General features: G+C 43.9%; 4 protein-coding genes and 1 long non-coding RNA gene across 8 annotated transcripts; 3 read left to right on the forward strand and 2 right to left on the reverse strand.

Annotated features, from left to right (window-relative positions):
• Positions 1-5074: 5074 nt before the first annotated feature.
• LOC116517191 lies at positions 5075-8751 on the reverse strand. 3 transcript variants are annotated; one of them, XR_004256427.1, is made up of 3 exons: positions 8404-8751; positions 6272-6485; positions 5075-5621 (listed from the first exon to the last, which is right to left on the reverse strand). It is a non-coding gene; the product is annotated as an uncharacterized LOC116517191 (long non-coding RNA). The 3 variants fall into 3 exon arrangements; XR_004256425.1 differs by having other exon boundaries at positions 8416-8749; XR_004256426.1 differs by having other exon boundaries at positions 8437-8748.
• A 40-nt stretch (positions 8752-8791) lies between these two features.
• Positions 8792-110557, forward strand: PLEKHA2 (pleckstrin homology domain containing A2). Of its 2 annotated transcripts, none has more exons than XM_032230022.1 (12): positions 8792-8962; positions 50853-51016; positions 58430-58486; positions 61642-61690; positions 68852-68949; positions 80869-80976; positions 89159-89299; positions 91347-91415; positions 95163-95233; positions 97864-97927; positions 108233-108310; positions 109583-110557. In XM_032230022.1, the coding sequence occupies exons 2-12, from the start codon at positions 50876-50878 to the stop codon at positions 109949-109951; spliced, it is 1245 nt and encodes a 414-aa protein (XP_032085913.1). In that variant the 5' UTR covers positions 8792-8962; positions 50853-50875; the 3' UTR covers positions 109952-110557. The 2 variants fall into 2 exon arrangements, with proteins under 2 accessions (XP_032085913.1, XP_032085914.1); XM_032230023.1 differs by lacking the exon at positions 8792-8962 and adding an exon at positions 9755-9922.
• A 7332-nt stretch (positions 110558-117889) lies between these two features.
• HTRA4 (HtrA serine peptidase 4) lies at positions 117890-133643 on the forward strand. Its single transcript, XM_032229470.1, has 9 exons — positions 117890-118313; positions 120711-120810; positions 123227-123431; positions 125429-125623; positions 128238-128270; positions 129022-129136; positions 129308-129365; positions 131279-131374; positions 133478-133643. The coding sequence occupies exons 1-9, from the start codon at positions 117890-117892 to the stop codon at positions 133641-133643; spliced, it is 1392 nt and encodes a 463-aa protein (XP_032085361.1).
• A 76947-nt stretch (positions 133644-210590) lies between these two features.
• RHOBTB2 (Rho related BTB domain containing 2) lies at positions 210591-222780 on the forward strand. Its single transcript, XM_032229720.1, has 9 exons — positions 210591-210792; positions 211589-211692; positions 212791-212976; positions 213953-214950; positions 218041-218159; positions 219348-219498; positions 220209-220297; positions 222076-222181; positions 222489-222780. Exons 1-9 carry the CDS (start codon positions 210601-210603, stop codon positions 222713-222715), a joined length of 2172 nt encoding a protein of 723 aa, XP_032085611.1. The 5' UTR covers positions 210591-210600; the 3' UTR covers positions 222716-222780.
• A 6725-nt stretch (positions 222781-229505) lies between these two features.
• LOC116517177 (tumor necrosis factor receptor superfamily member 10A-like) lies at positions 229506-271101 on the reverse strand. The gene is made up of 10 exons (XM_032230002.1): positions 270813-271101; positions 247058-247187; positions 245019-245150; positions 243723-243837; positions 241585-241673; positions 239746-239862; positions 238546-238571; positions 234411-234587; positions 231908-231971; positions 229506-230623 (listed from the first exon to the last, which is right to left on the reverse strand). Exons 1-10 carry the CDS (start codon positions 270858-270860, stop codon positions 230334-230336), a joined length of 1188 nt encoding a protein of 395 aa, XP_032085893.1. The 5' UTR covers positions 270861-271101; the 3' UTR covers positions 229506-230333.
• Positions 271102-271341: the final 240 nt, after the last annotated feature.

Genomic DNA, 271341 nt, shown 5'->3' on the forward strand with positions numbered 1-271341 from the left:
TTATGTGATCCCTTTTTCTGACCTTTTGACAAGCCAAATCAATGGGGGAAGTCAGATTCACTTAACGACCGTGGCAAGGAAGGCCATAAAATGGGGCAGAACTCACTTAACAAATGCCTCACTTAACAGAAATGCAAGGTTCAATTGGGGTTGTATGTAGAGGATTGCCTATATTACTGCGGGGGGGGCAGCATTTAGTGGTACCTGGTCAAAGCCAACCAGGGAAGGGAGGAGCCATTTTCAACACTTCCTGGAATCCTCCCAAGCCCCTCCTCTCAAAGGCACGTGAGCTGCTGCCCCAGCTCAGTTTCATTGTGCATGCACACGCGCCTCCCGCTAGCCAGCTGGTTTTTGGGTCTCTGCCGCACATGCACAGGGGGCTTGCAGGAGACACGCACGCATGCAGGGGTCAAGCACGCATGCACAGGGTAGGGTGAGTGCGGGGGCTCACACATGTGCATGGGGGATAGGGGGTTAGAGTTAGCGGAAGCACATGCGCAGGGTGCACATGGAGGATGACGTGCATGTGCGGGGGGCGCGGGGAGGGTTGCACCCGCACGCTTTTGGCACACAACAAAAAGTTAGCCATCTGTTCTGACCCCCTTCGTCCCACACTAAAACACTCTGAGCCAAAGATAAGTTATGGCATGTAATTAACAGACAGACAGGTCCTTGGCAGCAAACCTGGCAGACAAGCTTGGGCAGCAATCCAGCACAGATAAGCCGTGGCAGCAATCCAGCCTGCCAAGCTCACAATAATGTTCTCCAGCATTAGTTCCTGCGTTGACTTCTGCAAGAGGGGTGTGTGCACAAGCAGTCCTTTATAGTCTGGAGAGGAGCCTAATGACCAGCTGAGTGCAATTACCTCCTGTAACTGCACAACTGTTCCTGACGCCTATTAGTTCTTCGGTGCTGGGCATCCAGGAACAACTCACTGCTTGCGTCCGGATCACTCTCCCTTGTCTTCCCTCCACTGGTCTAAGGCTCAGGTGCCTCCTGGTGGCCAACCAGCCTCTCTGTGCCCTGCTCGGAGTCGGAACCCTGCCCAGGGTCCTCCACATCCTCCAGAACCAACTCATAGGGCCCCTCACTGTTGGAGTCTGGTGGCAGCTCCAACGGCTTCTGCTGGGCCACAACACCATCACTGCTATAGCCAGTGAACTGAGGGGTCCTTCGTGCATTCGCATCTTGGTTGTTTTCTTGGCGTTGTTCATTACCCAAACTAGGTAACCTCATCAGTGTTACTACTAGGAAGAGGAAGAGCAGAAGGAAGGCCTACTCTAGTGTTCCTCTCAGCCGCTTCTGTCGGACTTTGGACCAACCCAGGGGTGAAATCCTCCCAGGTTGGCCGAACCAGTAGGGATGATTGTCCTTGGTTCTGCGAACTGGTAGTAAAAAAAAAAGCTCCCCCTCCCTGCTTATTAAAGAATTTTTTTCCTGCGGGTTGGGAAAAAAAATGCTTTAAAAAGTGAAAAAAGCTGGCCACGCCCACCCAGTCACATGACAACCCCTAACACCAAGCCACGCCCACAGAACCAGTGGCAAAAAAAAATAGATTTCACCACTGGATCCCTCCCCCCTATCCGCCTTCTCGAGGGCTAGTCTGATATCATGGCTGGCTCATTTCCACCCTGAGCTACAAATATTCTCCTTGTTGGTATTCTGTGAACTGTTAGGGAGGCTCTGTCTTCACCTTCTTTCTCTCACACATGGTATCTGGGGTGAATTGCCTCTTCCTTCTCTGGACTGCAACCTGTCTCCCATCTGGATCTACTCCTTACTACCTACCATCCCTTCTCCATTTTTGTTCCATTTCCAAGCCCAACATGGCTCTAGGGGGGGTGACATGTAAAATGAGCAATGAAGCTCAGAGAAGCAGCAAGTGAATATAATGTCCATTGTGTTAATGCGTTCATAACATCCTATAATAGATGACCTGATACCAATGGCTTGTTCCTCCACTCTGACTTTGATCCATGGCTCTTTGAAGTTAAGTTGGTGTTGTGAGCACAATTTGAATGCGTTACAGTCCTTGCACCAGCTGCTGAGATACACCTCTATTTTATTTTATTTATATCCCGTCTTTATTATTTTTATAAATATCTCACAGTAGCAAACATACCTACTACCGCCTTCCTTCTGCTCTTCCTCACAAATAACCTTGTGACGTGAGTTGGACGAGAGCGACTGGCCCAAAGTCATCCACCAGCTTTCATGGCTAAGGAAGGACTAGAACTCACAGTCTCCTGGTGTGTCACCCAGACCTATGTGAGACCGATCGACTTAAATACAGGTAAGGAGGGCGGGCAGGAGGGTGGGCCCTCCGGAGCACCATACTGGAATGGGAAACTGGTGCTCCAAGCAGGCACCAGTACGCCTGTACTGGGGTGTACCGTCGGTATCCCACCCCTGGTAGTACCAAAGAGATGGGTGGTAGAGAAATGTGAAAAATAAGTGTTTTTTAAAAAAAAAAAAAACTTGAATTCATCCACAGCCCCAACTTGTATGAAGGTTTGCTTGGTCTGAGTTTCATATCTTGAACGAATCTAGCTATTTGGTTTGCGTGGCATGCCACCTATTATATCCCGGCATCCCCTAAAGAAGACGGGGCACTGGCAGAAGAGCGATGGCAGCCTTGAGATGGAAGACCTGCCCCCTTTTTAAGTGCACTACCAAATATTTAGGTTCGAGGTTCGAGGTTCATTTTATTATATGCCGCCCTATTCCAGCGGGACTCAGGGCGGCGCACAAACCCAGGAGGGGGAGGAAAAAACACAAAAAACTAAAAAAAGTACAGGGCATTTAAAAACAACCACGCCACACAATTCGAGAGGGGAAGGGAACTCATAGTCCCCATGCCTGCCGACACAGCCAGGTTTTACACGGCTTTTCGGAAGGCCTGAAGAGAGGTGAGGGTCCGAATCTCCGTGGGGAGCTCGTTCCAAAGGGCCGGAGCCGCCACAGAGAAGGCCCTCCCCCGGATAGTGGCCAGATGGCATTGGCTGGTAGACGGAACCCAGAGGAGGCCGGCCCTGTGCGATCGAATGGGTCTTTGGGAGGTAATTGGCAGCAGGCAGTCTCTCAAGTACCCAGGTCCATACCATGAAGGGCTTTATAATGACGACTAGCACCTTGAAGCGTATCCGGAGACCAATCGGTAACCAGTGCAGCTCGCGGAGGATAGGTGCACCTCTAGAATTGTCAGGTTTGGCTCGGCAACCCAACAGGATAGACACAACGATCAATGAAGGCACAGACTTCAACGGATCATTAGACCTGCAGAAAAACAATGGCTACTAACCTGCCTTCCATTGAGGACCTGTACACTGCACGAGTCAAGAAGGGGGCTGTGAAAATATCTACAGACCCTCACATCTGGACAGAAAGTGTTTCAACTCCTATCCTTAAAATGATGCTCTAGGGCACTGCACACCAGAACAACTAGACACACAGACTTTTTCCCCAAATGCCATCCCTCTGCTAAACAAATAATTCCCAACCGTCAAACTATTTACTAAGACTGTATTGCTATTATTCTTCTCATCCTTCCTATTACCTATTTCCTTTTCCACTTATGACTATAACTCAGTGCTTGAATCTTTACGATTTTATTGTTTTATTTAGTTTCCTAGTATGATTTATGTTGATTGCTTATTTAGTATCCTATGACTATCACTAAGTGCTGCATCCAATGATTCATGATGATGTATTTTTATGACGATGATCATGATTGATCACTTGTACTTTTATGTACACCGAGAGCTTATGCACTGAAGACAAATTCCTTGTGTCCAATCACACTTGGCCAATAAAAGAATTCTATATTCTATTTCAAGCATAGAACATACATGCACATACGTTCACACGGGCACACACCATTTTTTGTGGGAGCCTTATGTTCCTTTAAACAATGCAAATAGGTCTGCAAGTGATAGAAAGGAGATTAAAAATACAGGGGGACAAATTATAGCTGGGGGAGAAAAGCTTGACCAAACAGTAAGTTGATCAGAGCTTACTAGTTAGGGAAAAAGGAAGGGGACGGAAACCAGCTACTGAAAGTTCCTCTTTATAGTGTGTGAAACACACACTTTGTTTCAATATCTCACTTTTCTGCATCTGTACTATGATTTTTCAAACTTAGCAACTTTCAGTTATGTGGATTCCCAGCCTTCTGATTATTACTCTATCCTTTACTATTATTTTGAAAACTAAAGTGACCATGTTTCCAATAAAGTGTCATTAAAAAAAATTGTTGACTGGGCCTAAGAAATAATCCCATGTCTTTTAAAGTATATAGAATATTAAGTTTGTAATAAAACATGTTGTAGAAATCCACCCACTTAGATCTTTAGAATCATGCTGATAAAATAACGATGATTCCCTTCCTTTCCTTTCCTTCCTTTTCTTCCTTTCCTTCCTTCCTTCTTCCTTCACTCCAACCTGCTAAAAAAAATCAAAAGACAATTTTTCCTTTCCTTCCCTCCCTCCCTTCCTTCCTTCCTTCTTTCCTCCTTCCTTCCTTCTCTTCTTCCTTCAGTCTAACCTGCTGAAAAAATCAAGACAATTTTCCTTTCCTTCCTTCCTTCCTTCCTTCCTTCCTTCCTTCCTTCCTTCCTTCTTTCCTTCAGTCTAACCTGCTGGGAAAAAAACTAAAAGAGAATCTTTCCTTCCCTTCCTTCTCTCTCTTCCTTCCTTCCTTCCTTCCTTCCTTCCCTTTCCTTCCTTCCTTCCTTCCCTTCTTCCTTCAGTCTAACCTGCTGGGAAAAAAACTAAAAGACAATCTTTCCTTCCCTTCCCTCTCTCTCTTCCTTCCTTCTTTCCTTCCTTCCTACTTCTTCCTTCAGTCTAACCTGCTGGGAAAAAAATAAAAAAGACAATCCTTTCCTTCCTTCCTTCCTTCTTCCCTTCTTCCTTCAGTCTAACCTGCTGGGAAAAAAAATCACAAAAGACAATCTTCCTGTCTTTCCTTTCCTTTCCTTTCCTTTCCTTTCCTTTCCTTCCTTCCTTCCGTTCCTTCCTTCCTTCCTTCCTCCCTCCCTCCCTCCCTCCTCCCTCCCTCCCTTCCTTCCTCCCTTCCTCTTCACGGGAATTCCAGTCCCACTTCAAATCTTCTAGGCATGAATGACCTTGACTTCGGCCTGACCAATTCTGTTAGATCCAGCCAAGAGAGGACTGATGGTTGCATAGCAACTTAGCAAATTGGATCACATGCTCAAGCCACAAAAGAGACTTATGCAAAGAGAGCAGAAAGTGCTGCGTTCAGAAGCATGAATAGTCAAAATCCCCAACCCCACCCAGCCTTCTTTCTCTTTTCATTTTTTTTTTTTTTTGCAGCCGTCTTCGCAGGCAGGCGTTCGAGGCGCCGACTCTGGCACAATTGAACGGTGGCGAGCCGAGCTTCCAGCAAAGGGCTGCATGTGGTAAGAGGCAACTAACTTTCCAAGCTCTATAAATAGTTCTGCAGCGTAATGTGTGATCTTCTTCCTAGCTGATGTTTGCGAGGAAAATAGGTTTGAAATGTAGATCTCAGACAGTCACGATCTGCAAAAAACGCAGCCTGGCTTTAGATTTTAAAAGCACCGAACAATGACGGTTACTGGGGAGGAAGCAGGAAGTGATTTCTGAAAAGGAAAAAAAAGAAAAAGAAATTCAAAAGGGAATCCTAACAAAACAAAACTTAAGCGAGGAAGCAGCTGTGTCTTTTCTGAAAGGGGACAGGGAGGCTCTTTAGCAGAAGAAACAAAGGCTGGGGAAAGTTCCTGCATGTTCTGACACTGCAGTTCCGCAAACATAAAAGGTTTTAGTTCATTTAATAAACCATGGTTTAATAACCGATTCACTGATGCGTGAATCCAGGCTGAAACTCCTGCATCCTGAATGGAATACCTGTTCATTGCCATTAGCTAATACTCAGTCAGCTGAGAAACGGATTGACAGAAAACTAGGATATAAACTAAGGCAAGCCATGTAAGACCACAGATCGGCAGGGAATATAACAGCAATCCAAAATCGTTCTTACAACAAATAGTACTTGCAACTTACGACCTAAGTTATCTCACCCAAGTAGCTTACGATCTACCCTGTCTCAAGGCATGCATTTCAACACTGTTGCAAAAAGTAATGAACATGCAACACAAATGGTAAAAGTTTTCAGAGTGTTGATTATACCAACCTCCATCTCACTCAGACAATTTCTTCTGCTAGTTGCCTAGGAGTTACTGAAAAAGACTGGCAAAATCCAGGGATACAATAGTTGTCACTCAGGGCTCACCTTCTGCACATTTTTGGGGGTGCTGAGAATGGCCTCATTTTTGCAATCTGTCTCTAAAAGGCAAAGATTCCAAAAAAGCGGGATATATTATTCATGCATATTTGTTTGCCCCGGAAGTTATCATCCTCCAGCAGGATAGATTTTCCAGTCCTTTCTTCTTCTTCATTTTGCTGAGTCTTCTTGGCATACGTGCCGTGAGAAAAACCAGTCTCTGCTGGAAAAAAAGAGGCATAGCTTCAAAAGCTAAACTTTGCCTAGGGATGACTCCTCCAGCATCTCAATTCACACGTGGTGTTAAACTAAGTTTGCTAATAGACACAATGGGTCGAGCTACCTAGATGCATAATGTTAATGTGATCGATTTTGATAAATAGATAATGCCTGGCTAGAAAGCTGTATTGACAAATAAAACTGAATATACCTTAATGTTCCAAAAATTTCACATACATACATACATACATAAATTCCATAGACATTCAGTTCAAGTCGCAATGATGTCACACGCATTGTAATCTCATTGCACAAGTGACATAAACCTCACCCTATACAATGTACATGGAGACTTTTAATGCTAAGAAGGATGGTTTGTATTGATGCAATAATTCCAACTTAAATAAAACATTAGTTCTTCTACCTTAGTAAAACTCAAGTGGCTTCTCTATTTTCCTGCCAACTTTTTAATTTCCTATCAAGTTTTACTTAGCTATCTGTCAGATTGCTATTTAAAAGTGGGTAACATGTTGCCAAAGACCACCAGAAATAAGTAGGTTCAAGTCACAATCTGCCCAAGATACTTCTGTCACTGTATAGATTTACAAAGTAGTAAATAAGTAAACATTGGGTGGCTCAGTGACTCATAAGTAAGCATTGGGTGGCTCAGTGGCTAAGACACTGTGCTTGTTGATCAGAAAAGTCGGCAGTTCGGCGGTTCGAAACCCTAGTGCCGCATAACAGAGTGAGCTCCCGTTACTTGTCTTCTGCCAATCTAGCAGTTTGAAAGCACGTACAAAATGCAAATAGAAAACCACCTTTGGTGGGAAGGTAACAGCATTCCGTGTGCCTTTGGCATTTAGTCATGCTGGCCACATGACCACAGAGAAATCTTTGGACAGCGCTGGCTCTCCAGCTTTGAAACGGAGATGAGCACCTCCCCCTAGAGTCAGGAACGACTAGCACATATGGGCGAGGGGAACCTTAACCTTAATCTTAAATAAGTAAGCAAGTACATAAATATTTTTTAAAAACAGCATAGTCATCCCATTTTCAGATATCCTCCCAATGCAAAGTACCTTTAGATTTTATATTTTTCCAGCAAATACTTCCTGGAAATTCTGCGTTAAGAAAATACTACGTGTTCGGGAAATTCTGGGCCAATTTTCCGAGCATTTATGGGGATAGGAAACTTTTTAAAAGAGAACTATAACTAGCTCTCTCCTGGCTTACTCCTACATCCCAAAATTGGGACCTCACAGGCTCTTTCGCTCTTAGGTCAAAACAATGTTTACACAACTCCCATCCTATTAAAAAAAACAGTTTACAAGTCACAACAGCTCAGTGAAAACCAAACAAGCCTATTATGTCTCAGTTTGTTGTCTAAACTGGATCATCTCATTAAGCATGCACTGGCATTGCACTTTGCAGATAGTCCCCAACTTACAACCATTTGTGAAGTTCCAACGTCATTGAAAAAACTGACTTAGTCCTGTTTTTCACATTTACGACCGGTGAACACATGATCAAAATCCAGACGCTTAGCAACTGGCATGTATTTGTGACGGTTGCAAGGTCTTGAGGTCATGTGGGTGATGAAGTTATGGAAACTTCATCGCTGGAGGCTTTCAAGAAAAGACTAGACTGCCATCTGTCAGAAATGGTGTAGGGTCCTGCTTGGACGGGGTGGGGTGGACTAGATGACCTACAAGGTCCCTTCCAACTTTGTTAACCTGTAAATATCTGTAAATGTGGTCACTTTTTGTGACCTTCCAAGAAGCCAAGTCACTGGGGAAGCCAGATAAACTTAACAACGGTGTTACTAACTTTAACTGCAGTCATTCATTTATTAACACCTGTGGCCCCAAATTTCTGTAGCCAAGAAAGAAAGCTGTGAAGTGAGTTTTGCCCCATTTTACGACCTTTCTCGCTACCGTTGTTAAGTCGAGGACCACCTGGGAAAAGCCGGGATCTGTAGCCTCCGCACACTCAAGGTTTTAAAATCTCAGCGGCTTTCAGGGAGCCCCGCGAAAGAAACGCGCTGAGCTCCAGCGCCTCTAAAGTTTTCAAAGTTGGTAACTTGGGCTCTTGTTGCCGAGGGGCTCTCCGGATCAAAAGCGAGGATGTTCCGGGCTGCCGCCCACCGAGGTTGCGGACTCGGGGCACCGACGGGGCGTCGTTGCAGGGAGGGCGGCCCCGTCCAGCCCCATCCGCGGGAGCACCCAGGCAGGCGACGGCCGAGGCTTCCCGGGCGCTGCCTGCGCTCAACATCCGGGGCTGGCTTTGGCCAATGGGAAGCGCAACGAACCCGGAAAAAAAAGAAAGGGGGGGAAAAGCCGCGGCGGAGACGGCAGCGCGATCACCGGGGCCGGACGGCAGCCGGGCGCTCATATCCAGGCTGGACGGCGCTTCCCAGCTCCCCGGCCATGTGCGGCACCCGCCGGCTGGAGCCTCCAAGCCGGCCATGAACTCCGCAGGGCGGTGAGTCGGGCCGCTCATCTCGGACGGCGGGGCTGGAGAGCCCTGTGTGTGTGTGTGTGTGTGTGTGTGTGTGTGTGTGTGTGTGAATGCTGAGTGTGGGTCCGTCTGTGTGTGTGTGTGTGAGAGAGAGAGAGAGAGAGAGAGAGGGAGAGAGAATGTCTGTGTGTGTGTGAGAGAGAGAGAGAGTGTGTGTCTGAGAGAGAGAGAGAGATGTGTGAGTGTGTGTGTGTGTTTGAGAGAGTATATCTGTGTGTGTGTGTATGAGTGTCTGAGTGTGGGTCCGTCTGTGTGGTATGTGTGTGTGAGAGAGAGAGAGGGAGAGAATGTCTGTGTGTGTGAGAGAGTGTGTGTGTGTGTGTCTGAGAGAGAGAGAGAGTATGTCTGTGTGAGTGTGTGTGAGAGTGTGTGTGTGTGTTTGAGAGAGTATATCTCTCTGTGTGTGAGTGCGTGTCTGTGTGTGAGAGTGTGTCTGTGTGTGTCTGTGTGAGAAAGAATGTATGTCTGTCTCTCTGTGTGTTTGTGTGAGAGTGTCTTTGTGTGTGTGTGAGAGAGGGGGGGGAGTGCAGTAGTCGAACCGGGCGAGGCAAGCGCGTGGGACCCCATGGGAACGTGGCGTTGGAGAGGGTGGATGGATGCCTTTTCGGGGAGGGACCGAGTAGATGCCCTTCTCGGGGAGAAGGAGGAGGGAGGAGGGATGGGGGGGTGCGTGCCGCGCGCACCCGAACACACCCACCCGCGTAGGGGCTGGAGCTCGGGGCGGGCGCGCCGCTGGAGGACGGGAAGGTGGCGCAATGGGTCGGCAGCCGAGGAGGCCCCGGAGTGGAAGATGAGCCGCCTACCTCCTTCCCTGCCGGGGCTCCGGATCGACGCTGGGGGCGAGCGGAGCCCAGGGTCCGGCACTTTGGGCGCGAGGGTGCGGCTCCCGCCGCCGCTTTAAGCCGAGCCAAGAATTCGGAACAGGTTCGCTTGGACTCTGAACGGCCGTCCGGGGAAAAGCTCTGGCCGTTGGGGCACCCGAGGAAGTGGGCGTCGGATTGGGGCAAGAGCTTGGCCATGTTCCGCTTCGAGCCTTTTTTCTCTTTTGCTTCCAAATGAATCTTCTCCAGGGAGCCCCTTGAAATGATTGCACCCAGGGCAGCCAGATCTCTTGGCAACCTAACCAATGGGCAGAGGATCACAGTTGATCCGGCCTTCCTTTGCTTTGACCTCGCTTTTCCAACCGACCCCAGGGTACGTTTGTGCTGGAATCTTGTATCGGCAGAAGGGTTAGAATACAGTACTGTAGCCTAGCTCACTGCCATGAGTTCGAATGTCACCAGGCTCAAGGTTGACTCAGCCTTCCATCCTTCCGAGGTGGGTAAAATGAGGACCCAGATTGTTGGGGGCAAGAGGCTGACTCTGTAAACCTCTTAGAGAGGACTGTAAAAGCACTGTGAAGTGGTATATAATCTAAGTGCTATGGCTATTGTCCTTCCTTCGTTCGTTCGTTCGTTCCTTCCTTCCTTCCCTCTGCCCACTGCCAGCAGTTCGATCCTGACTGTCTCAAGGTTGACTCAGACTTCCATCCTTCCGAGGTGGGTAAAATGAGGATCCAGATTGTTGGGGGCAAGAGGCTGTAAACCACTTAGAGAGGGCTGTAAAGCATTGTGAAGCGCTATATAACTCTAGGTATTATTGCTATCAATAGGTCCTTTTTTTGCATTCCAAAGCCAGGGCCTTCTGATCCTTGTAGGAACAGGGGACTTCCAGCCCAAAGTTTTATGCAGAAGCTGAACCATCTGCAGCCCTTGGTTGCATGGTGTTTTCACCCTTTCTCTGTCAAGCATACCAGTCAGCTGGCAAAAAAAGGGGACTTTTTATTCTCTTATCAGATGCATAAGTTGACAGCTGCAAAGTGCTGGATTTTAGCAAACTATCTTGGAAAGTGATAGCAAAAGAAGCTATCACTTCCCAAGATAGTTGTGTGTTTGCTTTTAAAAAAAAGTGAAACTCAAAAAAGTGAAACTCCGTATCCTTTGAATAGGCAAATATATTCCATTTGATGGCAGAAAAAATATATTTAAGTATATAAAAATGTTGCCTTGGGGTTACTTAAGTTCAGTTTATTGGGGCCAACTGGAATTCAAGTTGATTTGCAGTGTATTTTTTTTAAAAAGTGGGTCACAGAAGCAGTTCCTCTGCAAACATTTATATGGTAAAATTAAATTTAAAGGTTTTGTTAGATTATAGAATAAAATATAAAACACAAAAGCAAATAGGAAGACATGGGGAGTGGGGGGGGGGAAGGGGAATGAGAAGATTAAGAGATTAAGTGCATGCTTGAGCCAAAAGTCTAAAAAGTTTAAATGCAGTATTATTATTATTTTGTTCTTCCATTTCATCATATCAGATTCTAGGAGACATGCCTAAATGTGGGTTTTTTTTTTTTAGAAGTGATTTGCCATTGCTTCATTCTTAGGGTTGAGAAAGTGACTGGCTTGAGATCACCCATCTAACTTTGTGCCTAAGACTGGAACTCATGGTCTCCCAGTTTGTAGCCGTTGTTGCTTTAACCATTACACCAAACTGGCTCTCAAATGGAATTTTGGAGCTGAAGCGGGGAGATCTTCGTTATGTAGAATAGACTGGCCCAGCTTTTTAATGGCCCATTGAGAAGATGGGGGCTATTAAGAGTGAGTGAGTCCCTGCCTAAAAACATGTTTCTCCATTTCTGATCCAGGGAAATATAATATTCCGCCTTTTCAATTTCCCAGGATATTCATTTTTCTAGGAGAGGGGTGGGTGCTAATTCCTACAGTGTATGTGTGAAAAATGGTTATAAGTCACTATTTTCAGTGCCGCTGTAACGTTGAACTGTCACTAAATGAACTGTTGTAAGTCGAGGCCCACCTGTAGTTGTGTTTGAATCTGATGGAAAGTACGAACTGGTGTTGCACGTCTGTAGCCTGGCTAAGCTCACTTTTAGCTCTGGACGCATCTGCTGTTAGCACAAACACAGCCCTTGCCTTCCCCCATCCTGCCCTCTGGGAGTTAAAAATTTTCTCCTGGAAATTAAATTATTTTGTGTTCTCTTGAAACTACAGATCTTCTGAAATGGCAAATTACAGGCAGTTCTCAACTTACAACCATTCGCTTGTGATTGCTGAAAGTTACAACAGCACTGAAAAAGTGACTTGTGACCATTCTTCACATTTATGACCGCTGCAGCATAAGAGCCGTGGTGGCGCAGTGGTTAGAATGCAGTACTGCAGGCTGTTTCTGCTGACTGCCAGCAGTTCGACAGTTCGATTCTCAATGGCTCAAGGTTGACTCAGCCTTCTGGGGTTGGTAAAATAAGGACCCAGATTGTTGGGGAATATGCTAACTCTGTAAACTGCTTAGAGAGGGCTTAAAACACTGTGAAGTGGTATAAAGTCTAAGCCCTATTGCTGTTGATGTTTTATCTCTATCTCTCTGTCACTTTCTGTCTGTCTGTCTATCATCTATTATTAATATATCATTTATCTAATCTATCTATTTATCTATATCATCTGTCATTTGTATATCTCAATCTGCTATATATCTATCTATCTATCTATCTATCTATCTACTATATATCTATATATCTATCCATCCATCCATCCATCCATCCATCCATCCATCCATCCATCCACATCCATCCAACTACCTACCTACCTACCTATCTACCTACTACCTACCATCTATCCTATCTATCTATCTCTATCTATATCTATCTATCTATCTATCTATCTATCATCATCATCATCCATCCATCCCACCACCCACCCACCATCCAATCCATCCATCCATCCATCCCATCCATCATCTATCTGTCTGCCTGTCTGCCTGTCTGCCTGTCTGTCTGTCTGTCTGTCTGTCTACCTATCTACCTACCTACCTACCTACCTACCTACCTACCTATCTATCTATCTATCTATCTATCTATCTATCTATCTATCTATCTATCTATATATCTATCTATCTATACATCCATCCATCCATCCATCCATCCATCCATCCATCCATCCATCCATCCATCCATCCATTATCCTGCCTGTTATTACCTACCTATTATTACCTCTACTATCCTATCTATCTATATCTGTCAATATTAATCTATCTATTAGAATGCAGTATTGCAGGCTAATTCTGCTGGCTGCCTGCAGTTTGATCATGAGCCTCTTAAGGTTGACTCAACCTTCCACCATTCCAAGGTGGGTAAAATGTGATTGTTGGGGGGCAAGAGGCTGACTCTGTAAACTGCTAGAGAGGGCTGTAAAGCACTATGAAGCGGTGTATAAGTCTAAATGCTATGCTGTTGCATGATGGTTACATGATCAAAATTCAGATACTTGGCAACTGAGTCATTTATGATGGTTGCAGTGTCCTGGAATCATGTGATCACTTTTTCTGACCTTGTGCAAGCAAAGTCAATGGGGAAGCCAGATTTACTTAACAACCGTGCTGCTAACTTAACAAGTGCAGTGATTCACATAACAACTGTAAGAAAAAAAGCAATAGCAACAACGCTTAGACTATGTACACTTCACAGTGCTTTGCAGCCCTCTTAAGCGGTTTACAATGTCAGCATATTACTTCCAATCATTTGGCTCCTTTTATCAAACTGGAAGGATGGAAGCCGAGTCAGATCGAACTGCAGGCAGTTGGCAGAATTAGCTGCAATACTGGTTCCTAACCACTGTGCCACCACAGCTCTATAGAGAAAGGTGGTAAAATAGGGCAAAACGTGCTGAACTTAGCAATGGAGATTTGGGCTCAGTTGTGCCCATCAATCCAGGACTTGCCCGTATATTTTACGATCCGTGGGATGAGGAGGGACGTACTCTGGGATTTGTCCTCGTTCTCTATCTGAAAGTTCTTCTGATGCGTGCAACCAACCAACCAACCAATCAACCCGATAGCACCAAAATAGAACAGTTGTACCTTGAAAACTTGCCAGCCTTTGGCTGTCTGGCACTCCTGTTCATTCCATGAGAACTGAAAGCAGGACGTGCAGTCCCATATTAGGCTATCTCAGGCGAGATTAGGCAGAAAAAGAAAGCCAGCGGTTGGCTGGACTAAAGCCGCACACTTTGTCAAGGCGAGAGATTTGAGTTTTGCTCACCTCGGGCCAGTTTCAACTGTTAATCTGATATTTTGGCATCCTCCTTTTTTTTAAAAAAAAGGATGTTTTTAATAAAACATCCTTTCTGTTTCTCTTTTGCACAGCAGATTGAACAAGAAGAAAAGTAATCTTGCTGAGCAGAGCTGAGACTTGGTCTGTAGGCAACCAAGTGGGATAAAAGAGGAGGCAGGAACTTTGTTTAGGACAGGGGTGCCTAGCACTGGCAACTTTTGACTAAGATTCAGAGGAACAGAGTTGGAAAGGACCTTGTAGGCATCTAGTCCAACTTGCTGCCCAAGCAGGAAACTCACTCTACAACTCTAACCAAGAAGGCTCCCTGCTGTTGGGGTTTCAATGCTGTGCACAAAATAATTCTGTGAGTTGTATGTAGGAGACAAAGGCCAAATATATGCATTGATATCTGGGTCTGGAATTGAGACACCTGTAGGTCATGTAGTCCAACCCCTTACCAAGCAGGAGACCATACACCATTTCAGACAGATGGCAGTCTCCAGGATGAAGATCCCACAACTTCTGAAGACAACGTCTGTTCCATTGGTTGATTGTTCTCACTGTCAGAAATTCCTCCTTATTTCCAAATTGAATTTCTACTTGATCACTTCCATCCATTATTCCTTGTCTGGCCTTTGGAAATAGCCTGAGCCCCCTCTTCTCTGTAGCAGCCCCTCAAATATTGGAAGACTGCTTATCCCGTCTCCCCTGGTCCTTCTCTTCACTAGACTAGCCATGTCCGGTTCCTGCAACTGTCCATCATATGTTTGAGCTCCTAATTATCTTTGCTGCTCTGGCCTCTTTCTAGAGTCACAACATCTTTTTTTTATATTGTGGTGACCAAAACCGCATGGGCTGGGGAATTTTGGGAGTTGATAGTCCACAAATCTTAAAAGTTCCATTGGACTTTTGGTACTTCATGTGGACACCCCTGTCCTAACAAAGCCATGCATGGCTGGCTGGGGAATTCTGGGATTTGGGATCTCCCTAAGTTGCTTTGTTTGGATGCCCTCTAGTTCAGGACATGATATGGTAAATTGTGACCAGAATATCCATGGTTAAGCAATGCATATAAGGAGGGTAGTTTCGGAAGGTTCGTCACTTAAAATTTGCAAGGGGCAGCAAGCTTCAAACTCCGGGCCCAATTCTGGATTATTTTCTTCAAGAGTTCTTTGCTTTTTTATTTGCCGACTAGTTCATAACCCAGAATTGCCCAGGTATTATTTATGGGGGGGACGGACAAGTCCGTGATCAAATGTTAATTTCTAAGGTTGATGTATTTTTCCCTGCCTTCCCCTCCTTTACTCTCTGGAACTAGCTGAGGTCCTTTCTGAAGTCTTCTCACTCTCTTTCTGTGGGAAGAGGCAGGGGTGACAGGTTCTGGAGAAGCGGTAGCAGAAATTTTGAGTATGTTTGGAGCCACTGACAACATCCACCCCTGGCTTGCCACCAGACTGCAGAGGGCAATGGGGATTTTGCAGTCTTCCTTCCCCTGGAGTGGGGAGGGAATGGGGAATTTGCAGTATCCTTCCCCTGGAGTGTGGTGGGAATGGGGAATTTGCAGTATCCTCCCCTGAAGTGGAGTGGGAGTGGGGATTTTACAGTATCCTTCCTCTGGGAGTGAGGGGGGATGGGGATTTTACAGTATCCTTCCCTGGAGTGGAGTGGGAATGGTGGATTTTGCAGTATCATTCCTCTGGAGTGGAGTGGGAATGGGGATTTTGCAGTATCCTTCCCCTGCCACGCCCACTAAGCCACACCCCAACTGAACCGGTAGTAAAAAAATTGAATTTCACCACTGGAATTAGAAATCTTTTCCCAGGCTGTTGTCCACTTTGCAGCTCTCCCCATCTTCCAAGGTCATTCGCACATGCAATTACATCAACTGGGTTTACCTCCAGTTGGGTTGACTGAAGGGGAGGGAAGTTTCCCAAGATCTTGAATGCCAAGGACTCTACTGGTGTGGGGTGGCTGGGTTAGTTACTGCATGTGGAGCTTAGGAAAACTGGTTTTGAATGAGGCACATTTAATAATTTATATCCTGCTTTTTCCCTGGAAGCTTGGGGCAGCCTAGATCACAGCCCTTCCTCCATTCCACCCCCTGCCCCGTTCCAGGTAGTCCTCAACTTACAACCACAATTGGGGCCAGAATTCCAATCACTAGTGAGGCAGTTGTTAGGTGTTGCCTGATTTTTAAGGCCATTTTTGTCACGGTTGTTAAATGCATCATGCAGTCGTTAAGCAAATCTGGCATCAGCATTGGCTTTGATGGTCAAGAATAGGCTGAGATGGTAGCAGGTGCTATTCACATGACTCCCGAGATGATGCAACCCTCGCAAATTCTTGCCAATTGCCCAAATTTTGATTGTGTGACTGTGGGGATATGGCAACAGTTATTAAGTGTGAGAACTGGTTGTGTAAATCACTTGATTCGTTGCCATTGTAATTCAGGACAGCCGCTAAGCAAACAGTTGAAGTTAAGGACTTTACCTGTGTGCTGCACTGAGAGACATTTTGAACTAGCTCAAAGTCACTTAGGAAACTTGTATTAGAACATTTTTTAAAAACATTATCTATATATCTATATATATATATCTATATCTATATGTGTGTGTGTGTCTGTGTCTGTGTCTGTGTGTGTGTTTAATTTGTGCTGATAAATAAATAAAGGGAGACTAGTATAGATCTATTTCAAGCTATTTAGCTCTCATCAGCTAGCCATACCCCTACTGGGATTTTAACTGGGTTTCTGTCGTGATGGACTCTGTGACGAGCCAATTGACAGATGATGGAAGCAGTTAGCTTCCTCCCATAATTGGGGCTTACCAGGAGTTGTAAAATCAAACATATATATATATATGTGGGTGTGTGGTGTGTTGGTGGTGTGTGTGTGTGTATATGATTTTTTCACAACCCCGGTATGCCCAAATATGGGAGGAAGATCACTACTTCCATTCTCTGTCCTTCGGCTCATCACAAGAGACCATCAGCACAAATACAACATTATAGTCTATATATCTATATATCTAGTATCTATATATCTATATATCTATATATCTATATATCTATATATCTATATATCTATCTATATATCTATATATCTATATCTATATCTATATCTATATATCTATCTATCATCTATCTATCTATCTATCTATCTATCTATCTATCTATCTATCTATCTATCTATCTATCTATATATATATATATATATATATATATATATATAAAGTATCCCTCCCCAGCTAATAAAGGAGAAGGACCTTGTGGTTTAGTGGTTAACACATCTGCCTAAGATGTAATACCGCACAGGTTCTAATCCAAGTAATGGGTATGGATAGCTGATGAGAGCTAAATAGCTTGAAATATATCTATACTAGTCTCCCTTTATTTATTTATCAGCACAAATACAACACGTATGTATGTATGTATGTATGTATGTATGTATGTATGTATTAGTTTATAATATGACATACTAAAAGAATACAAAAGTAAACATTCAAGGGAAGAGTTTGCACAGGGTCTCTGAGATTCATGGACAGATCTTCACACTCCTGAAATGAATCTAATGATCTGACCAACTGAATTGTTTCCTGCAAAAAGCCCACTCCCCTTTCACTCCTCTTTTATTACCTATGAGAGAGGCCATCACCTTCCACCTAGGCTTTACTCCCAAGGGCGACCCTGATTTCTGAGTTGTTCTTTTCTCTGACAGCTCTGCGCATGCGCACACTGGGACAGGCTCCAGCTGTTCCTCTGCCTCACTGCTGTCTAGCTCCGTAGGCACCTGATCACTGCCAGACAGCCTCGGTCCAGTCTCTGCCTCCGACACAGAGCCCTCGTCCGAGCCTTCCCCAGCCTCTAGGACCGGCCCATGCTCCTCCCCAACCTCCTCACTGTCTGACTCTGCTGCCAGCTCTGTTGGCCGCTGGTGGGCCACAACACCAAGTCAGTGGAGAAGCCAGATTCACTGAACAACTGGGTTACTAATATATCAACTGTAACTATTCACTTCACAACTACGGCAAGCAAGGTCGTAAAATGGGGCAAAACTCACAGAACAAACACCTCGCTTAAGAACAGAAATTTTGGTTTCAATTTTAGTCGTATGTCAAGGACTACCTGTATTGTTAAGGGCTCTTGTGCCCTCTGTCCTTTCTTATCCTTTCTATATTTTTCTTTTCTTTTCAGGTAGGACTTCTTTACGGGTAGAAATTTGACATATAAGAATTTGACAGGTTAGAAGAAGAAGAAAAAAAACCCACTTTTAACGTTCTGCTGGTTAACTTGCTGCTTGCTTATCTGGCACCTGTGTTATATGCTTTTGAAGAAAAAATAAATAACAACCTGATACCCATATATCAGTGGTTCCCAAACTTGGCAACTTTAAGACTTGTGGACTTCAAGTCCCAGAATTCTCCAGCCAGCTCTGCAGAGCTGCTGGAGAATTCTGGGAGTTGAAGTCCACAAGTCTTAAAGTTGCCAAGTTTGGGAACCACTGCCATATATGATAATCTATCAATGCTTATCTGCAGCCTTGGGAAAACTTATTTAAGGTTACTCAGCTTTCCCTAGGTAACACGTCTGGGCACGAAGAGCTGAGCTAGTTGCCTTTTCTTTCTTTAGCTGTTGCTTTGCAAGCCGAACAGAGGTTGTTTTTGCATCCCCTGTTCCTCTTTCTTCCCACTATTTCTGTCCCGGGCAAAGGTTAGTCGGTTTCCATGTGTGTATTGCAGGCGTCTTCCTCCTTTCCAATCGATAAGTCACCGTGTGGTTGAGCATTAGGAGAGGAAGCTGAGCAGACTGAAGACACTTAGGAACTTGGCTGCGTTCCCTGGAATGAAAGAGGATTAGCTTAACTGTTGTGTTCATCCAAAAGTCTTTTTTTTTTTTTTTTTTGCAGCTGGAGGTTTCAATGCTTTGCCAACAGAGTGAAACCACCTTTTCCCATTGAACAGAATAGCAGAGTTGGAAGGGGCCTTGAAGGTCTTCTAGTCCAACCCCCTGCTCAAGCAGGAAACCCTATACCCGTGATGGCGAACCTATGGCATGTGTGCCAATGTGCGCTGTCACCAGTTGCTCTTTGCAGGCACTGGAGTGCCGGAAAACGGCCTGAAAACGGCCACAAATCAGGGCGCTTTTGGGTCTGTTTTTCTTTGCAGGCGCCGGAGGCAGCCAGCTGGTCTTTGTGGGTGCCAGAGGGCCAAAAAACGGCCTGAAAACGGTCTGAAAACAGGCCAAAAAACTGGCCCCAAAACAGACATGCGCATGCTGGCTAGCTGGTCTTCAGGTTTCCAGCATGTGCATGCAAGCATATGCACGGCTATTCCAGTTTGGGCACTTGGCGCCGAAAAGGTTCACCATCACTGCCCTATACCATCTTCAGACAAAGGGTTGTCCAATCTCTTTTTAAAAACATGGTGTTCGAGCACCCGCAACTTCTTGAGGCAAGCTGTTCCACTGGTTAATTGTTCTCACTATTAGGAAATTAGTTAGTTCTAGGTTGCTTCTCTCCTTCATTAGTTTCCATCCATTGCTGCTGCTTCTGCTTTCTGGTGCTTTGGAGAATACGTTAACCCCCCCCCCCTTTGTGGCAGCCCCTGAGATACTGGAACGCTGCTATCATGTCACCCCTAGTTCTTTTCTTGAAACTGGGCATACCCACTTCCTGCAGCCATTCTTCATGTGTTTTTGCTTCCAGTCCCCTGATCATCTTTGTTGCTCTTCTCTGCAGTCTTTCCAGAGTTTCAACATCTTATTTATCTCATGGCAACCAAATTTGCAATATTCCACGTGTGGTTTTATCAAGGCATGCCAGTATAGCCTACTGGACTGTATTGAGCCATGGTGGTGCAGTGGTTAGAGTGCAGTACTGCAGGCTACTTCTGCTGCCTGCCAGCTGCCTGCAGTTCAGCAGTTCAAATCTCACCAGACTCAAGGTTGACTCAGCCTTCCATCCTTCCGAGGTGGGTAAAATGAGGACCCAGATTGTTGGGGGCAACAGGCTGACTCTGTAGATTGGTTAGAGGAGGGCTGTAAAGCACTGTGAAGCATTATATGAATGCTATTGCTATTGTCCTTCCTTCCTTCCTTCCTTCCTTCCTTCCTTCCTTCCTTCCTCCCTCCCCTCCCTCCCTCCCTCCCTCCCTCCCTCCCTCCCTCCCTCCCTCCTCTTCCATGGTGCACAATGGTCAGAATGCAGTATTGCAGGCTGTCTTTGCCCACTGCCAGCAGTTTGATCCTGAGCGGCTCAAGGTTGATTCAGCCTTCCATCCTTCTGAAGTGGGTAAAATGAGGCTCAGATTGTTGGGGGCAAGAGGTTGACTCTGTAAACCGCTTATAGAGGGGTTGTAAAGCACTGTGAAGTGGTATATAAATTTAAGTGCTATTGATACTGCCCTCCATGAGTTCAGATGATCTGTATTAGATCAGAACCCTGGCTTGTCTCTCGGATTTTTGTTCCCTGTAAGAGCTAAAAGAGATGCTTCTTGGAGATCTGCAAGTGGGAAGTTGTAGGATGATGTCCACAGCCATTTTTCTCCATCGGTCTTCTCCCTCCTTTTTTCTTAACTTTTCAAAGCCCATTGGATGCAAAAAAAGAAACTGCAGAGTGCAGGGAAACAAAACAGTGACATGCATGCATGCATGCATGCATGCATACATCATATATACATACATACATACATACATACAAACATACATACATACATACATACAAACATACATTCGTAGATTTTCACGGGTGTAGGTATGCTGGTTTTGTTGTATTCGGGTCTTTTCCCATGTAAGATTGAGATTGTTTTGGCAACATTTTGGAGAGGTCTCACTTGCCATCTTCAGTTTTGGGCTTAAAGCATGGTCGAAGCTGCCGTCTTTCTATAAATCTTGGTGGGGTTGTGTGGAATGCTGGCTTTGTTTCAGTAAGTGGAATGATTGGTCGTGTAGTTGTATCATGATTGGTAGATTGGTGCTGATTGGTGCTGGCTGTGTATCCGTTGTTATTTCGTCTTGTAACGGCCTGGGTGGTAGGTGGGGCTTGTATGTTGACTAGGGCTTGTTTCCAGATGTCTGGTAAGCGGGAGGTATCGTCACGTTTATTCATGTTGTGGGGATGTTTCTCTATTTCGATAGCTTCCATAATTATTCTCTGTTGAAGTGTTCAGTTTTGGAGATTAACCTGGTTCCTTCAAAATTAATTTCATGACCTGTAGCTTTAAGGTGCTGGAAAAGGGAGGAAGTTTTTTTTTCTTTTTTTCTTACTGCGTTCTTGTGTTCTGCGATGTTCTTGTGTTCTGCGATGCGTGCATTTATTCTCCTGTTCATTTGTTCTATGTATGTTGCAGGGCAGATTTTGCATGGTATTTCATAGACTCCTTGGTTTTCTAGCTAGATTTTGTCTTTGGGGTTTCTTAAGATGTTGGCTATTTTTTGGACAGTGTTGAAGGCTGTCTTGATATTGTGTTTGTGGAGAATTTTGCTGATTTTATCTGTGGTGCCTTTGATGTAAGGGAGGAGCGTGATGCCGTTGTCCTGTTCTGTGTCTCGGTTTTTTTGGGGGAGTCTCCCTTTGGATTAGGTTGGTAATTGTTTTTCTTTTCACTCCATCCCCCCCCCCCAAGATTTATAGAAAGACGGCAGCTCTGACCATGCTTTAAGCCCAAAACCGAGCCTGAAGATGGCGAGTGAGACCTCGCCGAAACGTTGCCAAGACAATCTCAATCTTACATGGGAAAAGACCCGAATACACAAGAGCAGCATATATATGTTTAGCCACAGAAATGCTGGCCTGGGCGTCAATAAGACAAGAATTGCTTGTGCAATATTTTCAAAAAAAAAATCTCTTGACGTTGAACAATGCATCCATTTGAAAGCATCTATTCCAGAGGTGTCAATCTCAAGGCTCCTGGGCCAGATCCAGCCTGTGGGGTGCTTAGATCTCGCCCGTGGGGCCAGTCTGGAAACAATGAAGGACTGGCCCACGGTGCCTCTGCCAATGAAAATGGGCTCCCAAGCTCTGTTTTCAGCTGCGATGGCCTTCTGCAACCCTCCGCCAGTAAAAACGGAGCTTGGGAGGCCGCAGGCAGAGGGTTGTAGAAGATTGTGGCAGCTGAAAATGGAGCATGGGAGCTCATTTTTGCTGACTGAGTGCTCAGGCCACCACAGGTGCTGACACGAGTGAAGAGCTGGCCACACCCACCCTGGCCACACCCACACCCAGCCCCCAAGGTCAAACACAACGCGGCCCTCAATGAAATCGAGTTTGACGCCTCTATGACCTATTCATTTAAAAGCAGATATAAATGCGTACAAATCATATCAATGCCAGCTCTTAGCAATCCCATAGCTTTTCTCCAGAGGGACTCCATCTCCGTCTTGCAATGCTTCTATCTGCGCAGCCCTAACAACTGTTAATCAGTCCATATGTTTGTCCCGTTTCTCTGTTTCTTTCCACCTTTCCCAGCATTATAGACTGAGAGAGAGAGAGAGAGAGGGAGGGAGGGAGGGAGGGAGGGAGGGAGGGAGAGAGGCCTTTTCATGATATGTTCAAAATAGTCTAATTTCAAACTGATCACTTGTGTCTTGAGTGACATTTCTGAGCTGATTTGTTCTGTGGCCTGTTGAGATCCAATTTGAACTGAGCTGTTTTGCCAACTCTTTCTCATGGTGGCTGTTTAGCTCCAGCAACTGCTTCCTGTTGGGGCCCTAAGGAGCCCGGGTAGGGAGGCGAGGATTGGCAAGTGGAGGCTGGCAAGGTGCCCCTAAGTGATGTTGAGTTGGCCACGCCCTCCCAGTCACATGACCACCTAGCCAGCAGGTCATTAGGCAAATCATATTAGTGGTCCGTGGAATTTAAAATTAGGAATTTAGGGGTCCCTGAGGTCCGAAAGGTTGGGGACCTCTGGACTAAACCCTATGCTCACGATGGTGAACCTATGGCATGCGTGCCACAAGTGCCACGCAGAGCCATTTGTCAGAGCACACGAGGTGTTGCCCTGTCAGCTGGTCAGCACACATGCACGCCCTGTCCAGCTGACTTCAGCCTTCTTTTGAGACCATTTTTCACCCTCCGGAAGCCATGAAGCCAGAGTGCGAAAAACAGACCCTATGGGCATACCAGAAGTTTGGGAACATACTTCCAGTTTGCTTGTATGGTCGTTTTTTGCCCCGAAGGCTCCACAGGATGAAAAACGGCTCTACAGACCAACTGGAAGTCTCTTTCAGTTTCCTTGTAGGGTCGTTTTTTGCCCTCCAGAGCCTTCAGGGAAGCCTCCTGAAGGCTCCTGAATGCTCCAGAGGACTAAAATCACCCCTACAAGCAAACTGGAAGTGCATTCCCAAACTTCTGTTTTGCCCGTAGGGCTGGTTTTTCACGCTCTGGAGTCTTCAGGGAAGCTCCTGAAGCCTTTGGAGGGCCTCTGGGAGGGGGTTCTCCCCAGGCTCCTATAAAGCCTCTGAAGCCTGGGAGGGCAAAAAAAGCATGCCAAAAGTAGGGGGAGCACTGGTTATGTGCACATGCACGCTAGTGTCATGTGCATACCCCCTGCGCTCCCCCCACTTTTGGCACGCGAGCCAAAAAGGTTTGCCATCACTGCCCTATGCTCTGCTGCATGATTCCAACGGAAGCATTGGATTTGATACACCTACCCTCTGCAGGGGCCTGTGGGCCTGTGGAGGGCAGAGCTGTTGCTTCAAATAAAGGGAATGTTTTGTTTTGCAGAATGCGTTTTTTTTTTAGAAGAAATCTTTTCCAAAATGTATATCTAGGGAACATGACCGGATTTTGATCTTCGGAAAAATGGTTTTATGTGGCAGGGTTCAGATTGCTTTCTTGTAAGACTCTTGAATCCAATCCTCTCTCTCTCTCTTTTTTTCCGTCTTCTTTACTTCCTCTCTAGTAAATAGCAGGCACTTTGTCCCCAAGAATCTTGCTTTGTTCTCCTTGGGTTGTGGTGGTAAGTCTCGCCATCTAGTATTAATTCTTTCTTTTTTTTTTAAAGGCTTTTAATACTTCTGCAAACCTCCATGTTCTCCATTGCTGATTGCTATCTGTCTCTTGTTACCTGGGTCAGGAGTAATTGAGAATTGAATGCAGACAGATTGAATGGACCTTAGTCATTTAGATATCACACATAGGTGTGCACATGACAGTTGATGAATCTATTGGCCTGGGAAAGGAAGTACAATGAATATCTGTGTGTGTGTGTTTGTGTGTGTGTGTGTGTCTGTCTGTCTATCTCTCTGTTTCTCTCTGCCTCTGTTTCTCTGTCTCTCTCTTTCTGTCTGTCTCTCTGTGTCTCTTTCTGTCTCTCTCTCACTGTCTCTCTTTCTCTCTCTGTCTCTGTTTATCTGTCTCTCGCTCTCTCTTTCTCTGTGTCTGTGTCTCTCTCTCTGTCTCTCTCTGTTTCTCTCTCTGTCTCTTTCTGTCTCTGTCTCTCTCTTTCTCTCTGTCTCTGTCTGTCTCTTTCTCTCTGTCTGTTTGTCTGTCTCTGGCCCTGTCTGTGTGTGTGTTTCTCTCTGTCTCTGTCTCTCTCTCTCTTTCTGTCTCTCTCTCTCTTTCTCTGTCTCTCTCTCTCTTTTATGCCTATATATAGATATGAAGAAACAAATTCTGTGTCAACGTCCATTTGCATCAAAATCATTTAAACATTTTAAAAAGAGAATGCTCAGCAAGCTAAATGTGGTTTCCAAAGTCCTTGATTTTTCTTTTAAATATTTTCTGTTGTTGTTGGTGATGGTTTAATGAAAGGGGGGAGGGGTGTTTGCAGGGATAGGTGCTTTTCACTGGCACCACATTTGCAAAGTGGGTCGTGGGCTGTTTGCTTAGTGTGTGGCAAGTGGAGTTGGATGGCAAGAATATTTGTGTGCTTGCACACACGGGTTTGCACCATTTGACACATACACACAGCAGAATTTCATAAAAGGAAGTTGAATTTGCAAAAGCGGTAATATCACAGTGTTGTAAATCAACCAACCAACCTTCCCCCACCCTTTTGCTCCGGATGGATGACCTAGCAATGGGGTTTATGGTGCCACAACACCTCTACTTCTCTCTTAAAAGGAACTGAAGATCTATTTTAATCTTTTTTCTTTTCTTTTTGAAAAGCAAATATGTTTTCTGCTTGAACATCGTTTGTCCTTGTTCAACACAACCGGCCCAGGAGCCGTTAAAACTGAGGCTAAGCAAATAAGCAGTTCTTTAAAGAAAGTTAGAGAATTTTAGAGGTACATACAGGCAGTCCTCGACATACAACAGTTCACTTAGTGACCATTGTAACAGCACTGAAAAACGTGACTTACAGTAATGGCCAAAATTGTGGAAACCTTCTGGGAAAAGTGTACTGTGTTTTTGAGGTTTGGTGGCTAATAACATCACTTTTGGGGGGAGTAGGACCATAAAATTATATATCAATGGAAAGATAATTTAATCAAGAATGTAATGCAATAGCTTTTATGAAGGATTTGTTATTAGAATAGCAGTTATAAAGAAGAAAAATGAAACATGTAGAAAAAACGAGATACAATTTTCACTATGTCAGTTAATACCTAGTTTTACCTTTAGCACTAATTAGGGCCTTACAACGTCTTCCCATAGAGTGAACCAAGTCTTTTAGTTCTGCAGCTGTTATTGTGTGAAACCAAGATTGAATGATTGCTTCTATTAACTGGGTTTTATTGCTGGCAATATTTGACTATACCTTTTCATAGAATACAGATCGTTGAACAAACAAATTGTTTCATTACCTTCTTGATTAAAGTATCTTTCCATTAATGTATACTTTTATGGTACCACTCCCAAAACAAGTGGTGTTATTAGCCATCAAATCTCAAAAATACACTTTTCCCAAAAGATTTCCACAATTTTGGCCACTACTGTACGGCCATTTTTCACACTCATAATCGTTGCAACGTCCCCGTGGCCGTGTGGAATATATTTGAATGCTTGACAACTGACTCACAATTTATGACAGTGTCCCGGGGTGTGTGTGTCATGTGATCTCCTTTTGCGACCTTCTGACAAGCAAAGTTAAGGGGGAAGCCAGATTCTTAACAACCGCAGGGATTCACTTAACAATGGTAGCGAGAAAAGTCCTAAAACGGGGACAAAACACACTTCACAGAATTCTCGGCAATGTACATTTTGGGCTCAATTGTGATTGTAAGTTGAGGACTACTTATATTAGAATTAAATATAAGGGTTAAATGAATCTTACAATAGCAGAGTTGGAAGGACCTTGGAGGTCTTCTAGTCCAACCCCCTGCCTAGGCAGGAAACCCTATACCGTTTCAGACAAATGGCTATCCAACACCTTCTTAAAGACTTCCAGTGTTGGGGCATTCACAACTTCTGGAGGCAATTTCTGTTCCACTGATTAATTGTTCTAACTGTCAGGAAATTTCTCCTCAGTTCTAAGTTGCTTCTCTCCTTGATTAGTTTCCACCCATTGCTTCTTGTTCTACCCTCAGGTGCTTTGGAGAATAGTTTGACTCCCTCTTCTTTGTGGCAACCCCTGAGATATTGGAACACTGCTATCATGTCACCCCTAGTCCTTCTTTTTCATTAAACTAGACTAGGGCTGTTTTTTGCCCTCTGGAGCCTTTGGGAGGCTTCCCTGAAGGCTCCAAAGGGCAAAAAACGGCCGTACAAGCAAACCGGAAGTCACCATTCCTGAACTTCCGGTTTGGCTGTAGGGCCATTTTTTGCCCTCCAGAGGCTTCAGGGAAGCTCCTGAAGCCTCCGGAGGGCTTCTGGGGCAGCGGGGGAGGTTGGTTTCACCTTCCCCAGGCTCCTAGAAAGCTTCTGGAGCCTGGAGAGGGTGACAAAAGTGTGCCAAAAGCAGGGGGGAGCGCTGAGGTCACACACGTATCATGGGTGTGGCAGACCTGCGCACGACCTCCCCCATGCTCCCCCCACCTTTCGCACGCAATCCAAAAAAGGTTAGGCATCACTGCTCTACAATTTCTTAAGGTTAAGACAAAATCTCCTGAAAATGAACAAGGAACTTTTAAGAAGAGAAGTTTATCATGCAGGATTGCAGCTGGTTAGGAAAGGCTGTCTGTCATCAGTGCCTTTAAGAATTTGCTTAGTTAGCATTTACAGGCAGCATTTACTCTAAAGCCGTGATTACTCTAAAGACGTGCCCAAAGTGGCACACGAAGCCATGTCTCCTGGCATGCGCAGCATTGCCTGTTTGTCTTCTGGGTTCCTGGTGTGCATGCGCATGCATCAATCAGCTGTTCTCCGCGGCACGGCAGTGCCAAAAACCAGTGTTTGCATCTCTTCCAGCAGCTGATTGTCAGCTGTGCATGCTTGCCAAGAATCTGGAAGTTCAGCTTTTCCAGAGCGTGATCCTTTCACATATTGCGGCAGTGCTGAAAACCGGCCTGTGCATGGATGTCAGCCAGCTAATCGTCGGGCACACATGCACACTAGAACCCAGAAGTTTGGTTTTTCCGCAGCGTGGCCCCCGACGAGCGCAAGCACACAATGGTTCCGCGTGACTTTTTGGGCACTCGGTGCCGAAAAGGTTTCCCATCACTGCTTTAAAGTGATGTAGAGGCAACTGTTGGGCTGCAGAAACCTCAGGGTTTGATGGCTGCATGGTTGAGATTAGGAAGGCAAATTACGGTCTCTTTAATTATGCCTTGCAAATTGTGGGAAACACTGAAACATGATTTGCCTATCCAATAGCTGAGTTTACATCACAAATTAAGGCAAAGCCAGAGAAAACCATGTTAAGGTGCAGAAGGGCATAAACTAGGCAATTATTAACAGATTAGTAGAGTTGGAAGGGAACTTGTAGGTCATCCAGTCCACCCCACCCCACCCAAGCTGAAGACCCTACCCCATTCCCATCAAATGGCAGTCCAGTCTTCCTTTGAAAGCCTCAAGAGACAAAGCTCCCACAACTTCCAAAGGCAACTTTTCTTCCATTGGTTCACTGTCAGGAAATTTCTCCTTATTTCTAGGTTGAATCTCTCCTTGATCAGTTTCCATCCTTTATTCTTTGTCTGGCCTTTGGGTGCTTTGGAAAACAGGTTGAGCCCCTCCTCTCTTTGGCAGCCACCCAACTATTGGAAGACTGGTATCCTGTCTCCCCTGGTCCTTCTCTTCACTAAACTAGCCATGCAGGTTCCTGCAACCGTTCCTCATATGTTTTAGCCTCCAGTCCCCTAATCCTCCTGGTTGCTCTTCTCTGCACTTTTTCTAGAGTCTCAACATATTTGTTATATTGTAGTGACCAGAACCGCATGGGCTGGGGAATTCTGGGAGTTAAAGTCCACAAGTCTTAAAAGTTGCTCAGGTTGGACACCTCTGTCCTAAACAAAGCCATGCATGGCTGGCTGGGGAATTCTGGGATTTGGGAACTCCTAAAGATGCTTCGTTTGGATGCCCTCTGGTTCAGGACATGATATGATAAAATTGGGACCAGAATATCCATTGCTAAGCAAGGCATATAAGGAGATAGTTTCCAAAGGCTCATCATTTACAATTTGCAAGGGGCAGCAAGCTTCAAACCCAGGGCCCAATTCTAACCCTATCCCTAATGTTCATCATATGTTTTAGCCTCCAGTCCCCTAATCATCTTTGTTGCTCTTCTCTGCACTTTTTCTAGAGTCTCAACATCTATTTCAGTGTTTCTCAACCTTGGCCACTTGAAGATGTCTGGACTTCAACTCCCAGAATTCCCCAGCCAGCGAATGCTGGCTGGGGAATTCTGGGAGTTGAAGTCCAGACATCTTCAAGTGGCCAAGGTTGAGAAACACTGATCTATTTTATAGCGTGGTGACCAATTATGCTAGATTCCATTGTCTAGCGTTGTGATTTTTTTTTTAAAAAAAGTGCAATAATTTGCAGAAAGTGTTTTGAACCTTTGGAAAGTGCAATGTCTTTGGCTGATGATTGTCCCTAAGGCTTTGTGGGAGGAAAGTATGTGAGAAAGGTCTCATTTTCTGATATCGCACAGTTGGTTGGCCTTGGATTTTAGGCTGGTCTCCAGAATCCGGTGTCCTTCAGAAATGTTGATGTTGCAATTCCTCTTCCCCCGAGTTGTCTGAAAATTCTCGGGGTGGCAGTTCCAAGAAATCTGGAAAGTCCAGGGGGGGAGGAACTTACTCAAAGGCAAAGTGTTTCTCCACATTGGTAGTTTAAGATGGGTGGACCTCAACTCTTAGAATTCCCCATCAGCGAATCCAGCACCCATCCTAAAGCTACCAAGGGTGAGCCTCTGTGGAGATTCTCAGTCATCCTGGTCCTAGTTGTCTCCAAAGTTCTTTTTTCCCCCTAAAAAAGGCGACTGGACTGTTTTTTTCTTGAGGAAGGGGAACAAAATGGTTAGTTTCTCATCTAAGAAACTTCATCAGTTGAAACTTCATCCAAGAAACTTCCATCCCCCAGTTTCAATTGTCAGTACTTATCCTCCATCTCTCCCTCAGCTCATCATAACTGATGACATTTCTTGGATGAGAAAATGAAACTGATGCAGATACAGATTTTCAGAGTTGGAAGGGATCTTGTAGGTCATCTAGTCCAACCCTCCGCCCATGCAGGAGACCCTACACAATTTCTGACAGATGGCAGTCCAGTCTCTTCTTGAAAGCCTCCAGGGATGAAGCTCCCACAACTTCTGAAGACAACTTCTGTTCCATGGGTTGATTGTTCTCACTGTCAGAAAATTCCTCCTTATCTCTAGGTTGAATCTCTCCTTGGTCACTTTCCATCCATTATTCCTTGTGTGGCCTTCAGGTGCTTTGGAAAATAGCTTGACACCCTTCTCTCTGGGGCAGCCCCTCAAATATTGGAAGACTGCTCTTATGTCTCCCCTGGTCCTTCACTAGATTTTGTTGTTAGTTGCAAAGTCATGTCCGACCCATCGCAACCCCATGGACAATGTTCCTCCAGGCCTTCCTGTCCTCTACCATCCTCTGGAGTCCATTTAAGCTCACGCCGACTGCTTCGGTGATTCCATCCAGCCACCTCATTCTCTGTCATCCCCTTCTTCTTTTGCCCTCAATCTTTCGTAGCATTGGGCTCTTCTCCAGTGAGTCCTTCCTTCTCATTACGTGGCCAAGTATTTGAGTTTCATCTTGAGGATCATTTTGTTCTTCTTCCCCAAGGAAAAAAACAGTTCACTGGCCTTTTGGAAAAGCACTTTTGAGTATTCAGGTTGAAAAACATTGCTCTAACACCAGACTATGCTGCTACTAGTCCTTGTTGACAGATTTATCACAAGCATTAACTCAAAAACCCCAACATTGGCCATCAATGAAACACCAGATGTGACTTGTGGTTGGTCCTCCAGATTTGACTGGCCTCTTCAGCCACAAAAGAGAAATGTGTTCTGTTACAAAAATATGAGTCACTGAAAGAAGGACTCAAAAACCCATCACCTTAACGAAATCATTCTGATGTCCAAGGTGCCTGTCCGAAGGTAAAGCTAGTCCTTGACTTTCTGTTATAGCCCGCCAGCAGCCAGTAGAGCTGGCAGCAGATTTGGACAGTGAAGAGGTTGGGGAGGAACATGGCCCAGTCCTGGAATCTGGGGAAGGCTCTGATGAGGGCTCTGTGTTGGAGGCAGAGAGGGGGCAACAGCCGTATGCCAGTTATCAGCTGCCTTCATAGTCAGACATCAATGAGGCAGACAATTAGCTGGAGCCTGTTCCCAGTGTGCACATGTACAGAGTTGCCAGACAAAAAGAACAACTAAAGAACAAGGGTCGACTTGGGAGTAAGGCCACAGGTGGAAGATGAATGGCCCCTCCCATAGGGAATAAAAGAGGAGCGAAAGAGGAGTGGAGTTTGCAGGAGACAATTATTTCGCTTAATTGGTTCGTGACTCTCCAAGACTCCTTGCCAAGTTCTGCAGATATCGGCCTGTCAGCTCTCCAAGCCAGATAAGGTCTGTGACTGTAAATCCTCCCTTGAAAGATTTTGCTGGCTGTGAATGAGCAGAATTCACAGGAAATCAATAAAAAGGGGCTTTTGTCGGGACAAGGAGTTTGCTTCATGCTCTTGGGAAACCTCGGTCAGAACACTTACAACTATTGGTTTGGTGACTGTTTGAAGTTATAACAGCACTGAAAGACTTGACTTATGATAGTTTTTCACATTTATGATTGTTGCAGCATCCACATGGTCGCATGATCTGTATTCAGACACTTGGCAACTGGCATGTAGTTATGACTTGATAACTGCAGTGATTCACATAGCAACGGTGGCAAGGAAGTTTGTAAAATGAGGCGAAACTCACTTAGCAACTGTCTTGCTTAGCAGCGGAGATTTTGGGCTCAATCATGGGTGAGGACTGCCCATATATTGCAAAACCCTTAAGCTCTTTAGAAGAGGGACAAGGTCCTTGTGACCTCTTAGTGCAGTGGTTCTCAGCCTGTGAGTCGGGACCCCTTTGGGAGTCGAACGATCCTTTCACAGGGGTCGCCTAAGACCACCGGAAAACACAAATTTTAGATGGTCTTAGGAACTGAGACACTTTCAACAGTATGTTTAGTGACCATTCGAAGTTACAACAGCACTCAAAAACATGACTTATTTCACACTTACGACAGTTGCAACATCCCCATGATCACACGATTAAAATTCAGATGCTTGGCATCTGGTTCATATTTATGACAGTTGAAGAGGCCCCGGAGGTCACGTGGTCACTTTTGTCTTCACAAGCAAAGACAATTGGGAAGCCAGATTCACTTAACAACTATGTTACTGAGCAGTGGTGGCGCAGTGGTCAGAGTGCAGTACTGCAGGCTCCTTCTGCTGACTGCTGGCTGCCTCTAATTTGGCAGTTTGAATCTCACCAGGCTCAAGGTTGACTCCACCTTCCATCCTCCCGCGGTGGGTAAAATGAGGACCCAGATTGTTGGGGGGACAATATGCTGGCTCTATAAACAGCTTAGAGAGGGCTGTGAACCACTGTGAAACGATATATAAGTCTAAGGGCTATTGCTATTACTAACTTAACAAACATGGCAAGAAAAAGTCATAAAATGGGACAAAACTCACTGAACACATTTCTGATTTAGCAAGAGAAATTTTGTCCTCCGTTGTGGCTGTAAGTTGAGAATTACCTGTAGCTCATCGCTCCACCTTCTTATTTCTGCAATTATTATTAATATTCATTGATTTTATGTCTTAGCATAACATATTGAACTCCATGGGAATCTAGATAATCAGGCTATTTAATCGGCAGGTTTGGCATTTTATATGTACATAACCATTGATTTACTGTTTTTTTTTCCAACCTGAACAATCACGGTGGTTTTTGTGTGAAGGAGCATTCAGCTATAAATTTATTCTGGGTGAAAAAAAACCCTATGCAAAATAAGGAGGTGAGAGGTCTCCAAAGGAGCATGCCAAACCGTTTAGGTTAGTACATCTGGCTTGCTTAATACACAGTCCTTCCCCTTTTTAAAAAGAAAATATCACGCTCCAGGAGCCTCTTCAGCTGTTAACTTGTAAAAAACAAAATTACTTGTTAACTAAAACATCAAGGAATAATCTGGCGTATTATTTCCCTTGCTCATTTGGCTAAACCCAAACATTTTATCTTTTTTTTTGGGGGGGAGCGGAGTTCTATGGCTTTCTAGATCAGGATTTAAACGTCGGTGCTGCTTGGGTAACAGTCTATCCTGGAGAATACATATTCAAATCAAATATGTATATTGAAAAGGAATTATAAATACCATCAACATAAAATGGAGCTTGCTCAGAAGCTGAAATACACCAAGTAAAGGGGATGAAGAGTGGGAAATAGAGGAGAGAGAGGGAAGAAGAGAGGGATAGGAGAGGGGGCAAGGAGGGGAAGAGGAGGAGGGGAAAGGGGAGAGAGGAGAAGGAGAGAGGAAGGGGGAGTAGAGAAGGGAAGGACGACGGAGGGAAGAAAGGAGGTAGGGAGGAGGAGAAGAAAGTGATGGATAAGGTACAAATATGGTGTATGGAGAGCAGAAGAGCCAATAATTGTTTTTGGGAATTGATGGTAAGATGAATTGATGTGAACATTTAATAATCCAATACGATGTTGGCTATGTAATAGTGTACATGTGATTATAAGTTATGAAAAGGAAAAAAATAAAAAAAAACTTTATAACAGTCTATCCTCCATATTAATCTACCCAGGTCTCATGCTCTGGAGAGGATACTCCAGCTTTACCTCTTTCCAGAGCACGATGCCAGAGTCTTTTGAGACTGGTGGATGCCAATGCAATGCAGTGGTGGTAGGAACCCCAATACACTACTTTGCCTGGGGCCCACAATGCTGTTACGGCAGCCCTGACCAATGGCTGGAGGTGCTGCTAGCCTAGCCATGGGGATACCCAGTATCTAGTATCTCAATCATGGAAGCTCCATGATGGACTTTGGAACAGTTCCTCTCATCAAGATTGGACATCCTGTAGTGAAGAAGGGGCTGGAATAAGAGGGTGATTTATCCAGAAGGAAATGTATGCATCAATGCATTAACTGCACCTCTGAAGCCGTTGTGAGGTTTTAGGAGGTCTTATGCAACCTCTCCCTCCATGTCATCTCTTTACCTTCATAGAATTTCATAGAATAACAGAGTTGGAAGGGACCTTGAAGGTCTTCTAGTCCAACCCCCTGTTCAGGCAGAAAACCCTACACCACTTCAGACAAATGGTTATCCAACATCTTAAAAACTTCCAGTGTTGGAGCACTGTATTATTTTTTTACTACCGGATCTGTGGGTGTGGCTTGGTGGGTGTGGCTTGGTGGGTCTCATGTGACTATGTGGTCATGTAACTGAGGGATCAAAAGACAGAAACTCACTTTAACAATGTCCTGCTGGAGCACGGTTGGACTAGATCAGTGTTTCTCAACCTTGGCAACTTGAAGATGTCTGGACTTCAACTCCCAGAATTCCCCAGCCAGCAAATGCTGGCTGGGGAATTCTGGGAGTTGAAGTCCAGACATCTTCAAGTTGCCAAGGTTGAGAAACACTGGACTAGATGACCTCCAGGTCCCTTCCAGCCCTGGATTATCTTCTGAAGCTTCGTCTAGTGCCAAGTTTGTAGTCCTTCCTTCCTCTCCTTTTTCCCTCCCTTTTTTTTGTTCTCTTTTTTCCCCTTCCTTCCTTCCTTCCTTCCTTCCTTCCTTCCTTAGCACCCCCCCCACCCCCACCCATTTTTGCTCCCAGCAAAACCTCCCCCACCCCCGTGTTTCCAGAAAACCTGTAGTAAAAAAAAAATGCTTTTTAAAAAAAGTTCAGAAGATCAACTGTGCGACATGCGATCATTGGAACTTTTTGTTTTTGTTTTTTACTTTTTTTTAGTATTTTTTACTATTGGTTCAGGTGAATCGGCCCGAACCGGTAGCATTTCACCCCCGCTGCAACCGTTCTTCATATAATTTAGCCTCCAGTCCTCTAATCATTTTGGTTGCTCTTCTCTGCACTCTTTCTAGAGTCTCCACATCTTTTCTACATCGTGGCGACCAAAACTGGATGCAGGATTCCTCCTGCTCCCCTGATAAATTACGGGGCAGCAGTAAGCAGGAGCCCCAGGTTTTCCACCCCTCTTCATTTCCGTAGGTGGCTGTGTGTGTTGCCTCTCCAGAGTTGGGCTGGGCCCTCTGTTGTGCTAGCTGTCGCCTTCTTGAGACTTTCACTTTGCACTCCATCATCACCTGAAAAAGAAAGTGCAAGCATTGGCATCTTGCCCAAAATTGCAGGGTCTCAATGTCAGGTCTGGGCCTGTTTCCAGGAAGCTTCTGTTTTGCACTGTTGCTGAAGTTTTAGTCTAGCCCACTAGAAGGCATGTGAGTGACCAAGGCAAGCCTGTGTCATTTCTGTCTCATCAAAAGCCTTGAGTGTAAGATTTGTGCATTGTGCATGGAGTTTTAGGCATTGAGCTAAACCATCTTAGTTGTGGTTTCAGGCTTCTTGCAATATGCACTGCCAGCCAGTGGTGGTTTGTTTATTTATTCATTTATTTTGTTTGTTTGTCAAACATGTACAAGATAGAAGGTATAATAGCAGTAGACTTATATACCGCTTCATAGGCCTTTCAGGCCTCTCTAAGCGGTTTACAGAGAGTCAGCATATTGCCCCCAACAATCTGGGTCCTCATTTTACCCACCTCGGAAGGATGGAAGGCTGAGTCAACCCTGAGCCGGTGAGATTTGAACCGCTGAACTGCTGATCTAGCAGTAGCCTGCAGTGCTGCATTTAACCACTGCGCCACCTTGGCGAACATAAACATGAACAAAGGAAGTTAATGCAGATAAATGAGGACAGCACGATAGGGACAGTAGATACACTGGTGCGCTTATGCACGCCCCCTTTACGGACCTCTTAGGAATGGGGTGATGTCCACAGTAGACAGTTTGAGATTGAAGCTGTGAGGGTTTGATGATGGTGGAGCATCCCAGGCGTTGACCACTCTGTTGCTGAAGTCGTATTTTCTGCAATCGAGTTTGGAGCGGTTTACCTTGAATCTGTATTGATTGTTTGCCCGTGTTATTATTGAGGTTGAAGCTGAAGAAGTCATTGACAGGCAAGATGTTGTAGCAGATAATTTTGTCTACTGTGCTTAGATCAGACCATAGGTCGTGCAATTCCTGATTGTCCAAGCAAAAATTTCAAGTGTGGTGGCATAAGGGATTCTATTTGACATATCATAGTTAAAACAAACCACAGCACAATGAAATAAAGGCCCAATTGAGGTCTTTGTGGCTCAATCCATCCATAACCTGCATCAAGATCCCAGTCTCAGCCCACAAAGGATTGTGTTTGCCCCTCTAAGCACATCCCAGAGCTCCTGAGCAAGACCTCCATCACCATTGCAACATCTGACACCAGAGGAGCTACATCATCACTAAGGAGTCAACGTCCTAGCCTTTTTCAAAGGACTCTGTTGAGAAAGGCGAACATTAATCTTCCAGACTTAACAAATTTAAGAGATTAACAGAGTTGGAACGGACCTTATAGGTCATCTAGTCGAACCCTCCCCCTCAAGCAGGAGACCCCCCCACACCATTTCTGACAAATGGCAGTTCAGTCTCTTCGTGAAAGTCTCAAGTGATGAAGCTGTCACAACTTCCAAAGGCAACTTCTGTTCCATGGGTTGATTGTTCTCACTGTCAGAAAATTCCTCCTTATTTCCAAATTGAATTTCTCCTTGATCAGTTTCCATCCTTTGTTCCTTGTCTGGCCTTCAGGTTCTTTGGAAAATAGCTTGACCCCCTCCTCTCTGTGGCAGCCCCTCAAATATTGGAAGACTGCTATCATGTCTCCCCTGGTCCTTCTCTTCTCTAGACTAGTCATGCCCTGTTCCTGCAACCGTCCATTGTATGTTTTAGTCTCCAGCCCCCTAATCATCCTGGTTGCTCTTCTCTGCACTTTTTCTAGAGTCTTAACATCTCTTTTATAGTGTGGCAACCAAAATTAGATGCAGTACTCTAGGTGTGGCTTTATGGAAGTGGTGTTAGTACCTCCCTTGATCTTGATTGTATCAATCAAGATTGAATGATTGTCTCACTTCTTTCTACCCAAGCTTGTCTGCAGAGGGGAAAAAAGGCGTTGTTAGCGCAGATCGAGCGTGCCCAACAAGCTGAGGAGTTAGCACGTGCCCCAAGAACCTCTCTGTGCATTTTCCAGAACATCCTGTGCTTAAGCTTCTGTGGTTGAAAGTTGGTTACGAGTCTCCACCCCCCAACTCTGGTTACAGAAGGAAAAGCTGTCACTTTGTACTCCTGAAGCTGATAGTGAGCTGTCTGGGAGAGCTTTGTTTCACTGTCATCTTCTGTTTTGTGAGCTTTTGTGTGAGACGATGCTCCGGGCTGATGTCAACTTTTGGCATTGTCTGATCACATCTCGATCCGGAGATGGGCAGGGGGAATGGATTTAACTGCTCAGTTTCCTTCCAGAAAGGCCAATGAAAAGGTAGGTCTCCCGTTGCTTTCCACCTGCAGTTGTGTCACTTGAATTCTCTAATTGTTGAACAGGAAGGACAAATGCATGTACTTTTCTTTCTAAGCTTCTGGCCAGTGGTCGCAAAGATGCTGTCGATTGACTAGCCTGGCCTTGAATCCTCCCTCCCCCTCCCAATTTTTATGGGGGCTGTCTGGGGCATAAATTAAATTTAGATGAGCATTTGAGGATTTGCTGTTGGCACGGATTTCCAGCTGCTTCACTGGAGACCTCTCAGCCTGCAAAACAAAAACTTCAGTAGAGAATTGCTTCATCGTTCTTCCAAAGAAGAGGTTTTTTTTCAAAGTTGAAGTCCACGTGTCTTCAATCTTTTTCACTTGCTGCTCCTGGTGGATTTTCTCGGCTGGCGAAACAAGGATGGGTTTTCTGCTTTTGTGAGGCGCGCATGGATGTTTCCATGTGGAGAACATGCAAAGAGAAAGTAACTGTGATCTGGTTATTAGAACATTAGATTTCAGATGAACTGGCCAGTAGGCTTTGAAGATTGCTGGTGGATGTTGAATCGGTTGTGTGCTGCCTCTGTTTATCCTGATCACTTTTAGAGATTTGTTGTGCAAAGGTGAGGGAAAATTTATTACAATTATTATATCATGGTTTGTCGCGCAGTCAACCAGATGTTCAGACTGCATGTTTGTTTAGAGGTGTGGTAGGAGATAAGCTGTTTCTGAGTATTTTTTTTGTATAAAGTTTTTTATTTTTTCATTTTCATAACATATAACCCACATGTATACTATTACATAGCCAACATCGTATTGTATTATAAAATGTTTACATCAATTCATCTTACCATCAAGTCCCAAAAACAATTATTGGCTCTTCTGCTCTCCAAACACCATATTTGTACCTTAACCATCACTTTCTTCTCCCTCTCTCCTCCTCCTCCCTACCTCCTTTCATCCACCTGTCATCTTTCTCTTCTCTACTTCCCCTTCCTCTCTCCTTCTCCTTTCTCCCCTGTCCACTCCTTCTTTCTCTCCTCCTCTGCCCTCTCTCCTATCCCTCTCTTCTTCCTTTACCTCTCTCCTCTGCTTCACACTCTCCATCTCATTTACTTGGTGTATTTCAGCTTCTGAGCAAGTTCCATTTTATGTTGATGGTATTTATAATTCCTTTTAAGCTGTTTCTGAGTATTATTATTATTATTATGTTTTATGACACAGTCAGCCAGATGTTTAGACAGGATTGGGCATTTTCATCTACCTATCAAGTCCTTTCTGAGGACCAGAGATAAGTAGATGGTGTTGTTGGATGATGTTAAAGATGTCATTGCAGAATACAAGCTGTTCCAAGACTGCCTTTTGCAGTTAGCCAGTGGTGATTTTGTAGTGTTCAAGTGATTGTGGTTGTTACATTTAGATCTATTGGGCATCCAAGTTCAGTGGACTCTGGGCAGTCATTGTGTAGCCATCCATGTAACTCTTTAGAAGCATAAGATAGTCACTTTGGGGTGAGAGAACCTAGCAAATGGGGGTGTGGCCCATCTTTACTTGGATGCTTTAGCTGGGATATTGAACGGAATGCTACCATCCAAACCATCTCAATGAAAAACAAGAGAAAAGATTCAGAAGAAAAGATATAATACATATAAAAAGAAGAAAAAGAGGAGCCGGAGAAATCTAGGAATAGAGGATTAGTAAAATGAAATGAAAAATATTAATAATGGCAATGGTACGTAGCTAATTAAGATGTGAGCGAATGATACTAATATTATTAATTGTGCCAATTAATTAAGTAAAATGTTTATTATATTTTTAAAAAACTGAATTCGAAGATACATGTTGCTTATCGAAAATAGATGGAAATGAAATGATAAATATGGTTTATTTCTAAAGGGATAAAAATGACATTGTTTACGTATGTGATAAAAATTAAAAGTTGGAAAATATGGGAAGAAAATAATAGGGCTAAAATTGGAAATGGAAACATCATGTAAAATGAATTATGCATATGTGAAAATGTTAAAGGGGGGAAAACCGGACCAACACTCTGTTTACAAAAGAATTTTAATTATGTAACAAAAAATTAAAAACTTTGGGGGAAAAAAAAGAAAGGAATGCTACTGGATCCAATGCCAACATTTACTGATACAGGAGACAGGCCATGTGGGCAGGACACCTTGCTCTTATTTTGGTAGCAGAGACATCAGAGGTCTTAAAGTAGAACTGGTTAAGTTTGACCTTTCTCTGAGGGGCTCTACTAGACTTAATCCATCATTCTTGGGGTTATATTTTAGTCTAACTGCAGGAGTACAGTTGCAGTCCTTCCTTCCTTCCTTTCATCCTTCCTTCCCCTTTCTCTCTTTCTGTCTCTTTCTTTCTCACTCTTTTTCTCCTTCCTTTCTCCTTCCTTCCTTCCTTCCTTCCTTCCTCTTTCTCTCTTTCTGTCTCTTTCTTTCTCACTCTTTTTCTCCTTCCTTTCTCCTTCCTTCCTTCCTTCTTTCTTTCTCACTCTTTTTCTCCTTCCTTTCTCCTTCCTTCCTTCCTTCTTTCTTTCTCACTCTTTTTCTCCTTCCTTTCTCCTCCCTTCCTTCCTTTCTTTCTCACTCTCTTTCTCCCTCCTTCCTTCCTTTTTTCCTCTTTCTTTCTCTTTATCATTTCCTTCCTTCCTTCCTTTCTCACTCTCTCCTTCCTTTCTTCCTTTCTCCCATTTCTTTCTTTCTATCTCTCCTTTTTATTTATTTCTTTCTTTCTCTATCTCCTTCCTTCCTTCCTTCTTTCTTTCTTTCTTTCCTTCCCACTTCTTTGCCAGAGACTCTGAATGATGTACACACTGTTGATGTTATATGCAGTATATCTTAACCGCCATTTTATGATGTTTACACTCCTACTCCCAAGAATTTCCCAGTCAGCTTACTGGCCAGGGAATTCTGGGAGCTGAAAGTTGTAACGTTTACAAACAATGTTGTAAGGATTTAAAAACAATACCTTTAATGGTAATTCAGTGGAGTTTTGTGCCACAGATGACTTTGCTATTGTGGGAACATTTGCACATGGCCCTTCAGCACGGACACGGATGCACACGGTAATGGTATGTTACCATGTCAGGATTTCCAGCCTGGATGAGTGTCCAGAGCTTTGATTCCAGCTGACACTCAGAGTCCCTTACTTCCTCCTCTTGGCCCTTCTTGACAATTCTCACTACCATATGTGAAACTCAGAAGGAATCTTTCAGTGCCCACCATGTCTGTCACGCATAAGCTACTTCCTTCCTTTCCCATAACATATTACCAGAGTAACTAACTTTAGAAAAACAAAAGAGAAACTTCTTATATCTGGTTTGCAAATGTTGCCTTTTTACAAAAGGTGCAGTTTTAATTTCCTTTTGATGGTAGGCTGCCCAAAGCCAGTTTGGTGCGAGAGGGCGGCCATGTAAACACGATGAATAAAGAAATAAATGAAATAAGTTCATCTTTAATCTCGCGGTTGCAAAGCTCTGTATGTGGGTGCTTCCCTTGGGGGAAAAAACTCAGATGCAGCTGTGGCTTGAAAGCACCCTTCTCTCCCCAGTCTAAGGGCTTAATAAAGATTTATATTATTTTAGGATGATAGAACTAGAGATAATACAACTAATATAACAATGGCTGGTTAAAAGGCACAGGGTGTTGCCTCCTACAGAATCATACCATTGCTCCATCTGACTCAGTATTGTCTATAGGCAGTGAGAATTATTATCCAACAAATATAGTAGTGGCCAAAATTGTAGAAACCTTTTGGGAAAAGGTGTGATCGCTAATTGTTGGAAGAAGCTTTTCTTCTGGGTTCAGCTCCAAGTGGGGGAAAAGACACTGGAAACATGGAGGCTGCTTGGAAAGATGGTTAAATGGTGGACAGGATCACGTGGCTTGAGGTCCTGAACAGAAAAGGTGGATCACATGATCCAGATGTTGGGTGAAGAAGAGAAGAGAGCGAAGAAGGGGCTTGCTGGGTTTTTTATACTCTGCTCGGCCCCACCTCTGTTTCCTGTTCCTGTGTAAGAAATGTATTCTGATTGGTTGTCAGACTCCCACGGGGCCATGCAGGGGCAACTCACTAGGCTGTCTTGAGTCCAAGTTTGGTTGAGCATTGCTTCTTCCCAGGTGCCCTGTGGTGAGATGGGTAAAGGGCTAATGCTATCATGCCTTAATCCAATCACCCTGGAGCTGAAAGGGGAACTCTTTGTTATGTAGAATAGACTGGCTCGGGCATTTAATGGCTCAGTAAGGAAAGTGGGGGCTATTAAGAGTATTTCCTGCCTAAAAACATGTTTCTCCATTTCTGATCCAGATAAATATGTTCTGCCTTTTCAATATTTCCCAGGATATTTCATTTTTCTAGGAGAGGCCTGGGTGCTAACTTCCTACATAATAACACCATTTGTTTTTGGAGTATTACCATAAAATTATATATCAATGGAAAGATGATTTAATCACGAATGTAATGCAACAAGGTTTGTTCAATTATCTGTATTCTATGAAAAGTTACAGACAAATGTAGCCAGCAATAAAACCCAGTTAATAGAAGCAATCATTCAATCTTGGTTTCACCTGATAACAGATGCAGAACTAAAAGACTTGGTTTACTCCATGGAAAGACGTTGTAAGGCCATAATTCATGCTAAAGGTTACCCAACTAAGTATTAACTGACGTGATAATTTTTGTATATCTCATTTTTTTCTATGATGATAATTTTAGCATATCTCGTTTCACTTTTCTTCTTTATAACTGCTATTCTGATAGCAAATCCTTCATAAAAGCTGTTAAATTACATTCTTGATTATGTCAGTTATCTTTCCAATAATGTATAATTTTATGGTACTGTTCCAAAAAAAAAAGGTGGTTATTAGCCACTCCAAACCTCAAAATACTGTACACTTTTCCCAAAAGATTTTCACAATTTTGGCCACTACTGTATAATAAGCATATCCATAAGTTGATGCTGGAATGACTTATGTATATAAATACTATTAAAAAAATCTTTATCTTGGTTACTAGGAAGGTATTGGACATAAAACTTCTTTATTTGCTATTAAAGAGCTGAGAGCCTGATTTTTTGTTGTTGTTGTTTCAAACAACCACTGATCTACTTTAAGAAATAATACAGATAGTTCTCGACTTACAACAGTTTGCTTGAAGTTATAAAGGCACTGAAAAAAAGTGATTTAGGAGTATTTTTCACACTTATGACTTTTGCACTCCATTTGCATTTGTATTAGCATATTCAGATCTGTGCATTTTCTGTCCTCTGTTCAGCATATCACATTCAAATTGACACTGCTCATTCTGCTTTTTGCTTCACTGAACCAGTGTGAAAAAGGATTCCTTGAGAAACTCCAAACATGGAAGGGAAAAATGAAAAAAAAACAAACCCCAAACTGCTATTGTATAATTTAGCAAAGCAAAAATGACTAATTTACATTTCCCCTGAGTTTTGGGGATAGTCTAATAATAGATTTTTTTCGAAAATGTCCTTTAGAAAGGGGAAACTGTCTTGAATTTTCTTAGGGACTTGCCCTCTAGCTGCCAGTCAGTCGGTGGGTTTGCGTTTGCATTGGGAAACTACCAGCCAGGCAAGGAGAAAGGATCAAATGGGGAATTAGCCTTGAGTCACTGCATAATCGCAAGAGACCTAGGACTAGCCCCCTATAGGTTCCCCAAGGGAAGACAAGCAGTCTAGTGAGAGTCTTGTATTATAGGTAGAATACAGTAGCCAAGTTTATGCCTGGCAATTTCAGAAGAATCAAAGAAGATGAACCCTTGGCTCGGAGGGGGGTTAACCCAAGGAATCAAGGCTTTCCCCACTGCTTGTGGACTGTTTTATTATGCAGAACTATTTGGGCTTCTTCAGTTAAAAAGGTAATAGATTTGTATTTTGTATTTTGTTAGTTTGTCAAACATGTGCAAGATAGCAGGTATAAATATAAACATGGATATGAACAAAAGAAATAAATACAAATAGATGGGAACAGTAGGACAGGGACATTAGGCACGTTGGTGCCCTTATGCACGCCCCCTTTATGGACCTCCTAGGAATGGGATGAGGTCCACAGTAGACAGTTTAAGCTGTGGAGATTTGAAGATGTAACAACGGAGTCGCGTAGAGCATTCCAGGCATTGACCAGTCTGTTGCTGAAGTCGTATTTTCTGCAATCGAGTTTGGAGCGGTTTACCTTGAGTTTGTATTGATTGTTTGCCCATGTGTTATTGTGGTTGAAGCTGAAGAAGTCATTGGCAAGCAAGACGTTGTAGCAGACAATTTTGTGTACTGTGCTTAGATCATACCGCAGGTGGAGCAGTTCCCAATTATCCAAGCCCAAAATTTAGAGCTTGGTGGCCTAGGAAATTCTATTGTGAGCAGAGGAGTGGAGGACTCTTCTCATGAAGTACCTCTGGAGCTGCTCGATCATATTAATGTCCGATATACAGTTGAAATAGTTGAAAAATGCCCTCTGGATAAACCTTTTAATGCAGGTTGACTTGTGACTGTTCAATTAGCCATTGTTTGAAGTTATAACAGCACCTATGATGGTTGCAGTCTCTCTGCACTCTTGTGTAAAGCTTGCATTTACAACAGTTGTAGCATCTCGGGGTCAAATGATTGCCGTTTGGGACCATCCCACCTATCTTCCATCCTGCAAACTCAATGGGCAATTTGGCAGGGAAAGTCACAAGTTGCAAACACACCATGTCTCTCTCGATGACCATTAACTAAAAAAGGTTGCGAAAGTGGGTGTGGTGACACGATTTTATTTTATTTTTTTAATTTGTTGTCATTTGTCAAACAGAAACGAAAACAGAAATAACATAAAAATACAATGACAGGGACAATAGGGCACGTTAGTGCACTTACGCATGTCCCGGATGCTTGGGTTAATGACTTTTACTGCTTAACAATGAATTTTCCGGTCCCATTTGTGGATGAAAGTCAAGGATTAGCAGTCCGTGAGAAATAAATCAGTTATAATTTCTACTTGGGATGGTCATCTTATTCCACCAACCAAGTATGTGTATTCAGGACATGCATGGAACAGTCAGGGAGAAAGGGAAACCCTGGTGGCACGGTAGTTAGAATGAAGTATTGCAGGCTAATCTCTGCTCACTGCCAGGAGTTCGATCCTGACTGGCTCAAGGTTGACTCAGCCTTCCATCCTTCCGAGGTGGGTAAAATGAGGACCCAGATTGTTGAGGGCAAGAGGCTGACTGTGTAAACTTCTCAGAGGGGGTTGAAAAGGATTGTGAAGCGGTATATAAGTCTAAGTAGGTAAAGGTTTAGTTAGGTAAAGGTTCCCCTCGCACATATGTGCTAGTCATTCCTGACTTTAGAGGGCGGTGCTCATCTCTGTTTCAAAGCCAAAGAACCAGCGCTGTCCAAAGACGTCTCCGTGGTCATGTGGCCGGCATGACTAAATGCCGAAGGCGCACAGAACACTGTTACCTTCCCACCAAAGGTGGCTCCTATTTTTCTACTTGCATTTTTACATGCTTTCGAACTGCTAGATTGGCAGAAGCTGGGACAAATAATGGGAGCTCACTCTGTTATGCGATGCTTGGGATTCGAACTGCCGAACTGACGACTTTCCTGATTGACAAGCTCAGTGTCTCAGCTATAGAGCCACTGTGTCCCTTAAGTCTAAGTGCTATCGCCTAGAAGGCTGTATATGAGCTGAATCAACCCTGACCATCAGTGGGGTGACATATCCAGATTGGCCACACATCTGTTAGGAATAACTTCAGTACAGTAAAGCATCTTCTGTAGAGATTTTAAAGGAAAGAAAACAACATGTAAATTACAAAGTAACTTTAAAATACCTGGAGGGAATACGCTGTAAGGCTGAGAGCACAAAATTGGTAGCATTGGCCCCAGCTACATTGGAATGGAATGAACCTTCTGTAGTCCTGTGGCCATCAGAGAGAAGACTTCTTATGGTGAAATCCCCTGGCAAGACTACATGCACCAGAGGCTCCTGGGAAGTTGGTATGGCAGGTTATATTAGGAAGGTACAAAGAGACACACCTTCTGGAATTGTGTCCCAGCTATGTAAAACTTCAAAGCGTCAGAGCTCCCATGTGGCCAGGCAACCAGTGAAGCTATTTCAGAACCTGGTAAAATTTACTGCATTTTTCAGAGTATAAGATACACCAAGATTTTGAAGAGGCAAATTTTTTTTAAAAAGTTTTTGCACTCTGCAAACCTTCCAAAAACAGCCCGTTTTTCACGAAAACGGCTCTGGTTTTTTTTTTTAAGTACATGAATCGCCTTTAGGAGACTTGTAGAGTGCTCCTGGGGGGGGGGAGCAAAAATGAGCAAAAAATGGTCCGTTTTTTGTCTTTAAAAAGGCATGCATAGTCTTTAGGAAGCTTATAGAGTGCTCCTGGGGGCTGGGAAGGGACAAAATTGAGCAAAAAACAGCCTGTTTTTTGTTCATTTCTGGTCTCCCTAATCCTCAGGAATACTCTATAAGTCTCCTAAAGACTATGCATGGCCATTTTGGTGAAGGGAGTGGGGTTTGGGGAGGCAATAAATGCTGTATTCAGTATATAAGACGCAGCCAGATTTTCACCCGCTTTTTTGAGTGTGATACTCCGAAAAATATGATATGTCTGGTTGCACTGGTTAAAGATCTGCCAATTGTGCTGAGCATTGTTCCTGAATCATCTTCATAGGTATTTTAATCTGCAATGCATCATATGTTGTTTTCTCGATCGGGGTCAAAATCTGCAAGAGGGGCATGACATCATGATTACCCTCTCACTCATTGTGCAAGGGGTGGAATTCTGATTGTGACCTTGCATTCATCACGCTGCAAATTTTGAGAAATTTTGAAAGATCTCCGAAGCCTTCCTGCCATGCACATTTGCAGGGGACCAGAATTCTTGATATTTTCCAGGCTCCTAGAGTCCTCCATCACATGGCCTGTGTGATTTAGCCTGAGTAAACCTTTAGCAGAACATTCTTTGAAGTAGAGCATTGAAAGTGTTTGTTCTTCAATCTTTTCTAGGAAATAACTATGCAAACATAAGAATGTGTACAGTGTAGGGCAGCCTTTTGATTGCATCAGACCGCAACTTGCAAAGTTCCCAGCCATCATAGTGATGGTTGGGGAAGGCTTGGGGAAGGGCTATACATTGAGTAGTCCCCATTTGCAATGTCCATTTTGCCTAGGAATTCATCGGGTTACGCTTGGACAAGCCACTTTCTCATGAATACTACTTCAGAAACATTTATCTGGGATTTATACCAGATGATGCACTGATTGCAAGATTTAAGAAGCTGCACAAATGTTAGGAGAGTTAGAATAAGATCTCTGATTCCTCACATTTCTCCAAAGAGTTTAACGTAATGCAACGTTGAGTTGTCCTCAATGACCTGTGGATTAAAGACTGAAAGTTACTAGGTTGCATTGTATTGACCTCATTCAGTCAAGTAGATCAGATAGAACAGTTAAGGGTAGATAATTCTAAGTGATTTATGCCATCCTGTAGCCATGGAAAGCTTGTTTTTGTTGTTATTTTAGTACAGGGATCCCCCAACTTGGCAACTTTAAGACTTGTGGACTTCAACTCCCATAATTCTCCAGCCAGCATAGCTGGCTGGAGAATTCTGGAAGTTGAAGTCCATTGCCAAGTTTGAAGACCTCTGATCTAAGTGGAGAGATTGAAGAGGAAGGGATTACAAGAGAGTATGTTATGCTGTCTGGAAAATCTGTGAGTTGAAGTCCACAAGTCTTAAAGCTGTCAAGTTTGAACACCCCTGGTTTTTTTTTCTAAAGGGTTGTAACTTGACAGCTTTAAGACCTGTACACTTCAATGCCAGAGTTTCTGAACCAACATTTTGGTTGCTAAGCAAGAGCGTTGTTAAGTGAGTTTCACCACATTTTACAATTTGGCCATGCCCATCCAGTCACATGGCAGGCAAGCCACTCCCACCCGGTCACATGTCTACCAAGCCACTCCCACAAAGCAGACCACACCTACAGTAGAGGTTCTAAAAAAAATTGAAACCCACCACTGGTACAACCGTAGCTGGATGTTAGAAGTTCCTAATATGAAATTGGATGGTGAGGAGCCAAGTTGGCGCAGGGGTTAGGGTGCAGTACTGCAGGCCACTTCATCTGACTGTTATCTGCAGTTCAGCGGTTCTAATCGCACTGGCTGAAAGGTTGACTCAGCCTTCCATCCTTCCGAGGTGGGTGAAATGAGGACCCAGACTGTGGGGGCGATATGCTGACTCTGTAAACTGCTTAGAGAGGGCTGAAAGCCCTATGAAGCGGTATATAAGTCTAACTGCTATTGCTATTGCTATCTACTCAGAACCAGTCAGGAAGCTTTGTTAGGAGCAATGATTTAATTGTCGACCTTGTCCAAATTTTAACACACCTAACCGTACCCTCTGCTTAGATAGACAAGTTTGGCAACTGATTAAGAAGGGCTGCAGGATTTGGGTCTGGCTAGTCTAAAGAAAAGAAGAATTATGGGTGATAGGATAGCAGTATTCCAGTATTTGAGGGGCTGCCACAAAGAAGAGGAGGTCAAATTATTCTCCAAAGCACCGGAGGGCAGGACAAGAAGCAATGTTTGGGAACTAATGAAGGAGATAAGCAACCTGGAATTAAGGAGAAACTTCCTAACAGTGAGGACAGTTTGTCTCTAGAAATAGTGGGCTCTCCCATCACTGGATCTTTTTAAGAGTCTAGACTCGTGATGGCGAATCTATGGCATACGTACCAGAGGTAGCACCCAGAGCCCTCTCTGGTGGGCACATGCATCATCGGCACCATGCTCTTCTGGTTTTTGGCACATGTACGCCGGCCAGCTGCTCTTCATGGACGCCAAAACACCACAAAACAGCCTGAAGACTGGCCCAAAAAGCAGACAAAAACAGGCCATTTTTCAGACCTTTTTCAAGCCATTTTCAGGCCATGGCTAGAAAATGCCCCCCAAAATGGCCTGGAAACAACCTCAAAAACAGCTAAAAACGGCCAAAAAACAGGTTTGCGGACGCCAGCCAGCTGTTCTTCAGTTTTCCAGTTCTCCAGCGCACATGTGTTCCAGTTTGGGCATTTGGTGCCAAAAAGGTTCGCCGTCACTGGTCTAGACAGTCACTTATCTGAAATAGTATAGGTTCTCCTGCTTGGGCAGGGGGCTGGACTAGAAGACCTCCAAAGTCCCTTCCAGCTCATTCTCCTTGAATTCCACAATCAATGGGAGAACCTGGAGCCCTGAGTCTTTTTGATCCCAAACCAGCACTTCCACTATCCTTCTCCTCCTCCTCCGTTTTCCCCAAACTGCAGGGTTCCTTTTTTTTTCTAGATCAGCCAGAGGTGATCCATTGGTTGCGACTAATCAGTTTGTCGCCCAAGTCTAACTTCATGGGTGAAGTTAGTGAAAGTGATTGGCTCCGGGTCACTCGCACTGGCTCTCAAGCATTAGGGTAGTGTTTCTCAACCTTAGCAAGTTGAAGATGTCTGGACTTCAACTCCCAGAATTCCCCAAATGCTGGCTGGGGAATTCTGGGAGTTGAAGTCCGGACATCTTCAAGTTGCCAAGGTTGAGAAACACTGCGTTAGGGGATATGGACAGCACGTGCATTTTAATGGAATGAGTGGAATTTTTCCTAGCACTTAGGTAGATGGCTGGCCCTGAGTTGGCTATTCAGAAATGGCTGCCTTGTTGAACTTAGCTGACCCCCAAAATGTTGATGTACCAGGAGATAAACTGGTGAGGCTCCCTAACACCCCCCAAATGTTTTTGCTATAATAGATACTGAGAACAAATGAAAACATTTCCCAACAACTACTATGTTGTGGTAACCTAGAGGTTGGCACTTTGCTTTATAGCATGGCAGCTTCCCTTTATTGTATTAAAGGAAGCTTAGAAAAGAAAGCAATGTAAAAAAAAATATGGAGTGCCAAGGGAGATTCTCATAGGTTGGTATCTTCAGGGAGCACACAATATATCCATTTTAATCCCTTCTCGACAAGTTAAGAGCACTTTTGAGAATATGGATTAAACTCATATCACATGCCTGGCTCAAAATCCAGATTATTGTCGCTTCCTTTCTGCCCCTGTTGTTTATTTTCTTTAAAAGTTAGGCAGACAGTTTCCAGAATGTATCCTCTTTGCCTGCCTATAAGATAGATTTTTTTAAAAAAAAGAGAAGGCTAATAATGGAAATTATTCCTTCAAAAGCTTTTTCCATCATAGCTGCCCTCCAAATATACATGGGCTCCAATCTGCAATATTTTGTGGGTCAAGAATTTTGACAATTTCGAGCCTGGGAAAAGCCATGTTTTAATTGATCTGCTGTTTTGTTTTTGCCTTTTAAACAGCAAACAATGATAGCAGCACAAATAGTTCGTATTTCTGTCCGGTCTATAGGAATATAGACAGCCATTGCCCCAATTAAGAATGATAAATAAAAATATTGTAGCCTGCTTACCGCCTAAATCTGATTTAATTTGTCATCCTCTGTGTTATCCAGCGGTGGGCCTCAAAATTTTTAACAAGGGGTTCTCTGCCCGCTTGCTGGCTAGGTGTGGCCCTGGTAGGTGTGGCCTAGTCTACCTCCTGCACCATGGCAGGGGGAGCCGTTTTTGCCCTCCCGGGGCTCCAGACGCTTTCCTCAAACCTCCAGGAGGGTGAAAACGGCCTCCCCAGGCTCTGGAGGCCGGAAATGACCCTGTTTCCAGCCTTCCTGAACTTCCAATAGGCCCGTTTTTCGTTTCCTCGAGGCTCCGCACGTGCCCTGCATTTACCTTCATCCAAAATGGGCTGCATGGTGACTCCTGGGAGGGATGGGGTGGGCAGGGCCAGCCAGGAGTGGGATTTTGTTCTGTCCCAAGCCTCTATAATATATATGGACACAGACTTGGCTGTCTGCCGCAACTCAGGAGGGAGATAAGAAACCCCTTGGCTGGGAGCCCAGAAAGCTATCTCTATGAAACAAGGCTTGAACTCATGAAATTCTCTCAATCTTTCTCTATGGCTGGATCAGTAAATTGTTGTTTCCTGCAAAATTCCCCTCCTGTTCACCCCACCTATAAGCTCTCTGGGAAGGGCCAATCAGTAGCCACCTGTTCCTATTTCCTTCTGTGAGCCTTTTTCCAAAGCTGCTCCCTCCTCCTCGCAGCCCTACGCATACGTATGTCAGGGACAGCCTCCCTCTGTTCTTCCTCCCTGACTCAGACGCCACCTGGTGGCTGGCAGGCCTCTCTAGTCCCTTCTCTGACTCAGAACACCCCCCAGCGTCTTCCTCAGCCTCCAGGGCAGTCCCATAGAGTTTATTGCTGTCAGATTCCACCAATAGCTCAGCCGGCCGCTGTTGGGCCACAACAGATTTGGGGGTTCTCCAAATTGCACAGAATCTTAGCTAGAGATTCTCCCGAACCCCCAGCAGCCCACCCCTGGTATTATCCCTGCATATGTGTAGCGTCTTAAAGGAAGGAGAAACTGAATGTGAAATCTGAAGACCAACACAACCGTCTGTTGTCTGAAGTTGACATGGTGATATGGCCCACAGAAGCAAACCTGCGTGCTGCTTTGTGGATTTCCTTTCCTTTCCCCTTGGAGTCCTAAGCAAGGAAAAAGGAACAGAATGGTTTTGCTTATTCATGGTTTATTAAGCAGCCCCCAGTTGGCTGGATTCCCCTAACCACTAAGCTCAGCCTGAAAAAAGCCACTTGATGTTGTAACACAATGCACAAAGCTGTCTGTGGGTCATATGACCACAGATCTGCTCGGGAGAATTTTTAAAGAACTGGCACAGTGCAAGATGTCTTGGTGTGCATAAGGCCTGGCCCTCACTCTCTGTTCCTCCCCCTTCGCAGAGGGATGCTAGCAGTGCCTCGGAATGCCTTATGTAGACCGTCAGAATCGAATTTGCGGATTCCTGGATATTGAGGATAATGAAACTTGTGGGAAGTTCCTCCGTCGGTATTTCATCCTGGATACCAAAATCAACAGCCTTTTATGGTACATGGACAATCCTCAGGTGAGTCACTCTCTCTAAGCATTTTGTCCTAAAAACCCTCATTCAAGAGCACTGGTGACATAGTGGTTAGAATGAAGTATGGCAGGCTAATCTCTGCTCACTGCCAGCAGTTCGATTCTGACTGGCTCAAGGTTGACTCAGCCTTCCATCCTTCCGAGGTGGGTAAAATGAGGACCCAGATTGTTCGGGGCAAGAGGTAAATGGGGGTAAACCATTTAGAGAGAGCTGTAAAGCAATATATGTCTAAATGCTATGATTATCAATGCCTTTCCCCCCCTCTCCCTCCCTCCCTCCCTCCCCTCTCTCTGTTTCTGTCTGTCTGTTTTTCAACTTTTTCATGGAACTAACTTCCAGTTACAAATGATATTTCTGCAGACACATGAAAGCATTTAATGCATGTGGTTCAAAAATTGTAAATGACTTTCTGTTCAAACTGCCTTTCCCCTCAAAATTATTGAAAGATACAATTGTACTTTAATCTTTAAAATCTTCAGAATGAATGTATGTTCCTGTCCAGGACTGTTTCAGTCTGTAAAATTACCAAAAGATACATTTGTGTATCTATTTGTGTAACTTTAGAATCAATATCAAAGAGAAATCATTATGTCAACCATCAGATTAGATTTGGATTTAATGGACATTTGGATTTAACAGACAGTTTTTCAAATGGAGAGTATGTTTTAAATCCAACTCTCTAATTGCACTTAAATAGATCCCTGCTCAGTTAAACTTGTCTACAATGTTTATAGGACATCCAGATAGGTGTCAAAGTTCATAACCTATTATCTTGTTATAAGAGCCGAGGTGGTGTAGTGGCTAGAGTGCAGTACTGCAGGCTACTTCAGCTGACTGCTAGCTGCAGTTCAGCAGTTCACATCTCACCGGTTCAAGGTTGACTCAGCCTTCCATCCTTCCAGGGTGAGTAAAATGAAGCCCCAAATTGTTGGGGGCAAGAGGCTGACTCTGTAAACAGCTTAGAGACGGTTGTAAAGCACTATGAAACGGTATATAAGTGCTATTGCTATCTCTGATAGAGATATGTATGTATGTGTAAATAAATAATCTAGATGTGTGATTTATATGCCAGAAAGCAGAAGTAAACCTAAAGTATGTATATTTCAGTAGACAGTAAAGCCATCATTTTATGAATCATTAAAAAATATGACTTCTAAAATCCAAATGTTCATTAAATCCAAATTGATGTAATTGGCATGATTTGTCCCTTTCGGTAATTTGGTGATTGACATAATGATGTCCGCTGAGTCATATTTACTTCATTTGCAACAATGCAAAATTATCCAAGTGATGCAATTATGTTGATTCTATTGTTTTGCAAGTAGACAAATGACCGTATCTTTGGGTGATTTTTCCAGACTGTTTGAGAAAAGATAAGACAGAAACGTATATTAATTCTGAAGATTTTAAAGATTAAAGTACAATTGAAACCAGATGTTTTCTTTTAGGCGTAATGGAACTTTCTTCTATATATGACAGCTACAGTGAAACAATGACATGCCCAAAAGTGAAAAGTGCAAAATAGAAAGAAATAAAAATAGAAAGAAGAAACTTCTGATTTCTTTTTGCAGCAAATAGAAGTGTGATTACGAAGATATCTTTTGTTTTATGATTACAAAAACCAGCCTGCTCCTTTTTTTTCCTATTATCTATTTTTTCCCCTAATAATCAAAACTGAAAGTCGTAAGTGTATTATTTTCTGTTTTCATGCAAAACGTTGGTAAGGGATTTGCAGCCAGCCATGAATCATTGCCATTGTCTAATAGAGGAAACCAATTTAACCCTCTTTGCAAGTTCCAGCATCTTCACCAACCGCTCCTCTGTTGTGGGTAGTATCAACTTTTTTTCACTTTTGAGCATATAGTCATCTAACTGCAGCTGTCATGCATTAAAAAAACAAGTCATGTATTTAAAAAAAGCAAAAAGCCAATGCAATCCTAAATTGCATTAACAGAGGGATTCAATCAAGATCAAGGGAGGTACTAATACCACTCTATAAAGCCTCACCTAAGTACTGCATCCAGTTTTGGTCACAACACTATTAAAAAGATGTTGAGACTCTAGAAAGAGTGCAGAGAAGAGCAACAAAGATGACTAGGGGACTGGGGGCTAAAACATACGATGAACAGTTGCAGGAACTGGGCATGGCTAGTCAAGTGAAGAGAAGGATAGCAGTCTTCCAATATTTGAGGGGCTGCCACAGAGAGGAGGAGCGGTCAAGCTATTCTCCAAAGCACCTGAAGGCCAGACAAGGAATAATGGATGGAAACTGATCAAGGAGAGATTCAACATAGAAATAAGGAGAAATTTTCTGACAGTGAGAACAATCAACCCATGGAACAGAAATTGCCTTTGGAGGTTGTGGGTGCTCCAACACTGGAGGCTTTCAAGAAGAGACTGGACGGCCATCTGTCAGAAATGGTGTGGGGTCTCCTGCTTGTGCTGGGGGTTGGACTAGATGACCTACAAGGTCCCTTCCAACTCTGTTCATCTGTTAAAGTTCCATGGCTTTTTTCCCCTACCTGCCTGCCCATTAAGGCCAAAATAAAAGTCTCTAGTTTCAGTTGTATATTTGTCTGTAAAATCGTCTGAATAAGTGTACATATTTACTTATTGTATGTCCAAACATTTTTTGGCTCTTCGACGCCTCCACCATAGCTGATAACATGTCCCTTCATTGTAATCCCACTTTCCTAATGAGGAAATTGAAGTTGGTGGTTTTCTCTGACTCATCTCAGATACCTTCGTCTGTCTGAGCATCTTGGCAAGAAAACTGCAGCAAATATTTTTATCTGAGAAGCCGCGCCTCTGCCCCCCTGGGAGAAACTGAATTGAAGCTTATTTGTTCAACAAAAAAAAGAGCACACCAGTGTACCATTTGCAGTATTTACCAGCTTTGAGCCACCGCAGGTAGCACTCGACCTACAACCGCAAGTGAACCTAAAGTTTCTGTTGCTAAGTGAGACAGTTAAGTTTTGCTCCATTTTGCTCAGCAGTAGTACTTTATTTATTTATTATTTATTTATTTATTAGACTTATATACCGCTTCATAGGGCTTTCAGCCCTCTCTAAGCAGTTTACAGATTTTTAGCAAATTGAGTCAGCAAATTGCCCCCACAGTCTGGGTCGTCATTTCACCCACCTCGGAAGGATGGAAGGCTGAGTCAACCTTGAGCCGGTGAGATTTGAACCGCTGAACTGCAGATAACAGTCAGCTGAAGTGGCCCGTAGTACTGCACCCTAACCACTGCACCACCTCGGCTCCTCCTAACTCTATTCTTAGACTTATATACTTATAAGTCTATGCAACAATATAGTGGAACAACTAGCCTTGTGGTGCAACCAGAACAATCTTGAGCTAAATACACTCAAAACTTTAGAAATGGTGGTAGATTTTAGGAGAAATCCTCCCATACTACCACCTCTTACAATACTAGACAACACAGTACCAACAATAGAGACCTTCAAGTTTCTAGGTTCTATCATATCTCAGGACTTAAAATGGACACCTAAAATCAAAAATGTCATCAAAAAAGCACAAGAAAGAATGTTTTTTCTGTGCCAACTCAGGAAGCGCAAACTGCCCAAACAGCTGCTGATTCTGTTCTACAGAGGAATCACTGAATCTGTCCTCTGCACCTTTATAACTGTCTGGTTTGGCTCTGCAACCAAACGAGATTGACACAGACTTCAATGGATAATTAGATCTGCAGAAAAAACAAATGCTACCAACCTGCCTTCCATTGAGGACCTGTACACTGCACAAGTCAAAAAGAGGGCTGTGAAAATATCTACAGACCCCTCGCATCCTGGACATAAATGGTTTCAACTCCTACCCTCAAAACGACGCTATAGAGCACTGCACACCAGAACAACAAGGCACAAGGACAGTTTTTCCCCCGTACCATCACTCTGCTAAACCACTAATCCCACAACACTGTCAAATTATCTACTGAGACTGTATTATTATTATTATTATTATTATACAATTGTATCACAGCGGCCAGTTGTTTCGCCGGATTTGGCATTGGTTACTAGTCGGGCCCCACCCAGGGGCCTAGGACGTCGTAACGTATTTTCGTAATATGCGTGCAGATCCAAGCAGTGCGGCTTTTTGCATTTGACTGATGGTGATTTTGTCAATTTTTAACTGTTTCAAATGTAATTCCAGTGCTTTTGGAATAGCACCCAGTGTGCCAATTACCACTGGAATTACCACTGCTGGTTTGTGCCATAGTCGTTGAATTTCAATTTTTAAGTCCTGGTATCTTGCGATTTTTTCATGTTCCTTCTCGGCGACCCTGCTATCACCTGGTATTGCGATGTCTATGATTGTGACCTTATTTTTCTCAACCAGTGTGATGTCTGGCGTATTATGCGTCAGTATTTTGTCGGTTTGTATACGGAAATCCCACAAGATCTTGACCATCTGATTTTCGGTGACTTTTTCAGGCTGATGTTCCCACCAGTTTGTTGCTGTTTTAATATTATAATTTTTGCACAAATTCCAATGGATCATTTGTGCTACTGAATTGTGCCGCAATTTATAATCAGTCTGCGCGATTTTTTTACAGCAGCTGAGTATGTGATCAACAGTTTCATCAGCTTCTTTGCAAAGTCTGCATTTGGCATCATCAGAGGATTTTTCGATTTTGGCCTTAATGGCATTTGTGCGGATAGCTTGTTCTTGCGCAGCCAGGATTAGTGACTGTTTCTTTCTTTAATGTACCTGTTTTTAACCATAACCAAGTTTGTTCACTGTCCACTTTATCTTTTATTTTTTCCAGAAATTGACCATGCAGTGCTTTGTTCTGCCAACTCTCCATTCTTGATTTTATCACATCTTTTCTGTATTCTTGTTTTGTCTGTTGGGCCTTCAGTAGATTTTTGTTCTTTACTTCGATTAATAGATGTTCTTGAGTTTCTTTTAAATAATCAGCCAGTGCATGTTTTTCTTCTTCAACTGTTTGCTTCACTTGTAATAATCCTCTGCCACCTGATTTTCGGGGCAGATATAGTCTATCAGTATCACCACGTGGATGTAAACTGTAGTGCATTGTCATTAGTTTCCTGGTTTTTCGGTCCAAAAGGTCCAAATCAGCTTGTGTCCAGTTAACTATGCCATCCATGCCAAACTGCATTGAAATATCGGTGCTGAATACTCGGAGTGTATTTGTCAATGATTGGATTTCTATTTCTGACTTTCCATAGAGTTTCAGATCATCCATATATAGTAAATGCGAAATTTTTTCAGCTTCTTTGGCTGTTTGGTAGCCTAATTTCATTTTTTTTAAGATTACTGATAGTGGGATCATTGCGATGATGAAGAGAAGAGGTGAAAGTGAATCGCCCTGGAAAATTCCTCGCTTGATATTAACCAGTCCGTAGCTCTCATTCCCTACTGCCAACTCAGTTCTCCATTGTTTCATTGCCTTTTCAGTAAAGGATGTAATATTTTTGCTAATGCCAGTTGTTTCTAAGCATTTTATGATCCAACTATGTTATTATTATTATTATTCTCTTCCTTCCTAGTACCTATCTCTCTCTACTTATGACTATAACCATTTTGCTTGTATCTTTAAAATTGATATTGTTTTATTTGTTTCCTAGTATAATTTGATTGCTTATTAGTAACCTATGACTATCACTAAGTGTTCTATTCTATTCTATTCTATTCCATATCTCTTTATAGTGTTTTACAGCCCTCTCTAAGTGGTTTACAGAGTCAGCATATTGTGATCTGGGTCCTCATTTTACCAATCTCGGAAGGTTGGAAGGCTGAGTCAACCTTGAGCCAGTCAAGCTCGAACTGCTGACACTTGGCAGAGTTAGTCTGCAATACTGCATTCTAACCACTGGGGCCCCATGGCTCATGTCACAGTTGTTAAATGAATCACTGCAGTTAAGTGATTCATAATGACATGGTTGTTAAGTAATCAGGCTTCCCCATTTATTTTGCTTGTAAGAAGATCGCAAAAGGGGAATCACATGACCCCAGGACACTACAACTGTCATAAATACGCTGCAATGGGGCCCAGCATCCACTACATGAATCCGTGCAGGACACGTGCAGCACACACATGCGTACTTACCACCCTGGATGCTCCAGCTGCTCGGCGGAGCATTGTGCAGGTGTATGCTCTGTGCGCGTGCGTGAAAGCCCCGATCGGCTCAAATAGCGGTAAGGAGAGCGGGCCCTCCGGAGCACCGTACCAGAACAGTGCCTGGTGCTCCCAGCATCCCACCACTGGTCGTAAGTGTGAAAAACTATCATAAGTCCCTTGTCTGTTGTAACTTTGAACAGCCACTGAATGAACTGTTGTAAGTTGAAGGCTATCTGAACCTGGTAGCCTAAATATTTGGGGAGGGAAATCTGGAATGAAGAGAAAAGTTCTTTTATTTGCAAAAGCTGAATTTGCAAAATTGTGACCAACCCCACAGTTCTCCATTATCTTAGGAAAAAGGACGATAATTTTAAACCTGCTCCAGCAATTAGCTTATATTGCTATTCTCAGAATTCCCAACTCTAGCCACCATTGTTGGGTAAAAATGAGAATTGTCTAAAAATCAATGTTGCTCAATGTTGACAACTTTAAGAGAGCTGAACTTCAAACCCCAGAATTCCCAAGGCAGTTGAAGTCCACCCAATTTAAAGTTGCCAGAGTTAAAAAAAAAACAACCACTGATTCAAGTATTTAACTTTATTGGCAATAGCACTCCAATTTTTCTACTCATTTCCCCCTACAGATTAGCTAAGGAAGGGAAGCGTAACCTTGTGTGAGTTAAAGAGTGCATAGTGCAGTTTTCCGAAAGAGATAGTTACAGTCATTATTGGAGGTGAAAAAATTAACGGCTGTGTACCTAGCTCCAGAGTTACAATGATGGTCTCAGAAGACTATCAATGGCCAGAACAAGGTATGACTCTAAACCAGGGGGATTTCAACCTTGGCAACTTTAAGACTTTGCTGGCTGAGGAATTCTGGAAGTTGAAGTCCACAAGTCTTAAAGTTGCCAAGGTTGGACATCCCTTGCTCTAGACCAGATAATTTCACATTGCAGATAAATTGGGATAAACCTTCGATAACGTGAAATGGATCTTTTGACAGCCATCCTTCACTTCTTGAAAAAGCTGAAGGGCAAACAATGAATACCGCAGGTCAAACTCCAGGGAGTGTAGCTACTACTGAACGGAAGTTCGGACTTCCGATTTTATTTTTGTGGATGTTAAAGCACCACAACATCTGTGTTACTGCCAAGAAAACTGTTGTGTGTTCAGAAAGTTAGGAACACTTGAGCTTGATTGGAAAGGGACGTCGCCTTTCACTTCCAAATAAGCAAAGTGAGAACTCCATCCCTGGGATGGGCAGTTAATTTTTTTTTTTTTAACTTTCATTTCAGAATCTGGCTGTAGGCTCAAAAGCAGTAGGATCTCTACAACTGACCTATATCTCTAAGGTAAGGTTACAACAGAGTTTTGTGACAACCCCAGGGAACCTATTGTTAGTCCTAATGATTCCCCTGAGTTTCTGGTCCTTATAATTTTTGTAATTGTGTTTTTAAGAGTTCCACCTCTTTGCCTCATAATTAAACAAACATATAACTCAGTAAGGAGAACGCTTGGCCAGGATGGATAGGTGGTGGTGTGTCTCACAAGCACAGGTCTTTTCATTTCTGACATGAAGCTGAGTAAGCATTACGCAGGAATAGGAAAAGTACATATGTTTCTTAAAGAAGCTATTTCTCAGGAAAGAAGATTATTGATTACTATAGGCCCGGGATGGCGAACCTATGGCACACGTGCCATAGGTGGCACACAGAGCCATTAGTCAGGGTACGCAAGGTGTTGCCCTGTCAGCTGGCCAGTGTGCATGCGTGTGCTGGCCAGCTGAGTTCAGCCTTTTTAAAAGCCATTTTTCGCCCTCCCTAGGCTCCGGAGGCTTCCCTGAAGCCTCCAGAGCACAAAAAACCAGCCCTATGGGCAAACCGAAAGTTCGGGAACAGACTTCCGGTTTGTTCGTAGGGTCAGTTTAAGCCCTCCAAGGGCTTCAGGGACCTTCAGGAGGTTTCCCTGAAGCCTCCGGAGGGCTTAAACCGGTCCTACGAGCAAACCGGAAGCCACTTCCGGTTTGCTCGTAGGGTCCTTTTTAGTCTTCTGGAGGCTTCAGGGAAGCCTCCTGAAGGTCCCTAAAGCCTCCGGAGGGCCTCTGGGGAGGGTGGGGGAGGCTGTTTTCGCCCTCCCCAGACTCCTATAAAGCCTCTGGAGCCCGGGGAGAGCGAAAAAAGCATGCAAAAAATGGGGGAGAGTGCCTCTCATGCGCGCATGCACACGGGCACCCCCCGTGTTGCATTATGGGTGCAGCACACCAATGCACACACCCCCTCCCTTCCCCCCCTTATGGCACGCGAGCCAAAAAACATTCGCCATCGCTGCTATAGGCTAATCCTTACCCATTCAACTGATGAAGTGTTGTGGCTTGTCAGCTGACGGCCCCTCCAGCAGCCAAATCATAGGAGGAGGAGGTTAAGGGTTAGGGTTAGGGTTAGACAGAGGCAGAGCCTGGGCCTTCCATCAGCCCTCAGATGGAGAGTCAACAGCCCCCAGGTCGCTGGGTGCCATGCCTGATGCATGGAAGGCAGAGGAAAGGAGAGCAGTGGAAATCTATGGGCTGGTCCTTGGGACGGAAGAGCCACCAGTGCTAGTGAAGCCCCAGCCTAGTTCTTGGGATAAAAGGCAGGGGGCAGAGATGAATAGATATGGCAGACAACTATTCATCTCCCTACTATTCATCTCCCTGCCGGACAGACGTGTTAGCCTGCGGTGAGAGAGAAACTTTTTTGCTGGGCTGCCACTACTCCTAATTAAAGAAATCTTTGAGTTCACTTCAGAGGGTTTGTCATGTTCAAAGAGCTGGGCCAAAATATGAGCAACCTCAACCTGATTACCTCAGATTGAGGTTCTTCATCATCTTTTTTTTTTTTAGTTCAAAAGTTTTATTTCTTTTAAAACAAACATTTCATCATTCCTCAATCAGTAAGACATCGAAGTACAATTTTTTGTATGTCAAAATAATTCTAGTTTACCACCAAATTCTTGTCTAGCCTAATGCATACCCCTCCCTCCCTCCACCCTCCCCCCCAACCCCCCTCCTCCTCCCCCCCCGACTTCCCAGAACCCGTACACGGTATGGATTTTTAACAAACACAGTCTAAAATCTATTTTAAAAAAAAAAGAAATAAAGAAATTAATGACATTCTACATTGACCTTAGCTTCTTCTTGCTAAACTAATTTTAAACAATTTAAATCATTTCTGATCTTAAGCATAGGCTAACTGGAATTTCTTGGTCCCGTATTTATTTTGTATATAGTCAATCCATTTTTTCCAGTCTCGTTTATATCTCTCATTCGAGTGATCTTTAATATATGCCGATATTTTAGCCATCTCGGCTAAGTTTGTAACTTTCAATGTCCATTCTTGAGTTGTAGGCAGGTCTTCCTTCTTCCAGTATTGCGCCACCAACAGTCTTGCTGCCGTTATTAGGTGCAGAATCAAGTTACTCTCTACCACTGTAAAATCAGTACATATACCTAATAAGAATAACTGAGGAGTAAACTTTATCCTTCTTTTAAAGATATTTTGCATAATCCACCATATTTTTATCCAGAATGCCTTAACCTTTTGGCAGGTCCACCATATATGAAAATATGTAGCATCGAGAGAACCACACCTCCAACATTTAGGCTGTACATTCGGATACATAGAAGCCAGCTTTTTAGGATCTAAATGCCATCTATAGAACATCTTGTAAAAATTTTCTCTCAGATTTTGAGCTTGTGTGAATTTCACATTTGTTACCCATATTCTTTCCCATGTATCCAACATTATTGGTTCTTCAATATTTTGAGCCCACTTTATCATACAAGTGAGGTTCTTCATCATCTTGATGGCTAAGGATCAGCCTGTGGAAGTGAAGCTAAAAAATAAATGGCCAACATGCATGCATTTGTTGGAACTGATTTTTGCAATTTATATCCTGCCATGAACTCCGTAGAGGTAGGATGCGATAAAAAGAGTGAGCAAAATAAATTGAGGATAAAAGGAATTGGAGAAGGAAGTCACTAGACCTGTTCTTTGGACTGAGTTAATTATCTCACCAGCTTTCTCACCTCATTGCTCTGTAACTGGCTTCAGTTATAGGCCGAACTCTTTCTTAAATTAGTGGCAGTAGGTTTGGCCACCCTCTCTAGGTGCAACAGGACTGGGATGTTGATGTTGGCAGGAGAGAGAATGTGGTCCTCTCAAAATGCATAAACAGCCTGTCTCTGTCAGGGCAGGACCACTTGTCAAGTTCCAGTTAAGCTGATCTATTGCTTGTGCCTATACACAAGAATCTAGTTAACTAATAGTTAACTAGATTAGATGTATGTAGAGCACTACATTGGAGCTCGATAAAGAGTTAACAGAATTCTAGAGGGGTTGGACTGTGGGACTCCAGGTTAATTCCTCTCTTGACTCCACCCCTTCTGGCTTACAATCTCCTTTCTAAAACCAAGATTAAAACAACTCAGGCAACCGCATCAGCAGCCCATTTCCATTTCCTTTCTTTGCAGGTCAGTGTGGCTACCCCCAAGCAAAAGCCGAAAACACCGCTCTGTTTTGGTAAGCCTTAATTGTGGGGGGAGCAATGTCTTTCACTGGACAGGGGCAGTGGACCCTTTTGGATCCTCTATTGAAGAACTGGTTTTGGGGAAGATTTTTCAAGGGTAAAAGGGATGATTTGGAGCTAAAGAGATGCTTTTTGTCCCGTAGGCCTCTCCAAGGCAAATGTGGCTGAGTTTGGGGAGGTTAGCTTTAAGGGGTGCTAATATGTATAAGTGCCTCAAGCCTACAGTATGTATTTTCGCCTGATGCCCCCTCCCCAGTGGTGGAATTCAAAATTTCAAAATCGGTTCTGTGGGCATGGCTTGTTGGGCATGGCAGGGAAAGGTTACTGCAAAATCCACATTCCCTTCCCACCTCACCCCACTAAACTGCTTTCCACCTTCATTCTCCTGTGCAGGGCAACAAAAGAAGACTAAGCCAATCAGCTGGGATGCAGCGAATAGATCAGGGGTGGGGCCAGCCAGAGGTGGTGTTTGCTGGTTCTCCGAACTATTCAAAATTTCCGCTACTGGTTCGCTAGAATAGGTCAGAACCGGCTAAATACCACCTCTGTCCCTATCCTCAATAAAATGAGCAGATCTGAAATGTTCAGCCCTGCTTACTCTGCTCTTGGAGAGCTGCAGATGAGGTGCTTTGTTGCTATGTGTAGGACATGGACCATGAGTTGTCCATCTGTAATGCAAGTCATTAAAGGGAGGATGAAGATTGGAGAGTACCTTTGTGGTAACCTTTGGAGCAGAACTTTGGCTTCGACAGGCAATGATGTGTTGCAAACCTCACACGTACTTCCTAGGAGGAAGAATTGAATTCAAAACACCTTTTGCTCTTCAAATCCAGAGCATTGCATGGATCTTAAACCAGTGGTGAAATTCAATTTTTTTTACTACTGGTTCTGTGGGCGTGGATCGATGGGCGTGGCAGGGGAAGGATACTGCAAAATCTCCATTCCCACCCCACGCCGGGGCAAGCCAGAGGTGGTATTTGCCGGTTCTTTGAACCACTCAAAATTTCCACTACCGGTTCTCCAGAAGCTGTCAGAACCCTCTGAATTTCACCCTGGTCTTAACATATAGGTGGAAAGTGGATAATTAAATTCACTTCTTACTTAGGAAGCAACATTGGGCGATGTTGGTGGTTTTTCAGCTGCACCAACTTAGGAATCAAATGGAGATTTGAGACCTCTTGGAGCAGAGAGTTCTTTGCAAGAAGGGAGGGAAAGGATAAAAAGGCCGTCTTCAGGTTGAGTTCAATTCTTGGGGGCCTGACAGAGACATTTTTACCGATTTGTTTTAAAGAGTAATGAGGAAGTGGGTCACCATCTTTTTTTAAGATGATGACACATAGCACTGCAATCTAACTTGGTGCGTGGGGTTTCCCTGTGGCTTCCATGTGGTAAACTGGTGGGCCGCTACCCTACTTTCATGAAGACCAGCCAAGGTCAATAAGTTGTTGCCACCTAGCTGGTCTCAGAAGGGCAGGCTTATAGATATCATTTCGACCTTATGGTAGACCCATGGTATATCCTCTTCCAAAGGAGGACCACTAGTCCTCCTTTGAAGACTTACTCCTTGTGGCCTCACTTAGAGGTGGATTTCCACTAGCTTAGCCTAGTTTTGCACAGGAAGAAGAAATTAAAGCCTAAGAAATGTTTCATCAGAGCCTCAAGGCCTCCTGTTCTTCTACGTTAAAGGAGAAGTGACTGAGATGGATTAGACGGTAGGATTGAAGTAAACATCTTCAGACAGGAAGCCCTGGGGAATTAGGGAGGAAGTGACAGAACCACACGAGATGGAACTGGTTGGCTGCCTTTGTCCTTCCCAGACAATGTATTATTCTATTACTCTAATTTCTTTCTTTTTCCCACCTCTTTAAGCTTTGAAGAATATAGTTATTTATTTAGAAAAAATTATAGGTTGCCTATTTTACTTCAAGGTAATCCTGGGCATCTTACAATCATTAAAAAAAATCAAAACTATCTATCTATAAAAATAGCTGTGTGTGTGTGTGTGTCTGTTCGTATGAAACGCCTTGAGCAATTTCAAACTTGGTACACAGATGACTTACTCTCTGGAAACAAATACTGTGGGGGTAAGACATCCCTAATGCCCTTCAGGGGGTGGGTGGGTTATGTTCTGTTAAGCTACAGCCTGTTGTGCCTTAAAATGGATTCTGTTGTACTGCCGTAAAATGGCTTCTACTGTACAGCGCAGTGGAGTTGCCCTGGTAATGGCTTCACAGTACTCCACAATGGGGGTCCCTCTGATAAGGGGGAAAATCAAACATTATAAATTACATTTGATCTGGACATTCCCCCCCCCCCTATAAATAAATACCTGGGCAACGCCTGGTTATCAGCTACTATAAACTAAAAACATAAATAAGTGAATACAAAATTCAAAACACGACGGACCAATTAAAAGATTGGGAGAATGGGGAACAGGATGGTGGGAGGTGGGATCTTTTTCCAATTGATCAGCCACCTCCACTGTAATAACTCACCCATTGGAGCCAGAAGCTAACTGGCAGAACCTATGATTTCATACCCACATGCATGGAAATAACAGCAAACCTGAGCTGGAGGGAGAGGCTGATCTAGAAGTCGGCCTGTTAGAGAAAATTGTCAAGTTTTCAGAAGCACACGCCAAACTTTGTTGAGTTATAAATAGAACAGAATAGAATAACAGAGTTGGAAGGGACCTTGGAAGTCTTGTAGTCCAACCCCCTGCTCAGGCAGGAAACCCTACACCACTTTAGACAAATGGTTATCCAACCTCTTCTTAAAAACTTCCACTGTTGGAACATTCACAAGTTCTGGAGGCAAGTTGTTCCATTGATTACTGTATTTTTCGGACAACAAGACCCGCCGGTGTATAAGACGCACCAAGGTTTCAAAGAGGTACCGTGTTTTTTGGAGTATAAGATGCACCTTTTTCCCATAAAAAAGAGAGTGAAAATCTGGGTGCATCTTATAAACTGAATACAGCATTTTTGGCCTCCTGAAACCCCACCCCCTTTGCAAAAATGGACGTGGATAGCCTTTAGGAGGCTTCCAGAGTGTTCCGGGGGGGGGGGGGGGGGACAAGGAAAAAAATGGTCCATTTTGGCTCATTTTTGCCTTCCCCTGTTGAAGCCTGCAGAATGCTGCTGGGGGTGGAGGAAGGCAAAAACATCTCCGTTTTTGCAAAGAAATGGCCGGTTTTCGCCCATTTTTCACAAAAATGGGATTCACGGGTGGGGCTTTAGAAGGCCAAAAATGACTGTATTCAGTGTATAAGACGCACCAATATTTCCACGCTCTTTTAGAGGGGGAAAAGGTGCATCTTATACTCTGAAAAATAAGGTAATTGTTCTAACTGCCAGGAAATTTCTCCTTAGTTCTAAGTTGCTTCTCTCCTTGATTAGTTTCCATCTTCGCTTCTTGTCCTGCCCTCAGGTGCTTTAGAGAATAGCTTGATTCCCTCTTCTATGTGGCAACCTCTGAGAAATCGGAACACTGCTATCATGTCTCCCCTAAAAAGTTGTTCCATCTCCACCTTCCAAAGAAAGGCTGAGTCATGTCCCCACTTATTCAGGAGCCGCAGATGAGACAGCTTGAAATGGTCAGTGGGAAGGCCGATAAGTGGTAGGACAGAATGTTTGAGGATAAACCTTATCCTCCCTTGCTTTCTCAAGGGAAGGGAAACATGGCTTTGTTTTCAGGCCCTCTGGGATAAGCGCCCAGTTCTAATAGTATGAACCATATCTAAATGAGATTGCCACTTGGACAGAAATAATGCCCTTTCAAACGAAGACAGCTCCTTTGGAAAGTTGGCCCACCAATCAAAGGAAAAGTAGAGCTTGCTGAATAATAATAAACAGGGGTGTATTCAAGGCTATACTTTTCTCTTCAGAGACAGGGTAGGGTAGGGTAGGGTAGGGTAGAGTGGAATGGAATGGAATAGAATAGAATATAGAATAGAATAGAATAGAATATTCTAGCCGAGGTGGTGCAGTGGTTAGGGTGCAGTACTGAAGGCCACTACAGCTGACTGTTATCTGCAGTTCAGCAGTTCTAATCTCACTGGCTCAAGGTTAACTCAGCCTTCCATCCTTCCGAGGTAGGTGAAATGAGGACCCAGACTGTGGGGGCGATATGCTGACTCTGTAAACCGCTTAGAGAGGGCTGAAAGCCCTATGAAGCGGTATATAAGTCTAACTGCTATTGCTATTGCTAATATAGAAAATGGAATGGAATAGAATAGAATATAGAATAGAAAATAGAATAGAGAATAGAGAATAGAATAGAATATGGAATGGAATAGAATGGAATAGAATGGAATAGAATGGAATAGAATAGAATAGAATAGAATGGAATGGAATGGAATGGAATAGAATGGAATAGAATGGAATAGAATGGAATAGAATGGAATAGAATGGAATAGAATGGAATAGAATAGAATAGAATAGAATAGAATAGAAAATAGAATGGAATGGAATTGAATAGAATAGAATATAGAATAGAATATAATTCTTTATTGGCTAAGTGTGATTAGACGCACAAGGAATTTGTCTTCAGTGCATAAGCTCTCAGTGTACATAAAAGATAAGATACATTCGTCAAGAATCCTTAATGATAGTCAGAGGGTACAAATAAGCAATCGAATCATACTAGGAAAAAATCAATTTGAATTGTAAGGATACAAGCAACAGAGTTACAGTCATACAGTCATAAGTGGGAGGAGATGGGTGATAGGAAGGATGAGAAGACTAAGAGTAATATTTAATGCAGACTTAGATCACCCCGTTCTGTGGTTTTGGGTTCATCTAGCTCCCTTTCCTTAATTGGACAGTCATTCTGTAGCCCATCTCCTTGGTAGAAACAACTGTTTCTCAATTGATGTGCTGCCACCACCTGTTTTAAGTTGGAACCATCTTTCTCCTTAATTCTAGATGCAGGCCAAGCATGGGGAAAAAACCCCTTCTGTCTTTCCCTGTACCTGCATGAAAACAAATAGTTTTATGCCAGAGCAGGTAGCTGAGCAATGGGTGGAATGAAGGGGATAAGAGCTGTCCCTAAATGAGAAGTCAAGAAGCATATAGGATATTTAATTTTATTAATGCGAAGGTTGGCACTCCCAGCATATATTTTGCAGGCCAAAGTTAATGGAAAAAGTCAACCCAGCCTGTTCAGGGAAAATATAAATCAAATGCACCCAATTTAGCATGTTCTCAGGCATAAAATAATCACTCTCCCAGGCGTTTCCTGCAATCAAGAATCAGCGAAGATCCTTGTTCTTAGTTTGAGGCATACAATTGGGAACTGCATGTGCTTTCCAAAAGGCTTGGTTGCAGCCCTAAAGAAGAAGAAAAACACCTGAAGTTATTAAATCGTCTTTTTTGATATGGCAGGAGATACGTATTAAACGCAGAACTCATTTGTTGCTTTAAGTAGCTGGGCGCAATAGCTCTCTCCTCTGAAGAACTGTGCTGTTGAATCTCAGCATAGTGGTTAGAGTGCAGTACTGCAGGCTACTTCTGCTGACTGCTAGCTGCCTGCAATCTGGCAGTTCTAATCAGTTATAACCTCAACTTGGGATGGCCGTCTTCTTCCGCCAACCACTCATGTGCCTTCAGGACAAGCGTGGAGCAGTCAGAGAGAATGGGAAGTCGTGGTGGCACAGTAGTTAGAATGAGGTTTTGCAGGCTAATCTCTGCTCACTGCCAGAAGTTCGATCCTGACCGGCTCAAGGTTGACTCAGCCTTCCATCTTTACTAGGTGGGTAAAATGAGGACCTAGATTGTTGGCGGCAATAGCAGAGGTGGTATACAGCAGGTTCTGACCAGTTCTGGAGAACCATTTGTGGAAAATTTGAGTAGTTTGGAGAACTACTTCAGGGTAATGGATCTGGGTACTTGAGAGACCGCCTACTGCCAATTACCTCCACTAGACCAATTAGATCCCACAGACTAGGCCTCCTCCGAATTCCATCAGCCGGCCAGTGTCGACTGGCGACTACCCGGAGGAGAGCCTTCTCGGTGGCTGCTCCGACCCTCTGGAACGAACTCCCCGTGGAGATTCGTACCCTCACCACGCTCCAGGCATTCCGCAAAGCCCTTAAAACCTGGCTGTTCCGACAGGCCTGGGGCTAAAGACTTGTTGCCCCACTCAAATGGTATGATTGCTGTGCGTTTTAACTGTGTATGGTCTTTATGTTTTGTAATTTTGTCTGTTTTTCCCCTCCCTTGAACTGTGAGCCGCCCTGAGTCCCTTCAGGGAAAAGGGCGGCATACAAATAAAGTAAATTGAATTGAATTGAATTGAAACCGGTAAATACCACTTCTGACTGGCCCTGCCCCCATCTATTTTCTGCTTCCCGAGCCCCAGCTGATTGGGAGGGAATGGAGATTTTACAATATCCTTCTGCTGCCACACCCACTAAGCCATGCCATGTTCACCAAGCCATGCCCACGAAACCGATAGTAAAAAAAATTGAATCCCACCACTGGGCAATAGCCTGACTCTAAACCGCTTAGAGAGGGCTGTAAAGCACTGTGAAGCAGTAAACAAGTCTTAAGTGCTATTGCAAAAACAAATGCTATTGTGATAGATATAGATAGATAGATAGATAGATAGATAGATAGATAGATAGATAGATAGATAGATAGATAGATAGATAGATAGATAGATAGATAGATAGATAGATAGATAGATGAGTCGTGGTGGCACAGTGGTTAGAGTGCAGTACTGCAGGCTATTTTTGCTGACTGCTGGCTGCCTGCAATTTGGCAGTTCAAATCTCACCATGCTCAAGGTTGACTCAACCTCCCATCCTTCCGAGATGGATAAAATGAGGGACCCAGATTGTTGGGGGCAAGAGGCTGATTCTATAAACCACTTAGACAGGGCTGTAAAGCCCTGTGATATGGTATATAAGTCTAAATGCTATTGCTATCACAAAAAGGGCCTTTGAACTCATCCCCTGGACTTCCTGAGGTGGTGGACCATGCAAGGGGAGCTTCTTGGAGAAATTGAAACTGGTTCATGGAGCAGGGAATGAGAAGTGGGGAACTGGAGGAGAACATGGCTCCTTCTAGAAGCTGGGAGGTGGCTACTGAGGACAATAATGCCCCCTCTTTGAAGTGATGCGCAGCTCTTGACCATGATCTTTACATCTGCAGTTATCAACGCCTTGTCTCAGCGATATGTCTTGCAAGCCAATGACCAAAAAGATCTGCAAGACTGGGTGGAAGCGTTGAACACCGCCAGCAAGATTACGGTAGGTGATCTTCTCTCTTGGCCTCAGCTGGGCTTCCCACTAAAGATCCTCAGAGGAAGGGAGAGAGCAGATCATTTTATCTAGGTGAAGGTTGTATCGTACAGCTGGTCTCCTTGTGTATTTTTTTCAGGAATTGGAGCGGCTTTGTGCCAGGAATGGGGATGCGAGTGAAATTAGGAGTAACTTGGAGTGTAAATTGCAAAAGAGGACGAAGGATTAGATCAGTGATGGCCGAGTGCCGAAAAGCAGGTGTGCAGGCTGTTTGGGGCCACAAACCCGGAAGAGGAGCTGCCCAGGAGGCATGCATGTGCCTGAAAATGGTTTCCGGTGTGCACATGCGCACCCGCCAGCGAGTCTTCCAGTTACTGGCACACATGCACGTGTGACGATCATCCGGCCAGGGCACATGCTCACGCTGGAAAACGGAAGACCAGCTCTTCCAGTTTCTGGCACTGCCACATGCACAAAGGCCAGCTGATGATCACGCGTGCCAGAAACCCGGAAGAGGAATGGGTGATGCCACGTGGGCCAGATGACATGGCTCTGTGTGCCACGGAGGCACGCGTGTCGTGGGTTCGTCATCACGGGATTAGATAACTACCCCAATCAAGGCATCAAAGATAACTGTGACCCTAATTTGAAGTCCAGACAGGGTTGAAGCTTCCATATGGAGAAATCACTACTTAGAATTGTCCATCTTCTCTTTTTCTACCTGTTTCGTATTTTCTGTGGGGCCCTGGTTTTGGGGCCAGAATACCAACTGCCTTTAGGGCTAGATCCAGGGATAAGCTTCTTGGAGGGGAGGGGGTTTCGCATGGGTTCGGGCGATCCTCTAGCTAGGATTCTGTCCAGTTCGGTGAACCCCTAAATGCCAGTCCTGGCTGGCCACACCCACTCCACCCCTCCCAGGAGTCTCTACGTGGCCAGTTCATCATGCCAGATAAGTATAGGTCCCATGCGGAGGCTCAGGGAGGGGGGAAAATGGGCCCACCAGAGGTTCCGGAAGTCTGGAAACGGGCCTGTTTCTGGCTTCCAGAGTCCAGGGGGAAGCAATTTTTGCCCTCCCGGAGGCTTGAAACAAACCTACAGAGCCTGGGGAGGGTGAAGAATGCCTCCCTTTCCCCCCATGGTGCAGGAGGCTGACTAGGCCACGCTCTCCATGTCCACGCCCACCCAGCAAAGGGGCAGTAAACCCATTGCTGCAATTTTTGAAGCCCACCCCTGGCTACATTGGCCCCTCGGCCTCTCATATGTCAGGGGTGTCCAAACCTGGGAACTTTAAGACTTGTGGACTTCAGCTGGCTGGGGAATTCTGGGAGCTGAAGTCCACAAGACTTAAAGTTCCCAAGTTTGGACACTCCTGGCATAGGTGATTCAACTCCCTTGGAGTTGTTGGGGGAGAATAGGGTTTAAAATTCCTCCACTGAAGCATGGAAGGAACTGGCTGAAATAATAGCATTTTCTTCCAGATGAGATCACCCCATCCAGCAACCACAATCACCACATCATTCTTTGTTTCATGGTACGGATACGTCCACTGGTCCACATGGCTGTACCTGGCGCTTGGCTTTTGCCAACTCTCTGTTACCTACCTGGAAGGCCATCTTCTTCCCTGGCCCCTGTTCTGAGGAGCTCTGAGATTTCTTGGAAATGTTCTGGTGGTTGTCCTGCCTCTTTCCTAAGAGAGAGCTGTTGCGGGTTTTGTTTTGTGGTTGTTGCGACTGGTCTTTCCCATTGCTGTGTAAGTAAACTGGGAAGAAGAATCTGGAGAGGATCCAAAGGATGCGAGAGTTGAAGGGCCTCCCAATGAAACTTTAACTGGGCAATCATCCTGTCTTGTTGGGCAGCACAGTAGCTTAGGGGTTAAGATGCTGGGCTTGTTAGCTGGAAAAATGGGAGCCCAGATTTGAGACCTGTGATGGGGTGAGCTCCGGTCCTCGCCCCAGCTTCTGCCAACCTAGCAGATCGAAAGCATGCAAATGTGAGTAGATAAATAGGTACCACTTTGGTGGGAAGGTAACAGCTGGCCACTTGACTGTGGAAGTCTTCAGAAAGCATTGGCTCAATGGCCTTGAAATGGGGATGAACATCACTCCCTATATTTAACAGATTAACAGAGTTGGAAGGGACCTTATTGGTCATCTAGTCCTACCCTCCCCCCCCCCCAAGCAGGAGACCCTACACCATTTCTCACATTGCCAATGACAATGAAAAATCCAACATTCAATTTGGCAAAGAGTAGCCAAACATAGGGAGGAGTAAAATCTGCAAGGACTCCTTTACCTTTTAACCTGCCTTGTTAGACAGCTTGTATTAGGGTGTGTACGTATGCAGGTGACTCTGTCTTCCATAGATTACATTCACTTGTTTCTTACCACTTCAGAGTAGAAAACTATAAAATGCATGCAGAGCAATCCCACTGTGTATTTTTTTCCCTCTATTCTACAAAGAGTGCAGAGAAGAACAACAAGGTTGATTGGGGGACTGGAGGCTAAAACATACGATGAACGGTTGCAGGAACTGACTAAGGGAGACATGAGAGCAGTCTTCCAATATTTGAGGGGCTGCCACAGAGAGGAGGGAGTCTAGCTGTTCTCCAAAGCACCCAAAGGCCAGACAAGGAATAATGGATGGAAACTGAACAAGGAGAGATTCAATCTAGAAATAAGGGAAAAAAATTTGACAGTGAGAGCAATCAACCAATGGAACAGAAGTTGCCTTCTAAAATTGTGGGAGCTTCATCCCTGGAGGATTTCAAGAAGAGACTGAACTGCCTTGTGTCAGAAATGGTATAGGGTCTCCTGCTTGGGCGGAGGGTTGGACTACATGACCTATAAGGTCCCTTCCAACTCTGGTAGTCCATAATCTCCTGTCCAGTATTTTTGCTGCATTGAAAATCTGTGTCACAGAATGGTGGCCAAGCCCAAACACAGGCAAGGCAGCCTGGAGGTGCCACCTCCCCTCAAAGTCTGGACTATCCGGACTAGCTTTTGTGCCTACTTTTATCACAACTCCACTCTGCACTTCCACCGAACCTGGGAAGGAACATCTTCCAAATACAGAAAAAGTCTTTGCAGCCTCAGTATACAGTCTGTCTGATTTTATCCCTACTGCTGAATAGAACAGAACAGAACAGAATAGAATAGAATAGAATAGAATAGAATAAGAGAGTTGGAGGGGACCTTGGAGGTCTTCTAGTCCAACCACCTGCTTATACTACTTCAGACAAATGATTGTCCAACATCTTAAAAACTTCCAGTGTTGGGGCATTCACAACTTCTGGAGGCAAGTTGTTCCACTGATTAATTGTTCTCACTGTCAGCAAATGTCTCCTTAGTTCTAGGTTGCTTCTCTCCTTGATGTTGTAACCTACCTCAGCCGCTTGTGAAACGAGAAGTTAGACTGTTACAGGTTTACTTCCTGTTTCTGCAGGTGGCTTCCCCTTGAATTGGCCAAGCTTGACTTTTCACAATGGGAACCAGAGTGATGAATCGGAGAGACGTTTGGCTAGTCAAGCCAAAACAGAACTGATACATAGCACATTATACAGCACAGGAAGTCATCGTGCTCACCCATACATTTCATGTGATGCTCCATTAACCATTTATGGAGGACACCGATGTGCGATGTCATCCTTAACTTGCCATTGGCCAACCACAAAGACAGCTGCTGCCCTTTTGTTGTTGTTGTTTTTGTTGTTGCATCAAAAATTGTGTTCTCCAACTTCAGCAATGCTTTGTTTTTTTGAAGGCAATGTCTCCACCCAATTGGCTGTTGCAGCCACATTCCCCTCCATCCTGATAGATGCTCTTGATGGCCATTCCATGTCAGGCCCCCTCTCTGCCTCTGACACAGAGCCCTCATCAGAGCCTTCCCCAGACTCAGGGACTGGCCCATTTTCCTCCCCAACCTCCTCACTGTCTGAGTCTGCTCCGCTGGCGGGCCACAACAAAGCCAAAGTTACATTCTTTTCCACATCAAGCATGAAGTTCAGAAGTGGTTTCCAGGTGGAAACACTGCATGAGTCAAAAAGAGGGCTGTGAAAATACTTATGTTCTTTTCTTTAATCAGAGTAGTCTGTAATCATTGTTATTTATTTTGTACAATGGTAATAAAGACTATACTACTAGTCAGTTTTCCCATTTCAGCCAACTCCCTCAATTTCTGCAGCCATTCTTCCATGGTGGGTATCAGTGTCTTTCCATTTTTTCCAGTATTGCTGCTGTCAACATATGTAGTACATATGAGTGGAGCGCTAACCTCTAAGGCCAGAGGCTAGTTGCCAGAGAGAAGGCAATGAGCTCAGGGGTTCCAATTGCCGCAGGTCACAGCACTGAGCGTTCCTTAACACTCAGCTTGTGGTCTTCGCTGCTGCATTGGTTTGGTTGAGATGGAAGTATGAGATAGAATTGTAGGTTGATCTGGCAGGTTGACTCAGTTTTTGGCTCTGAATCACCTCCCATCATTGCTTTGGTACCAGATTTTCAATTGGCTTTGAACTTCTCTGGTGCATGGATGCTTCAGTGTGGTTTGAGGCTGCTCCATGCTGGATCAGGTGCAGAAGGAGGGTGTTAGCCTAGTTAAAAGCCAGTTTTACCAGCCCGGCCCTTTGCCACCCAGCATCAGACACTAAACTGTAGCTAAGAATTGAATAGAATGGAATAATAGAACAGAACAGAATAGAATAGAATTCTTTATTGGCCACATGTCATTGGCCACACAAGGAATTTGTCTTTGGTGTACATAAAGAGATTAAAATATATTCATCAAGAATCAAAAGATTCAACACTTAGTGATAGTCAAAGTTACTAATAAGCTATCAGACCATACTAGGAAACAAATAAAATAATATAAATTTTAAAGATACAAGCAACATGGTTATAGTCATAAGTGGGAAGAGATAGATACTAGTAGTAAGGAAGAGAAGAATAATAGTAATACAGTCTTAGTAAATTATTTGAAAGTGTTGTGGGAATTAGTTGTTAAGCAGAGTGATGGCATTCAGGGAAAAACTGTCCTTGTGTCCAGTTGTTCTGGTGTGCAGTGCCCTATAGCGTCATTTTGAGGGTAGAAGTTGAAACAATTTATATCCATGATGTGAAGGGTCTATAGATATTTTCACAGCCCTCTTTTTGACTCATGCAGTATACAGATCCTCAGTGGAAAGCAGATTGGTAGGAGGCTTATGAAAATGGTGGATTTCAGAAGAAAACCTCCTATACTACCACCACTTGCAATACTAGACAACACAGTACCAACAGTAGAGACCTTCAAGTTTCTAGGTTCTATCATATCTCAAGACTTAAAATGGACGCCTAACATCAAAAACGTCATCAAAAAAGCACAACGAAGAATGTTCTTTCTGTGCCAACACAGAAAACTCCAACTGCCCAAGGAGCTGCTGATTCAGTTCTACAGAGGAATGATTGAGTCTGTCCTCTGCACCTCCATAACTGTCTGGTTTGGCTCTGCAACCCAACAAGACAGACACAGACTTCAATGGAAAAAGGCAAGCAAGAACTGTGCTCATAGAAAGAAGGGGATAGAGGCCGGTTGCTGTTATTGACCTCCAGAAGGCCCTGCAAATGGCCATGAATGGTGCTTCCATCCCTGTAGCTCCTGGCAGTCTCTTGTCTTTGTGCTTTCCTGCAAGGGCAGGAAATTAGGGAAAAAGGCAAGCAAGAATCCAGGATCATAGCTCAGTCATTAAGGAAGGTTACATCAGTGGCCAAGTGTAAATCCAGGTAATCCTTGAATTACGACATCAATTGAGCCCAACATTTCTGTTTGCTAAGTGAGTCATTTGTTAAGTGGATTTTGCCCCATTTGATGACCTTTCTGGCCACGCTTGTTAAGCAAATCACTGCAGTCGTTAAATTAGTAACACGGTTGTTAAGTGAATCTGGCTTTACCATTGACTTTACTTGTCTGATGGTCGTAAAAGGGGATCATGTGAGCCTGGGACATGGCAGCCGTCATAGATATGAGACGGTTGCCATGCATCTGAATGCTGATCACGTGACCATGGGGATGCTGCAGTTATTGTAAGTGGGAAAAACGATCCTCAATCACTTTTTTTTCCAGTGCTCTTGTGACTTTGAATGGTCACTAAATGAACTGTTGTAAATCGAGGACGACGATATATGAAGCTGACTGCATTGTACCCTCCAAAAAAAAAAAGCTTGGATATTGGTTTTAGCAAAACAAAGTTTTCTGTACCTAAGGGAGAAAAATAATAATAATATGATAATAACAGGAAGCTTAACATCAAGTCACTGAAGATGGAATAAGATGTTCACTTTAGAAGATTAGGTAATTTATGAGTCTTGGGTCTGATGTTAGTCTTAAAGCAGGACTGGCTTATGATCTAACACTGAATTAGGCAGTATTAAGTCTAGTGAAAGCTTTCATCCTTGAATGGATCGTAGTCTAAAGGCTTTGGAATGTGCTAGCAAAACATCTCGGTGCGAGGAAGAAGTTGCAGCCTTCTGTTTAAACACCACTGGCAAGTTAAAATATTCTTTAAAAAGAAAGCTCAGATTTACACATTTGCTGTAATGCCCGACTCAAGAGGACACAGACAAACCACCAAGTGGCCTCAACAACCCTCTAAAAGGAGGCAAATGACCAGCTGTCTGCAAGGAGTATAAATCCTTCCATTCCTCACCCTCCTGTCAGAGCTGAAGAAGCTTCTTGGATGAGAAGTGAAATGTCTTCAAAGAAAAAAAAACCAAGAAAGTCCAGTTGCCTCCTGAAAAAGCACCTTTGGGAGAACCCTGACCTGGATGATGGAGAATCTCTACACACTTTTAGCTGTACAATTTGGGATGGACACCCTTGGAGTGGTGTGGGAGTAGGAATGAATTTCCAGAGGAAAAATTGCAGATTGCAGGAACCATTTGCACCACTCAGGTGACCCTGAGGACACAGAGAAACCTCCAAGTGCTTCAAGGACCCTCTAAGAGGATGCAAATGACCAGCTGTCTGCAAGGAGTATAAATCCTTCCATTCCCCACCCTCCAGTCAGAGCTGAAGAAGCTTCTTGGATGAGAAGCGAAACGTCTTCAAAAGAAAAAAACAAGAAAATCTGTGCGCACCAGTGGTGGGATTCAGCCAGTTCACACCTATGCAGAAGATCCGGTTGTTGGAAGAAATATCATTTTGTTTTTTCCCACTTTACAGGGCTAATCCTGTAAGGAAGGCAGGAAGGAAACATTCTGGTGTTGTTTCTATCCTAATCTCGATTGCCCTGCTTACAGAAACTGCCTCTCCGGTTAACCTTTATTACATTGTAACAGCTAAGGTGAAGCACCCATCGACCTGAGTGATGTTGAGTTGGCCACGCCCACCCAGTCACATGACCACTGAGTTCCACCTACCCAGCTGGTCATTAGGGCAGAGAACCAGTTGTTAAATTATTTGAATCCCACCACTGGTGCACGCGTGTGCGCGCGCACACACAAACACACCATCTTTTTGCAACTCCATCATTGGGGGATATTGGGGATATTGATGGATTTGATTTAAATCAACTCAATTTAAATCATAATTTTTAGAGAGCAACTGTCTTCTCTGTCCCAAGATAGCTTCTCCTCTGACCCGCTGTTGACTCACCAAGAGTCCCAATATTGCAGAATATACAGCCTCATGCTACATCACTGAGCTCCATTTCATGCTGAATAAACTAAATTATTGAAGTATCGTAAATAGAAAACTAGATAGATTTTTTTTACTCCAAAAGCATTTTATTAAAACAAATTTGATGAAAATAAAATTTAAAAAAATCTGATTTCAGTTTTAAAAACCCAGGTGTTTTTTTTTTTTAAAAAATTGATTTTTTACCCACCCTGATTGGCAGGGACAGATGGGAGCTGTAGTCCAACAACAAATCAAGCAGATTGGAAAGAGCTGCTCTTATTTCTGCGGTACCTTCTTTTTTATTTCCTCGAGCGGAAGCCACATGAATTAATGGCATCAGAACCCAAAACAGCCTGATGGAACTTTGGAGGCATTTATTTATTTATTATGGCGCAAGCTGTTTGGGATGACACTTCTGTTATTTTCTTCTTCAGCCGAGGACGTTGATGGAGGCTTATTACACTCTGTTTATTTGTAATGGTGCAGCTAAATTTGACAAGGCAAATCGATGACAACATCGTGATTTTTTTGCAATTATATAACAGCTTACGCTGAGGGAATAGGAAAAAAAAGAAAAACCCAGATTCTCAAAGGAAGCAGAAGAGAAGGTGTTGAGAGATAATATTGACCTTGAAATGAAGATGAGCCATCAGATCAGGCCTTTGAGACTGGATTTGCCTTGTGTGACTTCAGAGCTCTTTCATAATTCCCTCCCATAGTTTGTTCCTATGTCAGTCTGATGACCAGAGAGCTTTTTTCTCCCTCCCATCTGCCAGTAAGGCAGAAGAGTTTCATAACCTGTATGCTGCATGCTCAAAATTTCTTCATATCTGAAGAACTATAAATGGGCTTGAAGCAAGTAAAGTACCATTTTACAAAGCCTTAGTATGGCCAAACTTGAATATAACTGGAAGAGCCGAGATGGCGCAGTGGTTAGGGTGCAGTACTGCAGGCCACTTCAGCTGACTGTTATCTGTAGTTCAGCGGTTCAAATCTCACCGGCTCAAGGTTGACTCAGCCTTCCATCCTTCCGAGGTGGGTGAAATGAGGACCCAGACTGTGGGGGCGATATGCTGACTCTCTGTAAACCACTTAGAGAGGGCTGAAAGCCCTATGAAGCGGTATGTAAGTCTAACTGCTATTGCTATTGCTAATATTGCATCCAGTTCTGGTCATCACGCTACAAAAAAGATGTGGAGACTCTAGAAAGAGTGCAGAGAAGAGCAACAAAGATGATTAGAGGTCTGGACACTAAAACATATGAAGAACGGTTGCAGGAATTGGATAGGTTTAATCTGATGAAAAGAAGGACTAAGGGAGATATGGCAGCAGTGTCCCAATATCTAAGGGGCTGCCACAAAGAAGAGGGGGTCAACCTATTTTCCAATAGCACCAAAAGGCAAGGTGAGAAACAATGGATGGAAAGTAACCAAGGAGAGAAGCAACCTAGAATTAAGGAGAAAATTCCTAATGGTTAGAGCAATCAACCAGAGGAACATTACATTCTGTTTATTTGTAGTGGTGCTTCAGAAGTTGTGAATGCTCCATCACTGGAGGCTTTCAAAAAGAGACAGGACAACCATTTGTCTGAAATGGTATAGAATCTCCTGCTCGAGCAGGGGGTTGGGCTAGAAGACCTCCAAGGTCCCTTCCAACTCTATTATTCTATGTTCAAGCAACAACTGAATTCTTAAAATGCTAAAGTATCACAAGAAATTCAAGCTGCGTGAAACAGTTGCAGAATCCAAGTAAAGGAATGAGAGTATAAAATAATTTCTTGCAATAATTCCCTTGCTTGGAAGGATTTGGGGCTTTAAAAAAAACCCGGTAACTTTGGATACTGATATTATACCGATGGCTACTTTCTAACGGATAAAGTCGCTCGGATTCGGACAGATCTGGACTCCAATTGCACAGTACCAGCCAAGGTACCGGGGGAAGGTCTTGAGCGGAGCTTATGGAGCGAGTTTCAACCTGTCGCTCCTGAGGAGGTGTAGAAGGCCATGGGAGCGGTGAATGCCTCCACTTGTATACTGGACCCGTGCCCCTCCTGGCTGGTCTCAACCAGTAGGGAGGTGACACATGGCTGGATCCAGACGATAGTTAACACCTCTCTCCGGGAGGGATCCTTTCCGCTCCTCTTAAAGGATGCGGTGGTGAGGCCCCTCCTGAAGAAATCGTCTCTGGACCCAGCCATTTTGAGTAACTATCATCCAGTCTCCAACCTCCCCTTTGTAGGGAAGGTTGTTGAGAAAGTGGTGGCCTTTCAACTCCGGCGGTCCCTGGATGAAACCGATTATTTGGATTCCTTTCAGTCCGGATTCAGGCCTGGCTACAGCATGGAAACTGCTTTGGTCGCGCTGATTGATGATCTCTGGAGAGCCAGGGATAGGGGTCACTCCTCTATCCTAGTGCTCCTTGACCTCTCAGCGGCCTTCGATACCATCGACCATGGTATCCTTCTGCGACAGTTGCGGGAGGTGGGAGTGGGAGGCACTATTCTGCGGTAGTTCTCCTCTTACCTCTCGGACAGGTCGCAGTCGGTGTTGGTTGGAGGGCAGAGGTCGTCCCCTAGGCTCCTCAACTATGCCACAGGGTTCGGTCCTGTCCCCCCTCCTATTTAACATCTACATGAAGCCGCTGGGTGAGATCATACGCCGGCACGGGATTAAATACCATCAATATGTGGACGATACACATTTGTATCTGTCCGCCCCGTGCCAACTCAGTGAAGCAATAGATATGATGTGCCAGTGCTTGGAGGCTGTTAGGGTCTGGATGGGAACGAACAAGTTGGCACTCAATCCCGACAAGACCGAGTGGCTATTGATGCTCCCTCCCAAAGATGGTCCAGCTATTCCATCACTCAGCCTAGGGGGTGAAATTGTATGCCCCTCAGAGAGGGTTCGCAATTTGGGAGTCCTCCTGGATCCACAGCTGACTTTAGAACACCACCTGTCGGCTGTGACCAGGGAGGCCTTTGCCCAGGTTCGCCTGGTGCACCACTTGCGACCCTACCTGGACCCGGAGGCCCTTTGGATAGTCAGTCATGCCCTCGTGACCTCAAGACTGGACTACTATAACACGCTCTACATGGGGCTGCCCTTGAAGAGTATTCGAAGACTTCAGCTTGTCCAGAATGCAGCCGCGCGAGCGATTGTGGGTGCACCTCGGTACACCCACGTTACACCTATCCTCCACAAGCTGCACTGGCTGCCCATTGGTCTCTGGACATGCTTCAAGGGGCTAGTTACTTTTAAAGCCCTACATGGCATCGGACCTGGGTACTTGAGAGACCGCCTCCTGCCAATTACCTCCCTAAGACCTATTCGATCCCACAGACTAGGCCTCCTCCGAATTCCATCTGCCGGCCAATGTCGGCTGGCAACTCCCCGGAGGAGGGCCTTCTCTGTGGCTGCTCCGGCCCTCTGGAACGATCTCCCCGTTGAGATACGGACCCTTACCACCCTTCCGGCTTTCCGAAAAGCAACTAAGACCTGGCTGTTCCGGCAAGCCTGGGGCTGTTGAATTTTCCAGCCCCACTCGAGGTGTGATTGTTGCTGTATTTTAAATTGTTTGTCTTTTTTTTTATTTTGTACCCCTTCCCTTTCAGATTGTTAGCCGCCCTGAGTCCTTCGGGAATAGGGCAGCATACAAACTAAATAAACCTTTAAACCTTTAAACCTACTGCAGAAATCCTTCTAGTCCCACCTTTGTAGATGAGCAAAATGATTAGATCTTGTTTCAAAGGCACATAATGCTATTTTGGCAGGAAAACAAATGTTACTTCTTATCTGTATATGTGCCAGTATTTCAGCCAGTGAAAAGGAAGGCCACGGGAATCTGAATGGAGCATCTAACTGAATTTTCATGGTTCCTTCTATTTCAGAGCATTTACAATGACTCTGGCTTCTTTCAGACATCTCTAGCAATTGGAACAGCACCATTGCTGAGAAAACAAGACATAGGAAAGATGGCGAAAGATGCTTGCAGATTCTGAATTGCCACTGATTAGTTTGGGGCATCTGATGTAAACTTGCAATAAACTAGGAGCCAGGATAGAGTTCAAAACTGTTACGAATTTATTTCATGCTATCTATACACAAGAATCTGATCTACTCATAGTCAAGACAAATTGGTGCTAATTAATAGAATTCATAGGGGGATGGATTTGTCTCTTGTGAATGTGTATTGACTCCAAACTGAAGATCGGTTGACCCCACCTTTGAACTCAGCTGGATCATCTCTTACTACAATAATTCATCCTATTTTCTCCATTAGGTACCAAAGCATGGAAGTTTGTCACTAGCTACAGACGCAGGAAGGCAACCATATAAGACTGAAATCATTGGCGGAGTCGTCGTACAGACACCAATCTCAATCAACCAGGTGAGAAAGGATCAGATGGAATGGAATTGAAAAAAGAATGGAATGGAATGGAATGGAATAGCAGAGTTGGAAGGCACCTTAGAGGTCTTCTAGTTCAACCCCCTGCTCAGGCAAGAAACCTTATACCATTGCAGTCAAATGACTGTCCAACATCTTCCAGTGTTCAACAATTTCTGGAGGCAAGTTGTTCCACTGATTAATTGTTCTGACTGTCAGGAAATTTCTCTTAGTTCTAAGGTGCTTCTCTCCTTGATTAGTTTCCACCCATTGCTTCTTTTTTCTGCCCTCGGGTGCTTTGGAGAATAGCTTGACTCCCTCTTCTTTGTGGCAACCCCTCAAATATTGGACACTGCTGTCATGTCTCCCCTAGTCCTTCCTTTCATTAAATAGACATATCCAGTTCCAGCAACCATTCTTTGTATGTTTTAGCCTCCAGTCCCCTAATCATCCTGGTTGCTCTTCTTTGACCTCTTTCTAGAGTCTCAACATCTTTTTTACATTGTGGCAAGCAAAACTGGATGCATGATTCCAAGGGTGGCCTTACCAAGGCATTCCACACCAATAGACCTGTTGCTGTGGGAGAACGAGGCAGAGAAGGCCTGGAGCTTCTGATAGAAACATGCAGAAGACCCTTGGGGGATTTCTCTGCCTCTCTTGTTCAACATTTTTTCCAGCAGCCGGACTGGAAAAATACCTTTTTGTGAGCCCCTAAAGTGGCCTTTTCTAGTTGCAATATTTGGTAGGTAGAAAACCCTGAGAGAACCAGGGAAAGAGATTCTGAATGATCAGATCAAAGGGGAGTTAGCCACAGCTGAATAATGGGCAGAGAAAGAAACTTAGAAAGGATCTGCACTAACGTATCAGGTGGTAAAAAGAGAAGGTGGGAGATTTGTACTTTCAGACTTGTGAGATGTTGTCAGTTTCCCAGACAGGATAAATGACAAGATAATTCTATCTTATTGTAAGGCTACATTAACAGACAAAGTCTCTTCTTTTCTATCTTCCTGCCCATCTGATTCTGGCTTTATCCCTTCCTTCCTTCCCTTCCTCCCTCCCTCCTTCTCCCTTCCTTCCTTCCTTTCTCCCTCTCCCTCACCTTCCATCTGTCTATCCATTCTATCCATCAAAAGTTGAAGTCACCAATCTATACCTGCGTCTCTGTGTGTCATAAAACCTTTTAAAGAAGTTTCCCAAGCAAATCATCTTTATGGCAACTTCCCAACAAGCTGTCTCCATGAGGCATGCGTGAAAAAAAATCAAGATGGTGGATCTTGATGCAACAGAATTCCCCTACATATTTTCTACATATTTTCCCTCATTTTTTCCCTCAACCTCTTTTTTCACCCCACTTGCCAGCCCAATTTTCTCCTCATCGGTCCTTCTTTTTTCCCCATCTCTGTTTTGGAAAGTTCAAATCCTGGCAGGCTGGCTGTGAGCATCTGCATTTGAGGCTACATTTGCCTTGTCCTTTACAAGGGACAAGTGTTATCATCTTGGACTGTTAGATGGTGTCTAAGTGTGTGTGTGTCTGTTTGGCTCTTTCCACTGTCTAGAGCGTTAGGCCTAAGTTGGCTAAGACAGAAGGGGCTTTGTTATGGATCTTCCTACGCCTGGGAGCCTGATGTCTTGACCGAGAGAGCCAGCTACGCAACGTGGGTCACACAGTGGCGCATTGTGTCTGTCTCTTGGTATCTGGGGAGTAGGAATTATTAAAAAGCATGAAGCACTTTTGTAATTGAAGAAAAACCCACTTACGTCTTCAAAGTAGCAGGTGATAAAGATCAAAGCTGTACCCTCAAGTATCTCTTTTTATTCAACCCCTCGTTGAAGCAAAACTAGATGGCAAAGGACTTGTTTTTACTATCTTTTTTCCCATTTTTTGGAACCCAATCTGTGAGGTTTTTTTTCCTCCATTCGCCTTGCATTCTTATTTTGCCTCTTCCTCGTGCTCTTTCTTCTCTGTAATTGCTGATCGTTATTCTCTTGGGAAAAATATTCTGCCCCAACTTCAAAACAAGAAAAAAAAAACACCAAGAATGTGGTCTCTGTTCTCTTGGCCTTTTTTTTTTTTTTTTTTTAAAAATTGGGATGGAGCCAATCATGTTAGTCTCTCTCTTCCAAGTGATGCATGATTCTGCAATCTTGGAAATAGGGAGAAAATTATCCTCAGCAGAAACATGATTAATTCTTGGAGGTGTGGAGAGAGAAGTATGCAGAAGTTGCTTCCTCTCTTGATTGAATCCCTTTCGGACCTCAGATTTCAGTGGATTTTCCCCACATGGTTTTGCAGTTCTAAAGGATTTAGAATAGAGTATAGAGTAGAGTAGAGTAGAATAGAATAGAATAGAATAGAATAGAATAAGAGTTGGAAGGGACATTGGAGGTCTTCAACCCCCTGCTTAGGCAGGAAACTCTACACTATTTCAGACAAATGTTTGTCCAATCTCTTCTTAAAAACTTCCAGTGTTGGAGCATTCACAACTTCTGGAGGCAAGTTGTTCCACTGATTAATTCTTCTAACTGTCAGGAAATTTATCCTTAGTTCTAAGTTGCTTCTCTCCTTGATTAGTTTCCACCCATTGCTTCTTCTCCTGCCCTCAGGTGCTTTGGAGAATAGCTTGACTCCCTCTTCTTTGTGGCAGCCCCTGAGATATTGGAAGACTGCTATCATGTCTCCCCTAGTCCTTCTTTTCATCAAACTAGCTATGCCCAGTTCCTGCAACCGTTCTTCATATGTTTTAGTCTCCAGTCCCCTAATCCTCTTTGTTGCTCTTCTCTGCACTCTTTCTAGAGTCTCCACATCTTTAATAGGTCCTTTGCTTCTTAGCAAAAGTAAGGTTTTCAGGAAGGCAATTCTGCAGCCAGAAATCACAACTGCTTTTTTCCATTGAACAGCAAAATACATTCAACCATATCTATTCTGCTGAAAAATATCAATTCCCACAAGCCATAAAGCTCCATATACTGTTTTGTACACTGCTTTGGAAAGCAATTCACTTTTAATTTTATATAATAATATAGGACAAGGTACTGATACAATTAATTACTCTTAATCAATTATCCATCCATTTTCATCTATTGATAACCATTTCAATATAGATTTAAGGTATATAATGTATTAACTGGATACCCGTGCTTCATGACGAAAGTATCGGGCTATGCAGGAGAAATTTGGTTCACAATCCGTTGGCTCATTGGTGGTTGCTGATTGAAACACATAAGGGAATATCGCTCCCGCCGCATTGAATCCAGAAGCAGTTCCATAGGTGGAAGGCATAGACATTATGATGAGGTACCGACATTTAGTACTGTAAGGAGTCCCAGGCCACTTCTGAGTGAAGGAGTGGAACATCTGCCAGTTTGAACTGAGGTAATGGAATGTGAGGCAACTGGCAGCTGGAACAGAGTTCTTTTCAGGTGGGGAGGGGGAGTAGAACTTCTTAGCATCAGAGTGTGTTAATTATTGTATAAGAGATACTAATGATCTGATGGTCATTTTGAAAAATCCTTTCTTAGCAAGCACCTAGAAGCCAAGAGGAACATATGTGCCAAATTGCAAATTTGTAGGCTTTACGGTTCTGGAGGTTTCGAGATGAGTAAGTGGTATTTGGCTTTTATATTCTGTATATAGATAGATAATCCACCTTTAGTTTCTACATAGATTTTAATCTAGTGAATTCACAGCCTTTTGTCTATGATTCTATCTAGATATTTTTTTCATAGTTTATATATTAGATCATTTTTTCTTATTGTGATAGACACGCCTGCTTGTATAGAGGGAGGAGTAAAAAGGTGGTCTAGTTTGGAGTCATTCCATAGGAGGAAGAATCTTTTGAGGCCTTTATCTTCCATTTCCCAAGAGATTGCAGTCAGTCCGGTGAGATTCTTGTAAATAGGTGATCAACAATAAAGAAACTATTTTGTCCTATTCACACGGAGTTGCTCTGGTTTCCCAGAGCAGTGGTTGACAGAAAAAAAAAGAAATGAAACTACAAGAAAGAAGTTAAAATAGAGAGATGTCAAAAAAGGAAAGGAAGTCTCAAAAAAAGAGAACAAGTGACAATAGACAGTTTTGAAGTTAGTCTACCATCTTCTTCAGTCCCATAATCACTCTGGGTATGTTGTGTGACCTCTAGAAGATTCCTATATTACTGTATTTCTCAATCTTGACAACTGTAAGATGGGTGGACTTCATCTCCCAGAGTTCCCCAGCCAATATGCCAGCTGAGGAATCCTGGAAGTTGAAGTCCACCCATCTTAAAGTTGCCAAGATGAAGAAACACTGCTATAAGGGAAGCAAAGATGTCCACAGGGGCAGGTTGGAAAAAGACAAAATGGCCGCTTCAAGTACTCACTGGAAGTCCTCCCATTTTGTTTACATCACATGTTGCACAGGGAGGTAGTAATTTGTTCTTGTGGTTATGGCCACCATCTTCACTTTCATGATGCTCCCTATGGTTCCTCCTAATGAAAAAAGCGGTTTTAGGTAGGAAGAAATAAAAGTTACCCTTCTCCTTAAGTCAAGGAGGCACATTTCGTGGCTTTCTTCACTTGGCCTTAGGGTTGAACTTCAAAAAAGTTTGGAAGAGCGGGAATCACGAAGAGGGCAGGGGAAAAAAGCTATATTAAATAAAGTTTAATTAAAATATATCAAGTAATTACAGAGATTAAATAGAGCAACTAAGATTATGCCTCGTGTATTTCCTCTTTTATGGTATTAAAAATGAGCATTAGGTGGCTACCTTTGTAAAGACTGTAGGGGCCTCACCCAACCTTTTTAGGAATGACAGCAATTTGGGATTGGCCTTTGTACGTCCTGGCACTGAAGAAGTCTGTTTTCTTGGAATAATTTAGCAAGCTTGGATTAATTTAATGAGCATGATGATGTTTATTCATGGAGCTGTGGTTGAAACAAGAACTGCAGGGTTTCCTGGAAAAACTGGGAGTTTTAAGTAGAAAGGATGTAGATTAAATTAATTGACAGTCTTAGGATAACCAGGTCTGTCTGGAATTAAATATAAGAGCAAGTTCTGCATGGGAACTGTTGCTGAACATACATGAAGCAGGGCAAAAATAACATCTGGCTCCCCAATGCTTATATCATGCCCATTTGTCAGATGCAAAGGATCAGGACCCCTTCTTAAGTTGCAGTAGAGAAGATTTATTCAAGCCTATAAACAAGAATCTAGCCAACTAAAGTTCATTACTAAATTGGCATTGGATAAGCATCAGCGGAAGCAAGAGAGGTTAGGCTTGGATCATTTATGGGCAATGTAAGACTCTAAGCTGATGACACATTTCACTCCGCTTCCATTTTCGGCTGCTCTGTTATACCACATTTGCTTATCCCTGTCCTTTATATCTGAAATAGACAGAAAGCTGTGATAGCTAGTTGAACACAAATACAATAGAAGTCTTAAGGGGACATTTGTTTAAAATATGACATCTAAGTAACCCCAAACCACTAATAAAAATGGATGAATGAATAAATATAAATTTAAATTAATGAAAAATGTCTTTCCCATAACTGCCATTTTAGGAAGACGATAATGGCCGTAGGTACTTTGGTTATTTCTTATTACTGGCATTTTCATAATGTAATGCTATGTTATATCCAAATAGTGTAATGTTCCTAATGACCGATGTTGGCATTGACGTGTTAAAAGTTGTATGGTATTACAGCACTCTGAGTAGAATGCCTCTGCCATTTCATGTTACTCCACTTGTTGTTAGTTGCGAAGTCATGTCCAACCCATCGTGACCCCATGGACAATGTTCCTCCAGGTCTTCCTGTCCTCTACCATCCTCTGGAGTCCCTTTAAGCTCACGCCGACTGCTTCAGGGACTCCATCCAGCCACCTCATTCTTTGCTGTCCCCTTCTTCTTTTACCCTCCATCGTTCCCAGCATGAGGCTCTTCTCCAGGGAGTCCTTCCTTTTCATTAGGTGGCCAAAGTATTTGAGTCTCCTCTTCAGGATCTGGCCTTCTAAAGAGCAGTTAGGGTTGATCTCCTCTTGGACTGACCGGTTGGATCGCCTTGCAGTTCAAGGGACTCGCAGGAGTCTTCTCCAGCACCATAATTCAAAGCCCTCCATTCTTTGGCACTCAGCCTTTCTTATGGTCCAACCTTCACAGCTGTACATTGCAACTGGACAAACCATAGCCTTGACTATACACACTTTTGTTGGCAGTGTGATTTCTGTTTTTTAGTATGCTGTCTAGATTTGCCGTTACTCCACTACAGTACTGGTAATTTCTACTTTAAAAAACTAGTGTTAGGTTGATTTTAAAACACGAAGAAGACGAAGGTATTTTAAAAAAAGGGAAGGGAGAGGAGAGGAGAAATTATCCATCAATGTTTACTGAGAGGGAGTCAAGAGTTCTCAGAGTGTCAGGCTCAATAATCAAGCCCAAAGACCACACTGTGAAATCCAGTTATTTGCTTACATATAACAGACAGAATCTTGACAGATTAAAGCTATAACGTTCTAACCTAATAAATATTGTATACTCTGGAAGGTTCTAGGGTGTGGTTACCCTGAATCTCTTCCCTCCCCACTTTTCCCCATCTAGCTTGCAATCTTTTAACCTGGGCTTCTGCCTGGAATGTAGTGCCTCTTCCCTGGGGAAACATGGTTATATCGCTGGGAATCCTGCCCTCCCCACTTCTTCCCCAGATGCACATTCCATCTCACAGAGTGATCAAGCCATAATAGTGTTGAATGCAAACCTCTTCCTTTTTCTATGCCTTGATCTGGCATGCGTTGCCAAATAGGGCAGAGGTTACATCCCTATGGTTTTTGAATAGATGCCAGTAAAAAAAAAAGGAGCGTGAATGTCCTTAGCTATTCTGCCTTGTTGGTGGTGGTGTTACTTTACTGTATTTAAAGTAAATTAAAAGTAGATGAGATATTGGAGAAAGACGAGATGATCATGAAGAGGTGAATTCACCTTGCAAAAGTCTACCATTGAAATAAGAATAACAGAGTTGGAAGGGACTTTGTAAGTCATCTAGTCCAAACCCCTGCCCAAGAAGACCCAAAACCATTTCTGACAGATGGCAGTTCAGTCTCTTCTTGAAAGCCTCCAGTGATGAAGCTCCCACAACTTCCAAAGGCAATTTCTGTTTCATTGCTTGATTGTTCTCACCGTCAGAAAATTTCCCCTTCTTTCCAGGTTGAATCTCTCCTTGGTCAGTTTCCATCCATTATTCCTTGTCTGGCCTTCAGGTGCTTTGGAGAATAGCTTGACCCCTTCCTCTCTGTGGCAGCCCTTCAAATATTGGAATACTGCTATCCTGTCTCCCCTGGTCCTTCTCTTTACTAGACTAGCCATGCCCAGTTCCTGCAACCGTTCATCGTATGTTTTAGCCTCCAGTAACCTAATCATCCTGGTTGCCCTTCTCTGCACTTTTTCTAGAGTCTCAACATCTTTTTCATAATGTGGTTACCAAAACTGGATGCAGTATTCTAGGTGTGGCCTTACTTAGGTTTTATAGAGTGGTATTAGTACCTCCCTTGATCTTGATTGAATCCCTCTCTTAATGCAACTTAGGATTGCATTGGCTTTTTTGGCTGCTGCTTCACACTGTGAAATACGGAGAAATATGCAATAAAGGTGGCTCAGGGGCTAAGACACTGAGCTTGTCGATCAGAAAGGTCAGCAGTTCAGCGGTTCAAATCCCTAGTGCTGCGTAACAGAGTGAGCTCCTGTTACCTGTCCCAGCTTCTGCCAACCTAGCAGTTCGAAAGCATGTAAAAAATGCAGGTAGAAAAATAGGAACCACCTTTGATGGGAAGGTAGCAGCGTTCCTTGCACCTTCGGTGTTTAGTCATGCCAGCCACATGACCACGGAAACGTCTTTGGCTTTGAAACGGAGATGAGCACCGCCCTCTAGAGACAGGAATGACTAGCACATTTGTGCCAGGGGAGCCTTTACCTTTACCTATGCAATAAAAGTTTGGTTAAACTTTCTTTGAAAACACTCTGCCTCTCCCCCACCAAAAAAGAGAGTTCTCGTACCGCAAATATAGGAGTTTAGGCAGTGATGCAACTATATTTTTTGGATATTGCTCAATTTCTGCTAGTCTCTTTTTACTGCTTCATTTTGCGTACCAAATTTTCATGGGTGCTCTAAATCTAAGTGGAACTTTTCTTCCCTTTTCCTTTTCCCCTCTTACAGAATGGAGGAGATGGCTCTGAAGGCCACGAGCTTTCGTCTCACCCTTTGTTGAAGCGGTCCCAGAGTTATAACCCCGCTACCAAAACCCCAGTGGGACCGCTAGTCCTCAAGAGCGGCTACTGTGTGAAGCAGGGGAACGTAGTAAGTGTCATTTTGACTTGTCTTTGGTGACCCTTTGTGGTCATTTTATCTCTCCAGATAGTTTTTAGATGAGATTGTTTCAAGGGACGCTGTTAGGAAAAGGTTCTGAGAGAAAATGAAAATGCAGGTAGTCCTCGAGTTATGACCACAATTGTTCCCAACATTTTCATTGCTAAGCAAGGCATTTCATTTCTTTCATTTTCATTGCTAAGCAAGGCATTTCTTCAGACAGTTCTATCCCAACTTAGTTGTTAAAGGACCCACTACCTCTGGGAGGGCGAAAACAGCCTTACCCAGGGTCTGGAGGCCCTCCGGAGAATTCTAGAAGTCCGGAAGTCTGAAACGGGCCTCCTGGAAGTTCTGGAAGTTCAAAAAACGGGCCCGTTTCCGGACTTGCAGAACTTCCGGGAGGCCCGTTTTTCGCTCTTCCGGAGCCTCCACGTGGGCTTTGCACTTACCTGGCATCCAAAATGGGCTGCATGGAGACTCCTCGGAGGGGCAGAGCGGGGTGGGTAAGGCCAGCCTGTCCTTGCAACTATCGGTTCGGTGAAGCAGATGTAAAATTAGCATCTGGTTCACCCGAACCGATCCGAACCGGCTGAATGGAATGCCACCCCTGGAGGACATGGGAAGTGTTTCAGAAGGGACCCTGCCTAGTTGTTGTTTTTGGATAATAAAAGAACAGGTGAAATACTTTCAGACTTCCAAGACTCTTTGAATATAACTGTACAATTCAAGACCAAGTACTCCAGGCTGTGCTTCCCATCTGACTATTTGGAAGAGATAACAAAGACAACGGGAGAAGACATCCCTCATCTGGAGTTGTCTTTGGATTTGAGCTCACCATCACATGGTTAAAGAGTGTGTGTGTGTGTGTGTGTGTGTGTGTGTGTGTGTGTGTCAGTCGGGTGGGATTCAGCTGGTTCGGGCTACTTTGGATGAACTGGATGCTAATTTTACATCTGGTTCGCTGAACTGGTAGTTGGAAGGACTGGCTGGCCCCACTCACCCCACCCTGCCTCTTCCAGGAGTCTCCACATGGCCCGTTTTGGATGCCAGGTAAGTGCAGGGCTCATGCAGAGGCTCTGGGAGGGTGAAAAATGGGAGTCCCAGAAGTAGCAATAGCAATAGCAGTTAGACTTATATACCGCTTCATAGGGCTTTCAGCCCTCTCTAAGTGGTTTACAGAGTCAGCATATCACCCCCACAATCTGGGTCCTCATTTTACCCACCTCGGAAGGATGGAAGGCTGAGTCAACTCTGAGCCGGTGAGATTTGAACCGCTGAACTGCTGAACTAGCAGTCAGCTGAAGTGGCCTGCAGTGCTGCACTCTACCCACTGCACCACCTCGGCTCTCGACTTCTTCAGTTCCAGAAGTCCGGAAACGGGGCCGTTTCCAGCCTCTGGAGGGCCTCCAGAGCCTGGGGAAGGCCATTTTCACCCTCCCAGAGGCTCCAGAAAAACTCCAGAGCCTCGGGAGGGTGTAAATGCCCCTCCCAGCTGTGGTGCAGGAAGCTGAGTAGGCCACACCCATCATGGCCATGCTCACCCAGCAACCAAGCAGAGAACCGGTTGCTAAAAATTTTGAATCCCACTCCTGGGGTGTGTGTGTGTGTGCAGGGTGTGGTAATAAAAAGTTAAGATGGAAGCCCCCAAGATGCTTTTTCCCAAAGGCAACTGGACTTCCTTGGTTTTTTTTCTTTTCTTCAAAAACATTTTGCTTGTCATCCAAGAAGCTTCTTTGGTTCCCTTCTTGGATGAGAAGCAAAACGTTTGGAAAGAAAAACAACAAGAAGAAAGTCCGGTTTGCCTTTTGGAAAAAAGCACCTTTGGGACAACCATGACTTGCCCGGATGAGAATTCTCCACAGACACTTAAGATGGCAGCCCTCACACTGCAGCTGAAGCTGGACCTTCAATCACACCACACAAACATAAAAACCAATGCAGATTCTTAACAGCCATTCTCAGAATGTCCTCTGTGTTACACAAAGGATTTGGAAGAACAATTTAAAAGCTTTTTACAGGGATTCTTCTTGCCTTTCAGAGAAAGAGCTGGAAACGCCGTTACTTCATCCTGGATGAAATGTCTGTCAATTATTACAAATGCGAGCAGGTAAAGAATCCAGACCTTTCACAGCTGTGGTTTGACCCCATTGCATCTCCTCCCTGGTGGCTGCAGAGAAAATGGCTGCAGATTCTCTCCCTTAGAATCAGGACGAGGTGTCTTTTCCATGCTCTGCTAAGTCAATTGCATTTTGAGACCAAAAAAGGATATTTATCCTAGGACTGCAGTGGTAAAAATGTGATTAGGGCAGATACAGGGGTTAAAAGTCATGCTGATAACGTGAGAGGTTTTAAAGTTTCTTCAGGATCTTGTGAACAGATCTTATGTTGTTTTATTATTTCATTTATTTTATTCATTAGTTTGTCAAACATGTACAACATAGTTATAAGTTATGAAGATGGACATGAACAAAGGAAATGAATGCAAATAAATGGGGACAGTAGGACAGGGATGGTAGGCACGCTGGTGCGCTTATACACGTCTCCTTTAATGGACCTCTTAGGAATGGGGTGAGGTCCACGGTAGAAAGTTTAAAGTTGAAGTCGTGGGGGTTTGAGGATGTAACAATGGAATCAGGGAGAGCATTGACCACTCTGTTGCTGAAGTTATATTTTCTGCAATTGAGTTTTATTTTATTTATTTATTATTTGTCAACAAGTACAAGGAAACAAATATGAAAACACATGGGAAAATGGCACAAATAAATGGATATAAATAAGCAAAACACAGCCGTAAACACATAAAAAGAGTACATATAAATGGGGTCAGGGGATGGTAGGCATGTTGGTGCGCTTATGCACCCCCCCCCCCTTTTAGGGACCTCTTAAGAAACGTGTAAGGTCCACAGACAACAGCTGAAGATAAAAGGTATGGGAGTTAGAGGAAATAACAACAGGATCGGGTAGGGTGTTCCACACATTTACTACTCTATTGCTGAAATCGTTTTTCTTGCAATCAAGATTCGAACGGATTGCATTTAGTTTGTATCTGTTGATAGCCCTCGTGTTGTTGCAGTTAAAGTGAAAGTAGTCATTATCAGGTAGGACGTTATGGCAGATTATCTTGTGCTCTAAGCTCAGGTCGGAATGTAGACAGCGTAGTTCAAGGTTAAAATTTCAAGCCTGGTGGTAGAAGGAATTTTATTACAAGCAGAGGAGTTTGAGTCCTTCTTGTAAAATACCTCTGGACCCTCTCTAATGCTTTTAATGTAAAGTTTTAGAGCAGTGGGTCTCAACCTGCGGTCCACGGGATACCTGGGGAGCTGTGATGTCATCACGGAGGGTCCACGAAGGCTTGAAGAAATATTATGATTTAAATCTTGAGTTAAGTCTTGGTAGTCCATGGCCATGGTCTGGGGCCACAAACGGTATTTAAAGGGAGTCCGTGGTGAAGAAAACATTGAGAACCACTGTTTTGGAGAAAAAATAATATGATATTTGGAAGAGATTATTCTACACTCTCTTCCTCTGTCAGTGATTAAGTTCATAAAGGATGCAAAGACACGACTGCTTAATTGTGGTTTGGTGATTCAGCAGTAATTGGCTGGATTCTCATAACTTGCTAAGCCATAAACCATTGTTATTACCCCCTGCAGGTGAATTTGTGCAACGGAGTGAATCAAAGCCAAGAAAATCACCTGCTTAGCATAATGTAAGAACTAGCTCTGTAAGAGAGTGCTAAACCGGTCTTAAAATAAAGCCATCACAGTAAAACAAGTTAACACTTAAAAGCAACAAACACCAACATTCATTGTGTAAAGAAAATCAAGCAAAACACAGTTGTTTAAATAAAATGGAAAACTTATGTTTGAAAGTTATTATTGAAGACACTTAGCAAAAAGTCACACTTCTGTTGTACGAAAGTAACAGAAATTCATTTTTTGATCTGATAGTTATTTTGTCCCACATTTGGGAACAAAAATTGAATTCATCTGTTATTTGTGATGAAATTAAGTGTAATCCCCCAAAGTTACTGCATTTCCACAGCTGTATCATCTGACGTGCTAAAACAAAAGAATAGATACTAATACTTTATTAAACTTGTATGCTGCTTGACTCCCCTTCACAGAAATATTTTTTTATTAAAATTATTAAAAAGGTTTGCATTATTTTTATTTTATGGGGGGGGGGAGTCTTTAATAAAAATCATTTTCCACCGAGTAAATACAATACAAATTTTAAGTGAAAAATAAGAGAAATAGAAAAAAATAATAATAGGAAAGTAGAATCTATGCTGTATTACATCTTAGGCAGTTGTGTTAACCACTAAGCCACAAGGTTCTCCTCCTTTATCTGCTGAGCCAGGGAAATAGGTATGTATTTAGTGTCACAACCCCAGGTATGCCCAAATATGGAAGAAGGCCTATTGCTTCCTTTCTCTGTCTATCGGCTCGTCACAAGAGACCATCCAGACAGAAAGCCAATATTTTTACTGTTGCCTTTGTTACATTTGTGTTGTATTTGTGTTGACAAATAAATAAAGGGAGACTAGTATAGATCTATTTCAAGCTATTTAGCTCTCATCAGCTAGCCATACCCTTACTGGGATTAGAACAAAGGCAACAGCAAAAATATTGTTCATTTCTCATCCAAGAAGCTTTGTCACAAATGTGTCCCTCAGTTGCCACCTTATGCTTGCTTGTGCTTTGCTACCATGCGGTGACAGTGCCGTGAATTCTGGAGAGGGTGGATGGAAGGGGGACTGCTTGTGGGAAAATGAAAGTAAATGCTGAATCTCCCTGAGAAGCTGCCTCAAGGTCATCTGGCTTGGAGAAGAAGGCAACTACATACCACCTACGCTTGAACTGACCATTCTGAAAACATCTTGCTTGAACCTGATTGGTCATGAAGGGAAAGGAGTCAGCGATGGGAGGCAGTAAAGGGAGGGAAAAGTTGAATTTAGGGATTTTGGCATGTGATTTTCAGTTCTGATTTTGCATTACTGCAATGCACTTGACTTCTAATAATGTATAAGGGACATGGTGGCTCAGTGACTAAGATGCTGAGCTTGTCGATCAGAAAGGTCGTCAGTTCAGCGATTCGAATCCCTAGTGCCGCATAATGGAGTGAGCCCCTATTACTTGTCTCAGCTTCTGCTAACCTAGCAGTTCAAAAGCATGTAAAAATGCAAGTAGAAAAATATGGACCACCTTTGGTGGGAAGGTAAAAGCGTTCTATGCGCTTTCGGCGTTGAATCATGCCGGCCACATGACCACAGAGATGTCTTCAGACAGCGCTGGCCCTTAGGCTTTGAAACGGAGATCAGCACTGCCCCCTAGAGTCGGGAATGACTAGCACATATGTGCGAGGGGAACCTTTACCTTTACCTAATGCAGTGTTTCTCAACCTTGGCAACTTGAAGATGTCCGGACTTCAATTCCCAGAATTCCCCAGCCAGCATTCGCTGGCTGGGGAATTCTGGGAGTTGAAGTCCAGACATCTTCAAGTTGCCAAGGTTGAGAAACACTGACCTAATGTATACCTTTCTCAACAAATGGAGCCCAGAATCATTTCGATCTAGAAGTTTAAATAGTGGCAGGTCTCACAGTGTCACCTTTATTTATCAGTATTAATATATCAGATGCGTGCATCAATGAATAGCGGCATGCAAAAATGATACAGCAAACGTCAAAAAACTTTGTCCAAAGAGTGTTGCGTGCACTAGAAATTCGCTTGAATAATGAGTCATTTATAAATTTTATTCTTAGCTTTTCATCTACCTTCCAACCCACACAGTATCTGTTCTCACCTGTTGGCTAATTGTGCACTGCCCTTTTGGTTTTGCTTATCTTGTCAGGATAAAGAGCCCTTGCGGTCAATCTTCTTGAAGGATGTTCTGAAGACTCATGAATGTCTCGTCAAATCTGGGTAGGAGCATTCTTTATATTCGAGTATTGTAGCTTAGTATTGGATTTGTGCTGCCAAATCACTTGCGAAGTGGGTCAGAATTTAGAGGCAGAGGATGTTCTGCTTTGGTGCTGTTCATCTCAGTTAGAGTGACCATGACACCACGTCATTTCACCGGAGCAAAAATGGTACTCACATTATGTTGCTAGTGGTGGATAGATGAAAGCAGGGATGCTATTTTGCAAAGAGATTTTTGGGCAGGGGTGGGCTTCAAAAATGTTAGTGACCAGTTCTCTGCCCGGTTTCTGGGTGGGCGTGGGCATGGTCTAGTCCCATGATGATGAACCTATGACGCGTGCCACAGGTGGCATGTGGGGCCATTTGTCAGGGCACGCAATGCGTTGCCCTGTCAGCTGGCCAGTGTACATGGGCGGCTGGCCCACTGATTTCGGCCTTCTTTTGAGGCTGTTTTTCGTCTTCCGGAGGCTGAAGCCTACGGAGCGTGAAAAACCAACCCTACGGGCAAACCAGAACTTCGGGAACAGACTTCTGGTTTGCTCGTAGGTCCATTTTTTGCCCTCCGGAGGCTTCAGGGAAGCTCCTGAGGCCTCCGGGGAGGGTGTCCGGGGGGGAGACTGTTTTCGTCCTCCCCAGGTTCCTAGTAAGCCTCTGGAGCCTGGGGAGGGCAAAAAAACCACGGCAAAAGTGGGGGGGGGGATTGCTGGTTGCACTCATGCGTGCGGGTGGGGGGGTCGTGCGCATGGGTGTGGCACGCCGGCACACACACAACCTGTGCTCCCCCCGCTTTTGGCACGGCAGCCAAAAAAGGTTCGCCATCACTGGTCTAGTTGACTCCTGCACCATGGCAGGGTGGCGTTTTTGCCCTCCCCAGGCTCCGGAGGCTTCTGGAACTTCCAGAAGGCCCATTTTTCATCCTCCCCAAGCTTGGGAGACTTTTCCCGAGCTTCTGGGAAGGAAAAATGGCCTCCCCTAGGTTCCTGAGGCTCCCTGGGGACCAGAAATGTGTTCATTTTTGGACTGTTTTTCGCCCTCTGAACTTCCACACGGCCCCTGCATTTACTTGGCATCCAAAACAGGCTGCATGGAGACTCCTGGGAAGGGGGGGGGGCAACCAGGAGTGGGATTTGGGGGTTTGCTGAACCATGCAGAATCTTCGCTAGAGGATTGTCTGAACCTGGAGCAGTCCACCCCCTGGTTTTAGGGGAACGTGGGAGATAATTCTCAAGGTAATTCTGTGGAGTGTTATTTTTAGTACTGAGGTACTTTGGTACTTGTTAATTGGTTCCAGGAGGTGTGATGAGTATCAAAAACCATAAGTACCAAACAAAATTTTCCCATAAGGAATAAGTTAGTGACTCACAAGGCAGCCAACACTGACAGGTTTTAGCTTGTGTGTTGAATACCAAACAAACAATGATTTCTGGGACAAAATTTTGACGTCAAAATGTATTGAATATCAAATTCAATGAGTTTCAAAGCAGTTGAGGACGGAGGTAGCTGAAGGAAAGGCACGAAAAAAAGGAAAGTTCCATTTTGTAACCATGAAGGTGATGTCACTAGTAGTTAGGCTTGACTTGAAGGAGACTTTACCTTTCAGGCTTTGTGAGATAGTAATAGTACTTAGACTTACAGTATATACCACTTTACAATGATTTACAGCCCCCTCTAAGCGGTTTACAGAGTCTGCCTATTGCCCCCAACAATCTGGATCCTCATTTTACCCACCTCGGAAGGATGGAAGGATGAGTCAATTACAATAGCACTTAGACTTATATACTGCTTTACAGTGCTTTCCAGCTCTCTCTAAGCGGTTTACAGCCTTGACCCCAACAATCTGGGTCCTCATTTTAGTGACTTTGGAAGGATGGAAGGCTGAGTCAACCTTGAGCCGGTCAGAATCGAACTTCTGGCAGTGAACTGAATTAGCCTGCAACACTGCATAGATGAAGATAGATTAAGAGAGAGAGAGGGGGAAAAAGAGCAAATTGAGATATAACAGAAAGATGATAGATGATAGACAGATAACTACAGATAGATTAGAGAGATAGATATTAATGGATGATAGACAGACAAACAGAAATAGGGAGAGACAGAGAGATAGACATAAAGAGAGAGATAAGACATCAATAGCAATAGCCCTTAGACTTATATACCACTTCACAGTGCTTTACAGCCCTCTCTAAGCAGTTTACAGAGTCAGCCTGTCTCCCCCAACAATCTGGGTCCTCATTTTACCCACCTCAGACGGATGGAAGGCTGAGTCAACCTTGAGCATGGTGAGATTTGAAATTTCAGGCTGCCAGCAATCAGCAGAAGTAGCCTGCAGTACTGCACTCTAACCACTGCGCCACTGCGGTTCATGTACCTGGACTTGTCCCCCATGAGGGGAAAAACAGAAGCAGGTGGGATGTTGTTTGTGTTATTAAGGCATTCCATTTTGCTTCTGGGGCTTCTTGAGCTGAAGAATCACCCCAACGAGAGTCTCAGAAGCAACCTGAATCAAAGTCACCAATTCCAGTTTCAGTTAATATTGAATTAATTCTTTAGAGAAATTGGCATTCAGAAAAAAATGTCCCTGGTATATGCAATTAAATTTAAGGTTAATATTTCTTTTCTTTTTCTTTTTCAAGTGACCTTCTAATGAGGGATAATCTCTTCGAAATTACAACAAGCTACAGGACCTTCTATATCCAGGTAAAAATATATATTACAATATATAAAACCGGGTCTTGAAAATTTCCATTGTTTGGAAGTTGTTTAAGCCTTCTTCCCCGAAATGTTGCAAATTGTGAAATTTCCAGATGTTGCTGAACTATAACTTTCAGCAGGGCCAATGATGATGGGTGCTGGGATTAACCATTAAAGAAGGGCTACATATTTCCTCTTTTTGATCTTGTGATGACTCAAATATATCTGACCATTGGTGAAAAGTATCTGAATTGGAACCTGAAGTCTGGTCCCAAAAAATAGACTGGAAGAATTATACATTTATTATCTCTTGTTTCTGGTTTTTATTTTTCTCTTTTTGGATTAGCTGATCTTTATGTTTCTTCTAACATCACAGGTTATGCTCTTTTTTTTTCTTAGAAACATTTCTAGCCATGAATTTTCTGACTATTTTCTTATTGGTTTTGCATAAGGAATAGAATAGAATCTGGAAGGGACCTTTGAGGTCTTCTAGTCCAGCCCCCTGCTCAAGCAGGAGACCTATACCATTTCAGACAAGTAGCTGTCCAGTCTCTTCTTAAAAACCTCCAATGATGAAGCATCCACAACTTCTGAAGGCTATTCCACTGATTGTCCGCACTGTTAGGAAGTTTCTCCTTAATTCCAGGTTGCTTCTCTCCTTGGTTAATTTCCAACCATTATGTCTTCTCTTGCCCTCTGCTGCTTTGGAGAATAATTGGACCCGTTCTTCTTTGTGGCAGCCCCACAAATACTGAAATACTGCTATCATGTCACCCCTAATTCTTCTTTTCTTTAGACTACTAGCCAGACCCAAAAACTTGCAGCCATTCTTCATATGTCAATAACTGCATTTTATCCCTACAACATTTTCTGTACTTCTATTTGATTGGCATGTTCAGGTACATAAAGGAGAGCTACAGGGAAGATAGTCCAGAACTATTTTCCATGCCCATGGTCAGCAATGTGGTGGCTCAGTGGCTAAGACACTGAGCTTGTCGATAAGAAAGGTCAGCAGTTTGGCGGTTTGAATCCCTAGTGCTGTGTAACCGAGTGAGCTCCCATTACTTGTCCCAGGTTCTGCCAATCTAGCAGTTCAAAAGCAGGTGAAAATGCAAGTAGAAAAATAGGAACCACCTTTGGTGGGCAGTGTTCTGTGCACCTCCGCCGTTTAGTCATGCCGTCCACATGACCACAGAGACGTCTTCGGACAGCGCTGCCTCTTTGGCTTTGTAACGGAGATGAGCACCACCCCCTAGAGTTGGGAACGACCAGCATATATGTGCGAGGGGCCAACCCATGGCCAAAGTATCTAGGACCAAAGGTTACAACTGACACTGTCTAATTAAAAGAAAAAGAAAAACTTCTTGATAGTAATATTTGTACAACAGAGGAACAGTCTATCTATGGACACCAATTTTCCACTTTTGAGGTTCACAAGAAGAAGTGTTTCAATGGTCCCTTGCACATTGCAGAGGATTGAAGGTCCTTGTGGTTTTTTCTGCTCTCTAATTCTGCTTCAGGATGGTTGAGAATCCAACAAAAATTCCCAGATGTTCACAAACAGTATACGCAAATCCACTAGCCAGCTAATTACAAGGTTGTCCTCTCACTGTTTAGAGTTCAAAGGCCCTGCAGAATAACCAGAATAACCTAAAGAACAGGAAATTGAAGGCATTCCACATTTAGAAAGCAAGGTGTTCTAAATGCAGAGAAGAGCAACTAAGATGGTTAGGGGATTGGAGGCGAAAACACATGAAGAACGGTTGCAGGAACTGGGCATGGCTAGTCTAGTGAAGAGAAGGACCAGGGGAGACAGGATAGCAGTCTTCCAATACTTGAGGGGCTGCTGCAGAGAGAATAGAATGGAATGGAATGGAAAATGGAATAGAATGGAATAGAATTCTTTATTGGCCAAGAGTGATTAGACACACAAGGAATTTGTCCTTGGTGCGTATGCTCTCAGTGTACATAAAAAAAAAAGAAACATTTGTCAAGAATCATAAGGTACAACACTTAATAATAGTCATAGGGTACAAATAAGCAATCAAAGCATACTAGGAAACAATATCAATATAAATCGTAAGGATACAAGCAACAAAATTACAGTCATACGGTCATAAACCGGAGGAGATGGTTGATAGGAATGGTGAGAAGATTAATAGTAAAACAGTGCTGAGGGAATTATTTGTTTAGCAGACTGATGGCGTTCAGGGGAAAAAAACTGTTCTTGTGTCTAGTCGTTTTGGTGTGTGCAGTGCTCTATAGTATCGTTTTGAGGATAGGAGAGGAGGGGGTCAAGCTATTTTCCACAGCAGCACCCAAAGGCCAGATAAGGATAATGGATGGAAACTGATCAAGGAGAGATTCATCCTGGAAATAAGGAGAAATTTCCTGACAGGGAGAACAATCAACCCATGGAACAGAAGTTGCCTTCGGAAGTTGTGCAAGCTTCATCCCTGGAAGCTTTCAAGAAGAGAGTGGACTGCCATTTGTTGGGGATGGCATAGGGTCTCCTGCTTGGGCAGGGGTTTGGACTGGATGACCTACAAGGTCCCTTCCAACTCTGTTAATCTGTTAAAAATGTGGCTCTAAGAAGGGACATAGCTGGTCTTCCAACCCCTTTCCGGTGATCGGGGTCTGGTTTATATATGCCTTCTGTTCACCGTAGTTAGGATGCTGTGCTTTTTAGAAGACCATCTGTACAACTTCCTAGTTGGTTTATCTGGTTGAATGTTTCAAGAACTTCTGAAAGTCACCTGATTTCTCAGAAGGCTGGTAAATCTTTGCGTGTTTAAAATGGATTCCTAGTGGGGGAAGGCTGCATTTTTTAATTTAGTTTGCGAGGCCATCAATTTAGCTTTTGACAGTTGAAAGCATTCTTCCCCGGCCAAACAGGTTGCTGTGTTGACAGGCTGTCAAGCGGAAAGGGTAAATGAGGTGAGACTTCATACACGGTCCATTTTAGCCTAGGGGGACATTGAAGTGCAAGAATCCAGCTAGTGCCACAATTTCACTTCTCCATTTCATCACATTCGTCATGAAAGTTATTTGTACAGGTGCAAACAGAGCCATAAACATGGGAATTTGTGGTGTAAGATTGCAGTAAGAGAGCTTTCCCCAGATAAGGGAGATAGAACTGCTTTTCAGGTGTGTTGGATAACATTTAGGAAGCATCAGATGTTAGGAAACTAGGAGTTGCATGCAACTGGGAGAAAGCATTTTGCAGACACTAGAAATGAAGCGTCCTTGGTGCTCTCTGAGCTGGATTGTTTTCTTGTAGATGCTTCATTAACCAAACTAGATAACACACCCAAACTAGTTTGAGTAAGGAAACATCTGCAAGAAAACAACCAAGATCAGAGAGCACCAAAGACCCCTCATTTGAACCCTGAGCTACAAATATTTCCCTTTATTGAGACACTAGAAATGTTCTCAAAAATTAGTGCAAACTTCTCAAGATAATTCTATAGGGTACTTGTCCTTAGAAGAATTCTGAAGAGAAGCAATGCCTTCCTGTAGAGAACATCTTGCATTCGTTTTAAGTACCACTGCCTGAAATTCATAGAATCCTAGGGCTGGAAGGGATCTCAGACTTCTTCTAGTCCAGGGGCCACCAACCTTTTGAACCTCAGGGACCACTACATTCATAATTTAAAATCCCGCGGATCACTAATATGATCTGCCTAATGACCGGCTGGGTGGGCGTGGCTAGGTGGTCATGTGACTGGATGGGTGTGGCCAACTTGATGTCACTCACGTTGAGGGGTGCCTCGCCAGCCTCTACTTGCCCCTCCCCTCCCAGCCACTCCTCCCCTGCCCGCCCGGGCTCCTTAGGGTCCCAACAGGAAGCAGTTGCTGGAGTTAAGCAGCCACCAGGAAAAAGAGTTGGCAAAACAGCTCAGTTCAAATTGGATCTGGCTGAGAAGGAGGCTCAGCAGAAGCACCTCACTGAGGACTACGAGCATAGGCTTTCCAAGCACAGGGAAGACCTGCGGGAGTGCAATGCCAGGCACCAGCGCCTGGAGGCTCAGCAGGCTGAGATGGTCAGCCAGTTCCAGGCCATGATGCAGTCCCATTGGAACGAGGCCCTCCGGCTCTTCGCCACCAGCCTTCATCCAAAGCCCCACACCAAGAGGCCAAAGCACACCCAAGTCAGAATTTCTGCCCCCCTCCAACCTGCACAAAAAGACCCCGAAAGGGGAGACTTTCTGCAGCAACACACGCATTCACTGCAGATATTCATCCCAGGGGGTGTAGCTTGAACAACCCTGATTTAGTGCAATATAAAAAATGCAAATAATTTCTCTGCAGACCACCAAAATTTTCTCACGGACCACCAGTGGTCCACGGACCACCAGTTGGTGACCACTGTTCTAGTCCAACTCCCTGCCCTAGGCGGGCATCCTTATTCCATCCAGAGACAAATGGTTGCCCACTTTTTCTTGAAAACCATCAGCGACCAAAAGCGTACTCTGCCAACATTTCTCTGATGAAGAGAAGAAAAACAATTGTGAATATCTGCCTTGCAATCAATGGCCGTCCAAGATCTGCGACAGCTGAAGTCATCTTTTGAAATTTGCAAACTGCAAACCGGTTTGTTTTGAATGAATGGGAGCGAACTCCCGCCTGTCTCCGGAAGACGCTTTTGGAATGTGGACAATGTTTTATAGCCGCACTCAAATGACAACCTGCTGGGAAAAGAGGGTTGCATATTTGCGCAGTGACTGACATGGGAAACCTAACTGAGTTATAATAATGCACTAATTAAGCAGAATGTGACTGCCATCCCTCTGGCCCCCTCCCCTTCCCCCCTTCCTCTCTCTACTTTTGGAGTGATGAGCAAATCCTCAGCCTTCAACCTTTCCTTATTCTTTTCTAAGAAAGCTTTAGGGGCTTTTTGCAAAGGGAGGTGGGGACGGTGGCTAGCCGTGTGTTTTTCCACCCATCATCTTCTCCCTCTTTGGCTTCGAAGAACGGCTTAGAAACATAGGAAGCCAAGGTGGGGCAGACATAAGAGTCAAAGACCAAAGGAGTTGCCCAGGTGTACCTTTGGGGCCCATGCCTGCTTTGTTGAAGGTCTGACTGTGATTCCGTTTGTCCCCTTTCTCTTTTTCTTTCCACCTTTTCCAGCATTATAGACTTCTTGAGAGAGATAGGCCCATGATGGCAAACCTATGGCACACGTGCCTAAAGTGGCACACGGAGTCATGTTGCCTGGCATGTGTGGCATCACCTGTTCCTCTTCCGGGTTTCTGGCGTGTATGCTCATGCGGCGATCAGCTGATCGGTACATGCGCAGGCGGGCAGTAACCGCTTGCCGGTGTGCATGTGTGCGCCGGAAACGGGAAGTTAATTTTTTGGTGCATGCATGCCCCATGGACAGCTCCTTTTCCTGGTTGTGGCCCAGACAAACACGCACATGGAAAGTGCTCCCTTTTCGGCACTTGGTTCCCCCCCCCCCCCCCCCGCATGCTCCCTTTTCAGCATTTGGTGCCAAAAAGCTTCGCCATCACTGAGATAGGCCTTCTCATGATACGTCCAAAATATGTCCTAAATTCAACCTGGTCATTTGTGTCTTGAGTGACATCTCTGAGCTGATTTATTCTGTGGCCCATTTAGAACATAGAATAACAGAGCTGGAAGGGACCTTGGAGGTCTTCTAGTCCAGCCCCCTGCTCAATCAGGAGACCTTTCCCATTTCAGACAAGTGGCTGTCCAGCCTCTTCTTAAAAACCTCCAGTGATGAAGCACCCACAACTTCTGAAGGCAAACTTTCTCGGTTCGATTTGTCTTTGATACGTTTCCATCCATTACTTCTTCTCCTGCCCTCAGATGCTTTGGAGAATAGGTTGGCCCTCTCTTCATTGTGGCAGCCCCCTAAATATTGGAAGACTGCTATTGGAAGACTTCTGGTCCTTTTCTTTTGATATGTGGACTTATAATCACACAAAACATGTAGCTTGAAGAGATCACAGAAACATTTACCTATTTTTTCTCAAAGAGCACTGAAAATGTCCTCCCTGATTACTTTCTTTCATTGCACTCTTGGTGGGTGCTTTAAATCAGGGGACCTCAAAGTTGGCAGCTTTAAGACTTGCGAACTTCAACTCCCAGAATTCTCATTCTGGGAGTTGAAGTCCACAAGTCTTAAAGTTGCTAACTTTGAAGACTTCAAATAGTAGTGAATCCAGGTGGAGATCAACAAACTTTGCAATGACCCCGCTCAAATTCCATGGAGGGAAAACTGTGCAGGATACCGATAGATGTACTCATCCAAATGCGAATTCTTTTATGTGAATGATTTGGAAGGGAAGAGCATAATCAATCGAGTAAGTGCAGATGATTTTAAGAATGACGTTTGCAGTGCAGATTGCTGGGGTTTGGGTTATTTTTTGCACCTGACCAGGAGTTACAGTTGGCTGTGTTTTGTTTACTGGGTAAGCAACTGTGTGAGCAGTTGTGCAAGAGAGCGTGGCTCCCATCTGTTTGAGGAAGACCATGGGAGGATGCATTTGGACTAGTATATATCCCGGTGATCTTCAGCTACATGACCCTTGACTTCATTTTGATTAACGCAGGGCTCTCCAAACTTGGCAACTTTAAGACTTGTGGACTTCAAATCCCAGAATTCCTCAGCCAGCCGTGGATTTGATGTTCACAAGTCTTAAAGTTGCCAAGTTTGGACATCCCTGGATTAAAGGTATATGGTGGAGCCATCAACTGAAGGAGAGGAAGCCCTGATAGGGAGAGTTAAAAGACATTTCGGCTTAGACCTTTGGGGAAAGAAATGTTTGAGGTCAAACCTTTAGGTTCTATCTGGCCTTCCCAAGTTTGGAGAGTCTGCACAGTCTAGACCAGTGTTTCTCAACCTTGGAGACTTGAAGTCCTGTGGACTTCAACTCCCAGAATCCCCCAGCCAGCACAGCTGGCTGGGGAATTCTGGGAGTTGAAGACCACAGGACTTCAAGTCTCCAAGGTTGAGAAACACTGGTCTAGAGCCATGATGGTGAATTTGTGGCACGGCCTGCCCTATGTCAGCTCCAGCGCGCATGCTCACACTGGCCACCTGATTTTTGGCCTTCCAGAGGGTGGGGGAGGCTGTTTTCACCCTCCCCAGGCTTCAGGAAAGCCTCTGGAGCCTCTGGATGGTAAAAATGGGCCCAACGTGCCTAATGGAAGTTCAGAAAGTTTCCTGAAGCCTGGGGAGGTTGAAAAACATCCCAACGGGCTTACCGGAAGTCTAGAGGCTTCAGTGAGGCCTGCGTGCATGCACGGACGTGTGTGTGTGCATGTGCAGAGGAAGGGCATTGCATTATGGGTGTGGGCACGCACGCACCCTTTTGGCACCCAAGCAGAAAAACGTTTGCCATCACTGGTCTAGAGAGATTCTTGTAAGCTGGTGATCAACAATTAAAAAAAATCTGACCCATTCCCAAAGCTGTTGTGGTTGCTGGCACCTGACAAAATGTTAGATAATAGAGACCCCACCTGACCTGTTCTCTGGGCATATGTTTCCCTTAGATGAGCACCAGAGCAGAAGTTGTATTCAGCCGGTTCAGACTGGTTCACCCGAACCAGTAGTGGAAATCGCGGGTGAGCCCCCTCCCATGCACCCTGGCTCTATGCTGTCCTATTTAGGCATGTATTCAAACCGCGCCCATGCACACAAGCCGCGTGCGCAAGTAATGCGCATGCGCGGAAGCATGTGTTGACGGGGGCGCGTGCACTCCCATTTGCGAACCAGTAGGGAAAGTAAGTGAATACCACCCCTGCAGTAAGGGATCTTACTCCAATTTGCCAGACTCACTTGACACATTTTTTTTTAAGATAGGGATGGGCAAGCTTCAATTTTGTCTGTGGTCCTGTGGCTTTCCATCCCCTTTTCCAGGGGCCCCATAATTAGCTAAGCAAGCAACGTACCCTTTTCCTGGCTTAAGATAACTCTCCAGAGAACCTTCTGAAAAACCAGGAAATTGAGATGAAGATGATAGCCTCTCCGCTGTCCATGGGAGGCCTCTGGAGACAGTTGACTGTAGCCCAACAAATCAGTTGTAGCTTCCAGGGTAAGAAAGATGGGCTGTTCCAAGTAGGTCTTAATCTTGTCTCTGCTGGTTGCGGCAATTGCCTTTAACCTGAGTATAGAATCTCAGGTTAATCTATAACCTGAGCATAGATTTCTCAGCCAATCGAGTCCAAGAAAGGTTCTATAAATCGGGAGAGAAACAGCTGGGAAAGGAAGAATCAGAACAGCAAAAATAGTTCCTTTCCCTGAATATTTTAGTTGTGATCCTGCTGTGGGTTTTTTTCTTCTTTTTTATCTTTTCCAGTCTAGTTTGTATATATCGTATTTTTCGGAGTACAAGACGCATCTTTTTCCCTCAAAAAAGAGGCTGAAAATCTGGGTGCATCTTACACACTGAATACAGCATTTTTTGCCTCCCAAAACCCCAACCCCTTCACTAAAATGGCCGTGCATAGCCTTTAGGAGACTTTCAGAGTGCTCCTGGGGACTGGGGAGGGCAGAAATCAGCGAAAATGGGCTGGTTTTTTGCTCAATTTTGTCCCCTTCCCAGGAGCACTCTATAAGCCTCCTAAAGGCTATGCAGGGCATTTGGGGGGGGGGAACAGGCCCGTTTCACAAAAAATGGGCCGTTTTTTGTCTGTTTTTGCCCCCCCTCAGGAGCACTCTACAAGCCTCCTAAAAGCTGTTCACGCCCTTTTTTGGGGGGAAAAAATGAGCCCATTTTCACGAAAAACGGGCTGTTTTTGGAAGGTCTGCCGAGTGCAAAAACTTTTTTAAAAAAATTTGCCTCTTCAAAATCGTGATGCGTCGTATACTCCGAAAAATACGGTACTTATTTATTTTCTGGATACTAAAGCAATCAATTGAAATGCACAACAGCCAGTTATTAGTCACCCATGGGATTTTCTGTTGACCTTGCATGGCTTACAGTCCTAGTACTGTAGTGATCCGGTTAATTTTAATGTAGTGTGTGCTTGTAGCTAAATGCAGTACTGTAAATCAATACAGCATAATACACTTCAGTGTTCAATCTTCACGATATCAGCCCCTATCAAAAGAAAACAGTGAAGTAATCCAAACAAGACATTTCCTAATGTTAGCACAGCCATTAATATTAGCACCAAGCAATTACGACCAGATGTATTAGCTTCATAAAGGACTTGCAAAGGATATATTTTAAAGGCTTTTTTTTAAACTTCAGGATATTTCATTCCACATATTAATCAAGACAGAGTTCATCCAGAGGGCAGAATGAGAGCTTTCCTTTGTAGGCTGTTAGATTAACCACCTCTTCTGCTTTTTTAAAAAAAAATGTATTTATCAGAATCTAGCAAGATCTGCATTTTTGTTAAGTGAGATTTTATATGCATGCATCACATTTCGTTTCAAATATCAAATCTGCCCTCTGGTGGATCTTTTCCTAGTGGCCAGAACTTACATAGGGCATGAACAATTGAGGAGGAAGTTTCGAAATGGCCTTTCCTCACTTCTACCCACCTTTTCGGTTTCTTGAGAGTTGCCATATTTGAAGAGAAGTCAACCGTTCAAGATTATAAAAAAAAATTAAATCTGAACTGTGGAATTGTTAGGTCTTAGAATGGTCAGGGTTGAAGACCTACCGTATTTTTTGGAGTATAAAACGCACCAAGATTTTGAAGAGGCAAATTAAAAAAAAAAGTTTTTGCACTCTGCAGACCTCCCGAAAACGGCCCATTTTTTGTCAAAAAAAAAAAAAAAGGGCATGCATAGCCTTTAGGAGGCTTGTAGAGTGCCCGTGGGGGCTGGGAGGGGGGCAAAACCGAGCAAAAAAACAGCCTGTTTTTTATCATTTTTGCCCTCCCCAGCCCCCAGGAAGCCTCCTAAAGGCTATGCATGGCCATTTTGATGAAAGGGTGGGGTTTATACTCCAAAAAATACAGTAATGGATCAGGAGGGTGGTTAGGACACTAGGATGGAGTTTAGCAAACCTACATTTGAAACCCAAGTGCTGCCATGGGATGGAGTTGAGTTCCCATCCTTCACTCCAGCTCCTGCTGGGGAAATGAATGGAGCCCCCCCAACTGGGGGTCTCCCGAACAACAGCGATGTCACCGGCTAATCCTTTCAACCTGGAAGTGCCCCTCTGCTTCTGTCACGAGTGCAGAACCTAATGGGTGCAAGTGTAAATGAATGGGAAGCAGACTTTTTCAGATTTAATAAGGGAAATGATTCATCAGAAAATGTCCATGAATTTAACTTCACAGTGCTCTCTGGTTGGTATCTTTTCCTTTTTTTTTCTTTTTTGATAGGCCTACAGTCCTGAAGACATGAAAAGCTGGATCAAAGAGATTACGGGTGCGGTGCAAGCATTAAAGAGCTGTCCCAGAGTAGGTCAAATTCTTTCCACTTTGACTATGGCATCCGTTCACTTTGTGTGTATGTGTGTGTGTTTACCTTGTTTATAGCGGAGGTCATCTGTTTTCATAATTTCGAGCAAACATTTGAAAAAGAGCTCATTTCCAGAAAAGGTTTCTCCAGCCATCTGAGTAAATAAATACATACTGCAAAGAACAAGATCACAAATGGACCGCAGGGAACACCAGGGAAAATGAGAGGCATGGGCCATTCAGCTATCTGCAGCTTTGGGCCATGATCACGAGAAGTTTGGCCAAACTTTGGAGTTAGGTAACTTCTCAAGAAACCCAAGCTCCAGAAATCTTTTAACTCTCTTTCCAATCCCCAAAATTTTGAGATTTGTCTCTGTATGTTTTAAACCAAGGAGTCCATGGCATGGGGGAAGTGTCTTAGCAAATGATGAAAGTGTAATTCTGAGCAGCCTCAGCCCCATAATGAAGAAGGAACGAGTTGTAGAACATCAACTCATATCTCCCAGTCATATCTACACACCCCACCAGAGTGGAGAGGCAGAGAAGGGAATGCCACGGATCCCCTGTCCTAAAAAGGTTCATTTAGCCCAGGGGTCAGCAACCTTAAACACTCAAAGAGCCACAAGGGTCCTAACCGGAAGCCTTACATTCATTTCTGGAGCTGACCTCACCATAGAGTCTCCTCCTAGCATGGTGTCCTTTTTCCTCTGCTGAGAGGTTGGGGAGGAACGTGGGCCAGTCCTGGAGTCTGGGAAAGGCTTTGATGAGGGCTCTGTGTTGGAGGCAGAGTGGGGGCAAGGGCCGTCTGACAGTTATCAGCTGCCTTCAGAGTCAGACAGCAGTGAGGCAAACGAACAGCTGGAGCCTGTTCCCAGTGTGCACATGCACAGAGTTGCCAGATGAAGGGAACAGCTAAAGAACAGGGGTCGATTTGGGAGTAAGGCCACAGGTGGACGATGAATGGCCCCTCCCAGAGGAAATAAAAGAGGAGCGAAAGGGGAGTGGAGTTTGCAGGAGACAATTAGTTCGCTTAATTGGTTCGTGACTCTCCGAGACTCCTGGCCAAGTTCTGCAGGTATCTGCCTGGCAGCTCTCCAAGCCAGATAAGGTCTGTGACTGTAAATCCTCCTTGAAAGACTTTGCTGGATGTGAATGAGCAGAATTCAGAGGAAATGAATAAAAGGGGTTTTTGTCGGGACCAGGAGTTTGCTTCAGGCGCTTGGGAAGCCTCGCTCAGAACACTGCCACTGATCTTCTGGTTTTGCCTTGCAGGAAATGCCTTTGGTGAGATCGGTGTCGATGGATAAACGAGGGAGCCCTCCCTTCTCCGGCTCCACCACAGCACCCATAGCATGGCTCAAGCAGCGAGGAGAGGAGTCCAAGGTTGGCCCCAGAGGCCCCTCCACTTCTTGCTGGCTGCCTTGGATGCCCGTGCCACCGATGGAGGAGAAGCAGCATCCGGCATCCAAGGAACAGGCTGAAGAGCTGAGCAACTCTGGGTTCGCCCCTTTGTCCGCTGAGCGGGATGCCAGAGAGACCCAGGTCAGGCGCTTCCGACACAGGTCGGAACCCCAGAACTTCAGAGAGCACCGTTTCCTGATGGACTTGGATGATGAGAACATCAGAACCTCGGATGTGTGACGATACAGGCAGTTGCCAGGAAACGGGCATTCTAAGGACGGGATGTTCTGGATGAACCATTGCTAGCTTGCACCAGCTCCAGTTGCAGAGAGGGAACAGATACTGCAAAGAAAGTTAAAGCTCAGAAGAATCTACATGTATGGGTGGGTCGCTGGAGTCTTCTCAAGATCCAGCCTAATCCAGCGGGTGCCAGGATGCTCACGATGGGCCCCGTTTCAAGTCCTTTGAGGATGCCAGAACTGTATGAAGGAACTTGCCTTCCATTCGCCATCGGAAGCCGTTTGTTCCACCGTCATGGCTTCCCATCTGGGAAGGGAAGGGAAGCCGATGGTTGGAGGCCTTGATGTACATGTCGCCTTCCTGTCTGTTTTGATTGTGCAAAAAGACTTTACTAGAGTTACCCGGAATATACAGCCACACAGTGTATCTGCTCTTTTCTGCTCTGGTAGCAACAATTGTGTGGTTTTGCTTGATCAGTGGATGAGTTGAAGGCCGTTCGCCTTGTCCAAAGCTTTGGGTAGGAAGAGAGTTTGGAGTTTCCTTTTCTTTCTCCCTCCCTTCCCCTCCTTCATTTTCCTCCCTTCCCCTCCTTCCTCCCTCCCTCCTTCCTTCCTTTCCTTTCTCCCTCCCTCCCTCCTTTCCCCTCCCTCCCTCCCCCTCCTTCCTCTCCCTTCCTTCTTCCCTCCATTCCCCTCATTCCTCTCCTTTCCTTCCTTTTCCTTCCTCCCTCCCTTCCCCTCCTTCCTCTCCCTCCCTTCCCCTCCTTTCCTTCCTCCCTCTTTCCTTCCTTTCCTTTCTCCATCCCTCCTTTCCCCTCCCTGCCTCCCCCTCCTTCCTCTCTTCCTTCCTCCCTCCCCTCTTTCCTCTCCCTTCCTTCCTTTTCCTTCCTTCCCTTTCCTTCCTTCCTTCCTTCCTCCCTCCCTCCCTCCCCCTCATTCCTTTCCCTTTCTTCCTTTTCTCCCTCCTTTCCCTCCTTCCTCTCCTTTCCTTCCTTCCCTCCTTCCCTCCCTTCTTTCCTTTCTCTTAAAGATGATAGTCTCAGATGAGAATATGAGATTCTGCTACTTATCTGGATTACAAGCTAGCCAAAATTTTGAGCTCTTCATAATATAATTGTTCATAGCTGGTAGCTCAGCTATCAAAAAGCAACATGGTAGGGTGAAAAACATCACCAGCAAATTATAAGAAAATCCAACAGTAGGCTGGCAATAAGGTCTATACAAAACCTATACTGAAGAAAGGGATTTTCAAGAAATTGGAGAGAGGAAAGAGAGCAAGGACATCCTCCTATGAAATAGCATCTTTTTCTGTTCTTCTCTGGGATCTGTGCGACTGTGGAAAACAAAATAAGGGAGATACCAAAAGGTTCCCCCCCCCCCCCATAGTGAATATCAAATGATACTTTGAACAATGAGGTTGTCATATGCTGGGCAGATAATTGACACCTAGAACTGAGTCATTCTTTGAACGACTGCTCAGATTCATGAAGATTTCAAACTGTGGCCTTTCCTAGTAACCTTGGGATCCCGTGTGATGCGTTCCTATTCTGCATTAAGTCAGCAGGTAGAAGCTGCAGGAAGTTCTGAATGGCGAGCCGAGGCAGGAGGAAAGCTGCCCTAGGTAGATCAATTTCCTGATACTAGTGAGATTCCGTCTTACTCAAGCTTGACGTTCCCTCCTTAAAAGAAAACAGTTTCAGGAGACGCCACACTCAGATCAGTGGCGGTACAGATTTGCAGCTGAAAATGCACAATGCTTCTCCTTGCCTTCCCATAGTTGGCAGGAAGCATGCTTTGGAGCAGATTGGGAGATCCCCGTTTTGAGCCATAGGCTTAGGGTGAAATCCTGTGATCAATTGTGCAAAGAATACTCTCGCAGAACGTGTGACTGTTTGTGATACCAAGATTCTCAGGTGTGCATCCTTTTGTACTTCGATTAATTCAGGAATAAGATTTTGGGGTGGGTTTTTTTTTTAAGATGCAGTATGTTCTCTACTATTGAGCCAGTTGGGTATTTTGCTGCTGCTTCCAGATTCCTGGCAAGCCTTTGGCAAAATAATATTGCTTGGAAGGTGAGGCTGTAGGCGAATTTGAACCCTTAATCATCGTGGGTATTGCAAAGGAAGAATAGTGGCTGAAATAATCTCCATTATTCTTACCAAAAGGAAAAAAAAAAGTCTAGCTGCAGCCTTTGTAATTTAAGGAAATAGAATCATTTGTGTCTTTCTTTCGGATATCATTTAATTATTGCGGTGGGCAACACGTGATCCTGAGCCTTATGTGAAGGCTGCTATTCAGACACTGGAAGTAAGCTGCTAAAATCATTTAAGACAGGGGTGTCAAACTCAAGGCCTGCAGCCTGGATCCGGCCCATGGGCTGCATAGATCTGGAGGTTCCACCACAAAACCGCGGAGGACAAAATCGCGGTCGACGAAAGCGCGCATTTGACGTCATCACAGCGCGACGAAAACATCGCGCTGTGATCGAAAAATGTAAAAATAAAGCGAAAACCTTACCCTAACCCCCCCAAACCTAACCCTAACCCTAAACCTAAACCTAACCCTTAACCTAACCCTAAATCTAAGCCTAAACCTAACCATTAACGTAACGCTAAACCTAACGCTAACCCTTAACCTAACGCTCTAAACCTAACTCTAACCCTTAACCTAACCCTAACCCTAACCCTAACCCTAAACCTAACCCTTACCTTTATGTGAATCGGCTTGCTTTAATTTTATTTTTATTTCAATTTTTAATTTTTTTCGTCGCGCTGTGATGACGTCAAATGCGCGCTTTCGTCGATCGCGCTTTTGTGGACCGCGGTTTTGACGGGTCACGAGATCTGGCATGTGGGGCCACCCTGGAAACAGCAAAGGACCAGCCCATTGTGCTTCTGCCAGCAAAAATGGAGATCAAGAGGACCGCACGTGACCCTCCCAAACTCTGTTTTCGTTGGCAGAGGGTTGCAGGAGCCAAAAACAGAAATCGGGAGCCCGTTTTCGCTGGCAGAGCGCTCAGGCCACCTCAGGTGCTCTCGACAGAAGTGATGTCAAGCTGGCCACGCCCACCCTGGCCATGCCACGCCCACCCTGGTCATGCCACGCCCCCCTGAGGTCAAGCACGACTCTGATGCGACCCTCAATGAACTTGAGTTTGACACCTCTGATTTAAGAGATCATGCTGTTCCTTGGTTTTAACGTTGATAAGACAGAGGCGAGGAAGGAAGGAAGCAAGGGAATGAAAGCCTTATGATGTGGGCCACCTGGTTTTTTTGACACCCTCTGGAAGGCGTGCTTATTACTGCAAAGTTAAATGGGGTTTATCCCCCAATCAATAGACCCACAATTGCGGCTTTCAACCACTTCTTTGCTCTGGAGATATTTTTTTTAGCTGTTGTTAATAAATAAAATTATGACCAGAATTTTGTGCTGTCTCTCTCTTTTTTTCTCTCTTCTCGTGTTGGATTTCATATAAAATTAAATACTGTGTCCTAGTACATGTAGTCCTCAACTTATGACCGCAAAATTTCTGTTGCTAAGGGAGATAGATGTCATGAGTTTTGCCCCATTTTATATGACCTTTCTAACCACAGTTGTTAAGTGAATCTTTGCAGTTGTTAAGTGAGTCACGGCGTTGTTAAGTGACTCTGTCTTCCCCATTGATTTTGCTTGTCAGAAGGTCACAAAAGGGGAATCACATGACCCCAGGACACTGCAACCGTCATAAATATGAAACAGTTGCCATGCGCCTGAATTTTGATCTCTTGACTAGGGGGATGCCACAATGGTTAACAAGTGTGAAAAATGGCCATGTCCCTTTTTTTGTTGAACAGTCACTAAATGAACTGCTGTAAGTTGAGGACTATCTATGCCACATTCACCACTCTTTTATACTTCATGTAGTCTTCATCTAATGACCAGAATTGGGACCAGAATTTCCATTGCTAAGCAAGGTTGGTTTTGCAACCTTTTCTGCCATAAGCAAATCAGTGCGGTTGTTAAGTAAATCACATGGTCACTAAGCGAATCCAGTTTCTCCCATTGACCTTACTTGTCCGAAGCCTTCTGGGAAGGTGGCAAATGGCGATCACATGACACACACAAACACACATGAGACACTGCAACCCTTGTAAATAAAACCTGGTTGCTATGCAATAGCAACAGCACTTAGACTTATATGCCGCTTTACAGTGCTTTGTTACAGCCCCCTCTAAGCGGTTTATAGAGTCAGCCTGTTGCCCACAACAATCTGGGTCCTCCTTTTACCCACCTCGGGAGGATGGAAGGCTGAGTCAACCTTGAGCCAGTCAGGATTGAACTGCTGGCAGTGGGCAGAGTTAGCCTGCAGTACTGCATTCTAATCTCTGAGAGAGAGGAAGGAAGGAAAATAGCAATAACACTTAGACTTATATCCCGCTTTACAGTGCCTTTACAGCCTTCTCTAAGCAGTTTACAGAGTCAGCCTATTTGCCCCCAACAATCTGGGTCCTCGTTTTACCGACCTCGGAAGGATGGAAGGCTGAGTTAACCTTGAGCCGGTGAGATTTGAACTGCTGAACTGCAGTCAGCAGAAGTAGCCTGCAGTACTGCACTCTAACCACTGTGCCACCACGGCTCTTGTGCGCCCAAATTTCGATCACATGTCCCTGGGGCTACTGCAATTGTTGTAAATGTGAGGACTGGCCATACATCACTTCAGTTTTGTGGGAACTTTGAATGGTCACTAAATGAATGTTTGTAAGGCAAGGACTATCTGTACAGAGTTTTCATCGTCATGGATGGTCCAGAATCAATCTGTGTCTCAGGCTTCCCCAAGAAAGGGGTTTGAAAGCTACATTGGCACCTGGGCTGTCATTCAAAATTAAACTTACTGTAGGACTTCGCATCCTAACATTTTGCACTTCCGTTGAAAAAATGGGTTTGTATGAAGGTCTCTTTCTGTGGAAAGGAAGTAAAGTTTGTGGGGGGGAGATGGGAGTCAGATAAAAAAGAGAAAGGCCAAGGGAGACATGAGAGCAGTTTTCCAATATTTGAGGGGCTGCCACAGTGAGAAGGGGTCAAGCTATTTTCCAAGGCACCTGAAGGCCAGACAAAGAATAATGGATGGAAACTGAACAAGGAGAAATTCAGCCTAGAAATAAGGGGGAATTTTCTGACAGTGAGAACAATCAACCCATGGAACAGAAGTTGCCTTCAGAAGTTGTGGAAGCTTCATCACTCGAAGCTTTCAAGAAGAGACTGGACTGCCATTAGTCATAAATGGTGTAGGGTCTCCTGTTTGGATGGGAGGTTGGAGATGACCTACAAGTCCCATCCAACTCCATTAATCTGTAAAATCCCTTCCCAAAGCTAAGAACAAAGTGGGCATTTCATTATAAAAGGCACATCCAGATATCCAGAACAGTGGTGAAATTCAATTTTTTTACTACCGGTTCTGTGGGTGTGGCAGGGGAAAGATACTGCAAAATCCTCAGTCCCTCCCTACTCCTGGGAGAAGGGTATTACAAAATCTCCATTCCCATCTCACTCCTGGGGGAAGGATACTGCAAAATCTCCATCCCCCCCCCCAACTCCTGGGAGAAGGATATTGCAAAATTACCAGCCCCTCCACACTCCTGGGAGAAAGATATTGCAAAATCTCCATTCCCTCCTCACTCTGGGGCCAGCCAGAAGTGGTATTTTCTGGTTCTCCGAACTACTCAAAATTTCAGAACCTGCTGAATTTCACCCCTGATTGAGAACTCTATATAAAAATTAGGGGTATCCATGGGAGGGCTGAAAAAGATGGCCACCATCACTGAATTAATGACCCACCATTTTGACTTTGGTTGGATGGGGAATTTTGGGAGTTGAAGTCCATCTGTCTTAAAAGTTGTTGAGGTTGAGAAATACTCACTTGGTCAAGCAGGGTGAGGGGGAAAAATCTAAGCTGGTTTTCTTGATTTTTTTTAAAACTTCAGACATATTGCATAAAAAGAAAGCAATGGAGTTGTTTTGCACGCATTTTAATTCTAGTTTTAATTCTAGTCCTGTAGAAAAAGTTACTTTTACGCCTTGAATGAAATTCTTCTGCTTCCCCAACTGGAGCTTTTGGTAATAAACGTGGAGGGTTTTCCCCTTAATAAAATATTGGAATATTTCAGTACACATTTCTTCTAGGCTGTTGAACAATTTAAAGTTCCTCTTTTTAATTTTAACTACGAAAACGAACAAAAGGCAAGGCAACAACAAAATGACATATAAACTTTTGGGACTATATAGGAGAAGTTGTTTATTTGAACGATAAAACTTTTATTTCCATAAACATGTTGTGCCTGTATTTTTTTCCATCTGCTAGCCAAGGAGCATGCAATTCTTGGCCAAGATTGGATTTATTTAAAATATTTATTTCCTGCTCTGGTTTTCTCCGAACCCATCAAACGCAGGCAGTAGCGAATGTGTGATGGCTGAAGTCATATTAAATTCATGGTTTCTTGAATTGTTATTTATCAAATAAAGGTTAATGGCCAGGTGAATATTTAAATACAATGATAATCTGGACTGGAGGTCATTTGAGGCCATTTCTAAATTAGAGGCAAAGAAAGTGAGAGACTAATAAAGATAAATACAACATCCTTTTTTGCATCCATTGCATATAAAATATTAATAGGGAAGCTGGTGAAAAAAATCTAGAAGGCAATAGCAATCTACTGTTACTGTAAAAAATTATACAGGCATATTCATATAGTCGCCACCAATGAGCTTGGCTGAAGGGCTTTTAATTCTGTTTACAGGTAGACTACAGAGATGCTTTGCCAAGTTTTGTTTAATTTCCTTTATTAAAAAAAATGTATATGGCTGTCCAGCTCACTCACAGTGACTCCGGCTGACTTACAGAAATAAAACTCCTTATTAAAAAAAACAACACTAGATCTCCACAAACACACACACACACCCTTGTGTCAACAGCCAATCCATTACTTGGTGGGCTCCATATCATCCTGACATCTCTAGACCTGCTGGCCAAGCGTATCTTCGGGGCCTTTTGAAAGAATATCGAAGTGGGGACCAATCCTATTTCTACAGGGATGGAGCTACCACCGAGAAGGTCCTTCTCCTTGATCCCACCAAATGGCCTAAGTTTTTCTTCTCCAAACCTAGCAAGGGGTCTTAAAAAGATCGGCAAAAGCTTCTTCAACAGATGGATTTGGGAGGAGAGAGCCAGGGGCTTAGGAACAAGTCAAAGATAGGAACCTAAAACATATGAAGAACGGTTGCCGGAACTGGGTAGGTCTAGTTTAATGAAAAGAAGAACTAGGGGAGACATGAGAGCAGTGTTCCAATATCTCAGGGGCTGCCACAAAGAAGAGGGAGTCAAGCTATTCTCCAAGGCACCTGAGGGCAGGACGAGAAACAAATGGATGGAAACTAATCAAGGAGAGAAGCAACTTAGAACTGAGGAGAAATTTCCTGACAGTTAGAACAATTAATCAGTGGAACAGCTTGCCTCCAGAAGTTGTGAATGCTCCAACACTGGAAGTCTTTAAGAAGAGATTGGACAACCATTTGTCTGAAATGGTGTAGGGTTTCCTGCCTAGGCAGGGGGTTGGATTAGAAGACCTCCAAGGTCCCTTCCAACTCTGTTATTCCGTTCTGTTCTGCTCTACTCTGCTCTGTTCTGTGCTAAAGATCTGGTCTAGCATCTCAGCCCTGATTTCATCCTGACATTCTGTCCTTTGCTTAGTCTTTGAGTAAAAAGATCTTTGCACGTCGAATTTAGGTTTTGAGGCTCGATCCTCTGCCCTAACAACTGGCGGAGCTGGCGGGTGGGTGGCATCGGCCCCACACGGGCCTCCGCCCCCTTGGCCCGGACCCCGCTGGCTTCCCCGCATAAAGCCCGCGAGCCGTCGGCGCGGCTACTAGTCTGGTTCCTGCAGCCACGGACGCTCCGTCCAACGCCATGGCCCGGCCGCCGCTCCTGCTCGTCCTTCTTCCAGCCGTGCTGGCCGCTCCTTCCAGCCCGTTACCGCCGTGCCCAGCGGAGTGCCAGCGGATGCGCTGCCCGCCGCACTCCCCGCCAGCCTGCCAGGCCGTCGGGGGCGAACTCCAGCTGGACCGCTGCGGCTGCTGCTGGGACTGCGCGCCGGGCGAGGGTCAGCCATGCGCTCCAGACGGCCTCTGCGCCCGGGGCTTCTTCTGCTACCGGCGGCCGGGCAGCCGCGGACCGGGCACCTGTTCGTGCGTCGAGGGGCCGCTGGGCGTCTGCGGCAGCGATGGGCGCACCTACAGCAGCCTTTGCCAACTGCGCGCCCGGAACCATCAGTCCAGCTCTGGCAACCAGCCGCTCGTCGTCCCGGTCCATAAGGGAAACTGCGGAGAAGCAGGTGGGTGCGGGGTCCAAAGGGTGGTGGGGAGGAGGTAGAGGAGAAGACCAAGGGTCCCCTTTCTACGTGGGGCCACAGCTTGACTACAAATCTAGTTTATCAAGCGGGAGAGCTGGAATCTTTTCCTGGACATTTTAAACTGGCCAAGAACAGTAGAAGTTTCCAGAAACTCAAAACCCACCCACTGCCCCAGTCCACATGGTTTATGTTGGAAAGAGAAAGTAACAGAGAGAGGCAAGCTGCCCTCTCCCCTCCCCCATACTGGTGGGCCCTTACAGGTCAAAATACTAGCTGGAAAAGTAGAATAGAGTAGAGTAGAGTAGAGTAGAGTGGGACCTTGGAGGTCTTCTAGTCCAACCCCCTGCTTAGGCAGGAAACCCTATACAATTTCAGACAAAAGGTTGTCCAACATCTTAAAAACTTGAAGTGTTGGAGCATTCACAACTTCTGGAGGCAAGTTGTTCCACTGATTAATTGTTCTAACTGTCAGGAAATTTCTCCTTAGTTCTAAGTTGCTTCTCTCCTTGATTAGTTTCCATCCATTGCTTCTTGTCCTCCCCTCAGGTGCCTTGGAGAATAGCTTCACTCCTTTGTGGCAGCCCCTGAGATATTGGAACACTGCTATCACGTCACCCCTGGTCCTTCTTTTCATTAAACTAGACATATCCAATTCCAGCAACCGTTCTTCATATGTTATATATATATATATGGCTTGGGATAAGCCTTTTAAAGATGTATAACACTTGTACACAAATCTTGTGACGTACTTGATGATGCCAGCAGTATCCTGGTTTGCTCATGGTGTTAATGTCTAGTTGCTTCAGTATGATTGAATGAACAAGGGAGAATATTTGTAGTTCAGAGTTAAAATGATTGGTCCTTGGTGTCCTCTGAGCTTGGCTGTTTTCTTCCAAACATTTCATTTCATTCAGACTAGGTACCATCTAACTAGCACTCATGATGTTACCTAGCTTGGGTAAAAGTCTTCAAGAAAACAACCAAGCTCAGAAAGCAGCAAGGCCCTCTCATGATTGAATGAAGCAAAAGTTTCATTCCTCAACTTCCTACTATACAAATCACAGCGCCTGCATTAATTGGCTCAGGAAAAGTATTCCATTGCCTTATATCACGATATACCATACCATCCAATCCTATTGAAGGGGTGGTTAAATTAGTCTGGAAACTAACTCAGAGAACCAAAGCAGATTCACACAGTGTGATAAGCCTGAACAAAACAAACAATTATCTTGCGATGGACCTAGAATAACACAGTTGGAAGGGACCTTGGAGGTCTTCTAGTCCAACTCCCTACTCAAGCAGGAAACGCCATACCATTTCAGACAAATGGTTGTTCAATCTCTTCTTAAAATCTTCCAGTGTTGGAGCATTCACAACTTCTGGAGGCAAATTGTTCCACTGATTAATTGTTCTAGCTGTCAGGGAATTTCTCCTCAGTTCTAAGTTGCTTCTCTCCTTGATTAGTTTCCACCCATTGCTTCTTGTCTTGCCCGCGGGTGCTTTGGAGAATAGTTTGACTCCCTCTTCTTTGTGGCAACCCCTAAGATATCAGAACACTGCTCTCCCCGAGTCCTTCTTTTCTTTAAACTAGACACACCCAGTTCCTGCAACCGTTCTTCATATGTTTTAGCCTCCAGTCCCCTAATCATCTTTGTTGCTCTTCTCTGCACTCTTTCTAGAGTCTCCACATCTTTTCTACATTGTGGCGACCAAAACTGGATGCTGTATTCCAAGTGTGGCCTTACCAAGGCATTATAAAGTGGTATTAACACTTCACGTGATCTTGATTCTACTCTCTGTTTATGTAGCCTAGAACTGTGTTGGCTTTTTTGGCAGCTGCTGCACACTGCTGGCTGGTGGCTGTCCACTAGGACTCCAAGATCCCTCTCCCAGTTACTAAATGTGTTTCTCAACTGAGTTGTAATTTTCTATGTTTGTTTCTGCCCATTCACTACTTTCTGTACCAAATGAGCTCAGCAAATTGCGACTTGTTCAAATAACTGGGAATAAGAAAACATGCAGTAGTTTAGACAGGAATGAGTTGTATGTACAGTACTAAGTTATCGAGTTTGTGATCTCTCTTGTGTTGGGGTATAGTAAAGAATCTTGCTGTCTTTTTACCAGTCATGATGTGAATTGGAGCCCTGTCCATCTCTGTGGATGACACCAGTTGTAGGAAAAAAATGTGTATGGAAACTCCTTATAGTACTTCAGTCTGTTTTTGATCCAGCTAAATCTAATTTGGTGGCATCATTTGCCATGCAATGGTTTTCTAAGGGGATTTGGCGAGACTGGACCTAAATTCCCATGTGTTTTAGTATTGTATCTCATTGGCTTAAAGATGCCTGAATGAATTGGGGGGGGGGCATTGTTCTACAGGTGCTGTGGACCTCAACAGCCCAAGGAATAAATTTAACTTTATTGCTGACGTGGTTGAGAAAATTGCTCCTTCTGTGGTTCACCTGGAACTCTTTCACAGGTAAGAAAATCTGTTTACAGGTAGTGAGAATAACCAAATTCTCTCTAGGTGATATTGATTCATCTCGGTGGGTGTTGACATTAACTACATTCTCGAAAAGAATTCAAGCCAGAATTATTTCCATTAGGTGTTATAATAGAAGGCTATAGCAAAGAGTCAATATACCTAAAACTTCACATCGTGACAGCAGCGAGAATGGTCTATCCACAGCAATGGAAAAGTGAAAATACCCCTTCAGAAAAGGAGATAATAAGGAAGATATTTACTTGCACAGAAATGGATAGACTAACATTAGAATTAAAAAACAAGGGAGAGACAGAATATTATGACACATGGAACAGATTTTGCCAATGGCTGGGAATCAGAACATAAAAAATTAGTAGACCTGGAATGAGATATTTTATATGAGTTAGAATGAATATGTTGGTCAAAAATAATTGTATAAGACTAGCACTGTGTAAGTAGTATATATGTTATTTGTCTTTCACTTTGGTTTCTGTGGCGGATGAAAGCCAGGACAGTCACACTGAGTTTGATATACTTTATATGTAAATATAAATCCAAATTCTAAGTGTTGAAAATGACTTTCCATCTGCCCTTCTATATTTCCCCTTAAAGATTCTTTCACCACCTACCCCTCCAGCTTTTAAAAAGTGGGAAATGCAGCCGTAACAGTTTTGCAGGTAACTTTCAGCCTGCAGAGAAGAAAAGATTTACATCAAATATTGAAAAACGTGTTCTCACTAGCATTTAAAACCTGCTTTAAATAAGGCTGCTTGGATTTTTTTAAAATCACTTGTATGTGCTTTATTTAATTTGAAAAAAAAGGAATGAAAGATTTTATCAGAATCTCTATTTAGGCAGCTTTAGAATAGACCCTCTGAAATCAGTAAGATGTACATTAATGATGATTAATTTATTTTGTTAATTCCAGGGGGGATAGTCTGGATTCAGCCTGTAATAAGTATGGTTATTCCCTAACATAGTGATTGTCAAACACAGGAATTATAAAGTTTACCTGGACTTCAACTCTCAGAATTTTGGGATTTGAACCTCGCACAAGTTCCTGAAGTTGAGAGCAATGCCCTAACAGTTCAAATTCAGCTTCATTTTAGAATGGAAGGGAACAGAAAATATGGAATGGAATGGAATGGAATGCAATGCAATGCAATGCAATGCAATGCAATACAATACAATACAATACAATACGATACAATACAATACAATTTTACAACAATATAGAATAGAATAGAATAGAATAAAACAGAACAGAACATGGAATTTGGAATTTGGAATTTGGAATGGAATGGAATGAAAGAATGGAATGGCCAAGTGGGGTTATACCTTTGATCTCTTCCACCAATTCTAGCAAAAAAAATGCTAGTTGGGTTCCAATTTTACTTTTCTTCCCAAGCTTCAAAGTGTGAGCCTTTTAAAAATAAAATGTGTTTTTAAATGAGCAGTTTAAAATCTGCTCATTCATATGCTCCCCATTGGACTTGTGCGTTACAAATCAATGCAAAATTTGAAGGCAACGCCTGTCAATATGCTTTCTGGATTAGATGAGTTGTGTTGATGATATCACATTTACCAACCAAGCAGTTGTAGCCCCCCCCCCGCCCTCCCCCCCCCCCCCCGGGTTTGTGTTGAATTGCTCCAGAAAGCTGCTGGATGCTTGCTTTACCGTGTTCTTCAGAAAGAGAAAAACATACAATAACTAAGTTGTAGTTTGACTACTATTATACTGTTCCATAGAGGCATTAACAACAAATCACAGCTTTTTGCTTTTCCATAATAGTATGAACAAGTCAGGGATGCGGTGGCTCAGTGGCTAAGATGCTGAGCTTGTCGATCAGAAGGGTCGGCAGTTCAGCGGTTCAAATCCCTAGTAACAGAGTGAGCTCCTGTGACTTGTCCCAGCTTCTGCCAATCTAGCAGTTCGAAAGCACCTAAAAATGCAAGTAACAAAATAGGGACCACCTTTGGTGGGAAGGTAATAGTGTTTAGTCATGCTGGCCACATAACCACGGAGACATCTTTGGACAGCACTGGCTTTTTGGCTTTGGAATGGAGAGGATCACCACCCCCTAGAGTTGGGAACAAGTAGCACATATGTGTGAGGGAAACCTTTATCTTGATGAACAAGTCATTTCTAGAAAGATCTATCAATCTGATCTGTAAAACCCAAAGTTAGAGTTTCATTCTTTTCCACAGCAGGCATGAAGTTCAGAAGTGGTTTCCATGTGGAAATAAAAGTGTTTCTCATATTCTTGATGCATTTGAATGAATGGCCATTAATTTCCAGAATTTCCCAGTCCACTGTCTTGAATTGCTGGGGTTGAGAAATACACCACGTTAAAGTCCAAAGTTGGCAAGAACTGATTAATTATGCTTTTTGCCTCTCTTCCTGGGCCAGGGTGCCCTACACAAAGAAAGAGATCCTGGTTTCCAGTGGCTCAGGATTCATTGTATCTGAAGATGGTTTAATCCTCACCAATGCCCATGTTCTGAACAAGAAGCAGAGAATCAAAGTCGAGCTCAAAACTGGCCATCAGGTGGATGCCCAGATTAAAGATGTTGACCATAAACTGGACATTGCTCTGATCAAAATAGACATCCAGGTGAGTTTACCTTTCTCATTCCAGCAGGGGAAAAAACCTCTTTCTTGCATGTTTACTAGTTGGCAAGACACCTTATGATACGATTAAACTACAAAGAGAGCAACACACGTGAGAAAGACTCACAAATGCATTCACTATTTAACACCCATAAAGAACAATGCTGGCCTTATTCAGTTATGGCTCATCATTGGAGACTAGGTGTCATGCCCCCATTGGAGTCTGAACCTGTGGGGGAGGATGAGCTGGAACAAGAGCCGACAGCGATTGAGAGGGCAACTCCGTTGGCCTTGGAGGAAACTGGGGAAGGGCAGAGTCAGTCCAGGCAAGGTTTTTCGGAATTAGTGAGGCCTGCAGGCAGAGAATAGCAGTAGCAATAGCAGTAGACTTATATACCGCTTCATAGGGCTTTCAGCCCTCTCTAAGAGGTTTACAGAGAGTCAGCATATTGCCCCCAACAATCCGGGTCCTCATTTTACCCACCTCGGAAGGATGGAAGGCTGAGTCAACCCTGAGCCGGTGAGATTTGAACCGCTGAACTGCTGATCTAGCAGTAGCCTGCAGTGCTGCATTTAACCACTGCGCCACCTCGGCTCTTAGAACAGAGGCAGGATGAACATGAGAGACAGAACTCAGGAGAGGAACAAAGACCACCCCCTCCGGATCCGAGAGCATGGAGAGTGAAGAGAAGGGGAGAACAGCACAGACTGAGCAGGTACTTGGGAGGAGAGTGTCCCACCCATCTTCACCAGGCACACCTGGGGAATGAGACTTAAGGAGGGGTGGGTTTCAGGCGGTTCGCGGCGGTCCCCGCGAACCGGTTGGTCGGCGAACCCGGAAGTAAGTAACTTCCGGGAATGCCGAAGGATCCACCTGCCCGCCTGCGTTTCTTACCTGGTTTTGATGAGTTCTGCGCTTCCACGCATGCGCAGAACGCATACAGCACCTGCACGATCCTCCAGGAGCAGCTGGAGCATCGCACAGGGGCTAGTACACATGCGTGCACTGCACGCGTGCACGAGGAGGCCGCTGGCCCCGTTCCAACCGAACCGGTTGGAACGGGGCGAGAAACCCACCCCTGGACTTAAGGAGATGCTGTGGGGAGGGGCATTTGTCGGGAACAAACGCTGAGTTCCTGAATGTTGTGTGCCAACATTTGAACTTGCAAAAGAGTCCTTGCATTCCTTTTGGCCTTCTGGACTAATTACCACATTTTTCAGACTATAAGATGCAGCGATGTATAAGACGTACCAAGATTTCAAAGAGGTAAGTAAGAAAAAAAGTTTTTGCCTTCCCTCAGCCTCCAGCAGCACTCTGCAGGCTTCAGCAGGGCTGAGGGAAGGCAAAAAAAAAAGTGCCTCTGTTTTTGCGAAAAACAGCCCATTTTTCATCTGTTTTTTTGCAAAAATGGGATGCGGGGGCAGCGCTTTGGCAAGCCAAAAATGGCTGTATTCGGTGTATAAGACGCACCAACATTTCCACGCTCTTTTAGAGAGGGAAAAGGTACATCTTATACTCTGAAAAATACGGTACCTGGATCTTTTGCTCCCTGAACTCCTTGATTTGCCCTTGGTTTGCCAAATACATTTGGGATTTATTGCCCTGCAGCCTTGGTGCAGAGTAATTGCAGCCAGAGGCTGCTTGAGGTCTGTGGGGGGATTTGTTATCACTCTGCTCTGGGACATTCCAGAAATGTGGGAACATTTGGGGAGATTTGAAGCAATAAAGGGGCGGTTTGAACTGCCAGCTGTTTGTGTTATGTGTTGTGTTATCTCTGTGCCATGCCCTGGCTTATCACACTAGGACAGTGTTTCTCAACCTTGGCGACTTTAAGTCCTGTGGACTTCAACTCCCAGAATCCCCCAGCTAGCATGGCTGTGCTGGGTGATTCTGGGAGTTGAAGTCCACAGGACTTAAAGTCGCCAAGGTTGAGAAACACTGCACTAGGAGAAATGGTTACCTCCAAGTCTGGATTTTGATTGCTTCTTTTCCTGAGTCAGGTAGCCCTTCCGGTGCTCCTGCTGGGAAGATCTTCTGATCTTCGGCCTGGGGAGTTTGTGGTGGCACTGGGGAGTCCCTTCTCCTTGCAAAACACGGTGACTACTGGGATTGTAAGCAGTACCCAACGGGACGGCCGGGAGCTGGGGATGAAGGACTCTGACATGGAATATATCCAGACCGACGCCATCATCAATGTAAGAGACTTCTCTGCGGCTTTTCCAGAAGAGATGGATCTCTTCCTCAATTCAGGGCAAAGTATTGAGTTATTATTACCCCTTGTCAGGTAGTTGATGTTATAATTCCCTCCAGCTCCCTTCTTCCACAATTTTGACTAGTTTAAAGTCTGCCATCTTTTAGAGCTGGCAGTGGAATGGAAGGGGTGGACTGGATCAGGGGTCACCAACCTTTTTGACCTCCGGGACCATTCAATTCACAATTTTAGATCCCGTGGACAACTAACATGATCTTCCTAATGCAGTGTTTCTCAACCTTGGCAACTTGAAGATGTCTGGACTTCAACTCCCAGAATTCCCCAGCCAGCGAATCCCCAGGGGGAATTCTGGGAGTTGAAGTCCAGACATCTTCAAGTTGCCAAGGTTGAGAAACACTGTCCTAATGACTGGGTGGGTGGGAGTGGCTAGGTGGTCATGTGACTGGGTGGGCGTGGGCAACTTGATGTCACTCACATCAAGGGGTGCCTTGCTGGCCTCTAATCATCCCTCCCCTCCCAGCCACTCCTCGCCTGCCCGCACGGGCTGCTTAGAACCCCAATAGTTGTTGGAGCTAAACAGCCACCATGAGAAAGAGTTGGAAAAATAGCTGGCTCAGTTCAGTTTGGATCTGACCAAGAAGGAGGCTCAGCAGAAGCACCTCACTAAGGACTAGGAGCATAGGCTTTCCAAGCAGAGGGGAGTCCTGTGGGAGTGCAATGCCAGGTATCAGCGCTTGGAGGCTCAGTTGGCTGAGATAGTCAGCCAGTTCCAAGCCATGATGCAGTCCCACTAGAACGAGGCCCTCCAGCTCTTTGCCACCAGCAGCACTTCTCTCCAGCCTTCATTCAAAGCCCCACACCAGGAGGCTGAAGCAGACCCCAAGTCAGAATTTCTGCCTCCCTCCGACCCACACAAAAAGACCCCAAAGGGGGAGACTCTCTGAAGCAACACTAGTGTTCATTGCACATATCTGGTCCAGGGGCCATGGTTTGAGGACCTCTGATTTAGTGCAATATAAAAAATGCAAATATTTTTTCTGTGGACCACCAACATTTTCTCTGTGGACCACCAGTTGGTGATCGCTGGACTAGAGGACCTCAGACCACCAATTTACAGTATATTAAAGTTGCATATGGACTTGAACTTCAATTTATAGATTCCAGAGGACTCCACTCATGCCTCGGAAATTTGGCAGCCTCCTAAAGTTTGTGTATCCTAGAAAAAAGCCCCTGTCCCATTCAGTAGAGTTCTTCTTATATTTTAAAGATACCCAGTGTTCTGTCCCAAGCCTCTAAATTATACTGACTCCGGTTTGGCTGTCTGCCACAACTAAGGAGGGAGATAAGCCACCCCTTGGCTAGGAGCCCAGAAAAATATCTCTATGAAAAAAGGCTCACAGAACTCACATAATTCATCAAACTTTAACTGTTGTTTCCTACAAAATTCCTCTCCCATCACCCCACCTATAAGCTCTCCGGGAGGAGCCAATCAATAGCCACCTGTCCCTATTTCCTTCTGTCACCCTTTTTCCAAAGCTGCTCCATCCTCCTCGCAGCCCTACACACACGTAAGTCAGGGACAGCCTCCCTCTGTTCTTCCTCACTGTTCCTTGACTCAGATGCCACCTGCTCTAGTCCTGCTCTGACTCTGAACACCCACTAGAGTCTTCCTCAGCCTCCAGGGCAGTCCCATAGTGTTCATTGCTGTCAGCTTCATTCCACCAACAGCTCAGCCGGCCACTGTTGGGCCACAACATCTAGACAATACCTGGCAGCAAAAATAGAACATATACCGATAGAATGACAGGATTGGAAGGGGTTTGGAGGTCTTCTAGTTCAAGCCCTGCTAGGAAAACATTCTGTAACATTCTGGACAAATGGTTGTCCAATCTCTTCTTGACAACCTCTAGTGTTGGAGCACCCACAACATCTGGAGACAAGCAGTTCTACTGACTGTTCTCACTGTCAGGAAAGTTCTAGAATCTAGATGGATCTCAAAGAGACTCTTCGATAATTTTTCACCCGTTACTTCTCTCCTGCCCCCAGGTGTTTTGGACTCTAGATCAGGGATGGCTAACCTTTTTCTAAAAGTGTGCCAAAATTGTGTGTGTGGGTGTCTGCCCACCCACCTGCACTTGAGCGCACAACCCCCCCCACACACACACCTGTGCATGCCCACCACCTGTGCAGGGGGGAGCTTTCACCCTCCCCAGGCTCCTGAGAGCAAAAACAGCCTCCCCTGGTCCTCCAGAAGGCCAAAAATCAGCTAACCATGCGCGCCACAGCTGAGGGTTGCCGTGCTGGCAAATATGGCTCCGCGTGCCACTTGTGGCACGTGTACCATACGTTCGCCATCATGGCTCTAGATCGATCTTTCTTCTCTGTGACAGCCCCTCAAATGTTGAAAGACTGCTATTATCCCCCTAATCCTTCTTTTTGTTAGACCGGAGATACCTAGTTCTCTCAATCATTCAATGTATGGTTTAGCCTTGAGAACATAGGACATAGGATAATTGGGTTGGAAGGGACCTTGGAAATCTTGGAGGAAATATTTTTTTCCCCATGATTTGATCATTTCCTTCTTTTTTCATTCACAGTATGGAAATTCAGGAGGGCCACTGGTGAATTTGGTAAGGACTGTTTACTTTTTCTTTGTCTCTTATAAACCCCAACAATGTTCTACTTTGTTGAGGACTTATTACATCTTGTTCATGGAATAAGCCACAATTATTTGGATTCACAGAAACCCCCCCCCCAAAAAAATCCAAGCAAATCACAATACATGTGAATGTCAATGAATGCTTAATCCAGAATCAATCAATCTGTGTGTGTGTGTGTGTGTGTGTGTGTGTGTGTGTGTGTTTGTGTTCCAGCATAACTCTGGAACGCCTAGAGTAATTTCAACCAAACTTGGTACACAAATGACTTACACACTGGAAACAAATACTGTGGGGGTAAGATACCCCTAACAACCCCTGAGGTATGTGTTCTGTTAAGATACAGCCTGTTGTGCCTTAAAATGGCTTCTACTGTACTGCCATAAAATGACTTCTACTGTATAGTGCAGTGGAGTTGTCATAGTAACGGCTTCACAGTACTCCACAAGGGGGCTCCCTCTGGCAAGGGGGAAAATCCAACATTAGAAATTATGTTTGGTCCGGGACATTTTCCCCCTATAAAGAAATACCTGGAAACACCAGTTTATCAACTAGTGAGTGATAACATGTGAATTGGGAGACATGTAATCATGATAGCATAAAATGCTGGAGGCCTTGTTTTGTTTTGTTTTGTCCAGGGCTGTGGACTATGGGCTATTTATTCACAGGGTATATAAACTTGAGTTGAATCTTTCTCTTCACTTTTGCCTGCTCCTCTCCCCAGGATGGTGAAGTCATCGGAATGAATACTCTGAAGGTTACAGCTGGCATCTCTTTTGCCATCCCCTCCGATCGGATCCGCCGCTTTCTGGAAGAAACTCACAACCGACAGATGAAAGGTGGGTTCCCAGGAAATTGCTCAAGTAACTCTCGGATGCAGCCACAACAATGCAGGGTAGTGGTCTCATCATGGGAGGACACTGCACCCCTTTGTTAACTAACCCTTCCCTTTTCATCTTTTTTTTAATTTGGCCTTTGAAGCATGCTTTTAACTTCCTGCTTCTCTCTAGGTAAGACCACTCCCAAGAAGAAGTATCTGGGACTCCGGATGGTCCCCCTGACTTTTAAGTAAGTCATTTCTTTGCCCTTCCATCCTACTTCTTTTCTCACAGGCTCCATCATCTGCCTATCTCTCTCTCTACAGTGTCTGTCTGTCTATCTAATCTATGTATGTATGTATCTATCTATCTATCTATCTATCTATCTATCTATCTATCTATCTATCTATCTATCTTCTATCTAATTTATTTATCTATCTATATCTTTTTATCTATCTATCTATCTATCTATCTATCTATCTATCTATCTATCTATCTATCTATCTATCTCTACCTACCTACCTACCTACCTACCTACCTACCTACCTACCTACCTATCTATCTTCTATCTAATCTATTTATCTATCTATATCTTTTAATCAATCAATCTATCAATCAATCAATCAATCAATCATCTATCTATCTATCTATCTATCTATCTATCTATCTATCTATCTATCTATCTATCTATCTAATCTTCTATTTATCTTTCATCTCTTTCTGTTATATCTCACTCTCTGCCATTACTCTGCCAAACAACTAATTCCCACAATACTGTCAAACTATTTACTGAGTGTATTACTATTCTTCTTCTCATCCTTCCTATTACCTATCTCCTCCCACTTATGACTATAACCATGTTGCTTGTATTTCTACGATTTATATTGCTTTATAGTTTCCTAGTACGATTTGATTACTTATTAGCAATAGCAATAGCAGTAGACTTATATACCGCTTCATAGGGCTTTCAGCCCTCTCTAAGCGGTTTACAGAGAGTCAGCATATTGCCCCCAACAATCTGGGTCCTCATTTTACCCACCTCGGAAGGATGGAAGGCTGAGTCAACCCTGAGCCGGTGAGATTTGAACCGCTGAACTGCTGATCTAGCAGTAGCCTGCAGTGCTGCATTTAACCACTGCGCCACCTTGGCTCTAGTATCCTATGACTATCACTAAGTGTTGTATCTTATGATTCTTGTTGAATGTATTTTTTTTCTTTCTTCTCCTTTTATGTCCACTGAGAACATATGCACCAAAGACAGATTCCTTGGGTGTCCAATCACATTTAGTCCACAAAGAACTCTATTCTATTCTATTCATACATTATCTAATCAATCTACCTGCCTGCCTGCCTGCCTGCCTACCTACCTACCTACCTACCTACCTACCTACCTACCTTATCTATCTATCTATCTATCTATCTATCTATCTATCTATCTATCTATCTATCTATCTATCTATCTATCTATCTATCTATCTACCTACCTACCTACCTACCTACCTACCTTCCTACCTACCTACCTACCTTCCTACCTACCTACCTACCTACCTCATCTCATCTATCTCAATCTGTCATGTCTGTTCTCTCTCTGCCATCTCTGTGTCTGTGTTTCTCTCTACCCATCTCACACAAAGCTCTTACAAAATTAAAAGCAAACGACCCCCCAAACATCTAAGAATGATTTCAAATTACGAGCCATTTATAGTAGCAGAGCTCAACTCCCCTGATCCAAATTTCTGAGGGAACAGCCATGTATTCAATAACTTGCAAAAGGCTGAGGCTTGGGGTGATCTTAATCTTGTGATGGCGGGGATTTCATTTCACATTCAATGGTTGCGGCCATATTGCTTGTTATCTGTTGGCTTGAAAATGGCTTCTCAAAACACGTCCTGCTAACCTCTGAGGAAGTTGGAAGGATGTCACACCTGTCATTTGTTCTTTTGCCAGCTTATTTGATCTGTGGGCTTTCCCCCATCTAATACCTTCCAGGTATGTTTCCCTCTGACAGCATTAACTAGCATGGGAATTGTAACCTAATATATGTGTGCAGTGGAAACCAGGAGAAACATTGCAAGAACTTACTAGCTTATCTTAAGCACCTTTGGAGCTGCTGGTGGTGGAACTGTCATTCTCTCTCTCTCCCCTCCCCCCGCTCCTTCTTAGTCTCATCCATGAGCTGAGACGGCACAATCGAGATTTTCCCAACCTGAGCTCCGGTGTCTATGTTTATGAAGTAATATCAGGAACAGCTGCTGCAAGGTAAGAGCTGGATGTTTTCTTCCAAAACTTTCAATAGAAGAGAATGTATGTTCACCTGTGAGATCCTTGGTCCTCTCTGAACTTGGCTGTTGCTTGCAGATGTGTTATTTACTGGACCAGGTAACATCATGATGATGTTGATGTTGATATCATGATGTTATTACCGAGCCAGATAATGAAATCTGCAAGCTAACAACCAAGGTCAGAGGCTACCAAGGACTTCACAGGTGAATGTATAAAGGTAAAGGTTCCCGCACATATGTGCTATTCGTTCCAGACTCTAGGGGGCGGTGCTCATCTCCATTTCAAAGCCGTAGAGTCAGTATTGTCCGAAGACATCTCCGTGGTCATGTGGCCGGCATGACTCAACGCCGAAGGTGCACGCAACGCTATTACCTTCCCACCAAAGATGGTCCCTATTTTTCTACATGCATTTTTTAATGTGTTTTCGAACTGCTAGGTTGGCAGAAGCCGGGACACGTAACGGGAGCTCACTCACTCACTGTTAATTTTAATCTAATTTTTAAAATGTTATTGTTAATATTAATTGGGTTTGTTTTTGGATACTCTTATCTAATTTCCTTTTTAACTTTTGTGTTTTTTTTAATGTTGTACGCCGCCCTGAGTCCTTTGTGAGAATATCCAATAAATCCAATAAACAAACGAACAAACAAACTCTGTTACGCGGAACCAGGGATGAAATTATATAGGTGACCCTATACAGTATACTCTTCTATTGAAAGTTTGGGGGCTCCACATTTCAAAACTTCATTTACTTCCTTTCTATGTTCTTTTTGGCTCAAAAAGAACAATCAGGGCAGTTTACTTTATCTTGGAACAAGATGCAAATCCAAGCTTCACCAAGTCTCATCCAATTTTTTGGAGCCTCCTTTAGAATCTCTCTTTTGACTGGGTTCGCACATTACACTAAGCCAGTGGTTCCCAAACTTGGCAACTTTAAGACTTGTGGACTTCAACTCCCAGAGCTGGCTGGAGAATTCTGGGTGTTGAAGTCCACAAGTCTTAAAGTTGCCAAGTTTGGGAACCACTGCACTAAGCCAACAATTTATTTTCCTTGATTTTGGTTTAACACAATATTTATTTATGAGTTTCCCAATGACTCTTTCTGCGTTAGTGTGACATCTAAATCCAACCAACTAAATTTACGGAACCAACCTTATTTCAGCAGGCCAGGAATTATCATAATATGTGAACTCAGCCACATTTCATTGAGTTATCCAAAGCACTTCATCTTCTTTTTGAGTCAAATGTGGTCAACTCAAACACACTTCAATGCACTACTTTATATTTGCTGGCACAATATTGCATTTGTTGCCTTCCTCCTTAGTTTGAAGAAATTCTTTTGGTGCTCTTCATTGTCCTTTCAACCATGTTCCAACATCACATTTCCACCATGATCTCCCATGTTATTAAGTTAGATAGCGCCCAATGTTCAAGTTTGTCAAGCTCCTTCTATATCTTAAGCCTATCTTCTGGAGTCTTGGCTATTCCTGCCAGGTGGGTGTCATCTGCAAATTTGACGAGTTCCCCATTTATCCCCTCGTCCAGATCATTGATGAAGATGTTGACGAGTACTGGGCCTAAAACAGAGCCTTGGGGTACTCCACTGCATACTTCCCTCCATGTAGAAGAAGTGTGAGGTTTTCATCAGCACGACAGTTCCTAAAATTTTCCTTCCAAAACACTAGCTTCTCTACAAAGCATATGTACGTACTTCTTGATCCAAAACCTAACCTGAAAGTGCATAATAATGACAGGTAAGATGGGACAGAGGTGAAATCCAGCAGGTTCTCAGAGGTTCTGGAGAACCGGTAGTGGAAATTTTGAGTAGTTCAGAGAACCGGCAAATGCCACCTCTGGCTGGCCCCAGAGTAAGGTGGGAATGGAGGTTTTGCAGTATCCTTCCCCTGCCATGGCCACCAAGCCACGCCCACCAAGCCACACCCACAGAACCGGTAGTAAAAAAATTGAATTTCACCACTGAGATGGGGCTACCTGTCACTTGCCTTGAGGATGTATTTTATCGGTTTCATTCCTTTTGTTTAAAATATGCACTCACTTTCTGGTATGGGTTGTTTTCAGAGCTGGCCTGCAAGATGGAGATGTCATCACAGCAATAAATGGAAAACAAGTCACCTCAACCCGTGATGTGACAGAGGCCGTTCGAAACAACCGTATCCTGGCAATAATCGTGAGACGAGGAAATGAAGACATCATCCTGACAGTAACTCCAGACGAAATCAATTAAATTGAACCTTCTGATCCAACGGGTGTTGGGATCTTCAACTGCTGTTGATAAGAAGCAGCATAGGAAAAATCTGTGGTTTGCAGATAGTTCTTTTTCCTGAATGTATAGTATATATAAATTGATCCACGGACACATTTAACAGAATAGCAATAACAAAAGCAGAGTTGGAAAGAACCTTGGAGGTCCTCTAGTCCAACCCTCTGCTCAAGCAGGAGACCTACAAATGGGATTAAGCTGATAATGACCCCTCCCCTTTGTCTGAATGCAGATTCTGACCAATACACAAGTGTGAAGATGCTTCCTTAACTCTTCTACCCTGGGAGTCAATAAAACACACGTTCCCATGGCTATCTCTAGTTAGACATCAAAGTAATATATCCCACATGGCTATCATAAACATCCCTCCAGAGATGTTGGGACCTTCAGTCTCCCGGTGACAGTTAACCAGTTGTGAAGTTGTAAAACTCAGTTGTTACAGATGTAGCTAATGATTTAACTCCAAGGCTCCCCTCCTCCCAATTGAATGGCAGTTCACGTTTAGGGATCTGACACACGTAAAAAATGCAAGTAGAAAAATAGGGATCACCTTTGGTGGGAAGGTAACAGCGTTCCGGGCACCTTCGTCCTTGGGACATGCTCGCCACATGACCATGGAGACATCTTTGGACAGCACTGGCTCTTTGGCTTTGAAATGGGGATGTGCACCGCCCTCTAGAGTCGGGAATGACAAGCATATATGTACGAGGAGAGAACCTTTACCTCCGTAGTAAATCTATACACCTGGTGATGTTTCTATAGTCCTTGGGTACCTGATCTATGCAGGGGTACATGGAGGGGATGGAAAAAGCAGCCCTGCCAACCCCAGCCCAGCCCAATTGATTCAGGTTCATTATTAATCAGATGCTGAGCACGCGAATGAAAGCACAGAGATGTCTGTAGGATATGATTTTACGTAATAAAAAAAATATTGGAATGTGCAGAGATGAATAGGCTCACGAAAGAATTAAAAGAGAAAGAAGAATCTGAATATTACTCCGTTTGGGATTTATGGTATAATTGGCTAGAGGAAAGGGGGGCGGGGAACAGGAAAGCAAAAAAGAAAGGAAGAAAGATCAACAAATTAAAAAACAACTACAAAACCAGAAAATGATTAAAAGATAGAAATACAAAATAGACTAGCAAATAAATAATAGGAAATGGATGCAAAATGATTCAAATGTAATAAAGGCTTTTATACATAGAATATATAGAATGTTATATATAGAATGAAGAAAAAAGATGTATGAAATAATCTAAATGCACACACACACACACACACACACATATGTATGTATGTATGTATGTATGTATGTATGTATGTATGTATGTAAGTAAGGGTATGGCTTGCTGATGAGAGCTAAATAGCTTGAAATAGATCTATACTAGCCTCTATATTTATTTATTTATCAGCACAAATGCAACATATATATATATATATATAAAGTTATAGCTATACAAGACTGATATGTACAAGGTAAAAGAGTCACAACAGATATGTAAAAGAAGTGTAATGTGTTGCAAAGTTGTGAAGTTTGCATAAAGAAAATAAAAAGTTTTTTTAAAGGATATGATTTTTCAAAATGGCACCCATAATGATACATTGCATGCTAAAACTGCTTTTTAAATCCAGCTTGCCCTGCACAAGTCAACCAAGAAAGATTGGTACAAGCATTTATCTAGTGATTGTTTTACAACAGCACCGAAAAAATGATCCCCTGGTCTTTGCTCTTACCACCATTACAGCATCTCCATGGTCACCGTGATCAAAATGCATTCCTTATTGCAGAGTCAATAGGGAAAAACAAGACAATGTAGTGGAATCTATAGACAATATTGCCTCAGTGAGGTGCTACAGGCTCTATGTATGTGGGACATACTGCCCCCTGGTGGCTTTCTGAGGGGATTCCAGACTCTGAATTAAACAAGGCAATATAATGGAATGTATAGGAAATATATGCCCCCTATTGGTTCAATGAGTTGTTGCAGCTCTATAAGTTAAATAAGAAAAATACAATAGAGTCAGAGGTGGGCTGCGGCCGATTTGGACCAGTTCAGGGGAACCGGTAGTTCTGACCAATGGCTGGGGCCCCCAACCCACCCTGGACCTACCCCATCCTATATAATCAGCATTTTTTCAATGCCACGTGCACGCTCACATTTTCAGTTCTGAGCGAAACGGTTGTTACAGTATATGACACTCATCTCTGATACTGGCCAAGAGTATTTACAGGCTCTACAGGGAACATAATGCTATATAGCTATTTGTGAAAATAATAAAGGTGGACTACAAATAAATAAATACATGAAAATAAGGGAATGTGTAGAAAATACTGCCCCAAGTGGGTTATTCAGGTATTGCAAATTGTTTACATTCCATTAGATTGCCATTTTGTGCGTAGAGTCAATACTAATTAACCCGCCAGGGAGGGCATTATATGAACCTGTTGTAGAAAGTTAGCTCCCACCCCTCTCCTAGAAGAATGAAATATTTTAGGAAATATTAAAAAGGCAGAATATAATATTTCCATGGATGAGAAATGGAGAAACATGCTCTTGGAAAGCAGCCCTTACCTTCCTTAATAGCCCACAGCAGATGTCAGCATTTAAGAGATAAGGAGATAGCCATTTCTATTAATAAGCAAGTACCTGTGCCCAAGATCCAACAAAGGTAGGATTGGCCCTCAGCCACAATAGAAGTTGCCCACAGCCCCTTCATTGCATCATCTCAGTTGCATCACTCTCCAAACTTCAACCCAACTTAGCCCAGATAAACTCTTAGAATTTGTACATGGCACCATGAGAGTCTGACAACAGCCAATAGAATACATGTTCTTGCAGAGATAATAATAAAAAAATTAGATTGTGCAGAGATGAACAGGTTAACTTTGAGAATAAAGGATAAAGAGGAATCGGTGTACTTCAAGGCATGAGGAAGATTTTATGAATGGTTAGAGAAAGAAATTTAGAAAAGAAAGCAAGAGAGAGATATAGTACCCAGATGACACACTATTAAATGAAAAAAGGGGGAAGAGGGGGAAAGTAGAAAAGAAAGCATTAATATACAAGTATATGTTCAAGAATGAGATATAGAGAAAAATAGGACACAACAGTGAAGAAAAAGGACTAGGAAAAGATAAGTATAAAATCATAATTGGGTTTGCAGGACTACCATCCCCAAAAAACACCCATCGAGAATTGAAAAGAGATAACCACAACAACAGAAAAGGAAAGGAAGAGAGGAGTAGAGGGGAGGGGAGGGGAGGTAAGGAAGAAAGAGGAAAGGAGAGGAAGGAGGGAAGGGGGAGAAAGATAAGGAGAGAGGATAGATGAGGGAAGAGGAAGAGAGGATCAGGGGAGAGGCAAGGGAAGGAAAGGGAAAGGAGAGGAGGAAGGAATGAAGTAGAGAAAGGAGGGAGGGCGAAAAGAAGGGAAAAATAAGGTGGTGACAACATAAAATAGATGTAGGGGATGGTAAGCAAAGCAACCCAGAATGTATATTTCAACCTTTTATATGGAAAAAACAAATAGGTAAAGGTGATAAAGATAAATAAGAATAATAACTATGTGAATGTATACCTGTAACTGTATGTAAGAGAATTTTTAAAAAAAGAATACATGTTCTTGCACAGGAACAGGAAGCTCAAGTGCAAAGCCCAGGGGAAGATATAAATACCCCCCCCTTCTCAACCCCATGTGGTCAGCTGCACCACAACTACAAACATTTGGTCCTACTTCATCAATAAATGGACCCTCTTCCCAATTAGCCTCCAGCCTCCATTTTGTCTCCAGTGCTTTTCTCCCGGTTTGGAACTGAACTCTATGGGTATTTCTCCCAACACTGTTTAAGCCAGTGAGCCTGCAGTACCCCCAGTGAGACACCAGGGGGAAATCTATTCATCCCACTGGATGCAAATCCACGCCATCAATATCGGAATGATAGGCACGACATGTTTTCTTGTAGTTCTTTCCTGTTTGTCTCCTTAAACTGGAAAAACAAAAAATAGAACGTGATGCCTGAGGCATGCACATTTCAAACAAAGGCGTTTTGTGTACGCACATCTATCGGGCGCTGGATCTGAAACGATGAACCAATGTTTGCATAAGGCATGGCGCGGCGGTGACACAGCATGAAAAAAGGATAATAAAAGTCCTAGAGCCGTGTTTCCCAACCGTCACTACTTTAAGAGGTGTGGACTTCAACTTCAATGCACTTGGATCGTACGACGTGCTAAACCACAAGGCAGTCCTATTCATTTGCCATTTAAGGTTACAATGTGCTTGGCTGGTTTGTGGCTTACGTGTGTTACAAGCACAACTAGTATACTACGATACCATAAGAGGGAGCCATTGACCTGCTGGTTACTCCACTTTGGTCCTAGCAGAACATGGAGCTAGGAAGTATTGTCGCTTAATGCTTCCCGAAGGATGAACTGACACACAAGATTAAAGAGTCTTTACCATTCTCTAGCCTTGTTTCCTTCTGTGGCTCAGAGCAGACACAGAATAATACTCTTAAGTGATCAATTGGCCTCAAATGCCACTTGAATGTTAGTAACAACTATTTAGCAGGAGTTTCACAGTGGCTCTAATTGTTAAGAGAGATCTTGACTAGATAAATTCCGTAGTGATATGCAAACAATGCTTGAACAGGGGCTGCCCGGGCTGCTTAAATTTGGATTGCTAAACGGAGCAATTGTTTAGATTTGATGGTCTGAAAGATCCCTTCTACAATTCAGTTCTAGTGGTCTGAGATGATAGAGAGAGACGATAGATAGATAGATAGATAGATAGATAGATAGATAGATAGATAGATAGATGGATGGATGGATGGATGGATGGATGGATGGATGGATGGATGGATGGATGGATGATGGATGGATGGATGGATGATAGATAGATAGATAGATAGATAGATAGATAGATAGATAGATAGATGGATGATAGATAGATAGATGGATGGATGGATGGATGGATGGATGGATGGATGGATGGATGATAGACAGAAAGACAGACAGACAAATAGATAGATAGATAGATAGATAGAAGGATGGAGGGATGGAGGGAGGGAGGGAGGGAGGGAGGGATGAATGGCTGGCTGGCTGGCTGGCTGGCTGGATGATAGATAGATAGACAGATAGATTGAAATGATAGAGAGAGAGAGATGATAGATGGATGATGGAGTGTGTGTGTGTGTGTGTGTGTATTGATTGGATGTGTGGCTCTATCATGATTGGTAGATTGGTGCTGTTTTGTGTTGTGAAGGCCTGGGTGGTGGGTGGGGTTCGTTTGTTGACTAGGGCTGGTTTCCAGATGTCTGGGAGGTGGGAGGTATCATCACGTTTATTCATGTTGTGGGGGTGTTTCTCTATTTCGATGGCTTCCATAATTATTCTCTTGTTGAAGTGTTCTGTTTTGGAGATTAACCTGGTTCTTTCAAAACTTTTATCTTACATGGGAAAAGACCCAAATACAACAAGACCAGCATACCTACACCCATGAAAATCTATGAAAACACACACACACACACACACACACACAATAGATAGATAGATGATAGATAGATAGATAGATAGATAGATAGATAGATAGATAGATAGATAGATAGATAGATATGATCTATAGAGAGATGATAGATGGATGATATAGATAGAACAGATAGATAGATAGATAGATAGATAGATAGATAGATAGATAGATAGATAGATAGATAGATAGATAGATGATAGATGGATGGATGGATGGATGGATGGATGGATGGATGGATGGATAGATAGATAGATAGATAGATAGATAGATAGATAGGGAGGGAGGGAGGGAGGGAGGGAGGGAGGGAGAGAGAGAGAGATGATAGAGAGAGAGGGATGATAGATAGATATAGCTCAGGCCTGTGAAACTAGTGGCCCATGGGATGGGTACAGCCTGCACAGGCCATGCCCAACTCAATCCCAATGTGTCATAATACAGCCTGCAATGAGATTGGGTTTGACACCAGTGATATAGATAGATAGATGATGGGGGGGGGGGAACTATATAGAGTTCTGTCTAGTGATTAAGGCACCAGGGTAGAAACCAGAAAACTGAATTCAAGTTCTACCTTTAGGCAACCTTCCTTTGGCCAATCACCAGGAAACTCTGCGAGTTCCAATCCCACCTTAGGCAGGAAAGTCAGCTGGGCTGACTTACTTTAGGCCAGTCTCCCTCTCTCTCTCTGCCCAACCCACCTCACAGGGTGGCTGCTGTGTGGGGAAAATAAAAGGAGGAAGGAGTATGTTCGGCACCTTGAGTTATGTATAAAAACAACAATAAAGAAATAAATAACATCTCTTAATTGAAAAACTAAGTCTGTAAGCAAGTATCTATGCCAGCCGAGTTCCATACACCTGCATGCAAAAGAGGGGATCAAATTATTCTCCAAAGCACCCGAGGGCAGGACAAGAAACAAAGGATGGAAACTAATCAAGGAGAGAAGCAACCTGGAATTAAGGAGAAACTTCCTAACAGTGAGAACAATTAACCAGAAGTTGCCTTCAGAAATTGTGGGTGCTCCATCACTGGAGGTTTTTAAGAAGAGACTGGACAGTCACTTGCCTAAGATGATATAGGTTCTCTTGCTTCAGCAGGGGGCTAGATTAGAAGACCTCCAAGGTCCCTCCCAGCTCTAGTCTACAGTGCTACCTGCCTGCTGTGTGATCACCATCAGCTCTGCCTTCCCTACCTAAGGAAGCATACCAGAAAATATATCTTGACACAATGAAATGAATATTATAGAGCGGGGGTGTTAAACTAGATTTCATTGAGGGCCACATCAGGGTTGTGTTTGACCTTGGGGAAGGGAGTGGGACGTGGCCAGCTCAATGTCACTCATCAAGGCTCTATTTTCGGCCACAATGTCCCTCCAGACCTCCTTTTTTGGCCACGACAGCCCTCCCAGTCTCCGTTTTCTGCTGCAACAGCCTCCTGCGGCCCTCTGCCAGTGAAAGTGGAGCTTAGGGGGATGCACACATGCATGGAGAGTTGCAGGAGGCCGTTGCAGCCCCTCCGAGCTCCGTTTTTGCTGGCAGAAGCACTATGGGCCGGTCCTTCATTGTTTCAGGGCAGTCCTGCGGGCCAGATCTAAGCACCCCATGGGCCGGATCTGGCCCCCGGGCCTTGAGTTTGACACCCCTGTTATAGAGCAAAATTTGCACACCACCTTCAGTTCATTAAGGCAAATAGTAAGGGTGGAAACAACTTGATAGGTTTTTGAGAAATCATATTTCTTGCACTTACTGTTGGTTGCAAAGAAATCTAAGAAGGTGAAGCTTAATCTGATTTCTTCTCCCACACTGGTTCCGTCAATCCTCCCTTGTTTTGATGATGGGCTTCTATAGAATGGAATGGAATGGAATGGAATGGAATAGAATAGAATAGAATAGAATAGAATAGAATAGAATAGAATCCTACCTATATCCATTTCTAACATCTAGCGCTATCATCATTGCCTGTCTGTCAGTCTACCTACCTTTCTACCTATCTACCTACCTGTTCTGACCCCCCCGTGATGGCTCGTTAACAAACGCAGGCAGAGAAACTTAAAAGAACTTTCTTTTATCAGTTTTCAGTTCAAACTGGCTTCGAGCCCAGATAATAACAGAAATACAGTCTTTGACCAGATAACGTAATGAAAACAAATCCTTCTTACGTCAACTAAATTTAAACAAAATGAAAGCAAAACATTTCTTCCAAGAGTTTCACCGAATCAGAGTTACAGACATACAGAGCACTTATCCAAGTGAATCTTACATAAACCACGACTGATAATCAAACAATGTTGTACAAACCAAGGCACGCACGAAGGAACGCAACTGGGGCATGGCAGCATCCGTCCTTTTATCTCCAAACTTGCTTCTAACCACTCCCAGCTGCATACTGAATTTTGTATCCTGAAAAAGCTCTCAGCAGAACTGCTGAGTCACAACACCTACCTATATCCATTATCTAACATCTAGCACTATCATCATCATTGCCTGCCTGCCTATCTACCTACCAACCATTCTACCTACCTACCTACCTATTATCTAACATCTACTTGTATCATCACTCATTCATTCATTCTGCCTGCCTACCTACATACCTAATGATCTATCTATCTATCTATCTATCTATCTATCTATCTATCTATCTATCTATCTATCTATCTACCTACCTACCTACCTACCTACCTACCTACCTACCTATCTATCTATTATCTAACATCTACTTGTATCATCACTCATTCATTCATTCTGCCTGCCTACCTACATACCTAATGATCTATCTATCTATCTATCTATCTATCTATCTATCTATCTATCTATCTATCTATCTATCTATCTACCTACCTACCTACCTACCTACCTACCTACCTACCTACCTATCTATCTATTATCTAACATCTACTTGTATCTTCACTCATTCATTCATTCTGCCTACCTACATACCTAATGATCTATCTATCTATCTATCTATCTATCTATCTATCTATCTATCTATCTATCTATCTATCTATCTATCTATCTATCATCTATCATCTACCTACCTACCTACCTACCTACCTACCTACCTACCTACCTACCTGTTGCCCACCAAGCTATGTCCACAGAACTGATAGTAAAAAAAATTGAATCCCACCACTGGTGTACACCTAATATAAATCCTACCCACCCCCACCCCAAAATAAGCTCTACTTAGAGCCTGCGCAGCCGGCCAGTCAGCCATTCCATCTGGTTGCTTGCAGTGCTGCAGCCACAAGGCGAGGCAGTAGAACTGCCGACACACCTTGCATTGGCTTACCTCAGGGCTCCCACAGCCAGGCCATCCATGCTCCTAGCACCAGCACCACAGCCATGTTCAGCAGGAGCCCATGTGGCTGCTGGCCCACCTCTGCTTGCTTGTGGCCAGAATGGAGCAGGAGGCAAAGCAGTGTTCTGCTGGTGCCGCGGCCATGACGCGAGGCAGGTGACGGAGCATAGGTGGGCTGGCTGCGGGGACCCTGAGGTAAGCCAGTGCAGGGTGCACAGGGCAGCTCCACCCCTCCTGCCTCATGGCTATGGCACTGGTTCACCACACGACCTCCTGTCCCACTGAGAGAAACAGAAGAAGTGGCCTCCTGTACATAAAAAAAAAAATACTCCCCCTCCCAAAAAATAAGCTCTAGTTCTTATTTTGGGGGCCAAAAGAAAATAAGACTCTGTCTTGTTTTGGGGGAAACACAAGTACTTGTTTATACATTTTAGCTTATATGATTGTCCTTTGTACCTAGCTCTACTTCAAACAAACTTTTCTTCATCCGATTCCAATTGTATTTTTTTACCTGTTAAAACTGCCTTTCATCTAATTCTAAAAGAGCTATTGACAGGGATGTCCTTCGGTAGCTAATTGCTCTCTTGCCTTCACCTTAATTTCTCCCTTATCTTGTGTTATTAAATCTTCATATGCTGACCATATGCCATTCATGAGGTAATTGTGACCAGATTCTAACCCTGAATGCACAAAGATGGAAGAGGAATAAAATACCCACAGGAGAAGATTGAATTATAAAATTTACAGAGTTTGTGGAAATGGCGAGTTTCATCAGGGAAAAAATGACTGGAAGCTTTTTTGTTGACAAAACAAATGACTGAATTGAAGAGTTATGGATTTGGGGTTTCAAAAAGACCTAAAGAGTGAAAGGAATGTATAAAATGAGAATTACTAGCAAAAGCAATAGCAGTAGACTTATATACCGCTTCATAGGCCTTTCAGGCCTCTCTAAGCGGTTTACAGAGAGTCAGCATATTGCCCCCTACAATCTGGGTCCTCATTTTACCCACCTCGGAAGGATGGAAGGCTGAGTCAACCCTGAGCCGGTGAGATTTGAACCGCTGACCTGCTGATCTAGCAGTAGCCTGCAGTGCTGCATTTAACCACTGCGCCACCTTGGCTCTTATAGATACTAGATAAAAAGAAAGATGGAAGTCATAATTCCATGTTTTTTTTTCTTGCACTTTTTTTGTTCTGTTTTTCTATCTTTCCCTTTTGTAGGTTTTCCTTTATTTTTTAAAAAATATTTATTGTATTCAAAAATTCTTTTAAAAATTATTTAAAAAGTGATCATTTGTTTCCTTTTAATGCTTATTTTCAGTTATCCAAACTAATGATCATCACCACATGTTTTAGAAAATTCCATAATTAAATATGTAGCATGAGAAGAATTTGGAAATGCAATAATAGACATAGCATTATAATTAGATAAAATAGGAATAGGAATAGGAATAGGAATAGGAATAGGAATAGGAATAGGAATAGGAATAGGAATAGGAATAGGAATAGGAATAGGAACAGAATAGAATTCTTTATTGGCCAAGTGTGATTGGACAACAAGGAATTTTGGTTCCACCACAAAACCGCGAACGACAAAATCGCGGTCGACGAAAGCACGCATTTGACGTCATCACAGCGCGACGAAAACATCGCGCTGTGATCGAAAAATGTAAAAATAAAGCGAAAACCTTACCCTAACCCCCCCAAACCTAACCCTAAACCTAACCCTAAACCTAACCCTTAACCTAACCCTAAATCTAACCCTAAACCTAACCCTTAACCTAACGCTAAACCTAACACTAACCCTTAACCTAATGCTAAACGTAACCCTAAACCTAACCCTTACCTTTATGTGAATCGGCTTGCTTTAATTTTATTTTTATTTCAATTTTTAATTTTTTTCGTTGCGCTGTGATGATGTCAAATGCGCGCTTTCGTCGATCGCGCTTTTGTGGACCGCGGTTTTGACGGGTCACAGGAATTTTCTTTGGTGCATAGGCTCTCAGTATACATAAAAAGGCAATATACATTTATCGAGAATCATAAGGTACAACACTTAATGATAGTAGTAGAGTACAAATAAGCAATCAGAAAACAATCAATATCAGTATAAATCGTAAGGATACAAGCAACAAAGTTTCAGTCCTGCAGTCATAAATGCAGCCTTAGTGAATGGTTTGACAGTGGTGAAGGAATTATTTGTTTATCAGAGTGATGGCGTTTGGGGAAAAACTGTTCTTGTATCTAGTTGTCTTACTGTGCAGTGCCCTATAGTGTCGTTTTGAGGGTAGGAGTTGAAACCATTTATGTCCAGGATGCGAGGGGTCAGTAGATATTTTCACAGCCCTCTTTTTGACTCGTGCAGTGTACAGGTCCTCAATGGAAGGCAGGTCGGCAGTAATAGTTTTTTCTGCACTTCTGATTATCCTCTGAAGTCCGTGTCTGTCTTGTTGGGTTGCAGAACCATAATAAGCTGACTTTGTACAATCTGCCCAGTCTCAACATTTCGTAGCCCAGACAATGACTAAATCAAACACATCAAATGAACAGATTCAAAAATGAAGCATTCTGGGACCTTTGTTGATTCTATACAGTGGTCCACATTTGTTCACAAGTCAGTCCAGAGTCTGAAATTTATCTTGTTCAGCAGCCCTGTTGTACTTGGTCAGGAGGAGAAGCAGAAGGAGGAGGAGGAGGAGGAAGAGAACGAGGAGAAGAGGAAGAGGCAGAAGCAGAAGGAGGAGGAGGAGAAGCAGAAGCAGAGAGAGAAGCAGAGGCAGAAGGAGGAGGAGGAGGAGGAGGAGGAGGAGGAGGAGGAGGAGGAGGAGGAGGAAGAGAAGAAGCAGAAGCAGAGAGAGAAGCAGAAGCAGAAGAAGCAGAAGTGGGAGGAGGAGGAGAAGAAAGAGGAAGAGAAGAAGAGAAGGAGGCAGAAGCAGAAGGAGTAGGAAGAGAAGGAGAAGCAGAGAGAGAAGCAGAGGCAGAGAAGAAGAAGCAGAAGAAGCAGGAGGAAGAGGAGAAAGAGGAGGAGGAGAAGCAGAGGCAGAGAAAGAAGAAGAAGAAGAAGAAGGAGGAGGAGGAGGAGGAGGAGGAGGAGAAGCAGTGGCAGAGGTAGAAGCAGGAGGAGGAGGGGAAGAGAAGGAGATGAAGAGGAGGCAGATGCAGAAGAAGGAAAAAGAGAAGGAGAAGGAGGAAAGAAACAACTCTGCAAACTCAAATCATCTAGCTATCACATGCTGGGAGTCTCTCTTTATTATGATCACCTGACTTAGGTATGCATGTACAAGTTCTCTAAAACAATTCCCAAGGCAAGGCTTTGTGGGAGGTGACCTTGGAATCTTAACTAGCCAGGAGTTGGAGTAATAGCAGCACCCAGCAACACCCACAGCGCCATTTCTAAGCTTCCGATATTTCTCTAGAGAAAGAGAGAGAGATTGCATAAGACATTTGGCAATTCTCACCCAGCAGCAGCATCTTGTGATGGCTCCTGCCTAGGCTACATTTCTGCAGCTGCAAATCTTTCATAAGAAGGATGGATGTTATTCTGGGAATAATATTTGCATTTGACCTATAAATAAAGTACAGTCAGTGTACAGTCTCAGTGCTGAGTGCTGTACCTAGAACTTAGTGAGAAATGTCATTTTTCCCCAACTGTTTTCCGGTTAAGAATGTTTCTCCTGGAGCATCTCAGAGGCTACTGTATTTTTCGGACTATAAGATGCACCAGAGTATAAGACGCATCATGATTTTGAAGAGGTATTTTTTTTAAAAAAGGTGTTGCACTCTGCAGGCCTCTCAAACTCTCTGCATGCCTTGTTTTTTGCAACAAAAAAGGGCATGCAGAGCTTTGGGAGGCTTGTAGAGTGCTCCTGGAGGCTGCCCCCCCCCAAATGAGCAAATATGGTCTGTTTTTTGCTCATTTTTGCCCTCCCCAGCCCCCAGGAGCACTTTGCAAGCCTCCCAAACCCTCTGCACGTCCATTTTTGCGAAGGGGGCAGGGTTTCGGTAGGCCAAAAATGCTGTATTCAGTGTATAAGATGCACCCAGATTTCCACCCTCTTTTTTGGGAGAAAAAGGTGCATGTTATACTCTGAAAAATATGGTACTTAGCCAAAAGAGCAAGTTGTACCTATATCCTGTGGCATTTTTATTTATTTCTTTATTTGTCAAGCATGTACAAGATAACAGATATAAGTATAAACATGGACATGAACAAAGGAAATGAATAGAAATAAATGGGGATAGTAGGACAGGGACAGTAGGCATCAGAGGTGTGTTGCTGGTGGTTCGGCCCGGTTCAGCTGAACCAGTAGTGGAATTCAGGGCTGGGTCGCAGAACTGGCAGCGACCTAGGCCTGCCACACCCCCGATCCGGTTCCCTCGCTGCCGCTTGGCTGCCACTATTTTGGATTTTATTGACTGCACGTGTGCAGTTCACTGTAAATTGTTCTCCGCATGCGCGCAGAACAATTTACAGTGAATAGTGCACGCATGAGCACGCTGCGCACGGGTTGTGAACTGGCAGTAACACCGGCAGCAACCCACCCCTGGTAGGCACGCTGGTGCTTTTATGCACACCCCCTTTGCAGACCTCTTAGGAATGGGGTGATGTCCACAGCAGACAGTTTGAGCTTGAAGCTGTGAGGGTTTGAGGATGGTGGAGCATCCCAGGCGTTGACCATGTTGTATTTTCTGCAATTGAGTTTGGAGCGGTTTACCTTGAGTTTGTATCAATTGTTTGCCCGTGTATTACTGAGGTTGAAGCTGAAGAAATCATTCGACAAGTAGGATGTTGTAGCAGACAATTTTGTGTACTATGCTTAGGTCAGACCGTAGGTGGTGTAATTCCAGGTTGTCCAAGCCCAAAATTTCGACCCTGGTGGCCTAAGGGATTCTATTGTGAGCAGAGGAGTGGAGGACTCTTCTTGTGAAATATATCTGGATCTGCTCAATCATGTTAATGTCCTATATACAATATATATAGGTAGTCGTTGATTTACAACTTAAACAGGACCAGAAAATTCATCATTACACAGTGCAGTGATTTAATTAAACATCATGTGATGACATTCAATTTTACAGCCTTTTCCCCACAATCATTAAGTGAATCACTCATGGTCATTAAGCAAAACTTCACTGGATCAATGTTTATGGGGATTCTCAGTCATCCAGGCGATGGTTGCCCCAAAGGTGCTTTTTCAAAAGGCAACTGGACTTTCTGGGGTTTTCCTTGAAGATGTTTCCCTTCTCATCCAAGAAGCTTCGCCAGTTCTTCAAGAAGCTCCTTCAGGAGAACTGAAAAAGCTTCTTGGATGAACAGAGAAATGTCTTCAAGGAAAAAAACAAAGAAAATCCAGTTGCCTTTTGAAAAAGCACCTTTGGGAGGTTCTTACGACCACAACTTGCAATTTTACTGTTGACTTCTCCATTGACTTTGTCTGTCAGAAGTTGGTGTGGGAAGTGACAAAGGGCAATCATGCAACTGTGGGAAATTGTAAGTGCAAGGACATGCATAAATCACTTTTAGCAGCACTGTTGCAACATCAATGGTTGCTAAATGATTGGTTGTTAAGTGAGGACCACCTATAATGGAACTTGATAGTTATTGGTTATTGTTATTGATAGTTATTATCCTGCTTAGAATTCCAGCCCCACAAAGTTTAATATTCTTGAGTATGTCCTAATTTATTACCATCAGTTTTTTTAGGGAAATTACATATTCTCTACATTGAATAGGAATAGGAAAATTTATTTATAGGCCGCCCTTTTCCCTGGGGGGACTCAGGGCGGCTTACAATTCATAGGGAGGGGGATACAAACAGTGAGACATAAAACAATACATAATTAAAAATGAAACACAACATTCATCATTCGGGTGGGGACGGATTACAATCTAACCCCAGGCCTGACGGGATAGCCAGATCTTAAGGGCTGTGCGGAAGGTCTGGAGGGTGGTGAGGGTACGGATCTCCATGGGGAGATCGTTCCAAAGGGTCGGAGCTACTACAGAGAAGGCTCTCCTCCGCGTAGTCGCCAGTCGACACTGACTGGCAGATGGGACTCGGAGGAGGCCTAATCTGTGTGATCTAATTGGTCGCGAGGAGGTGATTGGCAGGAGGCGATTGACCTTGTAAGTGACAGGTAGTGGGATCAGAATTATATTTGCTGAACTTGATATCATGCATTTGAGATCCTGAATGATATATAAGCCCAAGTGGCTGATGAAATGAATTGAAGCTAACAATAGAGAGAGCAATGTGCAAAGACAGAAAATAGATTACATGAAACAGTCATAGCAGGCTAGGATAATAGTCCATCAGCTCCAGTATTGTCTAGTTGACTAACCCTTCTTCAAGGTTTCAAAGAGAGGAGAGATATTTTCATAATCTATTTCTGATTTATGTTTTTTTTTTCACTTCGACATGCTGGAAACTGGTCCTCGGAACGTCAACATTTAAATCTTGTGTGGCCTTGAGCTGTGATTCTTTGCTGAAGGCAACATAAAGCAAAACCGAAGAGCATTGCAATAAAATAGCTCTCAACTATAGTTCATGGCTAGGGGACACAGTGGCTCAGTGGCTAAGATGCTGAGCTTGTCGATCAGAAAGGTCAGCAGTTCAGCGGTTGGAACCCCTAATGCCGCATAACAGAGAGAGCTCCCGTTACTTGTTCCAACTTATGCCAACCTAGCAGTTTGAAAGCACATAAAAAATGCAAGTAGAAAAATAGGAACCACCTTTGGTGGGAAGGTAACAGTGTTCCATGTGTCTTCAGCAGTTTAGTCATGCTGGCCACATGACCATGGAGATGTCTTCGGACAGCGCTAGCTCTTTGGCTTAGAAACGAAGATGAGCACCGCCCCCTAGAGTCAGGAATGACTAGCACATATACAATACAATACAATAGCAGAATTGGAAGGGACTATGGAGGTCTTCTAGTCCTACCCCCTGCCTAGGCAGGAAGCCCTATACCATTTCAGACAAATGGCTATCCAACATCTTCTTAAAGACTTCCAGTGTTGGGGCATTCACAACTTCTGGAGGCAAGCTGTTCCACTGATTAATTTTTCTAACTTTGTTCTAATTTGTTCTAACTTTGTTCTAATTAATTGTTCTAATATGTGTGAGGGGAACCTTTACCTTTACCTTATAGCTCATGGCAAATAAAGTCAACACAGAAAACATTTCTAAAAGTCATGATTTCACCATCTTCTCTCCAAAAACTAGGCCTCCTAAAGTAGAGTTTCTATAAACAACACACCATCTTTGAAAAATTCTGGTTCAGCATCTCCCAGCGTCCCTTCCATTGGGAGCAGAATATGAACATGAGTCAGGCCTTCAGACGTTCAACAGGTAGGTAAAATTGACTTGGTGGAAAGTTCCTTGAGAGAAATCACTTGCCCATTTGATCTGGGAGAGAAATAAATTTGAACCAGGAAAATAATCCCTTCTGCTTAATTTCCTGCTAAGATGACATTCTCAATGAGGTAACTTTTCCCAAAGGATTTAAAAGTGTTTAATAAATACGTTCAGGAGTGGTATTGACTTGCTTTCCCTACTAGTTCGCAAATGATTTTGTTTCCTTCCCTCTGCAGAGTCTTAGCAGGCTTGCTCATTTTGGAGTATGAAGAATTGTTGCAGGAACTGGGCATGGCTAGCCCAGTGAAGAGAAGGACCAGGAGAGACATGATAGCAGTCCTCCAATATTTGAGGGGCTGCCACAGAGAGGAAGAGGTCAAGCTATTTTCCAAAGGACCTGGAGGCCAGACAAGGAATAATGGATGGGAACTGAACAAGAAGAAATTCAACCTGGAAATAAGCAGAAAATTTTGGACAGTGAGAACAATCCACCAATGGAACAGAAGTTGCTTTCAGAAGTTGTGGGAGCTTCAAGAAGAGATTGGATTGCCATTTGTCAGAAATGGTGTAGGGTCTATTGCATGAACAGGGGGTTGGGCTAGATGACCTAAAGGTCCCTTCCAACTCTGTTTATCTCCACATTTTTCAGATTTATTGTTGTATGCCTCTATTTGTACGTTTGTGGATTTATTATATAGATGTGGCCAATCAGTATATTTCAAGGTGTTCATATGATCAATGAAAATTTTACCTATCCCCAAATACACTCCAGATTTTATTAAAATGCACTATAGTGGTCTTCCAGTACTTGAGGGGCTGTCACAGAACAGGCTGACATTCTCCAAACTGCCAAAGGGCAGGACAAGAAGGAATGGATGGAAACTAATCACAGAGAGAACCAACCTAGAACTAAGGAGAACTTTCCTGACAGTTAGAACCATTAATCAGTAGAACGGCTCATCTCCAGAAGTTGTGGGTACTCTATCACTGGAGGTTTTCAAGAAGACGTTGGACAGCCATCTGTCTGATATGGTGTAGGTCTCCTGCTTGAACAATGGGTTGGACTAGAAGACCTCCAAGGTTGCTTTGAACCCTATTGTTCTATTTTCTTAAAATGTTGCCTTTGATATTGTTGCCTCTACGATGCTCCAAGAACAAATCAATCAACAATCATGCTTCTTTAGGAAATGATGTTTCAAGGAAACTTGAGGAAGGGGTGACAGAGGGAGAGAATAATTTTCGCCGAGGAGACCATGTTGTCTTCTGGTGTACTCATATTCCAGCATAACTCTGGAACGTCCCAAGCAATTTCAACCAAACTTGGTACACAGATGAGTTACTCTCTGGAAACAAACACTGTGTGGGTAAGACACCCCTAACACCCTTCGTGGGTGGGTGGGGGGTTGTTAAGATACAGCCTATTGTGCCTTAAAATGACTTCTACTGTACAGTGCAGTGGGGTTACCATGGTAATGGCTTCACAGTACTCCACAAGGGGGCTCCCTCTGGTAAGGGGGAAAATCCAACATTAGAAATTATGTTTAGCGTGGACATTTTCCCCCTATAAATAAATACCTAGACAATGCCGGGTTATCACCTAGTTTATTAAGAAATAAAAGTTGTTTGTTAAAAAAAGAGTTTCAGCTAACCTAATTCAACTTCCAGTCAATTGTTTACAGGTCGTAGGAGCTGGCAATCGAAGTCCATCACATCTGGAGGATTCCAGAATTTGCAAATCTGTTTTCTTTCTATTCAACGTATTGTGCAAAGTGGGAATTATTATTTTTCAACGCTTCTGGAAACAGTTGTTGCCTTTTCTTTGTGCAACAGGCACACCCACTGCACAGTCAATACAGTGAGTATGACTCAGCTACGTGATGCAGTGGCACATGAGACCAGGGTCAATGCTCACCCAGATCAGTACACTCTCTCGATCAGATTTGACTGAACACTCATCATTCCCAAATTATGCTAAAGAGTGGCGGCACACATGTTTAAGAGGAAGTTAGAAAGTTTATTGAAAGTTTTAAAAGCAGAGCAGTGAAAAGACATCCTGGATCAGGCATGGCCAGAAGAGACCCTGGGATCTAAGCAGAAGTGGTATTCAGAAGGTTCTGACCAGTTCTGGAGAACCGGTAGCAGAAATTTTGAGTAGTTCAGAGAACCGGTAAAGACCACATCTGGCTGGCCCCGCCCCCATCTATTCTCTGTGTCCTGAGTCCCAGCTGATCGGGAGGCAATGGGGATTTTGCAGTATCCTTCCCCTGGAGTGGGGTGGGAATGGAGATTTTACAGTATCCTTACCCTGCCATGGCCACCAACCCATGCCACACCCACCAACCCACGCCACACCCACCAACCCACGCCACGCCCACCAAGCCATGCCAACAGAACCCGTAGTAAAAAAAATTGAATCCCACTACTTGGGGATGAAATTTCTGGGCATTTGGGCATTGATATTGACAACAATTTCAGATATCTCCTTTATCTACTGTGTTATAGCTGAAATGCAGAGAGCATAAAAAGGTTTTTCTAAAGGCAGGAATGAATGAATCAATCAATCAATTTACTGCTGTGATCGTAAAAGTTATACTAATCTGACATAGCAGAAATTGGGGAAAAAATAGTAATTGTTTTTTAAATTTCAGAAGAACCTCACAACCTTTTCTACACAAACACATGGAAACAAAATAATAAAGTGCTATTTCTTAAATATTTATTTTATTATTTGGTTGGTATGTGTTTGGATAGAAAAGGCTGTGAGGTTCTTCTGAAATTCAAAATACATTCCTGGACCTTATTTCAATGAGAATGACTGTGTCGCTTTAACAACAACAACAACAACAGCAACAGAAACAGATTCTGCAAGACTTATATTTGCCCAATCTGGAATCGTGTGTTCTCAAAATACATTAGATTCTCAGCTAACCAATCATATTTCATCCCAGACTGTTAAATGTATCCCGTTAGGGTTTCTTTCTTTCCTTTTTAATAATTGTTGTTCTTTAATATTGTTTTCATATATTTATTGTTTTATTTTAATGGTTGTTCACAGCCCAGAGTCACTCTGTATGACATGGATGGCCATATTCATTTGAATATAAATGAATAAATGAATAAATTTATGGTTCAGTGAACCATGCAAATCTACAAAGCTGGACTTAATAGATCATGTTTGAATTGAGTATGTGGTTTTAATTAACCAACGTGTCCCTGTGAACCCTGCTATTAAATCAGATGAATAGGACTGGTTTTAACTATAGAAGCAGTATACTACTTTCAATTGGACTGAAAATGTGCTTCAGAAAATCTGCAGGGATTTGGCGGTTTAAAATTGCTGTGTCTTTTCAGAATCTTGAGGATTTAAAGCACATCCAAAGCTGATGTGGAGTTTTTAAAACTCTTTCATTGCAGATTTTTGCTACAATTGTCCTCCTCTGGTTGGAGTCAAATTGGAAGCACTGCACAATCTATCGTATTTTTCAGAGTATAAGACGCACCAAGATTTTGAAGAGGCAAATTAAAAGAAAAATAATTTGCAGACCTCCCCAAAATGGCCCATTTTTCTCGAAAACAGGCCCGGTGTTTGTCGGGAAAAAAAAGGGCATGCATAGCCTTTAGGAGGCTTGTAGAGTGCTTCTGAGGGCTGGGGGGGGGGCAAAAATGAGCAAAAAAAGACCCATTTTTTGCTCATTTCTGCCCTCCCCAGCCCCCAGGAGCACTCTACAAGCCTCCTAAAGGCTATGCACATCCATTTTTGCAAAGTGGGTGGGGTTTCAGTAGGCCAAAATGCTGTATACAGTGTATAAGACGCACTAGATTTTAACCCTCTTTTTTGAGGGAAAAATGTGTGTCTTATATTCCAAACAATTCGGTACGTTAAAGCTTCTTTATTCTTTTTAAAAAGTTTCCAAGAGCAGATCACATGACCCTGGGTTACTGCAAACTATCATGAATGTGAATCAGTTGTCACGCCTCTGAATGTAAATCGTGTGGCCATGGGGATGCGGCAATGGTCATAAGTGTGAAAAATGATCCTAAAAATGAGCTTTTTTTTCCGGGCTATGGAAACTTTGAATGGTTACTAAATGAATGCAGGATCCAATCTGGGTCAGTCAGCGGAACCAGAAATTTTGTCTTTCAAGGTTTTGGAGTCATGCTGGAGCCCATCTTAAGGGAACTGAAGGTGGCAAGCCTATCTAATACACCGTCCTCCTTCTATTTGCCCCTCAACAACAGACCTGTGAGGTCAGTGCGGCTAAGAGAGAACGACTGGTCCAGCTGGCTTTCATGGCTAAGGTAGGACTTGAACTCATGGTCTTCCACTTTCTAGCCAGGTGCCTTAACCACTAGACCAAACTGACTGACTGACTGTCTGTCTGTCTCCTCTCCTCTTCTCTCTTCTCTCTCTCCGTCCCTCTGTCCCTCCCTCTCTCTTCTCTTCTCCTCTCCTCTTCTCTCTCTCCCTCCCTAATTCTCTCTTCTCTTCTCTTCTCTTCTCCTCTCCTCTTCTCTTCTCTCTCTCGTCTCTTCTCTTTTCTCCTCTGCTCTTCTCCCTTCCTCTCTATCTCATCTCTTTTCTTCTCTTCTTCTCTTCTCTCTCTCCCTCCCTAACTCTCTCTTCTCTTCTCGTCTCCTCTTCTCTCTCTCCCTCCCTAATTCTCTCTTCTCTTCTCCTCTCCTCTTCTCTTCTCTCTCTCGTCTCTTCTCTTTTCTCCTCTGCTCTTCTCCCTTCCTCTCTATCTCATCTCTTTTCTTCTCTTCTTCTCTTCTCTCTCTCCCTCCCTAACTCTCTCTTTTCTTCTCGTCTCCTCTTCCTCCCTCTTCTCCTCTCTTCTCTTCCTCCCTCCCTCTTCTCTTCCCCTCTCCTCTTTCTCTCCCTCTCTCTGAAGAGTGTGTACAACCATGAAATAAATGGTTGTAAGTGAAGAACTACCTGTAATTTAGTTTGGACTGTAGAGTTTCAACTACTGTGGAGAACTCTTAGCTTTAGCCTGTTTTTATCCCCACATGGGGCATATTATGTGGCAATAGGTACATTTCGTTTCCCACCTGATCGCCTGCCAGAATATTGGGGATGATCCACCCACATGTTTCTATGAGATTTTTTTGTCCCTGGGAACCACTGCACTAAGGAATCTGGCTGCAGCAATACAGTTATTAATATGATAATAACAGACTGCTTGTGCATGAGGTAATATTCTGCTTAAGCCATGGGAAAGCCCGTAAGCCAGATAGGGAAGCACCAATTATTTTCCCTCCTATGAGATCACACCGCATGACTTTTATTCCTGATTCATGGTTCACAAGTTGAGTTTGAGACAAATAATGTTTATTTAATAACAAATGCAGGTATTCCATTGTGCAAGTTTTAAAGAACACTGTTAGAATTCAGGAGGAATTAAATTTAATATCATTAACATTAAAGTACAGCTAGGTACACATAGAAAGGGACGTGATGGCTCAGTGGCTAAAATGCTGAGCTTGTTTATCAGAAAGGTTGGCAGTTTGGCTGTTCGAATCCCTAGCATCGCATAATGGAATGAGCTCTCGTTACTTGTTCCAGCTTCTGCCAACTTAGCCGTTTGAAAGCATGTAAAAATGCAATCAGAAAAATAGGAACCACCTTTGGTGGGAAGGTAACAGAGTTCCGTGTGCCCGAAGCTGTTACAGAATCTGTTAGTCCTGCTAGAAATATTTTGAAACCTCCACCCAGAGGTCAGCAACAGAAACAGACAGTAAAGTGAGTCTCTAACAATGCTTCAAGCACATAGCACTTGTAAGCAGTATCCTGAATAATGGGAAGCGAACTTCCTATAATCTTCTCCACTGTCATCACCATTCTCTGTAGGGACTTTCTATCTGAGGCGCAGTCGCCACCAAACCAAAGAGGGTGTGTTAAAACGCTCTCAATTGTGCCTCTGTAAGTAGCCAGGATAGAAGGAGAAAGATTTGCTCTCCTGATCTGACGCAGGAAATGCAGACACTGGTTTGCACACTTCACTAAGGACGATGTGTGGAGACACCAGTTCAGATTGTTAGTTATCTGCACTCCCAGATACTTAATACTGTTGACCACCTTTGCAGCTGCATCCTTGGTACTGAGTGGCGTACGGCCATGCTGGCTCTTTCTAATATCTACAATGATCTCCTTTGTTTAATTAGCATTGAGAACCAGGTTACTTTTATTGCACCAAGCCCAATAAGGCTGTGAAGTATTGGAAACACCTGGATTTCAAGAACAGTCTTTCTTGGATATGTAATCTGATCGCGAGAGATTATCTAAAGTCATCTCCTGCTCAACTTGTACCTAGCAAAAATTAAGGTGGAGTTACTGTCCTTTCTCACTCTTATCCCTCCCACGGACTCAAGAATGTCCATGGGAATGGGTGGCCCTGGAGAACTGACACAACTTTAATAGTCCTTGGTGAATGAGTTCAATGGAGAACCTGTTGGTCTTTCTGAACAACTTTGAATTTTTTTTTCATCTGTTGTTTGTTATCCCTGCCGGCCAGAATAGCAGCTCATTTTCTGCAGCTTTGTTCTGTCTGTACGTCAGAGGAAGCAGCTTGTTCTCCTGGAAATGATTTGTGGAGATAAGGGATGCGGTGTCTCAGTGGCTAAGATGCTGAGCTTGTCAGTCAGAAAGGTTGGCAGTTCCCTAACGCTGCGTAACGGAATGAGCTCTCGTTACTTGTCCCAGCTTCTGCCAACCTAGCAGTTCTAAAGCATGTGAAAAAGCAAGTAGAAAAACAGGAACCATCTTTGGTGGGAAGGTAGCAGCGTTCCGTGCACCTTCGGTGTTTAGTCGTGCTGGCCACATGACCATGGAGACATCTTCGGACAGTGCTGGCTCTTTGGCTTTGAAACGGAGATGTGCACCGCCCCCTAGAGTCGGGAACGACTAGCACATATGTGTGAGGGGAACCTTTACCTTACATACCAGATTCCTCACTGACACCCAAGTTATCGCTTTGTTAAATTTATATGGCTGCCCGTCTCAGGCAAAGTGACTCTGGGTAGCGTCCAGTAAAACTAGAGATTAAAATATGCAATAAAACTAGTTAATAAGCAGGGTTAAAAACAAAATAAATCAAGTTCGCAAAAGAGGGGATTACTGCATATAACACAGGGAGACCATGAGGTATGAGCACAGTTGAACCCAAAATTTCTATCCACCACATCACTTAGGTTTCCAGGGCAGAGATATATCACTGAATATTATCAGCACACTGATGATACTTCACTCTATCATGACAGAGGGTCTCTCCCAGTGGTTTCATATAGATGAGCACACAGATTAAGAGTTGGAAGGGACTTTGTAGGTCATCTAGTCCAACCTGCCCCCCCATGCAAGCAGGAGGCCTTCACCATTTTTGACAAATGACAGTCCACTCTCTTCTTGAAAGCTTCCAGTGATGAAGCTCCAACAACTTTTCAGGCAACTTCTGTTCCATGGGTTGATTGTTCTCACTGTCAGAAAATTCCTCCTTATTTCTAGGTTGAATCTCTCCTGGATCAGTTTCCATCCATTATTTCTTGTCTGGCCTTCAGGTGCTTTGGAAAATAACTTGATCCCTTCCTCTCTGTGGCAGCCCTTCAAATATTGGAAGACTGCTATCCTGTCTCCCCTGGTCCTTCTCTTCACTAGACCAGCCATGACCAGTTCCTACAACCGATCTTCATATGTTTTAGTCTCCAGTCCACTAATCATCTTGGTTCTCTGTATCATTTCTAGAGTCTCAACATCTTTGATAAACAGAATGTAAACAGGAGTGGAGAGAGTACCAAACTCTGAGGTGAAACAACACCACGTAATTAGGGGTGAAGGTGAAATCTCTTGCTCCTGATCAACCCTGATTGGTATCTGTGAAGAATCAGGACCACACATTAAGTTGAAGTTAAATTGATTTATTGCTCATGCATGTACACAAGAATGTGGTCAACTAATGGTCAACACTAAATTAGTCCTAGATAAGAGTCAAAGGAATTCAAGAAGGGTTGAACTTAGAGCATTTGTGGGAACATAATGACCCCAGGCTGATTCCTCTCTTGACTCCACCCCAGAATCTGTCCTTCCTTCTTCTACAGTATCAGAAGGAAAGGGAGCTAACGCAATCTTGTCTTGCTCACTCTGAATCCTTGGAACTGATCCAGGAGAATATCATGGTGGATGCTTTTTCTGACCTAGGCTTTCCAAGAGCATGAAGCAAACTCCTGGTCCCGAGAAAAACCCCTTTTATTTAATTCACTGTGAATTCTGGTCATTCGCATCCAGCAAAGTCTTTCAAGGGAGGATTTACAGTCACAGACCTTATCTGGCTTAGAGAGCTGCCAGGCCAAGATCTGCAAAATTTGGCAAGGCGTCTCAGAGAGTCACGAACCAATTAAGCGAACTATTGTCTCCTGTAAACTCCACTCCCCTTTCACTCCTCTTTTATTTCCTCTGGGAGCGGCCATTCATTGTCCACCTGTGGCTTTACTCCCACGTTGACCCCTGTTCTTTAACTGTTCCCTTCTTCTGCAACTCTCCACATGTGCAAACTGGGAACAGGCTCCAGCTGTTCTTCTTCCCCACCGATATCTGACTCTGAAGGCAGCTGATAACTGGCATATGGCTCTGGCCCCCTCTCTGCCTCTGACGCAGAGCCCTCATCAGAGCCTTCCCCAGACTCCAGGACTGGCCAATTTTCCTCCCCAACCTCCTCAATGTCTGAATCTGCTGCCAGCTCTGCTGGCAGGCCACAAGACATGCTATTACAAGCTGCCAAGAGTTCAGTTAAAACTAGGATGGATGGATGGATTCTGCTCCTATCAGATTTACTTCACATCTTAAAAACAAGTTCAGTGTTGATTCCACCCCATTTCTGGGCCTGAATGACCAAAGGAAGGTCTACATAATCTCTATAAAGCTTATAACAGAAATCAGTCAGTCTTTCAAGCGTAGGCTGCCAAAGCTTGAAAATTGCAGTTTAATCAATTACAGTAAACTTAGTCAAAATAACACTGGGGTGGGGTGAGAAATGTCTGGATCCTGAAAGAGATTTGCTAATTTGTGATCATTTTTTTAAAAAAAATCTGTCAAGCAGATTTGAAGTTGCTGTAGCTTTTCTGAGCTTAGCTGCATCTTTGAAAGTTCTGCTATTTTGCCATCAGGGCTGCCTAGTTATTGCAGCAAAGTTATTCATGCATAACACTAGACATTTTGCTTACCAGCTAGCTTATCACAGAGCCTGATGTTTTTCAGTCCTTCTCTTCACTAGACTAGCTATGCCAGTTCCTGTAACCGTTCTTCATATGTTTTAGGCTCCAGTCCCCTAATCATCTTTGTTGCTCTTCTCTGCACTCTTTTTTTTTTCATGGTGAAGAAGGACTACCGTATTTTTAGAGTACCAGACGCACCTTTTTCCCTCAAAGAAGAGGTTAAAAATCTTGGTGCAACTTATACACTGAATACAACATTTTGGCCTCCCAAAACTTCGCACCCTTTGCAAAAATGGCTGTGGATAGCTTTTAGGAGGCTTCCAGGGTGCTCCTGGAGGCTAGGGAAAGGAAAAATGAACGGAAACCAGGCCGTTTTTTGCTCAATTTTGCCCCCCCCAGCCCCCAGGAGCACTCTATAAGCCTCCTAAAGGCTATTCATGCCCTTTTTTTGGACAAAAACTGGGCCCGTTTTTGTGAAAAACGGGCCATTTTTGGGAGCCCTGCAGAGTGCAAAAACTTATTTTTTAATTTGCCTCTTCCAAATCTTATACTCCAAAAAATACGGTAACTGGTAGAAAGTTACCCATGAGGCTTTCTCACCTGGGAAGGACAAGTCTCTACAGGTAGTCTTCAACTTACAACAATGTCAGCCTCTGCTTCGCTACTTGCTTTCGGCTGCCATAGAAATGAGGAGGGGGGCATGGTATTTGGGATGGGGAATAATTGGTACAGGAGGTTAGTTAAAAAGGGAGTTTTCTTCTCACCATCTTCTGCACATGCTGATGTTTGGAGTTGGTCAAGGCCAACCATCCTGCATTCCAACCTGATGATACTTCTTGGAGATGCACCCACATGACACCAAAGGGATTTGCAGATTGGACAATTGGGTTGGGGTTGTTGGGCGGAGGGGGTTGGGCAAATGTTTGATGTGTATGCTTTCGCATGTTTCTGTCTCAGACCTTGCTTTACTTCGCTGCTATCTTTTCATAACCAGTAAAATTACTCTTAATTCTACAAATGGAGTTAAGTGGTTTCTTTCTTGGTTGCTGAAGGATGGCATGCTTGACATTAAGCAAGGTCTCATTCTCACACTCATCCCGCAGCTAACACCTTCCAAGGGGAGTGTAATAAAAACAGAACCTTCAAAGAAATGTCCAACCCATGCAGCAACCAGGAGGACGACATGGGGCCTGGCGGATCCTCATGTCCCCTGGAGATGGAGCGGATGGCGGAACTGAATTTGGAGGAAAGATCCGTCCGTCCCAGGTGTCATTGGGAGTGGGACAAAAGTATGATTTTGAGGAAATTCTGGCTGGAGTTACAACAACCTGACGTCAGCAACCTGCAGCTGCCTGGCAGAAATCCAAAGAAGAGGATCTCATGATGTCCCAAGCTATGAAACTCTTCCAGGATGCTTGGGAGAAATGTCGTTTTCGCGAGAGCAGGTCTGAAAGAGAAGCTGATTTCCCTGATCAAGAGGAGAGACCTGCAGAGGATCTGTCCCACCCAGGAGGGGCCTGGGGGCAGACAGCGGAGCTGATCAGGATGGGAGAGCCCCATCAGCAGCAGCAGCAGCCGGAAGAGCCCCTCCAAGGGGGGAGGGGTCCCCCGCAGACGCCAGATGGCAAAAGTTCCTCCTCTTGACGCGAAATTTGGAGGTGACCCAAAGGAGCTAGGATTTTCCCTGGTGCAGGTCTGGAATTTCATGCAACATTTTGGAGAAGATCTCCCTACCGGGGAAGCCCCAAAGTCTTCTCCAAAGTGTTGCATGCCCTGGGGCACCATGGAAGGAGATATCAATGGACTTCATTGTCGCGTTATCACTGACCTGTTTTCTAAGCAAGTTCATTTTGTGGCTTGTCCCAAAATCCCATCAGCTAAGTTGTTGGCTAAATTGATTATTTCATATGTATATCGGTTACATGGAGTACCTGAGTGCATAATTTCAGATAGGGGTGTCCAATTCACCTCCCTCTTTTGGAAGGAGTTCTTGAAGTTGATTGGCTCCGTCCAGGGACTAAGCTTCACCCACCATTCTCAGACTAATGGGGCTTGTGAACGGACTAACTCGGTTTTGGAGCAGTACCTCCAGTGTTTCATCAATTATCAACAGGATAATTGGGCTGAAGTGTTATCACATGCTGAGGTGGCGTATAATAATTCTGTGCACAGCAGTACTGGCATGACCCCTTTCAAAGTTCGGCTAGGACTTTGTACCGATTCCTGAATTACCTCAGGAGAAACCGCAATTTTTGTCCTTACCTGAGTGGAGTGATCAACTTTGAAGGTTTTGGCCCATGACTCGCAAAGCATTGGAGACAGCCCACCAGGCTCACAAAAGACAGGCTGATAAGAAGAGCAGAAGGAATACAAAGTTGGGGATCGGGGTTTTTTGTCCACCAAATTTCTGCAAACCACCCAAAAGTCAAAGAAGTTAGGGCCGAAGTATGTAGGTCCGTTCCCCATTATGAAAATCATAAATCCTGTATCTGTGAGATTGGAGTTGCCGAAGAACCTTAGTAGGATTTATCCTGTGTTTCATGTAAGCCTATTGAAATTGGAGCACACTTCGTCTCTATGTCCACTTCAACCTGCACCCCTGGCCCCTCTTCTTATTGAAGGAGAGCAACATTTTGAAGTTAAAGATATCTTGGATTCCAGAAAACATAGAAACTGCTTTCAGTATCTGGTATCCTGGAAACCTCTTCCCATGCTGAATGGGTGGGCAAATCTCATGATAGGGCTCCCAGACTTTTGCAGAAATTCTATGCTAAGTACCCTAATAAGCCTTAATGTATTTTGACATGTGCATACTTATATTGTGTTTTGTATTGTGTTTTGTTTTCTTGCAGGGATGACATCTCTTTCTGAAGGAGGTCCGGATGTCAGCCTCTGCTTCACTACTTGCTTTCGGCTGCCATAGAAATGAGGAGGGGGGCATGGTATTTGGGATGGGGAATAATTGGTAGAGGAGGTTAGTTAAAAAGGGTGTTTTGTTCTCACCATCTTCTGCACATGCTGATGTTTGGAGTTGGTCAAGGCCAACCGTCCTGCATTCCAACCTGATGATACTTCTTGGAGATGCACCCACATGACACCAAAGGGATTTGCAGATTGGGCAATGGGGTGGGGGTTGTTGGGGAGAAGGGGTTGGGCAAATGTTTGATGTGTATGATTTTGCACGTTTCTGCCTCAGACCTTGCTTTACTTCGCTGCTATATTTTCATAACCAGTAAAATTACTCTTAATTCTACAAATGGAGTTAAGTGGTTTCTTTCTAGGTTGCTGAAGGAGGCGCGCTTCACACAACAGTTTCTTTAATGACCATTTAGAGTTACAACGCCACTGTGAAAAATGACTTATGACCATTATCACTGTTGCAGCATGTCGCATGACGGTAAATCATGCTCACATTATTTTTCATTCAGATGCTTGGCAACTGTCTCACATTTAGGATGGTTGCAGTGTCCCGGGGTCATGTGAACATTTTTTGCAACCTTCAGACAAGCAAAGTCAATATGGGAGCCAGCTTTACTTAACAGCTGTGTCACTAATTTAGCAACAGCAGTGATTCACTTAACAATTGTGACACGAAAAATCATAAAATGGGGCACAAAACTCACTTGACAAATTTCTCACTTAGCAACATAAATTTTGGACTTAATTCTCGTCGTATGTCAAGGACTTCCTGCTCCAGCCCTTTAACCACTACCTTATAATGGCTATCTATCAAATCTGAAACCTTAGAATAGCTTTGAAAATTAGGCCTAGTTTGTTGAGATGCAGGATTAGAATTTAGAATTAAGACTTACTCTGTTTCCCTGAAAATAAGACCTCACTGGATAATAAGCCCAATCGGGCTTTTGACTGCATGTGGTAAAATAAGCCCTCCCCCCAAAATAAGTCCTCCACAAAAATATTGCAACAAGCAGCAGCCATGAGGTGACCACTCTCGCTGCCTCCTGCACCTCAAAAATAATAAGACTTCCCCGAAAATAAGGCCAAGCGCTTATTTTGAGGGTCAAAAGAAAATAAGACCCTGTCTTATTTTTAGGGAAACACAGTAGAACTAAGGAGAAATTTCCTAGCAGTTAGAACAATTAATCAGTGGAACAACTTGCTTCCAGAATTTGTGAATGCTCCAACACTGGAAGTTTTTAAGAAGATGTTGGATAACCATTTGTCTGAAGTGGTGTAGGGTTTCCTGCCTAAGGAGGGAGTTGGACTAGAAGACCTCCAAGGTCCCTTCCAACTCTGTTATTCTATTCTATTTCTCTGGGTTCAAAAATTATTTTTTTACCCTTCGTATCTACTGTCCTGTCCTGGTTTATTCTTTGGATATTGACGTGCTGCATGAGTTCTTGGAGTGCCAGGAAATGTTAAATTAAGAGAGGTTTGAATGAAAGAAGGCACTTTGGAAGACTGTCAAAACACATCATACCCACACATAATAAACTGGTCTATCTACTCCCACGTAACTATTATGAAACAGGGCTCTTACAGCATCAGCCATAGCATGGACATGACATGCACCTCGCCGTATTTCTTCAAAGGATACCCATAATTGTAGTTCCCAGGGCATTATAGCAACCTATTGTCTTACTCATCTGTGTGCCGTGTGTTATTTGCACTCATCACAGTTCTGAAAAGCCCAAAATACAGGAACCTAACACATTTCACCTAAAACAAGTTGTTATGCAAGTAGTATGTGATTTACAACTATTAATCTATGGAGATTCTCCATCATCCAAGTCATGGTTGTCCCAAAGGTGCTTTTTTTTTCAAGAGGCAACTGGACTTTCTGGTTTTTCTTTGAAGATGTTTCACTTCTCATCCAAGAAGCTTCTTCAGCTCTGACTGGATGGTGAAGAAGCTTCTTAAATGAGAAGTGAAACTTCTTCAAAGAAAGTCCAGTTGCCTCTTGAAAAATGCACCTTTGGGACTTACAATCATTTGTTTACTGACTGCTCGAAGCTACAATGGCACTGAAAAATGTGACATACAACGTTCTTGCAATTATGACTGTCGTAATGTCCTCATGGTCACATGATCAAAATTCAGGTGCTTGGAAACATGCGTGTGTTTGCAACGGTTGTGGCATCCTGGGGTCATGTAGTTACAAACTGCTACCTTCCCAAACTGGCTTTGGACACACAAAGTCAATGGGGGCACAGATTTGACTAATGACCACATGAGTAACTGAACAATTAGAGCGATTTGCTTAACAACAGTGGCCAAAAAAGGGTCATAAAATTGGGTGTGACTCACTCAACAACCATCTTGCTTAGCAACAGAAATCCTTGTCCCAATTGTGGTTTTAAATCAAGGAGTCCCTATGGTTAGTGGTTTTAAAAAAAAGGATTAGCCATTGTTTGAATTTTCTGCACTGTAATATCCAACGATCTATGTAATCAAGTTTTACAGAATTAACTGAATGGGATAGGTTCACCAGATATATTAAAAATCACAATAATTGGCCACATGCATACAACATATTGAGTCAGACACTAATGAAGATTTATGTCATTCAAACTTTTCAACATTTCATTGTCCTATGATGCTAAGCGTAGTCTAATCTATGCAGTCCTTCCAGAGGCTTTCCAGAAGCCTGGGGAGGGTGAAAACGGCCTTCCCTGGCCCTCTGGAAGGGTGAAAAATCAGCTGGCCAGTGTGCGCATGTGCGTTGGAACTGACAGCTGGTGTGCCACCAAATTGGCTCCATGTGCCACCTGGGCCACGTGTGCCATAGGCTTGCCATCACGATTCTATAGCATCTGTCTGTCTGTCTGTCTGTCTGTCTGTCTGTCTGTCTTCTACAGTATCTGTCTGTCTGTCTATTTAACTATCTTCTATAACATATCTCTCTCTCTCTCTCTCTCTCTATCTATCTATCTATCTATCTATCTATCTATCATCTATCTATCTATCTATCTATCTATCTATCTATCTATCTATCTATCTATCTACCTATCTATCTATCTCTATCTCTCTCTATCTATCCTCTCTCTCTCACTCCCCCTTTCCTCCTCGTGGCACGACAAAACCGCGCTCGACTAAAGCGCGCCCGATTAAACCGCGTCGCTGACGTCATCAACAGGGCGACAACAGCGAGCGCGGAGAAAGAAGGGCGCTTTAAATAGCGCTTTGAAAGCAAGCCGATTCAAGTTAAGGTAAGGGTTAGGTTTAGGGTTAGGTTTAGGGTTAGGTTAAGGGTTAGGGTTAGGTTTAGGATTAGGTTAAGGGTTAGGGTTAGGTTTAGGGTTAGGTTAAGGGTTAGGTTTAGGGTTAGGTTAAGGGTTAGGGTTAGGTTTAGGGTTAGGTTAAGGGTTAGGATTAGGTTTAGGGTTAGGTTAAGGGTTAGGTTTAGGGTTAGGTTTAGGGTTAGGTTAAGGGTTAGGTTTAGGGTTAGGTTTAGGATTAGGTTTAGGGGGTTTAGGTTTAGGTTTAGGGGTTAATTTTAGTTTTAGCGTTTACAGCGTGCTTCTGTCTCCGCGCTGTTGTCGCCCTGTGATGACGTCAGCTACACGGTTTCGTCGAGCGTGCTTTAGTCGAATGCGGTTTTGTGGTGGAACCTTTCCTCCTTTCCCTCTTTCCCCCCTCCCCCTCCCCCTTTCCCATTACCTCTCCCGTCCTCCCTCCCTCCCTTTTTCTACTAAATTACTGATAAATAATGCTAAAGACGCTAAGAGCCTGCATAACCACTTGTGGTATTTTGTTTAGGGCTAAGGGCCCATGAAATGACTGGAAATCAACTGACGTCCAGTGTTTACATAGATAATGTTTGCGTGAGGGTGGAGGCGGAGCACTTGGGGTGCAAAGTTTGCACAAAGCTACAGTAGGGTTGGCTTGGTTTTGACTCAGCCACTGTGGTTTTTTTAAATATATCATTTAGGCCTTGATCCACAACGGGAAGTCAACCATTGTGGCTTATTCAAAACCCCTGGTGGTTAAACCGACAGTAGTATGGGATGATGTGTAAACCAGATTATGACTGTTGAGTTCAGCAGCTTGAGTTCAGCACATTGTGGCAACCCAACTATTTTCGCTTATTTAATACAACACAATTAAGCAACTCCTGAGATGTGTAATTCCAGGAACAGGTAGTCCTCGACTTATGACCACAACTGAGCCCCAAATTTCTGCTGCTAAGCATGACAGCTGTTAAAATCCATTTTGCCTTCATTTGATGACCTTTCCAGCCACAGTTCTTAGGTGAATCATTGCAGTTGTTAAGTTAGTAACATGGCTGTTAAGTGAAACTGGCTTCCCCCTTCACTTTGCTTGTCAGAAGGTCTCAAAATGGGACCACATGACCACGGGAACCCTGCAACCGTCATAAATATGAGTCAGTTGCCAAAAGTCTGAATTTCGATCATGTGACCATGAGGATGCCGCAATGATCTGGTGAAAGAAATGTCCTTCTGGGTTCAGTTCCAAGTGGGGAAAAAGACACTGGAAACTTGGAGGCTGCTTGGAAAGATGGTTTAATGGTGGACAGGATCACGTGGCTTGAGATCCTGAACAGAAAAGGGGGGTCACATGCTTCCAGAGGTTGGGTGAAGAAGAAAAGAGAGACAAAAAAGGGACTTGCTGGGTTTTTTAACTCTGTTCAGCCCCACCTCTCTGTTTCCTGTTCCTGTGTAAGAAATGTATTCTGATTGGTTGTCAAACTCCCATAGGGCCACGCAGGGGCAACTCTCTAGGCTGTGTTTTGAGTCCAAGTTTGGTTGAGTTCCCAGATGCCATGTGGTGAGTTGGATAAAGGGCTAATACTATCATGCCTTAATCCCATCAGCCTGGAGCTGAAGTGGGATCTTTGTTATGTACAATAGACTGACCCAGGCTTTTTTAAATGGCCCATTAACAAAGGTGGGGACTATTAAGAGTGAGTCTGTTCCTGCCTAAAAACATCTTTCCCCATTTCTCACCCAGAGAAATATAATCTTCAATATTTCCCAGGATATTTCATTTTTCTAGGAGAGGGGTGGGTGCTAATTTCCTACAGTTCCTAAGTGTGAAAAATGGTCATAAGCCACTTTTTTCAGTTCTGTTGTAACTTTGAATGGTCACTAAATGAATGGTTGTAAGTCATGGGCTACTTGAACAGAGTTTTATCCCCCCCCCCCAAAATCATGTTTACACATAGCTTAATGGGAGGTGTGGATTCAGCCTAAGTCACAGCAGAAATTGTTTACCATCCCCAATGTGTTCTATTGTAGAGATGAGAGCTTCTGCAAAGGGTTTGAAAATCCAGTTTCCAATCCCCCTCCTCCTTGTAGTTGGGCTGGTTCCTTTAATACAGCCAAACACGCTGGGGTTGTAACAGGGATTCAAAAAAAACCCAAAAACATTAGCAGAGGAAGGTCTAGGAAACACGGATTTCCATGCTGAATTTCTTGGAAGAAAAATAGGATAAAATTATGTTTCATAAATTCATAAATTTAGATTCCAGGTCCAAAAAACCCCCACAACAAAACAAGAAAACAACAACAACAAAAAATAACAAGAAAGTCCAGTTGCCTCTTGAAAAAGCACCTTTGGGATTAACAAAGACATGGGGGTGAGTTTCAACTTTTTTTACTACCAGTTCGGTGAGCATGGCTAAATGGGGTGGGGCATGTGACTGAGTGGGAGTGGCTAACCTGAGGTCACTCACACACACTCAGTCACATGACCCCCTCCCCAAGCCATGCCTAGCGAAATATGCAACAAAAGTGCGTAGAGTCAAGGCTATGGTTTTGCCAATTGCAATGTATGGCTATGAAAGTTGGACCATAAGGAAGGCTGAGTGCCAAAGAAAGGAGGCCTTTGAACTATGGTTCTGGAGAAGACTCCTGCGAGTCCCTTGGACTGCAAGGCCATCCAATTGGTCAGCCCTAGAGGAGATCAACCCTGACTGCTCTTTAAAAGGACAGATCCGGAAGAGGAAACTCAAATAATTTGGCCACCTAATGAGAAGTAAGGACTCCCTGGAGAAGAACCTAATGCTGGGAAAGATGGAGGGCAAAAGAAGAAGGGGACGACAGAGAAGGAAGTAGCTGGATGGAGTCACCAAAGCAGTCGGCGTGAGCTTAAATGGATTCCAGAGGATGGTAGAGAACAGGAAGGCCTGGAGGAACATTGTCCATGGAGTTGCAATGGGTCAGACACGATTTCACAACTAACAACAACAATTCAATCTTTAAATATATCCCAACCAAACTTGGAGCCACATAAATACAAGCAGAATAAAAACAGCTTTCCACTGAAATCTTTAAGTATAGCAATCAATAATAAAACCACCTGGGGTTTTCATCAGAAAATTAAAACAATGAAAGAGGCATAGTTGCACTCTATTCTTAGGGATAAATCTTCGCCTGTTATAAAATTGCGTTTCTATTTTTCACATCTCCAGCCAGGGGACAGTAATTGCTTCCCTCTGATGGACTATTTGTGCACGCAGCCCAAAACCTAACCCTGAGTGACCTTGCCATCTGGATCTCAGCAAATAAACATTCCTCTTGTTTATGGAGAGTCTGAGATCCTCCAGGTCACGGTTCTCTCTCCAAGGTGCTTTTTCAAATGGCAACTGGACTTCCTTTGTTTCTGTTTTTCCTTGGAGATGTTTCGCTTCTCATCTGAGAAGCTTCATTGGTTCTGGCAAGATGGTGGGTGGGGTGCAAGCAGAGGTGGGATCTTACCAGTTTGGCTGAATAGGTAGTAACTTGGCCGGACACGTAACCGTACCTGTTCTAGTCTGGGCGCCGCCATCTTTATATTCTGTTCTGCACATGCGCAGAACAATCTTCATTGAAAAAACGTAAATTCCCCCTTTAATGGTGTGTGCATGCCAGTCCCAGAGAGGTGGGATGTTTTTTGCAAAAACAGAGGCGTTTTTGCCTTCCCTCAGCCTCCAGAAGCACTCTGCAGGCTTCAGCAGGGCTGGGGGAAGGCAAAAATGCCCCTGTTTTTGTGAAAAACATCTCGTTTTCCACCCTTTTTTCAGAAAAATTGGGTCATTTTTGCCTTCCCCCAGCCTTGCTGAAGCCTGCAGACTGTTCCCGGGGTCCAGGGATAATAAACCCCCTTTTTTTTCCTTACTGGGTACTTTGCAGGGGCTCCCTTAGCTCTGGTGAGGATGGAGCCCCTCCCCTGTCAAAACTTTTCGCCACCGTTTCGGTGGGCGTGGCTTGGTGAGGGGGGTCATGTGCAGAGGTGGGTTCCTACCAGTTCGCACCTATTCGGTAGAACTGGTTCGTCAAATCTACTGAACCGGTTAGAAGAGGTTCCACCAGTGGACCTGGAAAGCAGGCCACACCTACAGAAGAGGTTCCAAAATTTTTTGAAACCCACCACTGGTCCTTGGATATGATTATTCTACACTATCATGCTCATATTTATAAAATTCAGTGCCTCTGTGAGAGGTAAGGATGACTACTGCGTTTGTGGTGCAATCACAACGTTGCGTGTTTTGAAGTTGTTTTAACGCAAACCAAAGATGCCTTTTAAAAAACAAATTGACATCATATTCTTATGCATGCCAGTTCTGTGTGTGAGGTAATTTAAGGCGGTTCTGACAAGTGTCGTCGGCATCTTCATATCCGGTCACATGGGTGGCAAGCCACTCCCATCCGGTCACATGGGCGGCAAGCCACTCCCACAAAGGAGGCCACGCCCACAGAGTAGGTTCGAACAATTTTTGAAACCCATCACTGGTCATGTGACTGAGTGCGTGTGTGTGAGTGATGTCAAGTTGGCCACGCCCACTCACACATACCTCCCCATCCAGCCACACCCACCGAACTAGTAGTAAAAAAATTTGAAACCCACCCCTGGGTGGAAGGATTGGTTCTGACAGGATGGGGAGCGCGGGAATGGAAGGATCATATTTCTTTGCAGTCATCTGGTTGTTAGCACTCTCTCTGAGAGCCATTGAGGCCACTTGGGGGGGGGAATCTGTGTCCCCAAGGTGACCTGAACCAGGTGAATTGTTTGTACAACTTTCTTGGGACTTCTAAAAGGACTATGTTGGAAAGGACTGCGTGCTGGAAGTGGCACACAAGAGCCATCTCTCTGGACATGTGAACCATCACCCATGGCTCTTCCAGATTCCAGCGCACCGTCCAGCTGGTCTTCACGCAGGCGGGAGTGCGAGAAAGCGGAAGAACAGCATATGCGCACCAGGCGGCTGCTCTTCTGGTTTCTGGTGCATGCGTGCACACTGGCCACCTGGACTTCGGGTGCAGCCCCGTTTCTGCACTTAATGCACTTCGTGCTGAAAAGGTTTGCAAACACTGGACTATGTTATAGACAGGAGATATATGATGTCCTATCCCTCCCCCTCTGTTGTTCAATTTTACACAGACGGCCTCTTTTGCCTCTCTTTCAAAGCAACAGTCCTCTCTATGTGCATTCTCTTGGGTGCAGGTAGTCCTCGACTTACAACAGTTTGCTTAGTGACCGTTTGAAGTTGCAACGGCCCTGAAAAAAGTGACTTACTTTTAAACACTTAGGATCCTTGCAGTACCCCCGGGGTCACGTGATTTATATTCAGATGCTTGACAACTGACTCCCATTTATGATGGTTGCAGCATTCCTGGGGTCACGTGATCCTTTTTGCAACCTTCTGACAAGTCAACGGGGAAACCAGATTCGCTTATCCACCGCGTCCCTCAACCGCAGTGATTTGCTTCATGAACGTGGCAAGAAAAGTCGTAAATGGGGGGCAAAACTCCCTTAGCAAATTTTTCACTTAGCAACATAAATTCGTCTCACTGGTCTCACATATCGAGGGCAACCTGTGTTCTTGTCACTTGTCAATAAAGTTCAGTGAGAGCTGCAGATAGCAATAAGCAATAGCACTTAGACTTATATATCACTTTACAGTGCTTTACATCCCTCTCTAAGTGGTTTACAGCCTCTTGCCCCCAACAATCTGGGTCCTCATTTTACCAACCTCGGAAGGATGGAAGGCTGAGTCAACCTTGAGCTAGTCAGGATCGAACTCCAGACAATGGGCAGAGTTGGCCTGCAGTACTGCATTCTAACCACTGCACCACCACACAAGGAAGGAAGGAAGGGAGGAAGGAGGGAGGGAGGGAGGGTGGAAGGAAGGAAGGAAAAAAGGAAGGGCAATAGCAATAGTCCTTAGATATATACCACTTCATAGTGCTTTATAGCCCTCTCTAAGCCATTTAGAGAGTCAGCATATTGTCTCCAGCAATCTGGGTCCTCATTTTACCAACCTCGGAAGGATGGAAGGCTGAGTCAATCTTAAGTTAGTCAGGATCGAATGCCAGACAATGGGCAGAGTTGGCCTGCAGTACTGCATTCTAACCACTGTGCCACCACGGGAAGGAAGGAAGGAAGGAAGGAAGGAAGGAAGGAAGGAAGGAAGGAGGGGCAAGAGCAATAGTCCTTAGACTTATATACCATTTCACAGTGTTTTTATAGCCCCCTCTAAGCCATTTAGAGAGTCAGCATATTACCCTTAACAATCTGGGTCCTCATTTTACCAACCAAAGATGCTGTAGAGCCAGCAATGCTTAAAGGAGCAAATGAGCCAACTTCTGCTCTGGCAGAAAGCCAATGGCAAGAGGCATCTAGGAGAGCCAATGGCAAGAGCCCTCTCGCTGCGCAAGGCACTCTTGATCTGGGTTGCTCCGGGCGCTTTCAATCCAGCCGTCTCAAGGATCGTTTCCCACTGCATGCCGGCATACCGATCATTCATGAGCGCTTGCTTTCAACATGACGCATGAGTCATCCCTCTCCTTCCATAACCTGGCCTTTGGCTAGCTCTTTGGGTTCCCACTGAATCACTACCAGCTCTTCCATGCTCCCAGTCACTTAGAGAGATGGTTAGCTTTTAGTTCCCACTGAGTCACGATCACCTTTCCTTTGCTGTTCCCCATCTTTCCCAGGGCGTAATTACAAACCTTTGCATCCTGAGCACCTGTGTGCCTGAATACAAAACAATCAGTACTCGACCCAGCCAGGGTGTGCATTTATAATCCTCTGGTTTATTGTGGAGGTGAGTGTGACTTGGGGATTCAACAGGGGGTGGGGAGATAAAAAGACAAGACACAACAAGATAAGATGAACCAAAACAAGACTGCACAAGCCCACCAGCTTATGACTCTTTTATTTATAAAGGAATGCTTGGAACATGACAATTGCTAGAGAATTATTTTTCAGAGTAAGGCCTGCAGAGTGCAAAACCTTTTTTTTTTTAAAGTACTTCTTCAAAATCTTGGTGCATCTTATGCTACGGTGCGTCTTATACTCCAAAAGATACAGTAATCAGCCACCTCTGTTGGCCTTTCTCTGTCAATTAAGCCAGTTGTAAAAAATGAGTATGTTACAAAGCAAGGAGGGGGTTGAAGAACAACACTCATTTCCCACCTGCCTATATTTCTGAGGCTAGTAACTTTTACTATACATTTCTTTGGCAGAATGGGACAACTCGCTGAGGTGAACTCACCACAGCCAACTCACCAAAGGGCAATTCACTGTCACCAACTCACTGCAACAACGGCCGATTCGCCGTGGCCCGCTTCCCATGGTACAACTCAACATGCGATAATTACAGTATAATATTATAAATCATAATATTATGAGCCTCGGTGGCGCAGTGGTTAGAGTGCAGTACTGCAGGCTACTTCTGCTAACTGCAGGCTACCTGCAATTTGTCAGTTCAACTCTCACCAGGCTCAAGGTTGACTCAGCCGTCCCTCCTTCTGAGGTGGGTAAAACGAGGACCCCGATTGTTGGGGGCAATAGGCTGACTCTGTAAGCAGCTTAGAGAGGGCTGTAAAAGCACTGTGAAGCGGTATAGAAGTCTAAGTGCTATTGCTATTAATATATATTACTAATAATATTAAGAGAGGAATGGACCTAGAGTGCACTTATGTTGACCTAAGTTGTCCCACAGTGAGTGGGCCCCAGCGAGTTGTCTTGAGACTCTGCATTTGGTAGTTCAAGGAAATATGAAACCAAATGCATGCTACAGATGGTCAATCAATGGAGCAAATTGGACCTATTGCACTAAGACACGGGTGTCAAACTTGCCATGTCATGTTGCCGTTATGTGACGTTTTGCAACAATTTCCCCCCTTCACAGAGCTGGCGTGGACCTGGTCTGCACATGATGCATCCAGCCCATTGGCCACCAGTTTGACACCCCTGCACTAAGATGTAGCTCAGTATTACCTGTATTGGAAGAGCCGAGGTGGCGCAGTGGTTAGAGTGCAGTACTGCAGGCCACTTCAGCTGACTGCTATCTGCAGTTCGGTGGTTCAAATCTCACTGGCTCAAGGTTGACTCAGCCTTCCATCCTTCCGAGGTGGGTGAAATGAGGACCCAGACTGTGGGGGCGATATGCTGACTCTGTAAACCTCTTAGAGAGGGCTGAAAGCCCTATGAAGCGGTATATAAGTCTAACTGCTATTGCTATTGCTTATCTGCTGAAGCTTTTCACTATATTACTATCAGTATCTTAACCTAGACAAGGACTAAATCAGGCAGCCAGAGTCATCGATGGAGATGGGCGGCTGTAGAAATGGAATAAGTCAACAGTGTGACACTAAATCACAACTACAGTACTATCTTGTGCCTCTGCTATACCCTGCCTATGTCACAGCTAAAGTCACTAAGGTCATATGAATAACAGAATAACGGAGATGGAAGGGACCTTGGGAGTCTTCTACTTCAATCCCCTGCGCAGGCAGGAAATCCTATCTTATTTCAGACAAACGGTTGTCCAACATCTTAAAAACTTCCAGTGTTGGAGCCTTCTGGAGGCAAGTTGTTCCACTGGTTAATTGTTCTAACTGTCAGGATATTTCTCCTTAGTTCTAAGTTGCTTCTCTCCTTGATGAGTTTCCACCCATTGCTTCTTTTTTCTGCCCTCAGGTGCTTTGGAGAATAGTTTGACTCCCTCTTCTTTGTGGCAGCCCCTGAGATATCGGAACACTGCTATCATGTCACCCCTAGTCCTTCTTTTCTTTACATTAGACCTACCCAATTCCAACTTTATATATTTGTGTCTGCAGTCCCCTAATCATCTTTGTTGCTCTTCTCTGCACTCTTTCTAGAGTAGTGGTGGCAAACATGTTTACGTGTGCCGGAAGTGGCATGCAGAGCCATCTCTCCAGGCACGCCAACCGTTGCCTGTTGCTCTTCCGAGTTCCGGCATCCACATCCGCGCTGGCCAGTTAGTCTTCATCATGCCGGAGACCGGAAGCTCAGCTTCCCAGCATGCACATGTGTGGTGGGGAACTGCTCTTCCTGTTTCTGGTGCCCCTGTGCGTATGCGCTGGGGAGGTGCTTTTCCTGTTTCCGGTGCTATACACACACACACACACACACACACACACACACACACACACACACACATGCACACACACAGGCTCTACATGGGGCTGCCCCTGAAGAGTGTTTGAAGACTACAGTTGGTCCAGAATGCAGCCGCGCGAGCAATATGGGGTGTATCTAGATACACCCATGTTACACGTATCCTCCGCGAGCTGCACTGGCTCCCCATTGGTCTCCGGACGCGCTTCAAGGTGCTAGTCGTTACTTTTAAAGCCCTACATGGTTTAGGATCTGGCTACCTGAGAGACCGCCTCCTGCCACTTACCTCCCAACGACCAACAAGATCGCACAGGTTGGGCCTCCTCCGGGTGCCGTCAACCGGACAGTGCCGGCTGGTGGCCCCCCGGGGAGGGCCTTCTCTGTCGCTGTGCTGGCCCTGTGGAACGATCTACCCATAGAGATCCGGACCCTTACTACTCTCCCAGCCTTCCCTAAAGCCGTCAAGACCTGGCTGTTCTGGCAGGCCTGGGGCTGTTGATTGATATTCTGCCCCGCTTAGATGGAATGGATGATGTGGACTTTTAATTGTATTTTTTATTCTTAAATTTTAAATGTTTCTTTTATCTTGCTTTGAGCCGCCCAGAGTCCCAATGGGAGTGGGCAGCATAAAATTTTATTAAACTCGAAACTCGAAACTTGAAACACGTGTGCTCCTTTTTCGGCACTCGATGCAAAAAAGGTTCGCCAACACTCTTCTAGAGTCTCAACATCTTTTTAACATCGTGGCAACCAAAACTGGATGTGGTATTCCAAGGGTGGAATTCCAAAGGTGGTCCTTGCCTTACAACTGGAACCAGAATTTTCATCGCTAAGCAAGGCAGTTGTTAGGTGAGTCACACAATTTATTTTAGGTCTTTTTTTCTCCAGGGTTGCTAAGTGAATCACCAAAGTTTGTTAAACACATTGTCATTAAATGAATCTGGCTTCCTTTCCTTGATTGCTTATCAGACATAGCTTGGAAGGTCACAAATGGTAATCAAATGTCTTCCAGGATGCTGCAGCCATTGTAACTTCATTGCCCATTAGCAAGTCCGCGAATTTTGATCGTGCAACTAGGGAGACGCTGTGATGGTTGTATGTGCGAGGACTGGTTGTAAGTCACTTTTTCCAGTGCTGTTGTAACTTTGAACCATTGCAAAACCAAGGGCCATAATTCAAGGATTACCTGTAAATCTTGTGCTAAGAAAGGGTAAAAAAAATCCTGCACCGAGTGGAGGAAAAATTGTATATTACAACTGTGCAGGTTGTATATGGGAGAACATTTCCCAGATAAAGACTTCACCAAATGCAAAATATGGAGAGCATTGCATTATTTTTTGCATCTTTCATTTGACACCAAGAACGCCTCGACAATTGTTGTCTATTCAGCTTTGTGCGCCCATCGGCGAGCACCAGAAATAAATGCTTTCATGGCAACAGAAATGCTCAGGAAGCTGCATTCAAACATTACACCTAACAAACATTTTGAGAGACCAGGAGAACATGGTTAGAGAAGGAGGAAGGGAAAGAAGGGATATATTAGTAGATTAAAGTTAAATGTGTTAATATTGTTAATGGTATGTAGGTAACTAAGATATAAGGGAATTATATTAACAGTATTAATTGTGGATAATTAATTAAATGAAATGCTTATTATGTAAAACCTGAATTTGAGGATGTATGCTACTTATAGTAAAATAGACTAACCGATGGAATATGAAATGATAATTTGGTTTAACTTTGAAGGGGCAATTAATGATACTGTTTATGTATGAAGAAAAAAATAAGTTGCAGATGAAAAATATGGAAAGAAAATAATATGCCTGAAATTGGAAATAGAATTATGATGTAAAATGAATTATGTATATGAGAGGATGTTAAAGGGAAAAACCGGGACAACACTTCGTGTACAAAAGATTTTAAAAGTTGTAATAAAAAGTAAAAACCTTGTTGTTTTTTTTAAAAAAAATTACACCTAACAAAGTGGAACATTGTTCCTCCTTTTCTCTGCCTAACCTTGAATCCTGTCTGCCATCATCTGTTCAGACAGCCGGACAGGTTGTACATACATGTGTAGTCCTATTAGTGGAAAATTCCTTTCTATTGAGCATAAGCCACAACTGTGGTTGAACAGGTTTTAGTTCCCAGCCGGGTTTTTTTTCTCCTTCCCGTCTCCTGGGAAAAAAAAAATTCTCAGCCCGATGGCATCTGCTCAGATCACATGGGTGAATGGAGTACATATAAATTACGCTAACCTGCTCACACCAGTTAGAACTTCCAAGATCTTCCAGGAGCTTGGGCCTCCGAGTCACTGAGACAGATCCAGGAGAGAGGAACAAGGCATTGTCCGTGCCTCCCATCACTCCAGGGTAAGGTAACACCTGTGGCTTTCGCAGCAAATCTCTCGGGGTTTCCCCGAGTAGGAAACAAAAATTGCCGGAATTATAGCTACCCGAGGCGTGCTTTTTTTGTACGTGTGTGCATGGGGAACATTGAGGCGCACAATTTGAAGCAACCTCAGGCTAGGATGCTGGAAAGGGGTTTGGAACAGCTGCGTGGCGATATCTTCCTCCGTTGGAGGGGAGCCGTTGTCATGCTGATGGGGACGATGGGAGCTGTGGTCTGGAGGGTCTGGAAGACTTTGGCCTATGGGATATTTCCCAATAGATGCTAACCCTGACAAAGAAAATTGCATATTTCCTCCCCACCTCCCCCCCCCCAGGACCGTTTTTTTTTTAAAAAGTTTCAGGAATTGGTTCTCTGCTTCAACTAGAACAGTGATAGTGAACCTTTTAGGCACCAAGTGCCCAAACCGGAACATGCATGCATGTGCGTATCCCAGAGCACTGAAAACACGAAGACCAGCCAGCCTGCACACATGTGCCTGGTTTTTTGGTCATTTTTGGCTGGTTCTATGGCTGTTTTCAGATGGTTTTCAGGCCATTTTCCGGGCCATTTTCCAGCTGTTTGGGGCCATTTTTCAGAACAAAAACAGGCTGAAAAATAGCCTGAAAACAGTCCAAAAATGGCCTGAAAACACCCAAAACTGGCCTCTTTTTGGCTGTTTTGGGGGGGGGGGCGTTTTTTGGTGCTCCAGTGTCCTCAAGACCAGCTGGCTGGCATGCAAGTGTGCCCCCAAAACCAGAAGAACAGCTGGCGAGGGCGCATGTGCCCACAGAGAGGGCTCTGCATGCCACATCTGGCACGTGTGCCAGAGGCTCGCCATCCCTGAGCTAGAAGCTGGACTAAATGATCCGTCACTCAGTCTATTATTGTCTTCCTAAACTTTATCATCTGTTCCAGTTTATCCTTATTATGTTCTCTAGTTGCCTGGGAACAAGATAGTGACTGATTCCCCCATACAGATAGTTCTCGACTTACGACCACAGTTGGGGCTGGAATTTCCATTTGAAAAGCAATCCATTGCACCTGATCTTATGACCTTTTTTGCTGCAGTTGTTAAACAGATCACTGCAGTCATTAAGTGAATTGTGTGGTTGTTAAGTGAATTGGAAGCTGGCTGGAAGGGTCCCAAATCATTATCATGTGATCCCAGGATGCTGTAACCATTATAAATACATGCAGGTGTAAAGCACCTGAATTTTGATCTGTGACAATTGGAATACTGTGATGATCATAAGTGTGAGGATGGTTATAACTCAATTTCTGTGTCATTGAAACTTTGAAAAAATGTTTTGTAACTCTAGGTCTATCTGTATGGTTAATAAACCAGGTATCAATATAGGTGCCTAACATCAAATTAATAACCTATTGTCCTGTTTAAGCAATAGGCCATTAATTTAGACAATGGCGTCAAAATTCTATTCTGTTCTTATTTATTCATTCATTCATTTTCCATTTTTTTGCAATCCTTGACTTTGTCAGCTTACACAGAATATAAAACTGCTGCAGGTTGTCCATATTTCATATTATATGTAAATCTTATTGCCTAAAAACATTTTATTGTTGATTGCTTTTGATGAAAAATTCTTCGTTATGCATAAAACAGCCGTGATTTCAATGTTTGTAAAGAGATGAAATAGAATCTGACACTGTTGCATAATTTACCTGTTAGACATAATGTATCGGTATATATTTGGCTTTTGTAAGAATCTCTTGGCATTTGATTGAATCTATTGTGCTAATTTAATAAATAGTGGTTTAAAATTTGCTTAATGAAGAAGGCCTTGGTCTAAGACTCAATCAGTGAGAGAATTGGTAGATTTAATTTCTGAGCAATCTTCCAATCTGATCTCTGTAGAAATGCTGGACTACAATTACCATTGTCCCCAGCGCTCTAGGTGACTTACATCTTTGGAAAGTGCTACCTCAGGGACACTAAGGTCTACTAGATCTGCTTCCTTTGACCAAACAGCCACAAGTTTTAGGCTGCAATTCTCACAACTAGCCACAGAAATGAACAAATTTGACAATTACGGTCTCAACTCATTTGCAGAATATCAGATTATAGTAAATTCCATAAAACACCTCCATGGTCCATGGTGTCCATATTGTAGAATTTCTAGCTGGAGGTCCAGACTGTGGCTGACTACAGCCATTTTTCAAAATATGTAGAGAAAACTGCAAAAATATGATTTCATGTAAGTTCTTATGTAATGATCAGGAAGGCCGCCATGTTAATAAAAGCAATATCCCATAGGACAGGGCTGTCCAACCCTTACAACTTCAAGATTTGTGGACTTCAACTCCCAGAATTCTGGGGTTTGAAGTCCACAAGTCTTAAAGTTGCCCAAGATTGAACCTCCCTGAGATAGGAGAAATAAGTGTCCCTCAAGTTCATTTCGGAAACAGCCACAGTACCTCTTAAATCAGGGGTCTCCAACCTTGACAACTTTATGACTTGTGGACTTCAACTCCCAGAATTCCTCAGCTAGCGCATGCTGGGAGTTAAAAGTCCACAAGTTGGAAAGTCACCAAAGTTGAAGACCACTGTCTTAGATGGTTACATTTCCAGACTAAAATTGTTTGCTTCCTTCTTTCCAAAGTGTTCCAGTGTCTCTAAACTTCTCAGCTCTTTTGGGTATGAACAGGAGGGCAATTGCAGTGATGTAGAAGCAGGAGACAAGAAGGCACAAACAACTATGATGCAAAGACTGAGAAATGATTGCTCAACAAAACACACTTCTAGTAATTCTATTTCCCCAGGGCCTTATGCTTCCCCATGCTGAACTTTTTACAGTTGCCAGAAAGGACTGGATATAAAAACTGTAATTAGTGTTCTTCAAGCTCGCAACTCTGGGCTGATATCCCAGGCGTTGAAACTCTGGCTCCGTAAAAATTATGCCAAGTCATAAGACCTGAGCTCTCTCCTAATACCACGGAGTAGGGAAAATAATTCTGTAGAAATGCACCGCCTCCAACAGCATCAAAGCAGCGGTTGGGAAGAGCAATGTTCATTTTGTAATCTTGTAGAAACTGGTGTTGTTTCGAGCTCTCTCTTTTGCCCTCCCCATCTCGAACTCTTGCCACATCAGGCAGTCTCCAAGAATTTTAGCCTCTCTTTTCCTCTTGCCAAACCATCCCTGGCATCTTAGAACTACCACTCAGTTGGTCAAGTCTTGCTTTCTGACTCAACCGTCAGCATGGAAAAACAAAGTCTACTTGTGAGACTGAAAAAAGTTTCCATTGGTTGCAATGTTTATTTATATGTCCCAAGAGCTCAGCAATTTGTCCTGGAAATAACTTTCTGATGAAAATTCATATCAGGAAGACTGGATGTCTCTAATTCAATGCTTTTGCAAGCTTTTGGAGTAGAACATCCAGTCTAGAGAAGTTGTGCTGTCCTTGTTGTTCTCTCAGCTTGTTTGCTTGTTTGCAGATGTTTCTCTATCTGCATAGGTCACATCTTCAGTACTGGTGAGTGTGGGGTTTGTTCCTTATTTCTATACAGTTGCTCTGCCAGTGTTGGTGGGGTGTTGCTTTCTTTTTGGTAGTGTCTTGATTATTTTCTATGATAGTTTGTCTGGTGTTAATCCCTGCTGCTCTGGGTATTGGTTGCTGGAGAAAATCTCTTCTGGTCGTTGTTTCTTTCTTAGCTTTTTTTATTATCTCTTTTGAATGATGTATAAATGGTGTTTATTTTTATGTATCTGTTGATGGCTGAAGTTCTACTACAGCACTTCATGGAGATACTTTCCAAGGAAAGATTGAGATAAAAACAGTCACCAAGGAAGTTTAGAACAGGCTGAAAGACAGCATAGATGTATGTGTCAGAGACAAGAGAGGGCACAACCATGGGTTAATAACAAGGCTTAAGATACAGAAGGATCTTGACAGACTTAAACATTGGGCGCTGTCTAACAAAATGAAATTCAATGGTGAAAAGAGTAAGGTTCTACATTTAGGCAAGAAAAACGATATGCACAGGTACAGTGTAGGTGGTACCTTGCTCAATAGTAGTAACTGTGAGAGGGATCTTGGGGTCCTAGTGGACAACCATTTAAATAGGAGCCAGCAGTGTACAGCAGCTGCCAAAAAAAGCCAACACAGTTCTAGGCTACATAAACAGAGGGATAGAATCAAGATCACGTGAAGTGTTAATACCACTTTATAATGCCTTGGTAAGGCCACACTTGGAATACTGCATCCAGTTTTGGTTGCCACGATGTAAAAACATTGTTGAGACTTTAGAAAGAGTGCAGAGAAGAACAACAAAGTTGATTAGGGAACTGGAGACTAAAACATATGAAGAACGGTTGCAAGAATTGGGTAGGTCTAGTTTAATTAAAAGAAGAACTAGGGGAGACATCATTGCAATGTTCCAATACTTAGGGGTTGCCACAAAGAAGAGGGGGTCAAATTATTCTCCAAAGCAGCTGAGGGTAGGACAAGAAGCAATGGGTGGAAACTAATCAAGGAGAGAAGCAACTTAGAACTAAGGAGTAATTTCCTGACAGTTAGAACAATTAATCAGTAGAACAACTTGCCTCTAGAAGTTGTAAATGCTCCAACACTGGAAGTTTTTAAAAAGATGTTGGATAACCATTTGTCTGAAGTGGTGTAGGTTTTCCTGTCTAAGCAGGGGATTGAACTAGAAGTCCTCCAAGGTCCCTTCCAACTCTATTCTATAATTCTCACCGTTATATCAGGACATATATCAAAGTCAAGCAAAAGTGATTTACTTCAGAATTTCTGAGCTACATCTCCAAGAACCCCTTGCCCAGGCTACTTAGGGAAAACATCAACTGAGATTTTAAACATCTGTAGGAGACAAAGATAACATCCCTTTTTGGCTAAGAAAAAAAATCAGGGCCTTTTTCCAAAGCTTACTGAACTATTCTTTTTTAAAAAAGAAAGTGATCTCCAATTACCTTATCACGTACTATCAGGTAATTCCACTGGTGAAATTCAATTTTTTTTACTATCAGTTCTGTGGGTGTGGCTTGGCAGGCGTGGCAGGATACTGCAAAATCTCCATTCCCACCCCACTCTGGGACCAGCCAGAGGTGGCATTTGCCAGTTCTCCAAACTACTCACAATTTCTGCTACCTGTTCTCCAGAACCGGACAGAACCTGCTGAATTTCACCCCTAGGTAATTCCCCTTTTACTTACCTGTTTCACGTAAGGTCAGGTTGTGGAAAGTTAGGCGTTGTTCAGAGACACGTTCTAGCCAGACATAAGAGCAGAGTAAAAAGCTGGTTGTTCAAAGCATGTGAATTCCCATAACTCTGCCATAATTCTTTGCTGTTCCAAATCAAATATGCTTACAATATTCTTCCCTGCTCTAAGATATCTTGCAGCATATTATATACCAAATGCTTCCCATGATAAACAACAAATATTAAAAGAGCTCATTAAAGAGAAAAAGGAGAAAGGAAACCCTGTTATGATTCTCTTTGGAATTAGATGAAGAACCAGGAGGAAGAGTGGCTGTCTTAGAACTCACAGGGGTATAGATATTTTTTAAAGTCAAGCTGTGATTTAAAAAAAAGAAGCTTTTAGCTTATCTGCAGTGCAGTATTCTCCACTGGAAAAATGGGGGGGGGGGGGAAGAAATGAGGCCATTGATAACACTTAACTTCTTTATGAATGCATGGTGAAAATGAATGCATGGAGAGCCACTTGAAAGATGAAAAGTGCGAAGTATTGTGGTAATATGGTCCTATTTTTATGCAACTTTCCTTGCTAATAAAGGAGCAAACTAAGAGAGAAAAACAGCAGGAGGCCAGTGTGAAACAATGAGGATGTGCTATTAAAAGCAACCCTGTGTCCATACAGAATATTTTTCCCCACTTTGTTTTTTTTTTTTCATGTAGCACCAGCGACTCTTAATACTGTATGAGGCTGTGAATATTGTATGAAGCTCTGGTACAGCGGGAAGCCAGGCCTATAACAGTTTCATGCCAATCGCTACAGCCATCAGCCGGTATTCCGCATCTGTTTGCTTTCATATGTGCCCTGAAATCAGGGACGATGGCTGAAAAGCTGCGCAGAATGGTTAGAGCAGGGGTCAGCAACCCGTGGCTCTGGAGCTGCATGTGGCTCTTTCCTCCCTCTGGTGCGGCTCCCTGTCGCTCAAAATAGGTGTCACAACCGCCAATGTGCTACACCCACCAGCATGCGATTTATTAAGTTTTTCGATCCCCGGTAGGCTAACCATGGATAAATCCAAGAAAAGAATAGTTTCAGAAGAAAACAGAACCTTTAATTCAACTACATATGCTAGTTTTGTGGGCACTCAGGAAATAGGCATGGGAAGCTCCCAGTGTGGCTCCCGGTGTTTTCTTTTCTGTGGGAAATGGGTCCAAATGGCTCTTTGAGTGTTTACGGTTGCTGACCTCTGGCCTACGTGTTAAACCATATGATGAATGATTGAGGGAACTAGGTACGTCTAGTCTAAGGAAGAGAAGGACTAGTGGTGACATGATAGCAGTCATCCAGCATTTGAGGTGCTCTCACAGAGAAGAGAGGGGTCATCTATTCTCCAAAGCACCTGAGGGCAGGACGAGAAGTAATGGGTGGAAGATCATTAAAGAGAGATCCACCCTGGAACTAAGGAGAAATTTCCTGACAGTGAGAACAATTAATCAGTGGAACGGCTTGCCTTCAGAAGTAGTGGGTACTCCATCACTGAAGGTTTTTGGACAGCCATTAGTCCAGAATGGTACAGGTTTCCTGCTTGAACAGGGGGTTGAACTACAAGATTAGAAGGTCTTCAAAATCCCTTCCAATTCTATTGTTCTAGGCTCTAGTATAATCATTGACGAAATTTTTCTTAGGCAGCTGTCTTCTTTCTAAGCTTTCTAAGTTGGATAATGAAATAGGAAGAACTGCAGCTTCCTCCAGCAATGATTCAAAGACTTCTCCAGCCTGGTTCCTTTCCCATCTTCTCAGTCTCATTTGGTGGGTGGCATCTCAAAGGTCTCAGATTAGGGAAGGCATCATAAGGTTTTGGAGGTGATAATCCAGTAACAACAAATGTTTAAGGACTATGACCATTTAAAAAAAAGTCAAGCTAAGTACACAAAGACTGCCTTGCCAGATGCAGCCACAGTTCAGATACAACCTTCTGGCCAATAACTTCCTAATCTGGATAAATCTTTGCTGGAACTATTGGCTGAGTTGGTATAAGATGCTAAATTAGGTAAAAATGGTATTTTGGTCCCTGCCAGTGGCTGGGTATGTTCTAGGAACATAGACTATTACCTGAAACTACCTTGTGATTTATTTCTTTGGAAAGTGCATGTTAGCAGTTGGGTTTTGTTAACACAGATTACATTGTGGTATAACACCCGGCACTGAATTCATTAGAATCTAAGATCTGGCATATAATCCTGCAAGATCTTTCCATTTTGATAACTCAGAAGCAAAATGTGAAGAGGGGGATCATCAATCTCTAGATCACTGTTTCCCAATATTAGCAACTCTGAAGGTTTCTGGACTTCAGGCTCCCAGAATTCCCAGCCTGATTCCCCTGCTGGCTGGGGAACTCTGGGAATTGAAGTCCCAAGGCATTCAAGTTACCAAGGTTGAAAAACAGGGCTGGACGTGACCATTGAATCATCTCCTTTTCAGACGTGCTGACAGAGGGTCTATGAAAGGGTGAAATCTGATGGCAAAATTATGTTGGCTGGGAACCCTGAGGGGCAGGTTCAGTTGGGAGAAGATTAACCTAATAATGACATATTTTTCCTCTCTTGTTAAGGGACTTTGTTTTCTTGCTTCATATTTTAAATACATTCCTCAGATTTGGTGCTTAGAGGAGTACATTGTACATTGAGGTTCTCCTTCCATCTCCAATGCAACCTATAACTATCCCTAACTGTTAGGAAAACTGTTCCTAACATTAAGCTGATCAGCCATTTAAATACTGAAGTAGGATCCTAGCAAGGATTCCTTTAAAAAAAACACTCTCCAAATTATGTAACTGTGTTGAGCTAGGGCAATGCAGAAAACTGAGAAGAACAAATACAGTGGCATTTCTGGATTATGTAATCAGCGTTATTTCAGGTGCCCTGTATTTTGAGATATGCTTATAAGGAATTAAAGGTGTATTTGTGCTTGACAACTAGGGGTCATGATCAACATCTCTCTGACTTGAGTGGTGACCCTCACATTGTTTCTTTTCCTAAGGCTGGCTGCAGTCCCTTTTATATTCTTAGCCACAGATTACATCAACCAAGCAAACATGTAAATAAATCCCATGATATAATCTTCTTTAGCCTGAGATTTGTGGAGTGAATGTGAACATTAACAGGGTTAATGAGCTGCTTTTCCCTGCTCTGTGTCATTTTCTTTCCTCAAAAGCACTTTGAAAGGAGTTGTTTTGAGGGTTTTTTCCCCTCAGAAGTCTTCAGAAGGTAAGACTAGTCCACACAGACATGCTTAAACTTACACAGTGGCAGTCTAAACCAAATCTTCTAGATTGGTTACCATCTAGATAAGACACACAGTCAAGTGGTGGAATTCACATTATTTTACTACCAGTTCTGGGGGTTTGAGTTTGAGTTTTGAGTTTTATTAGAATTTGTAGGCCGCCCTTTTCCCTGAGGGGACTCAGGGCGGCTCACATAAAACTGGGAAGGGGGGAACACAAACATCAAGATAGAAGACATGTAATAAAATGGTAGGCAACATACATTCATCATTCGGGAGGGGTAACTATTCTTATCCCCAGGCCTGACGGGCGAGCCAGTTCTTCAAGGCTATGCGGAAGGCCTGGACGGTGGAGAGGGTACGAATCTCCACGGGGAGCTCGTTCCAAAGGGCCGGGGCTACTGCTGAGAAGGCCCTCCTCCTTGTGGCTGCCAGCCGACACTGGTGTGGCTTGGTGGGCGTGGCAGGGGAAAGGATACTGCAAAATCCCCATTCCCTTCCCACCCTTACTAACTGGCTTTCCAGCTCTGTTCTCTTGTACAGAGCAACAAAAGAAGACCCAGCTGATCAGCTGGAACTTGGAAGGCAGCAAATAGATGGGGGCAGGGCCAGCCAAATACCGTATATACTCGAGTATAAGCCGAGTTTTTCAGCCCACTTTTTGGGCTGAAAAAAGCCGCCTCGGCTTATACTCGAGTCTACAACTGGATCCGGCAGTGCTGTTGCCTGTTGGAGGAGGAGGAGGCGAACCAGCCTGCCATCGCCAGCCACCGCTAGCCCTGCTGCTCTTCCCACCCCCTTCCAAGCCCCACAGTCCAGCGGATGGAGCAGCGAAGCCCCGGGGCTTCGCTACTGCTTCCCCGCATTTTCTGCACGGGGATCCCTTGGAGAGGGGATTCCAGCCTGCCATCGCCAGCCACCGCTAGCCCCGCCGCTCTTCCCACCCCCTTCCAAGCCCCACAGTCCAGCGGACGGAGCAGAAGCAGCTCCGGGGCTTCGCTGCTGCTCCCCGCATTTGCTGCACGGGGATCCCTTGGAGAGGGGATTCCAGCCTGCCATCGCCAGCCACCGCTAGCCCTGCCGCTCTTCCCACCCCCTTCCAAGCCCCACAGTCCAGCGGATGGAGCAGCGAAGCACCGGGGCTTCGCTACTGCTCCCCGCATTTTCTGCACGGGGATCCCTTGGAGAGGGGATTCCAGCCTGCCATCGCCAGCCACCGCTAGCCCTGCCGCTCTTCCCACCCCCTTCCAAGCCCCACAGTCCAGCGGACGGAGCAGAAGCAGCTCCGGGGCTTCGCTGCTCCATCCGCTGGACTGTGGGGCTTGGAAGGGGGTGGGAAGAGCGGCGGGGCTAGCGGTGGCTGGCGATGGCAGGCTGGAATCCCCTCTCCAAGGGATCCCCGTGCAGCAAATGCGGGGAGCAGCAGCGAAGCCCCCGAGCTGCTTCTGCTCCATCCGCTGGACTGTGGGGCTTGGAAGGGGGTGGGAAGAGCGGCGGGGCTAGCGGTGGCTGGCGATGGCAGGCTGGAATCCCCTCTCCAAGGGATCCCCGTGCAGCAAATGCGGGGAGCAGCAGCGAAGCCCCCGAGCTGCTTCTGCTCCATCCGCTGGACTGTGGGGCTTGGAAGGGGGTGGGAAGAGCGGCGGGGCTAGCGGTGGCCGGCGATGGCAGGCTGGTACGCCTCCTCCTCCTCCAACAGCACTGCCGGATATCCGCCCAACGCTGCGGGGGCGCCAGCGGGAGCTTTGGCGGCTTCACCTCAGCCGCAGCGCTGGGCAGCAAATGTGCTGGTGCTGTTGGAGGAGGAGGAGGCGGCGGCAGCAATAGCACCTGAGGACAGGACAAGAAGCAATGGAAACTTGTCAGAAGGAGACTCAAGCTGGAAATAACGAGAAATCTGACAGTAAGAACAATTAAAATCCTAGGAAAATGTCCTTTCATGAAAAATTACTTTTTCAGTTAACTCTGCCTGACATTAGTTGGGTGAACAGAAATATTAGTTGGCCAATTCTAAAAGGGAGCACCAGAAAGAACTTAAAATATTTTTTAAGAGAGCTGGGTTTTTCATTTATATTATATGTATGAACAGAATTAACACAAATTGCAGATACCAATCAAACATAAAGAAAAAAAGGATGAAATAATGCTCATTTTAAAAAACTCAGTGAAAATAAAAACAATATACCAAGAAGGTGGCATACTGGTTGTGATTTGATCTCTTCGGGGGATCCCGGGGATCCCCTATACAAGTATTTTAATATTGCAGACTTGCAGTATTATAAGTCATACTGATGTTATAGAACACTTTAATTAAGCGGGTCCCTTGAATAAACATAACTTTGAGTTTCAAATAACACTGATTTTTTATTTTTGAAATTTACCGTAGCTGCTGCATTTCCCACCCTAGGCTTATACTCGAGTCAATAACTTTTCCAGCTTTTTGGGGTAAAATTAGGTGCCTCGGCTTATATTCGGGTCGGCTTATACTCGAGTATATACGGTATTGGTATTTGCTGGTTCTCCAAACTACTCAAAAAATTCCGCTACCGGTTCTCCAGAACATGTCAGAACTGGCTGAATACCACCTCTGACCCAGTCCTGATATTGGTCTGTTTTATGAATTGATACAACATTCTCCTTACTTACTTTGAGAGCTTTGTGCAAACTCTGTGGAACTGCCAACCAAGCAACCTACTGGGATTTCAAGCACCAATCCTCTATTGCTTCGAAATCTCCAACTTAAAAGGAAGAAAAACCTTTTCAAATAGCCTTAGAAAGGCATGCAATCTCAATCTGTCCATCAAATGCAGAGAGGGGGGAGGGGAGAGAGAGAAGCTGCAGAGTGGAAGTAGCCTGAGGCAAAGTTACTCTCAGATCATTTCCTTTACGTGGGATCAATCTTTTCCTCCTTCAGTTACTTAGCTTTACAAGACTAAGGAATGCAATCTATCTCCATTGGGCTGCTTGGAGGGGTCTAGGACAGCTCTCTGCAGCCAACCCAACATGGCCAACTCGCATGGCCAACTGACTGGCCAACCTGCCACAGACAACTTGCCATGGTCAACTCACTGTGGGACAACTCGCCACCACCAACTCGCCATAGTGTAACTCACCGTGGTACAAGAGTTAGACTGATATCAAAGAAATGGTAGAATAGAATCATTAAAGAAAGAATGAAATGTGAATGACAAAAATGGAAATAATTGTCGAATTACTTGAAATAATTAAATTGAATTGTTGAATTATTCCGCAGTGAGTTGGCCGTAGTGAGTTGTCCCATTCCATATTTGGAGGAGTTGATCCTTACAAGGATTTCCCCAACTGAGATTTTTGAATTGTGGATGTTATCTTCAAGTGGCCAACTTGGTTGGAAGATTTAAGGATAAGAGGCTTAAGTTACTTTGAAGTCTCCAACTTTGGGGAAAAAACCCCTGAGGTTGGTGCGGGAAGAGTTGGTACATTCCAGTGACTCTCTGCCTAACTAACTTGCTCCAACTGATGAACCTGCTTGGATGAGCAGCAAAAGATCTCAAAACTAACAAGAAAATAAGTCCAGTTGCCATGACTCAACCTTCAGACAGTTTTACCTGGATAACTGAGAATCTTCATTGACTCAAATCTCTTTAACTTCTGCCTCCTGGAATTTTAGCTTTGGTAAGCTATGCAGAGGTTTGCAGTTGGAGAAAGCCTATCTGTACATTTGCTGTGACACGTAAATCAAAGTTCCTTAAAAATTAAGCAGCAGCCCCCTTCAAAATTCTATTCCAGGAATTGTTCAAAGCTTAGCCAAATAAAAGGATTTTTTAATTTAAAAAAAAAAGCCAACAATCTTCAAAATGGAAACCTTGGATGATGTCAACCACTGCTTCTCTGTATCAGGTGTGGGGGACTCATCTGACAGTCATCCCTAGTGCTGGATAGCTTAGAAACGGTTGCCAGGACAACTGGAGAGGTGAAGAAGAAAATCTTGTGCTATCCTGTGACAGATCACTTGGGAAGCAAGCTTTGGTCTGCTTTTGAAATCTATTCCTCTTCCTTTGCTTCAATTGGAAAGAGCTATAGTTCAGACTCATCTGCCAGAGATATCAGATGAAGCTACTCTTTTGTGGATCTAGCCATGATTTACAGTTTGCGGACATGGGGACAAACCAGAGTTTAGAGCTGCTTGTTTGTTTTGCTCTTCCAATCCAGTCCCCAAGTGCTTTCTGCAATCACTGCATCACCGTAGCTATATTTAGTTAGTTCAGACTTCATAACACATCCATAGTTCAGCCTTCTCACATCTGTTGCTCTCCAAAGATGATTGTAGTTCCCAGAACTTACAAACCAACCTGTTAAGTGTTTGTGGAGTTTTGTGGACTTTATATTTTCTTACTGGAGAGAAGATAAACCAGGAATCCTCTCAGTATAGGGAAGGCTACAGAGGGTAGTTTAAAAAAAAAATCAAGATGGCAGCCAATAGCGTGGTTGAAGCTCTATTTTTTTTACAATGCACGTAAAATACTGCTAGAATGTCAGAACTAAAACCAAGAATGATATGTGGCGATTCTTCCAAACTTATTTATTTCATTTTTGACATCTACTGTGTTCCCCCCAAAATAAGACAGGATCTTATTTCCTCCCCCCCAAAATAAACACTTGGCCTTATTTTAGGGGAGGTCTTAATATTTTTGAGATGTAGGAGGCAGTGAGCGTGGTCACCTCATGGCTGCTACTGTGTTGCAATATTTTTGGGGGAGGGCTTATTTTCAAGGGAGGGCTTATTTTAACACATGCACTCAAAAGCCCGATTGGGCTTATTATCTGGGGAGGTCTTATTTTCAGGGAAACAGGGTAAGTCTTAATTCTAAATCCTAATCCTGCTTCTCAACAAACTAGGCCTAATTTTCAAACCTATTCTAAAGTTTCAGATGTGATAGGTAGCCATTATAAGATAGTGGTTAAAGGGCTGGAGCAGGAAGTCCTTGACCTACGAACAGAATTGAGCCCAGAATTTATGTTGCTAAGTGAGAAATTTGTCAAGTGAGTTTTGTGCCTTATTTTATGACTTTAAATGACTTATTTTCGATCTTATTTTCAGGGAAAGAGGGTAGAGACAAAATCTTGCCAGAGTGAGGACTCTACTATCTGCATGTGTGAATTATTCCCTCTTTGTCTCACATATAATATTAGGACTGAAACATATAATGTCAGGAGTGAGTTGCCTCTTATCTCTGTGGAATGCATCCTATCCCCCCTGGAAACCCATGTCCTTACTACATTCTATCACGGAGACTTTTAACTGCACAATTGTGGCCATCTTAAGGGGGGGCACATCTATGCCCATTCTGAAACAGTTTATAAACTCAATTAAGTTAAATATTTATCACAGATAAATCCCACCCTGGTTAGGAATACTGAGAAATACTATTGTCAGAATGCTTTTGAACAACACCAGGATTGGAAGACAAGTTAAGCGGAGCCAAAACTGTAGCTCATAGAGCTTTGTTTGGGCCATATTTGAGTTTAGAAGCTAAGGGAAGTTGGGCCTGGATGAGTAATCAATAGGAGACAAAAGAACTGTAGACAGGTTAAAAAAATACACCCTGAAAGAAGATACGGTAATAGTAAACCAGTTCTGACTGGCTTTCACGAAAACCGCAGAGATGTTTTCATGAAGTAACCAAGCTCAGTCGTTTTACAGCAACTACAAGCTTTACTATAAAGAGTCTTGAGTGACTTCTCTCTCTGTGTGTGCGCCAATTACCAATTTGTTTTAATAACAGGCTTTTTCATCCACCGTTCACTGGATGCAGAACTGCTGAGAAGTTAGCATTTTGGAACAAGTAGAGGAGTAAGCGAGGATTTGTTAATGCAAATTAAGCAATGGGCAGAAATGCTGTGTTTGGAAACTCAGCAAATCTACCATCACCCCTCACGCCGGTGTCTCATTTATGAGCGTACCGCACACAGTTTGTTCGCTTTATTTATTTACTTTTCTCGGATCCTGGGGAAAGGCAGAAGCTGAGACTGACAGGAAACAACCCAAATGGTTTAGAGTCTTCCATCCCACTGGCGAAATCAGAGGGTCATCAGTTGTACTGAGGAAGAAATAGCAACCTTCCAAAGGCTGAACAGGTAGAGATTAGTGGGCATCCATGTCATCTGTATGTGTCTTTCTGTTTTCAGATTCTTGAGGAGACAAAGAAGAGATATGGCAGCTAGAAACAAAAGTGCTGACAAACGGAAAGCTAAGATGAACCGTTCACTGTGAGTATACACAATACTTTTTGTTCTCTTGGCCTTGCTAAAAGATGGCTCACGTTTGGGTTAGAATACAAGAACAGAGTTGGAAGGGACCTTGGAGGTCTTCTAGTCCAACCTCCTGCTTAGGCAGGAAACCCTACTCCACTTCAGACAAATGGTTATCCAACATCTTCTTAAAAACTTCCAGTGTTGGAGCATTCAGAACTTCTGGAGGCAAGTTGTTCCACTAATTAATTGTTCTCACTGTCAGGAAATTTCTCCTCAGTTCTAAGTTGCTTCTCTCCTTCATTAGTTTCTACCCATTGCTTCTTGTCCTGCCCTCAGGTGCCTTGGAGAGCAGTTTGACTCCCTTTTCTTTGTGGCAACCCCTGAGATATTGGAACACTGCTATCATGTCTCCCTTAGTCCTTCTTTTCATTAAATTAGACATACCCAGTTCCTGCAACCGTTCTGCATATGTTTTAGCCTCCATTCCCCTCACCATCTTTGTTGCTCTTCTCTGCACTCTTTCTAGAGTCTCCACATCTTTTTTACATCATGGCGACCAAAACTGGATGCAGTATTCCAAGTGTGGCCTTCCCAAGGCATTATAAAGTGGTATTAACCCTTCATGTGATCTTGATTCTATTAGGGATTAGGTTAAAGAACCTAATCCCTTCTCTTTGTAGTCTCATTCCACAAAGTACAGGTAGTCTTCGATTTACGACCACAATTAATCCCAAAACATCTGTTACTAAGTGAAACATTTGTCAAGTGAGTTTTTCCTCCATTCTGCAACTTTTCTTGCTTCTTCTTGTTAAGAAAATCACTGCAGTTGTTAAATTAGTTAGCAGGGTTGCTAAATGAATTTGACTTCCCCATTGACCTGGCTTGTTAGGAGGTTGCATAAGGGGATCACATGATCTCAAGACATCGAAATCATCATAGATCTGAAGGACTAAAGTCAATATCTATGAATCAGTTGTCATATGTCTGAATTTTAATCACATGACTGTGGGGATGCTGCAATCGTCATAAATGTGGGAAATGGTCAAAAGTCACCTTTTCAGTGCCATTGTAAATTCAAACAGTCACTAAATGAACTGTTGTATGTCGAGGACTACCTGTATATTATGATAGATTCAAAACTGATCCAAAAAACCCCAATATGTTAAAAGTGCTTCTTCATTGATTGACACAAAATACATATTTCTACAATGGGAGCCTAAATGGGAAAATAGTCTTATTTGGCTTCTCTAGCCTCTAAGACTCAGATCACCAAGGGAGCAAAGAGTTGGTTTTCCTGTACCTCTTTCTTTCCATCTAGTGGCCATCCAGATTTTTGCAGTCCAGTATGTTAGCATGACATTTAGAAGTGGGAAAGGACATTGCAAAGTATTTCAATGCTAAATAAGTTTGTTTGACTAATAAGCTTCCACATGGAATAACCTGGTGTTTTGTAAATAGCAGTCTTCAAACTGTTTAACTAGCAATAAATTAAGTTTAATCCCTACCAGTTGTGGCCTGCCAGCGGCCAGCAGAGCTGGCAACAGATTCAGACTGTGAAGAGGTTGGGGAGGAACATGGGCCAGTCCTGAAGTCTGGGGAAGGCTTTGATGAGGGCTCTGCATTGGAAGCAATGATGGGGCCAGGGTCACCTGGGAGTTATCAACTGCCTTTGGAGTGAGACATCAATGAGGCAGATGAACAGCTGGAGCCTGTTCCCAATGTGTGCATGCACAGAGTTGCCAGATGAAGGGAACAGCTAAAGAACAGGGGTCAACTTGGGAGTAAAGCCACCAGTGGACGGTGAATGAATGGGCCCTCCCATAGGGAATAAAAGAGGAACGAAAGGGGAGTGGAGTCTGCAGGAGAAAATTAGTTCATTCCTGCATTCTTGCCTAGTATTGCGGCGTCTGAAAGATATCAGCCTGGCCACTCTCCAAGCCTGAGAAAGGTCAGTAATTGTGAACTATCTTGAAAGACTGTGGGATGGGGCTTTGCTGGAGAGGAATTCACTGTAAATTAAATAAAAGGGGTTTATCGGGACGAGGACTTGGCTTCGTGCTGCTGGGGAAGCCTCGGTCAGAACACTACCACCAATCCCGTGAGAAAGTTAGGCTGAGATGGACTGACCTCACCAAAGCCAGTAAGTGAGCTTTGGGCTCAAGGAAGTGATCCATCTGGTTCTCTCCAGCCATCGTCCAACTCTGTGCCCTGCTTTATGATTGATTCTCTTCCAGTTTTCCCTTTGGGTTTCCCTATAGTCCGAACTAGAAGGAGCCAGTTGGAAAAAAATTGTTTACCTTCCTGCCAAGCCAGTTCTCAATCCTTCATAAATAAAATTTGACCCTTGCCCCTAAAGAATGACTCAGATTGCCTGTTACGTCACTAACGTATCATCTAGATAACGCACATCAGTTTCTCCAGATATTTACTGAACTTAGTTGGGTCTTTTTATGGTTCCTTACAAGCAACCATATTACTGCCCTTGGAGATAATGGGAAGAGGTCATTAGAACTTAGGCAAGTTTGCTGGTAACTATTTATAGCCACTAATGACAAAACAGATCTATAGCGATGGGATCAAAATAGTAGACAGCAGGTTATAAATATATGTTTTTCCATGTTGAATATTCCCTTGTAGACTATTGTGCTGGAAGGTAGGATTTCCTGAAAAAGATTCTGACTACCAGGACATTAGAGCACTAAGAAACGGTTGCTGGTTTTGAAGTAGACATCTCTTGCCTTTTTTGGGAAACTTGTGAATGAAACAGACTTACTTCATAGGATAGATGTTTTATTTGTCTTTATTTGTCCATTGGGAAACTATACCCCATCTTTCAGTCTGTGGTCAGGGACACTGCACCGCTGTGAAATTAGCTAATGTATCAGAACCAACAATAATGAAACAAATTAAGAAAGAAATGGAGGGGGGGAATGAAGCTATTTGAAGTCAATAATTAATTTGATAAATTAAAGTTGACTGTCGTTTACTAGAGCCTACCAAGTTCTTTTTAAAATCGTAATTCAAAAAGATGCTACTGCATAAAAGGTAAAGGTAAAGGTTCCCCTCACACATACAGTATGTGCCATCATTCCCGACTCTAGGGGGCAGTGCATCATTCCCGATTCTAGGGGGCTGTGCACATCTCCGTTTCAAAGCGGAAGAGCCAGTGCTTTCCAAAGACGTCTCCGTGGTCATGTGGCCGGCATGATTAAATGCCAAAGGGGCATGGAATGCTGTTACCTTCCCACCAAAGGTGGTCCCTATTTTTTCCACTTGCATTTTTTACATGCTTTTGAACTGTTAGGTTGACAGAAGCTGGGACAAGTAATGGGAGCTCACTCCGTTACGTGGCCCTAGGGATCTGAACCGCTGAACTGCCGACCTTCTGATCAACAAGCTCAGTGTCTTAGCCACTGAGCCACTTATGCTACCGTATAAGCTATGCCGGAATTTGGGAGAGGACACATTTTATAGCCCAGTTATCTACCGGCCCAGCTTCAGAGCATGGCAAGATGGCACTGACTAGACTCACCCATCATTGTCACACCTTATTTCCAGGGGTGCCTTAATGAGAAGGGCTTATTTAGTTATTTACATATTTGAAACCTTTATGTAGTCACTCACTGTATAACCAATTCTGGGTGGCTCCCTATCAAAAGTGAAAAACCATAATAAAGCTATAAAACTAAGCACATGCTGGTCTTTGATTGCGATAAATTGAATTAAAAAAGCTACAACATTATAGCAGTAGACTTATATACCGCTTCATAGGCCTTTCAGGCCTCTCTAAGCGGTTTACAGAGAGTCAGCATATTGCCCCCAACAATCTGGGTCCTCATTTTACCCACCTTGGAAGGATGGAAGGCTGAGTCAACCCTGAGCCGGTGGGATTTGAACCGCTGAACTGCTGATCTAGCAGTAGCCTGCAGTGCTGCATTTAACCACTGCGCCACCTTGGCTCTTATGCACATTTAAATGTAAAAAGCAATAAATCGTATAGTCCCTTATCCCAATGCTAGAGAGGTAAGTCAGGTCTTTCTTATTTTATTTATTAAATCTGTAGGCAACCCATCTCACAACTGAGTGATTCATATTACCATATTTTTTGGAGTATAAGATGCACCCTTTCCCCTCAAAAAAATAGGGTGAAAACCTGGGTTTGTCTTATACACTGAATTCAGCATTTTTGGCCTCGCAAAACCCTGCCCCCTTTGCAAAAATGGCTGTGCAAAGCCTTTAGGAAGCTTCCAGAGTGCTGGACAAGCAAAGGTAACGAAGGAAGCCAGATTCCCTTAATGACCATACAATTCACTTAACAATTGCAGCAGTTTGCTTAACAACCAGGATCCAAAGCCGTTGTAAAATCGAGGGCAACTTAATTCACAACTGCCTAGCTTCGCATTGGACATTCTACTTCGCAATGGTGGTCATAAATCAAGGATTATCTGCGTAGAAATTGATCATCCATGCTTTACAACCTGAGCAATTGAACAGATTAAGAGTTGGAAGGTACCTTGTAGGTCATCTAGTCCAGCCCCACACCCAAGCAGGAGATCCTACATTGTTTCTGACAGATGGCAGCCCAGTCTCTTCTTGAAAGCCTCCAGCGATGAAGCTCCCATGACTTCTGAAGGCAACTTCTGTTCCATGGGTTGATTGTTCTCCCTGTCAGAAAATCCCCCCTTATTTCTAGGCTGAATTTAGATACGTTGGTTACAGTTTTTCCTTTAAGGTAGGGGATAGTGTATTTTAATTAAATCAGGGTTGCACCCTTTCGTCCTTCCTGACTGGCAGCTGCACAACAAACCAATTGTAAGCAGGCAGGCAGTTTTGCCATTCCTGAAGGACAATATTTATTTTGTTGGTTTGTTATCTCTCTTTCCATCTCTCTGCCATTTGTAGCAGGTCTGTTTTGAGGGCAGCATAAAGAGCAATAGACTTTTTGCTGCTGACTTCCTGTGTTTTAATTTCTGTTAGCAGCCTCCGTCGACTATTGTCTGTACCAGCTGAAATATTTCTGAGTTATGTAAGACATTGGAAAGCAGACTTCCTTCTGTTTCAAATGTTGTGATTTTACTGTTAGATAACAGGAATCTTTTCTGAAGTAATCCTCAGATAACCCAAATAGGAGATGGCAACGCCTGCTCTTTTTTTGGTAATCCTTAACCGGCGGCTACAATGGGGACTGGGATTTCAGTCGCTAAGCAATGCAGCCGTTAAGCAAGTCCACATGGGACCAGACCCAATTTCACAATTATTTCTTAACGCCATCGTTAAGCAAATGACCATGTTGTTAAGCCAATCTGATTTTCTACAATCGGGGAATGTCACAAATTGTGATCAGCTGATCACAATTTGCTTCCCTTTAAAGACAAACCATATCCAATAGCAATAAATAAATAAATAAATAACAGCTAGTCCTCAGGTTATGACTGTTTAACTATCATTTGAAGTTAGAACAGCCTTGAAAAACACGCTTTATGAGCTGTCCATAAAGCAGGGGCATCAAACTGGTGGAGTCACTTGCAGGCCATGCCCACCCCAGCTCCACAATAGGGGGAGGGGGAGGGAAACGTCACGAAACATCACGTGACAGCAACATGACACTGCATGTGTGATACCTGTGCCTTAAAGCTATGATTGTGGCCGAATCACGTTTTGCCACCTTTCCCCAATTGGAGAAATCAGATTGGCTTAACGATGTGGTAATTTGCTTAACGACGGTGTTAAAAATGGTTATAAAATTGGGTGTGGTCCATGAGGACTTGTTTAATGACTGCATTGCTTAGTGACTGAAATTCCAGTCCCCATTGTAGTCGTAAATCAAGGACCACAGTCAAGATGATAACAGACATCACTAATCTCCTATTTGAGTTATCTGAGGATTATTTCAGAAAGATTCCTGTTATCTAACAGTAAAATTTGAGCTAATTTGGCTCCAGGTGGTAGCTATAAAAAGCATTTCATGCTTAAGTTGCCCACCCCAAACCATAGTTTGATTAATTGCAGGTTGACTGGGGCTGTCTTCTCACAATTGATTATATATGCCATCAATTGCTGTCAACTCTTAATCACCATAATGGAAAGATTTTCTCCATGGTGAGTTTTCTAACACTAGACTAAGTTAAAACAAAGCAACTCTATTATGACTTAAGTATCATATAGAAAATAAATATTTGGCTCCAAAGCTGGAGAATAAGAGCTTAGAGAAGGTTTATTTACACAGCATACATAACTTATCTGGCCCAAGAAATAATTTTGTTTTACTCAAAAAGCCCTTTCCCTATTAGCAACTCTTCCTTCAATTGAATTTAGTGTGCCTGAGCAGAAGGAATACCTAACCTCTAAAATATGTGATCAGAATATTATTAGAGCTCATTTAATTGACCCAGCGCTGCACAGTTGTTCATCTCACTTAAGATAGGTTCATATAACATACTAAGATAGTCAAACACAGACCATTTTCTAATTCAGAATGTCATGTGAATACAACCAGTGCATTTAGTTGAGTTTCTGGCTAAGACGCTGAGCTTGTCAATCAGAAGGTCAGCGGTTTGGCGGTTCGAATCCCTAGCGATGCGTAACCGAGTGAGCTCCCATTACTTGTCCCAGCTTCTGCCAACCTAGCAGTTCGAAAGCACGTAAAAATGCAAACAGAAAAATAGGAACCACCTTTGGAAGGTAACAACGTTCTGTGTGCCTTTGGCATTTATTCATGCCGGCCACATGACCACGGAGATGTCTTCGGACAGTGTTGGCTCTTCGGCTTTGAAATGGAGATGAGCACCGCCCCCTAGAGTCTGGAACGACTAGCACATATGTGCAAGGGGAACCTTTACCTTATGCAGAAATATTTAGAGAATTAAATTGCACAAGTACATTCCAAGTGTTTATTTATTTATCTGAGTTAGAAACCACCCATTGGCTCACAGAGACACTCCAGGTGGTGTGCAAGAAATTTATACAGGTTTTCCCCCTTGACTGCCTTTTAAAATGAAGTAAGAAACATGTAGCCATTTCGCAGATGTATAGGTTCTTGATAATGTGTGGCGTCTTTACATGTTCCATACTTTGTAATTGACGCATAACTCTTTGGTAAGTCTAGGTTTAGGTTATCCCTCTGTCAAACCTAGTGATTTATTGATCGAAAAGAATATTTGTTGCTCAGGGTTGAATGGTGTGTGTGTGTGTGTCTGTCTGTCTGTCTTTGGTGCTCTCTGAGCTTGGTGGTTTTCTTGCACATGTCTCATTACCCAACTAGGTAACATCATCAGTGCTAGAAGGGAGTGGGGTTTGCTCTCTGTTTTCATACAATGGATTGCATTTGCCAGTGTTGTTGAGAATGTTCTTGATGGTTCCTTGATTAGAGGAACAAAACAAAAACCACGATTTTGTTAGGCTCCCTTCCAACACTGATGATGTTACCTAGTTGGGTGATGAAAAGCAAAACCACCCAAGCTTAGGAGCCAAGGTGGCGCAGTGGTTAAATGCAGCACTGCAGGCTACTGCTAGATCAGCAGTTCAGCGGTTCAAATCCCACCGGCTCAGGGTTGACTCAGCCTTCCATCCTTCCGAGGTGGGTAAAATGAGGACCCAGATTGTTGGGGGCAATATGCTGACTCTCTGTAAACCGCTTAGAGAGGGCTGAAAGCCCTATGAAGCGGTATATAAGTCTACTGCTATTGCTATTGCTAGCTCAGAGAGACCAAAAATCCCCTTAATGATTTATTGCATCAGGTTAGAGGATAATGGGTGGAGAGTAGTAGCAGCCTCCTAGCTTATTACCCTGTCTTCATTTCTCCCTGTGCCTTGTTCTCTCCGAGGCCTCCGTGCCTGACAAAAACAGGCCTTTGGCTTGGAAAAAAACAGCCACCATCCATGTTACTTAAGAATCATTTTGACCTATGTCACAATTATGCTTCCATTCAAGACTCCAGACTAAAAGTTAAAAGCCGCCAAGGAACTTTTCATACCACAGTTAAGCACCTGCTCCAAGGAGCAAATCAGCCAAATCATGCAAGTGGCAAAGCCGGATTTACGTGAGAGGTTTTTTTTTCTCTTCCTCTTCTCCTTCTCCCCCTTCGGTGACCCTTTCCCACAAGGAAGTTCAGAAGCCTATAACTCAGCCGCCTGTGCCTGCAAGCTTTCATTCCGGCTCAATGCAGGAGGAGGACAACAGCAGTTAGCTTGCCTGGGTGGCTGACTCAAAAGCTCTTTGGACACCTTGGCAAGGGAGCCGGTGGCCTCGGAAAGCCAAGCCCAAACTTTAAACACCCCCCCTCCCCAAAAAAAGACCCCTCCGAACTGGAGGATCCCCTCTCCTCGGTCGAGTAATCCAAGGATCCTTCTGCTATGGAGAGAGAGATCCCTGTCTTGCGAATTAGGTGAGAAAGGGAGAAGATGGGAGGGGGGTGTTGCAGAATGCAGCTTGGGAGCGGAGCTGGCCATTGGAGGGGGGGAGGAAGGAAAGGAGGGAGGGAGAGGGGGGAAGGGGTGCTGCTGAAAGCCAGAGGGGGGGAGGACATGCCGGCCTCTGTGATTGGATTGCAAAAGGTGTGCAGTGAGGTAGATGCGGCTGCTCTGACGCTGGCTGACGCTGCATTGCATCAGCGGCCGAGCCCGCCGAGCGGCTCAAAGGGATTGCTGATCCTTACAGGAAGAGAGAGCAGGAACAAGCTTATTTTGGGTTATGCATGAGGAGAGGTTTTTTTTTTTTTTGCAAATAAGCCTCCGTGAGGACAAGAGGGGAGTCATGTGATCTGGATGTGCTGGGTCACAGCAGCTGAGGCAGGCTGCCAAAGAGCCAGCCTGTCCTGCTTGGGTCTCGATTCGCCTCAAGGCAGGGGTGAAAAATTCAGCAGGTTCTGACAGGTTCTGGAGAAGCGGTAGCGGAGATTTTGAGTAGTTCAGAGAACCGGCAAATACCACCTCTGGCTGGCCCCGCCCCCATCTATTCTCTGCCTCCTGAGTCCCAGCTGATCAGGAGGGGATTTTGCAGTATCCTTCCCCTGGAGTGGGAAGGGAATGGAGATTTTGCAGTATCCCTCCCACAGGAGTGGGGAGGGAATGGGGATTTTGCAGTATCCTTCCCCTGGAGTGGGGTGGGAATGGGGATTTTGCAATATCCTTCCCCTGGAGTGGGAAAGGAATGGGGATTTTGCAATATTCTTCTCCCAGGAGTGGGAGGGGGAATGGAGATTTTGCAGTATCCTTCCCCTGCCACGCCTACCAAGTCACGCCCACAGTACCGGTAGTAAAAAAATTGAATTTCACCACTGCCTTAAGGGCTTTAGGGATGGCTGAAAGTTTTGGGATTTTCTGCACTGAGATTGCAAAAAGGAGGGACGATGTGGGTGGGGATGAGAACACAGCAAAGTTAACCATGGCATGGATTATTGGAAGGGGGGATGGGCTCAGAAGAAAGCAACTGGCAGGGCTGCACAGTAGTTGAGGCAAGAGCGATGGGTCAGTTGCAGAAAAGCAAAGGGCTTTGTAGTCCTACAGCAGGATTCTTCAACCTTGGCAACTTTAAGCCTGGCAGGCTTCAACTCCCAGAATTCCCCAGACAGCTTTGCTCAAAGTGCTGTTGCTAAGTGCTATTTTAAAACCTTGGCAGTTTTAAAAGATGTGGACTTCAACTCCCAGAATTCCCCAGCCAGAGAGGGAACTAAGTGTCCTAGTGCAGGGGTCTCCAACTTTGGCAGCTGTAAGCCTGGCGGATTTCAACTCCCAGAATTCTCCAGCCAGCATAGCTGGGTGGAGAATTCTGGGAGTTGAAGTCCTCCAGGCTTAAAACTTCGTTGGCTGGGGAATTCTGGGAGTTGAAGTCCTCCAGGCTTAAAACTTTGCTGGCTGGGGAATTCTGGGAGTCGAAGTCCGCTAGGCTTAAAGCTTTGCTGGTTGGGGAATTCTGGGAGTTGAAGTCCTCCAGGCTTAAAACTTTGTTGGCTGGGGAATTCTGGGAGTTGAAGTCCTCCAGGCTTAAAACTTTGCTGGCTGGGGAATTCTGGGAGTTGAAGTCTGCTAGGCTTAAAGCTTTGCTGGCTGGGGAATTCTGGGAGTTGAAGTCCTCCAGGCTTAAAACTTTGTTGGCTGGGGAATTCTGGGAGTTGAAGTCCTCCAGGCTTAAAACTTTGCTGGCTGGGGAATTCTGGGAGTTGAAGTCTGCCAGGCTTAAAGTTGCTAAGGTTGGAGATCCCTGGCCTACAGAAGCCCAGTGAACCCCAAAGAGGATCCACAGCTTTAGAAAGAGGTTCCAGATGGACAGGATCTGACAGTGGAGACCCCCTAAGGATTGTTCCCAGCAAGGGTGACCATAGCTGCTTTTGCACAGGAAGCCTGGAGCTAAATTGCAGCTCTTTTCTTCGTTTTGTTACAGGGTTGGCCTCCTCCTGGTTTAGTGCAGGAGATGGTTCTAAGGGGTAGGTCTGGCTCCTTCCTTTGGGATCGGATGAACCATTTTCCAAAGAAATTCCACAGGACGTTTTTGTTTTGTTTTGATAACTCAATCAGAACCTCGGGACAAGGAACTTGGTTCAAATGTACTCAGCTTTTCTTCAGGGGAGTCATACTGCAAGGCTGGCACGGGTTATGTAACTGTCTACACGCACTGTTCGCTGTTGTTGTTGTTTTTAACTGGGAGCCTTTGTTCCTGCCAGAGAGGAGCGAGTGCAGTTCCAAGATGTTACTTGGGATTTCAGGATTTTATTTATTTATTTAGGACAGAGGGTTAGCCAATCCTGGGGGTTTCTTCATCTATTCAAAAACATGGGCAGACAATAGCCCAGGGGTCGGCAACTTTAAACACTCAAAAAGCCACAAAGGTCCTAACCAGAAGCCCCCCCCCCCCATTCCATTCTAGAGCCGACTGGAAGTCCGGTTCCCCCACCATACAGTCTCCTCCTAGCACAGCATCCTTTTTCCTCTACCTGTGCTAACCAAAAGCCCTATCAATTGCGCTGACCGGTGCCAGGGAGCCACAGCAGAGGGATGGAAGAGCCACATGCAGCTCCAGAGCCGTGAATTGCTGAGCCCTGCAATAGCCATTCCTCTGGGACTCCTTTCTGTTGGCCAAGCTTAGCTCTCCAGCTCCAGCGTTTTGATCTCAAGTACCTCAGCTACAAGGCAGGAGTCCTAGGATAAACTTGGAAGAATGACCTGCCTCAGACCAAAGGGCTGGATAGTACAGGTAGTCCTTGATTTATGATCACAATTGAGCCCCAAACTTTCTATCGCTAAGTGAAACCTTGGTTAAGTGAGATTTCCCCCCATTTTACTCCTCTCTTGCCATTGTTAGGTGAATCACTGCAGCTGTCAAGTGAGGAACATGGTGGTTGATTGACTCTGGTTTCCCCATTGACTTGGCTTCTCCAAAAGTTGCTAAACCCTGGGACACCCCAACTGTCATAAATGTGAATCAATGGCCAAGGGTTTGGATTTTGAACCAGCAGCCACAGAGGGGCCGCAGCAACCGTTAAGTGTGGAAAAAGTCACAAGTCCCTTGTTGCAGCCTGGTTGTAACTTTGAATGGTCACGCTGTTGTAAGCCAAGAATTACCTGTAGTAGGAACCGAGCCCACCTTACAGAATGACAGTTTAAAACCTTGCCGACCCTTTCCCAATGCTTCCTGGATGGAAACAGGAGGAAAATCAGCCCCTTTAGTATCCTTAAAAAAGGTAAGGACGCATAGCTCAGCGGCTAAGACATTGCACTTGTCGATGAGAAAGGTTGGCAGTTCGGCAGTTCGAATCTCTAGCGCCGCATAACGGAGTGTGCTCCGGTTACTCGTCGCAGCTTCTGCCAACCTAGCAGTTCGAAAGCATGTCAAAATGCAAGTAGAAAAATAGAGACCACCTTTGGTGGGAAGGTAGCAGCGTTCCGTGCGCCTTTAGTGTTTAGTCATGCTGGCCACATGATCACAGAGACGTCTTTGGACAGCGCTGGCTCTTCGGCTTCGAAACAGAGATGAGCACCACGTCCTAGAGTCGAGAACCACTAGCATATATGTGCTTTTTTACCTTTACTTTTTTAGTGCCCTTTTAAAAAAGCCACTTTCCCCCCCTCTTCCCTCCCACTTCCTCTCACCCATAGATTATAGCCCCCCCCCCCCCATCCTCCAGGTAAAACCATCCTTTAGAAAGATCCCTCCAACCTGCCCAGCCCGTGAGCGTTGATGCTTATCGGAATCTTCCGCGGAGAAGCATCGCCGCCTCTCTTGGCCCAGGAAGACCCGGCTTCGCTCGCTCTGCGCCCTCCCCCCCCCAATCCACTTTCACTTGGCTTTGCTCGATCTCAGCCAATCGGCAGCCACCGGGGGGATGCAAGGCGGAGCTTTTACCACTGCGCTCCTGGGTGTTCCTCCTCCCCCCTCCTCCATCCCTCCTCCTCTTCTTCTTTTTTTTTGTGAATGAAAATAAGCACTGGGCGCGTCCCAGCCGAGGACTGCAGCTCGCGCCCGCCCGCCCGCCGTTCAGTTGCTCCGCAACTCCAGGCCAGGGAGGGTGGCAGAGGAGACGCCTCGCTGGGTCAGGAAAGGAAGGGTTGGAGGCGGGGGAGAAGAGAGAGTGTGAAGCCAAGCTGAGGTGAGAGGGGTTGAAGCCAGGCGGAGTGGAGGAGCCGAGCATCCCCGCGTGCAGCAGCGGGGCACCGGCAGGAAAAGATGCTGCCCGGCGGAGCTTGGCAAAGGGCGCCTCCGACCTCTCCCAAGCCGTCGCGGAATCTGAGCCGGGGAGTCTGAGCCACCTTACAGCGGCGAAGAAGAAGGCGAAGAAGAAAAAGGAGGAGGAGGAGAAGAAGAAGAAGGAGGCCGAGCCCAGCGCTCGTGATCGCCATCAGCACCATGTCTCCAGGGAAGAGCTGGGCTCGTCTTCCCGCCGCCAATTGCCCATTCAGATGTGTCGGTGTAAGTAAAGGCTTCTTCTAACCGGAGAGTCGAGCCGAGCCATTCCGCTTAGCCAGAGTTCTTGAACCGAAGGTTGATTGACAGTCCATGGAGGGGGGGGCAGAGAAAGAGAGAGAGAAAGAGAGAGAGAAAAAAGGACAGGATGGGGGGGGGGGCTGGGAAGGCTCCCTTTGGAGCCCAGCCCTGTCACTCTGCGCGCGCGCCCCGCGCTCATCCTGGCGCCACTCGGTGCCAGCTCCGTTTTTTCCTGCCCTCCGGCGCCCCGCACTGCTGGAGTGGAACGGTCCTCTCGGGGGAAGGGAAGGGAAGAGAGACGCTACCCTTTGAGCGCTCCCGTGCCTGGCAGGCACCCGCCGAGAGTGGCGTGCACACTGGCATGTGTGTGCACTTAAATGCCCTCAAGGGAAAGAGACCGGCGCCCTGGGGATAGAGAGGTGGGGTGGGGTGGAAGGGGACGCGGGATAGTGAAAGTTGTTTACAAAACCAGGCGAGAGTCGTCCCCCCCCCACGAGGCGCATCTCCAGACAATCGTTGCAAAAAAGAAAGAAGGAAGGAAGGAAGGAAGGAAGGAAGGAAAGAAAGAAAGAAAGAAAGAAAGAAAGAAAGAAAGAAAGAAAGAAAGAAAGAAAGAAAGAAAGAAACTTGTGCTTCGCCCAGGCAGTTCTATCTTTGCCCTGGAAGTGTGTGTGTGCATGTGTGTGGTGGTGGTGGGAATCTGTCTGAATTAGGTGCCGCCTTCCAGATTGCAAGTTTGAGGTGCTTGGAGTGGAAGAAGAAATGTGCAGACACTTTGAGAGCCGTGTGTGTGTGTGTGTGTGTGTGTGTGTGTGTGTGTGTGTACGCACAAACACGCACGCGTTTCTGCTTGTTTTGCAAAATGAGTTGCTTCCCCCCCCCCCCCCAGTCTGCTTGGTGGTTGTTATCATAATAATCAAGCCAAGCCTTGGCCAGAAATTTTGCAGATTTCTTTGGCTTTGGTTTCTTCCTTGCAACCTGGGTGGGATGTTCAGAACATGAGATGTTCGCCCCATCCACGATGCCCTTAGCAGAAGAATCCAAATCCTGTTTGGACTCAACGTTGTTCTTACTAGTTCTTAACACAAATCGTTATACAGGGGATATACATTTCTTTAAAAAAAATATACATTCCTGTAAAATGATGGGAGGGGATTTTTTTTTAGCTCTTCCAGTTGCTAGGAAACGGGTTAGGCTCCCCTGGTGATTCTCCTGTCTCCTTGGCAACAGAAGACTGGGGCAGCTTGCGGGAACACGGGGACTTTTCTCTTTAAGAGATAGCAGAGGCAGATTGGAGGGCTAGAATTCTAGTAAGCAGAGCGCTGAGGACGTCACCGAGGGAAGCAGGGAGTGACAAGCAGGGACAGATGCTGGAATTACAGAGAAGGCGCAAACAAGAGCAGCAAGCCGCAAACTTGAGTCTGAAAAGGAGAAGGGTTAAGGCTAAGGCAAGGCCAGGGGGGGTGGGGGAACTGGAGCATCTGAGTGTCATGATGACAGATCCTGGAGAATAAGGCACATAATGAATCTGATAATGAATTTGCTGCTCTGGGACAAAAGAGCTACTAAAATAGACACTCAATAGGGTTGAAAGGGAAGAGCAGAAGGATGGCTTTGATTATCTGTCCTCTCTCTGCAATCCTGAGACGTTTTGCAGATACAGTGTGTGCGAAGAAAGTATATCTGATGAACCCTTGCCGGGAGGGGATGGCCCAGAGGTGGTAGCTTTGGTCTGTGCATTGAATTGGTTGTCTCTTTTTTTAAATAACACGTGGCTCTAATGGAGCCAGTCTTCTTTTGCTGCTGCTGCTGGTGGTGGAATTCCGCCTGGAACTTTCCTTCCTTTTGTTTTCTTTCCGACAACCTAAATAGAATAACAGAGCTGGAAGGGATCTTGAAGGTCCTCTAGTCCAACCCCTCTGTCCAAGCGGGAGACTTCATACCATTTCAATCAAACGGCTGTCCAGTTTTCTACTGAAATGCCTCCAGTGACTGGAGCAGCCACAAACGTCCGTTCGACTGGTTTAATTGTCCTCACTGTTAGGAAATTACTTCTTAGTGCCAAGTTGCTTCTCTCCTTGATTAGTTTCCAGCAGTTGCTTCTTGGTGCCTGCCTTCTGGTGCTTTGGAAAATAGCTTGACCCTCTCTTGTTTCCATCCCCGGTTGCCTCTGCCTCTTGCACCTTTGGAGTGAGTTCTCCTTAACTCTTGCAACCCCGTGTAACAGAAATCACAAACTCGGTGCTGTTACTTTGGCCAAATGGTTTGGAGCTTTCCTTTAGCTTCGGTGCTAAAAAGAAAGGTTTGGAGCAAAAGTCTACCAAGGGATTCAGACAGATGCAAGCATCCACCGTGCCACTATGAAATCATGATATGCCATTATGCAAAGATTTCAGGCTGTATTCATCCCCTAGATATGAATGACTTGTGGGTTTCCTCCCTCCTCTTTTGTGCCTTTGAATCTGTCTTGATTCCTTGGTGCCCACCTGGAGAAGTCCCTGCAGTTTCCTTGCAAGGTTTTTGTAAGAGGTTTGCCATTGCCTCCTTCCCTGGGCAGAGAGTGACTGGCGAAAGGTTATCCAGCTGGATTTGTACCGAAGGTGGGACTAGAACTCACCATCCCTGATTCCTAGCTTGATGCTTTAACCACTACACCAAACTGGTGATTGCTTGTTTACTGCCCCTGAATTAATGCTTAATGCAAGCAAATAGTTCTTAATGGTCTCTCTATTGTATACTGTATTACTCAGGATTATAAACATGCCATTCTAACTTCCGCTATTTTATCCTCAGAATAGATCTGAGAGGTAGAGCTGGTTGAATTGTCTCAGTTCACACAACTTGGCTTTTTCAGTTCTGGCTTAGTATATTGTGTGAACCCATCCATGGTGGGGTTATATATGATGCTTTACAGACTGTGGTTTATTCAATACACATTGGTCACATAAATTATATTTTCAGTAGTATGTACTGTGTGAATCATGTCATATAGTACAGTAGCCTACAATTACCTTGCAACCTTTTGTGGCTCAGTGGGAATTTAAGCTTGGTTTTCAATAGTTCTACTTCTACATATTATATTGTACTTTATACTGCGTATTAGCATTATACTTACTCCTTCATCCTCCCACTCCTGGGGAGGTGTGGTTGTGAAAATCAATGTGAAATCCTATAGAAATATATTTGAATTGCTTTGGGACAATGCTACCTGCTAAGGTGAGATGCATGCTATATATATATGATTGCTTCTTAAAGAGAACATAAATAGAATTGCAGTTTCAAAGTCTCTCTCTTTTTTTTTAAAGAAATTCGTTATTCTTATCAAACTCTTCTGGGTGTTAGTGTCATGCATTGGGAACAATAAAGAAGAAAGCTAATAATACACCTTTCTTCCTCCCTCAAATGGTGTGTGGTCTTATTTTTAATCACAAAAACCATTTTTATAAGAACAGTGGATACCTGACACTTTAGACCTATTTTGGGATGAATGAATCACACTCAGCTTTTCAAAACCTGTGCACTGAGAAACTGAGGGTGTTTTTTCTTTCCTTTGTAATTCTTTTATTTTGCTTTTCTTTTATCCACTGGATACATTTTTTAATGATAAGGAGGTTTATTATTTTAGACCACCATCGTAATGGGCTTCTTTGCCACCTGTATCCATCATTGCATATTTATTTAAATGTCTTTCACCAAATTTGCCCTTTTGCTATGAAAAAGCACTCGGGACTCAAGTCTATATTACCTATATTATCTATATTACAGAATTCTGTGTTATACAATCACCAACTTCCGTGAGTAGCACTGAGTGAGTGTGGTTTAATCTCCGTGCTGATAAGCTGCGTGACCTGGGCAGATTTGCATAACATGGTTAACTGGGTTATCGAATTGACCTTTTTTCATTTATGATTAAAAACCCCAAATTTTGAATCTGTTGAGTTCGTAAACTTGTTGAGTTCCACCAACAAGCCTTTTGCTCAATGTGAAATGAAGTAAGCGTAGCATGTTACATGCAGGCAGCCATAAGATCTCCTAACACTTGCTGAAATGATTGTGATAGGGATTATAGAAAGAGTGCAAAGAAGAGCAAAAGAGATGACAAGGGGTCTGGAAGCCAAAGCATACAATCAGTGGTTGTGGGAACGAGGTATGTCTAGTTTAATGAAGAGAAGGGCTGGTGTGACAGAGTAGGGGGTGTTGACACTCTCCAAAGCATCCGAGGGCAGACAAGAAGTAACATATGGAAGCTTATCAAAGAGAGAGTCAAGCTATTCTCCGGAGCTTCTGAGGGTAGGACAAGTAGCAATGGGTGGGAACTAATCAAGGAGAGAGGCAACCTAGAACTAAGGACAAATTTCCTGACAGTGAGGACAATTAATCAGTGGAACAGTTTATCTTCAGGAGTTGCACACACTCCATTACTGGAGGTTTTTAAGAAGGAATTGTATTCTATTATATTTGTCACCTTGAATGAAGTAAAGCTCACATGGAACATAGAAGTACGGAAAAATGGGGAACATGGAAGCAATCTTTGCCTGAAGACTTTGAGTTAGCTTCCTTCCTGAACTCCTGCGATTAGATTAGATCAGCTACAGGTTGCTGCGTTGCTTGTTATGACCTGATCCAAATCCCAGCATAGAAGATAAGAGGACACAAACTTCCTTCAATTTCACTTGAGGGCAAATGTTGATGTTGAGACTCTAGAAAGAGCGCAGAGAAGAGCAACAAAGATGATTAGGGGACTGGACATATGAAGAACGGTTGCAGGAACTGGTTATGTCTAGTTTAATGAAAAGAAGGACTAATGGAGACATGATAGCAGTATTCTAATATTTCAGGGGCTGCCACAAAGAAGAGGGAGTCAAGCTATTCTCCAGAGCTTCTGAGGGTAGGACAAGAAGCAATGGATGGAAACTAATCAAGGAGAGAAACAACCTAGAACTAAGGAGAAATTTCCTGACAGTTAGAACAATTAATCAATGGAACATCTTGCCCTCCAGAAGTTGTGAATGTTCCAAAACTGGAAGTTTTTAAGAAGATGTTGGATAACCATTTGTCTGAAGTGGTGTAGGGTTTCCTGCCTAAGCAGGTTGTTGGACTAGAAGATCTCCAAGATCCCTTCCAATTCTGCTATTATATTCTAAATATTCAGCCACATCGAATGCACCCTTACTTTCTGCAGCGTCTTTCTAACTGCACGGTTTTCCCATTCAGATGCCAGTTGCGACACTCTTATTATAAACTTTCCTACCAAGGAAAACAAGTGGGGTATTTTTTTAAAAAACCAAGCAGGGAGCCAGGCCTTTGTTTTATTCCGAGTCAGCAGCAAATCCTGTAAATTCCATTATCCCAAGTATCAGTGGTTCCTTTTTGCTAAACAAGCAGCCTGAAGCCTGCATTGCTGCTTCTTCTTTAATTATTAAGTCCCAGGGGCTGCTGGTGTGATGCATTTGGATGTGTGTATAGAAGAAGAGAGGAAGAAAGGAAGATGGGGGTGTGGTGGAGCATGGGAAGCCGTGGGGCAGAGGAATGGTATTCTAACCTAGGCCTCCCAAGAGCATGAAGACAAAAACCTCTTTTATTAATTTACTGTGAATTCTGCTCATTCACATCAAGAAAAGTCTTTCAAGGGAGGATTTACAGTCAAAGACCTTATCTGGTTTGGAGAGCTGCCAAGCCAATATCTGCAAAACTTGGAAAGGAGTCTCAAGCCAATTAAATGAACTAATTGTCTCCTGCAAACTCCACTCCCCTTTTGCTCCTCTTTTATTTCCTCTTGGAGGGACCATTCATTGTCCACCTGTGGCCTTACTCCCAAGTCAACCCTTGTTCCTTAGCTGTTCCCTTCGTCTGGCCACTCTGAGCATGCGCATACTGGGAACAGGCTCGTCTGCCTCACTGATGTCTGACTCTGAAGGCAACTGATAACTGGCATACGGCTCTGGCCCCCTCTCTGCCTCCGACACAGAGCCCTCATCAGAAGAAGTTACTTGTCTGAAATAGTATAGGGTCTCCTGCTTGAGCAGGGAACTGGAATAGAAGTCCTCCAAGGTTTCTTCCAGCTCATTCATCCTATTGTATTCTACTAATATTGATTGCTTCCATTGTGGTGTGGCTTGTGGAAGACGTTCTTTAGCTCCAACTGAAAAGAAAGAACACCTTGTCTGATGCACCTTTTCTGTTTTCTTTCCTCTCTCTCTCTCTTGATGCAGGTCCCAATTAATGGATTCTGACATGGATTATGAAAGGCCAAACGTAGAAACCATCAAGTGTGTTGTGGTTGGGGACAACGCAGTGGGCAAGACTCGGCTCATTTGTGCCCGTGCATGTAATGCCACCTTGACTCAGTATCAACTCCTTGCTACCCATGTGCCCACCGTTTGGGCCATTGATCAGTACCGAGTTTGCCAAGAGGTGAGTGGCATTTTCACTGATGGGTAGATCAAGAAATGCTTGCTTTGAGACTCTAAAAAGTGCAGTGGGTAGCCTGCTTTTTAAATTTAGTTTGGCTTATACAACTCCCTGAATCTCTACATAAAACTTCATTGTCACGGCAAACTCTTACAAAAATTTATTTTTTTTATTTGTCAACAAGTACAAGGAAACAAGTATGAAAAAAATGGCACAAATAAATGGATATAAATAAGCAAAACATAGCCATAAACACATAAAAAGAGTACATATAAATCGGGACAGTAGGACAGGGACGGTAGGCACGCTGGTGCACTTATGCTCGCCCCCTTAGGGACCTCTTAAGAAATACGTAAGGTCCACGGAGGACAGCTGAAGGTAAAGGTATTGGGGGGGGGAGGTTTAGAGGAACTAACAACAGGGTCAGGTAGGGTGTTCCACACATTTACTACTCTGGCTGAAATTGTTTTTCCTGCAATCAAGATTTAAACGGATTGCATTAAGTTTGTATCTATTGATAGCCCTCGTGTTATTGTAGTTGAAGTAAAAGTAGTCATTAACAGGTAGGACGTTATGGCAGATTATTTTGTGCACTAAGCTCGGGTTGGAATGTAGATGGCATAGTTCAAAATGAAGGCACTATATTTCGTGTGTGTGTGCATAAAACAAAAGAGTGATGTGCAGATTTTTGGAAAATAAATAACTGTCTGAATCCCACCCCTGCTTCAGCTCCGCACTACACTGGCTCTCTCATCGTCCCTTTGGTCTGAAGATAACCTCTTTAAAAATTTTCTCCCAGGTACTGGAACGTTCCCGAGATGTTGTAGACGATGTTAGCGTTTCCTTAAGGCTTTGGGATACCTTCGGGGACCATCACAAAGACAGGCGCTTTGCTTATGGAAGGTAGGTCTTAAAAAGCGGATACGGAACTCCCGTTAACATTTTTACTGAGTTATAATAAAGTATTATAAAATATAAAATACAAAGTAAATAGAAAAGTAGTGTGGGTGGAGAAGGGGAATGAGAAATGAAGAAATCTAAGAAAGAAAAAGAAGCTATCCTGAGAGCGGATACTAGAACCCAAAAACATAACTTTTTCGTCGTGCAGAGAGGTCCGCTGCGAAATTCAGAGTTGCAGGAAATAGTGGTGGCAGTAGCAAGGCCTTTTGGCAGTCGGAAGTCCCTGTGTCTGGAAGATACAGGTGGAGAAAATGGTCTTTCTCTGCTCATTGATGCTCCCTCTAAGCATACCTCTCAAGATCTCAAAGGGCATTTTGGGGGTTATTATACTAATTTGGGGACATGGTGGCTCAGTCGTCAAGACACTGAGCTTGTCGATCAGAAAGGTCCGCAGTTCAGTGGTTTGAATCCCTAGCACCATGTAACAGGGGAGCTCCCATTACTTGTCCCAGCTTCTGCCAATCTAGCAGTTCAAAAGCATGTTAAAAAATGCAGGTAGAAAAATAGGAACCACCTTTGGTGGGAAGGTAACAGCATTCCGTGCGCCTTTGATGTTTAGTCATACTGGCCACATGACCACGGAGACGTCTTCGGACAGCGCTGGCTCTTTGGCTTTGAAACGGAGATGAGCACTGTCCCCTAGAGTCTGGAACGACTAGCACATATGTGCAAGGGGAACCTTTCCCTTACTTTTTTATGCAGTAGCATCTTTTTGAATTACGATTAAAAAAAGAACTTGACAAGCTCTTGTAAGCGACAGTCAACTTTAAGTTTTCAAATTAATTATTGACTTCAAATAGCTCCATTCCCCCCCCCATTTCTCTTTTACCTTTACCTATAGTAATTCAAGTAGTGTTATTAAGGCAAGGAAAGTAAGGAGACCATCTATGAAAAGCAATCTGGGTTGGTTCCAGGATGTGGGTTAAATGTGCACATTTACTACCGTGCATATATTGTGAGAGGGTCATCAGAAGGCCATCCTTCAGGGCAAACTCTTACACGGTCCTTGGTCACTGATTCCTGCTTCCTTCCTTCCCACAGGTCTGATGTCGTAGTATTATGTTTCTCCATTGCTAATCCGAACTCCCTCCACCATGTGAAGACCATGTGGTACCCTGAGATTAAGCACTTCTGTCCCAGGGCACCTGTCATCTTGGTAGGCTGCCAGCTCGACCTTCGCTATGCTGATCTAGAAGCAGTGAACCGAGCCAGGAGACCTTTAGCCAGGTAAGACTTTGGGTTTCGTTTTTCTTCTTTGGGCAGGAGAAGCTCGCAGGGTAGTCCCTGATTTGTAACCATTTGACAATATGACAGACCACCCAAAGCATACTTACCTACAGTCTGTTTCCAAAGATACAACACTCGCACTTCCTCTCCATGGTCATGTTGGATGAGTAGAGTAGAGTATAGAGTAGAGTAGAGTAGAGTAGAGAATACAATACAAGAGAAGAGAAGAGAACAGAACATAGGATAGAATGTAGAATAGAACAGAATATAGAATATAGAATATAGAATATAGAATATAGAATATAGAATATAGAATATAGAATATAGAATATAGAATATAGAATATAGAATATAGAATATAGAATATAGAATATAGAATACAGAATACAGAATACAGAATACAGAATAGAAATAGAACAGAACAGAACAGAACAGGACTTTAGGATTGTTCGTTGTAGCATCCCCAGGGTCACGTGATCAAAACTGAAACACTGGGCAACGGATTCCTATTTATAAGGGGTGCAGCATCCAGGAGTCACGTGGTTCCCTTTTGCAACTTTCTGACAAGCAAAGTCAGTGGGGAAGCCAGATTCACTTAACGACCGTCTGACCAGCTTAATCAACTGCAGTGATTCGTTTAACAATTGTGGCCCAAAAAAAGTCATAAAATGGGACAAAACTCACTTTATACCTGTCTCGCTTAGCGATGGAAATTTTCAGCGCCATTGTGGGTCTTAAGTCAAGGACTACCTGTACTTCTTCAGACTTTCTCTAGCAAATCTCATTCTAAGTATTACTGACTATGTAACGGTAGTCTGAACTGTATTCTTAGGCTGATCACCCTGATAGCTGTATAGTTTTTGGGATGAATTGCTATTTTTCCAGTAAGATAATCATCCTTTTTTTCCACCTGATAATTTTGAGTTTTCATTGCTTGGCTAACATCAGGCCTGTGGGTGTTTTCTTTTTCTTCCAGGCCAATTAAACCAAATGAAATTCTGCCCCCGGAGAAGGGACGAGAGGTTGCCAAAGAGCTGGGCATCCCTTACTATGAGACCAGTGTAGTAGCCCAATTTGGCATCAAGGATGTCTTCGACAATGCCATCCGAGCTGCCCTCATCTCCCGGCGGCATCTCCAGTTCTGGAAATCCCACCTCCGTAACGTCCAAAGGCCCTTGCTCCAGGCCCCCTTCTTGCCCCCCAAGCCTCCTCCCCCCATTATCGTCGTCCCCGACCCTCCTTCCAACAATGAAGAGCGCCCGGCCCATCTGCTGGAAGATCCTTTGTGTGCGGATGTTATCCTGGTGCTGCAAGAGAGAATCAAAATCTACGCGCACAAGATCTACCTCTCCACCGCCTCCTCCAAGTTCTATGACCTGTTCCTGATGGACCTGGACGAGGAGGGCCATGAGGGGATGGCGGGAAGCAGCATCAGGATGGGTGCGGCTCCTCAGGAGCGGCATCATCACGGGCGGGAATTCCTCTTGAGGGCCGCTAGTTTCGACATCTGTGAGAGTACCGAAGAAGCTGGCTCCGGCCAGCAAAAACCGTGCCTTAGAGCCTCCACCAGCGATGGGATTTTGCGGGGCAAGAACTACGGGGAACGAGGGCTAAAGCGGGGCAGAATCCTCTCTTCGTGGAGCCGTGCCTTTGTCAGCATCCAGGAGGAGATGGCGGAGGACCCCATGACCTACAAACCCCGGCTAATGGTGGTGGTGAAGATGGATCCCTCCATCCAGCTGGGACCCTTCAGGGCCGTGCTCAAATATCTCTACACGGGGGAGCTAGATGAGAATGAGAGGGATCTCATGCACATCGCCCACATTGCCGAACTGCTCGAAGTCTTCGACCTCAGGATGATGGTGGCGAACATCCTCAACAACGAGGCGTTCATGAACCAGGAGATCACCAAAGCCTTCCACGTCAGGAGAACCAACCGGGTGAAAGAATGTCTGGCCAAGGGGACTTTCTCTGGTAGGTTGGAAGGCGGGATTTGCAGTGCTCTAAAGCCAGGAGTCTCAATTCAATGGAGACGTAGTTTTGAAATCCCGGCAGGACAACCTACTGTCAAATAAAGGCAAATATATGTGTCCCAAGATATTGTTGCAGGATCCAATCTGAGCTGGTCGCCAGGACCAAAGTTTTAATCTTCCAGGTTTTGGGGCTCATGCTGGAGCCCATTCTCGGGGAACTTCTATCTATCTATCTATCTCACACTCTCGCTCTCGCTCCCTATCTCTCTCGCTCCCTATCTCTCTCCCTCCCCCTCTTTCTTCCTCCCTCCCTCCTTCTCTTTCCCCTTTTCTCCCTTTCTCTCTCACCCTCTTACCCTTCCTCTCTCTCTCCGTCTTCTCCTCCCTCTCTTTCTCCCCTCTCCCTCTTCCCCTCTCTCTCTCCCTCCCTTCCTCTCTTCCCCCTCCCTCCTTCTCTCTCCTCACTCCCTTCTTCTCTCTCCCACCTCCCTCCCTTTCACCCTCCTTCTCTCTCCCCCTCCCTCCCTTTCTCTCTCTCCCTCTTCCCCTCCCTATTTCTCCCTCTCTCTCCCCTCCCTCTCCCTTTCTCCCCCTCTTCCTCCCCCTCTCTCCCTCTTTCTCCCTCCCTTATTCTCCCTCCTTCCCACTCTCTCCCTCTTCCTTTCCCTTTTCTCCCTCCCTCTCATTTTCTCTCCCTCTCTCTCCCCCTTCCTTTCTCTCTCCCTTCTTCCTCCCTCTCTCCCTCCCTCCCTCTCTCTCTCCCCCCTCTCACTCTCCTCTCTCTGTCTCCCTCCCTCCCTCTCTCCAGAATGTGTGCAGTGGGCCGTTCTAAGCATTGTATTTATATGTTGTCTGGTTGTGTGTGGCTTTTAGTTGTTAATTAGGAAGTTGATGGCTGGCTATTAAGTCATTAGTTCTTTCCTTTTGCTGCCAAACCCTAGGCTTCTAAGTTTCCTGAGGATGGGCTCAAACTTGAGCCCGAAAACATGGAAGAATAAACCTTTGGTCCCGGTGACCAACTCCGACTGGATCCTACAATCTACTGAGCATTGATTTCAGGGGAAACCTGCCTTATTCTGGGCATGAATGTTGTATCACAAGGTGTCTTGTCTGTTGAGTTACAGTCCAAGTGAGGTCAAATAAGTGAATAGAAATTTTGGATTCTGTTGTTTCCTGTACGTGCGTTCATTGTTGATCGGTGCTCTTCCCCACAAAAAAGGACTTGGCTGTTTTCTGGGGAATCAATTCTGGCTTTTCCGTGTGCCAACATTCTGCATGTTCCGTGGTGAAAACGTACCCTGCATTTAAAAGATCTTACTCGCTAGGGATACAATTACTTTAAAATCTTTGCTTTGCTATTCTGGTGTCAGGCACAAAAGACCAAGCACATACAGGAAAGTTCAGTTAAACTGATTTATTGCTAAAAGCCTATGCACAGGAATCTTCTCAACTAAGGGTTGGCATCTATCAGGGATGGGTTCCTTACTGGTGTTGGTACCGGTTCGCTTCGTGTGCGCAGTTCACTGTAAATTGTTCTGCACATGTGTGAAGATCATGAAAAACTAATAAAAAAACATGCTAGCAATGGCAGTGGAGACCGGCGAACTGGTTCGGGGGTGTGGCCAGCCTGGGTTGCTGCCAGTTCTGTGACCCAGCCCAAATTACCACTACTGGTTCACCCAAACTGGTGTGAAACAGTAGAAATCCACCTCTGGCATCTGCTTAGAGTTAGATACGGGTCAATGGCACTCAAAGGGAGTCAGAATTCATTCCCTTGTGGCTACATAGAGATTCTAGGCTGATCCCCCTTTTCATTCCACCACCACCCCCAGTTCTGCCATCCCATTCTCTTTCATCTGGATTTACATAGATATGTGGTGATTCTTCCAAACATAGTTATTTCATTTTTGACATCTACTGTGTTTCCCCAAAAATAAGACAGGGTCTTACTTTCTTTTGATCTCCGAAATAAGCACTTATTATTTTTGAGGTGCAGGAGGTGGCGAGCGTGGTCAACTCATGGCTGCTTCTATGTTGCAATATTTTTGGGAGGGCTTATTTTCAGGGGAGGGTTTATTTTAGCACATATGCTCAAAAGCCCGATTGTGCTTATTATCCAGGGAGCTCTCATTTTCAGGGGAAACAGGGCACTCCAGGCATCTCAGTGGGCGCTGGTTTAAGAGCGGTATTAAAGTGGCACCTGGAGTTGATAAAATTATTTTGCAGCATGCTATTTTTATCCTATGTATCCAGCTGTTGCCAAATATGATCGTCTTGATGACTGTCAATTAGCGACAGGGAGCCGCAGCAGAGGAATGAAAGAGCCACATGCGGCTCCAGAGCCATGGGTTGTTGTTCCCTGCTTTAGGGATAAGAATGTAAGACTGTAACATAAAAAAATTAGTGAAGAACCCCTGGCTCTCCTGGCCCCACAGTCTGTCTTCTCAGCGGCCACCCAAGTGGAAAAGGAAGTTCACTGGTTCCTCACCAGATGGCCTTTAAAAAAAATCACATAGCTATCAGTGGCTAATAGCCATTGATCCTCAGGACTTCCGTGGTTGTAAAATGAGGCAAAGCTCACTTAACAACTGTCTTGCTTAGCAGTGGAAATGTTGGGCTCATTGTGGTCATAAGTCGGAGACCACCTGAAGGTAGTTTTGGTCTAAGGACCAGGTCTCCTGCCTTGGTGTAAAACAATGAAGTGAGTGTACCACACTCTGACTGGGCTGCATGACAGTTTAAAATCATAGAGTTGATAGAAGGGACACCAATCTGGAACTGTAGTTTAAATTGGAGTATAACATTGTCACCACAGATGGGTTTGTATTGATGGCTTGTTGGTTTGCTGGCCTAAACTTCCAGGGCTGGGAAATTACAGCCTGCAGAAATTTCGGCTAGCCATATTTGAATGGACAAAAACCTCTTTGCCATTCTTAAGTCAGGCTTAATAATTATAAAGCTAGGCTTTGCCATTCTTAAGCCAGACTCAAGTTTTTTCGAAATAGGAATAATCTAGTCATCCGTTTCCAGCGTGACGGGATGGGTAGCTCTTATTTAACCGATGTGCTTAGCATGTTCTCCTTCTTCACAGATGTCACGTTTATACTGGATGATGGTGCTATCAGTGCCCACAAGCCCTTGCTGATCTCCAGTTGTGACTGGATGGCTGCCATGTTTGGGGGTCCTTTTGTTGAGAGCTCAACTCAGGAGGTGAGGCAACCTTGAGCATGGACTGAGAAATACATTTATTTATATCATTTATGTATTTATTTTCCCACCTTTATTAGTTTATACATAACTCAGGGTGTCAAACATACAGTACATAATACTCCTCTTTCTCCTCTTTTCCCCCACAACAATAATCCTGTGAGGTGAGTTGGGCTGAGAATCACCCGCCCAAAGTCACCCAGGCAGCTTTCATGGCCAAAGCAGGACTAGAACTCACCATCTCCTGATGATTGGTTCAAAGTCGCCCAGCCGGCTTTCATGCCTAAGGCAGAACTAGAACTCACCGTCTCTTGGTAGTTGGCCCAAAGTCATTCAGCTAACTTTCATGTGAGACTAGAACTCCTAGTCGCCTGGTTTCTAGCCACCTGGTGCCTTAACCAAATTGACACTCTCTTTTTTTTCCTAAGTCCCTAAGTGAAAAGAAGCTTTTTGTACACGGCCCTATTCACCTCTTTCAACAAACATTAGTTCTTCACAACAGTCTGTATACAACACAGTCCTTCCCACGTCATGTTCCCTGTGCAAAATGCACCAAATGCTATTTTGAATGCTGCTTTGAAAGAACACAGCAGCTGGAGAAAGATATACTGTAAAATGGACTCTGTATGTTTGAAGAAAATGTGGAGATTGTATTGCATTGCATTGTATTGTATAGTTTTCCTTTGTTTTTTTTTCTTTTCTGTTTTTTCTTTTCTTTTATTACTAGTCAATAACCCGGCGTTGCCTGGGTATCTATTTATAAGGGGGAAATGTCCAGACCAAACATAATTTCTAATGTTGGATTTTCCCCTTACCAAAGGGAGCCCCCTTGTGGAGTACTGTAAAGCCATTACCATGGCAACTCCACTGCACTGTACAGTAGAAGCCATTCTACTGCAGTACAGTAGAAGCCATTTTAAGACACAATAGGCTGTATCTTAACAGAACACATATCCCGAGGGGTGTTAGGGGCGTCTTACCCCCCACCCCCCCCAGTATTTTTCTCCAGAGAGTAAGTCATTTGTGTGCCAAGTTTGGTTGAAATTGCTCAAGGAGTTCCAGAGTTATGCTGGAATACACACACACACACACACACACATTTATATATAGAAAGATTTTATATTTTATTTATTTTAATTTTGCACCTGAAAATGGTCCAGATTTAACCCGTTGGTATCTTCATCATTGCAGGTAGTGCTACCATACACCAGTAAGAGTTGCATGCGAGCAGTGCTTGAATACCTGTATACTGGCCAGTTTTATTCTTCTTCAGACCTTGATTACATGAAGCTCATCATCTTGGCCAACCGCTTGTGTCTGCCACACCTGGTTGCACTCACAGGTAATTCTAAAAACCATGTTGCGCTTTCTCTTTTACCACCCATGAAATGATGAGCCATTTCAAATGCCAAACGTAGGAAATAACTGTCAAATATAGGAAATAAACATCATATTTATTTTTGATTGTCCATTTTGGACACACTCTATGTGTGTCAAGTTTCTATTTGCCCTTACATTCATCTCAGTTTTCAGTGAATAAGGTAAAGGTTCCCCTTGCACATATGTGCTAGTCGTTCCCGACTCTAGGGAGCGGTGCTCATTTCCGTTTCAAAGCCGAAGGGCCAGCGCTGTCTGAAGATGTGGCCGTGGTCATGTGGCCGGCATGACCCAACACCAAAAGCATTGTTACCTTCCCACCAGAGGTGGTCTCTATTTTTCTACTTGCATTTTTATGTGCTTTTGAACTGGTAGGTTGGCAGAAGCTGGGACAAGTAACGGGAGCTCACGCCATTCCACAGTGCTAGGGATTCGAACCACCGAACTGCCGATCTTTCAATTGACAAGCTCAGCGTTTTAGCCATTGAGCCACCACGTCACTATTTTCAGTGAATAGGACTGTTTAAAAAAAATACAGTACCATTTCTCAGATTATTATTTTGAGACCACCAATAATTCAGTAAGCTGGTTATTGTCAAGGCAGAGATTTAAATCTTGTTTGCAGGCCACGTAATGAACCAACTGATTGTGTTTTATATTTTTATTGTCTTGCAGAACAGTTCACCGTGTCTGGTTTGATGGAAGCAACGCAGATGTTAGTGGATATCGATGGCGATGTCCTTTTGTTCCTGGAGCTGGCTCAGGTATGAACAACCTACTTAGAGTCAATCCAAAATTGTCCTCGTTTTGGATTATTGTTGCATAGGAATAAGAATATATTCCATTAGAGCTGAAGGAGCTTCTTGGATGTGAAGCGAAATGTCTTCAAAGAAAAACTAAAAAGTCCAGTTGCTTCTTGAAAAAGCACCTTTGGGACAACCACAGCCTGGATGGCTGGGAACCTCTGTAGATGATTAGGAATATATAGGAATATTCTTTATTGGCCAAGTGTGATTGGACACAAAAGGAATTTCTCTCCGGTGCATAAGCTCTCAGTACAGACAAACAAAGTCATGAGATCATATATCATAACAATAATAAATCATAAGATACAAACAACAAGTGATAAATCATAAGATACCAATAGGAGACGGTAGTAGGAAAGATGAGAAGGACAATAGCAATATAGCCCAACTACAGGAGTGAATGTGTTTAGGTATTTGACAATGCTGTGGGAATTAGGCATTCAGCAGAGTGATGACACAGGGGGAAAACACTCTTTGTGTCTAGTTGTTTTGGCGTTATTTGACTGTCCTTGTTTTGGAATCTTGCTGGCCATAATCTGATACTCATCTGATGATATGTTCTGTGAAGCTCAATGCTTCTGCATTGACTTGGATGAGAGACTTCTTTTTATTTATTTATTTTCATATAGGTATTTATATCCCTTTATTATTTTTTAAAATAGTGCAAGGCGGCGAGCATATCCAACACTCCTTCCTCCTCCTATTTTTCCCCACAACAATCCTGAGAGGTGAATTGGGCTGAGAGAAAGAGGGACCAGCTAGTTTTCGTGACTAAGGCAGGACTAGAACTCACAGATTCTTCCTTTGGTGGAGAATGCCAACTATGGCAACTTTTGATCTGTGGACTTCATCTCCCAGATTCCTGAGCCAGCATAAAGCTACCATAGATGCCCACCCTTGCATTAGATCAAACTGATTCCCTCTTCCTTTTCAAAGGAAGAGTTGACTCAAAAGGTCTACAGAAAATTCTAAATACATGCCAGTTGCTAAGAGTCCAAATTTTGCCCATATTGTTGTAGCCCATCAGCGGCCAGCAGATTCAGACAGTGGGGAGGAAACTGGGCCAGTCTGGAATCTGGGGAAGGCTCTGATGAGGGCTCTGTGTCAGAGGCAGAGAGGGGGCCAGGGCTGTATGCCAGTTAGCAGCTGCCTTCAGAGTCAGACATCAGTGAGGCAGACGAACAGCTATAGTCTGTTCCCAATGTGCGCATGCACAGAGTTGCCAGATGATGGGAACAGCTAAAGAACAAGGGTTGACTTGGGAGTAAGGTCACAAGTGGACAATGAATGGCCTCTCCCAGAGGAAATAAAAGAGGAGCGAAAGGGGAGTGGAGTTTGCAGGAGACAATTGGTTCGTGACTCTCTGAGACTCCTTTCCAAGTTTTTCAGATATTCGGTCTGGCAGCTCTCCAAGCCAGATAAGGTCTGTGATTATAAGTCTTGAAAGACTTTGTAGATGTGAATAAGCAGAATTCACAGTAAATTAATAAAAGGGGTTTTTGTCAGGACAAGGAGTTTGCTTCATGCTCTTGGGAAGCATCAGTCAGAACACATATGACCATGAGGATGATGTGTCATTAAGTGTGAAAAACTATCATAAGTCACTTTTTTCAATGTTGTTATAGCGTTGAGTCATTAAATGAATGTTTTTAAATCAAAGGATTGCCTGTATAGCTTTCCTGGCTAAATTCAAATATATTGGTGACTCATGCCCGCTTGTCTTTTCTCTTCCCCAGTTCCATGGTGCCTACCAGCTTGCCGATTGGTGCCTCCACCATATCTGCACCAACTACAACAATATCTGTCGCAAGTTTCCTCGGGAAATGAAAGCAATGTCAGCAGGTGGGTGTGAATTTGTAGAATGATGGAACTGCTTTCCTTTCGGGCATGGGAGTTGCGTACTTCTATCCTTGGTGGGTCAAATGAGGACCCAGATTGTTGGGGGCAAGAGACTGACTCTATAAACCGCTTAGAGAGGGCTGTAAAGCACTGTGAAGTGGTATAGAAGTCTAAGTACTTTTGCTACTTATATTGCAACCGGTTGTAAAAAAAAAAAAGATAAATTTGTATGAGTATTTCAGAAACAATATACAGAAGAACTCTTAACACCGGGCTGAGGTTCTTAACTCCTCTTCATTTTTCTCTGCAGAAAACCAGGATTACTTTGAGAAGCATCGATGGCCCCCTGTTTGGTACCTGAAGGAAGAAGATCACTTCCAGAGGGCCAGGAAAGAGCGCGAGAAGGAAGACTACCTCCATCAGAAGCGGCAGCCGAAGAGACGGTGGCTCTTCTGGAACGCCTCTTCCCCTTCCTCCTCGGCAGCCACAGCTTCCTCCTCCTCTTCTTCCTCCTCCTCTTCCTCTGCTGTGGTTTGAGGGCTGCACTGCCTACGCTTCAATGGCTCTTAGAAGACGGAGGGAGCCTACTGGTGCCTGGCATTCCGAAGGCGTGGCGAGAGATGCCACAGGCTGAGGCCCTCAGGGGAGAAAATCAGCATGAATCTCCCTGAGAGGCTGAGGAGGAGAAAGCTGGAGGAGAGCAACTCAGGAGCCCAAATATCCAACATCTTATCCAGAGCTCTGGGTGGTCTCCGTCCCTGCCTTGGCTAGTCTAGAAGCACAGAAGATGAAGGCCACCACCGGTGGGACAGAAGGCAGTGCTCTTTCCTTCCCAAGAGGCTCCACTCATCCAGCGGGACTGATCTCCCTTTTTGCAAAAAATGCTGGAGGAGGGAATTTGTTTTTTTTTTAAAAAAAAATTGGGGGAAAACGACGACTCCGAGAAAGATGGAGCCATTCTGTATTATTATTATTATTATTCTTTCTTTTCCCCTTTGCGCAAAAAAAAAAAGTTTTCTTATAAAGAGAAAAAAGTATTACGTACCTCACGTCGACCATTCTCTGCACCTTCACATTTCAAGCTGCTACAGATGCTGCGTGTTCCAAGAACTTTTGTTTCCCCTTCTGGGGTTCCTTCCCAAAAGGGCCACTTTATTTAGGTTGCACTTAACTTACTACCCAGGCACTTATCTCTAGATGTTTTGCTTTGAGCAAGGCATGTATCCTGCCAGCCAACGGCTGGGGCCCCTCTGCTGCCTGAAATGGTGGACGCCCCTATGAAGGAGACGCTGGCCAAGAGAAGCACAGATCCTCCATGGGTTTCAAGGGCGGAAGGGTGGGGGGAAATGACCCTAGAATAGAAAAAAAAACCCAGCTTGGCAAGGCTGGAAAGCTGCTGTTCCCCTCCACCCCCACGTTTTTCCCTTAATTTTGTCAGTAGTTTGCAACACAATCTTTAAGACTGGACAAATGTTGGCAGATTAAGAGAAAAATGGGAGGAAGAGAATGACGCACTGCCCAATTTGGGCCATAATGCTTGAAGATGCACTTGTATGAAAGAGTATAAACCCATCCACACCCCAGCAGTTAATGTGCTGTTTTAATGAAAATAAAACACCAACCAATACACATCTTGGATTTTAGTGTGGAACGTTCTGTTGTAATAAATGGTATTTTAAACAGATGGCTGTGAACTTGTCTGTGTTCTGTCCCAGGCTTCCCAAGAGCCTGAAGCAAAGTCCTGGTCCCGACAAAAACCCCTTTTATTAATTTCCTGTGAATTCTGCTCATTCACATTCAGCAAAGTCTTCCAAGGGAGGATTTACAGTCACAGACCTTATCTGGCTTGGAGAGCTGCCAGGCTGATATCTGCAAAACTTGGCAAGGAGTCTCGGAGAGTCACAAACCAATGAAGCGAACTAATTGTCTCCTGCAAAATCCACTCCCCTTTCGCTCCTCTTTTATTTCCTCTGGGAGGGGCCATTCATCTTCCACCTGTGGCCTTACTCCCAAGTCTACCCCTGTTCTTTAGTTGTTCCCTTCGTCTGGCAACTCTGTGCATGCGCACACTGGGAACAGGCTCCAGCTGTTCTTCTGCCTCACTGATGTCCAACCACTGATTGACTCCAATGAACTGATCCAACTATTTTTTAAGCCATCCAAACTGGTGGCTAGCACTATGTCTTGTAGTGAATCGCAAAAGTAAATTAATTAACAGTGACTCAAGAAATAATGTCAATTGGAAATTCTGAAAATTGTAGCCTAACTCCTACACGGTGGTGCAATGGTTAGTCAGTGGTGGGATTCAGCCAGTTCGCACCTATTCAGGGAGAACCGGTTGTTAACTTTCTAGGCAGTTCGCAGAATGGGTTGTTGGAAGAAATCTCCTTTTGGTTCTTTCCCACTTTACAGGGCTAATCCTGTAAGGAAGACAGGAAGGAAATATTCTGGTATTGCCTAATCTTTATTGCCCTGCTTATTGTAACCCTTATTACATAGTAACAGCTAAGGCGAAGCGCCCATCGATGTGAGTGACATTGAGTTGGCCACTACCACATGGTCACATGACCACTGAGCCATGCCTACCCAGCTGGTCATTAAGGCAGAGAACTGGTTACTGGTTAGAGTACAGTACTGCAGGCTACTTCTGCTGACTGCCGGCTGCCAGTAATTTGGCAGATCAAATCTCACCAGGCTCAAGGTTGACTCAGCCTTCCATCCTTCCGAGGTGGGTGAAATTAAGACCCAGATGATTGGGGGAAAGGGGCTGACTCTGTAAACCGCTTAGAGAGGACTGTATAAAGCACTGTGAAGTGGTATATAAGTCAGTGCTATTGCTATTGCTATTAAGGGTAAATAGTTGGTCTCATACTTCCTACTGGGTTCATGTTAAGGGTGCCCTGCCTAGTCCCTATGTCCCAAATTTGGAGTTGACTTCAGGATTGAAACACAAAGCTTACTTGCTTATACATTCCTATCCTGAAATTTTTGATTGAGTCATGTAGATACAAGGTAGACTTCAAAGAGAGTATAGAGAGAGTAAAACTCACCCCCATTTTTTAAAAAAAACAAACGAACACACAAACAAACCAGAAGTAGTATGGTAAATTTGAATCCAGTGACGATTGGACTCCCACTGTCTTTTTCCTCCCCATTGAGGGAGGGCTCTTGTGGGTTTTTCAATGGGGAGAACACAAAAAGCCAGGGAGAAAAGTTAATATCAAAAACCAGAAAAGATCATTTCTTCTGTTTGCTTAACATAAGAAATACATCTTAATAGACTGTACAACAGTGAGCAGTTTTTAATGTTGGCTTTATTTATTTCAAAACGGAACTTTAAATAGCTTCACCAACAAGTACCAAAAAGCAAGACTGTAAATTAAACAAGAATTTACACAAACTTAAACTCACATTTTTTTTCAATGAGTCTCATTATCTAAAATATTTAAGTTAACATTTCTACATAAATTTAACATTCAAATAGAAAACGGAAGCAAAAAACATACCACCACCTTAAATATCAAAAAAAGATACAATTTTGAAACCAACTTCAATTTGAAGGGTAACTATTTACATCGTTAATTTTGTTCCACAATTGTCAACTCCCTTCCAGTAGATGTTTCCAAACATGGCATTCTACCTTTGGCAAGATCCAGATCCCAGCTGCTAAGGAAGCAGATCTGGGCTTGTTATCACCCTGTGGTGTCACCCAATGCATTGGATAGAAGTATGTTGCATCTCAAAGATTTACAGAGGATCCGGTTTTCCAAATCCATAAAAATCTAATCAGATGGACTTGGTCATCAAGGCTTCCATCACGTACCCATGCAAAATGCATGCAGTAGACTTAAGATTTTTAAAACTGGATCAGGGTCTATAATTACCCTCTTCTCTTTAATGCTGCAGGGACTTCCTGCTTTCCATACCGAATAAAAATCCTCGTGGCCCCCTTGCATTTTTACTGGCCTCTGGAAATGCCAGAGAGTAAGGCAAGTTCAAATTCATCCGGATTTTTAAAATGTTATTTTCACTCAAAACAGTAAGACAGGGTGTGAAGTCACAGCTGAGTGATTGGGATATTGAGGTTCATCCAGAAAAGTTGTCCACCCAAGAAGCTGGGTGTTGGACAGTTCCTTGCGGGGAATGGAAAGATGGCCCTGCCACCCAACCTTGCAATCTCTCTGCTTCCCTTCTACCCACCACCCCTCTTGAATTAAATTGTTGACTAAGAAAGTTATGGGCAGAAACTGCTCCACCGAATTCTTCTTGTGCTAACACTGTCATTCAACTATTGTCTGAGATCAAGGAACATGGCAAGCACAATAAGCTAGCCAAAACAGCAATGCTATGACATGGGACAGAGGGAACGGAATCCACCAAACACAAATAGTCTTTAAAACGTAAATGTAAAGGTTCCCCTCGCACATATGCGCTAGTCGTTCCCGACTCTAGGGGGTGGTTCTCATCTCCATTCCAAAGCCGAAGAGCCAGCGCTGTCCAAAAACGTCTCTGTGGTCATGTGGGCAGCATGACTAAACGCTGAAGGAACGCTGTTACCTTCCCACCAAAGGTGGTTCCTATTTTTCTACTTGCATTTTTACATGCTTTCGAATTGCTAGGTTGGCAGAAGCTGGGAAAAGTCACGGGAGCTCACTCCGTTACGCGGCGCTAGATATTCAAACCGCCGAACTGCTGACCTTTCTGATCGACAAGCTCAGCGTCTCAGCCACTTGTCTTTATCTGGAATTAAATGTGGCATGTCAAAAGCAGTGAATTCAACACTGAAAGGAAGGTAGTGCACAAAGGTCAGTGCTCTACACAACTTTGGGGCCACCTTGGACCCTGTAAGAGGGATCTGAATGCGCTGACCCGCAACAGACGGCAAGGAGAGCGCTGATATCACAGATAAAAGGGGTGGAAAAATCAAGATGTTGCAAGATCTCAGTGAAGACAAGGTCAACTGAACTTTTCTTGCCATTTCAATTTAATCCAAAAGGTTAAATCCTGGGGGACCGATTAGCAGGCTCAGTGGAAGCAGGCCCCAAATTGTAGCTTTTGGGGAGATTTTTTAAAATCTGCTCATGTTGCCACGGTCTCACTCTTGAAAGTCGCTTTGGTCCTGATTTATTTATTATTATTATTTGCGAGCACAAAAGTGGTGGTGGTGGTGGGGAGATGAATACTCATATCTGTAAACATATGGGGCGGGGAGGGCTTTATTTAAAAAATAATTTTTAATGGAACAAAGAGGACCATTCTAAAAGAAAAAATTCCAACAAGTGAGGTTTCACATAAAAGTAAGTTGGAGATCAATCTATATCTGCTTCTCGTCCTCTTATTTGGAAGTGTTGTATGAGTGCCCTTCCATCAAGTCCCTAGAAATGGGGACAAAGTGCCAGGAACCTGCCCAATGTAGTACAGCGGGATCTGATGGAATGCTTACATAGGCCAGTTTGATGATTGCCAGAAAGTTGTCTCAACGAAGGCCAAGAAGATTAATCTCCTTTTAGTGACCCCATAATCCCTAGTGGGGTGGAGTCTGAGCAACTGAATGGAGCAGAGTGTTTACTGATCAGATGCTCTTCCTGTTGCCAATGCGGAGTTTTATTCAGCAGATAAATTCTCATTGTGCCCAAAGAGAGAAATATCTGCCTCTACCTAGGATCGAACTCACAAGCTCCTGATTGTGAGGCGAGAGCTCAACCTCTAGGCCACCGTACTGCTCATATCGCTTCCAAACTCAAATTTAGAATCATCGCTTACATATCTGCTCAATATCTTGAGAATAATAAACATTTTTTTCCACAGAGAATTTCATCAGGGAGAAGAAAATGGGAGCGGGGGGTGGGTGGGTGGGGACACGTCCTTCCTCGGATGATTCTCTTGCATTTTTAATTAGCCCCAGGAAGAAGAATGGGTGGAAATTGTCCTCTTCAGCATGGTGGGTGAGACCAAGAGAACGGAGACTACAGCACCCTTACAGGCACAACGAGAACAGAGCTCCACAATTTACAACCTCAAATAATTACTCGTAAATATGCGGAGTGCGATAGGCCAAATCACCTCCTTCTCATGGCCCAGATTAACAATTCACAAATTAAAATATTCATAAGCTTGTTTTTAAAATTGCCGTAAGTAAAACCCTTGTCACATTTACTGCAAATCAATTAATCTTGCAATTATACAACTTTGGTTACTGGAGATTTTTTTTTTAATAACATTTTAGTTTTAGTAAACTAGTTTTAATTTTAATTTTTTTTTGTTCTGCTCCTATTTTGACCTTTTAGCAGCAAATACACACACACATATTTTTTAAGGAACTCAAATTAAGAGGATATTTTAAAAAAATAAATTAACTCGGGGCTGATTTCATCAACATACTGGACATATTCTCTTGCTGGGGATCTGGATCTTGCTCTGTAGAATATAAATTAATGCTAAATTGTGAACAAGTAGTTGGAAAATCCTTCTGTCCTCTCTTCCCAAACTTCCTGATGAAAAGAGATTCCTAGAGACCTCCAAAGTGCATTTAAGAACAATCCCTTGTATAATAATTTGTCTAAAAATTGAGATGTCAAGTAATTTCAGGCATAGCATTGCATTTCTTCAGATACTTCATTTTCACTGAATTAGAAAGAAGAGAAAATCTTTCTAGTCCTTGCAGAAGAAATTCTCTCTCAAGGAAAGCTCCTGAATATAATTATATTGCCGAGTACCACAACCTTTCCCCTGGCACGCCACTCACAAATAGGACATGTCCCGGTAGAGGGTGGTGGCCCAATGGTTGTGGACCTGTGCTATATTGGATTAAGGGAGGGAGTATTTCTCCCCTGCACATCCAGCACTCCAGAGATGTAGATATAAGAAATCAGCTTTTGAACATCCTCTATCCAGGAGAATTAAATTCACAGTATTAACAGAATGGCAAATACTAGCCTATCAATTGAAGGGATTGTTCTTATTTGTGGAGGTTCCTTTTATTGCTGAATAGCAGCAGGATTTACAATGAAATACTTTATAAAGGTAAAGGTTCCCCTTGCACATATGTGCTAGTCATTCCTGACTGCAGAGGGCAGTGCTCATCTCCGTTTCAAAGCCGAAGAGCCAGCACTGTCTGAAGACGTCTCCGTAGTCATGTGGCCGGCATGACTAGACGCCAAAGGTGCACGGAACGCTGTTACCTTCCCACCAAATGTGGTTCCTATTTTTCTATTTGCATTTTTGACCCGCTTTCGAACTGCTAGGTTAGCAGAAGCTGGGACAAGTAACGGGAGCTCACTCCGTTATGCGGCACTAGATATTCAAACCGCCAAACTGCTGACCTTTCTGATCGACAAGCTCAGTGTCTTAGCCACTGAGCCATCGCGTCATGTACAAAGATGGTTTCCCTTAATCATCTTTTGTTCACATCAAAAGAAGACTCAAGACTATCCAAATTTACCCCCGATGAACTACTTTAAAAAATAATAATACAGAATTTATATTGGTAATTGAAAAGGATCCATTTGGCCACCAAAAATAACTTTTATGGGGGGAAACATCATTTGTCCTGAAAAAAAAAATGGAACAGCTTTCAAATTAACACCGGTGTAGTAATACTTCTCAAGTAATACTTGGTAATTTCTGAAAAACCAAATTCACCTGGCATCTCTTTAAAGAAATGGGTATTTTCTTTGGGTGGGGGTTAAAGAGCAGTTGTGCCATCCTTAGAAAACCCAGGGGGACTAAAGAAAAGGAAGCGTCAAGTGGGACCTAAGCACAGAGTCCAAGCAACTGCTATGAGCCAAACACGGCATGCTGCTGGCATTTCCTTAACTCCAGGGTGTTATTTTCCTGAGATTAACTGGTAACCTGACAAAGTGTGTTGAAAGGACACCATTTCTCTAAGGACAGGGCAACAATTGTGGCTGGCATAATCCACATCCACTCTGAAAGTACAATTTGGACTTTGGGTCTAAAGTCCAGCACAGTCTTAGCTACCAACATTTTTTAAAAAGCCCTCTTGGGAAGGCAATGCATAGAAGGCCTTGTGCTGGCTTTAATTATTTTAAAATGTAAACAATATATGAAGCTTAGTGAGAAGAAGCTAGTAACGTAACATCTTCTTCTTACCACTTTGCCAGGTGGCCAGAGATAGGACCACCTGGCTAAGAGCCTACTCTTCGTAGACGTACAAACCTTGAGCAATGACAGCGGATTTAACTTCTTCCACAATACCCTTTAAGTCCATGCCACTGAGGACCTCTAGAAGAATGCTCAAAGTGGCCACTTGGCCGTTCTTGTCCAGCCAGGTCCGTAGCATTTGATAATGCTGATCGTACATATAATGGGAAGACCTTTCTGCACAGTCAATTTCGTTTTCCGTCAACTGGAGGAGCCTCATGAATCTCTTCCAGTACTTTTGGGGCACCTTGCTGACGAAGACGTCAAAAGATCGTCTCAGAGCTGGAAAGGAATAGGATGAATTTGAGTTAGATGAATGGAGCAGGAGGAAAAAGTGGAGAAGAAAGAGGAGGACAAGAACAAGGAGGAGGAAAGAATGACAACAGGGAGGAGGAGGATGATGATGACGATGACGACGACGACAAGGACAACCACGAGGAGGCAGAGCAGGAGGAAGGGAAAGAGGACGAGAAAGAGGACAAGAATGTCCACAGAGAGGAAGAAGAGGAAAGGAGGACAAGAAGGTGGAGGACAAGAACAACCACAGGGAAGAGAGGAGGAGGACAAGAATAACCACACGGAGCAGGAGGAGGAGAAAGAGGAGGAGGACAAGAACAAGGTGGAGGATAAGAATGACCATAGGGAGTAGGAGGAGTAGGAGGAGAGGGGGCGAAGGAGGAGGACAAGGACAACCATGAGCAGGAGGAGGAGGTTAAGAAGGAGGAGGACAAGGACAACCATGAGGAGGAGGAACAAGAGCAGGAGGAAGAGGAGAAAGAGGAGGAGGACAAGAACAAGGTGGAGGACAAGGATGACCACAGGGCGGAGGAGGAGGAGAAGAAAGGGGAAGAGAAAGAGGAGAATTAAACAGCTGCTTCTGATTTCCCAGTTGCATGGGTTGCTATGGGGAAGTTCTGGGGCCCTTGGAAGGACATCAAGTGTTCCATAACTCAGTTGCTTGCCCTTATAAAAGTGTAGCTACATTTTTCAAAATTGCATAAATAACCGTTGGTAAATGTCAGCCATGGGGATGAAGTAAGACAGCCTTTGGTAGGACGTAGAGATTTTTACAGCTGCTTGCTCCTCTCTCTCTCTCTCTCGAAATGCAACCCCCCACCCAAAAGTCAATAGAATAAAAAACAGACAGATAAATAAATAAATGAGAGGAAAACAAAATTTTTCATAAAAATAAAAACAAAACCATAAAGATGATTGTGGAGACTGAGTGAGACAAAACTAGCCATGTCTGCAACCAAAGTTCACCTCACACTAGTGCAGTGTTTCTCAACCTTGGCAACTTGAAGATGTCTGGGCTTCAACTCCCAGAATTCCCCAGCCAGCTGGCTGGGGAATTCTGGGAGTTGAAGTCCGGACATCTTCAAGTTGCCAAGGTTGAGAAACACTGCACTAGTGTTTTCAAGTCAGAACAGATTCTGACAGTGATAGCTTTTTATATTCACAGGAACCAGAAAAACCAGCCTGCAAATTTAGCAAGGTGGCTTTTATCACTTCTGGTATGAGGCACTTTGAATAACGGAGAAAAGGCCTAGTTGAAAAAGCACTTACCTTCTGCTGAGTTTTTGCAATTCACAGGAACCAATGTTCTCATTTCTGCATATTCTCGACCCTCCTATAATGAGAAAGAAGAGAAAATGCAAAGGTTTCTCCTGTCCAATTGTGTCTGACTCCAGGGGGTGGTGCTCACCTCAGTTTCTTAGCAGGAGAGCCGGTGTTCTCTGAAGACATTTCTATTGACATGTGGCCAGCATCTCTGCACACTAAGGTGCACGGAATGGTATTACTTTCACACTAGTGGTAGTGGGTTGCTGCCGGCATTACTGTTGGTTTGCAACCCATGCGCCAGATGCACGCTATGCCTGCATGCGCTCTTCAATGTAAATTGTTCTCCCACGCATGCACAGAACAATTTACAGTGAACTGCGCATGAGCAGTCATTGAAATCCAAAATGACAGTGGCCAAATGGCCATGAAGGAACCAGTTTGGGGGCATGGCAGGCCTGGGTCGCTGCCGGTTCTGCGACCCAGGCCTGCATTCCACTACCAGTTCAACCAAAGCGGGCTGAACTAGCAGCACCCCCATAAATAGTGGTACCTATTTATCTACTTGCATTTGCATGCTTTCAAACTGCTATGTAGGCAGCAGGTGAGACATGTAATGGGAGCTCACCCTATCATGCGGCACTCGGGCCTTGAACCCGTCCTGTCAGCTTTCCAGCTGACAAACTCAGCGTTCTTTGACAGCTGAGCCATCACGGCTGCTGGGGAAAAAAAGAACTCAATTGCATTCGTGAAAATTAAGAAGGTTGTCTTCAACTTACAACAGAGGTGGGTTGCTCCCAGTTCGGCCTGGATTGGGCGAACTGGTAGTGGTGGCGGTGGGAGGCTCCGCCCACCCGCTTGGATGCTTCTGCACATCGCACGTGCACACAAGTGAACCAGTAGTAAAAAAAATTGAAACCCACCACTGACTTACAACCATAATTCGGATTGGGATTTCCATCGTAAGAGCCATGGTGGTGCAGTGGTTAGAGCACAGTACTGCAGGCTACTTCTGCTGACTGCCGGCTGCCTGCAATTTGGCAGTTCGAATCTCACCAGGCTCAAGGTTGACTTAGCCTTCCATCCTTTTGAGGTGGGTAAAATGAGGACCCAGATTGTTAGGGGGAAACATGCTGACTCTGTAAACTGCTTAGAGGGGGCTGTAAAGCACTGAGAAGCGGTGTATAAGTCTAAGTGCTATTGCACCTTCCTTCCATCCTTCCCTCTGCCCACTGCCAACAGTTCGATCATGACTGGCTCAAGGTTGACTCAGCCTTCTATATTTCCGAGGTAGATAAAATGAGGACCCAGATTGCTGGGGGCAAGAGGCTGACTGTAAACCGCTTAGAGAGGTCTGTAAAGCACATTAAAGTGATATATATTGTGGGTGCACCTCGGTACACCCACGTTACACCTATCCTCCGCGAGCTGCACTGGTTACCGATCAGTCTCCGGATACGCTTCAAGGTGCTAGTCGTAACTTATAAAGCCCTTCATGGTATTGGATCTGGGTACTTGAGAGACCGCCTGCTGCCAATTACCTCCCACAGACCCATTAGATCTCACAGGGTTGGCCTCCTCCGGGTGCCATCTACCAGCCAATGCCACCTGGCTATTACCCGGGGGAGGGCCTTCTCTGTGGCAGCTCCGGCCCTCTGGAATTAACTCCTCGCAGGGATTCGGACCCTCACCTCTCTCCAGGCCTTCCGAAAAGCCGTCAAAACCTGGCTTTGCCGGCAGGCCTGGGGGTGATGAGTTCCCTCCCCTCTCGACATGTATGGCTGCGCGACTGTTGTCTACTTTTATTATTTGTATTTTGTCTTTTATGTTCCCCCTTTTTTTCCCCTTTGAATTGTTCGCCGCCCTGAGTCCTCCCGGAGAAGGGCGGCATACAAATAATAAAATACCAATACCAATACCAATAAGTCTAAGTGCTATTGCTAAGTATAGGTCAACTTGGACCCAATTTTATGACCATCATTTTTATGATGATTGTTAAGCAAATTGTTTAAGTGCAAACCCATTGTTCGGCTTGGGTGCTTCTACCAGAAGCTGGAATAAAAAGATCAAAAGCTACAAACACATGGTATACCACATGTGCAGATGGAATGCTTTATTGCAAGCAAACTCTGCCCACAGTCTGGAGTTGGATCCTGACTGGTTCAAGATTGACTCAATCTTCCATCCTTCCAAGGTCGAGAAAACAAGGACACCATTTTGTTGGGGGCAATATGCTTACATCATAAACCACCCAGAGAGTGGCATAAGACACTGTGGAGCGGTATATAAGCTTAAATGCTATTGCTATCCTAGGACATTGCAAATGGTTGTAAATGCAAGCCAATTATCAAGTGGGTTAATAGCAATTGTGTGACCATGGGAGTTACAATGGTTGTAATTGCAAGAACGGCACTTTTTTCAGGAGTATCGTAATTTTGAACGGACAATAAATAAATAGTCGTACAAATGGGTGTGACTTACAATCACAACATTTTTACATTTTGGTTACCTCCTCTGGTGGGGAATCTCTTAACAGAATCCTTATTTCCGGTGCTTGTCCATTGGCAGTGCTACAACTGGGCGAAACAATTTGGGATTCCTCCCTTTGGTTGTTCGACATGTTGTCCCGTACTTCCCTTGGCTCTGGACTGGACCTCTTCTGCAGATATTGGAGGAATTGGGTACGCTTGCAAAAAACAAAGATACGGTGTATTTACTAGCTCTAAAAAATAAAACATGACTTTGTTTCTGGATTTTAAGAGTGCACAAATCCCTTTAGGTATAAAAAGCAAGTCTTACTGAATTAAGGTAAAGGTAAAGTTTCCCCTCGCACATATATGCTAGTTGTTCCCAACTCTAGGGGGCAGTGCTCATCTCTGTTTCAAAACCAAAGAGCCAGCGCTGTCTGAAGACCTCTCCATGGTCATGTGGTCAGCATGACTAAACGCCGAAGGCGCATAGAACACTGTTTTCTTCCCACCAAAGATGGTCCCTATTTTTCTACTTGCATTTTTGCGTGCTTTCAAACTGCTAGCAGAAGCTGGGACAAGTAATGGGAGCTCACTCTGTCACATGGTGCTAGGGATTCAAACTGCCAAACTGCTGACCTTTCTGATCAACAAGCTCAGCGTCTTAGCCACTGAGCCACCACGTACCTCTTACTGAATTAAATCCCAAATATTCACTCTTTCCCATTTAACAGAAGATGCCATTTTAGCTATTATTTAGATAGGCTACTATTCACAGTATCCACAGGATACAATGAGTAGCAATATTCACCAAAGTTAGAGTTAATAAAACAACCCAAGTTGAGTGGAGAATTGTTAGCCATTGGGATTTCTTCAGCAAAATTATTTTACGTTAAGATTAATTTCTCGTTAAATTAATACTGAATTAATTTAACAAATGCTAGGAAAATTAATTTAATTGCTTAATTGTTAGCAGCTTAATTGCTAAACTGCTTGCTTGCTTGATTAATTAATGCTAAATTTACTTAATGCTAGTAAGAACAGCATATTAAGAGATATTTTATCAAACTATTCAGATAAGACTGATATGGGTAAAGAAAGACAACCAGATTTGTAGATGATTAGGATACTTGACTAATCAGTTCCCCTTGAAGAAAATTTTCAAAATATTTCAAAAAAGCATAAGGAATGAACAACATAAAATATATGCATATATTTTGTATCTATCTATCTATCTATCTATCTATCTATCTATCTATCTATCTATCTATCTATCATCTATCCATCCAACCATCCATCCATCCATCCATCCATCCATCCATCCATCCATCCATCCATCTATCTATCATCTATCTAAAATTATTCATATACTATATGACACAGGAAAACAACAGTTCGGGTGTATACATGTAAATGGCGAGAAAAACTAATCTTGCAAGTTTTCCAGACGGATAGCATTGGGAACAAAGCTGTTACAGAATCTGGTAGTCCCACTAGAAATATTTCAAAACCTTCTCCCAGAGGGGAGCAACAGAAACATGAAGTGGGTGTGTGGGGTCTCTAACAACGTTTTGAGCTCTAAGCACAAAGCACTTATAAGCAGTATCCTGAATAAAGGGAAGTGCGCTTCCGATAATCTTCTTGGCTGTCCTCACCACTCTCTTTATGGACTTTCTATCTGTGGAATAGATGCAGGGATGCAGTTTGTTAAAACGGTCTCAATCGTGCCTCTGTAAAAAGTGGCCAAGAGAAAAGGAGAAAGATGTGCTCTCCTCATCCGATACAAGAAATGCAGATGCTGGTTTGCACACTTCATTAAGGATGATGTGTGGAGAGACCAGTTCACATTTAGTTATCTGCACCCCCAGATACTTAATGTTGTTGACCACCTCTGCAGCTGCATCCTTGATACTGAGTGGAGTGTGACCATGCCGGCTCTTTCTAATATCTACAATGACCTCCTTTGCTTTATTCACATTTAGAACCAGGTCACTTTTATTGCATCACTCCACCAGAGCCTTTGCCTCTTCCCTATAAACATCTTCACTGTTTTCCTGGATAAGACCCACCACTGCCGTGTCATCTGCATACTTCACAATATGATTCGTAGCAGATTTGGCCCAGCAGTCCTTGGTCATCAAGGTGAACAGTAGCAGACTCAAGATGCAGCTCTGCGGGGAACCTGTACTCAGGGAGATGGATATTATTCCAGAGGCCAAGGAGCAAGTGTGTAGCCCATTGACCTCCAGCAGCCGAATCAGAGGAGGTGGTGTGGGAAACAGGGTCAGCACCAAGGCAACCTGAGAGCTCTGAGGGGGAAGAGCGAATGGAGCTGGCAGAGAGAGAGAGAGAGAGGCAGAGGCAGAGCCTGGGCCGTCCATCAGCCCTCCAAAAGAGTGTCAACAGCCCCCAGGTCTGGAGATCACTGATGAGGAAGAGTAGGAACAGCTGTGTCCAGTGCCTGACATGCGGATGCACAGAACGCAGAGGAGAGGAGAGCAGTGGAAATCTATGGGCCCGTCCTTGTGATAGAAGAGCTGCTGCTGCTAGCGAAGCCCCACCTTAGCTCTGGGGATAAAAGGCAGAAGGCGCAGATGAATAGGTATGGCAGACTATTCATCTCCCTGCTGGACAGATTTGCTAGGTGAGAAAGAAACTTTTTTGCCAGGGCTGTTGGCGCTGCTTATAAAGGAATCATTGATTTAACTACAGAGGGTTTGTCGTGTTCAAGTAGCTGGGTCAGAACACACAATAAAAAAGACACATTTCTAGGGTCCTGCTAGATTATGTTGTTTAGTTGTTGCAATCCAAAGCGCACTGACTCTGTGCAATCTCACTGAATGGACAGAAATAGCTGGAGACAGACAATCCCACAAATAATATAGACTTATATTGTCATAACTAGCAATAGCAATTTGACTTATACACAACTTTACAGCCCTCTCTAAGCAGTTTACAGAGTCAGCCTATTGCCCCCAACAATCTGGGCAGTCATTTTAATGACCTTGGAAGGAATGGAAGGCTAGTCAACCTTGAGCTGGGGAGAATCGAACTGCTGAATTGTCAACAGCTGGCAGAATTAGCGTGTAGTACTGTATTCTAACCACTGCACTGCACCACCATGGCTGGTGCAATGAATCAACAAGAAGTATGACAATGAGTGAGATACATGAAGGAGTTTAAAGGAGACAACCAACACTTTGAATAGTACTCAGAAGCTTATCGATAAGCAGTGCATCTTGTGGAGAGGTGGGGTCCCATGGGTATAACATGCCCACCAATGCCTGCACTGCCACATTCTGGACTAGCTGCACCTTCTGAATGGTCCTCAAGGCAGCTCCACAGTGAAATGGTTAAAATGCAATATTGCAGGCTAACTCTGCCTACTGCCGGCAGTTCGATCCAGCTCAAGGTTGACTCAGCCTTCCATCCTTCTGAGACTGGTAAAGCTCTTACTGCTGAGAAAATGTGCCCCAGTACTCAAGAATGATAAAATCATAATGTTCTTCTAGTGGCAACATCCTTTTATTCAAACTTCAAGTCACAGTAATGACCTTACAACATGCAGAGAGTAATGTCATAATCTATTTTATGTATGCAAAATATCCTATAAGGTAAAGGTAAAGGTTCCCCTTGCACATATGTGCTAGTCATTCCTGACTCTAGGGGGCGGTGCTCATCTCCGTTTCAAAGTGGAAGAGCCAGCGCTGTCTGAAGACGTCTCCATGGTCATGTGGCCGGCATGACTAAACATTAAAGGTGTACGGAACGCTGATACCTTCCCACCAAAGGTGGTTCCTATTTTTCTACTTGCATTTTTACATGCTTTCAAACTGTTAGGTTGGCAGAAGCTGGGACAAGTAAGGGGAGCTCACTCCATTACGCGGCGCTAGGGATTCGAACTGCTGAACTGCCGACCTTTCTGATTGATAAGCTCAGCGTCTTAGCCGTTGAGCCACCACATCCCACTCAAAATATCCTGTATACTATGTCTAAGGAGGGAAGACTGAAAAAAGAATCATACTTAACAGACTGGAAAGAGATAGGCAAAAATGAGCAGCATGAACCGACTTCCAATGTTATAAGATCACTTCTCATACAAAATTTGGAGATTGAAACAAAATCTCTTCACCCAATTTTACTTTTCCCATCTCCAGAGGAGGAAATGGTTCTTACCTTGCTGCTCCAGAAACCTCTGCAAGCTGTAAGAGAAAAGAGGATGGTATAGAGAAACTAGCCAGCAGAGCAGTGACCACATATGGAGACATTATAAAGACATTTAAGTGGGGACCTGCTAAATGATTCATGCACTAACTGTTACAGGCATGGAACAGCTGTTTTGAGATAGCTCGTGTCCAAACTGGAATATGCACATTTATTATAAAATACAGAACAAACTAGGACTGCTTTGCTCCAGATGGAGAAGGATTTGAAGGTATAAAGCTGGCAAGAATGGAAAAAAGCCCAAGCTGAAAGGCTATTTGGAGGGAAGGGAAGGAGATGGGAGGGGAGGGGAGGAGATTGGAGGGGAGGAAAGGGGACAAGAGGGAAAGGAAGGGAATGGGAGGGAAGGAGAGGGAAAGAGAGGGGAGGGAAGGACAGGGGATAGCAATAGCAATAGCAGTTAGACTTATATACCGCTTCATAGGGCTCTCAGCCCTCTCTAAGCGGTTTACAGAGTCAGCATATCGCCCCCACAGTCTGGGTCCTCAGTCTGGGATGGGAGGGAAGGGGATAAGAAGGAAGGAGATGGGAGGGAAGGGGACAAGAGGGAATGGAAGGAGATCAGATGGAAGGGGATGAGAGGGAAGGAGGTGGGAAGAAAGGGAAAGGGAGGAAAGGGAAGGAGATGGAAAGGAAGGAGATGGGAGGGAAGGGATGGAGATGGAGGGGAGGGCGTGGAAGGGAAAGGGACAAGAGGGGAGGAAAGATTTGGAGTCAGGATGCTAGTGGGATATTATTATTATTATTCTGGCACTCAATTCCCAGTGACCTTGGATGTTGCAGATAAAAAATGTTAAAAACAAGGGAAAATACATTGGGACATCCGTAGCAATCATTATGGGGAAGGAAAGAAGGAAGGGAAGACATTGGCCATGATCAAGAGCTATGCATCAATTCCAGAATTCTGGGACTTGAAGTCCACACATCTTCAAGTTGCCAAGGTTGAGAAACACCGTATTATGCAGAGCAGGATGGCAGAATTCTAGACTCTATAACTTCTAAATACTGTAGAGGCTCCCTTCTTTGTTTTTATTTTTTTCCCCCATGATAAAAAGTTATTTGCATATCAACAGTCTTAGCAAGGGCTATGCTAAACGTCTTGGCCATTTCGAGTCTCAGGGAAAGCAAAAAAACCAAAAAGATTATTCTTACCATTTCTGAAGTTTGTGTTTTTTTTCCAACACATGCCCAGAACCAATGCTGCAAGCACCAACACTACAGGAAGCACAAGAAGCCAGACCAATCCACTATCTCCTTGTCCAGAGGAGTCTTAAAATGAAAAGAGAAAAAAAGGCAGGTAGAGAGGCTGATCATTTGGACGTTGTGCTTCTTCAAACCGAGTCCTATCCTGGCTTCTGGGGGTTTGCCATAACATTTGTTGTAATGACTTTAATCTACAAACCCCTTTTCTGGAATCGGCCCCATCCCTCGAGAAACTGATAAAAGCCAAGGCTGGAGACGAAAGTGGTTTTGGTCATTCCTTGATTGGGCTGCTGTTTACTGTTAGGTTGTTTGTCTTTGGAAGTTCCTTGATTGTGGTATTGTTTGCTTGCTTGATCTAAAGCAGAGATTAACACCAAGATTAACACTACTATAGACTAACAACCAAGATGCAAACAATACCCCGATTAAGGAGCTACCAACCCAGACAAACAATCTAACAGAAAACAACAGCCAGTCAAAGAACCACCAAGATGACTCCTACCAACACTGACAGGCAAGCTACCAGTATATAAAACTCCGCTCCCTACTACCACTGATGATGTTACCTAGTCTGGTAATAAAATGTCTGCAAGGAAACAACCAAACTTAGGGAGCACCAAGGACCTCACCATTAACAACATAGCACTGTGCCTTAAAATAGAATCAGATGCATCTTCAGTCCACGCCTCATCCCATTTTCTATAGTTCATCTCTAAATCTTCAATTCTCCTTAGGAATCAGCAAAGGTCCAGTAAAAACCAGCAAAAATACCTAACAACATAACCATACAAATCTCCTTTTCTATTTAATCTATGTCCCACTTATCCCCCTCTTTAACAATCAAAATCTAATCGGTAGGAACTTCTGCCTACAGATTCAAAAGCCAGAGGAAACAGGAATCAAATAATCAAGGATTATTTCCTCTGGTCAGGAAGTGACTTCTAACCAAGTCAGGAAGTTTAACTAAGTCAGAAAGTGACTTCTAACCAAAGTGACTTTGGTCAGGAAGTATTCTAACCAAGAGCCAATGCAATCCTAAATTGCATTAACAGAGGGATTCAATCAAGATCAAGAGAAGTACTAATACTACTTTATAAAGCCTTAGTAAGACCACACCTAGAGTACTGCATCCAGTTTTGGTCACCACACTATAAAAAAAAAGATGCTGAGAGACTCTAGAAAAAGTGCAGAGAAGAGCAACCAGGATGATTAGGGGACTGGGGGATAAAACCTACGATGAATGGTTGCAGGAACTAGGCATGGCTAGTCTAGTGAAGAGAAGGATAGCAGTCTTCCAATATTTGAGGGGCTGCCACAGAGAGGAGGGGGTCAAGCTATTCTCCAAAGCCCCTGAAGGCCAGACAAGGAATAATGGATGGAAACTGATCAAGGTGAGATTCAATCTAGAAATAAGAAGAAATTTTCTGACAGGGAGAACAATCAACCCATGGAACAGAAGTTGCCTTTGGAAGTTGTGGGAGCTTTATCGCTTGAGACTTTCAAGAAGAGAATGGACTGCCATCCGTCAGAAATATGATAGGGTCTCCTGCTTGGGCGGGAGGGGTGTTGGACTAGATGACCTACAAGGTCCCTTCCAACTCTGTTAATCTGTTATCTGCACATCAAATATTGCATCCCATTGAAGCTTAACAGAGGTCTCTATAAGAGCTGTCATCTTTGTCATGTTTTGTTACACTTCCTTCTTTTTCTTTATGACCATTTATTTTAGGACTAGCACCATAATCTCACATTCATTAATACTGGTCCACCAGGATGCAAGGAACTTACTTGTTGGAGGTAATGAGGTAGTATCAGGAACACATTGCAGGTCACTTGTAGGTGTGCAATCCTGCACCTTCTTTTCTCCAGGACCACAGCTACAGACCCAGAAAGAAACAGACATTGAAGGATTTGGGTCACCTCTCAGACTGAACAAGAATCAATTCGAATTACTGAATATTGAACCATTAGAAGCAGCAGCTAACCTATGGTAAAGTTAAAGGTTCCCCTCACACATATGTGCTAGTCGTTCCCGACTCTAGGGGACGGTGCTCCCTTCAAAGCCGAAGAGCCAGCGCTGTCCAAAGATAGCTCCATGGTCATGTGGCTGCATGACTCAATGCCAAAGGTGCATGGAGCGCTGTTACCTTCCCACCAAAAATGGTTCCTATTTTTTCTACTTGCATTTTTTACCTGCTTTCGAACTGCTAGATTGGCAGAAGCTGGGACAAGTAACTCACTCCATTACACGGCGCTAGGGATTCGAACCACCGAATTGCCGACCTTTCTGATTGACAAACTCATCGTCCTAGCTACTGAGCCAACGCATCTCTTTAACCAACGGTAACCTATCCTAAATGTCTATGGAGATTCTCAGTCATCCAGGCCCTGGTTGTCCCAAAGCTGCTTTTTTTTTCAAGAGGCAACTGGACTTCCTGGTTTTTCTTTGAAGACGTTTCGCTTCTCATCCAAGAACCTCCAGAGTAGTTGAAGAAGCTTCTTGGATGAGAAGCAAAATGTCTTCAAAGAAAAACCAGAAAGTCCCAGTATCTTTGGGATAATAACCCATCCTAGGATTCTAGGTTATTTGGCAATCTAGAACATTTCCAAGTTGTAGAAATATACATACCATGTATCAACAAAATAAGCACAAGTAAGTGTTGTGGCCCAACAGGAGCCGTTGGAGCTGCAAACAGACTCCAATAGCGAGGACCCTATGAGTCGTCTCTGGAAGATGTGGACGACCCTGGACAGGGTTCAGATTCCAAGCAGGGACCAGAGAAGCTGGTTGGCCACCAGGAGGCGCCTGAGGCATGGAGCAGTGGGGAAAGCCAAAGGGAGTGTGTCCCTGACATCAGGCCATGAAGTAGTGGTGAAGACATCAGGCCCTTGAGCAGTGATGAGATGCAGAGGGAATTGGTCCCGGATGCCCGGCAGAGACGGGCAGATAAGCGCCGGCAGCAATTACGGAGACAAAGGAGATAATTGGACCCAGGTGGTTGTGATTAGGCTCCTCCCAAGAGAGTATATAAGAAGAGACTTTGGGAGGAGGCTGTTTGCAGGATTCAACTATTATACTAAAGCTGGAGAAGCTCTGGTGTGTATTTCTTATCTGTGGAAGTCTGGGTTGCTGCCAAAGTCTTGTCGGTGTGTTAATTTACTGTGAATAAATTGTCTAGCAGTAATCTTGTGTCGGCGTGACTCACCGTACAGAAGGGGGGGGGTCAGAACAAGTAAGCATATGAGGGCTGCTGTGGTATTGGGTTGTACTGTGGCAGTCACTGGAATTGTTCTTTTTAGATATACCTTCCATTATGCTACTGTGATAGACTGACAACAGGAAGCTGTCACCTGGCGATGGACAGGCCAATTTCACCACTCTGGAGAAGTTATGTATTCAAGAAGCTGTCAACAAGGCTAATGATACCAATTTCTTGAAGCAGAGAATTCTCTTATATGTTAAGGCCATCTTTCCAGAGTAGATACAATCTTCTCCTTCTCCTTCCTCTTTTTCATAAGGCCTCCAAAACGTAAATCTGTGCACAACCACTGCTTCACAAAGTGTCACTCAGAATCTTAAAAGCTCAGTGTAGCTGCCTGAGGAATCTCCATACTGATCCAGGGCAAATCTACTTATGACGAGATGGTCAACAAAACTAAACTTATTCTCAACCGGTCACTGCAAAGTGGCTTCAAAGCAGTTGAGCCAAGTCTCTGCAGGGATGTCAATACATCATCAGAGATTGCTCAAAGCTTGGAAATTAGAAGGTTGTGGTAGCAGAACCTCCTCCCCTCTCCCCCTGGCCTGCTCTTCCTTCCCACAAAGATCTTCATCCAGGGCACCTTCTCCAAACCTTTCCCCTTTTTTTTTTACAGAATGCCAAATTAGTTCTAAAGCATTTTAAGCAGTGTTGAATATTGCTGACCTTGTCATACATTTAGTGCAAGTTTCACATGGCTGGCCAGGTGAGCAGAAGGTACCATTCTTGCAGGCACACTCGGTATTTGTGGTTGCAGTACACTTTTTTATTTCGACCTCATCTGGAAAGAGAATAAATCACAAATTTAGAACCATAACAGCAGTTCTGAGTAGGAAAAAGACTCAGGCTAAGACCAAATTGCATGTTTGCCCAAGACATCCTTAACCACGATTTCTTGAGAAAAGCACAGGTGGTTGAATGACCAAAGGCAAATACATTTCAACTTAGTGTGACATGCAAACTCCTTCTTAGAATGCAATGGATGAAACCTTTCATAAAAGGCATTGGTGGGCCTCAGGTTTCATTTCATTTCTTCAATTCATTGCATTTATAAAACTTATTACTTAAACATATTACTTCAAATATAAGATGCAAGCCAATTTGGTTGAGTAGTTACGTCATGAGGCTAGAAACTGGGAGGTAATGAGTTCTAGTCCCGCCTTAGACATGAAAGCTGGCTAGGTGACTTTGGCCAATCACCAGGAGATGGTGAGTTCTAGTCCCATCTTAGATATGAAAGCTGGCTGGGTGACTTTGGCCAATCACCAAGAGATGGTGAGTTCTAGTCCCGACTTAGACATGAAAACTGGCTGGGTAACTTTGGCTGATCACCAGGAGATGGTGAGTTCTAATCCTGCCTTAGACATGAAAGCTGGCTGGGTGACTTTGGCTGATCACCAGGAGATGGTGAGTTCTAATCCTGCCTTAGACATGAAAGCTGGCTGGGTGACTTTGGCTGATCACCAGGAGATGGTGAGTTTTAATCCTGCCTTAGACATGAAAGCTGGCTGGGTGACTTTGGCCGATCACCAGGAGATGGTGAGTTCTAGTCCCATCTTAGACATGAAAGCTGGCTGGGTGACTTTGGCCGATCACCAGGAGATGGTGAGTTCTAATCCTGCCTTAGACATGAAAGCTGGCTGGGTGACTTTGGCTGATCACCAGGAGATGGTGAGTTCTAATCCTGCCTTAGACATGAAAGCTGGCTGGGTGACTTTGGCCGATCACTGGGACATAGTGAGTTCTAGTCCCACCTTAGGCATGAAAACCTGTTTGAATGACTTTGGGCCAGTCACTCTCTCAGTCCATCCCACCTCGGAAGATGGTTGCTATGGGGTGGAAATGAAAAAGAAAAAAGAGAGGAAAGAGTATTACGCATGTTTGCTGCCTTGAGTACCTATAAAGTATGGGATAAAAAAATCTAACAAGCTAAGTAAATAAAATTGTCTCCATCCTTAATACCTAAAATCCTGCAGGCTCTGCATCCAAAGCAGATATCAAAGGAATTGGACAGTTTGGAATAGGTGTTGTTTTCACAGGGTTGACAAATCCCTTCAGTTCTGGGGACAGTGCATTGTTTATGGACAAATGTTCCTGGAAAAAAGCAAAAAGATATAAAAAGTAAGTACATATTAAAAGTAAGTACATATGAAAACAGTGGACCCCCAACTTTTCTGGCTCAGTAGAGTGGCAGGGACAGCAGTGAGAGTGGCATGGGGGAGGGGGTTGGTTTTGTGTGTGCAACCTAATCCTGCACATGTGTGCATGTCTGCTGCAAGGGATACACTTCTCTTCTGAGGAGAGGCCGCCTGTCAGGCCTGCAGCCAACTTTTCTTTTGGATCTTTGGCCTGCCATACTTTCTATTATTCTACTAGGCACTTTCTATTGTGGGAGAATTGGAGGGGGGATTGTAAGGAGTTACATGCTATGTAGCCATAACAAAATTTACTTTTGGATGCTATTTGGAACGCTGACAACTGCTTGCGCAGCCCGGTTCTCAACAGGCTGCAAAATGGTCCTGATCCACGGACCTGGGAGTTGGGGAACCCTGAAATAAAAGACAGGAATTCTCTAGGAACTGCTGATGTAAGTATACAATCGATGTCCATGTTGCATCAATGAAAGGCAGAAAATAAATTGACTATACAGCTAGAGTAAGCAGTTAGCATTGTTCTCTCCCCAGTGGTATCTAGACCAGTGATAGCTAACCCTTTTGTCGTAGCGTGTCAAAAGCGTGCTCGCATGCCCGACCCACAATGCAATGTGCAAGTGAAACCCTCTCCATGCACCCTGCCCCACACACGTGTCCCGCCTCTGCACATGCGGGGGAGCCCTCATGCACTCCATTTTGGGCCTGAAAGGTCTCTTGCACCAAATGGGGCGCGGGGGCACTGTGCGAGGCCCCAAAATGCAACGTGAGTTCCCCCTGTGCATGCACCCCACCCTTCTATGCATGTGTCCTGCCCCCGTCCATGCGCAGCATGCCAACCCTGCCCTTCCCCTCCCAAGAGTCCCCATGTGGCCCATTTTGGATACAAGTAAGAGCAGGGGGCATAGAGAGGCCTGGGGAGGGTGAAAAACAGGTCTACTGAAAGTTCTAGAAGGCCGGAAAGGCCTCCAGAGTGCCTCTGGAGCCTGGGAAGGCCATTTCCACCCTCCCGGAGGCTCGAGAAAAACCTCTGGAGCCCGGGAAGGGCAAAAAGCCCGTCCTCCGCCATTGTGCAGGAGGCCAACTAGGCCACACCCACCACAGCCATACCCACCCAGCAACCAGGCAGAGAACCCCTTGCTAAATTTTTGAAACCCACCCCTAGGAACAACCAACGGAAAGTCAATCAGAAGAAGCATGTGCCTATTCATTGGAAGCGAGGGGGAGAAACCCACACATTTTTTTAAACAGCGGAACGAACTTCTGATTCCTCTGAATCATCTCCTTAGCTACAATAAAATGAACACCATGGCAATATTTCTTTTTTCTAGTTTCCTAGAAGAAAAGTGGTGACTATCCAGAAAGTTGCACCCATATTAAAAATATCAACTTCCTTATGGTCATGCTATGTGGGTGTCCTGGAATACACGTTTTAACTTTTCAAATTATTCCCCCCCCCTGCCCCATACACACACACATCTGGCTCTCCTTGTTCAATTTTTTATAGAATTTCTGGGGAAATGACTAATGCGGTATTTTTCCCCCCTCTTACATAAAGTTGGCTTCTGCTGTTATCTACTCCTTCCAATGACTTCTAGCACAGTTCATTTTCTGTGCAGTTTTTTTCACTGTTCCAACCACCACTTGCCTCCACTCGTGCACATTTCTTAGAACTAAGAACAATGGTGCGAAAATCATTATTTGGCGTGGTCTTATGAAACGATTGCCCCATGGGGTCGTCGAGAAAGAAATGTCCAGTTTATCTTTCTCAAAAAAGGAGCAGGTTGTGTGCATGTCTTGACTATGAGCCTTACTACGAAGGCTCAGGTCGAACTGATGATCATGGGATACCTGGCGGACATTTCCTGCACTCATGGTTCACAGCAGCGTAAAATTCTTTGGTGTCATCAACATCTGGTATCACGAGGGCTGTAACCTTTGGATGCTGCATTCGAGGAAGTCTTCCCGTGGCGGCTTCATGCTGGAAACAAAGAGGAGAAATAGGGGATAATTTTAGCCTGAGCCTCTCTGGAAAGAAAGCATAAATAAAGACTTCTACTGCCAAAACGAAAGTGTGTATAGTCAAGGCGATGGTTTTTCCAGTTGCAATGGATGGCTGTGAAGGTTGGACCCTAAGGAAGGCTGAGCACCAAAGAACAGAGGCCTTTGAACTCTGGTGCTGGAGAAGACTCCTGAAGTCCCTTGGACTGCAAGGCGATCCAACCAGTCAGTCCTAGAGGAGATCAACCCTGACTGCTCTTTAGAAGGCCAGTTCCTGTAGAGGAAACTCAAATACTTTGCCCACCTAATGAGAAGGAAAGACTCACTGGAGAAGAGTGCAATGTTGGGAAAGATGGAGGGCAAAAGAAGAAGAAGACGACAGAGAATGAGGTGGCTGGATGGAGTAACTGAAGCAGTCGGCGTGAGCTTAAATGGACTCCAGAGGATGGTAGAGGACAGGAAGGCCTGGAGGAATGTTGTCTATGGGGTCGCGATGGGACAGATGTGACTTTGCAACTAACAACATTGCCGAAGCATTATTGTTCTTATGCTACAGCTGTAAGGATGCCTTCCAGATGTAAATGTAGTGTGCAGGTAGCCCTTGACGTATGACCACAATTAAGCCCCAAATTGGTTGACAAACTAAATAAAATAAAAACAAATAAAATAAAAACAAAATAAAGGTGAAAAAAAAAACCTATGATCAATGGAGCTAAAGCTATAGCATGAATAAAGTTTAAGGCTGGATTTGGTCTCCAATTATTTTATTTTTTTGCAGTTTTCGAAAGCCACAATTACTAAAAAAACAACAGTAACCATCATTTGATTATGGGAAACAATAAGTTTCAAAACACGCACCCTATGCTGTAGTTCAAACACTACAATAGGCTTATCCCGTTTTAGAAAAACAAAACAAAACCTCACAGATGGATGCCTTTAAACCCAGTCCCAGTTAAATATAATGAACTTAAATTGTTCCATTTTGCAGATTCTAACTCCCAATTACCATGTGTGGCGCTGATAATAACCTTCTAGAAATATAACTTTGTTCATGCATGAACTCTGTTTTAGTAGGAAACAATTAGGAAACAATACTTGCTTTCTCTCTCTCCTTCCCTCCCTCCCTCCTTTCTCTTCCTTCTCCTCATTTCTTCTGTGTCGCCCTAATAAAAAAGGAGTCAAGTTTCCCTTAGATTAAGCTCAACTCCTGCTGACTTCAGGTATATACATGCAGTTTTTTTTGGCATGATATGGAAGGACATTTCCATTATCTTCTTCCAAAATGTTACTCTCAACTTCCCAATTAGCTTACAGAGCTGCTTTATTCAATTTGTGGTCACTTGTGGTCTCCCTACAAGGTCTGATGAGCAGGCTTATCTTTTTCAAAGGTAATTATGGTTAGCTGATAAGGACTTTCATGAGTGTGCTGATAAATATGCAAAGAGCAGTTCCTCACGGCATTTTAACACTGATTGCCAGACATCATAAGGAGACTCTCAAGTGGTTTGGAATCAACCCCCAGAATCAATTAGAAACCAACCTCAGAGCAGTTCAAACAAGGATGCCAGTTTCACATATTGCAATTGTTCATTAATGAGCTACAGGTAGTCCTTGAATTAGCCCAAATTAGTACAATTAGCAAAATTGAGTCAGTGGTGGGGTTCTGTGGACGTGGCTTGGTGGCTGTGGCAAGGGGAAGATTAATGCAAAAATCTCCATTTTCTCCTGATCAGCTGGGACTTGGGAGGCAGAGAATAGATGGGGGCGGGGCCAGCCAGAGGTGGTATTCGCCAGTTCAATTTTGCCTCATTTTACAACTGTTCTTGCCACGGTTGTTAAATGAATCACTGCTTAAGTTAGTAATATGGATCTTCAGTGAAACTGGCTTCCCCATTGACTTGGCTTGTCAGAAGGTCACAAAAGAAGAATCCTGTGACCCCAGGACACAGCCACCATCCTAAATAGGACTCAGTTGCTAAGCGTCTGGATTTTGATCACATGACTATTCTGGATCCCGTTTGCAACTGGTACGCTGCGACGGGACCGGGCGTCCACCACGTGCATCTACCACCGGGCCATTTGCGCATGCACACAGAGCATACGGCGCCTGCGCAACACCCCGCCAAGCAGCTGGAGTGCTGTGAGCACAGCACACATGTGTACTCATTGCCCGTGACACTCCAGTTGCTTGGCGGAGCATCATGCAGGTGCCGTACACTCGGTGCGCATGCCCAAATGGCCTGGTTGGGTCAAATACAGGTAAGGACAGTGGGCGGGTCCTCTGGAGCACCGTACCGGAGCTCCCAGCAGGACCGGTATGCCCATACTGGAGCGTACCGGCCATAATCCACCACTGCTCCATGGTCACGTGATCAAAATTCAGATGCTTGGCAACTGGCTCGTATTTAGGATGCTTTCAATGTCCTGGGGTCATGCGATCCCTTTTGCGACGTTCTGAAAAGCAAAGTCAATGGAGAAGCCAGTTTCGCTTAGCAACCGTGTGACTGATGTAGCAACTGCGGTGACTCATTTAACAAATGTGGCGAAAAGAGTCGTAAAAATGGGCAAAACTCACTTAAATGTCTCACTTAGCAATCAAAATGTTGGGCTCAGTTGTGGTCATAAGTTATAATGACTAATCAGAATAGAGCTGGAAGGGACCTTGGAGGTCTTCTAGTCCAGCCCCCTGCTCAAGCAGGAGACCTTATACCATTTTAGATAAATGACTGTCCAGTCTCTTCTTAAAAACCTCCAGTGATGGAGCACCCACAATTTCTGAAGGCAACTTCTGTTCCACTAGTTAATTGTCCTCACTGTTAGGAAGTTTCTCCTTAATTCCAGGTTGCTGCTCTCCTTGATTAGTTTCCATCCATTCTTTCTTGTCCTGCCCGCTGGTGCAGGACAAGAAAGCAGCCTCTCAAATACTGGAATACTGCTATGCAGTATTGTGGCAGCCTCTCAAATACTGGAATACTGCTATGCACCAAGCACTTTCTAAAGAACTGCCAAGAAACTGCATGATTGAATTCATGTGGCCAGTAGAAGTTTCTGCCACTCCTTTAGGTCCTCTATATTGGCGTAACAGTGATCAGCTATATGTCAACATGGCTTTTGTTTGCAAATGCGTCAGGGGGAGCTTAGAAAAACAGGGGAAGGGGCAATGGAATGCCAGCCATTAACTTCTGAAAAGCACTGGATCCACCCCCGCCCTGCCTAACTCCTGCAGCAGTGGGACAGCGGAAGAAAGAGAGAAGGAAAAGGTGGGAGGAAAGAAATCAGGGAGGGAGGAAAAGGATTGTCCACACTCACTTATGCTCAAGACAAATCTATTTACAACCTGCAGGGATCTCCACACAGATGAACCCCATGGGAGCTCACTCAGCATGAACACTCCTTGCCAACAGAAGGTCTCTGGACTATTTGTATCGTCACCCAAACAAAGGTAAAGCCAGCTCATTCATTCATTCATCCATCCATCCATCCATTCATTCATAATCATCAATCAATCCGCCCATCTCATCTGCGTGACTCAATTAAATGCTATAACAACAAAATGACTCAATAACAAAAAGAAATAAAATAAAACCAACATTAAAATTATTTTTACAGTAGTACCTTGGTACTCAACTGCTTTGAAACTCATTGAATTTGTTCTTGTCAACCTATTTCGACATGAAAATGTTGTCCCGGTACTTATCATTTGTTTGGTAGGTAATGCATAAGTTAGAACTCATGTCAGCTGCCTTGTGACTCACTATGCTATTCCTTTTATGGGTAAAATTGGTTTAAGTACTTATCATACCACCTGGAAACAATTAATGACGAGCATCACTGTATTTCTTGGTTAATTATTACAATTTCTGGCAGCCTTATCCAAAGATATGCTATTTGGCATATGACTTTTTTTTTCAAACCAACCAGATAGCTAAGCCACACAAAGTTTTCAAGCTGAGGGAAACATTAACCCTGCTGAGATTTTATCTCAACATCTGTTTGAGAGGAAATTAGAGGGTAACCCATATGAACAAAGATTTTTGTCCCTGTAGTGAAAGAGTTCCTGAAAATTAACCTATCATGTATTATAATGGCCTTAGGATAAAGCAGGGTGACTACAGCTAATATTTCTCCAACAATAAATCAATTTCAATTAAACCAATGTAATTTTATTTCTCTAAATGTAGTTAATGTTGATTTGCTGTTCGTAAAGTAGGCCATGCATTGCACTAGTTTTATAATTATTGTTATGGTTTTTTACTTGTTCAGAAATGTGTTTTTTTTTCTTTTGAATTGAATAATGTTTATTACTACTACTTTACAACTTGCCTTTTTATTCCCGGGTATAAAACACAAAAGAATAAAATGAAATAAAAGAGAGACTGTTTCAAGAGTTTACAACAGTAGTGATCCTAACCGAATATTAGAATAACAAAGTTGGAAGGGATCTTGGACTTCTTCTTGTCTAACATACACATCAGAGGTGGGTTGCCAATTTTTTTACTAACGGTTCGGGCGCGCTCTCGTGTGCGTGCGATACATCTACACATGTGCAGAAGCCTCTGGGTGGGTGGGCGGAGCTTCCTGCCACCGCTACTACTGGTTCAGCCGATCCGGCCAAACCGAGACCAACCCACATGATACACATATACCCTGCTCAAGCAGGAAATCCTATAACTGCTTGTCTGAAATGACAAATGCTTATCCAGTATCTTCTTAAAAACTTCCAGTGCTGTAGCATTCACAACTTATGGAGGTACGTCGTTCTGCTGAATAATTGTTCTCATTGTCAGGAAATCACAGGCTGCAAAGTATAATACATTCTGTACCCTTTAAGTGGTAGATGGTTCTGTATTTTTAAGCTTGCTTAATACTACTCAACTCATATGTTGTAGACTCCAGTTAGTGGTTCATGCTGGCTGTATACTTATTATAGCCAACATAACCAATAACCGTGGATTATGGGCCTTGGTGGCGCAGTGGTTGGAGTGCAGTACTGCAGGCTACTTCTGTTGACTGCCGGCTGCCTGCAATTTGGCAGTTCAAAGCTCAAGGTTGATTCATCCTTCCAAGGTGGGTAAAATGAGGACCCAGATTGTTGGGGGCAAGAGGCTGACTCTGTAAACCACTTAGAGGGGGCTGTAAAGCATGGTAAAGCGGTATATAAGTCTAAGTGCTTTTGCCATTGCTAGGGGAGATTAGAGCACTGTGGCTTTAGCCAACCGCTATCTTTGATCCTTGGATTGTCATGAGGATAAGAATGGGTGAAGCCATCTCTGCCACCTGAACATAAGAGGAAGAAGTATAGGGAACGGGGTTTAAGCTCCCAGGGTCCTTTAAATTCATTGTTTCATCTGTTCCAATGCTCTTGTGCTCTGTGGAAATCACCCATACATCAATTTAAAAACAAATAACTTGGGAGGGACTTTCACAGGAAGCTGCGGTCCTAATGCTTGCATGCAGGCCCAGCTGCAGTCTCAACCTTTGGCATTATTTGTTGCTTATGTGCATTTCATGCCTCTTCTCTGGGACAGCTTACATGCCGTGGGGGAAAAGAAGGGAGCAGCCCTCATTCTCATCCAGCTGATAACTCCCCGTAGGGTTATTAAAAACTAGAGTCTTTATCAGCTGGGCTGATAAATAGTGGTTGTCTCAAGGTCGCCTGTTGAGCTATGTAATCTACATTTGAACTGGTGCCATCCAGCAATAATGCCAAACAAAGACTGAACCACATGCTGGCTTCCTGTTCTTAGGGATGCCCTGAAGACTTATTAGTCTTCCTGCAGGTGAGAAAAGGCAGGTGTCATTACATCCTTGGCTCTTGGGACTGAAAGCCCCCACCCCAAAGAACTGTCCCAAGGGGGAGCCCTTCTTCATTCAAACACCAAAGTGTTCCACTGGCTTCTATTTTTTCTCTCCTACTCCCAACTCACTAGTCAGATTCAGCAGCACTTCTGTGCTGCTCCTTCCTGCCCCTTTCCTTGCTTCTCTTGGAAGATATTTCCTGCATGAGTCACCAAAGCTGCCAGTAATCAAGATTATTGAAGTTAAAACTCTGCCTTCTCAAACATGCACCTTGCCTTTAACAGATCTTTAACAGATTAACAGAGTTGGAAGGGACCTTATAGGTCATTCTAGACAAACCCCTGCTCCCTGCCCAAGCAGGAGACCCTACTCCATTTCTGACAAATGGCAGTCCAATCTCTTCTTGAAAGTCTCAAGTGATGAAGCTCCCACAACTTCCAAAGGCAACTTCTGTTCCATTAGTTGATTGTTCCCACTTGGAACTGAAGCCTGGTGGACATTTCTTCCAACAGATCATAGCATAAAAAAAAAACAGCAACAAGTGTCACAGCATAAAACTCTCAGCCAAGGTTCTTAAGACTTAGTAGTCTTAGGTCAGGGGTCCCCAAACGTGGCAACTTTAAGGCTTGTGAACTTCAACTCCCTGAAGATGAAACGCAAATATTTTGGCCATCTAATGAGAAGGAAGGGCTGACTGGAGAAGAGCCTAATGCTGGAAACAATGGAGGGCAAAAGAAGAAAGGGACGACAGAGAATGAGGTGGCTGGATGGAGTAACGGAAGCATGAGTTTAAATGGACTCTAGAGATTTTTAGAGCACAGGAAGGCCTGGAGGAACATTGTCCATGGGGTTGCAATGGGTCAGATACCACTTTGCAACTAACAACACAATGGAATATCTACCCTCAGCCCTAGATTTATATTATTTTCCCCTGATAGATATTCTAGATATTCAAACCGGATTGTCAATTACATTAGAAGTTACCTCAATCCTTACATTCCAAACTTGATTTTAAATAAAATATAAAACAGGTTGATAGAAATAGCACAGGTTATGGAATATCTATTCTCAGCCCTAGACTCATATTTTAATTCCTCTGACAGATATTGTAGATATTCAAACCAGATTCTCAAATGCATTAGAAATTGCCTTAAGTAATTGTGTTAAGTAAAGTGTTTAAGTAACAAAAATTATTATTATTATTATTATTTAATAACAATTATAGTCAAATGAAAATGGATATATGATGATGGTGACATGTATGAATATTTGAGTTAAAATGCTCGAGTTAACATGAATTATGTTTGTTGACTGTGGAAGAGATGCACAAAAGTCTATTTGTAACCAACTGATACACTTTCTATAGCATGTAAAGAAGGATGTTGTATTTGTTTTAAATTAAAAATTAATTTTTTTAAATAATAATAATAAAAAAAAGAAATTGCCTTAAATTCCACGACTTGATTTTTGTGTTTGGCAAGAATGATGGTGCCAAAGATAATGCAATCAAAGCTATTTATTCAGAACACACACACACACACACACACACACACACAGACAGAAACACAGTTTATAGTCGTTTACCGGCCTTTATCAGATAGTCCAGATAGCGATTATTTTCATTGGCAAAGGACATCCTTTTTTTTAAACGCACTCCTCAAAATAACCCTACAAGACAAGCCTTTGATATTAATCCAGGTTAATATATTAAGAAAGATGGGATTACTTCAGATCTCTTGCCACAAAAACCAGTTAATGCAATTACTGTTGCCGAACTCAAGAGTACCATAATAATGTATACAGAAGAAGCAATCATATTATTTCAGATTGCTACAGTAATATATTTTGACAAAATGCCTGCATAAACAGGTAGCCCTTGACTTAAAAATCATTCATTTAGTGACGAAGTTACAATGGAACTGGAAAAAGTGAGCTATAACTGTTCTTCACATTTATGACCATTGCAGAAACACCTTTGATCACGTGACCAAGATTCAGACGCTTGGCAACTGACTCATATTTACGACAGTTGCAGTGTCCTGTGGGCCATGCGATCCAGTGGTAGGATTCAAAGTTTTTTATTACCGGTTCTGTAGGCGTGGCTTGGTGGGCGTGGCAGGGGAAGGATGCTGCAAAATCCCCATTCCCTCCCGATCAGCTGGGACTTGGGAAGCAGAGAAGAGATGCAGTTGCGGCAGGTTCACTACTGCTGGTTCGCTCGTGGCCGCACCACACGCATGCATGATGTGCATTGTGCACACATCGCAGTACAATAAAATTGCTTTGCGCATGCGCAGAAGCAAAAAACAAGATGAGAACTGGCTTAGGGGCGTGGCAGGCCTGGGTCGCTGCCAGTTCCAGCGACCCAGGCCACCAAAACTCTACCGGTTTGGCCAAACTGGTCCAAACCGGTAGGAACCCACCCCTGGGGCGGGGCCAGCCAGAGGTGGCATTTACCAGTTCTCTGAAATACCCAAAATTTCCACTACTGGTTCTCCAGAACAGGCCAGAACCTGCTGAATCCCACCTCTGATGTGATCCCCTTTTGTGACCTTCTGGCACGCAAAGTCAATGGGGAAGTCAGATTCACATTATAACCGTGTAACTAATTTAATGGCTGCCATGATTTGTTTAATAACTGTGGCAAGAACAGGTCATGTAATAGGGCAAACCAGAGGTGGTATTCAGCTGGTTCAGATCGGTTTGCCATCGTGGGGGGTGAGCCACCCGTCCACCCGCCCCGGCTCGATGCCGTCCTATTTAGGCACATTTTTTAGGCTGGGCGCATGCGTGGAAGCGCACACATGATCAAAGTGCATGCATGGAAGGCTGGGCACATGTGTGGAAGGGGTGCATGCGCCAGTGAAGTGAGCACGCAGAGGCGAAGCAAGCGGGAAAGTGCGCAGCGAACCAGTTGCAACAAAATGTGAAGCCCATCGCTGGGGCAAACCTATTTAGCAACATAAATTTTGGGCTCAATTTTGGTTGTACATCTGAGGACTTCTCATTTTAAGAAGAAAACATTTCAGCTTTCAGCTATCAATGCTACCAGATGCTATCAAAAAGCCAAGTGGATAATTATAATGATATGCTCCTTAAGCCAAGACACTCCCCTGCATTCCAGCTTAACCCTGAATCTTCTGAAACGATAAAAGGTGGTGTCCAGCAAATGTATTTGGCAGAGTTTCCTGGGGGAACAGCCATTTTGTCTGTCACTGTAAAACAACAGTAGATAACATTAGCAAGTCTACTTCTGGTGAAATTACTCATGGCCTGAAATTACCATTATGAGACAATTCTTTCCCAAAGAAAATATGTATCCTAGAACAAGAGATCTGTAGAGAAAAGCAAAGATGCTTTTTTCCCCTCAAGAGGCAACTGGACTTTCTCATTTTTCTTTGAAGATGTTTCGCTTGTCATTCAAGAAGCCTCTTCAGCTCTGACTGGATAGCAAAAAAATAGAAGGATTTGTACTCCTTGCTGACAGCTGAATATAAATCCTTCCGTTCTCCATTTTCCTGTCAGAACTGAAGAAGATTCTTGAATGAGATGCGAAATGTCTGCAAAAAAAAAAAAAAAGTCCCAAAAAAGCACCTTTGGGTATCCTAGAACAGTTGTATTCACCATGGACCCCCCCTTTAAATACCCTTTGTGGCCACGGACCCTCAAGACTTGACTCAAGATTTAAAGCATAACATTTCTTCAAGCCTTCGCGAAACCCCTGGGATGACATCGCATCTCCTCAAGGGTCTATGGACCATAGGTTGAGAACTACTGTCCTAGAAGCTGAAGAATTACAGCAAATATCAGGGGGTCTGCAGAGGTCCCGCCTCCATCTCAGAGGAACACAACCCCGACCAAGCACCCCAGACCTCCCCAAGACACACATGCACACCACAACCAGAAACCAGAGATGGTTTGCACCCATCCAAAGCAAGTAACTGAGTTACTTGGCATTAAATTCACAGATTTTCTGGATAAACATTTAAACTGAACAGCGGGGACAGAGAATTAATTGATACAGAACATTTCTGTCCCCAGCAATCTAAAACTCATAGGGTTCTCAGTGCATGCAACATAGATGTCTGTGCGGGTAAGATGGTATGGCACTCACTATTAAATGCTTGGTTTTGCTTGACAGCAGGAGTGATAATCCTACTATCACTCCTGCTGACAAGCAAAACTAAGCATTTAATAGGAGTGCCATACCATGTGCATGAATCATACAAGTGGCAAGAAAATAGGGGCAGTCAGGCAGTAGACAGTAAACACAGGGTCAATCAAAATGGATTCAAATGTCTATACACCAATGCACAGAGTATGAGGAATAAACAGGGTGAATTAGAAATTCAAGTAGATGAGGGCAGATATGATATTGTTGCCATTACAGAAACTTGGTGGTGGGATGAAACCCACAAATGGAACATATAGCTAGAAGGATTTCAATTATTTAAAAGAAATAGACCAAATAAAAGAGGATGTGGAGTTGCAGTATATATAAGAAATAACTACATCTCTACAGAAATAGTGCACAACAATGATGAGAACTATCTTGAATGCATTTGGTTCAATATTAAAGGTTGGGGGGGGGGGAATGACATTGTCACAGGTCTATACTACAGGCCACCCTAACAAGCATAGGAAGTAGATAAACTTTTTGCTACTCAGCTAACTAAGGTATGTAGGAAACACACCACAATAGTAATGGGGGATTTTAACTACCTTGACATCAACTGGGAAACAAACTCTGCACCAAGTGAAGATCCAACAGGTTCTAATGAACCTAGCAGACAACTTTGTTTCCCAAAAAGTAGAGAAGGGAACAAGGGGACCGACCATATTAGACTTAATTCTCACTAACAGAGAGGAAATGATAGAAGGTGTTGAAGCCATAGGAACCCTGGGGGCAGGTGACCATGCAATATTGGAATTCAACATTATGCAAACACAAGTAGTAGAACAAAGTCAAACTAGAGTCTTGGATTTTAAGAAAGCTAATTTCAATAAACTTAGAGAGAACTTGGGAAGGATTTCATGGATGAAAATCCTCAAGGGGAAAACAACTCAAGAAGCTTGGGAAATTTTGAAAATGAGATTACAAAAGCTCAGTCTAATACAATACCAATGAAGAAGAAAAATAACAGCTCCCAAAAGAAACCAGCATGGCTGCATAAAGAACTCTCTGAAAAATTGAAAGACAAAAAAGTTAAGTATAAAAAGTGGAAAGAGGGGGACATAACTAAGGCAGAATATCAGCAAATAGCCCGAGCCTGTAAAGATGAAGTAAGGAAAGCTAAGGCTCACAATGAAGAAAGGCTTGCCACAAAAGTAAAAAATAACCAAAAAAGCTTCTTCCAACATGTTAAAAACAAGAAAAAGGTTAAGGAAACAAGTGATCCATTGCTGGGAGAAAGTGGCAAGAAGGCGACAAGAAACAGGGAGAAAGCAGAACTATTTAACTCATTTTTTGCATCTGTCTTTACACAAAGGGATAAAACAGTCCAACCTATCAAAAACAGCACCACAAAAATCAGATTAGGAACACAAATTGAAATAGGGAAGAAAATGGTAAGTGAGCACCTGTCTACCCTAGACGAGTTCAAATCACCAGGACCGGAAGGAGAGGGCTTATTTTAGCACATGCGCTCAAAAGCCTGATTGGCCTTATTATCTGGGGAGGTCTTATTTTCAGGGAAACAGGGTATATTTTTATTGTTTTATATCACACATTCCATTTCTATATTGAACAGTGTGTTTCTAAGTGTTCAACATGTTAAAATATAAACATCATAATCATTATAATCATGTACATATAGACATATATGTGTTATTGAAAAGTATACTATCTTCCATTAAAAATATCAATTATGTAACCATCAAAATATGTACTAAGAATTTTTCTTCTTTCTCATGCAGTCCTTATTTCACATAAATCTACTCATCTAACCTCTGTATCTGTCAGCTAACCATTTGCAGAAAGGTTCCCATGTCACAAAATGTTCTGAATCTTCTTTTTCTTTGATTTTTAAGGTTAACTTATCCTTTTCTGTACATTCCATTTTTTTATTATTATATTATCATCTGTAGGGGTTTGACATTGAGTCTTTATAGATTAGCCCTTTGGCCATGCCAAAGTGTAAAGTTCCAGGAACAAATTATTACCAAAATTTGATAAAAGCAATATAAAATGGAATTGGATAAAATACAATTTAAAATGGAATTGGAATAAAATACGATTTAAAATGGAATTGGAATAGAATAAAATAATTTAAGATATAGATAGAATATGATAAAATTATATTTCAGTGTCACCCTTACAATCTACCCCAATCAGTCCCACGTATGCAGATCTCAACCGAATCATTTTGTTTAAGTACTTGTGCTGTGTTAAATGTTACTTCCCAGTTCTGGCTGCACATAAAGTAAATTGTTTTGATATGGGAATCCCAATGAATCATTCATATGGTATATGGACCAAGATGCCTATCTCTCACCCCCTTATACAACCTGTAGGGTTTCTGCATTTTTCCAGTATTGTGCATATAATTATGAAGTTGATTATTTTAACATTTTATCTCTACACCACCCAGTTTCTCAGTGCAGGAGAGATGGGTTTCTAAACTTAATCAACCACAGAATGCAAAGAGACCTTGAATCAACTGCCTGTGAGATAACCTAATCTTAAGGACACCCCGAAAGCCACAAGCCTTGCGCTCAGCATAAAGAAGTTCCTTGGAGCGGGAGAAAAAATATAATGATGTCATTCCATCTCCCCACCTTCCTCTACTTCTCAGAGCAAGAGTATCCAACCTTTAATTAATTCTACTTTATAATGCCTTGCTAAGGCCACAGTTGGAATATTGTGTTCAGTTTTGGTTGCCACGATGTAAAAAAAGATGTGGAGGCTCTAGAAAGAGTGCAGAGAAGAGCAACAAAGATGATTGGGGGACTGGAGCCTAAAACATATGAAGAACGGTTGCATGTCTAGTTTAATGAAAAGAAGGATTAGGGGAGACATGATAACAATCTTCCAATATCTCAGGGGTTGCCACAAAGTGAAGTCAAGCTATTCTCCAAAGCACCAGAGTGCAGGACAAGAACAATGGGTGGAAACTAATCAAGGAGAGAAGCAACTTAGAACTAATGAGAAATTTTCTGACAATGAGAACAATTAATCAGTGGAACAGCTTGCCTCCAGAAGTTGTGAATGCTCCAACACTGGAAGTTTTAAAGATGATGTTGGATAACCAGTTGTCTGAAGTGGTGTAGGGTTTTCCTGGGCTAGAAGACCTCCAAGGTCCCTTCCAATTCTGTTATTCTATTCTATTCTTTGCAACTTGATTCTCCCAGTTGGGGAATTCCCAGTTGGGGAATTCTGAAGAAGACAAGTCTTAAAGTTGTCACCCCTGTCTTACAGTAAATGTTAAAGAAGGGGGGGGGAGGAATCGCACACTTGCAGAGCTTTGCTGATGCAATCCCGTTTCCTGCCTTTGCCTCCCTGCAGAAAAAAGGATGACATCACCCTCTCTTTATCTTTGCCCTTCAGTTGTTATGCAGAAGTCAGCCTCTCTTCCCTTGCGCAGGAAAGGCAAAAAAAGATAAAAGGCCAGCGAACGTTTGCCTCAAAGATAAACATATTAAAATTGTTGCTAACTGTTCAGGAGCAAACTTCACCCCTTTGTGCTTGGGATTGCTTCAAAGTGAATCGTAACTGGCTAAATAAGCCTGCTTTCCTTTTACAAAATGCTGCATGGGGATTCTACTGGCCAGGGAAGTTATAGTACCATTCCGCATTCTATGTGAATCCAACTAATTGTAGGTTCGTCAACACACCTGTTTTATGAGATTTAGTACAGGCAGACTAAAGACTGAGAGGCTGCCACAAAGAAGAGGGAGTCAAGCTATTCTCCAAAGCACCTGAGGGTAAGACAAAAAGCAATGGGTGGAAACTAATCAAGGAGAGAAGCAATTTAGAACTAAGGAGAAATTTCCTGACAGTTAGAACAATTAATCAGTAAAACAACTTGCTCCCAGAAGTTGTAAATGCTCCAACACTGGAGGTCTTTAAGAAGATGTTGGATAACCATTTGTCTGAAGTGGTGTAGGGTTTCCTGCCTAAGCAGGAGGTTGCTCCAAGGTCCCTTCCAACTCTGCTGTTATATATTATATATTAAAAGTGTTTCCCAACCTCAGTCACTTTTAGCTGTACAGATTCCAACTCCCAGAAATTCCAACTACCTTTTGGAAAAAGCACCTTTGGGACAATCAGGACCTGGGTAATTGGTTCCACCACAAAACCGCGGAGGAGAAAATCGCGCTCGACGAAAGCGCGCATTTGACGTCATCACAGCGCGACGAAAACATCGCGCTGTGATCGAAAAATGTAAAAATAAAGCGAAAACCTTACCTTAACCCCCCCAAACCTAACCCTAAACCTAACCCTAAACCTAACCCTAAACCTAACCCTAAACCTAACCCTTAACCTAACCCTAAATCTAACCGTTAACGTAACGCTAAACCTAACGCTAACCCTTAACCTAATGCTAAACGTAACCCTGTCTAAACCTAACCCTAACCCTTAACCTAACCCTAACCCTAACCCTAACCCTTACCTTTATGTGAATCGGCTTGCTTTAATTTTAATTTTATTTCAATTTTTTTTTGTCGCGCTGTGATGACGTCACATGCGCGCTTTCGTCGAGCGCGATTTTGTCCTCCGCGGTTTTGACGGGTCACGGGGTGATTGAGAATCTCTGTAGACATTTGGCAATACAGAAAAGTGGACCTTAGCCACTAATATTGATGTTAACCATGCTGTCTAGGAGATTCGTACCCTCACCACCACCACCATCCAGACCTTCCGCACAGCCCTTAAGATCTGGCTATCCCGTCAGGCCTGGGGATAAGGATTACGCCGCCCCACCCGAATGTTGAATGACTGTTGTGTTTTATTGTTATTATTTTGTTTATTCACGTATTGTGTTATATTGTCTTGCACTCCCCTTCCCATGAATTGTAAGCCGCCCTGAGTCCCCTCAGGGAAAAGGGCGGCCTATAAATAATAAACAATTCAATTCAATTCAATTATAGGAGATGTAATCCCAACACAGGGTGGCTCAGTGGTTAAGATGCTGAACTTGTCAATCAGAAAGGTCGGCAGTTCGGTGGTTCGAATCCCTAGTGATGCGTAACAGAATGAGCTCCCGTTACTTGTCTCAGCTTCTGCCAACCTAACAATTCGAAAGCATGTAAAAAATGCAAGTAGAAAAATAGGGACCACCTTTGTTGGGAAGGTAACAGCGTTCCGTGCACTTTTGGCGTTTAGTCATGCTGGCCACATGACCATGGAAATGTCTCTTTGGCTTTGAAATGGAGATGAGTACCGCCCTCTAGAGTCGGGAATGACTAGCACATATGTGTATGGGGAACCATTATCTTTAATCCTAACACAAGGAGAACAGCTTGGGGGGAGATAACCTACTCTAAGACAGAGGAATCTTCTTCAGTTAATGCCAACACAGTTCGGGTATGGCATGGGACAAGGAGATAAGGATAAGAAAGCGGTCATTTAATGAAACTTGGGGGGAGAAATGAAATTCAACACAAATAAAAACACGGAGAACACTTAAGGGGAGCTGTTGAAGGATGTCAGCGTGGCCTTTTCTTTAAATACTCTAAGAAATCAAACACAGCTGCAGAGTAGCAGCACAGGAAAAAACACCATGAAGCGGAAAATATTCATGTCAAAGTGAAAGTGAGAAGAAAACAAACATATCGATGTATTTCACAACCCGGGTAAGGTGTGTACATCACACACAGTCACACAACAAAAGAGCGACAGCCACAGTGGTGGGTTGCAGGCGGTACACCCCAGTATGGGTGTACCAGAGCCTGCCCGAAGCACCGGGTACCGTTCCAGTACGGTCCTCCAGAGGGCCCACCTGAGCTCCTTACCTGTCCTTTCGCATTCGCTGGCTGGGGAATTCTGGGAGTTGAAGTCCGGACATCTTCAAGTTGCCAAGGTTGAGAAACACTGCTTTAACCCTTTGGCACTTCCGTGCATGGCTCTCATGATGTCGCAAGCAGGTACGATGTGTGTACGTGCGGGCCACACGCGTCCATGTGGGCGACGCTGGGCCCGTTTCAACCATACTGGTTGGAACGGGATCCGGAACCCACCACTCGACAGGCATTAGCGCTTTGACAAATAAAAACAAGCCGAACCGTTTTGAAAAAGATTGTCAAGTAAGCAGGAAGCCCTTCATGGCAAACAAGTCAGACGTAAAAAAAGCACTGTCCCTTTCTCAACGTTTATTAGAGGATTAGGAAGCTATGCAGAGGATCAACTCTGCAATAAGGAATCTCCCCCATTTTTACAAGATGTTAGTTTTTAACTCCGACTCAAGGAAGGAAGGGCCAAAAGCAGCCTACTTCCCTTAAATAGACTTTCTAGAAGAATGTCTATGGAGACTCTCAGTCATCCAAGATCATGGTTGTCCCAAAGGTGCTTTTTCCAAAAGTAGCTAGATTTTGGTTTTCCTTGAAGATGTTTCGCTTCTTTCAGTTCACCACCATTCAGTCAGAACTGTAGAAGCTTCTTGGATGAGAAGCAAAACATCTTCAAGGAAAAACAAAGTCCAGTTGCCTTTGGAAAAAGCACCTTTGGGACTTTCTGGAATCGCTTTGAACAATTTTGCTCTTTTTTTCTAAGTTGGCCAGACTTAATAAATCAGAATGTGTCAAAGGAGAACAGAATATAGAATGGAATGGAATAGAATAACAGAGTTGGAAGGAACCTTAGAGGTCTTCTAGTCCAACCCCCTGCTTAGGCAGGAAACTTTCCACTACTTCAGAAAAATGGATATCCAACATCTTCTTAAAAACCTCCATTGTTGGAGCATTCACAACATCTGGAGGCAAGTTGTTCCACTGATTAACTGATATCTTGTTAATAGAAAATAAGCAACTTGGGAAGAAAAACACGTGGAGGTGTGGGGCTTTGTTTAGCCTGGAGAAGTGATGAGAGGATTTTAGCTGTCTTCAAGTACCGATAGTCCAAAACTTATAACAATTCTTTCAGTGACTATTCCAAGTTACAACAGTACTGGAAAAAAGTGTCTTATGACCATTTTTCACATTTACAGAAACAATTGCAGCCTCCTCCTTGGTTACATGATCAAAATTCAGAGGTTTGGCAACTGACTCGTATTTATGATGGTTGCAGTGCCCAGGGATCATGTGATCCTCATTGGGGACCCTCTGACTACAAAGTCCAACCCCCTGCCTAGGCAGGAAACCCTATACCGTTTCAGACAAATGTCTATCCAACATCTTCTTAAAGGCTTCCAGTGTTGGCGCATTCACAACTTCTGGAGGCAAGTTGTTCCACTGGTTAATTGTTCTAACTGTCAGGAAATTTCTCCTCAGTTCTAAGTTGCTTCTCTCCTTGATTAGTTTCCACCCATTGCTTCTTGTTCTGCCCTCAGGTACTTTGGAGAATAGTTTAACTCCCTCTTCTTTGTGGCAGCCCCTGAGATATTGGAACACTGCTATCACGTCTCCCCTAGTCCTTCTTTACATTAAACTAGACATACCCAGTTCCTGCAACCGTTCTTCATATGTTTTAGCCTCCAGTCCCCTAATCCTCTTGGTTGCTCTTCCCCTGCACTCTTTCTTCTCAAAACTCTCCTCTTAGCTTGACCCCACATCCTCTCAGGCCCTTTTTATATCCCATCTTTGTTTTGTCTGCTTACTTTCTAACACCTTATCCAAGTCATTTACAAATATGCTGAAGAATGCATGGTCTGAAACCATGCTCTATAGCAGTGATGGCTAACCTTTTTGTCGTTGCGTGCCAAAAGTGTTTGTACCTGCACCCATAATGCAATGTGCGCGTGACACCTCCTGTGCCCCATCCCCCTGTGCATGCATGTATGACCTCCCCACACTCTCCCCGCACATGCCCTTGTAACTGCCCACCACCCATTTTGGGCCTAGAAAGCCTCCCTACAGCCCCCTGGGAGCAAAAACAGGATGCAGTGGAGGGGGGGCGTGCCCCTGCACCCCCCCTTTCCTTCACGCATGGACATGACCCCCCTCCCCCATGCATATCTCCCCCATGTGTCCCTCCCCCCACACATGCGCAGCAGAGACCCAAAAATTAGCTGGCCAGCGGAAGGTGTGTGCACATGCGCAGTGGAACTGAGCTGGAGCAATGGCTTGCGTGCCCGCAGAGGCCTCTGCGTGCCACCTGTGGTATGCATGCCATAGGTTTGCCATCATAGCTCTATAGCAATGTTTCTCAACCTTGGCAACTTTAAGGTGTGCGAAGTTTAACTCCCAGTGCTGGTGAGTTTACAGGTCTGTGGACTAAATTGAGAAACTGACAAAAAATAAAATCTTAAAAGGAAAGAGTGAATTAGTCACTAGGAGTCAAGTATAATTGCTCACTGATGAAGTATCTGTAAACTTGTAACGTGCGTAATCTTCCCTTATTCCCTGCTTATCTTATTACTATTTAGATCTTACATCAGTTAAAACCACCCACGTATCTAATGAAATAAACCACTGTTCACAAAAGCTCACACCTTTTAATGAATTGTGTTAATATGAAACAGGCGTTACCAAACACTTTCCAATTTTAAACTCAAGGGAGACTTTATGTTTGTCAGATAAGTGTGGAGAAAAAACCCCCAATGTATTTCCTTACGTTCTTTACTGACCACCACCGATCCTAGATGACTGATGAGCAAATAAATGAAGCCACTAATTATCTAGCAGGGTCGTGACCCTAACCATGCCAAGCCCTTTGCTGTTGTGCATGTGATGGAATCCTAGCTGCTTCCTGGAGAGCACCTGATTGTGTAAAACAAGGAGGGCATCAAATCATGCTGCTCTACCTTGTTAAATTTTAACAGAAAGTCTGGCTGCAGAAATTCAAGGCTCTTTTAGTAGATCTCCTTAAAAGGAATCAATCAGCAAGCATTTAGACTGCCTTGGGCCATTCCCATTTGAGCCTTGCCTATTACTTTGAGCCAGCACAACAATGAAATAAATCACTAGCATAGTTGCATCTACTTCCTTCTCCAATTAGATTGTACATAAAACCGTCAAACAATTGTCTATTTCATTTGTATGTTACCAAAAGGTAGTATAATTCAGTTTCCCAAGACACAAACTACCCGCAACATTCTAAACAAGTATGAGTATGAGCAAATTTACAGGCACACACAATTTAAACTAAACAAACTGCAATTTGAGTCTGGGAATTCTTTGTGAAATCTAGGTGTGGGATCAGAATTTAACTTAGAATAGAATAACAGAGTTGGAAGGGACCTTGGAGGTCTTCTAGTCCAACCCCCTGCTCAGGCAGCAAACCCTGCTCTACCATTTCAGAAAAATGGTTATCCAACATCTTCTTAAAAACTTCCACTGTTGGAGAATTCACAACTTCTGGAGGCAAGTTGTTCCATGGTTAATTGTTCTGTCAGGAAATTTCTTGAGTGAACACAGAGACACCATCCTAAAATCTGTACATCAGTTAAAGCCAAGCAGCTTTACTCACATATTCAATTCTAGATAACTGGGTTAATTCTGCAAACCACAGGAGAGTCATAAATAGCACGTCAGGAAAACAAGAGTACAGTACATAATTCTATAGTTTACCTGGGAATTCAGTTATTTCATGAAACCAGGATTTATTTAGCTGAGCTTTGTTACATGAACCTAGCGAGTCAAAACCAAATAAAGGATAAAATCCACGTTCTAAATTATTCAGAAATTAGTCCTCCAAAAAACTGGCATAAAAGTAAATAATCTTTAATCCATCACCAATAAATTTGATTCAGCACCAATTTAATCACTGCTTAGCTTACTGAATGCATTGCTTTTGAATTCAAATATTTTATTAGTTTATTGAAATATAAAATACAGAAGGACAAAGAAAAATGAAAATAAGGGGAAAATAAAAAGGGAAGAGAAAAAAGTGTAAAATAAGGGGGAATGAAAAAAACACCATTGACTTCCAACTCCTTTTGATGCAGGAGAATAACGTAAAACTTCAACTTTTATACATATAAATATAATATATATTATCTATTACTATAACAAACCTACGTAATTAGCAAAATCCAACTGAATGCGTTGCTGGGTGATTGAAGCAAAGCAACTGATTTCTAAGATTTCCATCCGCTGTTAACCAGAATGATATTTATTAAATCTGCTTGCCCACCATCTTAAGCCCTAATGTTAAGCAGATCCATATTTCTTTTCAGTGAAGTTTCAATGGAAAAGTGATCCACTGATTTTGTCCCTAAAAACTATCAGTTTCGACAGCTAATAATCAATACTGAAATTTTCCCTAGCAATCCAGGTGACCATAAATAATCGATAAACATTGTAACAATCTGGAAAGCAAAATATCCAAGTGCAAACTGAAGGCATCCAAAATTTAAAAAGTTTAGTAGCATCTTTTAAGATTAGCACAAAACACACATTAATATAAGGCACAAACTTTACTAAGCTGCCACTCACTGCATCAGACACCTGGAAGGGTCCTAATTGATTTAGGATTTAAGGATGAGGATGATGAGGCAAGGAAAAGAAAAGAAAATGTAGGTGAAAGTTCCATGGAGAAAATTATAAGTCACGGTTTATAATTGTATATCAATGCTCTCAAAAGCAGCAATTCTAATGGGACTTCACTGCAAACACGACTGAACTGTAATTATTTTTGGTGTAGTTCAGCGGTGGAGGCCGATTCACTGTTACCCAGTACAAATATATACAAGATTGCAGCTTTCAGTTAAAACCTGGCAAGTAAGTAAAGGAGAAAAAACGTGCGTTAGCAAATATCGGTCTGTACTCAGGAGTGCAGTATTGCTTGCCGTTGCATCATAAAGGAGAGGAAGGGGAGGTTCCCAGCAGCCAGGTCTGGGATGAAGAGAGGCTTCAAGGGAGGATCCAGAATCAGGGGGCTTTCCATCTTGGAGTTTCCAAAATCCCAGGCAGCAAATCTGCTGTCAGCCCTCACGGTTTGCATTGTTTGCCCCTACAATGTGAAGTTCGTTCACACGGCTTCTAACTTAGCCCAGCACCACAAATCAGTTGGGGGGCGGGGTTGTCTCTCCATTCAGAAGGGGGAGGGGAGCAAATTTTCTTCTGGATTTGGGTATCCAGGAAAAAAAAAAAGCCATCGCGTGGGCGTCTCTCCTTTCACTTTAGTTGAATGTGTTTGCAAACAATGAAAGTGCAGGCCAGGAATTTTTATGCAGGACAGAATTGCATTCTTGAAGCACTGTTAACACTCTCAGACTAATAGGTTCCTGCAAGGCTCTTGCAGCACCTGGATACACCCCCTTTTCCTAAGCCTCTTCAAACACCCTGGATTAGGCCTCTGTTAGCCGGATCTTATCAACCCAGATGTCCTTCTCCCAAAACATCCTAGGAGTAGGTCTATGGAGAGCCTCAATAATCCAGGTCATGGTTGTCCCAAAGGTGCTTCCCCCCCCCTCAAAAAAAAGGCAACTGGACTTTCTTGGGTTTTTTTTCTTTAAAAAAAATAACTTCACCTCTGGTGCAAGAAGGTTCTTCAGGTCTGAAAGTCTTTAACAACAACAACTACTACTACTAACTACTAACTACTACTACTAATAATAATAATAATAATACCATGGAAGCGAAGATACAATAATCCACTGACAACCCAAACTGCCGACTTTGCAATAACAAAGATGAAACTGTTTCACATTTAATATGTGAATGCAGCACAATCGCAGAAACTGATTACAAAGCTAGAGATGACCGAGTTGCTACATTAATCCACTGGTCATTATGTAAAAAATATGATTTACCTGTATCCAGAAAGTCATGGGAACATAAAGTGGAAAAAGTTATCGAAAATGAGAAGGTGAAGATCTTGTGGGATACAAATGTATCGTCATTTGGAGCACAACACACAAGATATCAGGGTTGTGGAGGGCCAAAGTGTACAGTTTATTAATATCGCTGTTCCTGGAGATGCCATTCGAAGAAAAAGAACTAGAAAACATCATGAAATATCATGACCTGGCCATCGAAACTATCGGCTATGGATGAAGCATGTAACAGTGATACCCATTATCATCAGGACACTTGGCACCATGTCCAAGAATTTTACAAGATACACCCACAAATTGCAGCTTCCTGCAATAACACCAGTGGAACTGCAAAAAACTGCGCTACTCGGAAGGTCTTATATTTTAAGAAGGTCCTTGGTTGATACCTAGGATGCTGTCAGCAAACCGTATCAACCATTAGCACCAATTACTGGTATTTGTGATACATTTTTGAATGTTCAGTTGGCTGCGATTCTTGTTTAATGAATAAAGTATATAATAACAAGTTGATACCTAGGATGCTGGCAGCAGCCTGTATCAACCATCAATGCCAGTAAATTATATTTGTGATACATTTTTAAATGTTTAGTTGATTTGAGTTTCATGTTTAATGACTCAAAGTATAATCACCATCATCCCAAGTCCAGTTGTCTTTGGGACACCCAGGAGTAGGAAAAGTGCAGGAATGTCGTTCCTGCCTTAATATTGAGTCACTTGAGAACACCGTTCGTTAAGGGAAGGTTGGGAAAAATGCGGGGACGATCCCTTCCTTTGCTTCATAGTCCAGCCGAGGTTTTGCCTCGCCTTGCACGCTTTCAAAGCCACGTGTGAACACCCGGTCTTTGCTTTGGAGCACCAAAACTTTCCCATCTTGCGGGTCGGACGCCCCTAACTCGCACCATCCCAAATCCACGCGCGCGACAGGAAACAGCCCGGCTACAGTACAATACACGAAGTCCACGGAAACGTCAATCGCGCCGGGTTACAATTGCAATGCCAGCGAAGCAGTCGCTCTTCTGGAAGGAAAAGGTACTTGCCCGGACATGTTCGGCATCGAAGCGAGGGTCTTTCCCCCGCAGGGCGATCGACCCGACCCCCCCCCCGCCTCTCTCTCTCTCTCTCTCTCTCTCTCTCTCTCACACACACACACACACACACACACACACACACACACACACGGCCGGAGACATCCCCGTACAAGTTTTAGAGCGCCCCTCCCCCAATCCCTCCCTTCAGGGCTGTCTCAATTGCTGGGCCTGATGGGTCCTTCCCGTGGGCTCCACGGGCATAGGGGACCTATACTAATCCTTCAATTAACCCTTCAATGCACCTTGTGCTATTTCATAGAAATACAACGACATATTTATGGCATATTATTGCATTTTTTTCAATCAATACTAACGTGCATTAATAGAAATTAACACTGATAAGCGCACCGGCGTGCTTAACGTCCCTGTCCTACTGTCCCCCATTTATTTGTCCCCATTTCCTTCCTTCTTGTTCATGTTTATCCTTATTCCTGTTATCTTGTACATGAATGGCAAACTAACTCACTCACTCACTCAAGCAATAAAATAACTATTGTTTCATTTTACCGACTATTTACATTTTTATTCCTGCGACTAGTGATCGTAGCCCCCCCCCCCAATTATACCGCTTTGCCCGGGGCCCATAATGCTGTTAAGACCCCCCCCCCCAGTTTTCCTAAGGCCACCGCGTCGTCTCCTTCTCCCGGGGCCTCCTCCCGGGGAGGGGAAGGGACGCGCGTGGATCTGGACGCGCACCTTCCAAACGCCGGGAGATCCGTGGAATACAGAAAAAAGCAAGACACTTTTTCGCGAGTGGGCGGAGGGGAAATAGGTAGGCACCTTCCCGCAGGTAGGCAAGCCCGAAGCGCCGGCGCCGCTGGGGGAAGGCTGGCCCTCACTCACCCGCAGGGAAGCAACGATACAAAGCGTCAGAAGGAATTGGGCTCGCATGGCGACGCGGCAAATGGAACGCGGTCCGCGGTGTCTTGGCGGCGGACGGACGGAGGTTGGTGTCTGCGCTCCCGGATGGAGAAACGGCTCTCGGGAAGGGCGAAAGCGGGAAGCGGCCGCCGACCCCGCAAAGTAAAAGGGTCCGAGGCTGCCGCACCGCGCAACGCGCTTTAAAATCGAGAGCGGAGAAAGTGGGCTTAAGTAGGCGAAAGTTAGCCGCGAGACGGCTGGTAGCTGCACAGCTGCGGAACGATTAAGCTTTTGAAGTTTCCGGCGCCAGCTTTTAAAGAGGAGCTAGGAGGAGTTAGGCAGGTCCCTCCCTCCTGGCGGGAGGAATTTTCTCCCCCCCCCCCCACCTCCCATCTGGGGCTTTCCTAGGGTTGAAACCGCCAACTCTGGCTACCTGTTGGAAGGATAAGAATGCACGTTTGCTGGAAGCTTCTTTAAACACTGAATCAGTGCGACAAACCAGGTTAATGCG

The sequence above is a fragment of the Thamnophis elegans genome, chromosome 13 (genome assembly GCF_009769535.1).
Source record: "Thamnophis elegans isolate rThaEle1 chromosome 13, rThaEle1.pri, whole genome shotgun sequence".
NCBI classification, from domain to species: Eukaryota; Metazoa; Chordata; class Lepidosauria; order Squamata; family Colubridae; genus Thamnophis; species Thamnophis elegans.

What these genes read in the sequence shown, in the direction of transcription:
- PLEKHA2 (XM_032230022.1), top strand. Translation starts at nt 50,876, where the DNA reads ATGCCTTATGTAGACCGTCAGAATCGAATTTGCGGATTCCTGGATATT. An exon ending in ATTATTACAAATGCGAGCAG is followed by an intron (nt 91,416 to 95,162) that starts GTAAAGAATCCA and finishes TTATCTTGTCAG; the next exon opens with GATAAAGAGCCCTTGCGGTC. An exon ending in CATTAAAGAGCTGTCCCAGA is followed by an intron (nt 108,311 to 109,582) that starts GTAGGTCAAATT and finishes TTTGCCTTGCAG; the next exon opens with GAAATGCCTTTGGTGAGATC.
- HTRA4 (XM_032229470.1), top strand. Translation starts at nt 117,890, where the DNA reads ATGGCCCGGCCGCCGCTCCTGCTCGTCCTTCTTCCAGCCGTGCTGGCC. An exon ending in GGGAAACTGCGGAGAAGCAG is followed by an intron (nt 118,314 to 120,710) that starts GTGGGTGCGGGG and finishes ATTGTTCTACAG; the next exon opens with GTGCTGTGGACCTCAACAGC. An exon ending in CACCTGGAACTCTTTCACAG is followed by an intron (nt 120,811 to 123,226) that starts GTAAGAAAATCT and finishes TTCCTGGGCCAG; the next exon opens with GGTGCCCTACACAAAGAAAG.
- LOC116517177 (XM_032230002.1), bottom strand. Translation starts at nt 270,860, where the DNA reads ATGCGAGCCCAATTCCTTCTGACGCTTTGTATCGTTGCTTCCCTGCGG. An exon ending in TGCACTAAATGTATGACAAG is followed by an intron (nt 241,674 to 243,722) that starts GTCAGCAATATT and finishes CTGGGTCTGTAG; the next exon opens with CTGTGGTCCTGGAGAAAAGA. An exon ending in GAGGTTTCTGGAGCAGCAAG is followed by an intron (nt 234,588 to 238,545) that starts GTAAGAACCATT and finishes GTTTTTTGCAAG; the next exon opens with CGTACCCAATTCCTCCAATA.
- RHOBTB2 (XM_032229720.1), top strand. Translation starts at nt 210,601, where the DNA reads ATGGATTCTGACATGGATTATGAAAGGCCAAACGTAGAAACCATCAAG. An exon ending in GCCAGGAGACCTTTAGCCAG is followed by an intron (nt 212,977 to 213,952) that starts GTAAGACTTTGG and finishes TTTTTCTTCCAG; the next exon opens with GCCAATTAAACCAAATGAAA. An exon ending in GGCCAAGGGGACTTTCTCTG is followed by an intron (nt 214,951 to 218,040) that starts GTAGGTTGGAAG and finishes CCTTCTTCACAG; the next exon opens with ATGTCACGTTTATACTGGAT.